This window comes from Macrosteles quadrilineatus, unplaced genomic scaffold, assembly GCF_028750875.1.
Source record: "Macrosteles quadrilineatus isolate MER2022 unplaced genomic scaffold, UCM_ALF_1.0 Scaffold_2__2_contigs__length_208266976, whole genome shotgun sequence".
In the NCBI taxonomy this organism is placed as follows: Eukaryota; Metazoa; Arthropoda; class Insecta; order Hemiptera; family Cicadellidae; genus Macrosteles; species Macrosteles quadrilineatus.
Genome location: NW_026542595.1, coordinates 162609351 through 162873098, shown reverse-complemented (window position 1 = coordinate 162873098; position 263748 = coordinate 162609351). Strand labels below are relative to the sequence as shown.

General features: G+C 34.9%; 9 protein-coding genes across 20 annotated transcripts; 5 read left to right on the top strand and 4 right to left on the bottom strand.

Moving 5' to 3' along the window:
- Nucleotides 1-1730: 1730 nt before the first annotated feature.
- LOC128986913 (serine/threonine-protein kinase grp-like) lies at nt 1731-42937 on the bottom strand. Of its 3 annotated transcripts, none has more exons than XM_054407522.1 (10): nt 42596-42937; nt 27796-27909; nt 23209-23432; nt 22919-22983; nt 18935-19060; nt 17484-17616; nt 12666-12875; nt 4457-4698; nt 3914-4045; nt 1731-3329 (listed from the first exon to the last, which is right to left on the bottom strand). In XM_054407522.1, exons 2-10 carry the CDS (start codon nt 27852-27854, stop codon nt 3111-3113), a joined length of 1410 nt encoding a protein of 469 aa, XP_054263497.1. In that variant the 5' UTR covers nt 27855-27909; nt 42596-42937; the 3' UTR covers nt 1731-3110. The 3 variants fall into 3 exon arrangements, with proteins under 3 accessions (XP_054263497.1, XP_054263498.1, XP_054263499.1); XM_054407523.1 differs by having other exon boundaries at nt 42686-42937; XM_054407524.1 differs by lacking the exon at nt 27796-27909 and having other exon boundaries at nt 42596-42936.
- A 3560-nt stretch (nt 42938-46497) lies between these two features.
- Nucleotides 46498-50513, top strand: LOC128985093 (A-kinase anchor protein 9-like). Its single transcript, XM_054404473.1, has 4 exons — nt 46498-46768; nt 48752-48813; nt 50035-50392; nt 50505-50513. The coding sequence occupies exons 1-4, from the start codon at nt 46607-46609 to the stop codon at nt 50511-50513; spliced, it is 591 nt and encodes a 196-aa protein (XP_054260448.1). The 5' UTR covers nt 46498-46606.
- Nucleotides 50514-50725: 212 nt separating this feature from the next.
- On the top strand, nt 50726-54545 carry LOC128986345 (coiled-coil domain-containing protein 191-like). Its single transcript, XM_054406675.1, has 3 exons — nt 50726-51952; nt 53488-53642; nt 54253-54545. The coding sequence occupies exons 1-3, from the start codon at nt 51155-51157 to the stop codon at nt 54395-54397; spliced, it is 1098 nt and encodes a 365-aa protein (XP_054262650.1). The 5' UTR covers nt 50726-51154; the 3' UTR covers nt 54398-54545.
- A 2133-nt stretch (nt 54546-56678) lies between these two features.
- Nucleotides 56679-87493, bottom strand: LOC128985668 (phosphopentomutase-like). 3 transcript variants are annotated; one of them, XM_054405432.1, is made up of 11 exons: nt 87407-87493; nt 84227-84319; nt 82633-82889; nt 81527-81719; nt 76145-76408; nt 74040-74224; nt 71839-72019; nt 70803-71029; nt 67208-67313; nt 66291-66517; nt 56679-59169 (listed from the first exon to the last, which is right to left on the bottom strand). In XM_054405432.1, the coding sequence occupies exons 2-11, from the start codon at nt 84308-84310 to the stop codon at nt 59067-59069; spliced, it is 1827 nt and encodes a 608-aa protein (XP_054261407.1). In that variant the 5' UTR covers nt 84311-84319; nt 87407-87493; the 3' UTR covers nt 56679-59066. The 3 variants fall into 3 exon arrangements, with proteins under 3 accessions (XP_054261407.1, XP_054261408.1, XP_054261406.1); XM_054405433.1 differs by lacking the exon at nt 87407-87493 and adding an exon at nt 87263-87335; XM_054405431.1 differs by lacking the exon at nt 87407-87493 and adding an exon at nt 84697-84802.
- A 681-nt stretch (nt 87494-88174) lies between these two features.
- Nucleotides 88175-105450, top strand: LOC128985669 (START domain-containing protein 10-like). Of its 3 annotated transcripts, none has more exons than XM_054405434.1 (7): nt 88175-88369; nt 90416-90592; nt 91386-91533; nt 92978-93130; nt 97206-97330; nt 97931-98053; nt 103508-105450. In XM_054405434.1, exons 2-7 carry the CDS (start codon nt 90437-90439, stop codon nt 103616-103618), a joined length of 816 nt encoding a protein of 271 aa, XP_054261409.1. In that variant the 5' UTR covers nt 88175-88369; nt 90416-90436; the 3' UTR covers nt 103619-105450. The 3 variants fall into 3 exon arrangements, with proteins under 3 accessions (XP_054261409.1, XP_054261411.1, XP_054261412.1); XM_054405436.1 differs by having other exon boundaries at nt 97206-97439; nt 103508-103631; XM_054405437.1 differs by lacking the exon at nt 103508-105450 and adding an exon at nt 101460-101538 and having other exon boundaries at nt 97206-97439.
- Nucleotides 103964-112377, top strand: LOC128985092 (odorant receptor 13a-like). The gene is made up of 4 exons (XM_054404472.1): nt 103964-103967; nt 105968-106044; nt 109969-109972; nt 111134-112377. The coding sequence occupies exons 1-4, from the start codon at nt 103964-103966 to the stop codon at nt 112360-112362; spliced, it is 1314 nt and encodes a 437-aa protein (XP_054260447.1). The 3' UTR covers nt 112363-112377.
- Nucleotides 112378-113886: 1509 nt separating this feature from the next.
- LOC128985885 (cilia- and flagella-associated protein 70-like) lies at nt 113887-155799 on the bottom strand. The gene is made up of 20 exons (XM_054405849.1): nt 155547-155799; nt 153036-153207; nt 151973-152218; nt 151386-151627; nt 147367-147482; nt 145037-145189; nt 144071-144219; nt 143688-143932; nt 142341-142468; nt 140589-140712; nt 137450-137626; nt 135525-135710; nt 133617-133753; nt 131823-131995; nt 130565-130698; nt 130048-130194; nt 129349-129476; nt 120517-120637; nt 119235-119384; nt 113887-114020 (listed from the first exon to the last, which is right to left on the bottom strand). Exons 1-20 carry the CDS (start codon nt 155721-155723, stop codon nt 113946-113948), a joined length of 3180 nt encoding a protein of 1059 aa, XP_054261824.1. The 5' UTR covers nt 155724-155799; the 3' UTR covers nt 113887-113945.
- An 18139-nt stretch (nt 155800-173938) lies between these two features.
- LOC128985474 (D-beta-hydroxybutyrate dehydrogenase, mitochondrial) lies at nt 173939-206460 on the top strand. Its single transcript, XM_054404987.1, has 4 exons — nt 173939-174502; nt 202356-202508; nt 203890-204082; nt 204725-206460. Exons 1-4 carry the CDS (start codon nt 174043-174045, stop codon nt 204957-204959), a joined length of 1041 nt encoding a protein of 346 aa, XP_054260962.1. The 5' UTR covers nt 173939-174042; the 3' UTR covers nt 204960-206460.
- An 87-nt stretch (nt 206461-206547) lies between these two features.
- LOC128985473 (CWF19-like protein 2 homolog) lies at nt 206548-234483 on the bottom strand. 6 transcript variants are annotated; one of them, XM_054404981.1, is made up of 11 exons: nt 234296-234480; nt 231469-231687; nt 227761-227976; nt 224646-225950; nt 222515-222772; nt 221476-221541; nt 216432-216641; nt 215892-216008; nt 214935-215090; nt 214175-214357; nt 206548-207301 (listed from the first exon to the last, which is right to left on the bottom strand). In XM_054404981.1, the coding sequence occupies exons 1-11, from the start codon at nt 234368-234370 to the stop codon at nt 207164-207166; spliced, it is 2943 nt and encodes a 980-aa protein (XP_054260956.1). In that variant the 5' UTR covers nt 234371-234480; the 3' UTR covers nt 206548-207163. The 6 variants fall into 6 exon arrangements, 5 of the variants coding, with proteins under 5 accessions (XP_054260956.1, XP_054260957.1, XP_054260958.1 ...); XM_054404982.1 differs by lacking the exon at nt 234296-234480 and adding an exon at nt 233784-233972; XM_054404983.1 differs by lacking the exon at nt 234296-234480 and having other exon boundaries at nt 227761-227972; nt 231469-231566.
- Nucleotides 234484-263748: the final 29265 nt, after the last annotated feature.

Here is a 263748-nt window from a genome sequence, read left to right as displayed (position 1 = left end):
GAAAAAAGGTTTTAAAGAAACATGCTTGCCTATTAATATATAGATAGATTATAAAACTGGTCGTATCCGACCAATCGGAGTCGTGGTCGTGGTCGTGGTCGGGATAGTGCGCGCCGGCCCTAATCAGCTGATTTCCTGTAATTACGTGTTTGTTAAATATTACATTGCTAGCAGCATTATTACCATAAATAATATTGTATCAGGTACAATTCGGCAAATATTTCATTTATTTTTGGACTTCCACCAACTTAATTAAGAATACGCGAGTATCAACATGAACAAGTCGGATCAACAATTAAATTGGTCAACTGATCCAGCTGATCAGCTGATTAGTTGACGTTCGAAGCATTACAATTTTAATTCTTTTCTCTCAATACTTGAACCTCATTGGTCCGTTACCTGTGTGGATATGAGAAAACTATGCGGATATGAAATGAAACTATGCGGATATGAAAGTAAACAGCTGTAAAGAGAAACTTTTCAATTCTAAGAACTGGGCTGAAATGGCTACTTTAAAAAACGGTCGTAGGTAAAGATATTTTCCTGTAGATGTGCAGAATCCCTTTATAAATTAAAATAGGCTCTAAAATAAGCACAAAGAATTAATTTAAAATTTTGAAAAAATTAACATGGATCTTATGGGTTGTCATGCTGGTGACGAAATAACAACGAAATATAAACAGAAAATCAAAACAAATGGAAGAAACTCCAATCACATGTTTTACTTACAGTGTGGGGTGAAAATAGAGAAGTCTGTACAATACATAATTTTGGTCGAGTTTCGACCACTGGACGACCTCTAGTATTAATAATTGTCTGCTCCTTACACATCTGTCTGCTGTGGGCTTGCTATGTCACAACAGTTTGTGATTGGGTGAATAGTCAATGGTGAATGGTAACCATGGTAACTTGTTGAATGTTAGGATGAGAACCCAAAGAAAGAATGTGAAGAACAAAGAGAAAGAATTACATCCATTGCTATCTGTATCTCATTTTATGACTGTTGTTATTATACTTAAGACTAAGTACTATGATTTTATGCTGTTTTAGCGAATTTCCCAACTTTAACCGACAAAATTTGTTATGCAAAACGGCTCTCCCTCCTTTATTTCAGTTAACCGGGGTTCTACTGTAAATCTGACAGTTTTCAGGAAATATTTTAGTAGAAATCCAGCCAGGTAAATGGAAATTTGCTTAGCTGGAGCAAGGGTATTTTTAATACTCAACAGTTTTTTATGGTTATTGTTGCTTGGTGCCAAAAATTAGCATGAGAGTCCATGTAATCTAACACCTCCACTCTCCAGTAATCTGACTGTTATAAGTCTCTATGCAAAATTTTCCTGTAATATTGTTTTCTAAGGTAGATACAGGCCTACTTTGAATTGTTTTTATCAAGGATCTGTTTACCTATGCTCACTCTCAATACTGTATAGACGGCCTTAACTCTCTCAGACTCTCCTTGGATAAAGTTGTCAACCATCATTTTAGATAATGTCACCAATTTAACTTTCACAAGAAGAAATGAAAAGTTCAATGGGTTAAGCGCAGTTTAAAGTCAACAATGTTGGCCATTTAAGATTTTTTTTTATATTTAATGCCAGAAAACCTGTATTTTTAGCTCTCGATGAATAAATCAAATAAATGACTTAAATTACTAACTTATTCTCATTTAAAAATAAATTATAAGGATAATAAACAAGGTCACTAATGCTGCAAAAATAAAATTCTGTTATAAACATTGTTTTATTGTAAAAAAACTAAAAAGTATGTACAATATATGATATTCAATGAAATCACACAAGTATATTTAAATTACTAATTAATAATAAATGCATAGGTATAACTAACAGTTTTTAATTTATTATATTCCTAGGTTAACTTAGTCTGGAAGTAAACACATTGAGTGGATTTCAGGTTAATGAAAATTGTAAACATGTTGAAAAAAAAATCATAAACTGCCAAGAAGACAATAAGATATAGTATGATAAAACGTGAACAAAATCGAGACAATGTTTTTACTTATCTGCAATTATTTAGTATTCATGTAGTATATTCAAGGAAGAATATTGATAATACACAGTTAATAATGCTGTCAAAATAGGATACTGTATAATTACATAGTCTAGGTGTTATTTGACTTATCTTGTATATTTATGCTGGTAGCATGGCAAAAGTACCGTACACAACTCATCCAGAATGGTGTTTATTGTACTCACATGAATCATGTGTTCCGTAAGCTTCGCAGGGAACTATAATACTTGCACAGCATGTTTTTTAAGTAAGTACCGTTTTTAAATTTCTCCGTTCCAGCGCTGGGATTGGCATTTTGGACATTTGAATGCTCTCAACCGGATGTAAATGCAGCTGATAGTTGCCGAATTTCCGGAACAGGCTTGCCAATAGATGTACATACACAGCACAAATGTCTAAAATGTCAATCGCAGCGCTGGAACGGAAAAAATGTAAAAACGGTACTTACTTAAAAACATGCCTCGTACTTCCTTATTAGTGGCTTAATGTACCAATTCATATTTAAAGATGATTAAAAATACCTCTACGACTAAAAATACCTCATTAAAGGCGAATGTGATTAATTCTCTTAGAGAATTCATATATACATTTCTTTTCTTCCAAAATGACTAGGGGACAACAGGGCTTTTTGTCTAAGGGAAACAACAAGCCAAAAGATTTTAACTTTAGATAGAAATTTGTATGTTTCTTCCGGCCTAAGTTCAGATAAAAAAGAACAGAAGGAGTCCTTGAACCAAAAGGAGGACAAGGTTTAATTTCCAAGTCTCTTACAATAAAATAAAGGGCATTACACCAAAACTTGCTGTTTAAAAAGCAATCATAAAACCTTAGGTCTTAAAGAAGATGTCCACATCAGGTACTTTACAATATCCATACCATATGTAACAGTAAGTATTGCCATTTTCAGACCTATTAAATTAGTATATAAAAGCTTACTCTAGAGAACTTCAGAAAATAGTGCAGTAGTGGTCTAATATGAGTAATTGTGCAATTGGCCCAAAAAACTTTACTTTTCAATCTGATAGTGACCATGGGTGATCCCTTAGGCAAGAGACATACATGACAGTCAAAGTGATGTTTTAAGGAACATTATTGGTAGCAATAGCAATGGGCCAAGCTACTGGGCCCTTAACTACGATGTCGCTGAGCTGTTTCTTGATGATGAGGAATTGTCTTTTGAACTCGAGGCCGCAACCCTTGCTGAGTCGGAAGTCCATCAGTGTCTGCTTGTCCATGATCAGCACACTGGCCTTGAACGTCAGCTGGTTTTTGTACTTATCTACAGCAGTCACTGTGATCTGCAATAAAAACATAATAAACATTGAATTTAGATAACAACACGACTTGGCTAAGCTTAGTGAGTCAGACAATTCAGTAACTGCAGGTCATGGTCAAGAAAATGCACTTCAGAAATGAGCAAGTTTTTGGAAGCTAACTCAACATTCTATGTAAGAAAGAATTTGCATTAAAGGAATACAAATTTTTTAATGAGATGTGGCAACCCTGCATAGTTGACAACAGCCATCAGCCATGACAGCAGCCATCTTGTAATTTATAAACTCTCTCTACACTTGACAAAGTCCCTTAGAGGACGAAATATTGTGTGCAAAATATTTTTCTACTTGTTCTATGGCCTACCCACACTTTCAAGGTAAGCTAGCTGCTATCCTCCTTTTTCTACCATTTAAAATCCTGGCCTAGAGCCTTTCCTTAAACAAAACTAACCTTAATGTAGCTTTAGCTGATATCACAACCCAAGTAAAAGTAGGTAGGGCCTATGAAGGGAGACACCATAGATCGGAGTAGTTTTGAGGAATCAGAACTTTGTTAGTTCAATCCTTGGACAGAAGAACAATAGCAGTGTAGAATGTAGAGTACTCACAATGCCAGGAGTATGAGTGCGCCAGGCAAGACCCATAACATCAAGTGTCCGCACCAAACTCCCTAGTGCTACCTCAGGCTCAGCACCTACAAAGAACCTGGTCATGCGGCGCACCAGCTTCTGCATGGAGTCCTAAATAAATTCAATAAATCAGTGATTGTTTTCTTAATGCTTTTTATACCTAGACTCTTTTCAGAAAACATTTAAGCCATCTTATGACATTTGCTTATCTATGAGGAATTTATAAAATATATAAAAACCTCAAATTAAACTTAAATTTCAGAAAAAAACTATTCAAACGTTTGTATACATTGATTAGTACATGACTATCTTTATGAATTAATTCCAACACTAATGTTTATTTTCAAAACACCAGAATAGTAGCAGTGATAATAATCTACCTTGATTGCTGCAAGAACCAATAATACACTAGTAATAATAATAGATTCTTGGGCCTAGGCTAATGGTCTATTTCATTCAGAATTAATTATTCAAAATTTCCCAATACCATTCAAAATTGACAAACAATTCTCGATTTCCTACCTGGCTGGTGTTGCTTTGAGTGGCCAGGTACTGTGTTGACACTAGCAGGTCGTCTATCTGCGCAGGCTGAGAGAAGCATATGTGTGCAGGCTCGTTGCCCCCCCTGGGTGCGTCAGTGACACAAGACAATACCTCAGGTTGTGACTGACACAGACGGGGATCACACATGGCAGGAGGAGACAGCTCGTTGGACCTCAGTCTCTTGTATGGCAACTGAGGCAACGTCTCAGCGGCTTGTGGCCCTGTAACAGTAGTTTTGGCTCAGTTCCATTTACATAGAGACATAGCGATACGTTTAATTATGCTTTTGGTTACTAAAATGTAAATTCAAACCACTAAGCCTATTCTTGACAGTTGGGTGACAAAATTATCAATGTCTTTTACACTACAGGTTCTATAAAAAAAACTAGCTTTCACCACAAGTCTACTTTGACATCACATTTTCATTGTATGGACTCAAGACTATTATAGTTGTTCCGGAAAAACAAATTCAAACATTTTTATTAATCCGTACTATCAATTGAAACCACTGTCTATTTTTATATAACAGTGTAACCCAATTATACCAGTCTTACATTACATTAGATATTTCATGATAAGGAATAACATTTAGAACACCTACAACTAGGATTGAGGAAAATCTAATAGCAGCTGCCAAGTGTACTATTTCATTTTGAACAGTGAGTTTTCAAACCATTACTTAAGTAACTATGTTTGCCAAATACATTAGTAACGAGTTCAATATAATTTCAAGGTGTCTTGTTTATTTCAATTTTAAAATTCAAGACTAATTCCAGACTTTTCAAGACTAATCCCAGATTTTTCAAGACTAGTTTTTTTCCACAAATAGTAGTACAAATAGTGTAGATTAAGATAATGGTTTTAAAGTAAAGACAAAATGCAGCAATGAACAAACCTAACCAGCCAATTAGGGTTTGTTTATCATGAAATCTTCCGAGGACATGTAGACATCATCATTGACTGCCGCGGTCACGGAAACGTCATTGCCGTTGTCCGGGATCGCGGCAAAACATGAAAACCCCCGACTTTGACATCAAAACTAAATCCCAAATTTTCAAGACCATTTTGAAATTCAATACTAGTTCCCGACTTTCCTGACTACTAGACACCCTGTAATTTATATTTTAGGACATAATACTCATTAGGCTTTTGCTATCTGTACATTTATTGCCAGGTCAAATTTAGAGCACACATTATTTGCAGAGCAGTATTTTGTCCTTGTGGAAGATTTCAGTCTTTCTTACGCATAATTAAGCAAAAAGGATTGAAATAAATATATAACTATCTAAATAGTAAATGGCCAAGGGGGCATCATCCGAGTGGACAATAAATAAATAGGCCTTAATTTAAATATTCATAGTTATTAAAATAAACTAAAAAAAAGTATTAAAATCTCAGAACTTATGACTTAATTGGATAACTGGAAGTAGAAATGCTACCATTAAAACAGCTGGTTTTACACAATCATCCTTTAAAATAGCCAAGGCCTGTTAGTACCAGGTAGATAGGATGTTCCAAGATGTACCTTGGTGTTCAATGAAGATGTACCTAAGGCTTTGCTTTGGTAATCTAGCTTTATGATAACATCTCTCATACAGCTATATCACCAAAGAATTGCCAGAGGTATGATGCATGAAGACTTGCACACTTCCAACTTGCAATCTGGATGTATACTTAGCACACACTTGTACTCTGTGTAAGTTAACATTCATTACCATGTTTTTCAATAACATAAAATTACTCTTACAATACAAATAGTAAATTAAAAGAAACGTCTTGTAACACTTAAAACATATATTTACGCTTATACTGTTACTCACAACACGGTAAATATACAAAAAAGATAATAATAAGTGATCAATTTTGATTACAGTAAAAATGTTTTAACTAATATAAATACCTTAACATAGGTAAAACATTAAAAATGTCCTACATAAGCAAGAGAAGGGAGTTTTATCAATAACATCAGAACAGCATTGACCAAAGATCCAAATATAAAAATACTCCCAAATCTGTATGCATTTCCTTTAAAATTGTATAATGTTATCACACTCTTACAAAGTGGCTAAAAAATAATCTCTTAAAAAAAAAAACATTTTAGTTACAAATTATTTATCATGACATCCATCAGATTATTTTGTCATGATAGGTACAATGGTGACAAGAGCTCAGATATTGATAATCTAACAGATTTTGGACCTACAGATTGTCGGGTTAGCGAGAATTCAGGATTACAAAGGGCATATGATGCTAGGCCTAGTGATCAGAAAGAAAACAGACAAAAATACCATTATAAATGTATATGATATAGCGACTTTGTTTCGTGACATTTAAAACATTTTGAAGAAAAATATAAGAATCTCTTTCACATTACAGTAGAACCTCTTTAATTCGAACAAATTGGGACCAGGGGTAGTTCGGACTAGTGAATAGTTCGGATTACAGAACATATTGTTGTTTTTACATAACAATAGCTAAAACATGGCTAAAATTGATCTAAATTATTTTGGGAAAAGTGAAAAAATGTTTTATAAATTAAAATACTTACAGTGTTAATTTAATACAGTAGTAAACATGGTGAATAAACAGTACTGTACATTAAATACAGTATACAATAAAGAACTGCTGTACTGTGTATAGAGTACAGCAATGAGGGGTTCGGATTAGTGGACGTTCGGATTAAAGAGGTTCTACTGAACTTGCTTACAGTCGCATGTAGACATAATATAAAAATATAACTCACAAGATAAATAAAACTACACTTGAAAAAAGTGAAGAAAAGTTGGTTATTATCATGTACTCAACATTTAACATTTGTCCGCCTAGTAACAGAACCAATGTCTAAGATATCTTAAAAATGACCTTCATGTGCTATTTGTATTAACAAATAAGTCAGATTAGCTAGTCAGATTATCAAGATCAGACTGTTACATTGTGACTTATTGAAAATAAATAGCTTAGATAAAACTACTAGCAGCACTCTGTTGGTAGGTTGGTGGTGTTGCTGAGTACAATGAGAGGTACTGAATGTCCTCGGAGTCTACAACTCAGAGTCACTCAGTACCTGACACTGGCCTCAGCTGTATCTCACAGGGCCGTCGTCTGCTGATATCCATTGCTGACCATGGTGTTGATACATAAATTACATTTCATTGTTATAATAGTTTTTTTTTACACAATATCATATTATAAATTAATGATACTCCAAAGTCCTAACTGATCCGAACCACAAAGCTGTGTTCTGAAATGACCAGGTTTCCAGCCGACAGAGAAAATCGGGAGTTATGTGTAAATTTTTAAAGTGACCAGGTACAATATGAGAATTTTATATGAATATGTTCATGGAATTAAGAAAAATTGAACAATTGCCAATTCGCTCTCAGCTGAACGCCCATTTATTAACACATTGGGCTTATATGCATGTAAAAGTTACTGGGCATTTTTGTATTAATTAAAATTTGTTTCACCTATTTAGTTTTAATCAAAACAAAGTATCACAAACCATACATCATTTTTAAGAGGAAATCAAGTGCTTTAAGGAAATATAATACCGTATGTTATGGGTATAGATCAAATAAATCCTTATTACCAAATTAAATTTAAAATGTTTTTATTATTTTTTATATATAGGCCTATACTATATTTATATTAGTATATACCTATATATAGTCAACATTTCAGAATAAAGTATTAAAACATAATATTTAATCTATAAATTAAATAGGCAAGCATGTTTCTTTAAAACCTTTTTTCTCAGGTTGTGTGCATCGCAGGGAAAATCTACGCATACTGTTAGACAGATATTTTCCTGTAGATGTGTAGAATCCCTTTGTAAATTAAAATAGGATAAAAAATAAGCACAAAAATGAATTTTAAATTTTAAAAAATAACATAGGCCTTATGGGTTACTATGCTGGTGAACAAAAAATAATCAAGAAAATCAAAACAAATGGAAGACTTCTACACAACCATCACATGTTTAATTTACAGCGTGGGGTGAAAATAGAGAAGTCTGTACATTACATTATTATGGTCAAGTTTTCGACCACTGGACGACCTCTAGTACAATAATAACAAATAACATAATAATACTAGGACTATAATAAAAAATGTAAAACAACCCCGACCTATACTCGGGCATAGGGTTCAATGTGTTAACAATATTTCTTTGTTTCTCTTTTAAGGCTGTAGTGCAGTAAGATCATGATTGCAAGACACAATAACACCGTTGGCAGTGTCATGCAACTATACTGCATTTCCAGCTAATCTGATCAGGGTCTGGTGGTCTGGTCCCAATTGGTTCGGATTAGCGGGACTCTGGCTAACTACTCTTTCTTGCAAAGTTAAACTATTTTATTTTTAAAATAATATTTGTAATGCCAGCCCTCAGCTCTCATAATCATTGCACACAGGGCCGCCCTGCCCCTGGCTGGTCTGTGGGGGAGGTAGGGAGAGGTAGAGGGAGGGGAGAGCTCAACAGTCCTAGTGGGAGTGGAGGGGATGGACTGGAATTCCAAGGACAATACCACAGACCTGCACCGGGTCAGTCCCCCTAGCATGGAGTTTCTCATCATTGGGCTAGACATTCAGTGTAATTTTATAGACTAACAAGCTGTTAACCGCGGGCTCTGCCCCCTCCTTTGACTTCACAAGTATTATTAAAACTATTGATTGCTGTACCGGTTTGGGTGGCATTCCGAAAGGCTTTTCATGGTTTGGACTTAATTAGCTGTCAGGGCAGAGCCCTAGAATAGTAGAGTATTAAAATAAAAGATGATTATGTTCTTTAGGCCAGTGGTTATTTTGGCTCTGCTCATGGAAAATATCAGTTTAATTGGTCAATTGGTTTAGTAGCTTTAATGTTATTGACATACTCCAAAAATTAATTCCTATAGTAGCCTAGTAAGTTCCTTCCATCCAAGTCATCGACTTGATCAGTAAAGCACTAAAATTATTAACACATTAATACGTTTCCCAAAAATTTCTTTGGGGGAAATGAAACACAGTCGATTTGATCAGTAAAGCACTAAAATTATTAACACATTAATACGTTTCCCAAAAATTTCTTTGGGGGAAAAGAAACACAGTAGGTACTTTTTTATAAAAATAGTATGAATTATGCACTTAAAAAACCACCCTATTTGCACAATACCACAAATTATTTATTAAATAAAAAAACATAAATATAACTTTATACCATCATAATTTGACAGTTCTCGTTGTGTATCACAACTTGTTGCTGCTTAGTTCATTTGAATTTTGTAGAAACCCCATAACCATAAAGCATAATTTGTTTGCAGTTTTGTGATTTATGCACCAAACAATGTATTTCAAATTGTACCTACCTCATTAATATAGTAAAAAGTAAAAATTGAAAAAATCTTAGTTAGGCCTATGGGGGTTTCCGCAACTAAAGATTCAAATTAGCTGTTGTTACCTTGTATTTTTATAATGCTATTAAACATCGTAGACTCAACTTCTTTAACTAAAACAGCTGTGAAGATACATTATTCCTTTAAATATGAATACCGGTACCTACTCATAAAGTTAACATGGGAAACTCTAGGCAACTGGGACAGAGCCCGAAAGACTGATCAGAATAAAAACTAGGCCTACTTAGTTTTCCCATTTAGTGCATAAAGAATCAGTGTACAGTAGAACCTCTTTAATCCGAACGTCCACTAATCCGAACCCCTCATTGCTGTACTCTATACACAGTACAGCAGTTCTTTATTGTATACTGTATTTAATATACAGTACTGTTTATTCACCATGTTTACTACTGTATTAAATAAACACTATATTTTACTTTATAAAACATTTTTTCACTTGACCCAAAATAATGTTGATCAATTTTAGCCATGTTTTAGCTATTGTTATGTAAAAACAACAATATGTTCTGTAATCCGAACTATTCAATAGTCCAAACTACCCCTGGTCCCAATTAGTTCGGATTAAAGAGGTTCTACTGTACCAAATTTCAGCCCCTTAGGTAAATGGGAAGTAGGAAAATTAGTTATGAGTGAATCAGTCAGTGAGGGCTTTGCCTTTTAGCGAATTTCCCTATAGGGAAGTAGCTATTACCGTAGGTCTCATGGTAAGACCTAGGCCCGGGACCGATTTACTTTTTCATTTTGATGTCCCCAGAGACCAAAAACACCATCCGTTCAAATTCATATATATTATATATGTAAACCTACGTTTATTCGAACATGTTTGCAATCCAGCATAATCAGACCATGGGAACGGGGGTTTATGGGGGGTTTTATGGCGTAAAAATGGGTTTTCCCATTTTTGACCCTAAAAACAAAAAAAATTTCAATTTATTTTTAAACCGTTTTGTAGAGCTTAAAAACAGAAATAATTTAGTATAATGAAAGCGCTGTTGTATGCCTAACGGTCACGGAGAAAATTCAAAAATAGTTTAATTTAAAATTCCCATGTTATTCTTATGGAGAAAATGAAAACTGTTGTAGTTTACTTGTTTATGGATATATCTTGATAAAATTTGGCAAATTTATTTATTTCATCCTATACTATTAACGTATGGTTAAAAAAACACTTTTTACCTTTCCCGTAGCAGCAAACTTAAGCACACGTTAAATCTAATGTTATTTAAATAGGGAATAAATATGTCTTATTTATGGAAATTAGTAAAAATGTAATCAGACAAGTTGAAATTCGCATAGTCTGCAGGTTGGCTGCGGCGGGGGTATTGTAGGTATATATGAAATTTTGTTATAAAAAACCTTTGAGGAAATTAACTTATTTTTCAATTACTGTACTTCAATTAAATTTTTCTATCAAAGGGGTTGATGTATGTTATATTAGTCTTTTTTGTAATGCCAGCCCTCAGCTCTCATAATCATTGCACACAGGGCCGCCCTGCCCCTGGCTGGTCTGTGGGGGAGGTAGGGAGAGGTAGAGGAAGGGGAGAGCTCAACAGTCCAAGTGGGAGTGGAGGGGATGGACTGGAATTCCAAGGACAATACCACAGACCTGCACTGGGACAGTCCCCCTAGCATGGAGTTTCTCATCATTGGGCTAGAAAGTCAGGGTAATTTTGTAGGCTAATGAAAATTAGTTTAAAAAACAAACTTTCAATCATATATTCAAGGTTTGATCAATTGTTTACAACTTACATCACATTGTTTAACGTCTAATTTTAATTACTTCAACTTTATTATTGGGGATAGTAGAGGAATCGAGTTTAGCAAACCTTCTAGGGAAAATTAAGTCCAGAGAATAAAACACTACACAAAATCTTAATAGAACAGTAATATTTTGCTTTTGGACAGACTTCTTCAAAAGGTTACTCAATAACTTTTTACCTTAAAAAGAATATACATAGTCCTTGCTATACCCTATCCAGATGTGTGCCACTTTGCATAGGCCTATAAGAGATTCACAAAATATTATGAACAAAAAACAGTTACGCCTGGTAAAATTTATTTTAGTTCAAATTTGCCTGAGTAGAGAATAAATTGTTTTAGAAAGGAGTTGTGTTCACCCACACCCTATTATACAGTAGAACCTCTCAACTGAAACTTTGTTAACGTGGCCTAGGAAACGATAACATTGGAATGTGTCTTAAATAAAGAGAGTGAAGTGAGCGAAAGAATGAAGCGTGACAGAGGGTTGGGAATAACACTGTTGGCTGCTACACAGTGCAAACTACAAACACATTACCACCAGCCCCTAGAATGTGATTTACAACATCTAACTGTACTTATAACTCTGATTGCAAGACAGCTGAAGTGTTACTAATAAAGTGATGCTGCTAGAAAATGTATTTACAAATAAATAGTTGATCTACATTCATAAACTTCATAGATTTGTAAATATTATACCTTAATTGTAATTACGTTACCACCTAATTGGCATCACTTTCAATGCTAAATAAACAGCCTTCATTTTTAACAGAAATTTTGTCTATCAAAAGCAATCTTCCATCTTTTATTTTGGTCAAGAGAGGTTCTACTGTATTCATTTCCTTTGTGTGGTTCCAACATCCTAGCAGAATGTGTCTATATACTGTTAATTAGTTAAAGGTATTCGCTAATATTTTGCATTCAATTGAACTTCCACGTAGAAGGAGGATTTTAGTTCTACAGTAAAGTGACAATCGTACAGTGGTGAACGTAAATATTCAAACATCATCATTCATTTAGGAGGGAACAACACCAACCTTTAGTCTGTGTGTGTCTCTTGACACACCACCTGTGTTGTTTGATCTTGTCCACGGTCATGCGCAGGGAAGGTTGCGGATGCAGTATCTTGCGCAGCAGTGTGATAGCCAGGTTGTCCAGCTTGGACCAGGGTGTAGTGGACATGTAGTTACCGTTTTTCCATGTGTCAAACTCCCGACACTTAATCACAGGCTTGTCCCATGGCAACTCTGACAACAAACACTAGTGTAAGATTGTTGCAATCAAGTTTTTTAACATTTTGAGTGATCAAATTTATACAAACACAAACAAGTTCTGATAAAATAGATTGCTGTATGATATCTATAAGGACAAATACATGCATAGGCCAAATAACATAACTGGTGTTATGATTAACCTTATGAGAGATATGCTTTTTAAATGTTAAAAACTATTACAAAAGCTTATCAACCCGATATTTTGAAAATAGTTATAAATAGGATTGCTTCATACAAAGAACTAATGTAAAGTAAGGTAGAACACAATGTTAAATATTTCAATGAATGTGATGATCAAAGAGAACTGTAGGGTTAAAAATAAAGACTGTGCAGCATAGTCATTGAATAGTCATTTATTCAGTCTTTAAACAATACATTATTGTAATTGACATCGTCATTATTATTGTAAAAAGATATAAGATGCAATACTTATAATTGATAAAATTTGACATGAAAATTCCAAAATATAGGCTGCCCTTAGTTTAAACAGGTTTAAAATAATTTTTTTTTTTAAATAGGCAAACTTAACAAACTTAAATTAAGAATAATAGTGAATAATAGTGGGTCTTTCTTAAAAAGGCTAATGGTTATCACAGGTCTAACAATGAACATAGAGGGACAAAATTTCTAACATTAGGCTATCACAGATGGAATATGGTAAAAAACATATCAAAATAGTGTACATAAAAAGTAAACCATTTCTTTACAGAGAATGTAAAGGTTTAAGGGTCAGAATTATTTTATAATAGCTACCTTTCCTGGAAAATGGACTTATCATAAAGATGTCTCAAAACATCAATTTGTATTCTTACTGAAGAACATATATAAAAATAAATCCCAAATAAAATGGCGGTAACTTGCATATTTATTAATTTATTTCACACAGAAACACCATTATTACAATAATATACATTGGCAGATCGCACTGTTTTGCATGAAAATAAAATAACAATAACAAAGTGATTGGAAAAAATACCAACAATTACTATTACAATGAAAAACACTGTACAGTTATTTATTAGGAATTTACAGAGTTAAAAAATTAAGTACTTAGTTATTAAATTTATGTTACCTTTACTGTACACCAGGGGTGCCCATCCCCCCCTAGACTCATGACGCAACCCCCCCCCCCCCAATTGAGCACCAGCCCCCCCACCATAAATGAGAAACATTATTCTCCCGCCCAGCATTATTTGTAAAACTAAAAGAAGTTTTATACATTTTTTTAGATATTGAAAATTCAAACCCAGTTAATCTATATAAATAAAGTTATAGTTTTGTCTGTACGTTGCTCAGAATTATACATATTTTGGGTTATTTTTAAGCTTTATACATTAAAGAAGTAGAAACATGTCTTATCTCAATTTATGTCCGTGTGTCACGGCCCAGAAGGCATTTTACTCAGCTACCAATTATGATTCTAATGGTTTAATTGTATTCACAGGATTGGCGAGGGTGTCCTTAGTCATTAAAATATGGCCTCACAATTTTGGAAATCAAATTAACAGACGATCAAAAACCCAATTTTGTGTGATTTTTTCAAGTTTTTTTTCCATGTTTACTATTAGTCATTTATTAAATACTAATAATCTGTTAAGAGAACACGTCATATATGAAATTATGAACAGCTGTTTTGATAAAGATTCCTTTTTCTAGCTGTCACTGATATGTTTACATAAATATTGTTTACGAATACTGTGTAGGCCCTAACCATTTCCGATCACGTTTTTAAGCAAATCCAAAACCAAGAGAGATTAATAACCGTGTGGCTTACATAACGGGCTTGATTTATCACGGGTACTAATATGTAACTGTAAATTATATTAAATAACTATAGCCATAATCCAGATCGGAAACCGGAGATTCTGCGTGTATCTAGTTGTACTTGAATTTTGATTACCGGGAAAAGACCGTGAATCAGTGTTGTACAGGACTGGAAAACTTATCTTTAGTTTATATATATATATAATTAGAGTTTTATAAGTCACCTCAATTTAAGGAATTTTTTAGTATTGCCAGAATATCTACATAGCGTTCGTAACCTCTGCTTCACGATTTGTCAGCGTCTTTATCTTGATATAACGACCCCCTCCCTCCCACATAATCGTTTTGAAACATTACAGCTCATTTGATGAAAATGAAATGGAAAAATGACTTCAACTTCAACGCTTGCACCAACAATCGTCTGCTCCGTTTTACACTTATGTCTGCTGTGCGCTATGTTACAACAGATTTCAGATACAACAGCTGGGGAATGATGACGATATAATGCTTAGTAAACTGTCATTGAGTGATTAGTAACCATGGTAACTTAAGTAATAAGGCTGTGATTGGGCAATGAGTAGGCCTAAATATAGCGACTTGTTGAATTACTGTAGTGTATGAAGTTCAATCACACATTTACTAATGGACGGATTGGGCTGAAATTTAGCATGATTATAGCTTATATTCCCGATTAACATATAGGTATATTCTTATCCCAAAAATCCTTTCGGGCTCCGCCCCAGTGGCTGTGTCGTTCCCCATGTTAACCTTATGAGTATTCATATTTAAAGGGAATTGAAGAATTTAGTTAGCTGTTCTAACTAAAAAGTTGGTTCTATGATATTCAAAAGTATTAAAAAGTTATAAGATTTACCCAGAGGGTGCAGCACTATTATTATTTCTGCATTTATGAAAACATCTAATTGGAAGCAGCAACAAAAAACTGTGATAGGCAATGAGAACTATTAAAGTAGGATTGTTTACAGTTATGTTAATGTTTTTAATTGCATGAATAATTTGTGATATTTTGAGAATTTTTAATAATTTATTTTTCTCTATCGTTTAGGTGAAGTGGTAGAACATTATGGCTATGGTAGTTGTGTAATACTATGGTATACCGTAAATTTGAAGAAGCAAATTTTATCAAACTGTGTCATCCCCCATTGCAAACGCCAAGTTAGAGAATAACTGCAATAAGCATTTTACACTTATATGCCAACCCCGTACGAAGGACGGGTACTCTGCTAGTAATTATTATTTGTCATAAAATGTGTAGGCTTATGATTATTCAAATTCAAAAGCAAGCAAAATTAATTAATTTTACAGTATATTTACCATGATATAAGTATTTGTTCTATAATTGAAGTTTTTAAGTGGAACTGATGAAAACACAGGATGACTTAACACTAAATATTTTTTATTCATGTTTATGTTGAAAAAATTAACGGTAACTTTTGTGAGAATTTTGTATTTGTCACTTTAAGGTCAGCCAAATTAGGATTAAAGTTTGTTGTCCTGTTTTTAATTCAAAGGTTCACTTAGCTTGGAAAATCTGTATCGAAGCAGATCAAAAATACCTTGGTCACTAGGTACATGCTTACAGCTAATTTTCCCTCATTGGAAAAAAATTAATTCATTGACGGTGTTCCATTGGTACTCTTTTTAACATCATAAGTGAATCACGATCACTGGAGATTATCACTGTATTACTAAAACAGTAAGAGATGTTCACAGTGCAGTTTCGATCGTCTCCCACTTTCACTGAATCGCCTAGACCACAACATTTGCTCACTGGTGTTGCCACGACCGTGAGCACTCTTTTTGTGAGAATAAGGAATGAATAAGTCAAAACGAGAGGAAGTCTACTTAAAAATAATTCTATTAAGTTAACACAAATATTACAATTCATTCAGCAGTTTTTATAAGTGTTTAAATTACACAAAGTTTTGCTTAAACTAAAAGTTTTCTTGTCTTTGCTAGATGCCTGTTGAGAATTGAAAATATTAGATAAAAAAGTACGTCTTAAAAAGTACTATTATCTTTTCAAAATAAGTAGAATCTTACCTATAGTAGTTCTCCAATCATCTGAATCATTTTTACTTTGAATTTTGGTACAAATATAAAATGTTTTCCCATCTGAATCTGTTATGATCCCAATTGATTCGGATAGTTGGAGCTCTACTGAAGTTATCTCATCACGAAAGCTAGTTGAAGATGAGAGGCCAAGTCTTGAGTTAAAGATGAGAGGTCAGGGAGTGTCCAAGTTCATTTTGTGATTTAACCAGTTGAGAGACTTGTTCAGCTGATCTTGTGTACTGTAGCAAGTAACGACAGAACCTGACTTTGGTATGCTAGCTTTAGGCATTGTTATAAATCCTACAGCTAGGATACCAAAGACAAGGCTCCATCATCATCATCATCAGGCTGGGTCCTTGTCCAGGTGTTTTAAGCTGCTGCTGAATCGTTCATTCAACAATACAATACATTGCAATTGACATAAACTTCTTTATGCAAAGATTATAGAAGTTAAATATTTTATATACAAATATAGCACTTAAAGGGCTTTGATGATGAACCTTGTTAAACAATGTGATACACAAACAAAATGCAATTTTGGCATTTTCTACAGCCGGCACTGGCTTAGACCAGACAAAAACAACACTCCTTGTGTTTTAACTAGGCCTGAAGATTTTGTTTATACAAAACAAAAATATTGAATTTTTCCTAACATTGATCGAAACATCGAAGGATAAAAACATTAAAGGCAGAGGTTTACAATGACCTGGTAACTATTCCAGTAAGTACTGTTTAACGTACCTCCAGCCAGCATGGCCACCAAGATGATGCCACAAGACCAGATGTCCACTGGTTCAGCTCTGTATTGAGGCCTTAATAATATTTCAGGTGCCATGTATGGCGTTGTTCCACACTTCTTGTCCAACAATCTCTCCTGCAAACACACCAAATTATTGAATTTACATAGTGTAAACATGTTTAAATATCTTTTATGAAAAAAAGTAAAGCCTGATACTCAACCCAACATTAAAATAACATACAACATTACTTTGACCTAAATCACAAATCCTATATTTTACATAATTAAAAGCAGGGTTTTTTCCTTTCTTTTATCTATCCCAATGTTTTGACCTGCTTGTATTTACCATCCATATCAATTTTTCTCTTCACCAGGAGAAGTGCAAACAAGTTTATTATAGGGATAGACAAGTCTCGAAATCTCGGGAAATTTTAAATCTCATCCTACGAGACGAGATTTTATTTGGATCGAGATTTTCTTTCAAGACAATAAAACGCCTGCAAAAAGTCAGTGCAATACCGGAGCGCGTTGTAGTTGCGTTTCCTTTGCAAAGGCAATTTAATCAATTACTTACATGTAAATATTACTTTAATTGTTTTGATTTTATTGTTTTGACATCACAAATGATGAGATGTATTGTTACCATGTTTTACTACTGTAAACAGCCAAAACAAGTATTTTACAAATTAATATTGCTTTAATTTTAAGATTAGTTTTTTTTATGAGCTGAATTTCAATAATACTTGTTATTTTAATATGTATAGTTAAATAGGTACTTTATGTTACAGTTTTTAAATTAAATGTTCATTCAAAGCAAGGTGCCAACCTAATAGACGGTTTAAAACTGTTGTTTTTTTTTATTGTATTTATGACATGGTGTAAAAGATTTGTGAAAAATAAAGCACTTATTCCTTTCTTTATTTATAGTAGTTATTCCCATCTGTTGGTAAGTGGTAATTGTGTTGAATGAAACTTTAACTATGGAATCCAAAGTTTTTACTGCCAAGCTTGATGTAAAGCTTTCAGTGCTATATAGTTTCACCCAAAAGATCTACAAAAACAATGGAATCAAGGAGAATGGTTGACAATTTATAACAGCAAGCACAAATTTTGAGATGGTGAAATAGGTTATTTATTTTGTTTGTGGCAGGCGATGACAATTCTTTTAGATAGGCCTACAACTTAACACCTAATAAAAAAACAGTGTCATTGTTCAAACAGATGCCTGGTAATCAGAATTCTAAAACATCTTCCTCCCTGTTAATTAATTTTGTCCATGGCTGAAGATATAATCGCGCGCTGCGAGGGTGGTCATAGAAAACGCCCTCATTTTGTATCACGCACGTTTGTTTCTCACGTATCAAAAATCACGGATGACGCAATAACGCTGAGTGGTCAGTAGCTGTAGGCCTACTATTTAAAAATTCAATACTATTTAAAAATTCTAGGTCACCTTGCCTCTGCTTCTGAACACTGTAGCCATTCCAAAGTCAGTAATTTTTAAGTTGTCATGATCGTCCAAAAGCAGGTTTTCAGGTTTCAAATCCCTGTGGACGATTCCTCTTGAATGAAGATACTCCTGAAAATAAAAGAAATACTCCTTTAAACTTAAAATCCAATGTTCCATCTATCATGATTACTGTGTCATCATATTTAGTTTTAAACAAAACTTTGACCTAAAGCTACATATGCCAGCGTAACTCGATAACAGTTGAGGCCATGTAACATGTGCTGCCTACTAACTACTCTGTACTGGTTACACCAGTGTTGCCAGCGCATTTTTCAACAGCTACGTAGCTGGCGATTTCACTCCTCAGCGCCACATTCCAACTGCTTACAGATCAAGATCATATCCATAGTAGAACCTGGAATTGCGTCCTATTCAATATGGTGCGATCCTGCAATTAACTATCCCATAGATGGAGAGTGGTAGCAGTAATAGTGATGAGTAACTGTAGCGGTTTTATTGACATGTCAAATATCTAAATGGATCCATCCAACTAATCGACGAAGAAACAAATTTATTACATAATGAATGATGAGCACAAGTTAAGATCATATTACAGCCTGGAGGGTGACGGTGACAGTCAAGGTCGCTAGTGTGCATGCACGTTTTTGACAAAGCGATCGAGGTGTAGCTAGCTGGCAGTGACGTTGCACCCGTCTTAATATGGCGGTGTGAACATGCTCATTTATTTAACATTAAGAGATATGTCAGAGACGTCTTCCCAAGACGTAGTAAAACGTCTGCCGACGCTGGTATAGCAATACACTAGCAGAATCAGCTTAGTCAAAGCAACTGAATGCAAGGTAACTTACTGTTGTGTATTAAATTAACGGTAGTTGTACAAATTTATTGTATTCCAAAGATAATGTGTTTTACTGACACCAGAAAAGGTAGCGAAGGTTGGTAGTCAGCTTAAATGCAATGCCACCGGCAGGTTATAAATGTATTTAATCTGCTCAATCAGTCTACTTGAGATGTAAATTTCTTTTTAATAGAGAAATGTATCTTTATTTAACTACTTCTGTGGGAGATAATATACTCTGTTGACAGCAATAATAATTATATACTAAAATGATGTACAACACTTGACCCTAAAATGGTCAGGGAAGAACAAAGCTCGGACGAGGACCATTAAGAAAGTAATTATTGATACTTGGTATCGCCACCATCGTTTAGCATCAGAGTATCAGAGTGATCCTGAACTCAGTGCGCATCCAGGCATAGTAGCATCCCCGTATGTCATCTCTCATACTTTGCCTGCAGTGGAATGTTGAAATGAAATGAGCGGTCATTGCACTGTCTCATCAGTTGTGAAAGATTTGTTAGACAAGCCAATTTGTTGTTCACAAGCCAATTGAAATTGTCAGATTCTTTTAGCGAATTTCCCTATAGGGAAGTAGCTATTACCGTAGGTGGCACGGTAAGACCTAGACCCGGGACCGATTTACTTTTTCATTTTGATGTGCCCAGAGGCCAAAAACACCATTCGTTAAAATTTTTATATATGTATATATATATATATAGACATATATATATATATAGACATATATATATATATATATATACGTCCGTGAACGTGATAACTTGAGTAATTTTTGTCCGATTTTGATGAAACTTGGTTTAAAGGTGTAAAGCGGGATAAACTTGAATGAGTTCGCGAACCAGCACGATCGGACCATGGGAACGGGGCTTTACGGGGGGTTTTATGGGGTAAAAATTGGTTTTTCTCATTTTTGACCCTCAAAACACAAAATTTCTTGATTTCTCTTTAGACCTTTTTAAAGAGCTTAAAAAAACAAATAATTTAGTATATAAAAGTATTTTTGTTCGATTATTAGTAACGGAGAAAATTAAAAAAATTGTAAATTTAAAATTCCCAGGTTATTCTTATGGAGAATATTGTCAAATGTTGTAGTTTGCTTGTTTATGGATATATTTTGATCAAACTTGGCAAATTTATTTATTTTGTACTAAGCTATCAATATTTTACTCAAAAACACACTTTATTAGTTTCCTTGTAGCAGCAAACCTAAGTACTCGTTAAACCTAATGTTATTAAAATATATTTAACTGAAAATCAATTCAGACAAATGGAAATTCGCTTAGTCGGCAGGTTTGCTGCAGCGGGGGTATTTGTGATATCACTTCAAAAGGTTTATGAGTGAAGGGTGTGTGCTTTAGTGCTGGGAGGACTTGTCTAGTAACAACAGAATCTGTGAAAATCATCATTTCACAATTTATGGAACTTGCAGAGCCATTTTTCCAAATTCCATGGAGTTTTGTTAGTAAGTTTGTCGCAGAAAACTAGGTTACCAAAAATGTTGAGCCCGATGGGTTTCAAAGATTATAACAGATCACAAAAAATTGAACCTGATTGAAAATTTACCTGTCGACAACATAAAAATTGTTTCTTCTTCTAGTGTAACATATTTAGGAGTAGTCATTGACAGCAATCTGAAGTTTTCCAGTCACATTGACAAAATTCACAATAGACTTAGTACTAGTGCTTTCCTTCTACGTAGGCTCTCCAAGACAGACGAGTCCTTCTGACAGCTTATTATTTTCCTCTTTCTTACATATTGTGTGCCCGTTTGGGGTAACGACAAACTTCAAACTAAGAAAATATTCAAACTGCAAAAAAGAGCCTCAGATTTATCTTCAACCTCAAATATAGAGTCTTGTAGATCTGTTTTTCGTAAAAATAATATGCTGACCTTTCCATCAATTTTCATTTTTGAATCTTTGACCTTTTTAAAAAAATTGACAATGTTTCATATTAGAGTCATCTCACCACAGCTTCAATCTTAGAAGGAACTTTGACCTACCTATTCCACTATCTCGTACCACTTTTCATAAAAACCAATCTTTCTCCATGTGTCTTTTTAATTCTCTCCCAAATACAATCAAGGGTGAACATGATTTAAAAAAATAAGCATGGTCTGAGGGAATATTTCGTTGATAAGGAATTTTACACGGTTTCGTCGTTTTTAAAATGTAAATAGTTTGTTCATTTTGAAGTTTGTAACTTTATTTTAATGGGTCTGATTTTACTTTTAGTGACTTTTGCCCTGTACATTTATGTATTATTATGGCAATATAACATTCTGATTCAGAACCTTGCTGCAGCACTGAAATTCTTGGAAGACAAATATAAAACCCTGTTTCAAACAATTTTACAAGTCAATGCATTGCTGTCTCTCCTTTGATCTTCACTCATCACTCCTTTGCCAAAAACATCACAAATCTAGCAAATTCATTTTAATTGACTTTTGATTTTATACTAACAAAAATCTTATCATAGAGGGCACCTCACAACTGCAGAGTAAAGACAGTGCTAATTTCATTTCAACATTTCACTGCAGACAAAGTACGAGATGACGCATACTGTATGCGTACCAAGTGTAGGAACAGAAGCTAGGATGGCACCAACGTAAAACGTCTGCTTACCAATAAACAGTCATTTATTTTCATAATATGTTATTGATCACATTATGTTATACAGAACCAGCAAAACTGTGAAAAAGGTGAAATCGTAAAACAATAAAAACACAGACCAAACAAACTTCAATAATGTTGTGAACTCTCCAGATAGCTTATAAGCATAGACAAACAGAATAAATATAGACTGTCAAAGGAAGGTTCCTGCGCCCACCGCTAGGTTTGCCGTATAGTTTCGGCGCACACCGCTGCAGGCGAGGAGCGCAGGAGCCGTATGTGTACAGCGGTGTGCGCTATACGCTCAAACTGCGCTCCTCGCCTGCAGCGGTGTGCGCCGTAACTACACGGCAAACCTAGTGGTGGCCGCCAGAACTTGCTAACCGCAGCACAGCTGACGGTCTATATTTATTCTATTTGTCTATGCTATAAGTTAATAATACTGTACTACAGAAGGAAGAACTTAAAACTGTGCATCAATGAAGTGTAACTTACCACTCCTGATATTAACTGCTTCATATACTTTTGTGCCTCCCAAGCTTCCATACCAATGTCTGGTTCTAAGATAGAAACAAATAAAACAACAAAATAAAAAACTACCAATTACAAAATTGTAAATAAAAAAAAACAAAAATTAATAGAGAAAATATAAAATTAACAGTTTTAACAATAAATGTTTTTAATTTGCTGACAACCATAAGGTAAACAAATTTCTGAACACAAAAAATCATTTAAACAATAGTAGGCCTAGAAATAGATCATGCATAATTCTTGAAATAAATTACCTATTTTGTCAAAAAGCTCTCCCCCAGGTGCATATTCCAGGAAGATGTATCCAATGGAGCCCTCTGTTCTCTGACCATAATATCTGATCACGTGAGAATCATTTAACATCTTATGGATTGCAATTTCTTTTTGGACGTTTTCTTTGGCCTCAGGATGTTCTTCGAGGTTGATTATTTTCATAGCTACCATGTTGCCATCGTTTTTATTCATTAATAATTTCACTCTGTAACAAAACAAAGTTTATTTAATTAAATAGTATGCGTACAAGCAAAACCTGACTCGGAATCTGAAACCAGAATGAAGAATTAATTCCGGTACCAAGCAGGTGCCTGCGCGCGGGCTCGGAAACCGGCAGCCACTACGGCCACTTCCATTTGAATGCAAGTGCCATTCCTTCCGTCGAAAATATGAATCTGAATCGGCGTGCACTCTGGACGTACCGTAAGATCACGCTTGTAGTCCGATTTTGATGAAATTTAGTATGTAGGTACTAATCCATAAAATCTCCAGGCGTTTTTTCATTTTTCAAAATTTTGATTTTTAATGGAGATTTTTCCATAAAAACCGAAAAAATAAGTAGCCTATGTCCTTTAAATTCTGAACAAAATGTTACAAATTCCATATACGTAAAACTAATGGTTCTAAAGTTATTGTAACTTAAATGTTATTTCCCCATAAAAACCCGATAAAATGACCAACAATTTGATTTACGAAAAAGCCGATTCCGATTAAAATTAGTGTGTTATGGTCCTTTAAATTTTGAACAAAATGGTAAAAATCATCCCATATTTGTAAAAATTACGGTTCAAAAGTTATTGTAACTTGTGTTATTTTCCATAAGAAAGTAAAATAACAAAAACAGGATTTTAGGGAAAAAACCTGTTTTGATTAAAATTAATGTGTTGTATATAATCCTTGTAATTCTCAACAAAATAGTACAACCCTCCGTCCCTCCACGGCTGTAACAATTACGGTTCAAAAGTATTGCAATTTTTTAAATTTTTTGTGTTAAGTGTTTGGAGAAAAAGTGGATGGCATTTAAAACTGTACTTATAGACGTAGCAAAAAGAATTTGTGGAGAATCAAGATTGGGTACCTTTAGGAAACCGACTAGTTGGTGGAATGATGAAATTAAAGAAGAAATCAAAAAGAAAAAGGTTCTATGGAAGAAATACTTAAGTACAAAGAAAATCGAGGATTACGAAGAATACAGAGGAACAAAGAAAAAGGGCAAAGGACCTCGTTAAGGCTGCCAAGGAAGAATCGTGGGAGGACTTTGGGAGGAAGATGGAAGAAAACCATACTGAAAATCAAAAGCTATTTTACAAAACTCTTAAAAACATGAGGAAAGAGAAAGCGTGCCCATTAAAACACATTAAGGACAAGGAAGGAACTATCCTGAGTAGTGATGAAGAAATAATGAAAAGATGGAAGGAACATTTTGAAGATTTGTTGAATTGTGAACAGGAAGAGACAGAGGAGCCAGAGGGTACAGCTGTGGGTGACAGAGCCCAACTGGAAATCCCAGAATACATCACTGTCGTAGAACTACAAAACTCAATTAAGAAGCTAAGGAATGGTAAAGCAGCAGGACATGACTCGATATACCCAGAAATGCTCAAAAGCATGGGACCAATAACTTCAAATATCTTTTTGGATATATTGAATTGTGCGTGGACAACCAAATCAGTTCCTGTAGACTGGGAAATTGCTGTCATAATCCCGATCTTCAAGAAAGGGGATAACAGGGAGTGCAGTAATCACCGCGGTATATCACTCCTTTCAGTGGCAGGGAAAGTGTATTCCAGAATCCTAGAATCAAGACTTAGAGTGCAGGTGGAAGACAAAATGGAAGAGTTTCAAAGTGGGTTCAGACCCAACAGATGTACCCAGGATTTAATATTCACCATGCGCATCCTCAGTGAAAAGATGGTTGAGAAGGGAAAAGATTTCCATGCCGGTTTTATTGATTTAAGCCAGGCGTTTGATAGAGTGCCGAGGAATGAAATTTGGAGAGTTTTGGCAAAGCTGCAGGTTAAAAATGAATTGATACAGGCGATCAAGAGCTTATATAGCAACTGCAAAAACTATGTTAGAACTTGCAATAAAGTCAACTGAATTTATCACAAAGCAAGGGGTTAGGCAAGGAGATAATTTGAGCCCTCTTCTTTTTATTCTACTGCTGGACGAAATAATGAAAAACGTGAAAGCTAAAACTAAAAGTCTTGTGGTGGGAAACTATCAATTAAGGGCTGTTAAAATTTGCAGCCTAGCTTTTGCAGACGACATAGTGGTTTTGGGAAAAAACGAGGAAAGTTTGCAGCATAATATGAAAATATGGGCAGATGAGCTGTCAAAAAAAGGTATGAAAATAAATGCAAACAAAACCCAAACCATGGTCATCAGTGGGAAAAAGGCCAACCATCAAATCTCAGTAGGAAATAGCCCCTTGAAACAGGTATCAACATTTAAATATTTAGGCTCAGTTATCGCAGAAAACGGAAAAATAGAAGAAGAAATAAACGGAAGGGTTGCAGCAGCAAGTCGCCTCTTTTGGTGCATAAGAAACCAATTTCTAGGCAAGAAAGAAATCTCAAAGAAAACCAAATTAGCAGTCTATAAATCTACCGTCGTGCCTACATTGACCTACGGATGTGAATCCTGGACTTTGACCAAAAGACTCAAAAACAAGCTCCAGTTAATGGAGATGAGGTATCTTAGGAAAGTAGAGAACAAAACTAGAAGGGATAGGATAAGGAATGTTGCGATAAGAAACACTTTAGATGTTAAGCCCTTAAGTACCACAATACAGGAACAGCAACTAAAGTGGTTTGGGCATGTTCATCGTATGCCCACAACTCGCCTTCCGAAGATGATGAAAGAGGTCAAAGTCGAGGGAAAGTGCAAAAGAGGTAGACCGAGAAGGAAATGGGAGGATGAGATATAAGATGCTCTGCGTGAGAGGGGCAGCTCCATTCGTGAAGCTCTACCACTCACTGCAGATAGAAAGTCATGGAGGCGCCTTGTAACCTCGACACCAACCGGTAGAAGAGGACAGGATTAAGTAAGTAAGTTACTCCCACCGTTTACCCATGATAAAGGTTGTTGACAAGCTTTGTATCGGGCTAAATATGTATGGGGGTTAAATATTCGTAATTATTATTACCACGAGAATTAAACAGCCAAATACACAGGCTGTTGGAGAAGCCTAGTCACGACACTAAACTGACATCATACCTATCCCAAATTCCAAGTCCGCAGACAACGTCAGTGTCAGTTGGTTGTTTGACGACTTTTGGGACAGGCTTTGGGAGGAAAAAGGTGGGCAAGCCCCCTTCTAAGTGGTTACACGGGGGGCTATAAAGCTTTTTGAAGCTGTCATGCGCCTGCCTTCGCTGCCGGGATTTTTTCTGTTTTCTGTAACTCGTTGACCGAGGGATTGAACCTTCGCCTCTTGTGACATAGGTGAAGTGGACTGTCATTCTCATTTTTGTCCCAGCTGAAATTCAACGTGAACGCTTTTTGAAGTTTGTCGTCGTCGTTACGATAATATGTTTTGCAAGCTCTGCAAGTTTGGAAGTTGAAATCTAAAGTTTGGTGGTGCATTGTGTGCGCGTAAAATCGTTTTAGAATATTATTGCTTTGTTTGGTAAGTTGTGTAATAAATTTAAACTTCTCAAATACTTCTCCGTCAGTTTTGTTTCAGCAAACTTTGCTGAAGTTTGCATGCTAGGCCTGACTCCCAGCCCTAGCCGTAAGACATTTTAACCAACCAATTTAGTAAAGCATCGTAGTTGGTGACTTACTGTTTTGATAAGCCTACGCCTTGAAATTTATTTGGGGACTTTCTTTTAAGAAATAAATCTGTTTTAAAGTTCCCTTAACGTCCCAAAGTTTGCCCCAGCAGACAGGTTTCTGCTTGATAAATATTGCAGAAGTTTGCTTGAGTTGCCAAATTGAGTAGGTAGAAGTTTCAGTTTTTGTTTTAGGCTCAAGGAGCAGATTTATTTTTCGTTTAAGTTTTTCTCGTTTATTTTCACACAGACAACTTAAGCCAGCTTGTTTCTTTTTTTTTGGTAAATTGGGACTTTGTGGGAATAAGGCTAGGCTAGGCCTAGCTCAAGCTAACCTTTGTCTGTTTCAGGTTAACTCTTGTACCTTAACTCTGTAGGTAAGCGGGGTGACTACTTAGTTTACTTGTTGTCTAGTTAAGTAGCTAGTAGAGTGTCAAGTCAAAATTAAAGGTTCCCCACAAACTCCCCTGACTAGAGTGGTGATTATACTAAGTGTGGTGTCTGGTAACCCGCTATGTTCGTCCCGAGCTCCGATAACCAAGGCTGTAAATCTGACGCTTCACTACAGTAAATCATCGCCAAAAAAGAGGTAAAACTCAAGGTAAATCATCACTAAGGTAAAATGCTTTAAAGTTAATTCATCAAATTTAAATCAGTACAGATAGCTATCACTTTAAACAAAGCCTATGCCTATAAAAAAATGGGATCCCCCAGAATTAGCCTTGTAAATCAAACACCAAACTAACTAGCCTAGATTTAAAGGTAAAACTTTATTTAACATTTATAACTTACTCTCCATAAGCTCCTTCTCCAAGGGTGTGCATAATAGTCCAGTCACTTACAAAATCCATTTCTGGTACTGAACACAAGTTTCATGCAGTAAATAAGCAATGTTCAGGTATTATCCTGAAAAATAAAAATAAAACCAAATTAAGATGATTATTATTTATTCATTTCTTATTACGCAGGTAAACAAAACATAATTTGTAGGCCCTAACTGTAGAGCTCTCCATTTCTAGAAGAAACTGATTTGTCAAATAAATTTCACAGTTACTTTAGGGTGGGGGAGGGGGGGGGTACTTGCAGTCATTATTTAGTACTGTATTCATTATTTAGTACTGTATTAAGTTTCTTAAAATATGTTTATTTTCTTCTTCACCACTTACAATTTCAGGGTGGCTAGTGAAATCACATTGAAAAATTCCCTGACAATTCCATGATTTTTTGAAACTTTCCCTGATCGAAAAATTCAAAATTACAATTTTAATACTAACTAATTCTTCAAAAGGACTAATCTTTTGCTGAAGAATATCTTATGTTTGTTTATATGAAAAACATACATAAAATCTATAGATACAGGCTAGCTTATATTCAAACTTTGCAACTTACCTTAATAAAATTAAACTGAGTTTGATAAGATGATTACGCAGTTTATAGCAAAATTTAATTTGTACAAAAATACAAAATTTAGTTGTACATACATATTTCTTAGTTTTCACCCACATGGCACATGTACTCTCACCAGATCGACCTTTCCTAACAATTATTAAAATTATTTAATAACTTCTTGATCAGCATTGTACGTGTTATTAAATTTACGGAAAGTAAATAAAAGAAACGTCTTATAACACTTAAAACATATATTTACCGCTTATACGGTTACTCACAAGACGGTAAATATACAAAAAAAGAAGGTAAGTGGTGATCAATTTATTATTCTATTATTTATCATTCTATATAGGCCTAATATCCTATCCTAGGAACAAGGAGAGGTATTAAGTAAGTTGATCAATGAACAAATACATTTTGATTCTAGTTGTACTTATAAAAATGTATTTGCCGGTGCTTCCGGTAGCCAATAGGGTATAAGTAGGGACGCCATTAAGATTCTTGTCATTCGCCTATTGGGTCTGATGATTGGAGTGTCCAATCGAAATCGATCACCACTTACCATCTTTTTTGTATATTTACCGTCTTGTGAGTAATAGTATAAGCTTAAATATATGTTTTAAGTGTTATAAGACGTTTCTTTTATTTACTTTCCGTAAAATTATTTTAAGCCTTTTACAATTTTCCCTGACTTATGACAAAATTCTCTGACTTTTCCATGACTTTTCCAAAAGTTTAATATTCCTGACATTTCCAGGTTTTCCAGGTCACTAGCCGGTCCTCAAAAATACAAAAACGGCTAAAAAATTAGGCCTATGTTTTGAACGTGGTGTAATGCGTCCTTAGGCCTGCTCTATCATTAAATATTGATGATGACTTTTTGAGGATTGATTAATGACAAAGAAATAATTTATTTGTCATTAATCAATCCTCAAAAAGTCATCCTTAATATTTAATGATATAACAGGCCTAAGGATGCATTACTTCAATATAATTTTTGAGCTGTTTCACGAAATCCCATATATAATAAAATAGCTTTACGTATTAATATAGGTACTGTATATATATAGATTTGACTGTTGCACAACATCCAAATCTCACCATGTCCAAAAGTACAGTACCTACTCAAGTTCTTGAGTGCAATAAATCTAGTAAGATATAATTTTAGTGGAATATATTCAGTGCACTAGAATGTGTGGTGTATTGAAAATGATGTTTAGATGGAATGATCCAAATCAATATTGTTTATTGTTAGTATAATGATTAGATAAGTCTGTTTTGTCTTTTGGTAATACTGTATTAAGGAAGTCATATTGTTCTTATCATGATAAAAAATGCATTTAACCCTTTTAAAAATTTATAAAAAATTAATATTTTTCCTCAAAATACTTACAAGCGTTAGACAAACATTATAATATACGGATCAATCAATTCCTTAGCGAGTGTTGGACGTATAGGCTAGGCCTATATAAATTACGCCAGAACAATTATGGTCATAAAACTTAAGTTGTCTAAGCTTAATCAACTTAACCGAAAAACATTGAAACTTCAAATCAATTTTCAACCCCAACAAAATTATTGATCGTAGTGAGTAGAGCTTTGCCCTACAGCCACGCTCGGGAAGGGTAATAGGCCTGAGTGTTTTGAGCAAAACATTGCTGGGTGTTAAAGTGGCCTAATGCACTATTTTGTCTCTGCAGTTACCGCTGACTAACTTAGCCCACATGTGACTTATACTGAATGGTATAAACACCCCAAAGCAGCACTTTTAAACTTACTGCAACACTTAGTAACAAAGAATTTTTAGCGGGCTTATGCGGTGTAAGAAGTGTGTAAATTAACTGTTTTAATGAATATATGGAAATTAAATAAGAGTTCAAACGCACGTATCGGTTTGAATACGCCTACAATTAATAAATTGAATAGTTTTGGTAATCCTAACTTATGCGTTCTTCCTCTCAATCGATGCACCAAATATTGACGTCACAGCTTTCGTTTAAGTAGGCCTAATGCATGACATTTTGTAGGACTTAGTATTAGTTGTGACGAGGAAGGTGATTGGACAAGACGACGAAACTGACGTTAGAAGTGAGAATGTGAGTGACAATGAAGATAACACTTCATTTGTTGTTCATTGTTTGTAACACTTTTTGTTTCAGGAAAGCTGTGAGGTACACGGAAAACACTACCGCCACGGGGTAAGTGTAAGAAATGGAAATGTGGCCCTAACTTAGCCTGTGAAAGTGAATAATTAAGAATAAAAAATAAAATTTAAAACAACTAAGTTTAGCCTAGTTCAAAATGGATAGGTTGGGCTTTTAAGCCCTCACAATCTTTCTGCAATAATGTCACACTGTCACCCATAATAATTCTGCTTTGGGGTTTGGGCCTACTTCACTGTAGCCTATATTTAATCTAACCCTTTGCGATCGGAATGAATATTTGCCGATATTCCTCAGCGATCGTGCGGCCAGCTCTACTGATTACCGCCATTAGAACGGAAGTCAGATTTTTCCCACAGCAGTTGTATCTTGCAATTATACGGCCAGCAGGGCTGGCCAACATGAAATCCGACGAACGCTCAGGCGTCCAGCAGGACTGGCCGACAACAATGTTATTGTTTGTATCCAAACTGACTGGTATGATGCCTGTAGATTGGCAGGATTGCAACATTATATTGTAAAAATAGTGGTGGAAACAACTAAAAAAACACCAACTGACCACCTGTTGTTCTTGCTAAAGTGTGTCATAAGTTAATCATCTGTATTAGTTCAGCTTTTTTACGTGATTTTAATTAAGTTTTGGCGATTTTCTCTAGAGATTTTTGTTTATCTGTAGTTTAAATAAGGTTTTAGTGTACATTTGAGGTGATTAACCACTTGTACATTTACGTATAGGCCTACACTTTTATCATAATTAAGTTAAGCCATACTTACAATAAAACTGATTTATCTCGTCTTTAGAAACATTTAGTAGGCTAGTTAGAATGGGATTATGTTTGATTTTATTCCAGTATATATATTTTACTTAAGTAATAATGGACGATCTTTTAAGATCAGACGAATTGAGAGACTTGTTATACTGATGAATAAGATAGGCTACCACAAAAGCTATGTTAAGTGTTTTTTGTATACCTTGTCTGTATTACGGAACTTATATACTGCTTATGTTATACTAGCAGAGTACCCGTCCTTTGTACGGGGTTGGCATATGCATTAAAATGCTTTTTGCAGTTATATGGGAGAGGACATGATTTAAGAAAATTTGGTTCTTTTAATTTATAAGGAATGCTATATAATATAACACATCTACCATAGCCATAATGTTCTGCCAGCTGCACCTAAACCAAGGAAAAAAGTTAAGTTCTCATCGTGTACCACAGCTTTTTGGTGCTAGTTGGTTCAAATTAGCTGTTGTCATAAATGCAAAAAAATAATAGGCCTAGTGCTGCATCCTGTTAAACCTTAGAGCTTTTTAATATCATAGAACCAACTCGTGCAGTAAACACAGCTGACAAAATTCTTTGAATCCTTTTAGGTATGAACTAGTAGGTATGCCTGTTGCTCGAATTCAAGCAATTGCGAAGTAAGTTAAGGCGTTATTTTAAAACTAGGCCTAATAACAGTAATAATTTCTGATGACTTTAAAAGAGTAGACTCAAAGATTATGGAAATACTAATGATGTACATAGCAGATCGATATAACATTTCTTATAGGCCTAAATATCTTATCATTTTTCAAAAGCTGATCTTGTTTTTAAGTGTTTTCTACAAATATTTCCTAATTAGAAGATAGATTATAGCCGCATTAAGGTAGGTAATATAAGTTTGGAGTAGCAAAAAAATATAAGCCTTTGGAGTAGCAATTTAGCGAACGATGTCCGTGACTTATTGTTGCTCTCTGGACAGACGACAGTTGTAAACAAACATGGATCGTGCGGGCGAGTGTCTAGACGATGATGATATTGAAAATCTATTAGAAGATGATAGTTTGAGTGTAGTTAGTGGTTATAGTGTCGGAAATTATGAAACTATAATTGAAAATGATAGTAACGTAACGCAAGTGAAAGTGATGAAAATGAAGAAGTGATTGATGGTGTTGAAATCGAACGTGGAGCTGGTGACACAATTGGTGTTGGTGTAGACTCTGATTTTGTTTATGATTTCGATGATAATATTGATTTCAATAATCATGATTTGAATATACAACAAACTGCAAATAGAAGTATTATTTTTTAAGCTAATGAGCCATTTTTATCTACAGATGACATTGGTGCAGATGCACAAAACAGTCAGGTAACCGTTGTAGCTGTAGGCCTAGGTTTGGAGATTGAAAACCACTCACCTGAAAAAACAATTTCGCCTAGTAAAGATCTACAACAACATGATTCAAGTGAACATTTAGATTTCGTATTCGGTGATGGGCCGGGATTTGAAGAAATTAGGCCATGTAGCAGTAGGGGAAGTGGTAGACCTATATGTCGCGGTAGGCCTATATGTCGTGGTAGGCCTAGATCTCGAGGTAGGACTACGAGTGTTGGCCGAGGTGTAAGGGTGAGAGGAGGTGTTCGTGTTGGAAGAGGAACTGTACGGGTGTTGAGAGGCAGAGGTAGGCCTACTGGGAGACCTAGAGTAGTAAGACCTAGGCCTATACCAAATTATAATATAGGTTGGGAACGGTGTGGGGAGGATGACAGTCCCCCTATTAGATATATTTATAACAACTACCCTCATTTCCGACCACCGCTTGGTCAGACATTTAGTACAGAATTAGATTATTTTCAACTATTTTTCACTAGGCCTAATGAACTTATAGATGAAATTTCAGCCGAAACAAATAGATATGCTCGTGAAAAAATCCAGAAGAGCGCACTCTTGCAAAAGCGCTCTATTTGGAACACTTGGGTCGACACTACACCAGAAGAAATGAAAGCTTTTTTAGGCATTATTATCAATATGGGGATGAATGAAAAACCTGAGATAAAAGATTATTTTTCAGAAAACTGGTTGGATAAACAACCTTTTTTTAAAGATGTTTTTAGCAGAGTCCGTTTTTTACAAATATTTTGGGCATTCCACCTTTGTGCTCCAGATCCGAATAGGCCCGCACATTTACTTAGAACTAGAGGAGAGAAAATCAAGCAAATAAGCGTCTACTTGGACAATAAGTATAGGGAGCATTACTGTCCAAGCTCAAATATTTCAGTCGATGAGAGCACTGTAGGGTTCAAAGGGAAAATAGATTTCAAGTGCTACAACAAGTTGAAACCGATTAAATGGGGACTAAGAATATATGTTCTGGCAGACTCCATCAATGGATACATATGTGCATTAGAACCTTATTTTGGTTCTATTACCACTCAAAATTTGATCAGGCCTGATCAGCCATTTACGGTTAGAATAGTCTTACATCTGGTAAATAAACTTCTGGACAACTCAGATCCTACCGGTCTTCATGTATTCACTGATAGGTTCTATACTAGTTACACATTGGCTCAAGAACTTTTAAAATTAAGTATTCATTTGACTGGAACCATTCAAACTAACAGGGTAGGATTGCCTGATGCTATAAAAAAGGAAGCAACCCAAGATATGGAGAAGTACAGCGTAACTGCTCTAAGGAAAGACAACACTCTTGTCTTAGCGTGGCGGGACAAACGCATCGTCACGATGCTGTCAACATATTGTGACAACAAATCTGAACCTGTGGAGAGATTTGTAAAAAGTAGTGAGCCTGAAGTTGTTATGAAGCCTAGTGTTATTTGTATGTATAACAAGTTCATGGGGGGTGTGGACAATGCAGATAATTATATATCAAGCTATGGGTTCACGCGGAAGTCGCTAAAATGGTGGCGCAAACTGTTTTTCTGGCTTCTGGAAACATCTATTGTTAATGCGTACATATTGTACACAATGAATGTTGACAAACCAGTGCGGCACAGAATATTTAGAAAAAAACTTGGTTACTCAGTTAGTGGGGAATGTAAGGAACTCTCAAAACAGAAAACGAGGAAGACCATCATCCGGGGACGAAGAATTTAGGCTGAACAACAAATTTCATGCCTTGTTTAGGTTGCCTGATGGAAAATCAAGAGAATGCAGAGTATGCAGTGACAGAAAAGCAGGTGGAAGGAAAGAAACTGTTACATTTTGTAAAACTTGCCCTAAACAGCCAGCCCTTCACATCGGGGAATGCTTTGAAAAGTACCACACTCTCAAAAAGTACAAATAAAATGTAAGTAAAACCAATTTTATTATGGTGTGGTTGACTTTTTCTTATCCTATACATGTCAAACAATCAAAAAATATATATTTTTCAATTTAAAAAATTTTTTATTGTAAGTTTTTATGCATTTTTTAGCATTTTATATTTTACTAGAGAACCCGTGCGGCTCAATGAGCCGCATAGTATGAAACATAACGCCGAGGAAAACGTTATGCTAAAATTTGAGTAATTCTAGTTACAACTTAGAGTTTTTTGAGTTAACATGTTGCAACAAAGTTTTTCCAGCATTGAGAATTGAAGAAAACTGTTGCCTTACTGATAACCTGTGTTAAGTCATTTAAGTTGGGTAATTTTATTTCTTTGATTTGAGACATCCCTCTAATCAAATGAATTTTCTCCGTAGAGAGTCCTGAAAAGTGGGGCGATATCAACCATTTCATGTGTTCCATTTTTACCCACAAACTCTTGGCCACCAATTGGACAGCCATAATCTGCTTTTGAATTAGGCTAAATCAGCAACACCATTGGAAGTTGGTCACCAAACGTATTTTAACGTGTTGTCTGTCAGTCTCACGCCTCACGTTGTTTAGTAGAGTTTCTCTTCCGTCCCAAAGTTTTGAAAGTATGGGTTCGTTTGTCAAAATAGGTTGAATAACTCTTGTAGCTATAAGATTTTGATAGAAATTTACATTTTCTCTTTTTGAACAGCGTATATTATTTTCTTTCCTGAATCAGAAAAATAAACTTGACCGTAACTATACATAAACACTGAATACATAAACACTGATTCCTTCACTTATGTTTTGTCTAATATTGCCACTAAAACTTACAATAGCAAATGAGTTTTTGAAACGTCTTATTTTTTACTTAAAATGTCTGGATTGTGTTGGTGAATTCAGTCAAAAACTTTGTCTGAGGAACTGCCAACATAACCTAGAAGTTAGAAGTAAACAATCCATTTCCTTTTTTCTCAATTGGAATAGAGCAAGTAATACAACAGTTTACAATAAAAGCAAAAGGTCCACCATGATTTGGTATAATCTTACTACTTGAACTTATCATAGTCAAGGCATTATTATAGTTTCTAGTAAATGTTTTGAAATACAGTATCACGATCTGGCAGGGTCAGAAGTAAACATTTCTTTCATGCATTTATTTGATCTGACATTAGGCAATTTAATTTAACACCGTGACAACACTATGTGCTTCGTATATATTTTTCACTTCCAGAACTGGCAAATATTATTCATCTCACTCATCGATCTCTATTACTACATCTCACTAAGTGAATGTATATCTGGATGGGTATCTGTTAGACCAGGCCTCTCTTTTTCTACTCTCCACACATAAGATATTTTATTATTAGTTGTCTCCTCCCGTTTTCAAAATTTCTTCTAGGAACTTAAGACATTTCTGTTCTTCCAACAAAACTGATTAACTGTTTAACTTGATCTTAACCTACTCAATATTACAAACATTAATATTTACTACCAAAAAGCTAATGCATTTTCTTATAACAGCTGTTTTTAAAGATTTTCTATGTATTTCTTATGGGGAAAACCCGACCTTTGAGAAGGTCGCACGCCCTTAAGAGTAAGAGTTTTAAAATTCTAAAACCTTATTGCAAAACTACATATTGAGGCGAATCTGTTGACACCTTAAACGTTGAAATCGGTCCACAAATAAGGGAGGAGTTGCGTTAACAAAAAACGGCTTCACGTATTATATATATAGATTTTTATATGTAGATATATTTTATACATATATACACATAAATAACAAAAAAAACACAACATAGTTAACATATTAAAAAGTTTAAAATATTAAATAATGTTGTTTTATCATACTTTGCTAATTTGCCCAGATTTAATTACGATCTGAGTAAGTTTGCTATTAAAATTAAACCGACCGCAAAGGGTTAAGATAGTGTTTTTTGAAAAATTTGAAAATTACATATGTTAAAGAATGTAATCTAGTAAGTACATTATAAAAATTTCAAAGTGGGATGATAATGGGATCAGCAGTTATGATAAAAATACTTGACTTTGGTTCACTGTTTCCAAGCATTTTGGCACATACTAAGTACTAACCTAAATGTATCATTAAATAAGAGTCAATTAATTATATGATTAAAATTAAAAAGATCTGCCTATATTTGAATTATGTACGTCATATTTTGCTATAAGATAAACTAAATCTAGCAAGTAAACAACATTATTCAAGTTAACAAAGTTATTTAAATCCCCAAATCGGTTTTCATTATAAATATTTAAATTGTTAAAGTGAGAATAGGCTACATTATTTATACTTATGAGCAGACATTCCTCAAAACTAAATACCTAAATATCATGGAATATTATCTATGTATCAATAATAAGGTTACTACAGGATTTAAATAGATTGATCACAGTAAATTGTGTAACAAAATTATCAATGCTTGCTTGACATGTCTCCCTGCTCTTGTCACAAGAGGAAAGACAGACAAAAATGGACCTATGGGTTTTGGCTCAGGTTCCTCAGTTTTTTCCAGTTGTGTTGCAATGATTTACAGTAATCAATCTTTAAGCCTGCCTTTTCACTAGGCTGGAGACTCTAGTCAGCCACTAGATCTGTGCAAAATCACATTGTTGTGAAGCACTTTACGTTTACACTATCAGGTCGAAGCGACCCACCTCGGCAGTAGCGACCCGGTCTTGAGACAAGAGAAAAGACTGACAAACATAAGTTAGACCTGTGTAGCTGACAAACAAATTACAACTTCTCAAGACTGGGTCGCTACTGCCGAGGTGGGTGGCTGCGACCTGATAGTGTAAACGTAAAGTGCTTCACAATGTGATTTTGGACAGATCTAGTGGCTGACTAGTGTCTCCAGCCTAGTGAAGAGGCAGACTTAAAGATTGATTACAGTTATCTTCATGCGTAGGCTTTCGCGGCCGTTGTCATTGAATTCCATGGTGATGGTTTTCGGCGTCAACCGCGTCGTCAGTTGTAATTCACTGCCAGATGTTTCGCCCTTACTATGAAGTGGCATCCTCAGTGGCTAGGCTGAGACTAAGTCAGAGAAGTCCGTTCAGGTATACTATATAGTTGGGGTGAGGTCATCGGCGCGCGCGTGGAATGCAGGAATGCATACTCCCCTTGCTCTGGCTGTTTCTAGTAGTTTCTAGTAAACAAGGTGACGTAATACTGGATTCCATGACTGTGGAAGCTTGTAGCTGTCATCTTTATTGAAATTATCTGGATGTTTTTTGATTTCAATAGCTTCTCTGATTTTTCTATGGTAGAAATAGGGTTCTTTAGCGACTAGGAGGATTAAACATTAGGAGAGGGCACGCGAATAGGAATACACATGTTGCGGTGAAGCCAGCTTTAGCAGAACACTAGAGGGGCACGCGGAGCCGTAGAGTGGCAAAAAGCCTCGGCTATAACATGGGAGAGATAGGGAAAAACGCGACGCGCGCTGTTTCGAATTAAAATTGCCTCTAAACTAAAACACCTGTGTTATTCACCGATGGCATTCTTAAAGTAAATTAAATTTCCTATCGAACGGTGTCAATAATTCCTATAAAAACTATTATTTATTATTTATTATTGAAGATCAAAGTTGAAAGAATTGGCCTGGACTTTGAACATATGATTACTTTAATTAAGTTTTTGAAAAAAATATGATGTATCTACACAAACTAACAATTTATTCGTGTTCCTTAATATTTTTTCGACATAAAAAATATATATTTACCTATATTTAAAAGTGGTATTTAGAAAAATAATTACAATAAAGTTTAGTTTTATTTTTTCAGTTTATAAAACAATCTTACTAATTATAGGTTAAAATGCAAAATTTAATTCGGGTGGTGAAATACATTTTAAATTTGCATTTTTCATAGTTTTCTCGATTTGTTAATATCATTTTTTAATAGTTTCAAGGCATTTATGTGCTAGGCAGGTGATTTTAAATAGCCAAAGTTAAGAAAAAATGCAAAGCCGCTCTAACTTTTTTTACACCAACAGCTGTTACAATTAAATTACAAACATAAAAAGTAAAACAATTTCTTGGCAATCAAGTTCTTGATTTTTTAATATCATATTGAACTATATTTGATCTGTTTGAACAAAGAAACTTCAAGTAAAAAGTGTAAATGTTCAACAATCATCGCATCTTCTGACCGCCAAAGTGCGTTTATCATTCTTTTAAAGGATTAAAACTTATTTTATTTCTCTTAAAGAAAATGTTCAAATACACATGCAGTACTACTCATGATTTGAGTTTTAATTTATGAACAGTAAAAGCCATTGGTGGTGTGGCGGGATTTGAACCCGGGACCCCAGGAACCGGAGTCCCGCGCTCCGGATAGATAATTGATATTTCTGTTGCCAAATCTTCCAGTAACGCATACAACGCAGTATGAGAGGGGGATAGGAGAGTAGCGCTGCCTCCCCCCCCACCCCACCAGTACGCCGGCTTCAACGAAACTACAGCGTGTCCTCTCCTTAATGTTTAATCCTCCTAGTTTAGCGAGTACTTAAACTTTATCAAATTCTATGGCGTGTTTCGTTGTAAAGCTGTGTTCTGCTACTGCCGATTTTTCAATATTTTCCTGTTTTGTCTGGCGAACGTTTTTCCTTGTTCCTGTGGAAAAGTTTACATCGGAGAAACCAAATGGATGATTTCAACTAGATTAAAAGAACACATTCTCCAGACAAAACAGGAAAATATTGAAAAATCGGCAGTAGCAGCACAGCTTTACAACGAAACACGCCATAGAATTTGACAAAGTTAAAGTACTCGCTAAAGAACCCTATTTCTACCATAGAAAAATCAGAGAAGCTATTGAAATAAAAAAACATCCAGATAATTTTAATAAAGATGACAGCGTGGTCATCTAGATGGTATGTAGTCATCATTGACTGTCTCTCTCGAACACGGAAACGTCATCGTGTTCTCCCGCGGTCTTAGAAACGTCACCTTTGTCGTCTGCCATTGCAACAATATCAAAACATTTCCCGTAGCGGTGTAGACATAATCGTTGTCTCCCGCAGTCACAGTTAAAATTCATCGTCTTCATCCGCGATTGCGGCATAATCATTAAAATCTTCCACGACCAAGAAGACATCATCATTGACTGCCGCAGTCACGTCAACGTCATCGCCGTCTCCTGCGGTTGCGTAAATGTCATTGTCGTCTCCTGCGGTCTCAGGAAACATCATATTCGTCGTTCGCGATCACATGTCAAACATTTCCCGCGCCCGTGTAGACATCATTATCGTCTCGCAGTCATGGAAACATCATGATCATCGTCTTGCACAATAACGAAAACGTGATCGTCGTCTAGCGCGATCGCAGCAAAATCATGACAATTCCCGAATTTAAAAAAGACTAAATACCGACTTTTGTAGACCATTTTGAAACTCATTACTAATTCGCGACTTTCCCATTTTTCCAGACTACTAGACACCACTTGCTAACTTTAACACTGCAGGCTTTCAGTGAAAACAATTCCGAGCTGCCGGGAGCAAGCCGCCAGGTAATAAGGTATTGGAATTGAGATAGTATAGATATTCCTCCAGGCTACCAACCGTGTTGAGGCCACTTCTGCTGGCCTTCTGATCGCAAAGAGTTCAGTTAAGTTAAGTTAGGCTAAGTAACTTGGCCTGAATGAAGTTATAACTTTAAGCCCAAGTTTTTTTTACAGGTCACTAAGTTAAGTTAGTCCTACTGTAACTTTAAATTCTGTCAAGGGAGTGTGACTTAAGAATAATGAGTCACGAGCTCACCTACGGTAACTGTTATTTCCAAACCTTAAGATCTCAGGATGTACGTTGTGTAGCATATGACTTAGGCTAACTTATGACTAGTTACAAGATAGTAGGCCTAGGCCCAGGCAAGAGCCTAGGCCTACAATTGTAGGCCTAAACTTCCCACATCTTTCAGAAACTCTACAGATTTTGGTAAGTTAACCCTCCGAGCGTCCATCGTTGAAAAATCAACCCGCTACACACTTTGTGTAGTGTCACGCGTCGATTTTTCGACGCACGAACATCGTTTACGGCGAAGGCTCTATGACTGACTGAATCGGATTAAACTGGATCGAGTTAGGTATCGTTCTTTCCGTTATATTCTAAGCTTTCTCCAGAGGTCTGTCTCAGCGCTGTATGTTCTCCGAGCCGATCGAAATTGTAGCAGACAGCTGACGTGCGTATTCGTAAACAGCTTGGTTATCCTCGGACTGATGACTGATGTGTTTTATTACGTTTATCATTGTTTTAGTGTTAAAAATCAAAAGTAGTGATATACGTGGTGCATTATAAGAAGATTTAGATTTTGAAGGGCTGGTTGATGATCCTGAAGAAGTACTTAGGTATAGTGATATTGATGTAAATTATCAGCCAGATTCCTAGCTATGGTTAGGCTATGCATTCTTAGCTAAACGCTATGTACTGAAATCCGTTTTCCACTCATAACTTAGCCTATTTATTTGATAACTTACCTCACTATATGATTGGGTATATATTTGTAATCCTCATTAAATTTAGAACAAAGTGGCTATTTTCAAATATTTATAGGCCTTTATACAATTTCATTGAGCGCAAACTTATTTTTTTTTCAATTTTTCCAAAATAATTTTTTTTACCTAAAAAAAATTTTTGAAACAAAAATTCCTTATGTTTTATGTATGATATTGAAGCCCATGATTTTCCAAACAAAATGGTATATAGAACATTAGAATTAACATTGTTTTAAGCTTCTCAGATCCGTTTTAATAAAACCTTGCAAATGCGCCAAAAATAGGTGGACATTAAGGCCTAAACTATAGACACTTGGAGGGTTAATCTGTGACGTTATACAGACTTTGAAAAATTGTTGAATGTTCAATTAAAGAAATCGTAATCTAGTCACTGCCTTGTTCATAAGTATTTCTTTAGATAAACTTAGGTAATGTAATAATGTTTCTACTGAATTATATCTTGTATCTATTTTCCTGTAAGTGCCGTAACTTAGTGCTCACTGTGCCATCTAAATGACCTTTGTATCTTATTTGATTTTTTGTTAATGCCTGATTTGTTTAAGTACAGTACTGTAATTTATCTTTGACTTGTGTTTTTGCAGCATGTAACTTAATAGACTTCATTGATGTAAGTTATCCAAATGCATGTAGGCCTAGGCCTAAGTACATGTCTACTGGAATAAAATAAGTTATTGATTCTTGAATTTAAAAAGTTATAACTTAACTTAGTTAGGGTCTAAACTTAGGCTAAGTTTAAAAGGGCATCAGGCCTATTTTTGCTGCATTACATCTAGGCCTAAGTTTACCTAGGGCCTACTTGGCTTAACTGGCAGCTAGGCCTAGGCCTAAATTATCCACCTTACCCCAAGTTACAACTTCATTAATACCCTAACTTGGTAACTTAGGTAGCCTACTAGCCTAAGATATAAAAGCCCAAACATAATCTGTGCTAAGCCTAAACTTAGGCCCAAAAACTTGTACTATGGTATCCTTATTAGGCCCTACTTATTTAATGTGTTTCTGCATCTTTAGTTAGGCTAAGATGGCTAGCCAGGACAATAAAATAAATTAGTTAGCCTAGGCCTACTAAATGTGTTATCCCTAGCCTCATACAATTTAAAAAATATATATATATTTAGTTAAATCACCACAGCAATCTGAAACGGATATTAAAAGATTGCCAACCACAGAAAAGGTTTGACCATTCCTGCAAGTAGCCATTGAAAGCCCTACCCTTCTCGCATTCTAGGGTTGTTAAGGTAAATTTTCGTAAAAAGTAACTATATTAAGTGATTTCACAATAAAATAAGGTCGTAAAAGGCATTCTACGATGAACAGAATAACTGTGAGTACATCCCTTCGTTAAAGGAGCAAATATAAGATTTTGCGTTTTGGGGTGGAAAAGCGCATTGCCGTTCCAGATAAGACTACGCTGTAGGTGTAAGGGATCTCTGAAGAAATTAAGTACTTACCACGACGTACAGGATCTTAAGTTGTCTTGAACAGTACAAAATATTCGTAAGTTCCGTTAGTAATAGTGGTAGTAAAGTAAAATTTAGTACCTTAAAGACTCTCTTACACTCATGGCGGAAATTGTTGAGACCGAACAGACCTAGCACAATCATTTTCGCGCCGAGCTCAAGAAATGGCGACTTCTTGTTCAGCCAGCGGTATTAATATTTCAAATCAGTAGCAATTACCTCACGCCAAAATATTTTAAAATTGACCAGTGAGCTCACTTTAGCGAATTGTAAACTAAAAATATATTTAGAAATATATTTTACAACAAATATTAGCAAAACTAGATAATTCCTAAACACGTTGATAATTACTCAGCAGAAAATCGAACGATTAAGACGCAGCTTGACTACCGCAGTAAATACTAAAATGAAATAGTTAATAGACTGATCCAGTAGGGGTGGATGTAGCACGGACAACTGGAAAGTAATGATAATCTGAATAGCCCATTACTATAAGAAATGTATCTTACTTTAACAGGGCGTTGTGTATTGTCAAAGGTTTTATCATAGACTAACCAACACAAGTAGACTTCTCATCCCATTGTAAATTTTGAAGCACGTTTTTCGTGTCTAGTTCATGTACGTGACACATGGGCGCTAGTGTCGACGAAACTTTGTTTCTATTATTTTAGGGTTAATTTCTTGATTTGTGCTTTACTGTTTGGTTATATTAGGGGACGGGTTATTGTTTATGATTAGATCGTATTATTTGGTTAAACGAGGTTTTAAATGGCTGTGATAACGGAATGGGCACACGGAAGGGACTAAGGCTAAAGGTGTAGTGACGTCATATCTCTAGTGGTTAATGTCTTCTCTTGAGGCGACACGATTACCGTAACGAAACGATGTGATTTCAGCTGCGTCCGTGGCATAGTTGGTAGCGTTTCGGATTGGTGTTCAGGAGGTCCGGGGTTCGAAATCCACCGGCAGCGCTAAGTTAACTTTTTGTCAACAAATTTTTCATATCAGCAAGTTTGGTTGGTTAGGTTAGGTTATGACAGTTTAATTTTATAATACTAAATTTTAAAATTAATTTTATAATTAATTAAAAATTATAAGTAATCATTAATTAGATTTTTATCTTATATAGTTTTTATATTATCAGCAAGTCTGGTTGGTTAGGTTATGTTATGACAGTTTAATTTTAAAAATTAAAAATTAATTTTATAATTTTAAAACAATATTTTATAATTAAAAAGTTAATTTTATAACAAAAAATTAAAAATTAATTTAAATTTTTTCAACTTAGCAGTCCTAGCGGCGAACGCTGACACTACAAGATATGTTAGCCTTAGTCCCTCCCGTGTGTCCCACCGCTGTAATAACGGGAAACAAATTGTAAACAAAACACGACCTCTACAGAAAACCGTACAGAACTAACAATAAAATTGTCTTCAGCTGTTCCATAAGGATGAGAAATCTACTATGGTTTTATTTATAAATAGTACTGTACACATTAGAGCACAATTATTGAAATAGGCACTACGAGACATATATTGATGTCAACGATTTTACTCATTATGCACCGTGGCATCATGTTTATCCACATGAAAGGCCCTCCACTGTTATGTTCTTCAATATTAGCTCGAGTGCTGACCATTGCGAGCGCAGAGTTGTACGATCTAATGTTCTCTTTCTAGTTTCTGCTCAAATGATTTGCTTCATTATAAGTAGGCTCTGGATATAATAGATTTCTCGGTATGGTGGTAGATTCATTTTAGCAAATTTCCCATGTAGGGAATAAGCTATTACCGTAGGTCTCATGGTAAGACCTAGACCCGGGACCGATTTACTTTTTCATTTTGATGTCCCCAGAGGCCAAAAACACCAATCGTTCAAATTTTTATAAATGTATATATATATATATATATATAGAGAGGGAGAGAGAGAGAGAGAGCGATTTATATATATATACGTCCGTGAACGCGATAACTTGGGTAATTTTTGTCCGCTTTTGATTAAATTTGGTTTAAAGGTGTAAAGCGGGATAAACTTGAATGAGTTCGCGAACCAGCATGATCGGACCATGGGAACGGGGCTTTACGGGGGGTTTTATGGGGTAAAAATTGGTTTTTCTCACTTTTGACCCTCAAAACACAAAATTTCCCAATTTCTCTTTAGACCTTTTTAAAGAGCTTAAAAAAACAAATAATTTAGTATATAAAAGTATTTTTTGTTCGGTATTAGTAACGGAGAAAATTAAAAAAATTGTAAATTTAAAATTCCCATGTTAGGCCTATTCTTATGGAGAGTATTGTCAAATAAATGTTGTAGTTTGCTTGTTTATGGATATATTTTGATCAAACTTGGCAAATTTAATTATTTTGTACTAAGCTATCAATATTTTACTAAAAAACATACTTAATTAGTTCCCTTGTAGCAGCGAACCTAGGTAATCGTTAAACCTAATGTTATTAAAATATATTTAATTGAAAATCAATTCAGACAAATGGAAATTCGCTTAGTCGGCAGGTTTGCTGCGGCAGGGGTATTCTCCTTCTCAAAATGCCTCGCTGTAAACACAGGCATAGATAAAACATACTCCCTTAGTAGATTTCTCATCCTTATGGAACAGCTGAAGACAATTTTATCGTTAGTTCTGTACGGTTTATATAGAGGTCGTGTTTTGTTTACAATTTGTTTCCCGTTAGTTATTACAGCCATTTAAAACCTCGTTTAACCAAATAATACGATCTAATTATAAACAATAACTTTGTCCCCTAGTTATATAACCATCAGTAAAGCACAAATCAAGAAATTAACCCTAAAATAATAGAAACAAAGTTTCGTCGACACTAGCGCCTTTGTGTCACGTACATGAATAGACACGAAAAACGTGCTTCAAAATTTACAATGGGATGAGAAGTCTACTTGACTTGTGTTGGTTAGTCTATGACACAGGTCATTGATAGAGGGCCAATTGAGAACGAAAAGTCGTTTTGGGGTAGTGTTAAGGCGCATTTGTAACCTAATAGTTGAGATTGTCCTGGGTCAGGTGCTGGCTGTGATGAGTTAAGCGGGAGTATGTTTTATCTATGGTTAAGCCTATTACGCGCCACTGTTCTGTACCTGCGGTAGTTATCACGATTACGCCTCCTGTCTATGTTTCGTTGTCGTTATTATTGTAATTCATCTAATTATAACATACTTACATTACTTTAGTTAAGTGCAATTTTGTGTTAACTTATCATTGCATATCAGAGTGTTTAGTATATAATTATCATTCTTATAGATCAGCTGAAGACAATGTTGATGTTATTTTTGTCCGGTCCCACTGGTGTCGTGATGTTGTTAGCAATTTGTTCATTATTATATTAATACTAGTTCAACCAAATTAACTGATTTAATTATAAACAATAGATTGTCATCTTATTTATTTATTAACGCGAAGTACACATTATAAAATTAACCCTATAATAAACAAAATGTCATCGTCGCTAGTACTTAGGGTCACTAAAATATGAAGTCCCCATAAACAAATAAGTTTCAGATTTTACAATGGAATGAGAAGTACACTTGTGTTAGTTATTCTATGATTCTTTGCAATATGGTAATATCCACAAACGTTTCCATAGTATTACATAATCAACGATCATAGGAGCTGACCACATGGTGATATAGCAGCCATCGATGGTAGCAGCATGGTAACGGCCAGCCTGGAGACTTAAAAATTAAAGGACTTCTTCTTCTTTCCAAGGCCGCTCGTTTCCTGTTTAAATAAACAAATAAATAACATCAAACGGAATATAACAACTTTCTTTTGTTATTGTTTCTGTTTTAGAGCAATCTCAAACATCAAGAGAAATCATAGATTGAAGCTGAAATCAATTACAATGAATGCAATCAAATGAATTTATTATGTTAATGCAAATGTGGTATGAATATAACTTTATTTACAAAAGTAACTTGCATAAATGAATAGTTTCAAATAAGAGCTGTTTGAAAACACCAAAGAAACAAAACATGGATTATAATTTATCTTTACACCCAGATCTTATTGATGACATGATTGAAGAATTGTTTGAGATTGACATCATTAGTCAAGATCAAATTAAAAAGTTAAAATGTTATGATAAACCCACTCATGTTGATCCAAACATTTTAATGGAAGTAAGACATAAAGAGGTACGTTTAGAGTTAAGTTTACATAATAATATTGGTAGGCCTAGGTTGAGTTGGAAATGATTATTTTAACTTTGTGATTGGTAAAGTGATGCCTATTAAGTTATGTAACGTTCTGTTATTTAATGGCAAATAAATATTTTTAACATTTCTTTTATACTTAGTGATCTTGAAAGAAATGCTAGAGAAGAAGTATAAGTTAACTTATTCTTGGGGTGTGTGAAGCAACTGGTTAAACAAATGAAAGCAAAGTGGTCCCGAACTTATATAGCCTAGGCCTAAGTTATAAGCTAACTTAAAATTAATTAAAATTGAGTTAGGCCTAGGCTACCTAACTCAAGTAAAAATAACTTAGGCCTACTTAACTGTATACTGAAGCATTGTTATAAGTTACAATAAATTAAAGGATACAGAGAAAATTCCACAAAAACTGTCGGCCTAAATTTAAAATTCCCATGTTTATTTTATTTATTTATTGCCAATGGATTTCACCAATTTACAATATATATTGAATTACAAAATGTTACGGTACTCATAGTGAATGAATATACTTAGTAACAAGCAATATTGAGGATACATGCAAAAACTAGGACAGTAAAAAAACTAGGAGTACCAAATTATGTTGTTTATTCAGATTTTATGTAGGTAATATAAATAAAAGGATTCGACAAAAAATCTGTAGCATGAAACAGGTTAAATTAAAGTCTAACAATAGGCTAGCAAGAAAAACATTTATTAATACAGTACCAAAAAAATACACATATTTTTATATTTATAAGTTAACTATAGCTGTTACCCACGGGCTTTACCCCTTTGACTTCATAAGTATTAACAAAACTATTGATTGGTTAAGTTAAGCTGAAATAAACAAAACAGAATACAGTACAAACGAAATAAATAATCACACCTGATTTTAATAAGGTAGCCTAATAAATTTTAAGAATAATAAACAAATAAGTACAGCTGAGGTATTTTTAACATTACCCTAGGTATTTTAAAGTTAGGTTTCCCTTTGGAAAGGAATTACGACCTTAAAGGGCAATTTATGAAATAATCGTTTGGAGTTTGGATAGATTTGCGCAAGGTTTCTCGTCATGACGAACACTTGTAAGTATATGTTTAATGGGAGTGTGACTTTTAGTTTTCTCAATAGTTAATGGGTACTTTGGGATTTATATATATGGATTGGACTCCTGGCTTCTTAATTACCTCAACATTGACAGCCTATGATAAGAGGCTAACTTATCATGTTTAAAAAGTCCATGAATTTTATGTCAATTATAAAAAAGAAAATGGGGGACCATGTTTTACCTTTTATCTTTGATGTCTTCACCACAGTCCGTAGATCGGGGAATCGTCATGGTTCTTTCTGTCTGGACACTGGACGGGTTTTCACGAAGTGAGCTGACGTGTGAGTGTAAGAATTTTCTTCTATGTAGCCTACTCATTGATATTGTATGGTCTATTGGTGAGGTATTTTTTCAGTTGTCGGACAAATGTTTTGTTGTTGTGTAGACGTTTAATTCGTTGTGGTGGAAAATTGTAAAATTTTGATCCAGTATATTGTGGTGTAGGCCTATTGCTGAATTTAGAGAGTCTGTGTTGGGGTAGATCTAAGTTTGCTTTGTGTCTTATTGTGTGTAAATAGTTTTTGTCTGCGGACTGCTGTTAAGTTTATGGAGTAAATGATGGGTTCGGTTTCTAGGATTTAAAAGTGATGTCATGTTAAGGATGTTAAGGCAGATGAAGTGTGTGGTTTGCAATGTTCATACGGGTCCAACCTCAGGATTTTTCTTACGGTCTTTTTCTGTAGAATTAGTAAATATTCTTTTGAGATTTTATACTTTTTTGATAGTTATGGCCCCTCTCTGAACTTTGCACTTGGCCCTGCACCACCCAGGCCAGCTTGACATGAACATTTTATAACTGTTGATCAAATTACAAACTTGTTCATTTTCTATGAACTTAAGAAAAATTGTGTTTCAGGTGAAGAAAGAATCTCTGGTTGATATTAGTAACGAGAAGAGTATTCAAGATGAAACTAAAGTGTGAGTAAGCATCCTACTGTTTCTTATAGTTATACATTTTTAGTATTATAAAAACTGCTGTTGGACATTTTCTTTTGGTGTCATTTTAGCATCTAGGCCTAAGTTACAGTTGTAGACTTGTGCTGGTCAAGACAGGGCCCTTGACAAGACGATATTCGGCAGTATTCTTTATAAATTACACTGGTCTCTCTCTTTAAAAAGGTCTAGAGAGAAATTGGGAAATTTCGTGTTTTGAGGGTCGAAAATGAGAAAAACCATTTTTTACCCCATAAAATTCCCCGTAAAACCCGGTTCCCATGGTCCGATCATGCTCCAAACGCATTCAAGTTTATCCCGCCTTATAGGCCTACCTTTAAACCTTGGAAATTTCATCAAAATCGGACAAAAATTACCCAAGTTATCGCGTTTACGGACGTATATATATATATAGGCCTATATATAAATTTGAACGAATGGTGTTTTTGGCCTCTAGACACATCAAAATGAAGAAGTAAATCGGTCCCGGGCCTAGGTCTTACCGTGCCACCTACGGTAATAGGTACTTCATCCCTATAAGGAAATTCGCTAAAAGTATTTTTTGGATCCAATTTGATTATACAACAGTTTTAATGGATTCTCAATTTATCAACATTTTACTTCCGACCCTGATATCTTAGCCTGCAAAAAAAGGTAGGCCTAGATATTTTGTATTTGTTTTCATTAATATGGATGCAAACTTAAAAAGATAAGTTGATTTTGGAATTTCTAAATTTGTAAATTTAGAGATTAGGCCCTACAAAACCACCTAGACCTTTTCTTAGATAGCTCATACCGTCTTACTGTACTAAACATTTTCTTTTTAAAAATAAATGCCATAACAAGGTCTTAAGTAGTAAGAACAAGATTAATAGGACTTTTTGATATAAATATCCAAGACTGTTACCTGTATCCCAATTGATAATTTAGGTTTTAATTTAATTTGTAACAAATTAAATTTCTATATTACTCAAACTATCTCCTAGCCACTATAAGTAAATTAAATAGTTTATACTTAAATTAATCAGAATACATTTAAATTTATCAGACTAGCATTTTAATCAATAAATTAAAGTCTTAAAATAAGTGTTATTTGGTTATATTACTTAATTCTAAACTTTATTATCTTTTAGGGGATGTGGAGTTTTACCCTGGTGTATTAAGAACTTAAATTTGTTTGTAAAGACAATTGTTTTAAATTTTCAGGAAGAAAGTGAACATTCATCAAGATCCTAGTATAAAAGTGAAAGATTTAAAGACTATCGACAAGGAAATTTCTAATACCAGAAAGTGCTTAGAAGATTTCAAAAAGAAACTTGAACAGAAAAATGAAGATTTACAACATTCAATTCTAGACTTAGAAAAGGAAGAAAAAAATAATGGTTTTGATGAATGTTCAGACAAAAAAGAACACTATTATTCTTCTGTCGTAGAAAAACTGAATAGAGAGGAAAATGTGAAATTTTTCAATTTACATCTTGATTGCCTTGAAGATGCCATTCAGAAGAGCCATCCAGTAGATAGTGTGGAAGCCTGGATACCTGTTGAAGTGAAATCGCCAGTGGTAAATGTCACAACATTAAGCGAATATGATGTCATTCAAGGTTTACTTGATGATACAGAGGAAGTACAAAAGGATTTACAAATGTATGAGTTACAAACAGATTATTCATCAGAAAAACTAACTATAGGCCCACACAGCAATTATATACTAAACAGTTCCCCAACTTTTAATGTCAGTATTATTCTCGATGATAACAAGCTATCTTCAAAACAAAGAGAAACTATTCAAAAGGCTGTAAGGACATGGAAGTTGTATGTCAAGAAGATCAAAATACAAAAGTGGTATAATTTAAAAGCATCAAAAATAAAAATCAATTTGCTTAAGAAATATGTTTCTCTGTGGATATTTTACACTAAACAATCCAAGCATAGAAAGGAAACATGTTTGACTACAACCTCTGATACCCTAGAGATTGTACCTACTAAATGTTGTTTTAATCAAAAAAGGTTTGGTAATTTGTACAAAACTGAATCTGAGGTGCACCAAGAGCAAATCAAGATCAATGAAGTAAAAACCAAACCTGTTATCAAGGCAAAAAAAAATGAAACTGTTTCCAAAAAAGTGGTTATCTCCTCTAAAGAAAGAAATCAAGCAAGTAAATCAAACCGACTAGAAAATTCATCAGATAAAATCGAGATTCATGTGAAAACCTTTACACCTCAAGATGTTGGATTGGCACAGCAAACTAATAGTGTAAGTCAAGGTTGTAAAAAACCATCAACAAATCGAGACCATGAGACCAAAAATCTTACTTTCAGAAGTATGGGGGAGCCAATAATACACAGGTTTGAGGCTCAAGAAAAAATAATCAAACAACAAAGGGAAGTGATAGAGAAACAGAACCGGATTATTTTTGATTTGCAAGCAAAGTGCTTAGAAATCGAATCCAAACTGAATTGGACCTTAGCAGAGAGACAACTAGCAGAGGCTGAAAATTGCAACAAAATAGTTTCTAAGCATTTGGCTATAACTGACCGAAAACAAGAATGTAACTCTGACAGCAAATATTCAAAATCCAAGGTTGAAGAGATGCTGAACACCAATAGCAAAACACAGAATAAAAGTGATAAAATTGTAAAAAATATGCTAGAAAGACAAGCCTATTGTTCTCAGTTGGCTGAACAAACAAAACAAAGAAAAAAGCGAATAGAAGAAGAAAAGGAGAGATTAAAATTAGAGCTAGAAGAGAAGCAAAACAAAGATAAGGAAGAGGAACGAAAGAATAGAATCATGCAAAAAAAATTGGAACAGGAAATAGCCAGAGAGAAAGAAAGAAATGCTGTTGCTCTTAAGAAAAAGGAAGAGGAACTTTTGGACAAAGCTCTTAATCATTATACCTATAAACTGAAGCACAACACTTTTATCATAATGAAATCAAAACATTTAGAACTTTTGGCAAAATATGAATACAGTGACAGGTTTTATAAACTTAAAGTAGTACAGAAAATGATCCATATTTGGAAAGACAAAACTAAACATAGTATTCAGAGGAAGAATGAGTTTGCAGAGCATTACTACAATGATAAAATACTGAAGTTGGCTTGGAACGTACTTAGAAAGGTAATATAACCTTTTAATTACTACGAATAACACTTGAATGTTTATACACATGCTGTATGTATAAGTGTGGATCTCAAAAACAGGATACTTCTTTTAAAAAAACTAAGATACACTTGGTTGTGTTGTACTTGTAATGCTCGCCTTCAAATCCAAATTTTCTTTAAGATAAGAAATTGAAGCCGGATTTTCCTAGGCGCGGAAGTGGAGCACGGAACACGTAACGCGGACTCCACTTGTCTTAGGCAATTAAATGTTTCTGTTTTCCTGAAGCGGAGCGGAACACCATGTTAATCTCTTTTCCGCTTTTCGCGCTCCTCTTCCACACCTAGGAAAACCCGGCTTTACTTATAGCTACCATTGGGCTATTAATTAGGGATACTTCCTAACAGTATATTGGTGAATATAGTAACCAGGATTAGGCCATATTTAAAAAATAAAAAAACTAAAACATATTTCTGGCTAATAAGACACAGTGTTTAGTGATCATATTACGAGGAAATCCCAAGAACAGGTCCGAGATAGTTAGAAATCATTATTATAGATTTTGGTTACAGACAGGATCTAATTTTAACACCACTTACCAACAGTGGCGGCGACAGCCGATTTCATGCCGAGCAGAGCCTGGCCTACAAGCTTGTGAGATCAAGCACAAAGTTAGTAAATCAAGCTCGATTCAATTTTCTTAGTACTCAATACAGTAATGCCCAATTAAAAGTAAAAGCTTTTACGTCCGCAAGGATCACACTCACGAAATTGAAAGATTAGGCCTACGCTTTTTTCCGCAATCGCGGATGTCCCTGCAGGGTGACATTGGTGACAATGACGATGTCTCCGCGGCCACAGGAGGTGTTCAATATTTGGCCGCAATTGGGGAAGACGATAATGACGTTTCTTTTCCCTTGAGAGATATATCTAGGATTTCACTGCGATTGCGGAAAAATAATTTCCCCATCACCACGGGTCGCGGTAGATATTAAGGATTGGGCCGTAAACGCGGGAGACGGTAATCTTGTTATCTGATGATGCCATACGTTTGGTTGCAATCACGGTAGACTATTATAATGTTTCTTCCATGGCTACAAGAAGTATTCACGATTTTTCTGTGATCATGGAAGACGATGATGACGCCTCAGGAGATGCCGTGCCAAGCTAAAGTGTAAGTTTAGGCAGTAATACGTGGGTGTGATAATGTTTTTAACAATTATTAGGAGAGGGGGGCCCGGCAAACAAACTTTGGGGGGGGGGGGGGGGCACGGGCTCTTATCGCCGCCACTGTTACCAACAAAATTACTATATCTTACAAATACATTTTTTTCATACAAGTTTTTATACAAACATTTTTCCATTGATCAGATTTAGTTGTTTTAAAACTTCTTTCACTACTTGGCAGTTGAGAAAATCATGTATAGATAATAGCGATAGGTAATCAATTGAGTATGTGATTGTACACTTTATTTGTGTCGATTGAGCTCATCTTCTTATTTATATGTGGAATTACGGATTGATATTATTTAAGCCTAATTGGCACTTTTCAGCTTCATTTGGACTACAAGCGTAGACTACAAGTCAGCGAGGATTTGTATAACTTGAAACTTCAAGAACGAATGTTCCACAGATGGCAAACATTTGCAGCTCAACAATTTTTACAGGCTTGTTGTAAAATTGAACTTGCTGAGCGACTACACCAGCGGTAAGTGTACCTTGGAAACAAAAATAACAGATGAATAATAACGATTCAAGAAATATTGAGTTAAGCATATTTGGTTGTGTGGATTATCAAAGGTAATATATAATATTTTTACTGTAGTCTAAATTAGGGGCTTTGGCCCCTACAGGCCACTAGTTTTACAATAATTGTCGTGAAATGTGAATATGAGATATTCTCTGCAGCGGTGAGTATTACTTATTGGAGTTTTATTGTTATACTAGTATTTCTGATTGATTGATTGATTCACTAAACACTACTAATGAGTTGTTTCAGAAAAGGTGTTCTATAGTTCAGCTAGCTTAATTTGAGAAATCCAGACTCCAAAGGCTCATGTATATAAGCAAAAAGGTTAAATGAAACTGATGTTATGTCTAATTATAGAACTTCTTCAGAGAGTAGCTTGGTATGGTACAAAATGTTTGAAGTGGAAAAAAAGCTGAGAAAAGCAGACATTTCTCATAAATTTACATCTTAAAAATATCCTATAGCCTACTAGGACTCGATATTAATAAAGATAAATAAACCCTTGGAATATTTCTCAGAAGAACTAGGTGACATGGTTTTTGTCTCAATGCAATCATTCTGTTTCTAGACATTTGCTGAGACACTATTTTCGCTACTGGAGAGAACTTCCTAGACTCATGTTCAAAGAGAGAGAGAAAGAACAACGCCGTCGTCGTTGGCGTGAGACTGTTCAACAGCTGATTCCTGACTTTACTCCTGCCTATGTAGATTAAGCTAACAGGTTAAAACCTCAGAACAAACAAGGGGCTAAGGTGGTTATATGAATCGTTGATTTGATTGAATGTAACATGTTTAACAAATTGGAAATACTTTAGGGTTGAAAAAAAACTTACAGTTTTCAACAACAATTTATTAACATCATAAAACAGCTTATCTCTTCTAAATGCCAACATCAATGAGGAATGTAGAGAACATAAGTAATAAAATAGATTAATTCATTTCAGATATGTAACATGGTATAATTACGAGGATGAGTTCAAAACCGTGAGTCCGATCCAAACTCTACGTTCCTTGTAATGTGCTTGTCTAAAAATTAAACTGCAAATTAAATAATTTTAAATAATTAAATTGATTTTTTAAAATAATTAATCAATCAATTTTGTATGGACTAATGCAAGTATCTGTTCACTTTTAGATACTGTCAAGAGTTCATAGTAGCATCGACTATTGGATACTAGAAAAAGTAAATGTACCTAATAAAGAAAAAAAACTTTGTATTATCGGTACAATTTTAAAGTAATAAATAACTTTTCTAAAAATTTTCTACCACACTGCTATTGTTGTTATTACAATAATGATTTGAAAAAAGCACTCAACAAGTGGTTGCCAGAAATCCTAAGACTTGTGAATCACTGACTTGCTACTACTATATTTGGATAAAACAATGTAAACTAATAAACTATAGTCCACAAGTTTCAACCAAAGCTCTAGACCTTTTCAGATTGACTAGATGAAGTTAAAAAAACACCGTCTTGAGCCTGCAAAACTTTCCATTAGTCCCTTGGCGCATATTTACTTTAACATGTTATATTTAATCAATAATACGAGTAGTAGGTACCGTAGCCTACCGTGAACAAATTTATAAAAAAAAAATTTAAAATGATATTAAAAGCACTAATAGCATTTGAACTCAATTATCTTTGCTCATTAATTTTAACTAGTGTACATGTTGCTCGAAATCGAGCAATTGCAAAGAAGTACAGGAGTTACATATAAACAAATGACTTGTTAAAAAACTAATAACAGTCATAATTTCCGATGATTTTAAAAGAGTCAACTAAAAGATTATTAACTAATGGAAATACTCACAATTTACATAACAGTCCTATTCCAGTTTAAAGGGTTATTTTTTAACTATCAAACTGCCCATGGACGGGAAATGGTAAGCTTACAATTTAAGTCAAAATAAAAAGTCTGTCAGCTTTTATAATGTACTGTACCTAAGTTATTTAGCCAATTTGTAGACAATAAGGTGTAGGCTACAAACTCTACAGAACTCTCATGCTTCCATGGGGAGCAACTAATTATTAATATTTAATTCCTGACAACAGCTGGAGTTTCAAAACAATGTTTGTTTCCCGTGTTAATCTTATGGAGAAATACGAAACTTTAAAGGGTCCCAGGGCCTCACTCTCTAATTATTTACCTAAAAAGAAAGTTTCCTGCACAACTTCACGTTACGCTCTTTCCAATGACACCAAAAACATGTCAATCGGTTCAGTAGTTTCGGAGGAATAATTGTCACAAAAATCCTGCTTGCGTATTAAATAAGTATAGATACTATTACACAATGGATGACAAATATATATATAAATATAAATAAATACTATACACTATACACATTGACATAATTTATAATAACTATAACAATTATGACAGAATTTAAACAAACACGACAAGCATCATAAATTAAAATAGCATTGTTTTCTAATCCATGAAAATATTATAGTAAAATCAAATAATGGTTAAAAATAATGGTATGAAATTCATTTTAGGCTGCAAAGTTAGTAATTTTGATCCATACACATTATATTATTAAAGTTAAAAACTAAAAACTATAGAAATGAACTCTTCCTTCTGATAAGGGAACAATCCTATCCTTACCCCCCCCCCCCCCCTTTAACAGTCAACAGTATTAATATTAGGTAATGTTTGCACCCCTCACCCATGAGTAGCTGTATTCCACTAGGGAGGTGAGCCTATCAACCAGAAGTTGTACAACAAACACGACAAGCATCATAAATTAAAATAGCATTGTTTTCTAATCCATGAAAATATTATAGTAAAATCAAATAATGGTTAAAAATAATGGTATGAAATTCATTTTAGGCTGCAAAGTTAGTAATTTTGATCCATACACATTATATTATTAAAGTTAAAAACTAAAAACTATAGAAATGAACTCTTCCTTCTGATAAGGGAACAATCCTATCCTTACCCCCCCCCCCCCCCTTTAACAGTCAACAGTATTAATATTAGGTCATGTTTGCACCCCTCACCCATGAGTAGCTTGTATTCCACTAGGGAGGTGAGCCTATCAACCAGAAGTTGTACAAGAGAAATAATATATTTCTAAAGGTTAATAGCATAACATAAAATAAAGTAAAGTCCTTGATAGTAATGCAATAAATGCATTGTACCTAGGGCTTTGTATAAAAATATGATTGTCAATTTATGTTTCATAAAAAGAAAAATCTAATTAGGCTATATAAAATATGAAGTATAATTAGTTGGGTAGCAGTTAAAATTTGACAGTAACTCAATTTTATAATAAAAAAATAAACTCCAAACAAATAAACTGATAATAAATTTCTACGCAATGTTCTAAACATTACTAGAAAAGCTGCTTGCAACAGTGCAAGTGTTAAACAAATAGTTGGTCTCTATGGTAGCCTCAGGATTCAATTTCAGGGGAGGGATGCCCCTCTTCTACCTGGTAATGTAAAGCCTAAAAACGTTCAGGCCAAAAAAGGGTCCACCCTGACATTTAGTGGGGGGGGGGGGGGGGGGGGCGAATCACCCAATCCCTACCTGGGACTGCTACTGGAAATAGAAACTACAAAAACTGTGTCTAAAACACAAAAAAGGTGTAAACTACAGAATTGTGTTTCTAATTATTAATTTTATTGGTTTTGTATTTTTTGTGTAAAGAAAAAAATCAAGTGAAAAATAAACAGTTTCAGAAACTGACCATACTTTCTTCTCCTCAGGCATAAATCTAAAGCTTTTAATTATAGATCATACAATTCTTCTGCAAACGTAAAAGAACAGTTTTTAAACACTCACAAAAAAACTAATGAAAATTTCAATTTGTCAAAATAATGATGTTGATATAATTCTTAGCTATATTAATAACTTATTAATATATTATTAATTGGAAGGAAGCCTGTTTTTCGTTTGAAATTGCAGTCAGTGACTGTTTAATTTGTGTGAGTCTTGAGTGTTTGTGTTTATTATGCAATTAGGAACTCTTTCTCATTCAGCTATGCCTGCTAATAACAAGTATTTTACCATCACAGGTCCTTATGCTCATTTTAAATTATTAACCTCAATTTTTCATTAGGTTGGTTTACTATATTTAAAAAAAGCAATAACTTCTGGACGAACGTTCTTACACAGTTGTGATTAGTTAAGTTCGCAGTAAATATTTTGAGTAAAACTAAACCAACAAATTTAATCTGACTTTGTAAGAGGTGTTTTTGAGAAACTTTTTTCTGATGTGTTAAATGTGGTCAATCGCCATTAAAAAAAAAAATCCTGAATATACTATGGTTTATATATCAAATTCCAGAACCCGACTGGAAAATACATACATAAATACATAACTCGCGGCATTTGTGTTGAGTTTGGGTACATGCCAAATTCAGCAAAATCTTGGTTATAATACTTAACTGATAGTCTTGTTATTACCTGTTAATTTAAATTCAATGACTGGCGTCTGTGTGGTGTGTCTTGGCATTTGCACAACTTCTTAGAAATGAATTATATGCACCTAGACCAACATAGTGAGCAAATATAAACATAGATATGTTTAAATAGTGAAATGGCTAATGGAGTATCACCTGAAAAGGCAACTTTATTGTCAGGTAAATTTGTTTTGTGATGAAAGCTAAATGTTAGAATTCAAATTAATAGTTTGTCAGAACGTAGCTATTCACTTATCCTGATGAGCAACAACAATAAAATAGAAAAGTATAAGGTAATACTTTTGCAGTTAACACAAAGACAAATTTATAACAAAAAGGAACACATTTTTTTAAGGGTCCCCACATAATTAAGTTTTATGAATGGGGTTAAATATCTTAAAAATGTTTTATTTACTTTTCTTGTCAATCTTTAAAACTGCTAACTCTTAAAATCAGTTATAAGTTAGGAGTTTTCAAGATATGCCAGATGGGTGCAGACACTCAACTTTCTGACCCAAAAAAACAATGAGAGGAGGAAAAATTAAATTTAGAAAAACCAAAATTTTACCCCTCAAAGATAAATTAATCCAACAAACACTAAATTTAAAATATGGAAACACTAGTGACTAATATAAAGTCTTTTTCAACCTAAGGCAAGAAGGTTCTTCTGTATGCATATTGTCAAATAAATATTCCCTAAAACTTGTTGTAGTATGTTAAAAAATGTAGTAAACTATTTCAAAGGTCCTGTCAAAAAGCAGTCAGAGTATTTAAACCTTTCTTTGCAGGTTAAAATAAATTTAAGTTAAGCTCTCCTAAACTGTAATTTTACTTTCTAGTTATTTAAAGTGGGTCAATCCAGCAGACTTCTTATGGGTGTGGGAACCCTTAAATGAACAAAGTACAGTTAGTACAGCTTAGGAGCTACATCAACAAATAACTTAGGACAGGGTAAGCGTCGCTATGGCAATTTTGTTCAGCCAGACTTAGCAATCAGGTTGTTTAGTTTTGGCTGGAACCACTCTTCAATGATGGCATTTACCATCTCCTTCAGAACTGCCTTTACTTCATCTATATCTCTGAAAAACACAGAATAGTTGTACAAAATTACTAACCCTTAGAAAGGGATTTTAAATTTAACCATGCCTATTTTTACAGTTCACACTCAATAGCCGAACAGACTCAGGTGGTCGGACACTGCTCTAAATGAGTCATTTTACACCATCAATATCACTACAAGTAATGGCATTTTAGACTCGTCGGAAGGTGACCTAGAAGAGTACAAGTTATTCAACCAAGTACAAGTACCAATCATTCCTCAATAATATTTTTCCTGAACACTTAAAATATGCTGAACTAAAACTTCTTTTCAAAAATGGACATAGACAAAATCCAGACAATTATCGTCCAGTTTTCTTTTACCATTGTTCTCAAAAGTTTTTTAAAAATGTGCTTCTTATCAAATATTTTCATTTCTGGAAACCCACAATATTTGTTCTAACAAGCAGTTTGGGTTTAGAAAGGGTCTCGGCACCATGAGAACACTCTCAGACTTGGTTGAGGAGGTGTCACGGGCCTTGGATGGGTCACATAGCACAATGGGTGTGTTTTGTGACTTATCCAAGGCGTTTGACTGTGTCAATCATGATATACTCATTTAAAAAACTAGAATTATATCCCTTTTCTGTAAATTTAGTATCATAGTTAAAATCTTACATAATAATCGCCATCAGAGAACAGTCATTTGTAAGAATAATTTAAAATCAAAATGGCAAAAAATTAAAAAGGGTGTGCCTCAAGGTTTGATTTTGAGGCCACTTCTATTTCTTATATGTATTAATGATCTTCCAAACAATGTTTCAAATAATCTAATTCTCTATGCAGATGATACTACTGCAGTAGTTGAAACAAAAAAACAATGATGAATTAAAACATAAAATTGAAGAAAGCCTAACAGAATTGGGGAAGTGGTTTGAGATCAATGGTTTGAAAATGAATGAAGAGAAAACCAAATTTGTAAGATTTTATACAACTCAATCAGTTGCAATCATTGATCAATTCCAACCAACTCATGATAATGTAAAAGTTTTAGGGCTGTATATTGATAAACATTTGACCTGGAGTAAGTGCATTCAGTCAGTAATTGGAAAATTAAATCCAGCTTGTTTTCAAATATTGTGCTTAAGAAATTCCATAGATTTAAAAACTTCTATCATGCTATATTATGCATACTTTTATTCAATAGCAAAAAATGGAATTGAATTTTGGGGATTTTCCTCTGAAATTGAAAGAACTTTTAAAATTCAAAAGAAAATTATAACAATTTTTTACCATGGAAATCTTCATGCAAACTGTTTTTAGAAAATTTAATATCATGACTATTCCAAATTTAATAATTTTACAAAAGATTGTTAGCAGTGCAGTCAAATTTTGATGACTATACTAGTGAAATCTTTGACCACATTTATAACACCAGATTTAAGAATAATTTTCAATACCCCAAACACCGTTTGAAGCTTGTAGAAAAAACTTCTAAATATATGCGGAAAAAGCTTTTTAATAAATTACCCACAACTCTAAAAACTTTAATACCTAATTCATAATAAATCTTTCAGGGCCGGCCCCAGGGGTGGGCGGACCGGGCGGTCGCCCAGGGCGGCGGGGCCGGGGCGGTGCCGTGGCGGGGAAGCCGGGGGCGGTGGTACTGAGGCGGCAGAGCCAGGGCAACAAAAAAATTTTAGGGAACAGTAAATTTTTAATACGAATAAAATAATAAATTCATTAAGTGAATGTGAAGAGTACAATTATCTATATTACATTTTACGCAAAGAACAAGCTTGAGAAGATAAACGGCAATTCAAACATCGATTTAAAATTATAATTTAAGCTCAAATATAAAAACAAACCACTCGGCTTGTGTATCGAAAAACCGTCACCACCACGTTACGCCACCGTTACCCAGGACGAGTGACAGCGTCAAAGCAACATTGCAGCGGTTGGGATTGACCTCGACGTATTCCTCTCTCTCTATCTGCCCCCTCCCACGACGTTGTGTCTACTTTACTATTGATTATTTTGGTAGCATGGGCTTCCATTCCCTTCGAGAGAGAGGAGTTGCAAAAATGAGATATTTTGCATCTTTTTATCTTAATAAACAATGTCCTAATTTGCTTCAACAATTAATAACATAGCCGTTTTGGCGGAAATCCAAGATGGCCGAAAGTCCTGACGACTCTTAGGTCAGATTTTAGACAAAAACCAAAAAATAATTGATATCTGCAACTGTTAAGTCAGAGTTCAGGGAGACACCATAATTCGGCGATCGCTCAAGGAAGGGGTGGAGCCCAGGAGTAAACAATTAGGCGGGACAGTGGCGTAGATACGGGGGGGGGGGGGATCAGGGGGATATATCCTCCCCTTCAACCTATAATGGGTAAAAAAATTGTAATAACATTTAAAAAATAATGTTTTAACGTATGCAATGAAATAGTGAACCTTTTTAATTTTACTTCTATTGTATTAAGCTTGTTTTTTGAATAAATCGTAAATAAACTGCAATGCCAGTGAAAGTAGTACGGTTTTTGCGCGCCAAACAGAGTACAGACACAAGTCACGGAAGGTCAACAGCCTTGGCCTATCCGCCCCTCCCCCTACCACCACCACTTCACCTTTTACACATACCTGAAATTAATCGTTAAAACGTGAGCAATAAAATAGTTAATCATATGTCATGCCTATTGTACTAAGCTTGATTGTTTGTACGTATACTTTCATTAACGATGAATAAATGGTAACAGATAAACTACATGCCGGTAACCGGTAGCAGTGGTGGGGTGGGATATTTGCGCGCCAAACAGACGTGAGTCACCGGACGTTCCGCGTTCAACCGCCCATCGACACCCTTCTCCTCTACCCCGTCACCCACACTACGCTTGATCTGTTGTCTGGTGTTAATTATTGTGCCAGTGTGTTTTTATGATTTTCGTATTCCGTGGTGTTTCATGAGTGTTATTTTATGTCGAAACAAAGTAAACTGATCGGATTTTTTGCCCCGAAAAGAAAAATTTGATGGCGTTAGCTGGTGTGGCAATGGAACAACGAAGTTAAGTGATTTTATTACTCGCCTTTGAAATAAATTTTTTTTAATAGGCCAAGTTCCGTTAACATATTAGCCTAATCAAAATATTCAGTGTTAAAGGATAGAGAAACATAATGTTAAATGTTATTATATAACAAAAAGCCTAGCCTAAGTAATTAACAAATAAATGTAATAAAAACTAGTCCACATGCAATTAAAGCAAAAAGTTTAATTTCATAAGTACAAAATTGCATAAAATTGTATTAAGTATTAACACCAGATTTCACTTCCTAAACACTTAAAAATAGTGTTTAGAGAAGTTATTTTTCTCTAATGACCCCCGGACCCCCCTTACTTGCTGGATGGTATTCCATACCCACCAGACCCCCCGGGGGGCGGCGGCAGCCAATCTCGCCCAGGGTGGCAAAGTCCCTAGGGCCGTGCCTGAAATCTTTTAAAAGCAGCCTTGCTGATTTTCTAACTAGTAAAACATATTACAGTGTAAATGAATACCGCACCTTAACGAAACTCATGAAACAATATGACTTAATTTTGTACAAAGTTCTTATTTGTCTTACTCTTACTATTCATAGAAATTAATTTTTTACTTTTATTGTTCAGCAAATTTTTCCAAATTGTTTAAAGGTTTTTTAGATGTTTACTCAAGGGAGGTAGGTATAGATGAGCCTACGATGACGGCTGTGGGCTTCTGATTGGCTGAGGGAACACCATTACCGCAACAATCGGGTGTGGAGCCAGCAGCCTCGTTGGTCTAATGGACAGCCTGCGGGGCTGATAAACTGAAGGTGCCAGGTTTGAACCCCACCGTTAGCACTAACTTTTTGTCTAAGATTTTTTCATTATCAGCAAGTTTGGTTAGTTTGGTTAGGTTATGACAGTTTAATTTTTTAATTAAAACATTATCAAATTGAGTCTGAGACATCTCTAGTTTTATTTTATGAACAGAACTATTTTTTCGATTAGCAAAACTTCATTCGATTTTTTCAGTATCATCAAGTTTGGTTAGGTTATGACAGGTCAATTTTATAATAAAAAAAAATATAAAATTGAATTTGAGGCATTTATAATTTTATTTTATGAACAGAACTATTTTTTCGATTAGTAAAACCTTCATTAGGCTAAAACCAAAGTGCTCTCTACTACAGCGCTGTTCACGGAGGAATTTTGAACCTTAACTATGATGTCATCGATGCCTCATTAATAGCTCCCGTAAGCCAGTCCCGTGTAATAAAAGACATATTATTGTATATTTTAGGTTAGTTTTTAATCTTGACAATGTCATCTGTTTTTTAGCTATGATATGATTTAAAACGTTATGTGAGAATAAAAAATTATTTATTTAGTTAAGATTCTTCCATTTTTGGCTGATGTTTAATCCTAATTTAATAACAGGATGAAAGTTAGACTGTGCTTTATTCCAGCAACCCACGCTGGCCATAGCAATTCTTAATCATCAACGGCGTAGCATTTGCATCCACTGTCCGTCCAAGTAAACTACCTTGAAACCAAGGACGGATTAAAGGGGGGGGTGGTGGGGGCGACCGCCCCCCCGAGGCCCAAGAGACAGAAAAAAATTTTTAAAGGAACGCACGGAAAATAAATACTCGTTGTAGGTCTGCAAAAGAAAGATAAAATATTTTGTCTGTGGTAAAACTATGGTTAATTTACGGTTTTAACAAAAAGTCGGGGTGATCTTACAAATATTTTAATTTGAATTTTGGTAAACAAGGACAAGCGCTTTAAGGAAAATAATCTACGAAGGTTGGCAATGCTGTTTTTTTCGTGACTATTGAGTACATCCTTGTCTGTCGTCCGTCATGGCGTTGTCTCACTCGTCTGTTACGATCGGCTCGCCGCCGCCATTTTACAGTATACTGCGAACTGTGAGAAGAGATGGAAGAACAATTAATTATTGACAGATATTTAATTTGAATGCGGACTTAAGTTGAATATTTAAGTTTTCAATATTTTAATTTGATATAGGCCTACCAAATAGGGGCTGGTATTAAAAATTAAAACACCACCGGCAACCTGTATTCGGGGTTGGGTGATGAAATTCAAAATCATGTTAAAAGGTGTGTGACATCACTCATGGTCACGTGAACTGAAAGTTATTTTAAAATGTACCGTCATGAAAAAATAAAAGTGATGGAATGTACAGTTCCAGTCTAACATTAACGTCTAACATTTCTTGTCATAAATTTTTTAATTCGTCGTATCAATTCAAATTTGTGGCATTAATTTAATTTTTTAAAGCTCCTTAAAGTTATGTGCTAATTGATAAGGATTGTCGTTTAACAATTTTAAGCTATCCCTAGCAACCCCTACTAGGGTGGTGAGGGGTGAAATTTAAAATACCACAAAAAAGTACTTTATATTACCGTAGTAACGTGTATCGAAGCTCATTTGGATATATGCAACGTTCAAAAATTATTCAGGGGGTAGCATTACGGGACACCCGCTATGTAAGATTGAATAAATCAAACTTCATCTTGATATTTTAGGTCATTGGCCTATATTACGCATCTGATAGTGCTTTTTCAGAAGAGAGGACCATCGATAATTATAAATTGATATTACTTTAATTGGAAACAATCATCTTCTAAAAACCTAATTATTAGAGCAGATTGTACAACACTATTTTTATATTTTTTAGAATAAAAATGTATTTCAACTTACATTATTCACAACCAAAGTTACGAATGAATGGTTTTGAAATAAATTTTAGCCTATACTGCATGTAAAAATAATCAACTATTTAAAAATGTTAAATATAAATGCAGTTCAAAAACAACAAACAAGTTGTTTTCACTTTTAGCTCAGAAGTTTTCAACACGACCTTATCATATACATGTATTTTTAAATACAACTAAACTAAACAAGAATGGTAATGTAGGATAGTAGTAATAATTATAATAACAGTTAACATTACAATTATTTTACTAATCTCTTGTTTACGATGTGGGGAGCAGACGGCACGGCACGGCCGGCTATCACCCACTGCCAACATCACAACACCAAATACTCTACGATTCCCTCAATGTTTATTGCTTTAAGTTCTGAACTCAAATAGGTTCAGGACTCATAGATCCTGGAGTTTCAGAGATAGATCCGCGACTCAGCAAGACGATTTAGATCCCAGAACTTATTTGAGTCCATTTAAACTCAAGTATTTAGGCCACTCACCAGTAGCCTATATTGAAAACATGTAACAAATATATTTTTTTGTACCTTTATATTATTTAATAAAAAATGTAATTTGGTTAAATTTATTTTTGACATGAATATTTTCTTTGTAAATAAATTAAATGGAAAATATACAAAGTTTATTATTTTTTATTTAACCTGTCTGGTGTTTTTTTTTTATAAAAGTTGTGTAGTTTAAAAATAATACTGTATAAAGAGGACTTAAAATGCGTATCATTCATATGTGTATAATTCCAGTTAGTAGTGCCTACTTAATTCATAGAATTTTAATATAGGTGATTAATTTTGCTAAAAATAAACAGGTTCTTGCTATGATTTTTTATGCACACAAATTTGTAGGCCTAGTAGGCAAATGGTTTATGAAAAGTGTTAGATTTACTTTAAGAATATACAGTAAAATTTTTAGTCTAAAACCTCTAAAACTGGTAGTTTTTCAAGGTATTTTTCTAAAAATTAAAAACCCCGGACCCCCCTTTTTGCTGGGGGGTATTCCATACCCCCCAGGCCCCCCGGATCCGCCCCCTCCCACAAGATGGTACTAATCCGCCACTGCTTGGAACGAGTTATTATAGAATTTTGAGGAATGAAAAGAAAGTGTAAAAAAGTGGAAGAGTCGTCAACAGGCTTGGGAAGTGTATGTGTTGGAATGTAAAAGCGGGTGGTTGCAAGAAAAAGCACCTTCACAACTTGAGGGAGGAGTTTAACTCAAGGGAAAAGTGAAGTGTTTGCTATGTTTGTCTAATGTTAACCACAAGATCAGTTGATCTTATAAATAACAATATTATAGTTAAAGTATAATATTTTCATTTAAATGTTTCACTATAACCAAGTGTTTTATTTAATTTTGAAAGTCATCCAACTGAAAAAACACTTTTATTGAAGAGGAAATCTTACTTGAGCTGAGGCGAGGCACACAGTTCCGTGTAGTATTTGATCTTGGGCTCAGTGCCGCTGGTCCTCAATGTCGCCACCAGTCCGTTGTTGAATGTGAAGGTAATCATCTGGCTTGACTTAGACACAGGAAGGGTAGCCTTGTGGTCCGGCGTCGTGGAGTCGTAACCCGTCGTCAGATCACGGACAGAAACCACCTGGTACTTGTTGGCCAACAGACCTTCTGGGTACTGTAAGGTAATGTGAAATAAGCTTTACACTGCTACTGTACGTAGCAATTTTAATCAAAAGTATATTTTTTCAGAACATCCAAATCAAATCACACTATATATAGCCCAAAAAAAAAAAAAAAAAAATGAGTATTGAACAAATTTGTTGCATATGTCATGATGACAAATGCAGAATACAAGGAAATGTACAATTTGCATGTGGAAAATTGTCTTACCTAAAAATAATGGTAGGACACTTATTGTATGGTAATTATTGTAGTTCTATGACATTTTTCTTTTTATAAGTTATGCTACTAATTCTCATGTCACAGGAATTGCAGAAACATGATTTTTTATAGTTTCTTTGGAAACTAGAGACTAAATTTGCACCAATAGCTAATGGAAACGAAATGTCAGAACTCAGAAGTATTTTTTTGTCTATAGCAGGGTTAGAAAAGGTCATATGACGAAAAACAGAACAATAGTTTAAAACAATAGATTGGAATTTACGTATTCAATATTCATCACAGACCATTAAATATAAAAACCAAACTTGTAGGTTGGCAAATTAAATAATGCCTTTCATACATGAATATACACACCCATAATTTGCATCTTTTAGAAATGTTGAATTTCTAATGTAATTTATTTTTGTGATTAAGTCCTGTCTTATTCAGGTTAAATAAGATTTGTAAATAAATTGACACTCACATTGTTAGGAGTGTCACCAAAATTTCTTAAACGCTCAAACATTTTCTTGATTACTTCTGGTTCATGGCAGATGAAGTATGAGTTTTCAGAGATGTGGTAACCGTAGCTGAAACACAAAGATGCACTGTAATAAAATAATATAGACTTAGTCACATTAACTTATCTAAAAAATGTAAGAAAGGTAAAAGGCCTACTTAATGTAGAAACAAATACTTCGAGACCTAAAGCCTACAGATAAATTTGCAACTCTGTGTGTATGCTGAAGTCGTGTATTAAATTAAATGTGAAATGTCGTCTAAATAGTAGTTGCAATGTGTTAAAAACATACTAGTGTACCTGTTGCTCGAACTCTAGCAATTGCCAAGTATTACAGGCGTTATTTTAAAACAAATAACAGTCATAATTTCTAAACTTTAAAAGATTCGACTCAAAGATTATGGAAATACTCAAGATGTACATAACAGATCGATATAATTAACATTTCTTGTAAATATCTTATCATTTTTCAAAAGCTGATCTTGTTTTTTTGTGTTTTCTACAAATAGGCTTACTCATAGCCGCATTAGGTTGTCCATAATAACAATTATAAATTCTAAAAAAAAAACATTATTCCTATTTCTTCTCCTTGGTGGTGTGCAATGACTTTCCTATGTTTCCATAGTTTGCAAATTCGGCTCTTTCAATGATTACTGAGAAATGCAGCACAGTGTTAATTCAGTTTTCCTTTTAGTATATCAAACTATCCAGGCTCTCTCGCTTTTTTCCATTGCAATATTTACGCCAACCCAAAATCAAATAGTAAATATTTCATTTCAACCAAGTCAGTAAATGTTTGTAGCAAACTGTTAAATTAGCAAAATTGTTGACTATTTACAATTAACACATGTTCTTCTTCTCACTTTTCATTTCTGACAACAGCTGGAGTTTCATAACAATGTTTGTTTCCCATGTTAATCTTATGGAGAAATGAAAAACTTTAAAGGGCCCCAGGGCCTCACTCTAAATTATTTCCCTAAAAAGAAAGTTTCCTGCACAACTTCACGTTACGCTCTTTCCAATGACACCAAAAACATGTCAATCGGTTCAGTAGTTTCGGAGGAGCAATTGTCACAAAATACCTGCTTGCGTATTAAATAAGTACTATAGTTCGGCCGCTTAGAAAACGACCTGCGCGCTAATGCTAAACCAATGTTAGAGAAGGTCGCTTTCCAAACGGCCGAACTATAGTGTCCCTGTTGCTTGAATTCGAGCAATTGCTAAGTATTACAGGCGTTATTTTAAAACAAATAACAGTCATAATTTTTCTGATGACTTTAAAAGATTCGACTCAAATCAGAAATCAGAAATCCTTTATAATCCTTAAAGGACTTGTTACTAGGTGGCAAGTTGAGTTAGATGAAACATCGAGCTTCTTAACCACATTTTGGACTCCTGAAGGTCGTTACCGTTGGTTGCGCCTACCGTTTGGCTTAGCACCGGCAGCAGAGGAATTTCAGAGACGGCTCAACGAAGTATAAAACTTGTCTATAATGCTAAACTTATTGAAAATTCTGATAACAAATGTAAAACAGCCTGGTCAATTGTTAAAAAGAACTGTCAATCTAACCTCTCCTTAGTAAATGTACCTATAGATCCAAATGTTTTTAACAAATCATTGATTGACTCTGTCGACAAAGTTAGATCTGAAATTAATCGCCCAAATGTTAATTTTAATGACCTCTTAAGTACTTTCCCTGTTAGTAATAAGAATTTTAACTTTGCCCCTGTCTCTTGTGACTACATTTTGTCAATAATAGGTAAAATGAAAAATAGCAAAAGTAGGGACTATTATGACTTTTCTAACTGGTTAGTAAAGGAGGTTTCTGACCTAATCATTGTACCTCTCACCTATAGCATTAACACTTGTCTTCTAGAGGGACACTTTCCCGAGTGTCTCAAACTTTCCAAAATCATTCCTAAATTTAAGAAAGGTGATAGGAATAATGTGGGTAGTTATCGGCCCATAAGTCTGGTTCCTGTCTTGGCAAAGATTTTTGAGCATGTAATTTATGATCAAATCAGTCAGTTTTTTGAATCTAACTCACTTTTTAATCAACATCAGTTTGGTTTCAGGGCTGGTCGCTCTACCATGGGCATGGGTGCTGTTGATGGCATGGTCCGCACAGTCTTGAGCGCTTTTGAGAGCGGCAACTATGCTTGGGCCACGTTTGTCGACCTAAGTAAGGCTTTTGACTGTGTTGATCATGGCATCCTACTGCGCAAACTGCAGTATTACGGGATCCATGGTGGTGCGCTCAGTCTCCTTGAGACCTACCTCGCGGATAGAAGGCAGGTGGTTTGCATAGGAGGAGAGACTTCCTCTATTGCTACTAGCAACTGTGGCGTTCCCCAGGGGTCTGTACTTGGCCCGCTATTGTTTCTTATTGCTGTGAATGATCTACCTTGTAACTTAAATGGAAATGTTTTTCAATATGCAGATGATACGACCATGCTTAGTATTGGTAGAGATATATCTAACCTCAAAAATTCTGTTGTTCATGGTATCAATAGGGCCACAGAATGGTTTGCTGCCAACCGCTTTCTTTTAAATAAGGACAAAACCTTGGACCTAATTTTTAGTCTTAGGGAAATTCCAGATACTATAGTGTCTAACAGTCATGTAAAATTTCTTGGTGTTACATTGGATCAAAAATTGTCTTGGGAGCCTCATATAAACCAACTTTGTACTAGGCTGAGTCGATTAAAGTGCCTCTTTAGGAAATTAAGCTGTGTAATCCCAATAGATTGTCTGTTAAATGTTTACTATGGCCTCTTCCAATCAGCAGTAAGCTATGGAATAATATTTTGGGGAAATAGCCCACATGTAAAAAAGGTTCTTGTAATTCAGAAAAAGATTCTTAGAATAATAGCCAAAGTAGATGTTGTTGAACACCATAAACCAATTTTTATTGATTTTAAAATTCTCACTGTTGTTAACTTGTATATTTTTAATTTATTGTTAACTAGTTTTAAGAATTTAAATGCTTTTAACTGCCGCAAAGATGTCCACCAGCACAATACTCGATTCAGAAATAAACTTGACATTCCCTATGTTAGACTGGAGAAATCTAAGAAAAGTTATGAAATAGTGGGCATGCAATGTATTAATAAGATACCTACATTTATGTTCTCTCTCCCATATAATTCTTTTAAACATAAAGTGTTCCAATGGCTAGCTGTTAATCCTTTTTACGAACTCAAAGAGTTTTTAGACCTTCCTTCGTCAAAGTTGTGTTTTTAGTTTGTCATTGTGTTAACTATTATGCCTTCACCTAATGCCTTGTAGTACAACCTGTCTAATTTTGTAATGTTTTGCTTACTTTCAAATGGTTGTTTTTACTTCTCAATAGTGAACTCTGTGATATTAGTTTAAGACCAATTAAATAACTTAAATGCAATTTTCTTTTTTCGTAGACTTCAAAGTACACTTTGTAACTTACTTCTTAATTTGACAACTGCTCTGCATGAAAAATGTTTGACTCTTCCAATACATTTGTAATATGTCTACTGGAAATAAACATGTCTTATGTCTTATGTCTTATGTGTATTTACTCACAAGGAGTATATATAGTTGAGTTTCTCGTGCAGTGTCAGCCCCTGGTTGCTGCTGAGGAAGGTTGCTAACTCGGTGACTCTGACTGCTGCTGATACACCATCTTTGTCCAACACACCAGTGCCACACATATAGCCGATAGACTCCTCGAAGGCATACAACACTGTCTTGCCTTGCGCCTCCAACTCTGCACTTCGTGTTCCCATCCATTTGAATCCTGTCAGAGTTTCCTGTAAGGAATGTTGTGATTGGTTTGTCACAGTTTTTCAATACAGTACATTCCCACAAACTTGAGGAAATGATGACCAGAAGTGTGCCGACCGGGAAATGCCTGGTTTTTGGGAGAAAGGACCCAAAGTTGTAACTGAGAGAAAATTTAGTAGCCTACATTGCACTTTTATTTATCATACATAAAAGTCTAGTCATTGGTCAATAGTCTAGTCATTGGTTATACTAGATTTACAGCACTACATAATTTTAAATACAGAACTTTATCTTTCTTCCGAAAAAATTCAAAGTCATAGTGCTGACCAACAGACTGATAAGGTAGATAACTTGCTAACACTCTGGTCGCAGGTATGCGTGACTCAAGTATCCCAGTCTTAATGTCCGCAAACTAGCTTGGGGCAAAGCATCTGGATGGGTGTTTAAGCTACCGAGTACAGTTGACACTCCCTTATCCGGCATGATCGGGACTTTGGTGTTATAGGATTATTGAAAATGACAGATTACTGAACGTTTTGTAAAAACAGCCGTTTCTGCAGGAATAACAAACATACCGCTAAGTAATTTTAAAGAGCCAAAAGGTATTTTTTTTGCCCGGCAGGTTATTATGTGCTAGCATGATCAAGGGATAAAAAAGTGTTTTTTGACCTGTCAAAAAATAACTCCAGCGTAACTTAAAACTCAAAGGAGGGGAATTGTTGCTATATTGCAAAACCCTTTCTTGGTTCTTTCAATATTATTCTTAGGATTCTTGAAAGTCATGTACTCTTACTTATAAGGTAAGCCTAAGGTAAGGTAAGGTAGATAAGCCTACCTCAAAGTTGAATTTCTCCTGCTTGGCCATGGTCTTGAGTATTTTCGAAGACACAGTGCTGGATATCATGTATACATTGCTCAAGTCAGTGTTAGGGTTCCGTCTCTGGTAGGTGTAGAGGCTCCACCAGCCCAACAATGCTCCAAGCTCATTGCCAGTAAACACCTTCCACTCACCCTGTCTACAGCCATCATCAAGTGGATTGATTAAATGAAAGCGTTTTTGATAAGTTGATTAAAATAAAGTTTTGTTAGTGTAGATGTTTGAAAGTATTAACTGAGAATAACTTAAACACTCACTTCATTTCTGTTCTTCATTCCATTATTAACTCTTGTAGTTGTTTTGGTTCTTGTCATCATATGTTCAATTTATTCTTGTTTGTGTTTGTATACAGTATATAAAAAGAAAGTGTATTAGGGTTAAGGGGTTGATTATATATCATTGATAGATCATTGGATATTGATTGGGCCTTAACAGAAAGGAAAGTTACTTTGTGTATGATTGCAAGGAAATGCCAAGTATGTACGTATAGTACAGGGAGCGGCAAAATGATCTGACAGTTTTCTTTGCCGCCCTGTCGAGCGAGTGAGTGGCAGAGGATGGTGGAAATAGGGGCGTTACAAAGCCAATGTGCGGATATTTTTAATAGCCATGGAGTTGTGGATGGCTGAGCACCATGTATTTATAGTGGAAGTGTTTTTAAAAGTGGCAATTCCAGCGTAGCTTTACAGTAGACGTTTAAATGTGGGTCAAAGAAGAAAAGTCCCAACTCGAAACACCATTTTGCTGTGGGTGGGCAACTTTACAGCTACTTGTTCAGCATTGAAACTAAAATCAACAGGCCAGCCCGGACGCCAGATAGTGTCAAGACAGTGAGGAAGACTGTGGGGTGTGGTTGAAAGTGTGATTCGTCGTTTATAATAACAATTTTGTCATGTGTAAGCAAATCAATCACTTGTTCTGAAAATGAGATGTGCTTTGCATAACCACTGGACTTCAACTGTTGCACAGTTGCCATTTTGTATGATTGAAAGTGCAGGTCGTATCGTAATACTCTTCTACTGAACGGCCAGACATGTGCAGGCCGCTTAGGACTAACTTCCAAACCTTCTCTCACGCTCTCGGCGTTCTTTGCCTTTTTTCAATGCTGAACTACTTCTGAAGTTACCCACCCACAGCAAATTGGTGTTTCGAGTTGGGTCCCATGTTAAAGCAGTCGACAGTTTTTAAATAAAAAAAAATTATGTGGTATTAAATTGAAGTAACAATAGTTGGATCAGTGTTGATGTAAATTGCTGATGTCTATCTAATACCCCAACTTTCAACCAAGCCATACCGAAAGGACAGCTTGTTATAAGCTATAGCATCTTTTATGTTACATCAACTATTACAGTAAAAAATAAAGGGTATCAGCAATCTGACACATGGGCCTACTTTCTCCCATTAGCTTGTCAACAACCCTTATCGTGGGAAAGCAGTGGGATTAACTTGCAGTGACAGTTCTAGGACCTTGCCATGGCAGAGGCTACCCGTGTGTCCTACTCACGGAGGGCAGTTCGGAGGTCCTCCCCCAGATAATGTGGTATTTTCAAAGCTGTTTGGTGACTTTGAATACCATTTTTAACGTCTACAACTGTGTCCGAAAACCTCTGTTAGGATTTTCGACAAAATGTATCTTAGGTACTAAATTTTAATCAAAACCGGTCAAGCTGAATTTTTAAAAACCTGAATTTCCTGTTACCTATTTATTTTATGGGAAAATCTCAAAGTTTCCAATACATTTTGAACCGTAGTTTTTACAGTAATGGGGTTGTAGCATTAAGAACTAAAATGACTCTAACATAGTAAATTTGATTTAAAATCATCCAATACGATTTTTCTGTTATTTTATGGGTTTCCAAAAATGAAAAAAACCCTGGAGATATCATGGATGGGTTCATATAGACCCAAAACGGATGTATCCACCCAAAACTAAAAAATGTTGACAAAAACAATACTTTCTCCATTATACTTTGTAAAGAGGGATAAAGTAAAACTAAAGGAGAAAATTGAATTTCAGACACTAGCACACTCTAGGAGTAGCTGATAGTACTATTTCTTTTTCTAATAAAATATCGGCAAAAGCTGGTCCATACAGATGGGATGAATATTTCAGTATCCAAAAGTCAATGTATAAGGCTTGGTCCATGTACCATCTTTACCTTGTTTTCTCCGCCACTGCCAGTCTGTCTGCATCTGGGTCATTGGCCACAATGATGGTGCTTCCATGTTCATTGGCCGTCCTGATGGCCAGAGTCAGGGCACTCTTGCCTTCCTCGGGGTTTGGGAACTTGACTGTAGGAAACTCAGGATCCGGCTCCACCTGTTCCTTCACTGGGATCACTGGCTGGAGAAAGACAAAACATGAGCAAGCGGCATCCTCTATTGTTTAATGGAATGACAAGATGAAAATATTTTTTTTTGTTTGCAAGGACTTTGATAATTCAACCAATGCAGGAGTATGACTAGACTGTACCTTGAAGTTTAACACATGTCTTGCTCAAAAGAGACAACAATCTAGGAGGGGAGGGTATATTTAAAACTGGATGGACGAGGGCCAATACTTTTGACAGTATTTCATGTAGAATACAATAATTTTGCATTTATTCATGTGGAATACTTGTACTTTCGTTGATGATTGTTAGTAAAGGGGAACTCCAAATATCCAAACTCTAATAATCATTCGGATCGCCAATCAGCCAGGAAAAAAATCATTGTGGTTTTTTGGCAGTTTGCTATAATTTGTTGTAAATTTGTATCTTCACCAATTAATTGGATTCATCATGCAGCAAGTCTATTGTATAGTCTATTGATCGACGGAAACAACAGAATACTTCCATTGACTATTGGTTATCAATAGTCAAAGATACTATTAAAATTAAACAAATTCACATTATTAAATTATATACAGTGCCCTCCAAAACACATATAATTCACAAATAATCATACTTTGAGGTAAATTGTAAGGACCACGTGGTCCTAAAACCTCTAATAACCCAAATATTTATTTTCAGTCATTCATTAAACAAATACTACTTACTAGAATGTAAAAAAATACCCCTGCCGCAGCAAACCTGCCCACTAGGCGAATTTTCTATCTGACTGAATTGATTTTCAATTAAATCTATTTAAATAACATAAGTTTAACGAGAACCTATGTTTGCTGCTACAGGGAAACTAATAAAGTGTTGTGTTTTTTAGTTAAATATTAATAGCTTTGTACAAAATAAATAAATCTACCAAGTTTGATCAAAATATATCAATAAACAAGCAAACGTAAAGAATAAATAGCATGGGAATTTTACATTTACAATTTTTTGAATTTTGTCTGTTACCGTACAAAAACCCTTTGATATACTAAATCATATGTTTTTTAAGCAATTTAAAAAGGTTTAGGAGGAAATTAGGAAATTTTGTGTTTTGAGGGTCAAGAATAAGAAAAACCAATTTTTACCCCATAAGACCCCCCGTGAAAACCTGTTCCCATGGTCCGATCATGCAAACGGCGATGGGTGGCGTCATTACTGTCACCAGTACCCAGTGCGTTGTTCATCATGAACGTTAGCGGGGCCGTCTTTAAATGCCCTTACCCACTTGTGTACCATTCCGTCACTTATATACGCACTTCACAGTCGGTGGCAGTCTCAATTGGCGGCACTATTTAGAATGCTCAAAACCGGCTTATTTTATTTTATCATCACTGTAGACACACTAGCTGTCTACAGGGAGCGAGCTGGTCTGATGGTTAGGGCATGGAGCTTCAGAGTCCTAGGACCCGGGATCATATCCCACCAATAACCAGATGGATTTCATGTTGGCCATGTGATAATACCGCAATCCTCTAGCCTGAAGTAAAGTGTAAAACAGTTCTGGGCTAGAACCTGGCGTCCTAGGACGTGAAGGTAGGAAATTAAATAAACTATATTACTCTTTGTTTTTCGTTTGTGCTGTAATGTAACAACATACAGTAGTAAATTTGGTTTAAAATATTTTTTGTTATTTAAAAAAACACCTTTTTAAAAAGTCTATTCATCTATTTTTTTTTGTCCAAATCGTGTTTAGTCCCAATTGATCCGGATTATTTGAGTATAAAAAGTTGGAGAGCTGTTTAGATTTTCTTGTCACCCAAGTTTCTTGGAAGTCACCTAACATTTTTTTCTTTCTTACAGCTATAAAAAAAAAAACATTGTAAAGGAAGCAATAACTAGCCACATTTGCTTGGCGGAGGCATTCTAATCTTCCTAACACAAGATCTGATTTCATTCACCTTGAAGTTAGCTACTTCAAACGCCCTGCAGACGTAAGGGTAGCCCACACCATGCATTGCAGTGTATGTTACGTTGAGTGGGGACTCTGCGTTGGCTGATGCGTTATACACCCCTGCCTTGAGTACTGCGTAGTAAGCATCCTGTGTCACCGTCAGCTGTGTCTGGTCCAGCGTATCAGCTGACAGCGTCACATCCCAGCTGATTTGAGGCTCCAGGCTGTCCAAAATACACTTCTGGATCTCTTTGTCCACCGGAGAGATGATCTGTAACAATGAAATTTAAAACTGCACAAATTGTTTTAAAATTATACTATGGCAACAATTAATTTTCCCAATGAATTGTGTGGGCGTGTGACATACACACCAGCTGTCCCAACATTCGAAAGTCAGGGCAAAAAAACCAAAGGAAATACCCCTGCCACAGCAAACCTGCAAACTAAGTGCATTTCCATTTGCCTGATTGTATTTACACTAAAATGTCTCCTAAAAAATATTACATTTATTGTGATAACATTAATCTAAGCTAAAAGGAGTATACTATATATGGATAATGTATGAATCAAAGATTAAAGAAACAATCAAATTTATAATTTAAATTACCATTTTAAAGGTATGTCAGCCCCACCTGGGCCCAAACACTTATAAATATTAATACGTATATGTGTCACAGCAGCCTCTCTTCTAGTCTTCGTAGCGGTTGGGAGCAGGAAGAACGAACATTAAAACAAGCGAATAGGGATCAGCCAACACTTTATTACTTCAAAATAAATTAATCTTTAACAATTTCATCGATTAAAAATTACACATTACAATTTACAAAGCAAACCGCGACTAACCGAATAACATACGAATTACAATAATGAATTTAAAAAAACGTACACGGATTAAAAGAAAAGAGGAAGGATAAAAGAAAGGGCGTGAGACCGCGCGCGGCGGACCTTCCGTCGTTCGCTACATTCCGGCACGATCTCAGGCTTCAGCATCGCCCAAGCGGAAACGTCAGCGTGGTCACATGACCGTCATCGGCCAATCAGCACACGCTGAGCGCTCAGCCCATAATTTACTCGCCCGTCTGGTGCTGCAGCCAAACGATCACAACTGTCATTAATGAAACTAACTGAAGCGAGGAACCGAGTCTAGAAGTGTAACATTGTTTATCGCGGCACACGTGCATGCAGATTCAGCACATTCCAAGGCATATCCGGCCAAGCCACGACGTCTGGTTAGGATTATTGTAGGGTTACAAAGTAATGAAATGAATTGGAGTATGAGTTTCAAGGTTCACTTGGAGACTTATATGAAGTTAAATAAAATTTAATATTGCTAAATACGGTTGACACATCAACCTAGCAAATATTCGGTGATAGCCAACGGGCCAGGTTTAGGGAGTAAGGCCAATCAGCTTAAGCTCAAAGTTAACAAATTACAACAAAATGAGGCAAATATGCCAGGCCGTCACACTCCCCCCACCTCAAGTTCATGCCGTCCTCGGCATGCAGCCTGCCCTTCCAACTGGGCCCTCTGCCGCAGCTTCAATCTACTGAAGTACATTATACAAATTCTGTCGACGTAGCTTTCTCTGTCTCCAAGTTATGTCAAGATTTGGAAAGGTTTTTTGGAAGGTATCTGTCATGTGGCTTGGGCGGATTTAAATTTTATCTATTCCCAAAAGTTTAAACCCCCCTCGAATTTTGATAATACGTCTCTTACTCTTTTCTTCGAATACAATAACAAAAGTTACTAAACAATTTTCCAACACATTACGATTAATAGTCCTTCCGAATTTACAAAGATTACTTAAGTAAATTACTACAAAAAAACTTAACTACATGGTCCACTTGACCATCAATCAGAACAATAACGATAACCAAAAAAACACTTACTGCACTAAATACAAAACAAAACTACAAAACAAAACACCCGGAGCAATTACCGTATTAAACAAAAAGAATCCACAGTAAAAATTTGCAAGATACAACAACATAAAAGGTAATATAACTTAATAAAACTTAACCCCTCATACTAAGTTTTAACAAAAAAACATTTCACGCAAATTCATTACCGTTACAAAAATACCGTTAAGTCATAACAGACTTAAATTGTCCTGAATCTAAATTAATATAAAAAAAAACTAAATAAACAGTATTCTTTCATTAGGGACAACCATTTTAAAGACTTTTACAACAAACAGTCTGTCTTCCCACCTAATTCAATAAAAATTCCCGTTCCAGGGAAAAATTTACTTTTATCCCGCGAAAAGAATACAAACACCTGTGGAGGGATAAAAACTCGTTTCATCCCCGCCGCAGTTCGAAAAATCCCGATGCAGGGACAAAATCCCGCCAATGACAACACTTTTCCCAGATACAATTTGTTACTCAATAATTACAAGTTACTTTTGTATATAAAGAAATACAGAACGCATGACCCCATTGCCTACTCAGTCAAAGTCTAAATAATGGAAACCAGGCAATCTTTCATCGACTCATCACATAATAATAATTCTCGCTTTAACCTTCTCAGTTTTTCAAAGTAATTAACCAAAAATTTCCATAGATTATCCGTAGGCTATTTCCCTAACCAATAGATAGTGCAGGCCTACATCAACTAATTTATTTCCCCAGATTATCTTACGATTTCACAATATCACTGGTGAGATTCCAGTAAATTTTTCTAAGTCCATTTATAACAAAATCCAATCTAATTCTTATAATACTTAAGGCTATCAGAACTGTCAAGTGAGTTGGGCCCTTTGTCCAGATCAATGGAGTAAGCCAGTAATGCTGCCAATATATTGAGCAAAAACAAACTTTCAGTAAACAACTTTTACCAATAAATTTCTTAATTATTTATTTTTTTTCAAACCTTTAGACTCTATTAGGTCTAGTTCATTTAAAATCAATTTTAGTTATTGGCTCCTCCATTAACGCCCAGGCTTTACCATCCAACTCACTTTCAAGTTCAATCCACTTAACTTAACCTCAGACTAGGCCTAGGTTAGTAAATTACCACTAGCCTAAATTCATGTTAGTAAGCCAATCTCAAATGTTTCACAAAGATTTGTTTTCTCTCAATTTCTCCTGCTAATTATTCAACAACAGTAGGCCTTAGCACCATAATATTCAATTTAATGACTCATAATATTTACATCAACAACGTAATTCCGTTTTCCAATCACTTTAAGATCCAGCGGTATTTCCCGACAACAAATTAAAATAATCCCACATTTATCCCACTTGCGGTATAAAAATTCCCTTATCCGGGATAAAATCCCGCGGATGGAACTGACAACCTGACAGCAAGCCAACCCGGCGGCCATCTTGAGTTCACGCAGAACGCATCCACTTTTAATTTTCACAAGTACAAAACATTTTAGTTTTCGAAATTTTGCTTCCCATCCTCCCACAATAATTATTTCTTTATTCCCTTTCTTTCTTACACCTTATACTAGCAACTTCTAATCAAGTATCTATTACCAATAATGACATATGGTATTCTGGTTTGGGGAAACTCATGCCACTCCAACAAAATATTCAAACTTCAACAAAAAGCAATTAGAATTATTGGGCGAGTTCCTCGTAGAACTCCTTGTAAAAGTCTTTTTCAAACATTTTCGGTTTTAACATTTTATGATCACTATATTTTAGAAATTTCAAATTGGGTTAAAGACAATCTCTCCTCATTCATGAACCAACCCATTCATTCCCACCACACTAGATTTAAGAGTTATATCATAGATAAAACATACTCCCTTGTGTTGATTAGTCTATGGTTATATTAAGCCTGAAACCCATAGATTAGAGAAATTTCATTTATCTCCCCAATATATAGGCCCACAAGTTTACAATAAGTTACCACTCTGCATAAAAAAATATTGATAGTAAAACACAGTTCAGATCCACCCTGAAGACCTGGTTAAAAACAAAAAATTTTTTTTCTATAGAATGTTATTTAAATAGGGATGTTAAGTTAGATTAATAATTTAGTAAGGCATTTTTGTTATTTCTTAGTTTTAGTATATCCTGTATATGACTTTATGTCCTGTCAAAAAATGATGTAATGACATGTAGTAAATAAATAAAAAAAAAAATAAATATTGTTCACCAACAACCAAACAAAATATTCCAATATGGCGTCTTCATTCACAACGCAACATACAACGCACGACAACTCTGACAAGACAATAGCAGAGTGAGAGTGCAACACTGTGGGAGGGGGAAGAGACCCAATGCATCCTAGATCACATGTACAATGGCGAAATAAGTTTACGAACAAAATATTCCATTTACTTCAAAATTACCTAATAAATCGAAAAACAACTCTTTCTTCACGAAAATTTCACGAAAATGATTCTTATTTTACTTTTAATCGATTCAAACATATTTTATTCCAGAAACATTTAAACTTTAAATTTTGGAAATTATTATAAGTAAAATAATTTGATCAAGCAAATCCCTAATTCCACTTACCTTTAGGTTGACATTGTCGCAGTCAACCCCACACCTGACACCAGATGTCACAGCAGCCTCTCTTCTAGTCTTCGTAGCGGTTGGGAGCAGGAAGAACGAACATTAAAACAAGCGAATAGGGATCAGCCAACACTTTATTACTTCAAAATAAATTAATCTTTAACAATTTCATCGATTAAAAATTACACATTACAATTTACAAAGCAAACCGCGACTAACCGAATAACATACGAATTACAATAATGAATTTAAAAAAACGTACACGGATTAAAAGAAAAGAGTAAAGATAAAAGAAAGGGCGCGAGACCGCGCGCGGCGGACCTTCTGTCGTTCGCTACATTCCGGCACGATCTCAGGCTTCAGCATCGCCCAAGCGGAAACGTCAGCGTGGTCACATGACCGTCATCGGCCAATCAGCACACGCTGAGCGCTCAGCCCATAATTTACTCGCCCGTCTGGTGCTGCAGCCAAACGATCACAACTGTCATTAATGAAACTAACTGAAGCGAGGAACCGAGTCTAGAAGTGTAACATTGTTTATCGCGGCACACGTGCATGCAGATTCAGCACATTCCAAGGCATATCCGGCCAAGCCATGACGTCTGGTTAGGATTATTGTAGGGTTACAAAGTAATGAAATGAATTGGAGTATGAGTTTCAAGGTTCACTTGGAGACTTATATGAAGTTAAATAAAATTCAATATTGCTAAATACGGTTGACACATCAACCTAGCAAATATTCGGTGATAGCCAACGGGCCAGGTTTAGGGAGTAAGGCCAATCAGCTTAAGCTCAAAGTTAACAAATTACAACAAAATGAGGCAAATATGCCAGGCCGTCACATATGCTGCAAAATAATATATATTTATCTGCCTTTAAAGATCATCAAATGTGAAAGAAAATCAGGATTTACCTGTGTACCCAGGGGTCCGTACACCTTGTAGCCGTTGTCTTCCTTGGGATTGTGTGAAGCAGTGACCATTACCCCGACCACATGGTGGCAATGAGTTACGGCGAACGGGACAAATGGAGTCGGACAAACCTCAGCAAACAGGTTTACTTTGACGCCAGCCTGCTCAAACACTGCGGCAGTCAACTCTGCAAACCTACGAGTCAAGCAAACATTGTACTGTATGTAAGGGAAGGACTCCGAGGCTCTGGCAAATGGCTAGATACTGCCTGCTTTGCTAAATTATTGCACAACTACAAAAACTAACAAATTCATGGGAATAGAAAATATTGATCTGCCACAGCCTCAAAGGCTTCTCCATAACAGTAAAATGCTCAATTACTGATCAACCAAACCCTCTAAACAACATGATCAACAAATATCAGCCAGAGTTAAAAAATATGTTCATACTGGGCTATAACAACCATTGTACTATAAAATATCAAGTAAGAGAGCCATCTAAGAGGGTTTCTACAGTCGTGCAGCTATTGTCAAAGGGTGTCCCAAACATATAAGGAAGTACATCATAATAATAACCTCTGTAGTGCAATAACAAGATCAAGTTAGTTAGCCATTTAAAAGTTTCTTTTGAGGATGCAGAATTTAATTCTCAATTTTGACATGGTTGACTAACATACTACAACTCACTCTTATGACTAAATCCAAACCATCGTTCCACATAATAATGTAATTAAATATTGCATTGCAATCAATGATGCATTCTAACCAAAAGTCGACATTAAGTAGTAACAAAACTAGAGTATGGACCATTACCTAACAAAAGACATATTAAGGGAAAAAACCATCTAAATCTAAATGCAAAAATATAAAAAATGTAATCTGGTAAGTTTTAATCGAGTTGCACTAAAAGAGAAATGGTACAATACTCAATTAACAACAATAGGTTTACCTTGTTGTTCAAAGGTTTATTGCGGACATTTTCCATCACGAAAGTAAAAAATTTTTTTTTACTTTTTTTACTTTCGTGATGGAAAATGTCCGCAATAAACCTTTGAACAACATTAACTCACCATCACCAACAATGAACTTCAAACAAAGGTTTACCTTACCTGCGGCTGTTATGACGTCCATCGTATCCCACAACAATGCCTCTGGTAGAGAGATCCTCATGTTCCCTCTGCAGATACTTAAGCAAACCTTGAGCTGTCTGAATTATTACTAAATCATTCATCTGAGAGAACCCGACTCCCATCCGGCCACGTAGACCTGCCGTGCCGAACGCCATGCGTTCCAGGAACAATTTTGACAGAGTCGATACATCATTCTTGGCTATTAACTCTCTCACCTCATCGTTCTGCGAATCGTTCTGAATAAATAAAACAAATGCTTCACAAATAGGTCCATGTAATAACATAGTTATCAGCATAATATGTGCTATTTTATTTAGAAAAAAACATAAGAACACCTAATAACAAAAACACTAAACATTTGTTTATACTAGTAAATTTTACTGGTAAATATGAGACGATAGTACTGTAAACAATTTTGATTTCCAATGATTATCAGACTCAATAGATGAATTAGGCCTATACATACTTTTATTTACATTTTTAGTATAGGTGCATCATGAATTTCTATGACTATTAACTGCTTAAATATCTCTGCAGTTTAGGATTTAAAGATTATATTAAGGTATAATATAGTCATACTTTTAAAATTTCACTTTAACATTAAATTTCAACCAAACAAATTATTGAAATATGACTCTTAGTACGGTAACTATTTATACTTCAATATAAAATAGAACTAGACGACCCGTGCGAAGCATTCAACTGAATCCTTCTCAAATCCCACTTATTGAGATAAACAACAAACAGTTAGTTCTGCGTAGTAAGTGTATTGTTGATTTAAGTATGGGTCCTTACTTCAGAAATAGATGTGGGTTTACATTTTACATAATTAACCTTTTCAAAATATAAAATATAATGTTAAGTTAAGTATGTTTACAGGACCTATTTGAACAATACATTTAGTAGGGATGATCATATTTGATTTTTGTGTCGATGGATTTGTTTTTATACAGACAAAAAAAGTGAGTGATTGTGGTTTTCACTGAAAAATCGCACCCTTGATAAAGCTACAAAAACTATTTTTTTTATTTTAATGGGGTCTGGCACATGGTTGGACAGTCTAAAGGAATGGCCATGTATATCAAATCTTAGATGTTGACCATTTTGGGATTTTATTTTGTTTGTGTGTGTGTGTGTGTGTGTGTGTCCTCTGAGAGCTTGTTTTAAAAAGATTTATTTGTGCTTTTTGAGTTTGCTAGATTTGAATAAACTAAATTTAATTATTAACTACTTAGGTTGAATTGAATTAAAAATTATTGTTTTAGCTCATTATAAGTTCTAATTTGTATACTGGCAAGCACCAAGAGTTTTTGTGTATTAAACCTCAGAGACAGTTTGTTACTGGAACTAATTTATATTCTGGTGTTGATCAAGATAATCAACGTGATCAATGTAATCCAGATTACAACCTAAAACCACTTAAACTAATTTCTAAACTGGCGGCAAGTTTCTAGGAAATCAATTGTCAAGATTGCTGTTGTTATGTGCCCTATACGCTACCACCAGTCATTGTCATTATCATTGTAAAAACTAAAAGAAAGAATTCAAAAACTAAAATCGTTTACAAATTTACCTTGTTAAACTTTAACCATTCCTCCAACTTTGTGTCAAGTTCATTGTTTCCAGTTGATATAGTTCCATTTTCTGTAGGACTCATAGTAGTTTTCTAGAAAATACATAAACTGTTTTATGTAAAAAACAATATTTGTACGTAAATATAAAAAATATTTATTTTCTATTGTCAATGGGCCTAAGGCTGCGTTAATTTGGTTAACAGTAGGTGACATAAAAGAAAATTGTGGGAGGCTGACGATTTATGCGATCACAATAATGAAACCCATTTTCAAGTGATGACTACAAGAGCCAATTTAAACTTGTTATTTCACTTAAACGTCCCAACAACATCGTGTTCATACTGTAAAGTTATTCTTAAAAACAGTAGCCAAATAATTTAAGAGTTAGTTTTCAATGCAAAATTCATCCTCCTTTTATAGTTTTTAAATATTTTACAAATGTCAAGTGGAAAATAGCCAAGTGAAGTACCTGACAGGATAACATTTGTTGTGGTATCCAAACAGTTTGACTAGGAACACAAAATAATATAGCAAACAAACGGTTCAGCCCTAAAAATCTGTTCGACGGCCTTAGTAGAGTGTACCAGATGACCATCAAGTGCACACACAATACAGGATCTTATCTAGTTTCTGATAGAATAAAGTACTGGTATCTACTGAAGTAAATAACACTTTATCAGCAGTCAAGGTCAATTAATCTATGACAACAAAGCTGACGTCAAAAGATTAGCAAAAGATTCAGTTTAACGCCTTCCTTAAAAAAGAGTAGGCCTATTTATATTTTTAATTTAAATTTTACTGACGGTACTTTTAATGTACACTCAATTTTTGTCTTCACCTTTGATTATTTCTTTCAAGGCTAATTAAAGCTTCTGTGCATTAAATTGTAAGATATATATTGATATATAACAGTAGGATTTTAAAATATAATTTTAAAGCTACCCTTTGATTTTGAAAAAAACCTTGACTTATAGCGTTCTTATAGGTTCATTTGATAAAATAAACTAGCAACAAAATTTCCATTCAACTCTTAAAAAATAATAAAATTAATATATTAGTAGGCCTACCACTAATTATTGATTACTGAAACACCAATATTAGAAACATCTATGGTCTGTCACAAAAAGAAAGCCTGAGTAGCCTAGGCCTATATAATTTGTGTTCAATCTTCAATATATTTAAAAGATAGGTTATAAATATTATTTAGCCTTCATAGTACTAAGGTCGTACTTCTAATTAGGTCCTATTAGGGCAGAATGTGGGGCTGGATGAAAAAAAAACCAAAAAGGGAGCACAGAGCGGAAAGAGCCTAAAATAAGTGCTGAAAACTTAAATAAGGCACTTACTTGTAAACTTATTATCAAATAATAACTCATATAATTGGCACATTCTAGTAAAAAAATGTATCGACAAGTAGCTATATTCAAAGTATGCATTGTCATCCAGTATGTGCTGAACAGCCTAGTACCGTACTGTTAAAAGACAACCTGACCAGCTTTAATTGCAGAAGTAGCCACCACAACCACGGAGCACGTAGAGCTCATGACTTGGATATGCCTCGCTGCCGTTTAAATCTAACGCAAAAGAGCTACGCCGCACTCTGCCATAAAGATTTTCAACACCTTGCCTGATAGAGTCAGATGCCTAGACCTGAAAGCCTTCAAATCAACACTGAGCAACTCTCTTTTGCAAAGGCCACTCTAGTGTGCAAGCAGGAACGGTTCTAGGAATTTTTCAGAGGTAAGCGAACACCCGAATCAGCGCCATCTAGAATTCCCCCCCCCCCACCCTTCATAAACATAACTTAACCCTATTTGAAAATTATTTTCCCAAAGATTTTTAGAAGAACTATTTTATAAGTTTAATTAAGTTAAAAGAATACTTGCAATAAAAGACTTTTTTCAACTACCGGTACTGTTTATTATTCACAGAAATTAAACATTTTTACACTTTTACTCATCATATATAGGTACTTAAGCAAAACTCAAAGTTAACAATTTATTTCTAAATATGTGAAATCAATTTTTACAGGATAACTTGGATACAATATAAGTTTTTGTAAGCCTATTACAATGAAAACCAGGTGTAGGTAGATGACGAGAGAGGAATTTTTAATTGAATACATTAAACATGTAGAAAACATTAAAAACCAAATTCAAATCCTTTTTGACCTTGACAAAAAGAATACAGAATGTTCAATTTGAACAGTTCAAAAGTTTTTACCAGTTAAAAATTAACTCTCCTAGCTTTGATCTTGGAAAATTCTTTAATTGCTGAATCGGTATCAATCTGGTTCAGAACACTATTTTCTGTTGCCATTAGTGATAAGCCAACCAAGCTCTTCTGCGAGATCGTAAACCGCTTTCAAGCGTCAGCTCACTACAAATCGAAACTGCAAATCAATGCCTTGAGTCCTTGAGTTGAAGTGCTGTACAAGTAGCCTATACGCATTTTCAAGCAGAAAAATGTTGTTTTATGTTGGTACAAACAGAATAAATGCCTTTGGTGTCGTGCTTTGAATACTTGAACTCTGAGCGAAAAAAACAATGTTGTTAACTTGTCAGCATCTGAAAAAAATTGTGCCCTATTGGTGCCACTTTTTCGTGGCGCCATATGCGACCGCGTAGTTCGCTTATGGGTTAAACCGGCCCTGTGTGCAAGAGTTGGTAGAGAAACTTCTCATGCCGGGATGAAATTTCCGCCACAGCCTTAGTCAGGATTTATGTATTGTAAATATATGTTTTATTGTAAAAAGTATAATTAAATTTGACGCTAGGCCTATCTATCCGTCCGTAATCACGGTCAAAGATAAAGAAGACAAGTATCAAGTAAGTACCGGTAAGCATAGTAGCCAATTACTTTGGCCTTGGTAATTTCATGCCAATTAACCATGACTGGATAATGTGCAGCTCGCAAATTATTTACAACTTGTCCCAGTTCTTATTATATTAACAGTTTTAGACCCTATGCCAAAAAAAAAAAAAAATACACAAGAACTTATTCTTAATAATAATAGTAGTAATTAGTAATAGTACTTATGAAGATGAAGGTTTCAGGATTCAATTTCTATAAGTTTAATAGATAACCTAGGCCTATTGAATCTTTTGAAAATTGACAAAATATTTTCTAATGGTATGTATTCCACAACCATCAATCATTCCTATCTTACATACACATACCTGATCGAAAATACAATCGGCACACACAAAGTAAACAGGAATCAGTTCTCAGTTGTTATTGCTGTATTTGACAGACGACGAGAGACGAGACGACGATGCAAGCAAAACAACAAAACAACAACACCTGGCTGGTACAGTATAATGACAGCAGACAGACAGCAACAACAGAACGAACAGCTGTCGTAAGACCAGCTGATGTGCTGGCGCTTTTTGAAAAAAGTTGTATTTTAAGCATAGAGTGAAAATATTTAAACCATCGTTTCAATATGGATTCGTATTAATACGAATCAGCTTATAAATAAGTTGCAATTTTAAATTCACTGCTACGATCAGACAAATATTCACAATTAATAATTTTACTGTAACACCATACACCATAGCTGTTACATAACACTCATTTTAAGCAATAGTTTTCAGATATTTTGGAACCTATTTTTATATTACTGATATGATAGTAGGTTTATGGAAGACTAAAATCATTCATGTCATTAAATGGTAAATTCGTCTACTAGTTAACTTACAAGTTTTTAAAAGTAAAGAGTAGTATAGTATGATCGTTGGTTTTAATGTGTAAAGAACGATGGTAGCCGTAATCTTTCTCTAATATCTATGGTTTCATGCTTGCTGTCTTGACCATTTGAAATGTTTAGCAGCTGTTTTTAAACGCCAGACGCCAACCAAACCCAAACGTCAAGATTAAAAATATGAATCTTTTGGTATGATGTTTTTGTCATCTCTGCATTGCATTCTGCAACACTGCAACACAAAACACAACACGATCACTGCAACTTGCAACGGCCAGAGGCACAAAGGCAGTAACCACTAAACTAACCACATCCAGACTAAATGAAATGTTTTTACAATAACCATTCATTTTGATTGGATTTTCTCCATAACTGTGACCATTAGGGGATGTAACTAAAATGGATCTTTCCAGAAAGTATAAAACCTCTTTCATGATATGTAAGTTGATTTATGTTTAGGTCTAGTCTAGCCTATGTTAACTTGGTAAATGCAAGTGTATTTAGATAGACTAGTTAATACTAATTAGTCGTAAGTTATAGGTAGTAAGTAGGCCTAGTGTAGAATCATTTTAGTCAATAATTCCTTGGTGTGTCTTGAAGTGTTGGTTTAACACTCATGGATGCAGCTAAATTATTAATTACGTTAAAGCCAAAAAGAGTACACAGTTTCTTAACTGGGCTATGCTAATATTGATTGAAACTATCAATTGAAAAATCAATTAAGGCTGCACTAGGCCTATATTTAACGTCCTACACTCATTCAAATGAAAATATCGATCGATATATTGATTTTTCGATATATATTGTTTGGTTGACACGACAGTATCAATATCATGTACCTGGGTACTAAGTTAGGGGTGGTAAATGCAGCAATAAGAAGTGCGCGCCCTTATAAAATCTATTGCTGGCCGTTTTGCGGAAAAATACGGGCGAGTAGGTTATTACCAATAGTGTCATTTGAAAGAGGACACATAAACGGACACGACAGTATCAATATCATGCACCTGGGGACTAAGTTAGGGGTGGTAAATGCAGCAATAAGAAGTGCGCGCCCTAATAGAATCTATTGCTGGCTGTTTTGCGGAAAAATACAGGCGAGTAGGTTATTACCGATAGTGTCATTTGATAGAGGACACATTAACGGACACGACAGTATCAATATCATGTACCTGAGGACTAAGTTAGGGGGGGGGGGGGGGTAAATGTAGCAATAAGTAGTGCGCGCACCTTAAAAAATCTATTGCTGGCCGTTTTGCAAAAAAATATGGCCGAGTAGGTTATTACTGATAGTGTCAACTTATAGAGAACACATTAACAGACACGTCAGTTTCAATATCTTGTACCTGGGGACTAAGTTAGTGGGGGGTAAAGTTAGCTATAAATAGTGCGCACGCCTTATGTTATCTATTGTTGACCGATTTGCAGAAAAATACGGCCGCGTAGGTTATTACTGATAGTGTCACCTGATAGAGGACACATTAACGGACACAACAGTATCAATATTATGTACTTGGGGACTAAGTTAGGGGTGGTAAATGCAGCAATAAGTAGTGTGCTTATAAAATCTAATGATGGCCGTTTTTCGGAAAAAAATACGGCCGAGTTAGTAATTACCAATAATGTCACCTGATAGAGGACACATGAACGTACACCACGACAGTATCAATATCATGTACCTGGGGACTAAGCTAGGGGGGGGGGGGGGGGGTGGGTAAAGTCAGCAAAAAGTAGTGTGCGCGCCTCGGACTCAGCCACGGGCTCGCCCAAGAGCAACCGAACATTTGTGGGGTCAATGTCTCCCTAGTCGCGCTAACTACTTATTGATGCATGAGAGGTAGGCCTACATGATATTGATACTTTCCTGCCCGTTAATGTGTCCTCTATCAGGTGACACTATTGGTAATAACCTACTCGGCCGTATTTTTCCGCGAAACGGCCAGTAATATATTTTATAAGGCGCGCACACTACATATTGCTGCTGACTTTACTCCCCCTAACCTAGTCCCCAGGTACATGATATTGATACTGCCGTGTCCGTTATGTGTCCTCTATCAGGTGACACTATCGGTAATAACCTACGTGGCCGTATTTTCCCGCAAAAAGGCCAGCAATAGAATTGTAAGCCGCACGCACTTCTTATTGCTGACTTCCCCCCCCCCCTAACCTAGTCCCCAGGTACATGATATTGATACTGCCGTGTCCGTTAATATGTCCTCTATCAGGTGACACTATCGGTTGAAATTGGTCCACACATAAGGGAGGAGTACTGTTCACAAAAAACGGCTTCACGTATATTATATATTTAGATATAGATTTTTCAGGACAACCAAATACAAATGACTAGAAAGAGATGAAGGGTAAATGGAAAATAAGGAGCCAGTAGTTATCCTGAAGTCAGAAATCGGGAGTTTGCCGAATGCGAAACCCTTGGTTTTTATGTGCTAAACAGGAAAGGATTGGTTAAATGATTAAAATTTGTTCGTAGGTTCTACCTGACACCTCAAGAATGGAAGTAGGCCAGGTGAAAGTGGCAGAAGACAAAGATTTTGAAAACTTAAAATACCTTCTCGACAATCACACTGGATGGAAATTAGATTATACCAAAACCACAATCAAAGTCTGGACAAAAAATGTCTCCAATACAAATTTCAAAATGGTCAAGGTATGTTGAGTTCTTGACAATGTTTGTAGACTAAAACGTTAAATTACCTTGAGTATTGTGAAATCGTCTGATGTCTTTGTGAAACTTGTGGAACATCAGAGAGCAATTTCCAAGCTATAAAGAAAACAAATCCTATTTTAGAGCTGAATTCATAATAATTATGTATAACTTACAAGATTTAAGAATATTAAAGAATTATATTTCAAACATTGATATGGTCAACTAATTGTGTGAGCATTGTTAGAAACGTCGGGGGTTTTCATGCTAATTAGACAACTTAGGGTGTATGGTCTGGAGGTTAAATTAATTCAGATGGGTTTAATAGACTTAGGTGTCAGGTTCTGTTCTAGTAATAGTAATGACATAATTTGTTCCCTCAAACTCAAAGATAGGTAAGTTATTACTAAGTTATCAATCAAGCTGTTTAGCTTTTAGTTTTCTTTTATTTATACTTAACATTTGTATTTATTTATTTAACTATCTAACATCTTATTCGGTACTTCAGTATTAAACGGAGGCCACATTTTGTCAGCGCGCTGCGGCGGTTATGTTAGGTTGGGTTATCGTAAATATTATGTGTGTAGGACTTTCCTCGCTTCGTTATGAATCGAACGATACTTTCTATTATGATAACCCAACCTAACATAACCGCTGCAGCGCGCTGACAAAATGTGGCCTCCGTTTAATACTGAAGTACCTCTTATTCTTATATTAGATGTGTTTGGATGAATGTTTTAGCAATCTAGAGCGTTTAAAGCTAAAAGTACTTTTTACAAAATTATGAGAGTTTTAGGTGAAAGCTGAATTCACGGATATTAATGCTGAGCTCCTGTATGATGTCCTCCATGACCCTGAATACAGAAAGGTCTGGGACCAACATATGATTGAAGCTAAAGACATCGGCTGTCTGAATCCAAACAACGATGTCGGCTACTACTCAAGTAATGATGGTTTAAACTATCTTTATATAGTCAATGTTAGTAAGTAAAATGTAAAAATTCGGCCTACTTTTCCTATTAATTTTTCAACCAACTAAGCAATGTATTAGAGCCTAAATTTATTAGCTTAAAATTAATAGATACAACTTTTAAGTATGAAAGTTGTTAACAATTGATTAGCCATCACTAAAAATCAAACTGTATTGCTTAGTCTGTGAATGGTTAGATAATGTAAGGTATGTTTCTCACCAAGCCATCAATCAGCTCAAATGATTAACGTGTGGAGGTTATCAATTGTCAATTATTGAGATGGGAAGCCGTCGGTGTGTGTTTAAAACGAAATATGAGTTAAGGATGAGTGAGGAATGAAGTTTAGAACAAGTTTCATTACAATATGTCAAATTCAGTTTTGTGAATGGGAGTTCAGCTCTGGGCTTCGTTAGTAGCTTAACACGTTGACTGCTGAAAACCTTTACACAGGCGCTCCTAAACTGCGGTGAGGCCTGGGTGGAGCCCCTGCGCGCTACTTAATCAGCGGTCGCTATTGGCATTGAAAGATCTCAGTAAGACAAATCACAAAAGAGCAATAGTGATTGTTCTGCGTTACCCCGAAAGTGGACGCAGTTCACTGAAACACCCAAAGGTAGCAGCACTGCCTGGATCAATAACCATGGAGTCTTTGTAATATGGCTTAAATAGAGAAAATCCCCGAAAACGGGAAAAAAGCATTGCCAGACGGGGAATGTTTAGTACCAACCTACACCAAAATAAAGCTTGTATTCTAAGCTACAGCCTGACAACAATCACATTGTCGCCGGCCGAGTGCTGGGCTCAGACAGATGCAATATTTGGAAGGCGAGCACACTCTAGAACTGATGTAGCAGTAGGTCGCAAAGTGTTAATCATAGCACATGTAACATAGCACTTGTGGATGAATAAAATAAATATCGAATAAACAATGAATGCGGCCTGGGTTTTGTCTGTCTGTACTGTTATTGTTGTTAAATCAATTGTATTACAACACCAAAACATAACAGAACAGTACAAATGTTTAACCATTCTTCATCATAGATTTATCTCCCTCTTTGACTAGTTGGAGATTATTTCAGGTATATTTGAGACATCCGGTAACAATTGATCATTTTACCACTTTAAAATTATCACCTTAAAAAGAACAAATTTGTTACTTTACTAGACTACTTTTTTGTCCTGTAGTAAAAATTTAAAAAATACAAACAGTCAAATTTGCTCTTAAAAATTAGGGAAAAACATAAATTTGTCATTGAAACTTTCAAGCATTATGCCTACCTACTGAATATCAAACATAAAAAAGTCCTTAAATTTTACTAGAGGAAGTCTACTTACATTATCCAAAATGAACGATTCAAAGAATAAAGGTTGTATTACATGTACATTACACTTTATGACTGTCACTTGTGTATTGCAGTGTCTTGCCCCACTCCCCTTGGCAACAGAGACTTTGTCTTGCAGAGGTCATGGTTAGACCTGGGTAACGAGAAGTATATCCTCAACCATTCTGTCTACCATTGTCAGCACCCTCCACGTCAGGGCTTTATACGGGCCACCTCCTACCTCACTGGTAATAATTAAAACCATAGGCTATGTTCTCTAGATTTTTAGAAAATACCCCCGCCGCAGCAAACCTGCCGACTAAGCGAATTTCCATTTGTCTTAATTGATTTTAAAATAAATATATTTTAATAACATTAGGTTTAACGAGTACCTAGGTTTGCTGCTACAAGGAAACTAATAAAGTGTGTTTTTTTGTAAAATATTGATAGCTTAGTATAAAATAAATAAATTTGATCAAAATACAAAATATATCCATAAGCAAGCAAACTACAACATTTGACAATATTCTCCATAAGAATAACATGGGAATTTTAAATTTACATTTTTTTTTTAATTTTCTCCGTTACTGACTTACTATTAACCGAACAAAAATACTTTTATATACTAAATTAATTGTTTTTTTAAGCTCTTTAAAAAGGTCTAAAGAGAAATTTTGTGTTTTGAGGGTCAAAAGTGAGAAAAACCAATTTTTACCCCATAAAACCCCCCGCAAAGCCTCGTTCCCATGGTCCGATCATGCTGGTTCGCGAACTCATTCAAGTTTATCCCGCTTTACACCTTTAAACCAACTTTCATCAAAATCGGACAAAAATTACTCAAGTTTAAGTCTATATATATATATATATATACATATATAAAAATTTGAACGAATGGTGTTTTTGGTCTCTGGGGACATCAAAATGAAAAAGTAAATCGGTCCCGGGTCTAGGTCTTACCGTGCCACCTACGGTAATAGCTACTCCCCTATAGGGGAATTCGCTAAAACCCAACATAGCCATTGGGTACCAAGATTTTGTAATAACACTTATGTAACATATTCTTAGTAAAGGGCTCTAGGCCCGAATATGTTTAATAGCTTTTTATTTTACTAAATAATTGATAAATCTTTTTTTTTTTTTTACACCAGTGGCATTTCACAAGAGAAGTTACGAGAGATTAAATGTTTAGTCTTCTCAAATGTAAATGTAAATCTTCTCAAACCTCTGTGTTTGTTTCAAAAACCATGTATCAAGCTTCAAACAGACCCCTTTACCATATTTATTGTTAAATGCACTATACTGTAGAGTGTAGGCTAATCCATTTTGTATTGTTTAAACAGTGTTTTTGTATTTTATTTTCAAAGCAGCTACAGTAGTAATTTCTCAGGACATTGTCTATGTTTTAGACACTTTTTAAGAATCGAGTTTCATTTTTGTCTACATTTTTTGGGTTTGGTAACTTGAGGTTAAAATTGTTACCCAGGCCCGGACTGGCTATGTCCGCAGGTACGCGATCGCGGAGGGCCCCCTGCTCGAGGGGCCCTGAAGGGTCCCCTTCTCGCTTAATAATTACAAAAAAATGTTGTTACTTGTTAGAAGTTATCAAATGTTCTTAGCAAAGTTTTGTTTACGTTTTCCAAACCCCTGAGTGAGACCAAACCCCTGAGAACTGTGAACTGTGTTTGACAACTGTTTGTATCTTGCCGTTTATATAAAGGCATACAACATACTGTAGCCTATTGTAAGTTGAGTTACGTTGTTGTAGTGTAATACATCGTCTGCTCGGTGACTTGTGTTGTGGTTAGCAGACAACGGCCAAGTGATGCTCTTTCATATCAGCTGATTACTCAGCATAAAGACAGCGCAAAAAGACAGGAAAAGAAGAAAAAGATACTGGAATCTTTCCGGTAGGGATGTGCCGATTCTCGATGCCACCGATTTTGGAACATTGGTATGTGTATCGAGAATAATTTATCGTCAAGAGTCAATGCCGCTACCAATACCTAGAAGTGGATAGGAATAATTCGGATTCGAAAATCAATGGACGAAATTCAACCACAGAATCACTGCCGCATCTAAAAAGCAGTAACATAAAGGTCAGCTATGTATTTGCCTGCGTTAACGCACGAAACACGGCTAGCACATAAATCCAACTGTAAAAATTTCTAACACAAGAAAATTCAGAGAGTACGTATAGTATTGCACAATAGATAATTCAGTGTCAGTCAACCAGCCACGATGTCCCTACAGCTACTGCATCGTCTTGCCTACAAAAAATATTTTGATAAAGAAAGGGCATCAATAGTATGCTCTATTGGAAAGACAATCTATCTATATATTAATTACGTAAGCCGATTCTTTGCGTCAACATTTTGGGCGACTGGGACGTCGTAGAATGACAGGAGAGGGTTCAAATTAAAGGTCTCAATCCCGTGACGGCGGGAAAAATAGTGAAATTCCCCAAATTTTAACACCAAATTAGATATAACGTAAAATGTTCTCCATAAGAATAGCATTAGAAGCCATTTGCTGCTGATTTTTGTTTATTTCACTACAGCTGATCATGATTTATCATTAAGCCAGTAAGCATTAAAACATTTGGACTCATTTTCCAGTCAATTCTGCAATGTACGGTATACTATATAAATTTCACCAGAGATAACGTTACTTATAATTTAGACTTTTTCATCATGTCTTGGAATGTTGAAATAAATTTTTTACTGTACAGGTTGAAAATTTGTGTATTTAATAATTGCATAATTTGTTTTACATTTTTATCTTTTTAGGGACTTATGTCCCTACATGCCCCTAGTTCTATTTTAAATTCATACTTTTATTAAAAACATAATAGCTTTGACTATTAATACAACGAGACATTCCATCCCCATATTAATTTTGTAGCCAGATTTTTTTAAGTTTGTTATTTTAGTCAGTAAAAATAAATCTCGGCTACTAAGCCTAACTAAAGATGTACCGGTAGCCTATTTTGTCAGACTCAGCAGAATAATTTAATCGTTTTCTTTAAGAAGGCATACTACGTGGCAAATATAAGCAGGTTGAATTTAAACAACAATATATAACTTGGTTATTTATTACTGGTAAATACAACCATAAATTAACCAACAAAAGTGGGCTTTCTGACTTTCTAGTAAATTTTGAAGGTCTTTTTTCGAGTCTAGTTCATGTTGGTGACACTGATCACTAGTGTTGACAAAATTTTGTTCCTATTATTTTAGGGTTATTTTGGTGATTTTTGCATTACTGTTCGGTTATATAGCTAGGGGACGAGTTATTATATGATTACATCGTTTAATTTGGTTAATTGAGTTTTTAAATAGCTAAAGTAACAAGAAACACATTGTTACAACACACACAACCTCTACAGTACACTGGACAGAACGACAGAACTAACAGCAATATTAATTGTCCTCAGCTGATCCATAAGGATGAGAATTGAGAAATCTATGGAGCATGTTTAGCCTATCTAGTTAAGTTATACTTGCGTTAAGAGATTTTTGGCTTATGTGTGTATGCGTTTGTGAGTAAATGTTCAGCTTGTAGACAGTGCTTATTAGTTGTGAATATGTGTGTAATTTGTGTGAATATCCCATGTGTTATGACTCATGTTATGTGTATTTATAGTTCAATATTTTTGTTCCTTATTAGGCCTACTAATTATACAGTCTTTGTCTTGTTAGTACATATTATTTTTCAAATCCCTAAAATCTCTGTGATTATTATAACCACACATATAATGTTGACACAATTTATTAACTTTGGTGTGAATAATAATAATACTACACTTTAATTTGAACTACGTTATAACACTTATATTGACACTTCTACAGTGTGTATTACATTGTTGTAGTCTCCTTAAAATAATTTTTTTTAAATTTTAATAAATAATAAAGTTGATTTTAATAATAAATAATAGGCCAAGTAAATACCCTAATATTTTATAAATGCCTAGCTAAATTTCTTCCTTTAAAAAAAAATTCCAAACTAGTGAGAAAAAACTCGTGTACAAGAACCTAATAAAAAAAATCCTCCCGTAAAGGGCCCCTTCACAGCATGTAAGCTGAGGGCCCCAAATGGTCCCAGTCTGGGCCTGTTGTTACCGTACTTTGATTTGCAATTGTTTTACGTAAAAAACTAATAGTTTTTCAACACCTCAATGCTGTTGACAATTCAAATACACTAGGGCTTTCTCAGTTCCTAATTTATGGTTTTGTTCAACACATTTATGTCAATGAACTATAGTTGTATTTATGGCCGAGATTTTTTGAGAAGCATAAGCTCATGTACTAATGTGTGTGGTTGTAGGCTATTTGGTGCGGTCGTACCCTAACATACCTGGCTGTGAGCTAGGCTACATCTCCCAGACTGATCCTCAAGGCACTCTCCCTCCTTGGCTGGTCAACAGAGTCACTCAGATATTTGGGCCCAAGGTAAACTGCCACAAATCCAAAATGCAATTGGCCTCCAGAAATTTGCCTCCATTGATGTATGTCTCCGCGAAAAAGCTTACAAGTTTACCGCTGCCTCTGGGACAGTTTGGTATGATAGTTTGATACTTTTCAAGCTTGTATTTTTTGTTGTATATAATTAAATAAAGTGGTTTATATTACCTGTCCGTCTCCGTGTGATAACGGGAGAGGAGCAAGGACACCTCAGTCATGACCACTCCATATTTTTGTGTTTTGTGTTGTATGTGTGTGTTTTTGTGTTTACTGACGACCTCAATTTGAGTGACATGGCATTTTTTAACAGCCTGATGATGGAATTTTAATCCTGAAACCGGTCGCCTAGGACGACAACAATAGGATCACTGACGGACAGGTAATATAAACCATTTTAATCAATAAGTGATCCTGGGCCACTAAGCATAATGTATATAATTATAATTGCTTTATTTATACAGTTTTTTGAGTTGCAAGCTTTAGCAATTAATTGATGAACATTTGGATTACAGACTGAGACAAGGAAGCTTATTGTGTCATGAAAGGAAAGGAGTCAAGGGGTAAAAAAATAAATTGTTATCATTTCAGCTGATCAAAGACCTGCAGAAAGCCAGCAGAGGCTACGTCAGCTGGAAAGCATGTCACAACCCGTTGTACAAACCTTGGCATAACCCAGAGCAGATGGTGTCTCCTCGAATCAAACTTCAAGAGGTAACCGCGTTTTAGATTGTTGCTCTATATTTTATGTTAAGAATCCATGTCTATGAAAGCCAGCTAAAAGGTATTTCCTGTAACGTATGGAAATTAAGTCTCATTGCCATGTAATCACATACAGTGGAAAGAAATAAATTCAAAAACTTCTTCAATTCAATTTTTTTATCTTGGTAGAGAACTACAATAATTAACCTCCAAATATCATGGATGGTTCAAATTGTTTCCGCACTAATTCTTCTAGTGCTATGGCTCTTTTTTCGATTTCATACTGAAACATGATAGGCGATTTGAACCAATATTACAAGTTTTGGGGGAAAAGTCATGCCTCATCTCTTATTTTTCAAATCCTTCAAGCTTAACAATAAGTAGAGGTGTGCGGATATCCGAAAAATCGGGTCGGATTTGGTTCGGATATCCATTATCCATATCTGGATGGACTATGTTTTTGCCGTTTTTGACTTATATGACGACTATAAGGCCACTGAGACATTGCCTTCCCATATAAATTCTTTGCATCAAGATACAAACACTGAAACATGGCCTTGCCATATAAATTCTTTGCATCAAGATACAAACACTGAGACATGGCCTTGCCATATAATTTTTTTGCATCAAGATATAAGGTAGGCCTACAGTATAGTTTTTTGTGAAGTTGAGTGAGCTGCAAATTTGAACTTCAGTTTTTGTAACTGAACCAAGATTAATGACTTACAATATCACCATTGTGAATAGTTTAGGTACTTTCCTGTTAAAGGTAACATTCATTATTATCGATGATGTTTTTCTCGATATATCGATATTAACTAATTGAAACCTATCAGCAGCTGACAACTACGATAAATAAATATTAATCAGTATCAACAAACAATAATTTTAAAAGAATATTGAAATGAAACTGTTCTAAACTAACCTAACAAAACTAACCAAACTTGCTGAACGTTTAAAAATCTGTTTAATATTCTCCACTTCCCTTTTCTGTTATCAAACGGAATTTATAAATTTAAAAAGGGTACAGCAAGTTTGGTTGGTTATGTTAGGATAGCTTAGAACAGTTTCATTTCTTAATCCATATAATAGACTATATTTTAGCCTAAACAAGATCAGTTGTCAATTTTTAATGGATTGTAAAGAAGTACAAAACTATCGATATATCGAGAGAGAAAATCATCGATAATAATGAATGTTCCCTTTAACAGGAAAGTACCATAGTTTACAATTCATGTTGTAGTTTATGTATATAAAATTGCAAATTATAACTTCAACCTTAATATTTATTTATTAGGTACTTGAACGTCAAACTATCCGATCCGATCCGAACTGAGCCTTAACTATCCGAACCGGAACCGATCCAAACTGAAATTTCACTACCTCTAACAATAAGCTACTAAAATAAAGACTAAAACATACAATTTGAAATTTTTTCTCTTAAAATAAAAAAAATACCATGAATCACAAACTTAACTGTTTTTGTAAAATAAGCGCTACCTACTGAAAAATTAAATAAGGAGGTTAATTCTTGGTTTTGTCTTGAGATTCATAATACCTCCTCTAAGGGTGGATATAAATCGTTGTCAAGAATATCACTTTCCTTTCATATTTAGGTCATCAAAACATTAAATATGAAAATATACATTCGACCACTACTGTTGACACAGGTACACACTGCTCAGTTTACATGTCCGGACTCATAGAAGCGTTCACCAAGCAGTGCGTGCCTGTGGCCACAGTAGTACTAGTCTATATTGATTATTTTTTTGTCTAAATGTTAATGTGTGCATGTTTAATGTTTTGACAACCTGAATATGAGTGAAAAGTGAAATTTTTGCAAGGATCTGGAGAAGGATATATATTCACTGGAACAATCGTCATACACCCTACTTGTCTTGAGCTATTATAAATCACAAGACGAAATCAAAGTACAATCTGAATCTTGCCTTAGTTTGATAACTGTCCACAATAAAGTTTGTGTGCGGAAAGAAGATTGTTATCTTTGTAAATCTTAGTACTCGTATTACTTCCAAATCATCAAGTTGGAACCAGTGTTGGGGAAGCTACTTTTAAAATGTAGCTAGCTACAACTACTTCTACATTTCCAAAAAAGTAGCTTAGCTACAGCTACAGCTACAGTTCCGAAAAAGTAGCTAGCTACAACTACAGCTACAATGAAATGTAGCTACAGCTACAATTTTAACTACTTTTTCAAAGACGTTACTTTTTATTCCACGCACATTAGGTAAATGTAAAATTAATTGAAACTACATTTTTATTAAACAAACATTTAAACAAAAAATGTCAGTATTATATATAACATTACTTGGAAAACAAATTATTCCTAGATTGTATTTAATTTGATGGCATTATAAACCTAACATTACAACAACAGAACCAAATAGTTTGGTGTCCCATCATATTTAGTACTTATTTTTAAACATTGCATTATTTTTAAGCATCTTTTATATGTAAATTTCATTAAGTTCAAAGGACATACAACCAAACTATATTTTTAAAGCTCATTTTATTTCTTTAATATAGATTCATTTATAAGAAATCAGAAATCAGAAACTTTTTATTGCCGTAATTTGCAAGGTACATGCATATGACAAAGTCAACAACAAATGAGGTTCAAGTTCAACCAAGAAAATAAAACTAGATACCGGTAAAACAAAAATAGACAAAACATTTGTCTGGGCAGTCATAATAGATCAAAAAATAAAAATGTAGCTATGCAAGCATCGAGCCTATCAGAAACAAGACAGTGATAGATAGATAGACAGTATAGATATTATATCAACAATTAAGACCAATAAAACTGTAAAACGATTATTTAAAAATACTTTTTTGTGTTACAGAGCCTATAGCCTACTGAAATTGGAGTTTATTGCCTTTCTTTTCTTTTAATGTTAAAAACTATAGCTTTTAACCATAGTGATAAGTTACTTGTTCTATGAATAACACTTTTCAATGTCAAGAAATCGTCCTTTATTGTCATTATGCATAGGGCAAATTGTGCTTCAACCTAGTTGGTACAGAAAACAGTATTCAGCAACTTATTCTGAAATCGTCTTTTAATTTAAACATGTTGAAATTTGTAAAGTAAAAATAACATTTAGGCCTACTTGGCTATTTAACAAGTTGGCTATAGTAGTCTTGTTCTTGCAAGGACTAAACAGATATATTCCTAATACACCATAGTATAGCCTAGGAATAGTCCTATACAAGAGCTGTTAGCAGGAGCAAACTAAGCTATTTTTTCAATGTAAGTTTCATGTTATATGGAGATTTTTTCGTTACAATTATCATGTAGTCCAGGCATATCTTAAATCTCATCAAGTCAATTTCTTCTCTGTTAATTTAGTAAACCTTTGAAAATATTCGTAATCTAACCAAGGAAGGGTTTGTGTAGATGAACCACAATCAACAGCTGAAGCAAAGGTTGATGGACCAGCTTTCTCAAGGTTTAGTGTTGGTTTCAATTAAAACCCAAGTTGAAACACTATCGATATAATAAAGAAACTAAATTGATTACTAATTTCCCTGTCAATCACTTGCAAGCATTCAATAGCTTCTCTTGTCACCGGTAACGTTTAAACGTCGTCTGCATCTAGCGATTTTATTTTATCTGACAGTAATCATAGAGTAAGTAAATTAAGGAAATGAGAGCCAAAAATGTGGATAACACTCATTTAATGGCCTCCATGTCCACACAACGTTGTAATAGGGAATGAAACAGCTGCAACCAGCTTTATGAGGCCAAGAAAGTAGGCCTAATTTTTTTGAAAATCTCAGCTCAGTTTAAAAGAGGTTGTTTCACGTAAGGTTGAGGTTATGATAAAAATCACTATCTCAAACAATGTTAATGTAGCGAGAAAAGTAGCTAAAATTCCGCTACAACTACTTTAAAAATGTAGCTAGCTACAGCTAAAGCTACAGAATCTTAAAAGTAGCGTAGCTACAGCTAACGCTACAAAAAAAGTAGCGCGCTACTGTAGCGTCGCTACTTGTAGCGCGCTACTTCCCAACACTGGTTGGAACAATTTGGTTTTCGGCCCGGTCGAAGTACAATATCTGCTGTTGCATATTGTGTTGACCAGGTTGTTGTAGCTTTGAAGGGATCACAAAGCACTATGGGAGTGTTATGTGATCTGTCCAAGGCATTTGATTGCATTGAACATGATATTCTCTGTGAAAAACTTAAATATTATGGATTTAGTGACTCGGCGGTGTCTTGGATAAGATCATATTTGGACAGTCGGTATCAAAGAACGATAGTAATTAAGAACAGCTTTAAACACGTCTCAAAATGGCAGAGGGTTAAATTTGGTGTACCACAAGGCTCGATACTTGGGCCTCTGCTTTTCCTTTTATATATAAAGGACTTACCTTTAAATATATCCTCAACTCTTACATTTTATGCAGATGATACATCAGCAATATTAAAAGCAAAATCAAATGATGACTTAAAATTAGTTTTTCAGAATACACTTAGAGGACTTCATAATTGGTTTTCTTTTCAGCTAATGGTTTGTTGCTTAATCAGTCTAAAACACATTTGGTAAAATTTCAAACTAAACAAAAGAAAAATGTAGATGATGACAATTTTATATTTCAAGGTAGCTTAATGGAGATTCACAGCTCAGTTAACTTTTTAGGGATGGTGATTGATTCAAATCTTAATTGGAAAACTTATGTCAAAAAAGTATGCAAGAGATTAGACTCTATTTGTTTCCAAATGATTGTTCTTCGAGAGGTTATTGACTCAAAAACCAGGCTTATGATTTATCATGGTGTTTTTTGCCAGTTGTAATCTATGGCATTGAGTTCTGGGGAATGTCATCTCATGCAGATACAATTTTTAAGGTCCAAAAAAAGTACATCCACCTCATGACATTCTCCTCAAAGTCAATCCCTCAAATGTCTTATGTTTGTTAAAAATAATTTTGAAATTTTAAGTAAAACTCAGCATAGGCACCATCATGAAACTAGATTTCAAACAAATGTTCAGTATCCAAGACACTATCTGAAAAGACACCACAATATATGGGGAGGAAACTGTACAATACACTACCCAGCAAGTTTAAGGAAATAATAGAGAAGGACGGCTTTAGAGAAAAGTTGAAGGATTTTTTGATAAAAAAAATGTATTATTCAGTTGACGCATTTTTTAATGATAAATTCATGTTCTTAAAATGATTTTTGTGAGGTTTGATTAATTTTTTTCCCTGGATACTTATTGCTAGGTGTACTCAATTATGATAACTTTACTGTATTGACAATGTCATCTATTATGTTCTAGCTTTGCTAGTTGTTAAAGAATGTACTGTTATGACAATAAAGATATTCTTATTCTTATTCTCATTATACCATAAATAAATACAAGCTTGGCTATTAGGTCATTTGATTTCATCATAACTTAACAATGCAACCTAACAATCAATATAAATCCTTTTCTAGTGTGTGAGAAGTCCAGCAGAGCTAGAATATCGCAGTGAAGAAGATGCCAAACTAGAGGCAACGCTCATAAAACATAAGAAAGGAAAAACAAAAAAGGAGAAAAATAAATAACTACAAAATAATGTTTACTAAGCCAAGTGATCTTACAGTTTGCTTTAAAAACAACCAGTTTACTACCGATTGTGTGTAATATTATCATTTCAATTTATTAGACTGATACCTTTTAAATGAGCCATGGTGTTTTTCCACCTCATACCGATGGCTGATAAATGAGGTTAACTATTTCATAACTACAGACCAATAACTTGTTTTTGAGTATTTTTTCTTATTCAAATAAATTAAATACAATCATCCATCAGTTTATATTTTGTGATTAGATGATTTATGTGGTCTGAGCGTGGGGAGATTATTCGTTGCTTTTGTTTCTTATGGCCTACTAGGAGTAGGTCTAAACACATGAGTAAGCATTGGTATAATCTAATGGACCATTGCATATAGCTGATCTTTACTAGTGAAATAGTTTTGGTTCATTTATGAATGATCAGTAGTCAAAGTGTTAAATTTAACCTAAATCTTTACTCAACTTAGGTTGGCCGTTTGTGTATTGTAAGTTGTAATGTGTTAGTTAAGTTTTTTTCGCCTGAGGACGGGATCAGATTCCAGATCCCGAAACTTTGAATATGTTTATTGAGGTATATATATGTTTGGGAATTACCTATGATTTTATTCAGTCAAACTCAAATTCACTAATCTTATGTTCCATGTCTAGCTACTGTAACCATGTGAATTTTCAAGTGAAAGTAAATATTGAACTACCGTTAGCTCTTTACTTCTAATTCTTTGACGCCTTTAGGCCAGCTGCACACTGATGCAGCATTTCATCTCAAACAAGGGTTGCAAGGCAAAATATTTGTACAAGCGCTCCATGTATTCAATGGGCGGCCGCACACTGATCAAGCAAACTTTGCGAGGCACCTCGCAACACCTCAAAACATTTGAGCAGCCTCTCAACGAATGGATTTGATACAGCACGATATTTGATGTTTCAAGGAGCAAAACGTTCTGCGCATGCGTCAAATCCCTTCTTACTAGTAATGGCTTAGAGGATCTCAAAATGCAATAGACCTCTTGTTTGAAAAATGAATTTTGAAGTTTCGTTAAAACTTAACAATTATATTTTGAATTTCTATTGAATAATATTGTTGGTTAATTTTTTCTTGCTACCACTTTGATAGTAAATCAGCCTGTGCAAAGTAGTAAATAATGAATTAATTACCAAGGTTACTCAGTTCATTATTTATAACCATCACGTCACGACATTACCTAATAATAATTTCTAACGATATCGCTTACGTTATTTAAAACCCGTCCAATAAAATAGTAGTATATAGCAATTATTCATCAATAACTCGAAAACTTCCCTGGATCTGATTTAATTTCTGAGAGGAAAGCCTTAATGTCTGTCATCTGATTGATTGGGTTAACCCAATGTTTTCTTTCTATTTAGTCCAGCATTTGCAAAAACTGACATACAGCAACAGCTACGTTGACTTCCTCGCACACTTGTTAAAACGTTACGTTACTATAGAGGACCAGTAAAAATAATATTTATTTTTGCTTGAAACCAAATGCTGAATCATGCTTGATCCTCCCACAAACTGGAGTTAAGCAAAGAAACAAAATGCTTCAAGCATCAGGCAAAATGCTGGATCAGTGTGCCCAGCCTTAGAGGTGTCAAGAAATATATCATCTAGACATGTTATCCAATATACTGTGACTTGAACTATGAAGCTACTTTTACTTGTCTTTTACTTTTCTCAAGCCTCTGGTGGAAATTAGTTTGATGAAAATGTAACTGATAAGAGGTGTTATTGTAAGCTTTGTGTTTTGCTCAAACTTATTTTTTCGGCCTACAGTGTATGCATTTCGATTGTATTGTTTTTAATCAGTAATTTTAATAAGTTGTACCTGATGATTTGAAACAATTGTGATATTTTCTAAGTAGAAATATATATTAGTTGATGTTTTATTGCATTTTTTAAGTAATAAGTTAAATGTTAGTGTTAGTTTTAAAATAATATGTGATTATTTTACTATGATTAATTTTTATATATTTAATTATTTTACAATTTCCATCATTTGCATTTATTAATTGCAATTTCTAGTCTTGATCTAAGGTAATAAAACCAATTATTTTACAAGTTCGCTGACACAAAAAATTAACTTTTTTATAATTTGATCACAATTTTTGGTAAGATACATTTTGATATTCTAAATACTGTATCTATATTGTTTAAGGTATATGTATTGAGAATATAATTCAATATTATTGTAAAGAAATATATTGGACACTATAGCCTATGCACTTCTATAAAATGTTATCAAGATAATCAGCAATAATATACTATTTTATATATTAGATTTGTATAGATGTTTAAGCTTTCAGAAAATACGTATTAGCTTGCTCTCCTTTTTGCCACTTTTCTTATACCAAGTTCAATATTAGATCCAATATAGTATTGTATCGGGTATATAATGTTTAAAATTGTTAGAAGATGGAATGTTCCATATTTTAAACTATGATTTTTGTTAATGTTAATAACTAACTCGTGATAGCGTTGTTAAAACTTCACTGTTATTGAAGTGTTGTTCTAAATGTAAAATACAATAATGGTTGGTTGAAGTAGGTTGTTAGCTATTATGCTGCGTTATTGTTGGATTTTTAGAAGTTGTTAACTTTATATTTCACCGAATTTCGAGGTTACTCAAAGAAAAAAAAAACAGTTTTAAACATTTTGGACGGTAAGAAATTAGGATTGTTGGAGTTTCAGTAGGTGTAATGTTGGCCATTTTGCTTGGTAAAGGTTTAACTTAAAATTACCAAGACTTGAAATTAAAACAATATAAATCAACCCCAACTTTATTATTATTATTAGTATGTAATTGATAAGGTAAACTTTAACCTTTTGCTCATTGAAATAACAATTTTCTTTTAACTTTTTGCTGAACGGTGAACTTTTTTTATCATTACAAACACCACAGTGCCAACAAAAATGTATTTTCATCATACTGTCCTGAAAACACCTGTTTATATTAAATATTTATTTATAGTTCTCTACAATCTATGTGGGCGTTCTACGCACGGGAATCTTATAGTTTATAGTGGTCAGTTGAAACCTTCCTATATAAAGAATAGCAGCTGGTTTGCATATTTTTAGATATGCTGGCCAAACTATTATATATAAACAAATACAGTATCTGACAGTTTCAAGTAAAAAAAAAAAAACGCGTAATAGATCTATGAAGGGTACACTTCCATATCTGTTGGCACAAACAACCAAATGAGTAATATTGATTATTCGATTGTTTAATTCGATACAGTTGAACCTCTATAAGATGAATTTCAAGGGCTACGGGAAAAATTTGTACTATAGAGGTATTCTTAATAAAGAGGGTCGTTTTATCGAGGTTTAATGCTGCTGTTATTCTTCTTATAGAGGTTTCTCCTCGCTCCAAGGTTTCTCAAAACAATGACTGAGGAAGGAGGAGGGATGGGTGGGGGTTTCATGTTGAGACAAGCTTCTGTTTGTTTTGAAAACTACGTACTATGGAGGTTAAGATTATGATAAATTCGTCTTATAGAGGTCACGTTCGTCTTTTAGAGGTTTTGTGCTAAGAATATTCGTTGTATAGAGGTTAATCAGTCCTAGTACATGTCACAAACTAATTCCTCTTATGGAGGGTTTTAACTTAATTACTACGTTGTATAGAGGTGTTTTTTAGCATTGACCTATATGAAAGTGTCAAGGGGATTAAAAAAATTTGTCTTATCGAGGAATTCGTTTTATCGAGGTTCGTACAAACGAGGTTCAACTGTATATCGTTTGGTTAGTTAGGTTAGGTTAACCTTACCTAACTAACCAAACGATATAGGCCTATAGTTAAAATACTGTACCTCAACCTCGCCATTAAACATTCAGGTTGGAAATTTCACTATCAAAGGTGCTCTTGTCCTGTCCGTACGGAACACTGAGTAATATGCGCTACCAACATATGAATAATTGTTTAGGCCTACGATCCCAAGACATGGGCAATTGGTCTATTGGCTGTATGGTCCAGCGAGCAGCACATAGCGTGGAGAAGACACATTGGAAAAGCGATTTGAGCATAATCCGTAAACCTCTGTTACAATCGCCAACTGCAGTTGTCACTTTACACTTTACATAACCACCATTGAAGTGCCGTCAATGAGTTGAAACCTTTTATGCAAGCTATTGGTAACACTTATGTAATAAATGTAAGTTTCCCAGCCATATACAACACTAATTCAATGTCTTTTCCCCGGTTATCAAAACTCAAGAACAATTTTATACACAAAGAATCTCTATTTTCATTTACGGTTACCCTACACATTATTGCACTTGCGATTAATTAAATCCGTTATGTAAGCAAAAACGGTTTTAATCCAACTTTTTTTGGATTCGCTTTTGAAACGTGATTGGAAATGATTGCGGTATTTGTAAACAACATTCAATGTAAACATATCAATGACAGCTAGAGAAAAATAATCTTGATCCGACCAGCTGTTTGCTATTTCATAGATGAGATTATGTGATAAACATTGGGAGAAACCTTGACAAAAATCGCACAAAATTGGGTTTTTAAACGTCCGGAAGTTTATTTACAAAGTAGTGAGGCCATATTTTAATAGCTAAAGACACTCTCGCCAATCCAGTGAATACATTAAACTTATCATTAAACGATGTATTCCAGCGAAAGTGTCTTTTTGGTGCTTAACCGTATTTCCAGGCTGATGCTGATTCGCTCGGCTGTGCCTCGCTTGCAAAACACGATTGCGTAATAAAAAGAGCTACTTTTGCTCATAGTGATCAAACAAAACTATTATTATTTATAATAATCAAAATCCTTGAAAACGATCATACTTTGTCCTTTTTGCACATGATTTATAGCACATTTTTCTGTATAGACTTTGCTTTCTTGCAGTAGTTCATTACAACACAACTTGGTCTATCACGCTTTCCCTCTAAACTCTATTAACAATGATTTAAAACTATATTCTATTGTAATTTGAAGTGTGAATGGATTTGTAAGTAATTTTACCTACATATACATATATCTCCAGAGTATTTAAACAAGTATTTGACTCAATTCTCAGTTATGGTCCACAATGGATTTAAAATATGATTTCAGAAACATCGTTACTAAAGAAAATATTTCACGTATTATTCACTAGAGAATAACGTATTTCCTATTTTACTATCAAAAGTAATAAATTAATTTAAACAAATTAATTTACATTACCAATAGATACGACTTAAATTACTTTTATTCAAAATAAATAACACAACTAAAATATCATTTACTTGACACTAAGACTTACATTATTGTTATCCTGTGCTGATGAGTCTGAATATATGAAATTTGAATAAAAAGACATCGCACACAAAAACATAAAAACACAACAAACACAAAACCACGGATCCATAGTCGACCTTTTTCAATCACTAACGGGCTAGCTTGTTAATCTCTTATACTATCTTGATAACACAACTGCTATTAAAAAGTTAAAATTTATTGTTGCTTTAGAAATTACTTTGCAGTTTTGATTAGTTAAATTTTTAGCCACAAGTCCTTCTTTTGGTTCTGTAAGGAAACCAACATTTGTTATCAAATCCAGAGTATAGGTGTGTAATAGGAGGGACACATTTTGGACGAGTGACTTACAAGATTTTTTGCCATACTATTCTAAACTAACCTAACAATAAAAAATAAAGAACAAGTCCGTTATATATTCCCACAGACTAAAGTACTTAACAATCACTCACTACTCATAATTTCTAAGAGAGGTTATGTTTTCGTTTATTGATTCGTTGACTTATTGCCAATTATAATCATCAGGTGTCAGGTAGTTAGGCAAAAAGACTTTTCCCCTGATACAAAAAAGGTATCTCTACCTAAAAAGAAAAAAGGTAAAAAAAAGGTAAAAAGTAAAAAGGTAGGTCTGTTGTATCTCTTACAATTTTCACTGTATTGGTAGATATGGAATTTTTGTATATCCCTTTTTAAATGAGAGATAAAGGTATTATGAACTATTGAAGGCCCCTTTAATGCATTGCGGCTGTGGTTTTTACTGTGCTGCAAAAACATGCCGCATGCGGTTTGGAACTTGCAGCGCCGCAGGTTTTATATCACTGGTAGCACTGACAGTGGTTGCGGCCCGCGCCGCAGTGCATAAAAGCTCCCATAAGACCCAATGTACCTACGGCCACCAAAAAGCTGCGTTTCCTGGGTCCGCTGCACTTGAGTTGCAGGCCGCATATATACCGCAGGTGCATAAAAGGGGCCTGAGGCAATGCTGTAGGCTCCCTGTTGTTTTAAAACACTGGGACCAAACCTTGGTTTGAATCATAAAAAGGTTGAACCACTATAATTTATTACAGGAGTGTATGTATATGTTTTAAAATCACACATGACAAATAAAAAATTAGTAAATTGATTTGAATAAGATATAGTCTACCGAAAACATGTTGTTTTCTATTTTATAAAAGCAATTGATTTGTAATCATTTTCTAGTACTGTGATATAAGATTTTGCTTGTATCTTGGAAAAATATTCCTGAAAGTTAAGCATTCCTGTAGTGTTGTAGCATTAGATTAATTTCAAATAAGTAGGAAAGCAAAGATTCTACGTAATGTACATTACAACACTGTGATTTAATCTGTGATTATTGTTTGTTTTTTGTGATGTAGTCACAATAAATCTGATTATTCCATTGTTTTTGTTTAAATTGTCCTCATTATGGGTTATGGTTGGTTATTTGAAAATATTTTTTAATTACTATATATCTTCAGAACTTGAACTTCAGTAGTTGAACATAAAAATAATCCAATATCAATTGTAACAGTTCTTTAATATCTTTTAATATCGTTAATCAATAGACCTGAGGGTAAATAACATCAAATCTCATTGTGACCTACTTGTGTTGATAATTTTTAATATGACATACAAGAGGTCTTAGTCCAAAATGTTTAGATAATATAAACCCTTATCGAGAAGCAGCTTTGGTTTGATCGATAGATTTTTTTAAATTGTGCAGCCCAAGACTGATATTTTGCTCCTGCCACTAAAAGTTTCAACTGTTCTACATCTATAATTTATTTCTAGCATCTAGACTCTTTACTACATTTTGATGCGAGATATCAAATAACCAAAATAGAAAACTGCCAGATTTTCTTAGTTAAATATTGTGTAGCTTGTTAACTTTATCTTATGGTTTTTGCACAAATATAAGAAATAATTTGATGGCCAAGTCATTATTGGCAAAGCTTTCTTTAATTTTTTTCCATGTTGAATTATTTTTAGTATTCAAATCAATATTTTCTAAAAGCTATTCATTTACTCAAGGTGATTTTCATCCAAACGTCTCACCCATTGTAAATTATTCTGTGCTCTATTTGGGATGAGCTCTATTAAAAAGCAATTTGGTGATCAAAGCAATCTATAGTGACATTATAAAGAAATATGAAAGATGTTCCTTAAAGTTCAAAGAGAATCAAATTGAAAGCACTAATGTCACTTGTCAAACCATTGTTTTATCATTTTTAGTTTTACCATCAAATATGTTAGCCAAAAGAGTGCATTTCAATCTCTGCCTGTTTGTTGCTGCAGGTTTGAGTCTCCCTAGTGGTGCAGTGAAGTTAAAGTGGCCCAAGATTTATTATTTCTACATGATCCTTTCTGATATCTTTACTGTCGCAAACCTAGTGACAATCGGAGTCAACTTGTTAGCTCCCAACGTTTCCATCACCAAGAGATGTTACAGCGGTTTCACAGCACTCGCTACGGCTCAATCTGTCATCAAACTGGTTGCCTGTTACATTTCCAGAAATAAATTTGCTCACTATTTCAAACTTTGGGACAATCTTGTGGAAAAGAGTGCTGACAGAGAGTTGCAGAAAAGTTTGACTGAGAATTCAAAATGGATTAAACGATTGTCTACATTCATGTTTCTGTTCATGGTCGGACCTATGATACCCTGGGGCTCGTTGCCTCTCTTCATAAAAGTGCTGTCCTACATTATTCCTGCTTTGGAAGACGGGTATCACTTCATTGCTGTTCCGGCACAGTTCCCATTCGACCCTCTTGTATCTCCTGCTTACGAGTTCGTCACTGTTTTCCAGGGTGTAGCCGCAGCAGCTGTAAACTCTAAATTGATTGCTTACGATTGTATGATTTACGGGCTCATTTCGTGTTTGGTTGTGAAACTGAAATTTTTGAAAACCTCTTTTAAAAGCATTGTTGATCCATATCAAGGAAGATCAAAAAGTGTTTTGCTGAAAAAAGGGGTGAGAAACCATCAGAAACATCAGCTGAGCCGCTGGGTACAAGAGCATTGCGACTTGATGGACCTGTGTCGTTATCTGAATAGACTTTACTCTCCGGTACTTCTCCTTCAGCTCTTCTTGGATGTTTTGATCCTCTGCTCCAATGCTTTTGTGGTAGCTTCAGCAACCGTAACCAAGATGGAAATAATGTTCTCCTTCGGATACGTTTTGGGAACAGTCATCCAGCTTTATACACTGTGCTGGCTTGGAGAAGAAATAACAAATCAAAGCCTTACCTTAACTGATGAAGGGTTCTGGCAAGAATGGTATTCTAATCCTCGTTACATCACCAGTAGTTTAAAGATAATTTTTGAGAAAGCTAAAGTTCCACTTAAAATTTCAGCTTTTGGAACTTTTAATCTATCTATTGAGACTTTCAAATCCATTGTTGGCACAGCTTATTCATACTTTATGGTTTTAAACCAAATCAAAAAGAAAAGTCTCGAGTAAAATAACTACCGGTACCTAAACACTTTGCAGTTGATGTATGTGTATGTTTAGATATTTGTTTTGTGAATCACAAGTTGTCTTACAGTAGAACAATATGTGTAAGTAAAAATTTAACGATAAAATAAATACCCCCGCCGCAGCAAACCTGCAGACTAAGCGAATTTCCATTTGCCTGATTGGATTTACACTAAAATGTCTACTTAAAAATATAACATTTATTCCCGATTTAAATAGACTTAGTTTAACAAGTACTTAGGTTTGCTGCATCAGGGAGGGTAAAACTGTTTTTTTTTTTTGTAAAATGTTAATAGTTAGTAAGAAATAAAAACATTTTCCAAATTTGATCAAAATATGTTCATAAACAAGCAAACTACAACAGTTTACTTATTCTCCATAAGAATAACATGGGAATTTTAAATTTACAATTTTTTTAAATTTTCTCTGTAACCATTAGACGCATTATAACGCTTCAATATACTAAATTATTTGTTTTTTTAAGCTCTACAAAATGGTTTGGAAAGAAATTGCTAAATTATATGTTTTTTTTGTCAAAAATGTGAAAAACCTATTTTTACCCCATAAAACCCCCGTTTATAACCCCCGTGTTTTTTTTGTTGGTAAACCCCCGTCCCGATGGTCCGATCATGCTGGATCGCGAACTCGTTCGAATAAACGTAGGTTTACACGTTTGTACCAAATTTCATCAAAATTGGATCATTTTTGCTCGAGTTATCGTGCTAACGGACACATATATATATATAAATATATATATATATATATGAATTTGAACGGATGGTGTTTTTGGCCTCTAGGGACCTCAAAACAAAAAAAAATCGGTCCCGCGTCCAGGTCTTACCATGAGTACTACGGTAATAGCTTATTCCCTATATGGGAAATTCGCTAAAAAAAGATATACAGAATATAAAAGCTTAAAGAGGCTTGTTGTATTGGTGAAGAAGGATAAGTTAGAAAGAACCGGAAAATGGGATCTGGGCTATGATAATTATATATGACATTTAAATAGTTACTTTGTTCATAAGATGTTCTTTATCACAATTTATATAGTAAGCGTGTGTAAATGTAAACTATTAGTCAACCAACACCATTATAATATAATAATATATTATACAATACAATAATATAGTATACCATTATATGTACTATATACCACTTCCTTTGATGCCTTGTATGTTTCTATGAATTAGTTAAATACTCTATTGCCTGTTAACAACTAATTACATAGTATACACAGTATATAAATTTAGTACCCATAGGATATGTAATGTTGTACCAACAGACAAATAGAATTAAATATAGACCGTCAGCAGTGCTGCGGTTAGCATAAGTTCTGGCGTCCATCGCTGTGAGCACCGTGTAGTTGCATAACCATACTAAAAAAAACTTTCTGAGCTATTCGGTAAAATAATCAATTTATAATTTATAACAGTTTTTTTAGTTTAGCAAAATATACAACTACAGTTGTAAACTTTATTTCTTTGATAGCTTAAAATTTACCGTAGCACATTCAAAGATATACAGCTTGCAGCAGTAATAGGCGTTTCTTCGGTTGTTGTGATGATTATTTAGTTTCCCAATGGTTGAACCAACTTGACCAAACTGTCAATCCGCTCTAGCAGAACTTTATCATCAAATCCGTACTGCAACAATAATTAATCACAATTAACGATTGAATGAAACAATAAAGCATTCCATCTTTGATTCACCATTCCAAAGCTATTAAAATGTTTGCTGACAAGTAAATAATTAGACTACCAGGTAAATTATGAACCCGAATTTGATTTTGTTGCTACAGAGTATAAAATCAACATTAGTTTTTTTTTTTTTAACTAAATGTTGATGGTACAAATTTGTACCATGTTTAAAGCAGTATGGTTGTGGTAATGAGTAAATTACTTTTCAATGTCATATTAGAAATGAAGCAAGTAACCATTTAGTTAATGGTAATTGATTTGGGGGGAGCACTTATACCCAGACAGCACACTTTATCCCAGGGACATCCCATAGTAGTCCCATATGTCCTGAGAATGTCTCGGGATATGTGCGCTATCCTCAGGATATCCCGCAAAATCCCGGGACGAGTACGAAATCCACAGGATATCCTACAATATACCGTAATGTCCCGGGATTTGTAAGTTAACCTCAGGATATCCTGTAAAGTCCCGGGATATGTACGAATGCCATAGGATATCCCAGAATGTCCCATGACATCCCGGGACATGTACAAAATCCACTGGATATCCTGTAATGTCCCGTAATGTCCCGGTAACAAACTGAAGAAAAAAATACTACCACTGATGAAATGTACAGTATATCTAAATTTAAATGTTCAACAAGGCCAATATATAATCATTTGTTTTTTTCACTAGAGCTTTCAGAAACTTGGTTTCCATCTTCAGGCTGTGTTTACAAAAAGTACAAAAAGTAAATATTTACTTAATAAATTAATTTTAAACAAAGTTAAAACAGATAATTTAAAGGATATTGGAAAAATAAAAAAATAATATTAGAAAAATTAATCTTTTGAATTTTGGATATGTTACAGTGTTGTTCTTGATGTAATTATTTTCAGTAATTCCGAATTTATAATTGGGCCGTCTTCATTATTTAACAAATAATTTTGGTCTGTTTTTTTTTCTTTCTAAAAATAAGATTCCCACGCATTAAGATGTTGAAGTTTTATAATTTATTTTAAAAGTTTAAGGTCTCCCAGATTGAAAATATAACGACTTAAACAGACTGCCCAACCCTTATAAATCTGGGGATTGGGTAATGTTTAAGGAACACCACATCAGTAGGGCCGCCAATGCAATCAATAGTAAGCTTTTACCAGTCTGGTCCAAACCTTGTGTAATAGAGTCCTTTTCATCACCAGTGACAGCACGATTACTAAATCCCACAACAGGTAAATTTATCAGAAACGCACATGTCTCACAACTAAAAAGGTTTTTCCAGCCAAGTTTTTAGAAGCTTTCCAATTACCCAGACCAGGAATGCAGCAACATTGTGATATTAGGCTAAGTCTTCTACCCTCTGTCTCTTAAACCGCCAGCGCATGGGGGACTAGTGAGTCTCAGGGTATCCTTCCCTCGGATGGGCTGCCCTACACGTCCCTTCCCCGTGCGTTGTCGGCCAATTCCCCCCTCCCCTTTTTCGTCTCCTTCACCCCTGCTGAGTTGTTTTAACCTTTTTTTATGTAAGAATCACTTCCCTGCGGGTGTGTACATTTTATGTTTTGTTTTTTTATTTTTACCCCGCATGAAAGGGCTCAGTAGTGGCACCTTCTGTGGCGACCTTGATATCAGTCGAGTGAAGGAAGACAATCTCTTGCTCTTTTTCTTTCATACCCTCCTCCACCTTTTCTTTTCCCTTTAGCTTAATTAGTCACTAGTGGTAGCAGTAGTTAGGTCTTAGGGAAACTAGTATAGTTAAGCAGCAAAAGAAATTAAATTTGGTTTTCTTCAATACAAAAATCAAGAAATCGTTATCTACCAAACGGAAGTCGCAGCACGGTTCTCAATAGATTCCGCGGTTTTCCATCGTGGCAAGCGACGGCAATCTTTTTTTCTCGTTCTAAAATCGCATGCGTTGATAAGAAGAAAAAAAAAAAAAAAAAAAAAAAATGTTTTGTATCCTTCTCACCTTCCAAACCTAAACACACTTACAAAACCACAAAAGCTCTCGCGACCCTCACCAGTCTGACCTTGGTTCACCACGCCACTGTGAGTCTTAAACTCTCGGTTTCCCAAACAGATTCAGACCAACCCTGTCAGTGATCGGACCACCGCCTTGCCCACTGACCCTTCACACCTTCACTTGAACGACAGTCTCCCTTTCAACCTTTTCTCTTTACACCAATCAAAGCACAATACTACGGTAATACGCCCCAATTCAGTAAAAACTGAGTCTTAACATCTGCACAATCAAAGAAAAAAAAAAAAAAGAAAAAAAAGAAAAAAAACATAAGAATAAGACAACAAATAATAAGAAGAAAGCTTATAATGAAAATAAAAACTTATATGCATCATCAAAGCACTTCAGCACGAACTTCATCATCATGATAGTGGGCTACAACACTACCCGAGAAACAAACGAGTCGTCTGTGGCTACTCAACTCCCTAGCGGTCGGAACCTGAATTAACACCATGGTCTACAATTGGTCTCTGACAGCACAACTCACTATTGGTCAGCTCCTGTGCGGACCCCTGAGATCAGCGAGTTGGAAAAACGTCTTGGTCTCTGCAATTGTGGCTCTGCCAAATCTCAACACACTTCATCAGTACCTAAGCCAAGTGTCATCTCGCCATACTTCATCAGACGATCTGCACATCATCCTCGGCTCATCGCCAAGACTGCTAGGGCCACTTCTCACTCTTCCCGCCAGACACACCGAACTCGCCCGTGTTGCTCCACTAACCTTGATCCCCAAAGCATTATAAAAATAAAATAATAAAAAAAAAAAAAAAAAAAAAAACTCTTTGTGCGTGCAGATGTCCCCTTTTTTTCCAACAAAAGAAGAAACCGTCAAGTTTACAGGATAGTATGACTGTCTTTCACCCAATGCCTACCTTTTTCGCAGGGGGGGTGGACTCCCATCCCTGTCGGGTTGGTCAACCAAAATTAGCTTCACACCCCAATGTTTTGCGATGGATGAACCAAGCCGAGCCAGTCTGGTTGGGCGGTTTTAAGCTTCCCTCATTGTTTCTCGGCTTCCTTGGAATCCAAACCGTGTCAAGATATCTAAGGACCCAGAAACGAAGATGAAGGGAGGCGTTTCGACCAAAAAACTCACCTTTCACACAACTTGTCACACCTCCCACTCCATTCACCTACCTCAAAAAAAAAAAAAAAAAAAAAATCTTTTGCGCGAGGGGGGGTGGTTGTGACGCAAGCGCCACAGCTTCATGGCGTAAGGCGCTAGCATGCCGTTCAACCGCTCTTTTTCTTGGACCAATTTTTTCTAAGCTCAGCCGGCTCGTCTCTTCTCTCGCCCCTGTCTGCCCGCTGCCGTGATTTGACGAACTTCGAGTCTTCAAACTTCGTACAGAATGAACAATAATCAAGCTAAGTTAACTTATTAGTTTTAAGTAAAATATTAAAATATGTTAGGCTAGAAGTAAATCTCAGGGGGGGAAGCCACTGGCTTCGCAGGTACGCTGGAAAATGTAGTAAATAACTATCAAGTTTGATTCCGCCTAACGGAATCAAACAATCCTTTTCATGTTTCGAAGCCACATGTTCCAAGAGATTAAATTGCCGGTTAGAGGGGTTGCTTAGTTCATCTACCAGTCACAATTCAACCAATTCTTGCTTCAATCAGGTTTTTCTTATATATATTTATATATTAGTTTGGAAGGTGTCAATCAAAATTAGGGTATTTAAGTGTGTTAGTTAAATAAGTGTAATCAAAGCTGGCTTGGGCTGTCTTCCTGGTCTGGGTAAAAGGTCCAATTCTCTGGGCCCCCATCACACATTTCCAGTAATCCAAAGTAATACTGACAACCAGAATAGTTTAAAACCATATCACAAGATTACCACCACCACAGTCTTGTTAATACTATGGCTAGCAAGGGTTGACTTTACTTTACTGACATATTACTACCACTGAGTTCAGGAAAACTAGAGTTCTATCATAGTTGTGTGAAATGTGAATTTAATTCTAACTTTAAATTAATAAAACAACAAAAAAACTAATTTTAATCATATAACAATCAATTATTACAGTGCTAATCTAATGGTGATTAAATAATCTATATTCAAATACCAGTATCCTCTCCAACTACCAGAAAAACAATTCAACTACTTGAGGCCTAAACAGATTAACAGAATCATATATAGCCTATACTGTAGTATCAAAAATATTTAAGTATTGCGACCATTGCAACTGTCGGCTACTCTTTAACCACTTGAAAACACCCATGATCAACAAGCGCAGATAGCTCAGGAGGTAAGGTAAGAGGCTCACAAGGCGAAGGTACCAGGTTCGAAACCCGTCTGGGCCATAAACTTTTTTCTCGTTTTTTTCTTCAAAATTTGTGTTTATTAACTATTTAATCAATTTACTGAACTTATAATTAAGCTTTTCATACTAAATCTATATTATTTTGTGTTTTTTATGTTCAGGCCCAGACCACACTTTATCCCAGGGACATCCCATAGTAGTCCCATATGTCCTGAGAATGTCCTGAGGACTACCCTGGGATGACCTCGGATGTCCCACGGATATGCGTGTGAGCTTATCCGTAGGACATCCCCGGGCGGGGACATTAGGCATTCCTGTGGATATCCTGTGATATCCCAAGTTGACCATAGGACCACTATGGGATATCTTGCATATCCTGTCGCAATATCCGTGGGATGTCCTGAGGAGAAAGTGTGCTGTCTGGGTAGAGTTAGTATTTTTTTTTATCGATAAAATAATATTACGTTTATTCATAGCATTACCCACCCACCGCCTTCGGGATGGTTTTAGCCTCCCTACACTTCTACTGGTCAATCGCTGCTACTGCAATCAGCTACTTCAAATCTCTGTAACTCTGTGTCATGTTTGTGGTTCGTCCAACAAATCAGCTCTTGTATGGTAGTTGATCCAAATGTAATAAGTAGCCTAAATAGTTCAGGCAGTTGATGGCATGCTGAAAAAGTTCACCAAAACACGTCTTCACCACTAAGAAGACCTCTTTATAAGAAAATTGTACAATACATACCACTGCTTCCTTAGAACAGAGAAATGTAAGGTTTAATGCTTGTTTGTCCCTTCTTCCTTATTTAGCCAAGTGCTAAAAAAAAACTCAATATAAACCAGGAAGGTATAGGTATTGGGTAAAACAGTCAACTACTATACAAACACAAACCTTTAGTGCCTGTAGAATGCACCTGTTAAAGATAGCTGGTCTATCCAACATCAGGTTGATGAGGGCCAAATAACCCCAGACTCTTCCAATCCTGCAGTCGAGCATGTTGGCTTCGTTAAGCGCAAGTTCTGCAGCTTCCATGTCATCATCCTGGTGCAGACAACGCAAACAGGCATAAAACCAATACATTTTAACTTGATACACAACGCATAAAAACCTGTAATAAATTGAACAATAACAATTTGTGAAATACAGATTATATATAGATATTACCTTAAAGAGACATTCCAATCTTTGTCTCCAGTAGATGCTCTGCTGAAATTGGTGAAAATACACTTTCTAAAAGCTGCAGTTTAACTGAAGAGTGAGGACATGGCAGTCCGCCGTTATTTTTGTTAGTTCAACGACACGGCCGTCTCCTGAACACCACGACTCCACAGCCTACTTTATTGTGGAGCTCTACCTTCTAGATCCATTATCATCAATGATAAACTTGTAGATAAAATTAATACCCCCACCTCAGCAAACCTGCAGACTAAGCTAATTTCCTTTGTCTGAAATAATTTTCAATTAAATCTATTTAACTTAAAAAACATTTAGGTATAATGAGTACCTAGGTTTGCTGCTACAAGGAAACTAATTAAGTGTGGTTTTTTGTAAAACACTAATAGCTTGGTATAAAATAAATAAATTTGCCAAGTTTGATAAAAAAATATCTATAAACAATCAAACTACAACATTTTTATTTTCTCCATAAGAATAACATGGGAATTTTTAATTTACTGTTTTTTAAATTTTCTGTTACCAATAACAATAACCATACAAAAACACTTTGATATACTAAGTTATGTGTTTTTTAAGCTTTTTAAAAAGGTCTAGAGAGAAATTGGAAAATTTTGTGTTTTGAGGGTCAACAATTAGAAAAACCAACTTTTACCCCATAAAACCCCCTGTAAAACCTTGTTCCGATGGTCCGATCATACTGGTTCGCGAACTCATTCAAGTTTATCCCGTCTTACACGTTTAAACCAAATTTCATCAAAATCAGACAAAAATTACTCGAGTTATCGCATTCACAAACACATATATATGAATTTGAACGGTTGGTGTTTTTGGCCTCTGGGGATATCAAAATGAAAAAGTAAAACGGCTTTTAGGTATCTTATAATCCTGTGACCCCTAGTTCTACCCTAAAGTAACGGGTAAAATGGTTCTAAGTTAGAGTGTACCATCCTGTAATATATTAAGATAGGATTTTTTTTAAAGTAAAAGTTTCACTTACCACAAAAGCTGTTATACCCAATCCAAGCCAAGAGAGAGGTGTGGGGCTGTCTCTACAGATGATCATATAGTAATCTCGAGCAGCCCTATGGTCTCCTTCCAGCATGAGAATGTGTCCTAACCTGTCAACAAGATAAATATAGTACCTGCAATAAACATTGTAAATATAAGATTGTTTGTCTTTAAATTAACAATACAAGTACTGTATTAAGAAGTTACGGTAGGGAATTTTGCAAGGATCCAGATGTAGTGTGTGAGTTTAAATGTAGAAGGATTAGATAGCACATGTTGAGAAAAGAGAATCACAATAATCTCAAACACTAAGTAATAGAAAGGAGCCATGAAGGAAGACGGAAGACAATCAAGAGGAAGGTTATGGGGGTCCGCGGAATTGGCTAACTCTGGAACTCGCTAACCCCATGTTAAACGCCCTATCTTCAAATTTGGTCGATGAGAGGAACTCGCTAACTTGTTCGGTTTCCGAATTGGCTAACTACGGAACCCGCTAACCCGCTCTAGATCCGGGTTAGCGAATTCCGTCCTCGTACGGAAGTCGCTAACTCGGTCCCTCGGCGGAACTCGCTAGCTCCCAATCAGAAGCCTCGTCCAATGGGAGCCAAGCACGAATATTTTTGGCCAGTGTTGCCGAAAGTGTAGTACCTATATCGTATCGGTACCATAATGTCGTATCCTACGATTAATTAGGAGTAAGAGCAACGTAGTCGATAAAATAAATATATTTAGAAGTATGTTTATCATTATTCTTATGATTATTAGGGTGGAAAATGCATTATAGTCTTACCATAGACTAACCAACACAAAGAAATCTTTACATCCCATTGTAAACTTTGGAGCTCGTTTTTCGTGTCTAGTTCATGTCCGGTGACGGGTGAGACTGATCGCTAGTGTTGACAAAATTGTGTTTCTATTTTTTTATAGTTAACTTCATGATTTGTTCTTTACTGTTTGGTTATAACTAGGGGACGTGTTATTAGTTGTGATTAGAACTTTTTTTTAACGAGGTTTTAAATTACTGAAAACAAGAAACAATTGTAAACAAAACACGACCTCTAAATACAGTACACTGGACAGAACTAACAATAAAACTGTCTTCAGCTGATCCATAAGGATGAGAAATGTACTAATTTAAGGGAGTATGTTTTATATGTGGGTTCCTTACTTAAATAGTAGCTTATTGTATTAGTTTTTAAAGGGTTTTAAGTTTAGTTTTAAGGCAGTGATTAGGTTATAGTAAAACACCATTTTACTTGAGAAGATAGTCTCTATTTCTACTAGCAGAGTTGCCAACATTACAACAGTGAAAAAAAACATTTTTACATTACACAGAGATAACTATTACATAGGCCTAAATTGATAACATATAGCCTAACAATAGTTTATCCAACACACTCCCTTAATGTACAAATGTTTTTTTTTTTTACAAATACAGAAAAATAGTGTTATTTTATTAGAACATGATATTATTTTACATAAGAAATTGTTAAGTACCTATCATGTTAACAAATTATAAGTATAAAATTGACAGTAGGCTGTTTATTTATTTTTCTCTAAAAAAAGATTTGCCATTTAAAAATAGTATGCTAAGTAGCCTGCATGATTTGTGTAGGCTAAATTATGTCTTTACACATTACTTAATAGCTGACTTGTAAACTTTGAAAATTTTGTGCTGGACAAAGGTTTTGTGAATATGTCAGCCAATTGGTCCTCTGAGCAGCAGTACTTTAAGTCAAATAGTTTGGCATGAAATTGTTCGCTCACAAAGTGAAATCTCACATCAATATGCTTACTCTTTCTGTTCATTTGACCTGATTTGATGAGTTTTATGGCACTTTGATTATCAACATTCAGGGTGGTTTTCACAGTTTTTTCGGTCAGTTCTGTGATTAGAGTCTTGATGTATTTTATTTCCTTGCAACATTCAGCTGCAGATATGTACTCAGCTTCAGCTGTTGATAGAGCAGTTATTGGTTGTTTTTTTGAACTCCATACAATTGGTGCACTTCCTAACAGCAGGACATATCCGCTTGTACTTTTTCTATCCTTTACATCTCCTGCGTAGTCTGAGTCACAGTACGCTTGAATACTTAGGTCTTTAGAACTTGTTGAAGGAAAAAATATTCCTTTGTTTTTTGTTCCTTTGAGGTATCTCAAAGTTCTCTTGATGTTTTGGACATCCTTTTTTCTCGGATTTTCGGTAGAGCGGCTTTCAAAATTAACTGCAAATGTCATGTCTGGTCTAGTTTTATTAGTCATGTAGAGAAGGCTTCCTATAGCTTCTCTATAAGGAAAGTTAGTTTTTCCATCTTCATCAACAATCTTAGTCTGTTCTTCTAAGGGAGTAGATACTGACTTACACTCTGTCATATTAAAGTTGTTGAGTACTTGATTTGCATAGTTTGTTTGACTGAGATAGATGCCTTCCTTTTTCCTGGTTATTTCCATTCCAATATACATATTTGGATTCTTGTTAATTGTCATCTCAAAATTAGTTCTGAGTTTTTCTAGCAGGTCTTTAAGTTTATTTTGATTTTTCGCCATTAAGATGCCGTCGTCAACATGAATAGCCAAATAAAGTTCATTTTTAATATCCTTAAACAGGCATTGATCGGTTTTGAGCTGTATTAGTCCTTCATCTTTCAGAAATGAGGTTAACTTCTTATTCCACTGACTTGGAGCTTGTTTTAAACCGTAGAGGGCTTTCTTGAGTTTGCAAATTTTCCCTTGTTCCTTAAATCCTTCTGGTATCTTCATATAAATATCATTCTCAATTTCCCCATACAGGAAAGCAGTCTTTACATCGAAAGTTTGGATATGTAAGTTTTCTTGAGCAGCTAGTGAGAAAAGAATTCTTAAAGAAGCACTTTCCACAACTGGACTGAAAGTATCTCTAAAGTCCAAATTTCCTTTCTTCTGTTCACAGCCTCGAACTACTAAACGGGCTTTATATGTCCCATCCTCTTTAATTTTAAACACCCATCTACTTGTTAGTATTTCATCATTTTCATTCAGTTGTTTTTCATCTATTATTTCCCAAGTCTCATTCTTCTCTAAGGATTGTTTTTCTTTCTTAATGGCCAATTCCCATTTTTCTTTATCGCTACTAGTCATACATTCATTGTACGTCAGCAGAACTTGGCCGTTTTCATATTCTTCTTCATATCTTGAAGGTCGTTTCATATTTATTCTTGGTCGCAGATTGTAGTGTCGTTCATTTTCAATTTCTTCATTTATATCAGGCCTTCCAATATTTTCTTCTTCTAGGTTTGCACCTAGTTGGTTTTCTTGATCTTCTCCTTGAGTTTCATGCATGTGTTCTTCTCTTTCTTCATCTTCTGCAGTTTGTGTACAATCTTCATCAGAAAAATTATTTTGCATCTGTCTTATTTTAATTTGTTCAGAGTTTGCATCTTTGAAAATCACATCTCTAGAGATAAATATTTTTCTTTTTTCAGGATCCCACAATCGATAGCCGTTCATTGCATATCCGACAAAAATAGCTTCTTTACTTCTTGCTTCCAATTTCTTTAAATAGCCTAAGACTTTTGCATAGGCTACTGTGCCAAATATTTGAAGTCTTGAAAGGTCAGGTTTTCTGTCGTACCATTTTTCAGCAGGTGTTGTATCTAGGTTAACAGTAGGGCTTCTATTAAGTAGGTATGCAGATGTTAAAATAGCCTCGCCCCACATTTCTTTATGTAGATTAGAGTCAAAGATCATCGCTCGAGCCTTTTCCATTAATGTGCGATTCATTCTTTCGGCTGTTCCGTTGAGCTGGGGTGAATAAGGTACTGTGTAGTCTATGACAATTCCTTTAGATTTGCAATACTCTTTCAGACCACTGGCAACATACTCACCACCATTGTCGCACCTTATTTTAGAAATTTTAAGATTGAAATGAGCTTCTGCTTCATTTACATATTCTTTTAGGTAGCTAAACACTTCACTTTTACTTTTTAATAGATACACCTTACAAAAATGAGAGAAATCATCAATAACAGTTAAAAAATACTTTTTACCATCGTGAGTCAAGGGTTCAATCGGACCGCAAAGATCAGAATGTATCAGTTTTAAAGGTCTAGAAGCTTTTACTCTAGATGTATTGAAAGGATTCCTTACTTGCTTAGATTTAATACAAATATCACAAAATTCATCTTCACACATATAAACATCAGTTGGAATGCCATTAGTAATTTTTGTCAACTTTTTCATATACGGAAAACTGATATGACCTAACTTTCTATGCCATTCTAAAGCTACTTCATTACGTGTAGTAGGGCTAGTGTTTGACTTTATGATTACCGGTACATTGGTTTGTTTTTGGATAGGTTTTACACTTTCTGTATCAAAAGGTTTAGGCCTACATTCATTTTGATCAAATTTGCTTAGGCCTACAGTAGCGACTTCATTTACACTTTCCGTTAACTGAACTACATACAAACCACTTTTATTTTTACACCCTTCTAAAATGATAGACTTATCTTTGAGAACTTGTACCTTGTTTTTTGTGAATAATACTTCGCCACCGTTTTCGGTAATTGCATTGACAGACATTAGGTTGTTACTTAACTCTGGTACATAAGAAACATTTTTTAGTGTACATTGGTCAGAGTCAACATTTCCTACAGCAATTTGCTGCATGCTTTGATTTTTCTTTGCAACAGAAATACTTTTAGTACATGATTTTACATTTTCTAAAATAGAAATATCATTTGTCATGTGATTAGGGGTACAACCACTATCAATAATGAAAGATTTTGTATTAACGCTATCGCATAGGTTAACACAATCGCCTAGTTGTGTAGACTTGTTTGTTGGCAGATTTACATGACTCAGAAAAGATGTTTTACAGTCATCTTTAGGTTTAAATTTAGATTTGTTACGGAAAAAGCAATTCTTTTCAGAATGGTTAGTTTTCTTACATATATTGCATGCTTTAGGCTGCTTATTTTTCAAAAAACATTCACTTTCTACATGATTAGGTTTCTTACAGTATGAACAAAATTTTGATTTTAGGCCTACGTTAGGACAGTTTTGACGAATGTGTCCTGATTCCTTACAAGAATAACATGTTACAACTCTAGGCCTACCTTGAGATTTGGTTTTAAAAGCTACTTGCTCACAGTCACTCACGGTCTTCGCCTCTTCTTGCAACAGTCTAGCCTTCAGGTTCTCGAGGGTTTTCTCGGTTGCACTGGTAGAATCCCACGCACTGGAGAAATGTTTATATTGGTCTGGAAGGATACTCAGGATCTTTGTGAGTAGCATCGTGTCGTCCACTTTTTGGTCAAGTCTGTTAAGCTTAAAAGCAATGTTCTGTATGTAGGCTATGTTTGACATCATGTCCTTTTGAAGATCGAATTTGAAGTTGTAGAATTCTTGCAATAAAGAACACTTTTGCTGTGTCGTATCTCTTTGAAAAAGGCGTTTTAAAGTGTCGTACATTTGTTTGGAAGTGTCACAAGTGACTACATGCATTTTAACTGATTGGTCTATAGTCATTATTATGATGTGTTGTGCTTTTGCATCTAATGACTTCCAAGCCTTCTTTTTCTTATCATCTTCTTGATTATCCAAAGTTTCTGTTCCATCAACAATATCCCAGAGATTTTTGGACTTAAAAAGAATTTTAACCTCAAAGTCCCACATGGTGTACGATTCCACGTCCTTGAGTTTGCCGACATTGTTCAGTTCACTTTCACTCCCGGAACTCATGATAACTTTATTCCTCTTTTTCACAATGGTTTTAATGTTTTTATGGTTTTACTATATATCTGGTCCCATAACCTATTAGTTTTTAAAGGGTTTTAAGTTTAGTTTTAAGGCAGTGATTAGGTTATAGTAAAACACCATTTTACTTGAGAAGATAGTCTCTATTTCTACTAGCAGAGTTGCCAACATTACAACAGTGAAAAAAAACATTTTTACATTACACAGAGATAACTATTACATAGGCCTAAATTGATAACATATAGCCTAACAATAGTTTATCCAACATATTGGTATGCAAAAAGATAAAAATGCACATTTAATTTACATGTTACATGTTACTGTTATCAAATGTCTATTTTCGTAGTCCGCCATTTGTTTCTTTTATTTGAATAAATACCATTTTGTGAACTTTTGCAAATAAAATTATTGAGTTCGTATTTTATATACTGGGCTTGTAACCTTGAATCATAAATCATAATAAAATTTACACGTTAAACGTCATTACAGAATTACATTGTAGTGGTAATGTATTTTTAAATAGATCTATTGAATTTAAATAAATATTTTTCAATACATTATAAAGTGGTAGGCCTAATGTATTCTTAGATTGCATTAAAAGTTAGTCTATGCATAAATACAACTTGTAAATTTCTTTTATCGTAGGCTATTAGTCCTTTTAATTTTGTTGAATTAATATTAATTTTACGTCTTCCAGTAGGCCTACTTTTTAAAAGTCTGGAGTTTTTCTCCAGGCTGGTTCTAAATGGACCCAGGCGTTCTTGTTTGTTACAATTCTTATGAATGGTGGCACTAGCTAAAATTACTTGATCTTATCCAAAAACAAAGCTATTGTCTATTGTTTAGCTCAGTACTGGGGAACGGTGAACCGAGCAATGGCTTGGTATAGTTTATATCGATTGTGAAAGCAATATAAAGGAAACCCAACACTCAAATCAGGAAAATCCGTTAATTCGTTTATTAAGAATCGTGAATTAAAATAACCCTGTCACGTTTTATTATATGAATATTATATCTTCTCCTATTTTTTACTAGTGGCGCTTAGGTGTACAATCTAAAAACGGTTTTAAAACATGTAACATTATTGCTAAAAAAATCAACACATTTTAGAATTAGGCAACTATTTACTAGTAGGCTAACAATGGCTTTGGTTCCAAACTATATTAGGCCTGGATAAAAACTTAGTCTATGTCATCATATTTGTACACGTAAGTTGGACGGTTCAACGACGAACATTTAATTTAAAATCTATGAATTAGTTATGAAAGTTACGATGGTTGATGACTGTATTAGTTAATAGTTTTGGTTTATTACGATATTACGATTACATCTGTTTTCCGTGTTTAAGAATTTGCGTGTATTTTAGCTTAATTTCGTAGAGGTTTAATTATTTAGTACCAATTAAACAGAATTTTCAATATTTTTCATATTCTATTATTTTTTTTTATACTGATGGCATTACATTTAAGCATGCATTTGATGGCATTATATTTAAGATCGAAATCATAAACATTTAACTGGCCATTGTACAGTTTAATAAAAAAAAAACACTTTTTCATGATTTTTTAATTTTCTTTGAATTACTTTGGGCTAGTTATCTGTTAAAAGTGGAATTGATAACAAAAAACAATAACATTTACTGTATCTTTATTGACACTGACATTTTGAAATACGGCAGTGAACGATTATTTTGTCGTACAAGGTTGGCAACGCTCCGTGCAGTGGGCATGGCCGGGTTAGCGACTTCCAGAGTTAGTGAATTCCGCCGCGAGACAAAATCGAGTTAGCGGGTTCCGGAGCTAGCCAATTCCTGACTGGACGGTTAGCCAGTTCCAGAGTTAGCCAGTTCCGACACACGACCGAGTTAGCGAGTTCCTGAGTTAGCCAATTCCTACGTCTCGGTTATGGCAAAAATAGTGGAGCCAAGTGACAGCTGATATGAAGAGAATAGGAGCAACTGAGGCTCTGAAGATTGAGAGAGGTGGAGTTGTTTGGTTGGTGTAGCCAAATATCTACTCATACATAATATAGTTCTGGATGTAAGGTGTAAGTAAGAATTCATTGTACACATTTTCATTCTAATCTTGAAAACTATTATAGTTATGGACTGACTGCTATAAATAAAAAAAAGTTAAGAGTAATATTCAACATTTCAATATAATCCAACTGATATTCTTGCCCCATTATAATAGTTGTGTAGTTAATTTATACTGTGTCTTCCTCCTCATACAGTAGACTCCCTCTTATTCGGACACCTCTTTAACCGGACAATTTTCATCATCAAATCGGTTTAACCGGACTAGATCGGCAAGAAGTGGGCGGTACTGAAACGACTGTTCTCGTGGGAAAGATTTGAGGCCAACAGTAATCACCCCTAATTAGTAAGGCCCTCAGTAAGGCCTAATCAGTTAGGTAATCAGTGAGGCCCTGTCTAAGCTCACTCGCACTTGTTTGCCATTCTGTGATATTACTAAGGATTTTTCATCACGAGAAATTACAGGATATGGTCCGTTGTAGGGAGGCTGTAGAGCACGTTTCACAGAGTCGTCTCTTAGGAAAACATCGGTGCACTTTCTAAGATCCTGAAATATAAAAGTTTTGGGTTTGACGTGGCGTGAAGCTTGGACAGGTTTGATTGAAGACAGGTTGTATGAATACGTAATATAATAATCATCATTAGTTGGCTTATACAGTATGCGTTTAAACGGTCCGTTTTAACAAGTTTTTGGGGGCGTCGGTTTAACCTGGAAAAACCGTCATCCGGACTGGCCTCGGTCCCAAGGAGTCCGGATAAGAGGGAGTCTACAGTACCTATTTATTATTGTAAAGGAAATAAAAATGCACTTTTTATAAGATAGCTGCCTCTATGGTTTTTAAACCTACTTAGTTTGCCTAATAGGTCAGAATAACATCCAATCAAAATGTATCATAATATTCATAATAGTGTCCTCAATTTGTTTGTGTATATTTTTACAATTTTGTATTCAAACAATGAATGAATCTTTGTATTACAAATAAAATTTTGTATTTTCAACCCACAATTAAATAAAACCACATGTTTAAAACATCGCTGAAAGGAAGTTACCTCAAATTAATTAAATGTTGATTTTGTCGATCCTTGAAGTTAAGGGCAACCTGATATGCTATTTTAGCTTCCTCTTGTTTTTGAAGTTTAAACAAATTGTGTCCTTTTAATGCCCATAGCCTTTCATCCTGAAAATGTAGGTTTTATAAATCATTACTACATAATTTATTGTAAGAAGTCAGAGGCAAACTTATGAGATAGGAGATTTGATTTATTGATTGATACAGAGATTATTAAAATCACCTATTTTTCTCTAGTAAATGCAAAAATCATCAGATTGCTAAATTGTGCCCAGATAGAAAAGATTTTTGTGCATTAAAATAGCACATTTGGTATTCTTAAGAAAGGTTTAGTCTTAGGAAAAGTTTCCATTGCATCTCACTGAAATGATTCCCATTTGCCATCACCCTTCAGGAAAACCTATCCTTTTGATTATCTTGCTGAACCGGGATAATGGAGGCTGGACTGTTCCCCATGACCAAGTTCAATGTCTTTGCTGTTTAAAGGTTAAATTTGGTGAAAAAGTATTGTACATTTCATTAATAACCCTCGAATTCTTCATGTCAGTAGATAAATATCATCAAGATTGTCACAACCCCAAAGAGATATGTCAGTGACTTTCGCTATGGTCTTGTCCTATATGAGCCTTTGTTCTTGTTAGGTTTTGAAGTGGGATTTTACCATGCTTGACAGACTTACCTCCCAACTCAATTTCAGAGCCTCCTCTGCGTGGACAAGACTGCTAGTATACCGTCCTTGCTGGTAGTGGCTTACAGCCAAGTAGTAGAGGTAGATCACTGTCCTGCCATGGAGAAGTAGATCGTAGGATAATGCCAGCTCAGCAAACTGAATCATGTGACAACAGATTATTTGGAACCTCATGAATAATGTTCCTATATGTACAGTAAATAGCTTCTTACAGCATAATGTGTGCATACAAATTTTATAAAAGTAAATATAAATATCTCTAAAATAACACTTACAACATAAACATACTTTTTTATAATTATTTATAAGATGGTAAATACAATAAAAGATATTAAGTGGTGATTGATTTTGAATGGACATTCCAATTAACATTACACCCAACAGGCGACCATTTCATGCGCCTTTCTGGTGTAACGATGATTACAATATTTACTATGAGGCAACACTATTTTTGAGTCTTAGGCCTACGAACATTATAAAAATTGTCATTAAGATTTCATTTTTTTACCTCAGGAAATGATAGATGCAATAGTTTGGCTGCGGTGAGAAGAAATATCCTGTCTTTTTCAGACACATCAGCAAACCAATAAAGGTTCGATATCACTTCATTATCAGGTACAAAATCTTTGATGCAGCTCTTAGCTAGAAATTGGGTTTAAAATTAATACAAAGTATGTACATTATTAAATCAATGAATAATTCCCGGGGCTCGGCTCATAGGATTTAAATATAAGTAATATAACCATACTCATCTGTTTCATGTAAATCCTAATTAAGAGTCCTTGGAGGATAGCAGCCATGTAGGATAATTTCAAATAGCTGCTGAAAAGTTTTATTGCCAAAAAATATTTTTTTAAACACCAAAGTGATTATAATTTAAATATCTAGTGTACTGTGAGATTAGAAGTGTTCTTTGTAGTTTTGAATTGTTCTCCAAAGGAGATCATGGAAGCTAACGTCAATCTTGGATTTACCTGCCATAAGAGCAATGTTAATTTCTTTAATTTAAAACAGTAGCTGAAGAGTTATTTACCATCCCAAAATATTTTTTCAAACACCAGAGTGATTGTAATTTAAATTTCTAGTAAACTGTGATTAGACATTTTCTTTGTAGTTCTTTAACTGTTTTACACGTTAGAAAGTCTAGGGTCCAAGGACTCTCAAAAATGATATTACTGTATTTCATCATTCTCACAACTTTGTTTAAAAATTGTGTTTCATTTTGTTTATCTGTGTATAAAAAACATTTAATTTTACTTTTAAACAAATTAAGCAAAACCTGTGATTAGTAACCACACATACTCTTAGTGATCCAATCGTGGATCCTATTGTGAATGAACAAATCACAACATTTTGTAATTGCTGGTAAGTGTTCCCTCCACAAAACTTATACAATAGAATACAATATTCTTTATTGTTAATTCGTTAAGAATTACAATAGTGAATTGTACATGTTAATTTCCATAATTTTCATAAAATTCCTTTATTGAGTAGAAGGGTCTTGCGACTAGCCACTTCTTCAACTCCTGGTGTAGCTTGTTGCCAGTCAGGTCTCTCAGGTAGTCAGGTAGATGGTTCCTCAGCTTGCAGCCAGTGTAGGAAGGTTTTTTTCTCCCAAAGAGTTGTTCGGTGAACTGGTAGTGTAAATTTGGAGCCATGACGGGTGTTGTAGTGGTGCAGGTCTTGGTTTCTTGGGGGGTTTATTTCATTAACATACTTTATCTATCTAACATCAAAGCTACCAAGATCATCCAAGACGTTCCTACCGTGTGACAGTTCGACGTTAGCCTCTCTCTGTTTGCCCATCTGTTTATGTAGCATGTACAACGTGACCCACCCTTCCAAGCAGAACGGGTTGAAACTCACGGCTGCCAACAAAAACATTTCAGCCACTTCTGTATCTTCCATCAGCCAAGAGAATAGTCCATGGAACATAAGTCTGTAATAAATAAACTCACTGTGTTAACCATATTGTTTTACCTCTTTCTGGTTTTCAACTTGAATTTAACATGCCATTGCAACCCGATGATGGAGTTTTCTCCAAAATGGCTTAAAAGCTAAAGAATAAAGATTGCAGTTGACGGTGAAAAGTATATTTGGTAATATTTACCTGCCGTCCACCACACTCAAATTATTCCATTCCCATTGTAAAAGTGAATGGAATTTTGGAATATCAGTTTTAGTATATTGAGTATATTGAAATAAAATCTGATTTGGACATAGAAATAACATTAAAAGTATTGAAGGAGAAGGATAACGTAAAGGATCAAGTGGATTGCGTCAGTTGATGATTGTATAATATGCAAATTGATTTGATCAATCAGGTTAAGTTTTTAACATTATATACAAATGATCGATCAAATTCTCTACTCAAACTTCTTGTTTTAAATCAGCCCCATGTGATAATGATAATTTATTTAATCTTTTTAAATGGACATTTAACATTTTATAGGACATGATATGTTTAATTTCCAGGATGCTGTTCACAAAATTAAAATTAACTATGTAAACTCACCTCACAATATTCATTTTAGGTTAGGCCTATTCTATAAAAGTTTGAGGTTAATAAGTTATCAAAGATACGAATTACAAAAGGTGTTTTATTGAAACGAATGAACAAACATGCAATGAAATTTAAAAGGCTTGATGGTATAATGAAAGGACTGACAATGGTGTGTGGGGTTGAAATTAAAATTAAATAAAAGATAAGTTTGAAATAAACGTTCAAATAATTTAGATGTGCTATATCTCAGGGTAGGGTGTCGTGCAGGCTTGAATGCAAAGAATTAATAAATTAAATAGTGTCCAAATAGGCCTATTTAAGGTGTTAAACTTACAAAATCCCAACAATGAAAAAATCTAATTTTACTGTGTCATAAAACTAAATAAGTCTCTAAGCTTATAAACGCTTTATGTCTCTATGATGTCCAAAAGGTAAGTCCAATTAGCACTGAATTTAAAAGAGTTTAAAAGAAAAATTTATACTTAATTTTGAAAATAACAATGATGGAGTTGAGTCCTCTTGAGGTTAACTGTGATATAACTTGATATAAACTGGGTTTCTTGATGATATAAATAAATTTATTTAATTTAGATAAAATCTGGAATCCTTCTTTCAACTAACAGTTTTAACTTCCACTCTCTTCCTTTTCTCTCCAATCTCAATGTTCACGTTCTCATAATTCATTGTTGAACACATATGGATCACTGTTTCACTGCTTCTTGAATTTTGATTCCTTAAGGACTAATTTTGAAATGATATTATAAGAAATTTTGATGTATTGCAATTCCTTTACATATTTAATAAATAATTAAGTTGTGGATTTTGTAAAAAATATATATATAGGCTATGGAATGAATATTATTGATGATTAATTGAACAGATTAATGAAATTATATAAATTAGGAAAATGAAAATTAGGCCAGCCTTTCTGAGGAGTGATTAATAACAAAGGTGTATGAACAGAAGTTAATATTTTAAGAAACAATACTAAATAATGAATGAATGAAATGAAATATTACAACTAAATAAATTAATGTAGCCAATATACCCAACTTACGCATTTGTCTTCCTAGGTTCAAGAGATACAGCCTCCTTAGCACATTCCTCAGCTTTTTCAAATTCCAATTTATTTTTCCAAAATTTGGCAAGATCTACCCACACCTGAGAATCGGCTATTTCACTTTTTTCCAACCTCTAAAAATTGAAATATGTTGGTATTGTGTAGCAATTATAGATTACTTTGGCATTGTTTCTTTCGAACTCTGTTTGATGGAACCTGTCTCCTGACCCCTTTTCTACCTGGGGACTGCCCAATGGTATAAAGCCCAGGCCAGTCCCAGGCGATAGTACTAAAACTGAAAACATATATTGGTTACAATAGTTTCTTTTTTTAATTAACTTTTTTCAGGAACGCATGCTTGTTTTAGCGAATTTCCCTATAGGGAAGTAGCTATTACCGTAGGTCTCATGGAAAGACAAAGGCCAGGGACCGATTTACTTTTTCATTTTGATGTTCCCAGAGGCCAAAAACACAATTCGTAAAAATTTTTATATATCTATATATAGAGATATGTACATATATATAGAGATATATACAGACTGTCCCAAAAGTCCCGGACCGGTTTAACATTTTCTAAACGACAACAAATAAATCAATAAGATTTTGCACATCAACACCACACCTAAAAATCTACTTTTTTAAGGAACTATAAATTTTCTGTCATACCATGGGGACGTCCCGCAAGGAGTCAGAAGGAAATCTTAATAGAAGCATAAATCACATCAAATTAAAGACCTTTACTAGCAGAATATAATGCCGCAAATTTGAACTCAAACGGATAACTGAATAAAAATGACAGCCGTTCAAAGATTTCTTGAATCTGCCATTTTGAATCTTTGAACGACTGCCATTTTTTACTCAGGCGTTCTTTTCAGCTTGAATTTACAGCATTGTAATCTACTAGTGAAGACCTTTAATTTGATGTGCATATCGACCACGTGTTCGATGCTTACGTTAACGATTTTCTTCCGATTCCTAGGGCTGTGCCCCCCGAGGAGTAAGCGTATAGCAATGCAAATTAAATGAATCTTTGAACCACTGTCATTCTTGACTCGGTTGTCCGTTTGAGTTCAAATTTGCGGCATTATATTCTGCTAGTAAAGACCTTTAATTTGATGTGCATGTCAACCTATGCTTCTATTTATGATTTCCTTCTGACTCCTTGCGGGACGTCCCCATGATGTGACAGAAAATTGATATTTCCTTAAAAAAGTAGATTTTTAGGTGTGGTGTTGATGTACCAAATCTTATTGATTTATCTGTTGTCGTTTGGAAAATATTAAACCGGTCCGGGACTTTTGGGACAGTCTGTATATATATGTCCGTCCGGACAATAACTTGAGTAATTTTTGTCCGATTTTGATAAAATTTGGTTTGAAGGTGTAAGGCGGGATAAACTTGAATGAGTACGCAAACCAGCATGATCGGACCATGGGAACAGGGTTTAACGGGGGGTGTTATGGGGTCAAAATGGGGTTTTCTCATTTTTTACCCCTATAACACAACATTTACCAATTTTTCTCTTGCCTTTTTAAAGAGCTTAAAAAAACAAATAATTTAGTATATCAAAGTGTTTTTGTACGGTGATTGGTTACGGAGAAAATTCAAAAAATTGTTAATTTAAAATTCCCATGTTATTCTTATGGAGAATATTGTAAAATGTTGTTGTTTGCTTGCTTATGGATAAATTTTGATCAAACTTGGCCATGCAAAATCTTGTTGTGTAAAAAATATATTCAACAATATAATTACAATGAGAATGGTAGGCTACCTACAGTTTACTGTATTCATTTTATAGTCTTAGTCTTTAATATACAACTTTTTTATCTGAATAAAAGTATCAGAAGAAATTGATCAAAATCTTTATGTATTTATGAATCAAATCCATTTTGAAATCTTTCTAACCTGTAACAAGTAGTAATGAGCTTTGTCGTAATCATTTTCTTCCAATGCTTCGGACTCGTAAAACTTGAGATTAGCACATGTAATTTCAGGCTCATATTTCACACGACCAGGGTCTGGGATGGAGTTTACGATAGCGTACATCTTATTTGCCATTTCTTGGTAAACACCTACTAGAACATCCTGGAACTAAGGAAAGAAATATTTTTATGGAAGTAAATAGTGAAGGATAAAATTTTGATGTGAAAGGAAAATACATAGCGGTAAAGGTTGATGTGACATACCTAGTTTGTATTTGGTCATAATAAATCAAAGGGTTACTGTTTGCGAATTATTTGACCCATTATTAAATCTGACATCACACTGAAAAAAGTTGATGAAATCCGACAAATGTGTATTTCTTGTCTTGACACGTAGACGAATAAACATTAAAACAAAAAGATTTAAGACAAGACTGATTCATGTTGTACAGTGTGTGTGTAAATGTGTTACAAAGCTACAGACTAATGATTTATATAAGTACTAGTGGCTTATAGGGACGTAAGTCCCTAAAAAGCTCAAATGTAAACCAACGTATTGCAAATCCGGTATTTAAACAAACTCAGAATAACATTCTATGTGTCAGGATAAGTATCCCTATGTACACCATATCTTATGTGTAAACAGTTTGTTGTCTGTTGTTTGCGTTATTTGTTGATGTTATTTTCAATAAATAATTTGAATCACACCAGAGGTTTAACATGCAAAGGTAGCAAACATATCATTGTTTGTGAATATATACTGGTTTACTAAGGTAGCTTTGGTCTTGTGGTTAACGAAGATAAATAAAAGCAAGTATATAAGCAATATAAGCAAATATTGTATAGTAATATTGCTTATTTGCTTAGTGATAAATCACGATCAGCTGTATTGAAGTAAACAGAAATCAGCAGTAAATGACTTCTAATGCTATTCTTATGGAGAACATTTTACGTTATATCTAATTTTGTATTAAAATTTGGGGAATTTCACTATTTTTCCCGCTGTCACGGGGTCAAGACCTTTAATTTTAGCCCTCTCCCGTCCTTCTACGACTTCCCAGTCGCCCACAATTTTGAAGCAAAGAATCGGCTTACGTAATTAATATATACATAGATCATTGCATTTACTGCTGCAACAGCTGTGGCATGTGTTTTAATGCATATGACATTTTGTATGTGGGTACTAGTTCATGGTATCTCTAGGTGTTTTTTTTCAACGAGTATGGTAGTCAAATAACAGAAAATATGGGATCTAAAAATTTGGCATGAACGATTTTGATTAAAATTTTATGCTTTCCTTTACTCCCAACGCTTACAGCTGGTGAAACAGAAGCTGGCACTTGGGCCTGGCACGGACATTGTGGGCAGGGGGAGGGTGGAGGTAAGGAAAAGACCGGACATGTGTACTTGACAGTTGACGCAACCCGCATGACGGCACATAATGTTTTTGAACTAGGCTAGTAGCAATCAGTCAAGTGCCAGCTTACATGCTGTACCCATTGTAAGGGTTGTTAACAAGCTAAAGTATGTGTCAGTCAGTTACCGTTCATTTTTTGTATAAAATCCTTAAGCACCTTTTTAAGTATTCTCAAATCATATGTGTTTTATCAAATCATAAGTCATATGTTATTCAAATCATATGTTTTTATGAAAAAGGGCTTCTCAACACTACACAACTCTTGATTGACATACAAATAGTTGCAAGATTATCTATCAATCTAAAAAAAAAAATACAAAACAGAAGTGATCTCCTTACCATATTGCAAATCACAAATAAAAGCATTTTCTTTGTAATGAAGAAATGAGTCATACCAAAACCACTTAAGGAGGAATTCTTTGATGTTGCTCAACAAACATAGTGAACAAACATTTATTTGTATACAGGAGGCAGTGTGGCACATCCCTCACCTGACAATCATATTTTATCCTGCCCCAAGAGTCAGCAGGTCCCACTATTTCTTTTACATGGGATATTATGGATTCCCTCAGGGTTTCTTCCATCTTGGAATATACTCCCCTCACTTGAAGATGCAACATAAAGTTCTTGCTTGAGTTTTTACAACATTCGTTTGCATTGAAAAACATCTAAAAATGGACAATCATATGTTATGATCGGACATTGGATTTGGTTTTTAAAGTTGAATGTACTGTTTTAAACTCTTCTGTTAAAGTAGGAGTTTGTTTTTTAAAAATGTAATAAATTAAATCATAAACTATCTTGATTGGCTTAGGCTTAGGTCTTTCATATTTGAAAAATAATAATATTTTAAAATCATAGACCTCGTAAATTCAAGGGAGTTAAAAAGTAAATTGGTGACAGGCAACTACAGAAAACTATTTAATGCAACTAAAAAGTGAAAATAAAATATATTTAGCAAATTTTTATAGAGAAAATAGGTAAATAGTTATACATTAGGTTCCTTTTATTTTATAGAATGTTCTTTAAGTTCCAAAGTTAGATCACCGTTGTGCATTTCACCATAATGCATTTATACAGTTATACATTGTCACTATAAAGTTCGTCAGGGGCTAAATACTTGATCCTTTTTCCTATGATGTTCCTCATAAGCCAAAATGAGCAAAACGCCATTCATTCAAAATGTAACTTACTTTACCGTACTTCCCCCAGCTATGTCATCATTAAAAGTTCTAGTTTTTGATTTCTAACTTGAACTTTACTTGAAAACGTAAGTATTCATTGAGCCAACATTATTTATACTGGGTATATGTATCTAAGTATGAATTGTCCGAGTCTTATGTTTTTCAATCCATTCTGTAAATCAAAATTCAATAAACCAAAAGCTTCAAACTCACTCTGCAGTTTGAAACAACATGTTATTTTACATTATTTGAGAATTGCTTTATTATTATAAGATTTTAGCCATACACCTACCGTAATTAGTAATTACGGAAGTAATTACTTAGTAACACTTATTTGCTTTTGAAATCTGCTTTTAATTAGGGTGATAGATAATAAATATGTTCCATTGTAAACATAAACTCTTTTTAATTAAATATAGAGTGTAAATGATACCAGTGTATTATTTTTATCGCAGAGGATACGCGTCCGGTAACCGGACGTGGATTAGGCGTCCGGCAGTTACTGTCATAACCAGGGCCGCGTTAAGGGTCAGTGGCGCCCTGGGCAAAAACCCAAAAGCAGCCCTTATATATATATATATATATATATATATAACTATAAAAGTTTTGACCAGAGCAGAGTTGGAAAGGGGGGTTGACTCATCAGTTCGCCGAAATTCACAGCAGGTGGCCATGGCCAGGTGGGCTGGGGGTTGGGGTGAGTGCAATAAACTTGTGACAGTACTGTAGTTGCTAATGCCTCTTGCCCTGCGCCAGTAGCTAGTAGTAATATGCACGACGCAGTATGATTTCATTACTGTTCAGTATACAGTACAGTGTGCAGTACATTGCTTTACACACGTATTGAACGAGACTCTACGAAGGGAGTATGTTTTTCCATGGTTCTACTATAGGTCTAGGCCTATGCATATATATTTTTATTAGCGTGTTTTTTTACCAGTTTTGTCTCGGGAGGGAGATTTCAATTCCGTATCAGTGGAAATACTGGTTAATACATTTAACTTACTTCAAAACTGCTTCTTGAGTTTTGTTTTCTTTTAGCCAACCGCTTGCGGCGCTCGGCTCCACTAGGTTTTTTATGCATTTTTCACTGTTTATTGGCCTACTTACTTGTATCAACACTTCTCTATTTATTTATTACTGGTTCACTAACTGCAGTGTGAGTGTCAACACTGACTAGTGACTGTCACAGTCTAGGTTGTGTTGTGACTGATTTGACGACTGCAGCAAGCACAACACGAACACAACCTACTGACTACTAAGGGAGGAGTACTAGTACTACTGTACTAATGTACTGGACTGGCGCAGCGCGGTAGTTGGTAGTAGTATTGACTTTATATCTCTACAGATAAAGTAGAGATATAAAGTCAATGGTAGTAGTTATAGTTGTGACTTGTGGGAATTGGGGTGGGACTGGGAGAAGAGGAGGGGCAAGCCAACCGTAGGCCTGTAGACTACAGCTGGCCTACGTGCTATTCCCGTAATTGGCTGACGTCACGTAAATTGCAAAAAAATCATCTGATGTATTGCCACATCAATATATATTTGTTTTGATTTGATTGTTATCGTTTTGATAATTTTTCTCAATGGTAAAATGGTGGTTGCAATCTGAGTGACGTCAGCATATGACGGGAATAGCACACCTATGTATTTTCCTTCCACCATGCAGGCCTCTCTGGCTCTGATAGTATAGTGAGTGCGCCCGGTTCACACTGCTGCCCGCCTTTCCCTGACTACAGGAGGTATAACCTGAAGTTCAAGTATTTTAAATTTTGTTGTATTTATTTACTTTTGCAATAAGGCAAAATCACTTAACAACAAGTTGAAATCACCCATTTGATTTTTGAAATCCCGGCTGATAAAACCCTATTTTTCCTAGTGCGGGCGGTAGTCCAGGGCGCCCCTCGGGCGCCCCCAACCACCGGCGCCCCTGGGCATATGCCCAGTCTGCCCGTTTATAAAAGTGGGCCTGGTCATAACCTAACCTAACCAACCAAACTTGCTGATAGTGAAAAAAATCAAATGAAGGTTCAATTCTCTTCATAACATAAAATTATAAATGCCCAAAATTCTAACAAAAGATGTACAGTTAAGAAGAAATTACATTCAAAGCTAAATCTGTGACAAAAAGTTAAAGTTAAAGATGGGTTTCGAACCGGGGACCTCTCGCATATCAGTCAAGCACTCTATCCACTACACCACGAACACTGATGGCTGAACATCGTATCATTGTGGTAATGGCGTTCCGGGACCCCCTACCGGACGCCTAATCCACGTCTGGTTACCGGACGCCTAATCCATGTCTGGTTACCGGACGCGTATCCTCTGTGTATTTTTATTGCAATTGCAGCACAATAATTTGACCAATGAAAGCCTCAATCCACCATTCCTATACACAACACAATAGACAATAAGCATAGTGCAAGATAAGCTACACAATACTCACCTGATACTCTTCATGAATATTGTGTATAAGATTTCTTATACATTCCTCATACATTTGTGGGTAATTTATGGTCTCTAATTGATTGGTTGTTAGCCAGTCTCTTTCTGGAATTATTTTATGAATGCTGAAATAAAAAATTATGTAAATAATACTTGAAATAGTATATTATGTATACTAGTCCTGAAAATAGGTGTTTGGATGAGTGGTAGGATTACCATATGAGTCAGATAAACACATTTTTGGACGAGTGACGTACGATATTTTACGCCATATTACTAAATCCGTACAAATCATTATTACCACTGACTTAAGGACTAACAATCACTAGTCATAACCTCTAAGAGAGGTTATGTTTTTTGTTAAAAACTAACCACTCTCACTCATTGCCAAATACAGTTTATAATCAACAGGTTGGTGTCCGGTAAAACTCATTACAGTACAGTGTAGTACGTAATGAAACCCCATTTGATTAAGCTGACAGCGAACAGCAGTTTTCAGGACTAAATCCTACCTTGGGAAGTTCGTCAAAACAGTGTAGTGTGGCGTAAACAAAATTATAAGTAAAGATTTTGATATAAGATCATACAAATTTAATCAGACTAAGAAATTCAAAATCATTAAGTTGTATTATATCTTGTGGATTATTTGTCAATAGATATTTTTCTGAAGATACTTAATACAGTAAATAATCCTAAAATTTTTGATTAGTCTTAATTTTGACTGGACAGTTTGATTTTTAGTTTCCCTCTTCTGTAAATTACATTGGACCCATGTCAACAACACTCTGGAGATTAATGAGTTGGATGAGTTTTGGAAATTTACATTTTTAAGTAGGTAACAGATGTTAGTTTTAGTAAGTAACAAAATAATTGTGCATGGTAGTCTATTTTTACTAGTAAACTATGCACTACCTTTGACTATTAACACTAACCAATTCTGTGACTGGCTCACACGGTCACAACTACGTTCTTTTTTAATAAAAATATATGTCTACTTCAGTACCTATCCAATAGTCAATGATACTATCTTTGAATGTACATATAATACTGCCAAGTACATACCGGTTTTTCATTCTCATGTTAAAGCAACTAGGTTTAAAATACTATACAAACAATCTTCCTCAAATGAGCCAAAAATATATCTGCTGTAAAATACATTTAATTTTTATTTGTTGCCAACCTTTCATTTATCATAAATTGATAAAAACTAAATGAGGAAATAAAACTGAAGTATTCTCTGTAGAGAACTATAGTACTTTATGAGATTCCCATTTAAACGTAACTGTTTTTAAATGATTTTAACTGTGTTTGAATGTTTTTAACTGTGTTTAAATGTTTTTATGGGGGATAATCTTGCTATACCTGTCAGCGAACACAGAATATACAATAACAATAGAAACAAGGAATGTAAGGTGTTGCAAATGTTATTCTGTGTTCACTGTACCTGGTCCATATGCATGGAATGCACCCTTAAATGTCTCATGCCAACAGTCTTTTAATTTCTTTTAGTGTTAATCATTTAACATTGTTTCATCTTTATTACCGAATGAAACTTACATATTACTGGAGACTTTCTGAAAAATATATAACTTAAACTGCAGGCATTAATTTATTTCTTACTGTGCTAGTATTTTGAATGCACAAAAAAAAAACTACACTATAAAATAAATTATACCGCAAATAAATACCGTAAATTATACTGTATTTTATAAAATATACATGTACTTTTTAAATTATTTTATTGATTGCATACCTCTCCAATATTTGTTCCTCTTTCCGTTTTTCTACCAAAGGTTTGAGTAGCTCTACTTCGGCCACTATAAATATTGGGTTTCCTTCCTCATTGAAAACTGGCGCAGATTCTTTTGGAGAAACGGCTTCCTGAAAACATTTGTTGTTCAAACTTAATACACAAATTATATGAAGTGTACACATTATATTATAGTACAAAGCAGTATTAAATGACATGAGGATTGTATAAGACATATTTAAAATAGATCTAATATGTTTATTCTGTTCTGTGATCTGTTATTATTATTTATACCGTACATTTTAACCCTTAAATTTTAGATAGTGTGTATATGGTATAAACAAGTAAATGAGTTAATACAAAATTGTGTACACATTTTGTATTAAATTATAGGTCTTACTCCTTATCAGTCTTTTGTGAATTACCACAAAATCTACCCTGAGTATAGAATTTAATTGACTTTAGAAGTGTTCATGTTGTTTTGAAATCAGCTGATGACAAGTTATATAAATTTACTATCGATTCTTCAACAAAATAACAAATGAGAGGAATGTTTGTTGTCTACTATGTTTCTTCTTCTTCTTTAACTTAAATATTAAAACGGGGCAGTAAACAAAATGTATTACATACTTAGTCAATTGCAAGCAACAGGCAGTGGCGTACCGAGGGGGGTGGCGGTTCGCCCCAGGCCCCACACGATCATAAGCCCCCAAATGCAAATGCGGAAGTTGTTCAGGATTTCGCTATGATCATAATAGAGGGTAATGTACTCGCAATGGCGCAAGATGTTCATGATTTCACCTGTTGATGTAGAATCCGTTCTTGATTCCTTTAGGATCGAGGAAGAAGCCAACGATTTTACCTTCACCATGACCGTAGAGGACTCAGCGACGAATTTGTTGTGACCAAGGCGGATATTGATGCTTTTTATTTAGTTTTGTGTTCAAAATTTTGCCGCGATAATATTGTCCCAGCGTTTGCGCGAGAGGGGATGTTAGATGTTAACAATTTACGTTTTATGGGCAGGAGACGTATAATAAATCCCCGAGACAGCAAAAGATCTTCACTATTACACTGTACATAGGAGATGTAAACGATTGCTCTGCGATCTTGGAAGATAACCACTATTACTTTAAGTTTGAATGGTTTTAATACTTCCAAAGGAAAATTATTTCTACTGCTATTGGATTTAAGTGTGACTGATTAACCCTCCCCCATACACACACCTATCCTGTATGAAATACCTTCTCTTCTAAATTAATACTACTAAATGTTTACACAGTAGGTCTGTATTGTAAATAACCAAATAAGTATATATTGTGTCATACAATACAAAACATGGTTACTTACAATTTCAGCCGCCTCTTCTATTTCATCTATTTTCTTTTTCCCTTCCTTTGATTTCACGCTACCCTTCTTAGATTTTGCACTTCCTGTTTTTCCGTCTTTTTTTGATGATGTATTTTTTGGTTTCACAGCCTGAACATTGGAAGTATTTTTTAATTGGTCAAATAAACTATGAGAGGATCCAAATATTTTCTTCATTGTTTCTTCAGTGTAAGTGAAAAGCTGAGTGGCGACTTTTACTGACTTTTCTACATTAACAAACAAAACAATTGAAATTAATTGATCACTGAAATATATTGGTTTTCACTGAAATATATTATTTCATGAGAAATACTATAGAGTTGACTTATGGTTTTATAACAAAACATTAACTGATAATACATTACCTCCTGGGTAAATAAGTTTTGACAGATCCAAAAGTGCAACGTAGTGATCATTTTGTTCGACCAGTAGTTTTTCAGTATTACTTTTTTCACCAGTCAGCTGTTCAATTTTTGAGCTTGGGATGATTAGTTCTACTGGCCAGTAGCCATACCTACAACATTAAATATTTAAGCTGATAAAATAAATAAATTACCTTTTTATAAGAAACAAACACTCATAGTTAAGTTTTTCAAAATCAGAGACTACTACACCCAACAAATTGACATACATCCTAACTAATTAAATATACAAATATCTAAAAAGTATATGATGCTAAATACAAATAACATAAAAATGTACCAATGGTTTGGGAGTTGAATAATTTTGGGATACTTTTGGAACGGGAATCTTGTGATGATAAAATTAATAATAATAATTCATTTTTATTGTAGTAGACAAAAATATATTACATTACAAATGTGATAATATTCCCATTACTAAAGACATTTCGTAGGAAGTTTCCGCAATATGAAATTCACAATATCGCTGCTATCGCATGTCACATGTTATATAATGTTAGGCATAATGTTATAGTGCTGTGAAAAAATATTTGTAATAAAACTAATACGACTTATATTTTGAGGATCAGTATTGAATCCATATGAAATATTGAGAATCACCAACACTCTCCATACTCTCGGGTTTCAAAGGGGAAATCTAGGATCATAATCGGCACAATTCTATTGGAAACTGCTAAGCGGTTTTCATGTTAACAGCTCTACATTTTAGTTTTTGTGAATTTGTGAATTTTTCATGTAAATTTAGATTGTGTTTAACCGTTAATTTATACAACAGAAGGCAAAAATACTTAAATAATATCCCAGCTTGTAAATAAAAACTATATGATGAAGATAGGGTATTTCTCAGTTCATAAATTACATTGTGTCATGAGTACTTGTGGTGTAAGTATGATTTTAAAATATGCTTACTTTACAATTTTGTCCATACAAATTTTTTCCAAGTCAGTAGTAATAAAGCTTCTGTGAATTTGATTCCACTGGAATCTTGGCTTTGTTATTAAAGAGCTATAGTTAATGGTGTAATCCGTTGTAATGGATAAATCATAAATATCCTCACTAACTCTGAAACAAAATATAAAACCACATACAAATTTAATGAAAATAGTGTGTAAAAATGAAGGCTTAGTTAGAATGCCTGCTGACAGAAAGTGGTGTTTCACATGTATATACATATTTCAGCGGTTTATGTATTCTATTTTTTTTACTTATTATTATTTTGTTATAGTTGCAGAATTGGCAAAATAACACAAAATAAAGAGTAAACATTGAAACACATTTGCAAGTCAGAAGTTTACCTCAAAATTACTTTAATCTCATGTTTAAGGATGAGAAATCTGTTAAGTAGTACCATATAGAACATGTGTTAATCAAGTTTCAAGACTGGTCTAAAAAAGAAACGTATTGAAAATTTATGTATAGTGAACTAAAAATCTTCAAAATAATTTCCTACTTTGTTGATAAAACACTACCAGCGAGTTTTACACTGCTTCCTGGAACTCATTAATTTGGAACTAGCTGTACCCGCGGGCTTTGCCCCGTTTAACTTCATAAGTATTAATAAAAAGCCTGTGGTTATGTTGGCTCTATTCATGAAAAAAATCTGCTCAATTGGTCAAGTCGTTGTCCTGTCCTAATGTGGTTTTATGTCAATGCTCGTTAATTTTCAAGATGAGCTCGTTCGCATGGCTCAATCACGTCCTGATTGAAGTTCGTTTGCTACGCTAACTCGCCTCCAGGTTGAAGTTCGTTCGCTACGCTGTTGTCATAAATGTAAAAAAATAATAGTGCTGCTGTTGGTAAACCTATTAACTCTTTAATGCTATTGAACATCACAGAATCAACTTGTTTAGTTGAACCAGCTTTTAGGATTCTTTAATTCCATTTAAATACTGTATAAGTACTCATAAGGTTAACATGGGAAACTCCAGAGCCACTGGGGCGGAGCCCGAAAGCCCGATCAAAATAAATTACTTAGTTTTCCTATTTAATGCCCAAAGGAATGGGTGTACCGAATTTCAGCCTCCTTGGTAAATGGGAAGTGGGAGAATTAGTGATGAGTAAGTGAGTGAGTGAGTCAGTGAGGGCTTTGCCTTTTATAGGTATAGATAATGTTCAGAATCTTCATCGAAGCTGTTTGAACTGCTGCAGCGGTGCCAAACCGCTTTGCTGGGGGCGAGATTCGGGCTGTGTATCTGAAGGTGGCTGCGGAAGCGTTGCCACTTACATTGTTTAGGGCCAAAATCTGGGTAACTGCGCAACTGCTGCTTGCCACTGCTTCTGATCGTACGTGAACACATTCGGGACAATTTTGGCACAGACCTTCCTCAACATAAAATCTCCAGAAACCATTTGAAACACTAAAGTACCATAGTTAAAATTTGTTCCATCCCATAAGTCTAATGCTCAAGCGTCAGTCACTGTTTAAAACTTCTGCACTTTGGCTAGATTTTCTTGGTTCCTGATGTACAGTCCATAGTTCAAATTCATTCTATCTGCGTTGAGTCTAATGCTCAAGCGTCACTCGCTGTTCAAAACTTCTGCACTTTGGCCAGATTTTCTTGGTTCCAGATGTTGTCCTTACAGCATGATCATCGTCTTTGAGGCCATCCTTAGACCGCTTGTGTCACATGAAAACCATGGCTCGTGACATTGTGTCATATTTTAGGCTTATTGAAGCAACATAAGAGCTTCCCCACAGTTGTTGATACAGAATCTGTTGGAATAGCGCTGCTTCAAAAGCTGAATTTTTACTCTCACTGTGCTTCGACAAGATAAAATACACACCCTAAATATGATTGCTGTGATGCTTTCACTCTAGCGTCTCGCCGGCAACAAGAGAAGGTTCAGTTGCTTACCTGAAATCCTCCTTCTCCCAGCCAGGTCCACATGATTGATTGGAAGCGCTCTGCTATGGAAAATAATCAGTCTTAAAATTTAATTAACACACCCTGTATGTTAAATATATTGTTTAATGTATACCCAAAGTATTAAGAATTCAATGTGTTGATTGTTGTGACAACCGATATTGGATGCAGCTTGTTTTTGATGGCACAAAGACTTTTCCTAATAGTTTTCAGCATACCAAATGCCTCATAGTGGTCAGGTAGTGTATTGTAATTTCACTTGTATGTATTGTAGTTAGGAATTATGTCAAATGTTGGACCGTTTTGTTGGTGGGAGAATCTTTGAACTTGCCCCTCTATTTGATAAAATTGAGCTAAACAATTTAAAACACATACTTGTATGAAGACAATGCCCCTTGACCTGGTAGATTAGTCAGCCCATGCCACTTTTTTCTTTTGGAGATCCACACAGAATCATCCAAGATGGGACTTCCACTTTTAAACTTGATAACCTGCATAAAAATTAATGTTTTATTGACAAGAACAGTACTTATAGTCCATTACTTTGAGAAAACTTATGTGTATCTAATAATTAACCATATTAATGACCAATCCGTAAAATTACTAGGCTAATGTTTGTGACTTATTTGCTATATAACATATATTCCATTCTAGTCTACTAAGGCAACGGTAGTTTTAGTAAATGATTTGAGTAAAACACATCAGCCATTATGTTGAATCAATGCTGATTCGATCACTAACTGTTGTAGTTACTACCTCAAGAGTGGAAGCTATGAAAACATATAAAATTTCTATCACATGGTTACTAGCAATGATCTGTTACTTATTGCATAGTAATGATGTGATTGAATTATATCAGTGACTATTGAAGACTGAAGAAATATCATATTCAATGAACATTTAGTACAGGTAAAACTCGCCTAAGAAAACATAAAAATTAGTCCATTCATGAAACTTGCAGGAAACGTAGTAATTACCATCAGGTATTGGAATCTGAAGAGTCCCTAGTGATTGTGGGGGTGGAAGTACCATTTTATGGGGTTTTAAGTTTATGGGGGTAGTGATTTTGAGAGAATTTTTATTTATGGGATCCAAGCAAGTGGGGTGTCGTTTTCTATGTTTCTTAGGATGCAGAATCAAAAAAGAACATAATAAAAGCAATACAACCTATAGTTTATTAGAAAAGACTAATTTATTAATGAAAAACTAAATATGACAAATTAATTAAGGTAAACTAACCCAGTTCATTAATATCAATCACCTATTACAAAATTGATCATGAGTCTGTGTCACATGTTTAAGTTGTGAGGAAAATTAACCAAGAAACTGGTAGTTACGCCTCTTTAACCACCACGTGTCATATTGTTCATCAGCTACTAATGCAAACCTTCCATGGAATCGTCAGGGTCTCTAACTCGGTCTTCTCCATCATCGTCTTGACACTGACAGCTTAGTAGTGGGGATTGGTAGCAGAAAAATATTTCAGTTCTGGAGGTGATCCTGCAACTTAGGGTGAAGATAACATATAAGACCAAGAATGTAAAACCGCCCAGACCCCAATTTTTAAGGACCTTGATAGCCCGTAATGACGTCATCAATATGGCACTCGTAAGAGGATGCTGGGTCGCTATGAATTGGTTATTATACCAAAAGGCCTTAACCGATTTTAATGAAATTTGACATACAAGTGCTTGAATACTATATCTAATCCCAGTTTGTCAATGGTTGAGTTTGATTAGGTCATTTCAAAATGGCGGCCGTTAATAATTAAAATAATTAAAAATTGTTTAATGTTTTGTTTTTTCAACTCTCTCCAGAAATCTGCAGCGATCTTTCATTTTCCTTGCAATCACAGGTTGTGATGCCATCTCTGCATTTCATCGAATAGGCAAAATACCCCCACCGCAGCAAACCTGCAGATTAAGTGAGTTTCCATTTGCCTGATTTGATTTTCAATTAAATCTATTTCAATAACATTAAGTTTAATTAGTACCTAGGTTTGCTGCTACGGAAAGGATAATAAAGTGTGTTTTTTCAAATTAAAATATTAATAGCTTAGGTCAAAATAAATAAATTTGTCAAGTTTTTTCAAAATATATCCATAAACGAGCAAACTACAACAGTTTACTTATTCTCCAAAAGAATAAAATGCGAATGATAAATTTTTGAATTTTCTAGGTAGGTAACCGTACAAAAACACTTCAATAAACAACATTATTTGTTTTTTAAGGTATTCAAAATCATCATGGTATCCAAAATGGTTAAGAAAGAAATTGGAAAATGTTATAGTGGGTTAAACATGACAAACCCCAATATTGACCCCATAAATCCCCCCAAAAACCCCGTTCCCATGGTCTGATCATGCTGGATTGCGAAACCGTTAGAATCAATCCAAAGATTTGTTGTAATTTTTATATGACATAACATTAAACTTTAACAGTGTTAATGACTGTAGACGTGTACTTTTTAAAGAACGTTAGCACGATAACTCAAGCAAAAATTACCCAATGTTGACGAAATTTGGTAAAAACGTGTAAACTTACGTTTACTCGAACAAGTTCGCGAACCAGCATGCTCGGACCATGAGAACGGGGTGTTCTGGGGGATTTATGGGGTAAAAATTGGGTTTCCTTATGTTTGCCCCTCTAAACATAAAATTTTCGAATTTCTCTCTAAACTATTTTGAGTACTATGATTAGTTATTTTGCTAGTTTATGGTTATATTTTGATAAAACTTGGCCAATTTATTTAACCTATTCATATTTTAATTAAAAAAACACACTTTATTACCCTCCCCCTAGCAGCAAACCTAGTTAACACTAAACTTAATGTTATTGAAATAGATTTAATTGAAAATCAAATCAGGCAAATGGAAACTCACTTAATCTGCAGGTTTGCTGCGGTGGGGGTATTTTGCCTAATCCATGAAATGCAGAGATGGCATCACAACCTGTGATTGCAAGGAAAATGAAAGATCGCTGCAGATTTTTGGAGAGAGTTGAAAAAACAAAACATTAAACATGTTTTAATAATTTTAATTATTAACGGCCGCCATTTTGAAACAACCAAATCAACCTCGGCCATTGACAAACTGGGATTAGATATCGTATTCAAGCACTTGTATGCCAAATTTAATTAAAATCGGTTCAGGCATTTTGGTATAATACTTTCTTTCAATACTTTCTTATGAAATGGCGACCATACAATGTAGGTATTTTAAGCCAAGTATGAATGGAGATGAGTGTAGGATGAGTGGCGCGATCTTGTAGTCTTGTTAGTGACTAAGGCCGACATTCTTTAGAGACAGCTGTTAATTAATAGCCCAAACAGCTAATGGCAACTAAGGGACCTACAGTTTATAGTGGAATCTGAACCACATTTTTTCCTTGGTATATACAAATTGGTCTAATTATCAGGATAGTACTGCGGATAGTCGTAATACTCACTAGTGTGGACGTTAATCCACACCAGGGAGTATCCCATCCACAGTGCATACCTATAAATATCCACAATCCGTGACCTCCTAGTAGCTGGATTACAGGACGACGCCAATAACCAATTCATAGCGACCCAGCATCCTCTTACGAGTGCCATATTGATTACGACATTACGGGCTATCAAGGTCCTTAAAAATTGGGGTCTGGGCGGTTTTACATTCTTGGTCTTATATATTATCTTCACCCTTAGTTGCAGGATCACCGCCAGAACTGAAATATTTTTCTGCTACCAATCCCCACTACTAAGCTGTCAGTGTCAAGACGATGATGGAGAAGAACGAGTTAGAGACCCTGACGATTCCATGGAAGGTTTGCATTAGTAGCTGATGAACAATATGACACGTGGTGGTTAAAGAGGCGTAACTACCAGTTTCTTGGTTAATTTTCCTCTCAACTTAAACATGTGACACAGACTCATGATCAATTTTGTAATAGGTGATTGATATTAATTAACTAGATTATTTTACCTTAATTAATTTGTCATTTTTAGTTTTTCATTAATAAATTAGTTTTTTTCTAATAAACTATAGGTTGTATTGTTTTTATTATGTTCTTTTTCGATTCTGCATCATAAGAAACATAGAAAACGACACCCCACTTGCTTGGATCCCATAAATAAAAATTCTCTCAAAATCACTACCCCCATAAACTTAAAACCCCATAAAATGGTACTTCCACCCCCACAGTCACTAGGGACTCTTCATATTCCAATACCTAATGGTAATTACTACGTTTCCTGCAAGTTTCATGAATGGACTAATTTTTATGTTTTCTACTGTTTTTTTAGTATAATTTTACCTGTACTAATTATCAACTTGAAAGACAAATAGGTTTAAGAATAATGTTACAGTTACTCCTGTGTATGTTACCAATATGATTTAAAATCTACACACAAACCTGATTATTGGGCAACATAGTAGCGACTTCAACTTCTTTAGTATTATCAAGATTGATATTGTGTAAGGACTCCAAAGTGAACAAAAATATATTTGAAACTTGTTCTGAGATATCACCAATATTTCCTTTTACCGAAACTGACACTTTCATTTTTGGCAGATTATCCCAAGCTATAATATTGCTTCCTTTTTGCTCTGTTGTTGGATTTAGCAAAAGATCTTCTTCAACTTCATCTCTTTGTCCTGAAAAAGCTTCCATTAACTTTTACCACAAAAAATATTGTTGAACCCTTACCAAAATAATGCTGGTATGATATTCAACAATTAATTTTCTATACTTTTACAAGTTTTGCTGCATTTGACAGTGCATAGTTTTTTAATAATGAAAACCCTATTTGGAGAGGGTTTAAAAAAATATTAACAGCATCTTATTCAATTATTCTTGTTCATTTTAAAATTTGTTTCAAGGCATAGTGTGGAATGCAGAGTTTTATCAAATAGCTCAAAGGAATAAAATAAATAGAGTGAGTATTTGTGTATCAATGGAAAACTATTTATTGTTGTTTTATAAAAGAGAAAACGGTTTACCTATCAAAAGTGGTAAGATATCTAAATTACAAATTCCTAGAACAGCGAGTTCTTCAGTATTTGGTAGGACCTTTTTGGATTTGACTGATTTGCTTGTCTTTTTGCTACTATTTGTAACACTAGGATCTTTAACAGATTTCTCCTTCTCACTTGGGCTTTTAGAGCCTTTTCCTTTTTCCCCTTTCCTTTTTTTAAATTCAGATGAGTCTTCTTCCGGGGAACAAACCCTTTCACACAAAACTGTAACTGAAATACTTGGTTGTTAATTAATTAGACTAGAACTACATTATTTTACATTTTATTTGATTTAATACAAATTAGAAGTATTGGTGTTGGCATGCTGTGCCTGACTGCTAAAGATATGCCAAGCCGTCCCACTTGAACCAAATTCAGCCAACATCTCTGGTACAACTACGATGGTTAAATGAGGTGCTGGAACTGTAACCTATTTAATGATATAGTACCTATTTATGCAGATATTTTTATCTTCCCGACGGAAAGAGAGATACCAAATCACCCTTCCTTCTGGCACAATTCGACCACTGTTGCTATTTATTTTATAAACCAGAGAGGTAAAATAAGTGGACAAAACCTTAAATTTTGAAGAAGATATTTTTAAATATAATAAATTAAAAAGATGATTTTTTTACTGGAGCCAAAGGCAAGAGAATCAAGTTTGAGATTATATTATACTACCCCTGAGCTGAAATGTAATTTGAGAGAAAGTTTATGGAATAATTTAAATATTTAAACATACTTTGAGGATTTACAGCTACAGTAGCCTATTGATAAAAATTTGTATATCAGACAACTAACCCATTATGTCTAATTCAAATCTTATCATTTTAATGCAAATGGATCCTAAAATGAAAAGGATAATATATTCTTTCAGCGATGTGCACTAGCATTAGTTTATTAAAAATTGAAATTATTGTTGTAATAAGTTCCTGTAAGGTAAAAAAAACCAATTTACCTATTTTATTATTTAATTTTTTAATCACTTTGATAAGCAGAGTTTGCAAACTCTACTTAATCTCAATACTAGACCTACATATATACTTACAAACTATTGGATCACTAATTAATTCATCCAGTAAATTTTCCATTTCTCCTGGTATTTCAAAAAAGGCTTCCCAGTCAATTTTCACTTCTTTATCTGGAACCAAAATTTCTTTAGATTCTCCAACTGGTTCCTCATTGTGCTTGACTTTTATGATTACTTTCTTCGGAGGCTCCTTAAAAAAGGATAAGTAATTTTACTCTTGCTGGATTAGCTCTGATTAATCCTGATGATCCCGTAACTAACTTTGAAAATTATCTTTGACGTTAACATCAGTATGAGGTTTTATAGAATAAAATGTATTTAACGAAATGCACTAGGCTATATGGCTTTCAGTAAATGGTTTGTCTTGCCTGTGAGCCTGTGAGAGACATTTGTTGTTTATAGTTTTAAGCACTCCCACAGGAAGTGAATACAAATGTGTAGCACGCTTGTCAACACGCTTTTATGAGCTGTGCCTGCAGTGAGGAAGCGAGGATGGGATTACCACCTGATGTTAGGTGTGGACTGTTCACACGACCCTTGCTTCATAATCTGTTTTGGATTTAGTTTACCTCAGAAAGCCATCAATGGCAACAAGTGTATCGTAGAGAGTTGTGCAGTTATAAGTTCAGTTTTTTGTCGACAAGTTGAGACAGTCATGTGAACCTATTAGAAAATAGAAAAAAAGAAAGGGTGATTTTGGGTAAGAAAAGTGGATCCATACGCACTTCAGTAAACAGATGTTTAATTTTAGGGTCCACATAGTTATTTTCAATTTTAGGACCGTAAAACGGGGTGACTTGAGCCCACTTTTGAACTTTGCTTGTTCATTAAAGTAAACCCATTAAGTATTTTTTTATAAATCTTTTACAGTAAACTTAGTCTTGGTCTATTCTACAAATGTGTGGAATAAGATTTTTTTAAAGTTAGTGTAACTATTTAAAAAAAAATTAAATATGGGTGGGCTCAAGTCACCTCGTTGGTCGGGGTGACTTGAACCCAGCTATTATATTTCAATGCTATTCTAATGCACTAGACCCACTGCACTGACCCATGAGGTGACTTGAACCCACATATATAGCTGACTATTTTGGTATTTTTTTAGATTAAAAATTCCTGTTTTTTAAAGGTTTAATGACGGTAAGTGTACAACAAAACACAAAGTTTTTGTCGAAACTGTAATAAATTTATAAAAAACTTACAGAAACATTTAAACAAATTTTACTTACCAAATATTGAAGATCTGAATATGATTAATCAGAAAAAGTCCACCAGCAATTTTTGAAAATATAAAAAAGTAATTTTTTCTGTAAATGAAATGTTGCCAATATCTCATTCTAGTTAATCCGAACCGATTCGTCACTCCGATATAGAAAACTTCACAATAGACATTTTGACAGTCATTAATAGACTAACTAAATGTAAAAATAACAAATTGTTTTTTATCTACACACTATTTATTTACACTAGTAAAATCACTTGTTCTACTTTATGTCTTTGTCCATTAACCGCCACTTTTCCACTTCTGGAACGGCAAAAGATCCTCTGTCGGTAATGGGTGTGGGGGCTGCTATTTTTCCTTTAACTTCTGCTTTGCTGTACCAGCACTCATCTACCTTTTCTGGCCATTTCCAATTATTAGACCACATAAAATAATGAAAGTGTCTTATTTCATTACTAAACAAACGTTACGGTACCACTTAAACACAGGTGGGCTCAAGTCACCCCAAAATCTGCCAAACTTGGTCATGATAAGGTAAACCCAGGTCATACTGACTTAAACCATTACATAATCAAACATGCTTCAACATGTTTGTGTTGTCAAGGAAATAATGAAATGGGGAAAAATAGTTTTATATTCATTTAAGTGCAAATACCCATTGTGCCGATAACCTTTTTTCAACGTAATGAAATTCAGATTCAGACGTGTTAACATTATTATTTTTTATAATTATTAAAATGGACAGTTAAAATAATTGGAATCGTTTGTGGTGAAAGCTAATTAGGTAACCTTCAAATTGATATATAAAACCTTTTGATAAGTCATTTAGGTTTTCTGAAACGAAAATTCAAAACTTTTTCTTGCGTTTTGGGCTCAAGTCACCCCACTGGGCTCAAGTCACCCCGTTTTACGGGACCTTAGTATAATAGCAGCTCTAATTAGTGAAAATATCTTCCTATATAAAAATATATCTACATATATAAATATTTAAAGGTAGTGCTTTTGGCCTCTCGAGACATCAAATTAAAAAAGTAAATTCGTCCAGCAGAGTCTAGATCTGTCTGTGTCGCCTACGGTAATAGCTTCTTCCCTATAGGGAAATTTGCTAAGTCACTTAATTTTATGTGTGAAAAAAAATCACTTCTTTCCCAATTCCCATTGCGTAGGACTCTATTTAAATATATTTAAGCTATGCTCAGGGCGAAATTAGTATTTAGGCCTACTGCTTGGGAACTTTCCCTTCCAATCAGAAATTACAGTTAGTCTTAGACAAAATGTGATAAAGATCAAGTTTCTAAAAGTATGCTTACCATGTTTTCCAAGCAGATGATTTTTATCTTGAACCCTCTTGAGTTATTTGTATTATCTGGGTCTTCATCACCCTGAGGTTCTTTAGGAATCATATTTGTTCCTTCAACCATTTGGGGTTCTTCAGGAATCATATTTGTTCCTTCAACCATTTGGGTTTCTTCAGGAATTGTATCCATTTTTACCCCAATACCAAATGGTTTACAAGTATTTATTTTAAATTCCTTTAAAGTAACACACCTTTAAATAAACCAATAGAGTTTATGCAAAAAAACAATAATAACGAAATAAAAAAATCAATAACAGTAATATGTTTTCATTTTTTTATTATTGTACTGAACGAATACTGAACTGTCCTGAAGTTGACAAGAAGCCATCATCATATGATTTTAACATATGGAAACAAACTAGAGAATATGATAAGTAGCCAATATGGATTTGTTACTTCTGGGGATACATATCTATCGCTGCTGGCTGTTAGGCCTTTAAGATAATATGCCATAAAATGTATAATTGCTGTCGTTTCACAGTGATAAGTTACTGACCATGACCACGTGTAATATACACTCTGTATTTAATAATGTAAAAGCATGATCAGAACTATAATCGTTGGCTTCACTCAGTGGCTCAAACGCATGTGACCTGTGACCTGTCAGCTTATCTCTTTTGTTTCTTGTTGCTAATCATTGCACTTAGTTCTTTTAGTCCAGTCAAATTAAACATAAAAAAGGGTCTTGCTTGCAAAAGGTCATGTAGTTCTAATTTTTTAGTATGTTGTTAGGACCTATACTACAAATAAGAAACCAAGTTTGCAGCTTCGAAAGACCTGTGCTACCGACCTGTGCTACCGGCGCAGTAGCCAAAAATACGTAAAATTCAGACACTTTTTCACTTTTTGCTAAATATCTTCTAAAGTATGCCTCTAACAGAAAATAATGCCTTAACCTGTCAAAACAGTATAAAATTTGCTAAAGTTTGAGACTATAACGACTCCAATACGTCCATTATCAATGGATATACAACACTTTAAAAACGATAGAAATTTTCAAAAAAATGAAAAAGTTTAGTCATGGTCTATTATTTTGTGTCATATTGTTAAAAGTACTCATCCAAAAAAAAATCTATATGGAATTAAATGAAATATAATTTAATTAGCTTTCATTTGAACCCCAGCAAGCACTTATAGACCCAATTGTTCATTCAAAAACAGCAGATAACATAGAACGTGAAAAACGGATGTTAGAACCAGTGTAAAAATTATTTATCAATATCACAGTTTTTTCTCCTGTTGCATGTAACCCAATCAGCTGTTAGTTGGTGACATTAATATAAACCAGCTGATCAGCTGGCCCCAGTGGACACATCTAGACCCAATGGTTCTTTCAAAAACGGCAGATAACATAGAATGTAAGAAGGGGATTTTGCAGAAATAAAAGTAAACTATTTAACGGATCTGGAGGTAGTGACAATTTATTAAATAAAAAGAATAATTATATTACATGAGACTGACAAAAACCCAAGTATATTAGAAAGTATTTAAAATTTTCTGACTTTCGCCGGCCTTGGTTCGGGAAAATGTTCAAATGCTTCGTTGCCGATGTTGGCCGGGTCAACCGATGCACACTCAATTCTAAGATCCTTATCCTCATCATCTGAAGCATCGAGTTCCAGTCTCGGAGTATTTGAGCAGGATTTTCCACCACAAGCTTGGCAAAGGACGGAACATTTCAGCCCTGCTTTACGGCAGCTGCATCTTCCGCTGCAAACCTTTTTGCACTTGCATGATATTTTGCGCAGGAGTATTTCGGGAGCAGGATCCATGGTAGACGTAACGGGGGTAAGTCCTTGATATTCGAGCTTCCATCCCCAATCAGTAGGATTTTTGTCAGCACCCAACCATTTTTGAACTTGGTGGTAGCACCTGAGAGCGTGGTGGCCTGCAGCATCCTCTGACAGTGGTAGACGGGCTAGGTTGATGTTGTTAGAAGAGACAAACATCTTGTAGCGAAGGTGATCCAAGGTCTCAGTTTGAATGTCACCCCCATAAAGAGCCACAAAGCATTTTAATGCCTGCCAATTTTACAGCTTCCTTGGTGGAGTCTTGGTGTAGGAAGACCTTAGCCAGATCAGCAAGTTCTGTACTTTTACCCAGCAAATGATTGAATTTGGTTTTGCCATGGCCAAACGGTGCTGAGGTTGTGTCGCACCCTGTGAACACATGGGTAAAAAGTACTGACTGTGGTGATACTTGGGTGTGCTGGTGATTGTGGGAGGTTGTGGAGTAGTGGCAGCAGCCAGCTTCATCTTTGCTACTCTTCTGAATCCTTGCACCCAATTGCTCAACTCTATGGACCAGATTTCTTCGTGAAAGTGGCAGTTTCTGTTGTGGCTTGATAAAGTCTTCAGTGAATAGTGATGTCTTCACCGCACAATAAAAAAATACTGTGTAAGGTCGAACGGATACAACTTGATGCTCTAGAAGATACTGTTGTTTGTGGAATAGAATCCCCTCCTCTACGTACTGCAGCTTCCACATTGCTCACATCACAATAGTATATCTTTTTCTACATGCATCATGAATGGTGACTTCATGAAGCGGACGAAGAAAAGTTACATTGTCCGTGAGGCCACGTTTTGCACTCGCGTCTATAAGTGCTCGAATACCACGTTGTTTAACAATTATGACAGGGTCTTTATCTAAAGCCCTAAGGCACACAAAACAAACACCCGTAGGAATAGACATATCACATAAAATCATTTTTTTAAACCAAGCTCCGCATCTAGCATGATCACTAAAAGTAAATAAACTTTAAACAATTGAAATAATAAATAGTAACAGCTGATCAGCTGGTTTATGTTAATGTCACCAACTAACAGCTGATTGGGTTACAGGCAACAGGAGAATAAACTGTGATATTGATAAATAATTTTTACACTGGTTCTAACATCCGTTTTTCACGTTCTATGTTATCTGCTGTTTTTGAATGAACCATTGGGTCTATAAGTGCTTGCTGGGGTTCAAATGAAAGCTAATTAAATTATCTTTCATTTAATTCCATATAGATTTTTTTTGGATGAGTACTTTTAACAATATGACACAAAATAATAGACCATGACTAAACTTTTTCATTTTTTTGAAAATTTCTATCGTTTTTAAAGTGTTGTATATTCATTGATAATGGACGTATTGGAGTCGTTATAGTCTCAAACTTTAGCAAATTTTATACTGTTTTGACAGGTTAAGGCATTATTTTCTGTTAGAGGCATACTTTAGAAGATATTTAGCAAAAAGTGAAAAAAGTGTCTGATTTTTACGGTTTTTTGGCTACTACGCTGGTAGCACAGGTCTTTCGAAGCTGCAAACTTGGTTTCTTATTCGTGGTATAGGTCCTAACAACATACTAAAAAACTAGAACTACATGACCTTTTGCACGCACGGGTGTTTAACTTGACTGGACTATTTTTGCGGGAGCTCTCGCTGAAAACGTGCTAAAAACACATTGTAGGGACTTGGGAATATGCAATGTGAAACTATAATGTAAAGAAATTCGAGATTATGTTTTTTTTTTAAGTTTAATCGTATTTTGGAAATATAAAAAAAAAATAATAAGCTGAACTATAGTAATTGACGTCCTATATTAAAATATGAATAATGCATCGTTTGTTGGTGAAAATGTATAATGCAAAATGTATAGGCAGAGATTAAATTTTTGATGCATCGATATAATATGAAGGAAGGGCATGATTATGATTTGATTGATTTAGTTTTAAAATGCTTCAACTCTTTCACTTTTTGACCAACTTACCTGATTATACATACTTTTACCTGCGACCGTTTTTAAATTAGTCCTTTCAGTTCAGTTCTTAGATTTGAAAAGTTTCTCATAACAGCATTGTTAACATACGAGCATAGTTTTATTTACCGTGGTTTTACATAATAACACGGATGAGGGACCAATGAGGTTCAAGGATTGAGAGAGAAGAAGTAAAATAGAAATGCTTTGAACTTAAACTAATCAGCTGTTTACCAACTTAATTGTTAACGATTAGTGCGCATTGAATTAGTGATTGGTACATGAGTCGGGGGTTGCATCAATTTCATTGGCAATGAGAGGTTAAAAAGGAAAACATAACCTCTCTTAGTAGTTTTGAGTAGACCTAGAGATAATTATTAATTAATAACCGGCCGTAGGTATAAAATAGTGTACGCAACTCAGATAAATAGTGCTATACGACTCTCGTAGAAGTTTTTAGAACGAAGTGATCGCCATAGTAACATACTCTACAAAGTGTATGACATCAAGCGCTGGAACAGAGGAAGCGGAATGTATTGTCACCGGAACACCTTGTCTCCAGTGGTATTCAAACTATTGTAAAATAACCTGGGGCTGATAGTGATAACTTTTCTCTCTCTCTTGGAGATTGGTATTGTTGAAAGCAGGAAGGCCTTACTGGAGCTGGTGAACTTACCAGATATTGTGCGAACCAATCTAAAGGTGAGAGTTTTTGTCGCCAGTGAACTTTGGTATCGCCCAAATGATCAGGAGGTTAGTCAACACTAGTTTGTAGCTGGATCATTAGGAATTGAACTTGTCTCTCTACCAACAATATCATTTCTCCCAAAATTGATTACTTTGATGGCCGCGCCAAATCCTTGCAACCATACATTTTATTCATTAAACACACTCCTATAACCTACAAGTGGACTCCATAAGAGATGATTGTTGTAAACCACATGGGTTATAGCATTGAATATATAACTATTGTTGTATATTCAATGGTTCTGGGGTAAACCTATCGTAGACAATCTTGTCGAGTTTGAGAGTAGTGGAGAAGAATGGTGGGCGGACAAAAGAAGTCAAATTATCAACTGGAGATTGGAGTTCATTGTGGCTCACGTAGCTAATCAGTCAACGCCCAGAAGACGAGATTAGTCTGCCGACGGCCTCGGATTTGGTGGCCAGAGTATGAAGTCTCGGCCTGCGATGTGCTCGTATACATGCGATGGGTCGCCGAAATTTTATCCCCCTGGAATTTTACCCCCTGGGCAAAGCTGACGTCACTATGACTTAGTAACCTGAGTGGCCAAAAGTTTGTTCGCGGCCGGAATTTTACCCCCGCGGATTTGGAAGTCTAATGAAAATAGTCAGAGCGTGATTAATTAGATTAGCGATAAAAACCGGAATTTTACGCCCTGTCCATATAACTAGCGTTTAAGCAACTGAAGATGTACGGGCCGGATTTTTACCCCCGGAATTTTACCCCCCGGAATTTTACCCCCTGGCTGATTTTAGAAATTGGATGATTGATTTTCTTATTTCTGTTTTTAATTAATTGTAAACATTTCATTATTTAGTAGCCTATCTTTATTTATTTATTTTGTAATCTCAACTAAGTAAACAGAATTCGCTGTTTTATTTTGATCATATTAACCAACAGTTGGCTTCAAAGATCGAATCCTGACACTCGAATCTCAAAATTAATATTAAAACCCTGTTCAAATAGTTAATGTTACATATAAATTAAGATAGGCTACTTAATAATAAAATGTTTACCATTAAATTAAAACTGAATGACGATAATTAATCATTCTCACTAATTTATATCTGGTCAGGGGGTAAAATTCCGGGGGGTAAAATTCCGGGGGTAAAAATCCGGCCGTACATTCTAGGTTTTTATAATTTGATGTGTTCTGATTAAACTCACAACCGTGAAAATATATGTTTAATTCCGCGTTTAATCCATCGAGCTGATGTCGCGAAACTCAAAAGTTCGCGGCCGGAATTTTACCCCCTGGTTTGTGACGTCACGTTTGCCCAGGGGGTAAAATTCCAGGGGGATACAAATCCGCTACCCCCATGTGATAAACGAAATACACATTAATTAGCAAACTTTTCATCCTTTGGTTTATGCATTTTTTTTTCTATAGAATGAAAATAAGAGATTTGATGTGAATGGGGTCTTGGTTCTACAAATCACTAGTTTGAACTGTTGTAAAAATTATCCAATGTTGATGTAGATTTTATGAGGACATGTAAACAACATTAAAATCCAAATTCTGCCTTGATGGGAACTTGGGAGGGCTCATGTGAGGTTAATACCCTGTTATAAAACCCGATTGTTACGTTTCCACCCAATTGTCTATCAGCCAATATGTAGCCACTGTACAATATACGAGTAAAACGTGACGAGGATGTTATCACTTTGCATTTTTGTCAGTATGTATAGGTAACGACAGGCCTTGTTTTACCTTTCCAAAAAACTGTCCAGGACATTAAAGCAGGTTGGCAACCACCACGGGGTCACGTAGTTTGGCCGTCACACAGCGTGACCACGTCACGAGCAGCTCTCCCTGATCACGTGAATCACGGGTGAGAGTTACCGCTACCTACTGTGGACAACTTGGATGTGGTGAGGATAATGCTGGAAGACAACGAATCTGTGGTGTTTTCTAAAACACATATAATAACCGGTTGTTATAGTGTCCAAAAGATTTCGTCCTTTTGTATAAGCAAGTACTGTATTAGCAACAACCAAATCAGCTGTTAACATTATAGCATATACTTACTATTGTCATGGCAACCAATTAATAAACAGTTGCAAATTTTTGCCTCAAAAGTTTATTATGGCTTATTTTAGTGAGCAAAGATATGGAATAATTTTTTTTACTGAGGAGAAGTGCAACGGGTACTTACTGCTACTTGAACAAATCTTTTGGAGGTGATAAAATGAGTGAAAGGGCCTGTTCCAGGTAGCATAAAGGCTTTAAAATGGACGGGAAATAATGTGAGTTGGAAGGTGGAGTGACGCCAAAAAGCAATGATGATGACGTTCTTTAATTATCGTGTTATGGTGTATACCTATACTGTGTACCACAGGGTCAGACAATTGACGGCAGAATACTACATTTTAGTATTGAAACAAATAATCCAAGACCACCTCCAAAAAAAGCGGCCAGATCCCCATGTTGCCAATACTGGTTCAGTTTCTTGCCAAAAAAGGAATCGAGAGGCGATTTTGAAGGTTCTGTCTAAGGAGGGTTTTGAACACGTCTTCAAGAAGTGGCAGAGGCGCTAGAAAAGGCGTGTGGCTTTGAATGGCGACTACTTATAGAAGGAGATACAAGTATTAACGTCTAAACTTTTATATTAAAGGTACCTAGGTATTTTGAAAGTGTACTGTCAGTCTTTATTGAACAACCCTCGTAATTAAGGAGTGGGGCCAAACTAGTGAGAATACAGGGAATAACGAGTGAGAGTCTTTTTGTGTGATACCTTCCTGTCTACCATCTGGTTTAAAATGTGTCAATAGGTGCTCGGAGAGAAGAAAGGCTTGTTCTGACCCTTTCTTTAACTTCTTAAAATTATGAATGCTGTCCGATTTGACTAGGTATTGCATGTCATCGCTAGTTTACTTAAATAACAAAATGTTTATAAGTTACCTGCTGATACTTCTGTAAAGTAACACCAGTATCGGTTGCTGATTATCGTTTGCAGATGCCCTAGTGCGTTTCTACGTCTCATCGGAGAATCAGACATGTCATTGCAGCCGACAGCGATCAGCCACGGCTACTATGTAGAGTAGAGAAGGAGGCCAGGACGGACGTGATACAGTAGCTAGGGTTGACGGGTCCGGGTCATCGCCATGCTGCGGCCCGCTGTATCTACCAGACCCGGACTACCGAAGTAATCAGGGCCCAGTGTATATGTAACCAAGGAGAAAAGGAAAATACAGTATGATATAATATAAGGAGGGTGACGGACATTCTGTCCTGGGATAAGCTTGGGGATTTTATTTCCTGTTTGTCCGTGGCTGGTCAGTCAGTCCCAGCACTAATACTGGGTGGAAGTGGGGATGGTTTTCCTGTACGGTATTTGCCTGAGAATGGTTACCCATTCAATGCAAGTTAAGTTTAAGTAAACCTACTATTATAGTTTAAGAAGTTTAGATGTGTGATAATTTGGATAGGTCAGGTGTGGAACCCAACTCGAACGCAAATGAGATTTTTTGAAGTCCATGTTGCAATTTAATTACAAACGTCATGGTACAGGTCTTATAGTTCATCTGCTTTTCCAAATGTTGGCCAGCCAGTCCCAGGGAAAATGCTGATAATTGAGGGTACAAACTAGGTGTTCAACATCGCCAAAATATTTTCAACTGATGGAACGGTTTGGAATTTATATATCAGTACCAATTCAGCCCTGGCAGTGACATAATGTTTGATCCCACGCCAGTCCTGGGAGCTGGGCACTCTAGTTCTTCGGGTCAAGGACATTTGGCAACACGATTGTATCTTCAGGCAATTATAACACAAGCGTTGCAAGTCACACGTAATTATGATAGAAACATTGTAGCGCTGTGTTTCTAATTGAGATTAATTCTTACAAGTTTGATAATATACGATAATATTTGAGCTCTTCCTTCATCCGATTACTTCAACAGAACTAAAAATTGTCACAACCAAAAGTCAAATAATTGAATTTCCAAACCAAATTATTAAAAATGATTTAGAATTCCTTATTGTCATTTGTCGTTTGGTTAAGGGCCAAAATGTAATGCTATATAATTTAAAACGCTGTTTGAGTACTAATCTTATCTGTGGGTTAACTATCATAGCTGGATTTACTCTTGAATTAGCGACAGTTCTCAAGCTTTAAGGTGGTAGCAAAATACTTCTACTATTTTATGTGCAAACCCATTTAATCGTTCGTGCAATAGCTTGTCAAGTTACCTTTAGATGAATGGGGATAATGCTATGTACTTAAAATGCTACCAAAAACCCTCATTCGTTCATTGTATTAAAGGGTGCCGGTAATTGTAAAATCGAACAGAAAGACAACGAAGAAAGCAGCCTTGTGTGTATCTACTAATTGGCGCACAGGTATGTACTAAACAGCGAGTTGTACCATACGATTACCATGGTCACTTTTCGCCATTAACACCCTGTTATACAGTTGAGCAATTAACACAGAATATCTAAAAGCTAACTGGGCGAAACACCTAACAGTTGTATGGGAACATGGGTTTGGATTGTGATCTGATCCAAGGAACCATACTTGGTTTAAATTTGGGCAATCCTGAAAGAATATAACGAGTGTTTGAACTGTGAACCTAGTAGGGGTACTTGCTGTCGTAGCCTGTTTTTAAGGCGACAAAAGCAAAGTACGAGTATATCGAATACAGATGTGTGATAAACAATGCTGATTTCTTAGTTTTTTATGTTTTCTGCCTACAGTAACTTAGATATTTTCAAAATATGTTCAGGTATTACTCTTGAATATTTAATGAGTGTGTCTTACTGTTTATTGAAAAGAACTGCAGACTCTACGATAGTAAGATTTTCCTCCTTGCGCCTTACGCATAATTTTTCCACCATGCAGCTGTAATGTCCCTTAACATAAAGTCCAACCCCAGAAATACATTCACAACAGTTTAGCTGCATATGTCAGGGTTACAAGATAGCCGTAGCTGCTGCAGGTGTTAGTATTAGCAACCTTGTCAAGGTCACTAGGTCGCTTCAAGGTCGTCAGTGGTATTTGCTCTTCATTTGCTCCGTCAGTCAGAGATATTTTATTTTTCAGTGGTTGTTGGCGTCGAGCATTTAAGTTATAATACAATATAATTTATCGCCCAGTCTTGCTGATTGGTAAATCTGCCATACCAGAGAGGTTTTATTTTGCTAAGTAGGTACTGTAAAACCTGTTTTCGAAACTCGCTTTTAGGAGGGAAAAGATAACGCAAAACTTGATGACCATGACTGAAAAACGTGGTATTACTAGGTTTCTGAAGGCCTGTCGGTGCTCTTAAACCTAAAGAACGCAAAATGTAAACCTTCTCAACTCTTACTAGTATTTTTGCTATAGTTGGTGGAGCGTACTCATTGCATAGTTGATGAGTCCCGTCCCGACATGGAAAATTAATCCTAAACTTAAGAATCGCTGACAAACCTTGTTATTAGTTTAGTTTCATAAATTTAGCATTAACTGTGGTTATACATGAAGTTAATTTCCTTCTTGTGATGTCAGCTTATGTTGCATTTTGAATATACAACTTATTTAGCTATTAACGTTTGGCTGGGGTAGTTGAGTGGTTCCAGCGGTGATAATCAGTAGATCTTGAGGAAAGTAAGCTTTTTGATAATTCGAAACTGGACCCAGATGTCCGTGGATCTTTGTAATATTTTACACAGATCATCTTATTATATTCTACAAGTAACTCCTGAACTTGAATCTATGTTCAGCTTAAATACACACACAATGTACGCCACTGCATAATTAAAGTGATTAATAAACATACACCCACAAGTACACACTTCTCTATTTTCACCCCACGCTGTAAATAAAACATGTGATTGGAATTTTTTAAATCTGTTTTGATGTTCTGTTTATATTTTGTTGCTATTTCTTCACCAGAATGCCAACCCATGAGGCCCATGTTATTTTTTTCAAATTTAAAATTCATTTTGTGCTTATTTGTAGCCTATTTTAATTTATAAAGGGGTTCTGAACATATACAGGAAAATGTCTTTCCAACAGAATGCGTAGATTTCCTCTGGGATGCACACAATCATAGAAAACCGGGCTTAAAGAACCGTGCTTGCCTATTTTAATAGGTATATAGATTTTAACTAGACATTTCTTGGTAGTTCGTAATAAAAGTATATATAGTTAAAATGTTTCTGGAAAGGTTACTAAAGGTGTCTTCAAAGGAAATGGAGGAGATTATCCAGTGTTTTACCCCGTCACGTAAATTTGTAGTGGTAATAATTAAACATGATAAAGGTTGTTAATTGCAAGGATTGTTCTCAGCAAGCATTGCCGGTACTTCCAAACAATAGTTTGAACAATTTTTGGGAAACTTGTATTAATTCTCCTACAAAAAGTCTCAGTTAATAGTTAACGATATCTCGAAAATGGCTTCGACAACAATGAGTCACACTACTTATTTATTAGATTAGTCATTTTTTTAAGATTTGAATTATCGATTTGCGAACGAATCGAAGTTGACTATTAATCGTGATGTAGTAGTGCAGTTTGAGAAAAAATGTACAAACAATTTGTTAAAATTAGTATAACTGGGTTTCTGGCGTATTTTAAAGAACTGACTCGAATCTTTTACGGATTCTAACTTTTTACGGGGACGTTCAAAGATTGAAATTACTTGGACTTGCAAACCTGACAAAATCAACAGTAGAGGTAGGCCTACCTACCATGTTTTCATCCAAAATTGCATTACCGCTCTAACTCCAACTATTTAAGATAACATCTCACTGCTGAAAGAACTGCTATAAAGCGATTGTTCATCAAAAGCGTTAAAATACTTTAAATTTAAATTGCAGCCATACAAAGGTAGGTATTTTAAGCCAAGTATGAATGGAGATGAGTGTAGGATGAGTGGCGTGATCTTGTAGTCTTGTTAGTGACTAAGGCCGACATATTCCTTAGACACAGCTGTTAATCAATAGCCCATACAGCCAATGGCAACTATAAAGGACCTATGGGATCTGAACCACATTTTTGCCTTGTAATTTACGAATTGGTCTAATAATTATAGTACTGCGGATAGTCGTAGTACCGAGCCATGGCTCGTTCACCAGGTACTAATAGATGATTTTGTAGCAGCTTTAAACAACTTTAAGAGCTTTTCATAATTAACTGTATGCTAATTCTCCGTGACAATGCAATGCTTGTGCAAAGATTAGGGCAATTCCACTAGTTTTAACCTAATAGAATCAGAAAAAGGTCAAATGGAACAAAATTTGAGGTAACCAGCATGACATTGATCAAGTCGCGATTTCCGGTTCGAGTTTTTCCGCCAGATTTGCTTGAATGCCGACCAGTCACTTGAACGTCCCTGTTAAAAACTCTCTCCTGGCGGAAAATTACCTTTTAGTGAATTTCCCATATAGAGAATATTTATAAATTGATGACATTTTTATAATTTGATCAATAAATAAACTTAGTCTTCTTTGCAAGATTACGTTAAATACAAAATTCCACAATTTCTTATATAAACAAAATACTATAAATACTATACGGTTTGTGAGCTATAAACAAAAAACAAAGTAGTGTAGATTCCAAAATCCAAAAACCGTAAACATTGTCCGATTTTGATGGGACAAAAAACGGAAATGTTTGTTAAATCGACGTTATTAATATAAAAGACTAAATTAATACATAGGTTTTTAACTTTGTTAATGACAATTGTGGAACTAGAACGTTCACGGAAGTGTCACTAATCGGATTATAAAGGGTCGGGCGGGACCCTAAAACGTAACACCCTAAAAACACCCTAAAACGTGTAGTGGCAATACCACAAAGATACCCCACTTTAGGCGTTTCCCCATAAAAATAACATGGGGATCATTTTTTAGCCACTAATTCCAAAAATCCTGATCTTTGCCTACATATCCCTACATATAATCCTCATATACTATATTCGAAATCAAGCTAAAAAAGCTAATTCTTTCATTTATTGGCCCATTAAATGTAAAGAAGGTATAATATAGTAATATGACCTCACTTTAGGCACCTTTTCTGCATAAGAATAACATGGGTGAGTTTTTTTTGCCATTTTCTAAAAACCCTGCTTTCGGCCTATACAAGCCCATGCAAATGTTCAATACTATTGTACAACTCAATAAACATTACAAATCCCCATCCATTCCCACGAATATTTTCAAAATCATCAACTTGGCAGTGCGAGGTTTGCACGTGAACTCGGGCGCGCTCCCGGCCTATGCTTATCGCTTCTCGTGCGATTTTGATTAAATTTGGCACGAAGGTATCACCGATATCGGAATGAAACCTGTTGTTATTTATTTATAGGTATAATATAAATAAATTAACGATAATTACGTCTTTTGTACCATAATGTTAAATTCGCAAAAAATGGATGTTTTTAGCGAATTCCCTATAGGGAAGTAGCTATTACCGTAGGTGGCACCGTAAGACCTAGGCCCGTGACCAATTTACTTTTTCATTTTGTATATATTTATATAGGCCCTACGTCCGTGAACGCGATAACTTGAGTAATTTTAGTTTGCTTGTTTATGGATATATTTTGATCAAACTTGGCAAATTTATTTATTTTATACTAAGCTATCCACATTTTACTAAAACTCCACTTTAATCGTTTCCTTGTAGCAGCTAACCTAGGTACTCGTTAAACCTAATTTAATTTATATACATTCAATTGAAAATCAATTCGGACAAATGGAAATTCGCTTAGTCGGCAGGTTTGCTGCGGCGGGGGTATTGTCTGTTTAGTTTAGCTAAGTGTTAACACACAATGAAACTGTGTACCTGATACCATAAGGTTTTTTGTGAAATATCTTTTCACCCGTTTTGATTAACCAATGTTTTCGATGTAGGTGTCCTTGTACATCTTATGATATAGCAGAGGGACGAATGGTAGCTAAAAGTGTCATTTTGGGCTTGCCCCCCCCCCCTCAAGTTATTGATTTATTTACAAGGTTAACTTTTTTAGAACTTGTAATTATGACAAACCTTTTTATAATGGGGTTTTATGTATGAACCCGTGATCCTTCACTTCGATGTATAACCTTTAGATAGCAAACAAAAGACGAAACCATATGGGTCTAAACTATATAACGTTTTAATCACCAGTAGTAAAAAGCCTTTTTAGTCCCTAGGGAGTACAAGTTAACTGTTGTGAACAGTTGTAAATGTCGATTGTAAGTAATTGCATGGTTCGAAATTATTTATCGATTCATTTATTCGGTTAGAGGTTTCAGAAAGGTTTTATTGTAGCTTATTGTTGCATTCTTATCAATTGTACGACATATCGATGATATAATGTACAGTAGGTCAATTGTAGTAGACGAAATGATTGAAAACCGAGCCCTTCTTTGTGGATTCTACGATGTTCATTCTGCTAAATTCTACTCGAAACTGACAATGACAACACCATTGAGTGACCAAAGGTAACATAAGGGAGTGGGTTACTACGAAAGGTATGGGGATATATATACCGCTAGCAAATCCCCCTAATACCAATATGCCGAGCTGTTCGCATTCCTCATAGCACCGCAGACTATCTTGGTGCAACTATTTTCTAAAAACTTCATAGGAAAACAAAAGTCCCCCTTTCTCCTAAATTAGTAATGTGATAAGTAGAAATGTCTACTGGTTATAATAATTATAGTTCAGGAAAAATATCTATACTAACTCAATACTGCATGTGGTGGTATACAAGTGTTTATTCATTTTTTATGTGCAATAGTGCACTACTAGTACAAGTTAATTAGGAATATATAAAACGACACTATTTACAAGCAACTCAGTCAAGTAATGTGTAAGTAATTATGACCCTCGTCACTTCTGCATCATTGAACTAATCTAACTCCGCGGCGCTGGAAGCACGATTTAATCCGCGGCGCAAATGCTACTCGGCGCAACTGCTACTACACGGGGCGGGACCGGCCGATAATGACCTTGCCCGTCCGTCTGGGCTGCCTCAACTTAGGGTGGCGAGACCTATAAATTAAATCACGTCAATAAACAAACTCATCATAGAGAGAATTAAAATTTTACCATTTGGAAACTAGTGTTTTATTGGATAGAAAAAAGCAAATTAATTTGTAACATATATTTTTTTAATTAATTAGTTTGAAACTATACTTCATGTAGACTAAACAGTAAAAACAATTTTAATACCCTCGGATGTAATTCTCAATTTACTAAATATGTATAATTTGTCCGTAGCCAGATGAACAGTAATTGAACTAACGAAGTAAGGTAAAATAATGGACACCAAAATGAGACAATTCTCAATTCTCATACATCACCAACCAACCAAACAGTGTGTAAATTAAGTATTGAAACAAATCTGTATTTTTAAAACCGAAATAGATAGAAATATTCTAATTGTGGCAAAAATTGTTAACAAAGGTTCAGCAGTTTTTTACATCAAAAATATGTATTAACCCCCCTTTTATAACAGGGTAGTGGGTAGGGGGTGACTATTTTTTTTAAATAGCATCCCCTATTGAGTGACCCCTCATTTTGAAGGATTTATCAAAAGAAACACAATGAAGCAAACCCTAGGTGGATATTTCACTCCTAGCCTAAATGACGGGCATTCCGAAATTTAATTTTTGTAAAAAAGCACCCATTTTGGCATATCCGCATCTTTGGCTAGGAGTGAGATATTCACCTGTGTTTCTTTTGTCAAACCCTTCAAAATGAGGGGCCACTCAATAGGGGTTGCTATTTGAAAACATTTGTCACCCCCTACCCCCTACCCTGTTAGAGGGATTAATAAATATTTTTTATGTAAACAAATGCGGGACCTTTGTAAAACAATATTGCCACAAACAGAATAATTCTATCTATTTCGGTTTTTAAAATACAGATTTGTTTCAATACTTAATTTACACACCGTATAGTATAGTACAGGAAACATAATATGGAGGACTATTCCATAACAATCCGAGAATGCTTTCTCAGTTTGTTCCAAACTCAAAATGAAATATCTTAATACCAAAACGATGGCTATGTTCGTAAATTGTTTAAATGTACAGTATTAATTTATAAAGTTATCATAGAAAACACACTTTACTTATACGGACAAACCATTTGTAGCAATTTGTATTAGTTCATTTCCAAGCCTCTTTTTTTGCAGAGTACTAATGTTTTTAGACAGTCCTTACAACGATAGATTAATACGATACTAGTGTACATGTTGCTCGAATTCGAGCAATTGCGAAGTGTTACAGGAGTTATTTCAAAACGAATAACAGTCATATTTATTTACAATGAGTTTAAAAGAGTCAACTCAAAGATTACTGGTGTGTAACTCAGACTATGTTTATCTTCGTTATTGATAAACCTAAAGCATTCCGGCCGGTTTTCTCCTTCCCAAAATGCCTCGCTGTACAGGCAACACAGGTCATTGATAGAGGGCCTATTGAGAACGAAAAGTCGTTTTGGGAATAAACAAATTATAGCTACACAAAACAACGATAAATGCACAAATTTAAGTTACAATCATGCTAACACTATCCGTCATAGCTACACAAAACAACGATAAATACACAAATTTGAGATAAAACCATACTAACACGATCCGTCTTGGGGGTTATGTTTACACAAACTCAGATAGTAAATAAATGTACTCAATGTGTTTCATTGGATTGAATAATAAATAACAGCAATTTATACAGCTGATCAAAATGTAAACAATTATGTTCTCAGTTCTCCATAAGGATAACATGGGAACTTTCGAAGCCATTGGGGCAGAGCCCAAGGGACTTTTTCAAAAATGTAAGGCCAGTTTGCAAATCTACGCGACACCCTCTTTCCAATGAGACGTCAATGGACAAAATCGGTTAAGAAATGGCGGAGGAGTTCAACCGACAAAGTTTCATGTAGCGTATTAATTATATAGATGAGCTGACACGGTTGATCTTATGAAATTATTAGTAAATAACAATTAAGTAATCTTAATCAATACTGTACAAGAAGCTGGAATGATTATAACGTAATCAATATTTAGTTTTAGCGAATTTCCCTATAGGGAAGTAGCTATTACCGTAGGTGGCACGGTAAGACCTAGACCCAGGACCGATTTACTTTTTCATTTTATGTCCCCAGAGGCCAAAAACACCATTCGTTCAAATTTTTATATATGTATATATATATATATATAGACTTATATATATATATACGTCCGTGAACGCGATAACTTGAGTAATTTTTGTCCGATTTTGATGAAATTTGGTTTAAATGTGTAAAGCGGGATAAACTTGAATGAGTTCGCAAACCAGCACGATCGGACCATGGGAACGGGGCTTTACGGGGGGTTTTATAGGGTAAAAATTGGTTTTTCTCACTTTTGCCCCTCAAAACACAAAATTTCCCGATTTCTCTTTAGACCTTTTTAAAGAGCTTAAAAAAACAAATAATTTAGTATATAAAAGTATTTTTGTTCGATTATTAGTGACGGAGAAAATTACAAAAATTGTAAATTTAAAATTCCCATGTTATTCTTATGGAGAATATTGTCAAATGTTGTAGTTTGCTTGTTTATGGATATATTGTGATCAAACTTGGCAAATTTATTTATTTTGTACTAAGCTATCAATATTTTACTCAAAAACACACTTTATTAGTTTCCTTGTAGCAGCAAACCTAGGTACTCGTTAAACCTAATGTTATTAAAATATATTTAACTGAAAATGAATTCAGACAAATGGAAATTCGCTTAGTCGGCAGGTTTGCTGCGGCGGGGGTATTATTTAATAACAAAATATTTTCCTGCAGAAATTGATAGAGTTAAAGAAATTACATTTCACCTACACTTTAACATGTGTTACCTTCATGCCGATGTGGTATATCGAATTTGAAATTCAACACATTGACAACTGCTTCTTTTCAAAGTAAAATAACTTCCATCGTTGTTAGCAGTAGTTGTCAACTGTGACATTGTGAATACCATTGCTACCTTATTTTTATTGACTTATCTGTCAACATATTTTTGTGAGTTGCCGAGATATACGGTTGATCTGCTTTTTGTAGATTTGTCTATGTGATTTGTGATAAACATTGTAAGATAAGTATCCTTCAAATATCCGTCAGTTAGCTTGTAAATAACAATTATTACATATTGGTTTTACACGTAGGCCTAAACCCACTAAATGATTCGCTGAAAGTCGATACAATGCTTCAGAATTTATATCGAAATTCGTATGGTCTATTCAGTTAAGTTTTCTATTGGACTTTCCTTGCGCGATCTAGTGTATTATACCTTCTTATATCATATCACAGTTATAAAATATTGATACATTTCTATCCAGCCAATATTCTTGTTTTTACTAAAATGTTGCATTTTGATTCTTACATTGGGTTTAAGGCTCAACCCCCTCAGATTACGTCCGTTAATTCCAAAAATTCATAACTTTGGAGCATATTCCTATAATTTGTGTTTAGGTTTATTACTCAAAGTAAACTAAAAGACAAGACAAAATTCAATATGTATTAACACAAGCTGTAATGTTAGTGTTTTAATATTGGTAAAAACAATATCAATAAAATAATCTTTACAAATAAATAAGCAATAACTTTCTTGGACTATTTTTTATCCTTATCTACATAGGCCTAGTTCTTCCCGTTTACTTTGGTGCATCATGCAATACAGTATAACGGTCGAAATCTCATCGGCAACAAGGCGCTCTAATAGTGCGCTGTGAGAACCATTTACTAGGTCAGTGCACCGTTGTTGGAAGGCGATCGTGGAGCGAAAGGTCGCCGGAAATATGTCACGGCTGGCCGAAGATTATGTCTGTTTTGATTGGAATCCGCCGCGGGGCGACCGCGTTGATAGCTGCGGTAGGGAGAAGTAACCGCGCGGGACGGGAACGCTAGCTCGCCTCGCTCTTTCGCTCAGTCGTAGTCTGGTCTCCACGCGCGGAGGAACTGTGAAGTGAGCGATGTAAAGTGAAGTGTTATCAGTTACTGTGAAGTGTCAATAGTCGAGATGGATGAACAGACCTTGATTATCCTCCTTATCCAACTGACCGCTCTGACCGGCATCGTGGGGTCGCTCCTGCTCTACCTGCTGTGTAAAGTCCGCACCAAAAGCCATACTTACGATGCCGAGTTTCCCTCCCTGAACGTAGGGACGGGAAGGTCCGTGTTGCTTACGAGCTGCGACACAGGGTTCGGCCTCCAGCTGGCCCTGCACCTGAGTGCCCTGGGGTTCCGGGTGTTCGCGGGGTTCAGGCCGACCGGGGAGGACGACGGGGAGTGCGGGGACAGCGATGCCGTCAAGATCCTCAGGGCGAAGTTGAAGGCCCGCGAGGCGGCGATGGGTGTTGAGGGGGTGGCCAAAGTGACCTTTGGGAGTACCATCACCCTCCCTCTGGATGTAACGAGGGAGGACTCCCTACATGAGGCGGTCAACGTGGTGCGGCGGCACCTACCAGCTGGAGAGGATGGTGAGTCCAGAACATTGTAGTATTAGTATTAACTTTTATACATGGACGTGTTTTGTTTGTTTGTGTCCTACATTTATATCATAGATCACAAACCAAAGACTGGAGCCATTCTACATATTACAGTACTTCAGTCTGAACTTAGAAGTTTGCGGCAGCCATTACTGATTGGCTTTATTAGAACCCGGGACGCCGGGGACTGGAGCGTCTACTTGGGTGTCTACTCGGATAGTAAAAGCATTGACTATGGTGACTTTATACCATACTCAATGCCATTGATGACCAGCTCTAGTCAATTTAATGAAAAAAAGACAAATGCTATTTGAATGAACCACATACAGAGCGTGTCATCCAAAATATTTCCTCCCTTAGTTATTTATTGTTACTGTGATGGTTTATGGTATTTAAAGGTGATATCACTGTATGTTCATTTTAGTTTCCTGGTCAAAGGTTTGGCGTAGTCTATCGGTTGCTCAATTTACTAAGATCATTTTTATTCTAAAAGTGGCTACAGCATGGAAATGTAGTCCAGCTTTATCCACAGGCTAAGGCTGTAGGCAACCATTGAAACAAACAAATACAAATTCATCTATGATTCTATGATACAACATCTTGAATACTAAACGCGGGTATTTATACCCTTTTAAATTCAAAATACATAACAGAGTTTTATCCCCAATAACACATCTATATACCCAATTTTAGTAATATAGTGTTTAGGCACATCAGTAATTAAAGTCAATGCATATAAAGAATTATGTCTAATGGATGGTCCTGAAACGTTAAGTTTTTTAACCCCACCATCGGATAGGTTAAATATGATCATTTGCTAACCATTTCTTAGGCCATTATTGATACTACCTATCGCAACGCATCTAGAAAATATGTATATCGCAGATTATCTTAATGATTTTAGAAACATTCTATATACAATAAAACCAACACCTTTTCTTAATCCATTAATATTTTGCCTGTTCAGATTGTTTTTTTAAGCGTTATTTCAAAATAATACATAGTTTTGCCTATTAACTCTAAAAATTTTAAAATCTTCTTTAAATAAGTTTAATTGGTATGTACACGCATTTTACACTTTTCTTACTATCTGCACACTTTATATATTTGGATTGGTCAGGGATAATTTATCATATCTACCGGAAATGGAAGGTCTACGTTGTCTTACAAGGAAACATATATCTAGGGATATCTATCGAGTAACAGCGACGTTTTTGGATAGGCCTACTGATATATTTTGTTAGAAATCTTCTTTCCTAACAGATAACACGCATCCTTCTGACCTCTATTTAATCGTCCTCTTTTCGCCACTTATCTTACGATTTCTTTGAAGATCCGTTCTCCATATACATTTGCTACGTAAGCGCTCTATAGTACGAACAATTTTGTCAACAGTTTACATTTTACTTTTCGTGTCGCTGACTCTAGCTATGATTAGTTCAGCAATATGATGTCATCCGATATACATCGCACGGACACCACCTCACACTTCATACACTGTCGTGTTACAACATCATTACATCACTCTGTCCACGGTCAGTATTATACGATCACTACATACTTGCACACATACTACACTAGTAAACACATATCTTCGAGTATTACTGTATGAGTCCCCCTAGTCGGGGAGTAATTTTGTTTCTCACCACTCTTTATTTCAGCTTTGTGTTTTTCTGGGTATAAGCTTAGATTAAACAGACTCCTTATAGATTTCATCGTCGTCATCCTTATGGACCAGTTACAAACAATTTCAAAGTGCATTTTACAATTTGAACATTATTTGGCCTAAACAAACTAATCTATTTGCACAATGTTAATATTCTTCTGATAATATAACCAATGAGGAAAGCGCACAATGTTGGTTGATAAAAATAAATTAATATCTACTGTCAATATCAGCTGAATCAACCGGATATGAAACACACATAAAATGTCCTAGCTATTATCATAGACGAAAATAATTAAATATACCATCAGCCGTGCTGCGGTTACCATAGGTCCTGGCGCACACCACTGGGAGCGCATGTAGTCACGGCGTGCGCGCTACCATTGACTATATATACCTACAGGCGCTACGTAACTACACGGCACTCCCAGCGGTGTTTCAGATTTCTTTGCGGAATCTGAAAATAATACTGTTATTTAATTCCGGGTCGTAAAATTGTGGGTATATTTTACAGATTCTTAAAAACATTGTTAGGTTTGACAGATATTCGGTGATTGGTGAGGTAAAAGCGCTTTAGCGCTTGTTGAAGACCAGAGGCGATCGAATAGATAATCCTCTAGATCGCTTATGATAGCGATGGATTAGTATTCTAGAAGGAAACAGGCCAACCGCACTCATAACAACTTTCCCACCTCACACATACACGTGCACACACACAGGTGTACACTGTACACTGTACAGCCTTCTGCTAGTAGGCCATCGCGTGTTTGTTGAATATTAAACAACAAACCGCATTGCAACATACGCTACAAGAATGCTCACTAGGTTCTTCTCTATTGATAATATTTTGTTGATTGCGTATGAAATGCTCAATACTATACTACTAATTAATTATGAAGGAATATTTCTGTAACAATCAATTGCATTTTTGATTTGCACTAATTTCTTTTTGATCTAAAAAAAAAAACCGGTGATTTCTGTTCTCTAAATGAGATTAAATTGCTGTGCTAATCCAATCAATTGTTAGACAATACATGTAGTTACTATCAGTCGTTAGACGAAGGTCCGTGAAGTTGGCGTACCCATATTAGCGTATCCACTTTTGACCATACCAATCGTTAGTTCATCGTTAGTTCTCGATAGTTCCCAAATTTTTTCGTTAGTTCTCAAAAAATAAAAAAGTTATAGCCGATTATAAGTGGGTACGCTAACTTCACACTTCCGGGTTCTAGCACGCGCCGTTTTCTGAGGAGAAATGTTTACATCTATATACCAATCGTTAGTTCTTTGTTAGTCCTCGATAGTTCCAACATTTTTTCGTTAGTTCTCAAAAAATAAAAAAGTTATGAGGCATACAAAGTGGGTACGCTAACTTCACAATTGTACAATTTCCAGCGGGAACAGTTTTTTTACTATAAATGCCTATATCTATATACCAATCGTTAGTTCTTCGTTAGTTCTCGATAGTTCTCCAATATTTACGTTAGTTCTCAAAAAATAAAAAAGCTACGAGGCATACAAAGTGGGTACGCTAACTTCACAACTATACAATTTCCAGCGGGCACCGTTTTCTGACTATAAATGCTTATATATATATATACACCAATCGTTAGTTCTTCGTTAGTTCTCGATAGTTCTCCAATATTTACGTTAGTTCTCAAAAAATAAAAAAGTTACGAAGCATAAAAAGTGGGTACGCCAACTTCACAATGATAGAAATTCCAGCGGGCACAGTTTTTTTACTATAAATGCCTATATCTATATACCAATCGTTAGTTCTTCGTTAGTTCTCGATAGTTCTCCAATATTTACGTTAGTTTTAAAAAAATAAAAAAGATAAGAGGCAAACAAAGTGGGTACGCCAACTTCACAATTATAGAATTTCCAGCGGGCACAGTTTTTTTTACTATAAATACCTATATCTATATACCAATCGTTAGTTCTTCGTTAGTTCTCGATAGTTCTCCAATATTTACGTTAGTTCTCAAAAAATAAAAAAGTTAAGAGGCATACAAAGTGGGTACGTTAACTTCACAACTATACGATTTCCAGCGGGCACCGTTTTCTGACTATAAATGCCTATATCTATATACCAATCGTTAGTTCTTCGTTAGTTCTCGATAGTTCCCCAATATTTACGTTAGTTCTCAAAAAATAAAAAAGTTAAGAGGCATACAAAGTGGGTACGCTAACTTCACAACTATACGATTTCCAGCGGGCACCGTCTTCTGACTATAAATGCCTATATCTATATACCAATCGTTAGTTCTTCGTTAGTTTTCGATAGTTCCCCAATATTTACGTTAGTTCTCAAAAAATAAAAAAGCTACGAGGCATACAAAGTGGGTACGCTAACTTTACAACCATACAATTTCCAGCGGGCACCGTTTTCTGACTATAAATGCTTATATCTATACACCAATTGTTAGTTTTTCGTTAGTTCTCCAATATTTGCGTTAGTTCTCAAAAAATAAAAAAGTTACGAAGCATAAAAAGTGGGTACGCCAACTTCACAATTATAGAATTTCCAGTGGGCACAGTTTTCTGACTATAAATGCTTATATCTATATACCAATCGTTAGTTCTTCGTTAGTTCTCGATAGTTCTGTAATATTTACGTTAGTTCTCAAAAAAATAAAAAAGTTACGAGGCGTACAAAGTGAGTACGCTGACTTCAAAATTATAAAATTTCCAGCGGGCACCGTTTTCTGACTAAAAACGCTTATATCTATTTGCCAATTTTTAGTTCTTCGTTATTACTTGTTAGTTTCCCAATATTATTACTAGTTCTTAAAAAATAAAAAGGCAATAAGGTCTTAAACGTGGTTATGCCAACCTCACACCCAAATCATTCCTAGCGTGCACCCTTGTCTGACTAAAAGTGCCTATATCCTAATATTAATCGTAAGATCTTGATAGCTCACCGATTTTTTTGTTAGTTCTAAAAAAATTAAATAAATAGACGTATAGCCAGTAATGAATATATAAACTTATTTAATACTTCTGATTTCCAGCGCGCACTTTCATTCAACGAAAAATGCTTACAGTATACTACTATACAACTAAATAAATATTGTCTCGACCCCGCCATACCCAATACGCCATGCTAGTAATGTGTTGTACACATTTATTCCATCCACCACTCCAGTCTCCAGTTTGTTCAAGTCCGTATGACCTTCCTGTCTCGATCCGTGCAACTGTCACTCGTTACGTGTTACGTTTAATGATGTAATTTTATAATACTAATACCGAACACAAACAAATACAAACAATACAAACGATTAGTTCAATTAACCAAACAGAAGTTCTTTGATCGTACATATTTTATCTGCTTAGTCCAATTCAAATAATCACTGCTTATAAATTACTTTATACCATTTTACTTAGCAGACTCTGGTTTTCATTTTGATGTATAGTTTATTTTGTTTCCATGATGGACTTTTTATAAAATGCACTTTTTCACACAACTAAGTAGGTATAAATATGATTTCATTGCTTATCTAAAACCAATTTTTGGAAGCGTTGCCTTTTTTGGATGTTCTAATTAACTGAACATATTCAACTGTAATCATTTTGATACCGTAATCAAAATTATCACTCCTAAAAAATAATCTAACCGAGTGACACCTGAAACTACTATTGAAGATATCACAGATAAGCGCTATCCTGGAACTGATAAGCAATCCTTTCTCTTCGAGAGAATCATCATGTGATAGTTATTCTAATGTCAGTGTTACTTTGATTTTCATTGTGTAAAGATGAATCAAATTACAGTGCATGGAACTAAAAATTGGTATATAGATATAAGCGTTTTTAGTCGGAAAACGGTGCCCGCTGGAAATTTTATAATTTTGAAGTCAGCGTACTCACTTTGTATAGCTCGTAACTTTTTTATTTTTTTGAGAACTAACGTAAATTTTTGAGAACTATCGAGAACTAACGAAGAACTAACGATTGGTATATAAATATAAGCATTTTTATTTAGAAAACTGTGCCCGCTGGAAATTCTAAAAAAAACTGGTCCAAAGTGGTAAGTTATATTAATGGCTAAAGATTGTATATTTTTGGAAGATGAGATCAGTAGAGTACGTATGTTAACAACAAAATGTTGGGCAAAATGCCGCAAACAGGAACGGATTGGCAAGGCCAAATTTTTATAGTAAAGATTGGTTTACAAATCTTATAAATACGCAATTGAGCTACTTGTACAGCTTATACATACTTTATTTTAAGTTTTGATACATTCAGATAGTACTAAAATGAGTAGTTCATCATAAAAACCATTCCCATATTTTTTCCATCGCCACAACTCCGAGTACTGTACCACAGAACTTACTATAGTACTATAGTACAGTACTATAGTACAGTACTATAGTATGTTTTCTGTGGTTGTACCCACTTGTTCCTGCTTCCATAAGTAGAGCGCGTATTTAACAACTTTTGCATAATATGTATAATCGCCGAGTTCGACCACGACATTCTAGGCTAAAAACGTTTTGGACAGCTAAATTGATTAATAACAACCCTTATTTAATAACCTAACCTTAGTGCATAAATAAGACATTTGTTGGGAGATTATGGTTGCCCGAGATTGCAATCCGCTCTGCATTACATTCTGTCTACTTGGTTAAAAAGTTTGTCTAGTCTTCAAGGATTGGTAGACGGTAGACCCTTCCGAAAAATGAAAACTGTTGCCCAAATCGTGCTTGGGAATCTGTAGACCTATCCTAAACAAGACATTTTGTCCAAAACGGGTTGGGGAATCAGTAGACCCATCCTTAAAATCAGGAATGTTATCCAAAACATTCTTAGGGTTTAATATACCTTTCCTTGAAATTTGGAATGTTGCCTTCTAGTTCGTGCTGTGCCGTCCTAGTTAAGGCTAAAGTCGCTACCATTAAGGACACGAATGTGTACATAACCAGTGACCATGGAAGCCTTCTGTCGGGCGATCCTGGTGACGAACATCCTGCGATTGCAGAACAGACGCTAATTATCGGAGCACTTCCTTCCCTAGATTGGTTAACTAGTTCTCACTGTTAACTCTGGAGGAAAAGTTCATAGAAATAGGTGCAGTAGTTGTGGATGAGGAAACATGCTGTATTCATTACAAGTGATAACATAAATATTTAATACATTCCCTCTTTATCTATTGTCTATTCAAGATAGTATAGATTTTAAACATTTATTTTTTACTGTACCTCAACCTTGACTGATAGCTTAGCGGAGGTCCAAATAGTTTATAATATATCACTGAAGAATATTAACTTGTTATCTATCGAAACTATCATGGTTGGTTATATCACAGACAACATGATATTTTATATATGTAGTCATAGATGTGATTCAACTAATTAAAGTCTAATATTATAGCAAAATACATGACGGTCATTGTTTTTGTTCAGTACATTTTGTAACGTCTTATATTTGTTTGCCTTCTTGCAAGCACAGTGTAGGCGTAAATATATTGAACGGTGTTAGATGTTTGTTATTGTACCTGTTTTCCAACGATTATTGATAACCGAAAGACATTAAAATATTCCTTGAGAAAAACATATTCAACGTGGATCTTTGGCGGATCAAATCAAAGTATAAATCTGATGACGAATTAAAATGGTCCTGTCTGTGGCTATAAGAACCGCCTGATCTTAGTAAAGCTATCATAGTCGCGCATTACACTCTCATTCACTCATCTGCGCACTAAAACTGGTACCATGGTATATCGGCTTAGTATGAATAAAATAATAAACTAACCTACTTGCAACTGGAAGGACCTGTTAAAAATACTAGAGGTGGTCGTCCAGTGGTCGAAAATTTGACCAAAAATATGTAATGAACAGACTCATCTATTTTCAACCTACGCTGTAACTAAAACATCTGACAGAACATTCTTCTATTTGTTTTGATTTTTGGTTTATATTGCGTTGCTATTTCGTCACCAGCATGGCAACCCACAAGGAATATGTTAGGTTTTTGGATTTAAAATTCTTGTGCTATTTTTGAGCCTATTTAAATTATAAAGTGATTCTGCACATCTACTCGAAAATATCTTTCCAACGGTATGCGTAGATCTTTCCTGCGATTCACACGAGCTGAGAAAAAATTGTTTTAAAGAGACATGTTTGCCTATTAATACATAGATACTAATTATTTTAAGATTTCCTTAAAAGTTTCTAAAGGATAATTACATTCCGGTAAGAGTGGTGGTAAATATATGATGTAAGCGTCCTCAAAATTTCCGTGTAAAAAATACCCATATTAATTACTTGACACCTCCATTGCAACAAGCTAACAATTCTTAACTCGCTGCCTCAAGGCAATCATTACAAATGCTACGAGATTGTAAACAATAGTTAACACAAAGTTTACTGGCTTATATTTCAGTGACACCGGAAACTTTGAGCTTTAACAACGTAAACAAGTATATAGTAACACCAGTCGTCACATTCTTCCCTGAGGGACTCCGTTACAAATTCCACCACAAATAACCGTTCCCCTTCACTATGCCTCAGAATGGGATTACTTCTTCCATAAACCAGCGTTTACGATGCCTTCCTCATCGGCAACATAATCTTAATAGTCCTTTCAAGACCGGTCCCAAATACGGACGTAAGTTGCATTTCTAGCTCGCCACTTTCTAAGATTAACCGGCTCACGGTCGCGCGGTGAGGTGACTACAGAATTTCAGCTTTCTACCTGGAGCAGAGACACGGCTGGTGGCTACGACTAGCGTGTAGGTACGGGACCATCATATGTAGACGATTAGAAACCAGACGATGGTTACGCAATGAGCGGTTGAACCGGCGAGCCGTGGTTGAGCAAAAGCCTCGAGTAGCAATCTTTTGGTCAAATTAGACGTGTTCACCGTGTGAGGTAAATTACGTGGAAGGTCGAAGTTATTAAATGTTATGCGTCCGCTCTGGAAACTAATCACATGTTATGTTATTTAGGTTTGAATATTATGTTTATCCAGGCATAGCTCTGAAACAATTTTTCGGAGTACAGTGCATTTTAAACCACTGTCTTTCGAAGCAGGGTCCAGGGTCTACTCGAACACATTCTTTCGGAGTAGTGCCTATAGATTAATGCAGGCTGATTTTTACCGAGGTGCGGACGCAATTTTTTCACCACTGTAAAATAAACACAAACTTTTAAATGTTTAAATTAGGAACTGTTGTAAATCTTTTTAGAACATTGACTTATTGTTCCGCCAACAAGAGTTCAGTACCATTATGTAATGATTTATTACGTACTATGTATGTAATTATTACACAGGGCTATATGTAGGTTATTAGATTGTTATTGTATAATACATGATAATACGTGGTATTGTTTCTACTCGTGTGTTGTACGTTGTGAAACCAGCTGATTCCATTCCACAGGTGGTTGGCCAGGTTTTTTTTAAGACAGCTGCCGCAATACAGATTTGAAGTGGCCCCGCAGTTTTTGATGACCCATATTGCAAACTCAAAACGAATTTTGAAGTTTTATGGTCTGAAATTTTTACCCAAGCTTTACATTCATTGACACTCTGCAAAGCTAGGCATGATATAAGAAAAATATTAGTTTTGAAGAAATATAGAACTGGTTTTGAGTGGTGATTTATGATTCATAGTGTGTAAAATAAAGTACATGTTAACAAAAGTAATTTGATGATAAGCCATTTAAGGGTTAATTATTTTTTTGGACAATTACTTGCCCAGTTGGGTTACGTGGCCTTTCTAATTAAATTCATCAACTCCAACAATCATTGGCTATAAATAACGCATGACTCTATATTAAAGTAACTTTACACTTCATGGAGGTCTCAATGACCATTACAAGAGATGATGTCTTCATTCCTATGTTGAGACATCAGCGTGTAATGCTCAGATTACTTGTTTAAGCTGTAAATGATCGTTAAGTGACAATCAAATCCACATTAAGACAAGAATCCGTTCTCCGAGCGAGGTCGTTTGGTTGTTATGTAACCTTCCACATTTCTGTATATCTAGACTAAAAAGTGAAAACACGTTTGTAGTTAATTAGTATTCTCTTTAAACTGGTTTGAAATTTCATAAAATTTAAGAACCCGTACATGCTCTGAACGAAATGTAAAATAATCATTAAAATGTATGCTAGTGTTGGAAATGTTTAACTTACACGTCTTTGAAATATTTTTTATAACACTTTGGGATCACCATATGTTAGTTTGGCTGTCAATTTTCAAATTGTGTTTTGGAAAAAAAATTACAAAAAGTAACTTCTGTGTAACTGGTTTATTTTAATTTTTGTAGAAAGTCAGTTTGTTTGCACAGTTTTGTTACATTTAATGGCGACCACGAACCAAGATATTTTTGAGTTATTATTTTGAAGTACCTAAATATTAATCATTGTACAGGTAATATTTGAACTTCAAAGAAGAGCTTACGGGTGAGTGTTTACTAAGGAGGTATTGAAACCTTTTCAAGCCAAAAATCAAAATTTAAGAACTATTGTTGCTAGGTTTAATATGGTTTAATGTACTACCGTAACTAAATACAACTTATGAAAAGAAGTCTTGTTAGTGAAGACGAGGTAACAGAAGATGACATTGAGTCAGAAATTGTAGGGACTAATAAGCATGCACCTAAATACCATCAATTAAGCTTGAAAATTCAAGAACTGCTATTACCTAGTTGCTAGCTTTGGTAGTAAATGAAATCAAACCTGTTCCACTAAAATGCGCTTACAAAAATATAACTTTGAATAGAACATTTAATTCGTAGAGTTTTGTTACAGCTACAAACTGCATTGTCATTTAAATCGCAACTCTATTTTTAATTTGAAAACTCATCCTTGAAATCCTAATGGTCCTTAAACCTATTGATAAATAGTTTATGTTAAGTGTTAATAAATCGTATCTTAAAAAATGTCATATTGAATGCCGAATGCTTTTTTGTGGAGGGATTTTCTATGGCGTAAGTTCTCCTCCCCCGAGCGATTATAATTGTTTCTAGATATGTGGACATTTAGGTCCAAAAATCAACGGGTCACATCATTAACACACAGTAAAAACCTACTAGCTTGTGGTGTTTGAACAGTCACCTCCCACCCACAATATGCTACAAACCTCTCAGCTAACCCCTAACTGAAACTGTTAACTAACATACACTCTATATAGATTTCAGATGCTATTCATATTGATGAGGCATGACACCTGAGCACGAATAGATTGATAAGAGGATAAGACGACAGAGGTTGCGCAGGCCAAGGTCACGCAATACGTGATAACAGGTGATGCTGACCTTGAGTCTGTCGCTGTTGTTGTTATCACGGCCCTGGAACACACAGATCGCTGACGATCGCGAGAAACAGATCAATGACGAATGTGTCAAAGTGATGTTCCAAATGTGAAACATCCTTGGATCCGGTCGAGATTCTAATAAGCAAACGAAAGTTGAATGGTTGTTTGTTGCGCGTGTTTTATTTAGGTTCTCCATTGCCTGAAAGGAATGAAATTGATAAAAATTATTTAATAGGCTATATATTAACAAGATAAAAATATTACTCAATCTTAACTGAAAAGCAGTGCCCCCATCAGATTTGCTGTTGGCTTGAAAAATAGCTTTTTTAGGCATTCCTTAAAAATTTGACTAAATATTAATAGAATTAATAGAGTGGATCCCACGAAAAATGAACCGATTAAAATTCTACCAACTTATCCAGATATTAAAAGGCAAGCATGCTTCTTGAACTATCTTTTCTCACATCGTGTACATCGCAGGGAAAATCTACGCATACTGTTATAAATATATTTTCTTGTATATGTGCAGAATCCCCTTGTGAATCAAAATAGGCTCAAAAATAAGCAAACATAATGAATTTAAAATAAAAAATTATTAACAGTGGCCTTACATCATGGGATGAAAATAGAGATGTATGTACATTACATATTTTTGTCGAGTTTTCGACCACTGGACGACCTCTCGTTGATAAAAATATGGATCGTTGTATTTTGCTATCATATTTCAAAGTTGATGAAGTGTCAAGAAATAAATCATAAACGCTAAAACTATAAATATACCGGAGATAAATTTACCTAAACATTTCTTTAGTTGACCTAAAAGAAACTAACTTTTAGCAACTTTTTTGCAAGATATCCACCTCGGGTTTGCGTTATTGTGTTTCTTTTGACAAATACTTCAAAATAAGGGGTCACTCAATAGGGGTTGCTATTTGAAAAAATAAGTCACCCCTACCCCCTACCCTGTTAGGGGTTAAAAAATATTTTTGATGTAAAATATTACGGAACCTTTGTTAATAATGAATGCCACAAGCATAATATTTCTATCTATTTCGGTATAAAAAATACAGATTTGTTTCAAGACTTAATTTACACACTGTGTATAATAGACCTCACAAAATATATTCTTCCTTTAGATTTCATTGATTATTTTGCTTTTCCCTTCAAACCTAATATGCTTGATAGATTTTTCTTACAAAGACTGCTACAATACTTATTAACTCTAACAGTAAACCGTTTTAGAACAAAGTTGCATTGAAGGCAAAGAAAAAGGAGCATACTAAAAACATAAACAGAAAGATGATTTAAGGTGCGAATGACCCAAAGGCCTTATACGTTCAGTATTACAACATTTATGTGGCGAAACAACGTTGTATAATGAAGACCATTGTTTATGTGGGAGAGGACCGCATTCCGAAGGACACTTACTGGTCTCAACTATGCGTACAACACACCTTCGTTGGTGGAGGTTACAACTTCAGAGCAAGCGACATCAATGTTGAAAGCTACATGCCCTAATCGTCTTCGAATAATTTCATTTTCTTTGGATAACTGAAAGTTAGTTATCATTTAAAAGGTCAAACTATATTGAATGGCTTTTGGTTGGCGAGTTGTCCAGTAAAGACATGTTCTCCTTACCACATATTTGGGGTGTTTGATTAGATGTTTTTAGGTGGTCTTTAAACTACTATGTTACCTGTTACGTCATTATCACAAATTATATCTAATAGCTGTTGGCAGAGCTTCTGATTTGAATCCATATCACGTGGACTGAAGCCTGGTCGTCTATAGCCCAAACCGCGAATAGAAAGCAGCAGCGCACCCGTATTTCCAAAGTTATGAACCAAAAACCCAACTGACACAGAAAATTTTGAAATAAAGACTGAATGAACCTTCGTGTTTGAAATTAATATAGAATCAACAATATTAGGAATGCTAAGGTAAGCGGTAAGCTCTTATAATAGCAATGAAATAAAGAGGTAAACGAATGAAATTCTAAATGGATTTGACAAGACCATATAGTGTTCACCAACAATATTAGCATTCTTATAAAATAGTTTCGAAGTACGGTACCGTAAGTCTGGTCGCGAGAGTCTCTTCCAAGCTAAAGCTGATTTCGGAAGGTCTCTCTTCAATCTCCTCAATCCTCTCTAGCTTGCAGACCTACCACCCGCTCAAAAGTATTAAGCTATATCCATCACCCTCCGTTCAACCTCGGTATCGCCTCGAACTTACTCGTGTGATGGACTTTTATGGCGAAGGAAAATGGCCAACTGTACTTTTCTCCGTCGCCTGGGTCGTTTCTCTACCGTATCCAACAATCCTCTTGTTGCCCGACCTGTCACGGTCAACAGCGTGATCCGCGTTCCCTACATCTCCAGTACTGTTACCCAGTGTCACATCCACGTCGCCGCTTCTGTCACATACACCGTTCAAGTCACATTCATTCCGGCTGTTAGCACCATTGTGAGGCAAACTGTTCTTCCGCCATTTCTTAAATAGCCGTGTCACGAGCTTCAGAAGTGTTGCTGTGGTTGAGAGAAATAGTAATGTGGTCAAACTTTCTTCAATTAGATTTCGTTGACTATTTTGCCTTTCCCTTCAAGATTCATTGTCTCAGGTTTTTGCCTTATGTGGCCCATGCGGAAATTTTAAATTACGCTGATTTACAATTTTATTTTTAAAGGGGTTTCTCTACAGTATGTAGCCTATTTTAGAACCCATTCAGTATTTAAATTTGTAATTCTGACCTTTTTTCCGAAATCGATTACACCCGACCAACCATTTATAATCGGATTGAAGATGGAAGTGATGATAAACGATCAGACGCGCATGCTGCATGATCAAACGAAGGCCGTCCTAAATTAGCACCGGCTGCTGAAATTGTGTCGCCAATTACGAGTATATCAAGTGCAATAGCGTACTTCCACAGTGCAGTGAATTGTTTAACTTGCTGCATATATAGTAAGGATCTCTAAAATCTAATACATCGGCTAAATTCGCTAAATTATAAACAATTTATGTTCTCTAGTGTCGTTTGCATTGGATTGGAGATGCTCTCATATTGAAAGCTAAGCAGTTTAAATTTAAACGTTCACACGATTAACCATACACAAATAAAGTATGTGAAAGGTACCTAATTGAGTAAAGCAAACGTGTTTTCATACTCATAACAATGGGACGAGATTATGTATAGCCTGCACGTATGAGAGGCTATTGTTGGGATGATCCCCCCATGTTCTCCTGTCCAAGCGTTGTTCAAAGTCGAAGTCGTGTCAGAGGAGTGGCAGAGGTAGAGAGAGTGAGAGGAGAGGAAGGGAGAGGTGTCAATTGCTTGTCGTGTTCGTGACTGTACTCCAAACACAAACCAGATATGCGTCGTGCCGTGTACACATTGATAACGTTGAGACTTAATCGAATAAATCTGTAACACTTCCTCGCGCTACTACTTCTCTAAATTGGTGGGAAAGAGAACAACTGTTCACATTTTGCTGCAGCTTATCTTTTATCTTACACTTTTCAATTTTGATTCTCGACGAAATACTTACCGTACCTGACACTTTTCTTTACGTCTTCACAATAGTCACCAGAGTTCCTTTCTCCAGTATACATCCATTCCCCGCTCAAAAGCCTTTCATAAGTCTGTCCCAAGAACTGTTATTAGAATGTGGAATTCCCTTCCTGGCCACTTATCACACAGTAATCCGTTCGGGACTGAGACGTCAAATTTGAGGAAAAGCATGAATGAGTCTCTGGTACTGGTGTGATGGGGTCTTGATGAATTGTATGCATCGTATTTAGGATTTGCCTAAATAACTTAATTCTATTATGTTCAGGCCTATGGTGTTTTGCGTAACAATTTAAATATTTTTGTTTATATCTGCCGTCAAATTATATGGAGGTATTATAGTCCCCAGAAGCCCGAATTTACTATTGAAAACGTACCTACACTATAAGTTACCTGCTTATGTAGTAAACTAGTAAGTGTACTTAACTACTAATTTGACACTGGATGGTACCACTTTCTCAGGCTCTACGTGAGTATAAATTTATTGCAGTTATATTCTGCTAAAAACATTCACTTGGGGGACAACCTACTTCTTAGTTTTTTTTTGCAAAAGATTACCACGACAAACGTGTATGACCAAGTCTGATGAAGTCTGAGGGAAAAACTCAGTGCTAGCTAAAATTGATGGATAACTTGTATTTTCAATCAGTTTTCATTACACACCTTCCCTAGACGGCGTACTTATCAGTGCACATAGGGGCTTAATAGGAGTTCAAAGTAAGTGTTGAATGGAGTGAAATTATTTATAATCAAGGGTAGATGCCAGATGGGTCCAGTTTTAAACCACCAAAAAGCTGAAGACCATTTTCAGTATCGGACAGTTTACCTACCTTAACTTTCTGTATGGTTGTTTGAAGAGCAACATAATCACCCAACTACCCACCCACCTACGCCATCTTGTGCTGATGTGCTGACACCATACCACACGGCATGAAGAGGTGCTAATGTGAGATGCTGATGCTGATGCCATATAGGTGCTGAGTCATCTGCAGGCTCTCTCCGCGACCCACGTTGACTTTCCATTAGAAATTGTCCGCTGGCGCCGCCCCGCGACGAGTTCCGTCTGTTTTTGCCTTGTTTCAAGAGTGAAAATCATCGCGTTATGTTCAGGTTATGCATCTACATCCGTAAACAAGCGTTAACTGTGACATCATCTGTAACTAGATCGCGGCATATCTGTGACGGTGTAACCGCTCCAGCGAGTAACAGTTGGTTATTGCTACACTTCTTATTTTTAAGATTAGGTTATTACAGTCTTAAGGATAGTCGAGCTAATTTCCATGAAGCTATAAACTATACATAAGTAGTTTAATGTCGCATTGTTGTTGGCTGGACCGTTTTATAGGTATAGTCAATTTATTGTACATTTACAATCGCAGACGAAATGACGCCGTAAAACCTCGGTCAAAACTGTTCCTGTATATAATGATTTTATACTCGTTATACTATTACAATTGAAGTAAAAAATCACTCGGGGAGGTAAACAGGTGAACAGAAATTAATTGTTTGTTTTGTGAATTAGTTACAATGGGGCGTTTCCCTTGACCATTTGGTCTTCAATAATGGTCCTGGCAAAAGAAAAAGCTGATCTTAGTCAGTAGCAAAGCTTTACAAAGGTGATCTTGTTATTTTACTATACACTACACTCACATTGCATTATTATTTAGCAAAAAAATGAATCCAAGTAGGCGTCGCTATCTTCAAGGATTGATTTATTGATCGTGACGAAAAACGCCAAAGACTCTCTCTTTGACCATTGGCCATTTTCTAACATGGGGATCTATCGATCTTGTTGTTCAACTTGAGCTCGTATCGAAAACAGTCTGTTTGATTTTCTAGTAATCAAAAATGATATTTTGAATTTTAAATTTGATGAATTCAATACACAAAGACACAGATTAATCTAATACAGTAAACTTGATTTTAGCGATTTCTTTACATTATTTTGTTGTACAACAATGTAAAGGCCACATTGTTATGTAATACACCCTTGAGCGAGACTGGAATGCTACTTAGGATTCTCTTCAACAAAGGTCGTGGTACGTTATCGGACAAACCAAGGTCGGATGGTTACAAACCTGCAACAAAGACAGAGACTGTCTTGACACTAACATTAACATTACCACATTACAACATAGTACTGTATCTGGTCTGCTGTCGATATCAAGGAAGAGAGATGAAAGTATAAGTAATAACTACAATTTACCGCTATTTTCTATTAGGTTAAGATAGGGAACTATAGTTTCCATCGATATTCCTTTTAACTGATGCCCTTTAAAATGAGGTGTCATTTGATGGGGCTTATTTAAAAATGCTGAGCTTCCCTAAAAAAAACTCCATTTTGGGGTCCCAGGTTAAAGGTGTTATACTGACAAAAGGGCTTTTTAGTTTCTTGTACGTCGATGCCGTAGTGTGGGGGCAATCCGTCCTGTTGAAACCAGATATTCTGAAAATGTTCTCTAAACATGTTTCGAAGTGATGGTGTAATTTGATTTTCCAGCAAACGTTGGTATGATATTGCATTTAAATTTCCTTCAATAAAGAAAGGACCTACCAACTGGGTATCTATCACACCAAGCCAGACAGTGGATATTGCGTGTGTGCCTCCCGCATCCAGTGAGGATTTTCGCTACTACAGTAACGGCAATTTCTGCCTGTTTACGCTTCCATTCAGCATAAATGTATACTCGTCTGAAAACACAATATTGTTTACACCATTTTCGTTGCGATCTATTTTAGCCATCATAGTTACGCAAAATTCCATACGTCGATCGTTATCGTTCGTGCACCAAATTAACTTTGTAAGGCCATTTGACTCTTTCAGAATGGTTTTAACAGACTTAACAGAAATGTCATGAGATTGTGCTGCTGGATCAACCTTTTTGAATGCGGTTTGCGTCATTAAACTCTGCTAGCCAAGCCCTTTAAAATGATGTGCATATTGACCTATGCTCCTATTTAAGATTTCCTTCTGACTCGTTGTCCTCATGATATCCCAGAAAATTAATAGTTCCTTAAAAAAGTTGATTTTTAGGTGTGGTGTTGATGTACCAAATCTTATTTATTTATCTGTTGTTTAGAAAATATTAAGCCCGTGCGGGAATTTATATACGCCCTGTATATCTGAATGAACGAGGCGCTTGTAAGAGGCAGTGTGTGTCTGTGTAGGGTTGTAGGCCGTCCGTTATAGACCACTGGCTGGACCAGTCTACAGTCTCCGTGTGTGGCTGAGGCAGGTGCAGCACGCAGCTAACCTACATACCACCTTATCACTACTGTTGCTTCGTGTTCATTTGTCCACCTTCTTCGGAACTGTATAAACTTGTATACCAAATTGTTCTACTTTTACAAAGATAGATCACGTAACGTATGAGATCCATTTAAGAATGTCAAGCACTTCACTCTAGCCTGTATGTTTCTATTTTGTTCCGCACTCGGTTTAGTGTTACAACAGGATGGTTTTTTTGATTCAGTTTTGTTAAATTATTGTACCACCGAGAGTGCGCATATCTGAATTGCTAATTTATGTAGAATATGCAAATTTTTCAGCAAACCCAAACTGAAAGGGCAACTTTATATACCGTACATCGATGGTTTGAACTGTAACATCTTTTATGTCGTATCAACTTTCACTGGGGGAAAACATAATACTTACTAGCTCGTATTGTAGGACCAGTACATCGTGTAGGATATATTTGGGCTTATTCAAACATGCCCTTCTTTTAATAAAAAAGGTTTTATTAAAATACACTTTTATTAAATGTGTTTTTTAAGAAAAAAGGTCCGTAGGTGGGATGTCTACTTTGGTGCCCTACATTCATCAGAGGCAATTACAAGTTACAGTAAACATGCAACATGTTAAAATTAATATTTCCTTGTTGTTCCAATCTAATTCTCTTAAGCTTAACATGATAACTTTGAAAGTCCGGGGGCTGAGCCTTATGCGATTTTAACGTCTGGGAATGACAAAAAACTTCCCAGGCGTAGGCCTACATTAAAAGAATTTCCTAAAATGTCATGGTAATCGAAAGGTATTGCACAGTTAAGTAGGTAATACTTAAAAACATAGGTACATTAAATTCTATGATAAATTTCGATCTATAGGTGTTTTGATCCAATTTGAACTCAGTGCTAAAATACTAGATGTAGTAATAGATACATAATACCTAATACATAATACATAATAGATGGAGATACATATAGAGTGAAAACTATGATTTACCAGACTTGAAGGTAAACGTTCACGTACTCACCCCCACTTCACTTCTAATGTTAGGTGTCAGGGTCAATAAACTAGCGTACAAGCGTAGCCTTGACTTGTGAGTCATTATTTTACTCACCAAGTCCTCGCCGTCAGGGAAAATTGCTGGGAATGTAACTATGTATCTGCTGAAGTTAAAGGGAAGAGAAAAACGCTTTGAACTTCAAGTTTTGCAACACTGAGTGATTAAATGTAAAAATATTAATTAAAAGGATCTTTACAAAGTAAAATGGGCTGTAGAGTATAATGGTCCCTTTGAAACACACCCACAAATGCACATCCACATTTACAGGGTGTTTTTAGAAAACAAAAAGTAGCGATGTATAATCCACGACATTAAAGGCCAACAGTATTTTATGTGACGATATAGGTATAACATTACACAATGCTATTATAAAAAAAATTAAATATGATCACTAACTTTTAAAGTACCCTAATAAAATGGCAGTGAATAGTGAAGATTGAATAACTGAAGACAAATCCACAACAAATTATAAGATAATTTGCCTATATAAAGTACAAATTAAAATTTGAATGAACCTATTTACTTTGATAAAGGGACTGATAAATTTTGATTAGTTTTGGCGCACAAATAGAGAAATGGTTAGAACACAGGCCTTCTATCTAAACGATTAAGTCCCTCCAGCTGCCAATGGCAATTCTTTGTGATAGCACCATGATCAAACGGTACGGGGTCCACCTTAAGTCCTTAAGCTGTAGGCTAACCAGTAGTTCATCAGTCTGAGAAAACTCAGAAGCTTTTTGATGGGTTGAAACTAAATCCAGCAGTCTTTGATCATTAGGCATTTTTAAATTTTTTTAGAACAAGGAAGAACAGGTCACTTGAGCGAGAAGAACTGTCTATGTGTCTGTGCTTTGGAAACCTTTCGATAATTTGATTCAGCGACACCAACAACAAGGTGTTGTGGATGTTACAGCGAGTAGCCTTGCGCGGTCCGCCGACTCCTGGATGGAGCGATTACCATCGACCACCTCAGCACTACTTCCTCTCTATCACACCTCATGCTGTAACTGCAACCGTGAAGTATATCTCAGATAAGACACACGTCTAGGTAGTGCAATGCCCTTCTAATTGCCTATGTAAAAAGGTTACACGCTGTTTTATATCAAGATTTAGAAAAGTAATGCTTTACACATTGTAATTATCTCGCAATCATAGTGTTCACCAATAATGAGATCAACTTTGACTAATGCAAGTCCACTTTTCACCCTCTATACTAAATTGTCAAATCTGAAGCCACTTTTTATTGTGTTTAATTTCCGATCACGTTAGAAAGCTATTTACGCCATTGTGTGATACATGTATTAGTATTATTTTAGGGAATCATCTCCAAGTAGCATAAGCATATTGGAAGAATATTGATCAACGTGTTAACAATAAACCTCATCACAGTGTGCAATTATTTACTCTCTGTTTCATCTATTCAGTTGAAATTGTTTTAAAGTTGCTGAAAATATAAGTTGGAATCAAAACGCATTCAATACAAACCAAGCAGATAACATTAAACATTGTCGTACTGTAAGTAACAACACAGTCTACCCCCCAGATTATCGTAATAATTTATTGTGATAGAAAAAAAGATTTGCATTGTTTTTAGATAATAAATTCGTGATCGTAACTACTATACTACTTATTACCTGTGAATAATATAATCAATCATATTACTGTATAAACATAAAATAGATTTAAAGAAGGTTGTAAGAAACTGCAAGCCTAATCACGAAGAAAGACCACCTTAGGTAGGGAGTGCAATAGTTAACCGTTAATGGGAAAGTGAACAAAGAAAGCGAGTCATTGACAATTTCACTGACTATATAGGAAACCGCCGAAAGAGAAACTGTATAATCGGTTATCTCCCAAGTAGTTGGTCCTGCACCAGAGCTGACAACTGATAAATGGAATGTAAATCGTTCGTTAAACATTTAAATTGTGAACCAGACGTGTCAGGTTTATAAGAATGTATGGTATTGGAGTTCAATTCAGTGAAATTCACATCAAATTGACAAAGCGCATTTAGCATATACGTGATCTTGAGATTTTGTCGTTAATTTTACAGACGAACCAATTCTAAGTTAAATATTTTTCATTTGTATTACATAGGATTTTTAATAAGTGAGTTTTTTGTATTGATAATTCAGGTATTGTGCAGTTGTACCTAAACCCACATAGACATAGTTTCTTACTTCATCTAACTATCCTACACCAGTTATCATCTTACTTTACTTCATCTTCATCACTTAATTTCAACATCACAAATTGACCAAATTGTGTGTTTTTTTTTACTGAATATGATATTCCAAGCTGAGTCTGGAAGGGAGTGATATGACCTGAGTAGTGGTGTTATACTGACTACTTATACTTATACTTCAACGATATTTTAGTTTTTATTTTAGCTATAGTTGTACTGACGTTTTCCAGTAATGTAACCCTGCATTTTGTGGAAATAAAAATTCGTGATTCTTGATTCTTGACTAAGATACACAGGATAATTTGAAATCCCATCAAAGCTGGAGATCAACATCTGCTCATTAATAGGTGAGCACTAGAAAGATATGAAATCCAAAATCGACTATTTACGTTACATGAATTCTCTACCGTCTGGTCACTGTACACAGACTATTGAGTTTACACACGATTTATCTCAGTTTCTTTCCATACAATTAAAGGAACATGCACGAAGATAAAAACTTGTTGACAACGCAACGACGAGGCCTGTGGTGCTCGAGTATGCTGATTACCGTAATTACGCTGCCGTGTGTTCCACGCATGCGCTGCCTAATGCCAGTGATTATAGACGTGTGCCGTGTACTGGTCCTAGATTGCGTGTCTTCAACGATATAAACAAGTCATCGTCGCGTGTCTTCTCTGTCTTCACTGACACGCCCTTGGAATCAGTAAAACGTATGTTGGATTAGGTGCTTAGTAAAACAGGTGGCTCTTTAAAACTATCGCAAGGTTCTAGATTTTAAATTGTGACAAACTTGAAGCATGTTATGGAAGTGCATTCGAAGGGGGTTGGGGCAGTAATTTGAGTTGTACAGAGACAAGCAACTGTAGGGTTCTATGGTAAAAGTAGGCGGTACGAATCTTGGTCTCTTCATCGTGGCTTTGAGAGATGACATGCGAAATACTGGCTGATTGTTCGAATTCGTTGCAGAAAATCGGGTTTGTAGCATTGTCTATTAAAAATTGTCAATGATTATAGGTTTTCAATCTGCAGTGCAACAACGCATTCGAAATCACAAAATAAATAGTGTCTCACTGCATATATTCTGCGCCGGAACTCAATATGTTGTTGACCATAATTATCAAAAATGTACTCAATAATAAATTGCCTTAAAATAATGCATGAACCTACGTACTTCGTTAAATCCACTCAATAAATACGATAATCACTTATTTTCCTCGACCTGAGAGCGCTCAATAGTTCTGTCTGTAGAGTAAGTATTGAAGTACAGTAGTGAAGTGTGCTGTTCCCTCCACCACTCCCGGTTGTCCTGCTTTCCTAGCGATGACATACCTATAACTATGAGCAGACTTTCAAGCTCAAACTATCTCCAACATCATCCGCTATTGTTTCAGTAAAAGTCTGCGTATCTATTATCTACAAATTCCTGAGTCGTAAGCAGATATGGTAAAATCCGTAAACACTAAATGAGTCTAAACTGCATTGTCAGAACAAACATCGAGATGGTAGAGTAAATATCAGATATTCCCTTTCTTTAACCACATTTTAAAGTGATTAGGTAAGTGAACATCAAATTCGATCACAATATTTCGACGAACAGGGCCTATATTAGTGTTTAGGCGAATATATACAGGCTGTACAAAAAATATTAGTTTTATGTTGAATAAAATATTTGCCATGGTCAGTTATGATAATCATTTCCCAAACTAGGAATAAGTTACAATTTTTGGAATTCATAAACGCAGAAGTAAACAAAATCAACAAGCAGTAAAATATCTCACCAAGAGTATTAGAACGAGCAAGCAAATGAGTGATTACCCAGGTGTTTATTACAACGACCAGACGAGTCTTGATACCCGATCACTTTCACTATCAATAACTAGGCGTAACAACTAGATCTTGTTATGCTTGATATGAAAAAGTGGTTAGACTTTCCCTTAGTTCTTGTACCTCCCATATAATAATAAGGTAATACTCATCTAACTTTTCTCTAAGTGTAGAACTAATCGATCTGTCGTCGAGAGAAATGAACAAGGGCGGTCCCAGGGGGGGGGGGGTCAGGGGGGTCATGACCCCCCCCCAAAATATTTTTTATATATATAAACTATTACACCAGAGGAACTTTAATAATTTTTATTGCAAATCGTTCTGCCAAATTGAAATTCATTGTAGTCTTTACACTTGTGGCGAATTAAAGGACTAATTACAAACTCTAACCTAAAACTCATCGTTCGAGTCTGACTGTTTTTTTGTACGTTATGAAAAGTAGGGAAGATCGGCAGACGACGGACGCTTTTAGCCATATACAGCAACGGCAGCGATGCTGACATTCGACGTTCGGCCGCATTCTTCTTCTTATTTAATTTTTCGGCATTTAATGATATCATTAATTTTAACCTAGATGATTGAAAACTTGAATTGGGTTTGGGTATTGGATAAAGAAAAGAAGTTGTATCAATAGTCAAAGATTGAAAGGTAGTTGAATATTAATTTATCTGAGTTGAGCGTTAGGATTTGTAATTACAGTAATGTAATTCAATGATTACCGTAGCAAATTTCAAAACTTTCAATATTAAATAGTATTTATATTTAGAGCACCTGATATCATATTTAAGTATACCACAACCCAATTGGCATGTTGCTAGCCATAAAACAACAACAAAATAGTAGTGTCTCAGACTTAGATGTGGAAGGGACAGATTTAATTCCCAGCACAACCACAAAATCGTTGCACAAAAACTTTATTCTCACGTTGACCCCTTGTAAAATGCCACTGGCACTGGTCTAGAAAAAATGAGAACACTGAGAACCAATTCTCCAGGCGGTACCAGTGACGGGACGCCGACGACAACGTTAGTTGGGTAGTGTACTTTGTGTAGGTTAACTGTTGCTTACCGGGGAGGTAGGCCTATAATGCAGTCGTTTTGGGTCCAAGTTCTTAAACACTTCTTAGATAAAATAAGTTCTCTGGTTCGAAATCTTGGTCTGATTTTGGACATTTTCCGTTTAGCATGCACATTGGCACCAGTTGAAAGCATGGTAGAAGGAAAATACATCTACCATGAGTTGAAAGGGTGTTTTCGTAAATCAATAATGCTTGAATGTGTTGTAATGTTGCAGTATTCCTTTGATATTAAAACCCCAAGTCTCAATAATGCAAAAACATGACATTATACAAGTTTATTTTTAGAAATTTCTTTGACCTTTAAATAAACTGGGAAGCTTGAACACATTAAACTAGGCCCTCAAAATAGCTTCAAAACCACTCGTTTTAGGACGTTATTTCCAAATTTTTCCATACCCCCCAGGCCCCCCGGTGACCCCCCCCAAAATATATGTCTAGGACCGCCCTTGGAAATGAATGGTTCTATATTGATATGTCAAGAAGGAAAAAACTTTTTATAATCTTTGGTAGAATGCATTATGAAAGTTAATTTAAGAAAGTGGTTTGTTTTCATGTTTACTAAAAAACCCCGGTAGTTTAGAATGCATCATGTAATTGCTGTAGGTTTGGATATTGCCTTACAGTCTGGCTGATTTATTGTGAATAAAAAACATTTGCCGATGAAGTTTTTCCTGTTTTTTTTTTTTTGGAGTTAATCTTACCATTCATATTACATTATCTAGGCCCAAGGGAATAGTTTGCCACCTTCAGAACAGTAATCGGACGACCCATGTTCATTCAAATGGAATAATATTTAAATAGTCTAATTACTTACTGTATTATGTTAAACTAGCTGTAACCCGCGGGCTTTGCCCCGTTTAACTTCTTAATTTTCAAGATTATCTCGTTCGCATGGCTCAATCACGTCCTGGTTGAAGTTTGTTCGCTACGCTCACTCACCTTTAGGTTGGAGCTCGTTCGCTACGCTCACTCACCTTTGGGTGGAAGCTCGTTCGCTGCGCTCACTTGCCTTCAGGTTAGCTCGTTCGCTACGCTAACTCGCCTCCAGGTTGAAGTTCGTTCGCTACGCTCACTCACCTTTTGGTTGCAGCTGTTGTCATAAATGTAAAAGAAATAATAGTGTGGCATCCTGTTGTTAATCCTTGTAACTTTAATGCTATTGAACATCATAGAACAGAACCAACTTGTTTAATTGAAACAGCTGTTAAGATTCAATAATTCCATTTCTCATAAGGTTAACATGGGAAACTCCAGAGCCACTGGGGCGGAGCCCGAAAGGATTTTTGAAATAAGAATATGCCTATATGTTAATCGGGAATGTGAGCTATCATCATGCCAAATTTCAGCCCAATCCGACCAGTATTTTTCGCGTTCACTTGTCACAAACATACATCCATACATCCAAACTTTCTCATTTATAATATTAGTAGGATAATAAGAGCAAGAGGACATGTTTATAAGATCAAAATATCCAACCGTAGTTATTTTGAGTCAGAACACTAACACTAACATATTAAATTTTCTCTTAATTTAAAAGTCATCCAAAAATATTCGAAGAATCGAAATGGTCATACCAAACGAAACATGACACTATTTCTTGTTTATAGAAAATCTACCCTTTGTTGGCAGACTGTATTTAGACACTGAATGGGGGGGGGGGGTGAAATATTGAAAATGTTACAGCTAGTAAAAATTCTATATAGCATTCATTCAATTAAGACTTTACAAAGTTTGAAAGTTCTATGCACAGCTTTACATCTTTATAACTCTCAACACACACAAGTTCATTACATTTTGTACAACGTTACCGCAATTTCATTACACTATCTAAAATGTAATTATCTTCTGGAGAGGAAGGCGACATTGTCCCAGTCCGTTCCGGCTTTCCTCGGGACTATAAGGAACCGAATCTCAATTACACGGTGGACAGATTCAATCACACGGGGAAAGTTATTGCCGGACAGTTGGCAGTTGGTGTCTCCTGCCATGTTAGTTGTGCAACAGTGCAACCAACCACGGTGACATTAAATTCCCACAGAGATATATGTTGGTAAATGCTCTCGTTGAATATAGCTGTTACGTCACCGCCGCAACATCACTGACTATCTGAAAACTGCGCAACAGTGTTGTACTTTCAATAAAGGATTTCTCAGTCATTCGGACCTTACTTTCGGCGGATTTACACCTCAGGGATCCCTTTGTTAATTCTACTCAGTTTATCTATGAGATAATCTCTATCCTTTCATTATACCAGGGAGTAATTAAGTTACACTATGGTATCTGAAAGTGTTTTTCTAAAAAGTGTTTGTATTTCATTTCATTAGGGTATGGTGAGATTTGGTTATTGTTAGCTGTAAAAAAGTAAAACGGTCAATGATAAAATTCCATTTTAAAAATAAACCTGTAACTACGTGTAACCAAAATTTAATGGCATGGCATTTCCCAAAATTTTACTTTACACGATTTTAATTTGATTCCCTTACAATCAAACCTCAAACGGAAACAACCTAGAAAATTCTTTAAAGTAACATTTTCCAATAATAACCCGCCTCCCCTAAATTTAAGAATCCCCATGTTATTCTTATGGGAAATAACATTGCGAGTTTCTGACTTTTGGAATCGGGACGAGAAACCATTTAAAAACAAGGTAGAGACTTCACATTTTTTGTGGAGGTCCGTCTTGTCCTTAACCACATAGAAACATAAAAATCTTACATTTTCAGATTTTAACTCCCTTAAAAAGATTTTTGAAAACACCAATTGTTGAGAGGACGCTTTTTCTTAAAATGGCTATAGCTAAAAAACGGTAAGATCAAGCAAAGAACTGAAAGAATTTCCACAGTCAGAAATAAAATTTACTACTATATTTTTTCCCGAAATTGCACCCATTATTCAACCCAAAAAGTCCTACTTCTTAGATTTTTTAAATTTCTTGGATTTTTGACTAGTTTTTTAATTATTTAAATTAATTAGTCTTTGGACATATATTTATACTTTAAATTCTCTCAACTCTGAAGGAAAACTCCCAAAAGTAAAATTTAAAAATGTCATTCCCTCAATAAAATTTAAATTTTTATTGATTATTGATTTTCAAAACTGCACTACCTACAATGGTCTACTGTCACTCATTCAGACACACCAAAAATATGGATTTTCAAAAAAAGTAACCCTACAATATCAATAGCTCACGAGCTAGATACTTGACATCTAGTACGATGGCGTAATACCCTAAATATTTAAGAAATTTGCATTATCAAATATTAACAAATTATAGAACATTCCCTCAACAATTCTTTAACAACTTTCATTGTGCTTAGGACTTGATATCTTTCAAATTATTAGTCTTCGGTTATAACCAAGGAATACTTTAAAATATATATATATAGGCCTATACGGTACTAAATTTAACGCCTTTTCCAAAAATGTATCCCCCAATAATTCTCTATAATAATCTTCATATGTATTGGACTAAATCACTAAATTATTATAGACAGGCAAAATACTTGACATGTAGCAGGATTGTTACACCAAAGTTTCAACGATAAAAAAATCTTTTAATCCTAAGTTATTTTTATTTGTCTTTGCTTCTTGGTCTTGGCTTTTCACCCCCCCCCCCCCCCCAGAAGTTTTGAATGCTCCCCCTATGTTATTTTGATGGGGAATAAGCTCGAAAGTGGCTTACTTTGGTATACTGATATTAACTGGTTAGAAATGTGCTAGAGACTTGAAATTTGCCAAGGAATTTGTAAGTAATATAATAACCCACGGGCCTGTGGGCGGAGCCCCCAATGAGCCAAAGACAAGTTTGATTTCTCTACAATGAAACCTCCAATGGATGAGAAAGAACCAGTACATAAATAACTATGTATCATCAATATAAAAAAACCGAGGGGCTTGGATTGAAATGACTTAATCAAAGTTAGCTTTCGTACATCACAAAACAATGGTTACACATGTGATTTTCTACAGGTTTGTGGGCCGTGATCAACACAGCCGGGGTGTGCTACAAGGGAAGGCTAGACCAGCAAGACAGTTGCCACTGGGATGCTATGCTCAAAGTCAACGTCATCGGCACACTGCGCACCGCTCGCGCCTTCCTCGCACTGCTCAGAAACAAGCAAGGTGAGGGTTTCTTGATGAAAGAGATAAATCTCACAAGATTATTCATCTCCTGATTTTTTTTTATTGAACTCACTGCCACATTACTGTTCTTTCCCTTAAATGTTTAAACAGCAACAAATACACAATTAAATTGGAACTTTTTCTTCATACGTAGGCTCCAACATCAGTGTTGGAATTTGATGTGCTAGCAGAACTCATGATCCTTTCAAGTAGTAATCCTTCCTAATTTCAAGGAAAGTATTCAACCATGAGTTGATCCAGAGCTTCGAAACTACTCACTCATGTTGTGTGTCTTACATTTTCCTATAGTTTGAGAGTATTACTTTTGAGAAAACCGTTAGCCGCACACCTATCAATCGCATACTTAAATGAAAGGTCATGATGTGGATGTGAAACATTCCCAAAAATAGTTTTCAATAAACCTTTAAGGGCAGGGGCCTCAATTAAATCTAATGTGTTTGAATCACAATTAAGATATATTGAAGATTTTTGATTTTTTGTCTTGGATCAATACCTAATTTAAAATTACAGAGATTTTATAACATTGCCTGTACAACATTTGGTGTTTGTAGAAAAACCATTCACTGATTCACTACTACAATAACAAACAAACACATTTTATAAGTGAACCTGGTTTTAGCTTAGTTAAAAAAATTACAAATAATAGATAACCACCCTTTTTTTTAAATCCCATATTACTAAATCTGAAACCAAATTTAGTCTATGTTAATTAACTGGAAGCAGAATACCATTATGTAACTGCATTCACATGATGGGAAGTAAAAGGCTTTGGTTATGGGAATATTTACAACATTAATTAGTTAGGAGACCGGCACCAGAATAATATTCTCAATTAGAACCATCAGTGTCTTTTCCACATTACCAAAACTATAGATGATTTAAATATGTGTACATTTCAAGAGGAAAAACAGATATCTCCAAACATGATGTTTCTTTTAGTAGCAAATTATGGTGTTCATAACCATTGATTTATGATAGGTACTAAAGTAAACATCTAATCTAAATAAGCCAACTGTAATACATTTTTTATTGAAAAGAAGATAGTTGGGAATATGCTACAGTCAAACAACCCTAAGAAGGCACTTCACAGATGCAAATACGGTTAAAAATGCTATACTATCCTGGAACCCTGGAAGTAAATATTGGGTCTTCCTTATACTCTACCACTTACCTGACACTATCGACTTAGTAGCAGACAGAGTTTCTCTCAGGGATGTGAGAAGGTTAAGTCTCAAAGCTTACTTTCAACCCTAATCGACCCTTTCCTCTGTCATATTGAATCGCACAAAAGTGCCTTCTTTGGGTTGTTTGACTGAGTACAGTCTACATTCATTTCTAAGACATCATGTTGTTTTTGCAGGGAGGCTGATCAACATAGGTGCTGGAGCTGACACTGGTGCTGTAGGTGGCCTGGTGGCGTACTCTGCAACTAGACAAGCTGTGGCGGGGGCAGCCGCCTCTCTACGAGCGGAGCTTGGTCCCCTAGGTGTCAGAGTCATTACGCTCAACACAGACTCTACTAGTGACAGACTCTTCCTTCGGCTAAGAGTAATGTAAGTTTACATCAAGTCTATAAGTTTAGTGTTTACTGTATCTATTGGTAATAATATAAATTCACATTTTAATTGGGAATAGTACAATGTATCAGTGTGTTTGCAATAATACTTGCATTTTGGCTATATTTGTAAAAAATAATTGTTGGGGAGAAAGGTTTTGTAACAAGGATAAGGTATTGGATAGCTTTTAATGTATCTGGGAGGATTATAAAAAGAGAGTAGTTTCTTTATGATACTTTGGCTTCTAAGCTCAGGAGTGGGGTTTTTTTTTCAGTTGTGTTCTTTGATTTTGACGAAGATTCCCTTAGTTTTTGCTGGTGGGTATATTCATCACAGAGGGTTGATTTATGGACGTAGAATGATGAAAAGTGAGGATTTTTGGCTCTTTGAAAGCTTCTTGGCTATCTAATAAGTTGAGTCCTGCCAGTAATATTTTTGTATTTTTCTGCCTAAGCATTAGTTTCAAGTTTTTCCTTTACACAAAATAAAAAAAAAATAGTTTCCTCTCAGACTTACTGCCCATTTCAAACAAATTAAAATTAAACACAAATTTATTTAACACCGTCTATTTTTATTCCTACAATTATTTATTCTCTTTACCCTGACGATCAAAATATACTAAACTTGACACATTCACAGGAACCAAGACGCAGAGGCTACTTCGCTGGAGAGGTACCTCAAGTGCAGTGTCCACGTAGTACCTGACAGTGCTCTAGAGGTGGTGGAGGAAGCGATACTCTCTCCCACCCCCAAGCCATGTTACACCCTCCCACTGTCACTACCTCACAACTACGTGACCAACTACCTGACAGCCATCACAGACAGGTTCGCCAACCTACAGTGCAAGAAAAAGCCACAGGAAACTGTACCATAGATGTTACAAAATGAAATTGTAACAACTTAAATGTGATTGTTACTTTGAACAATAGGAAAATGCAAAAAAGATTTTTGATTTGTCTTCAAAAAATCTTTTGACCACGATTTATAAAGGAGTTGGATATGAGTATAGTCTCGTTCTATTTGGGTAGAATATATAAATAATTACATACATAAAATTGCCAGTCAAAAATAAACCAAAATTGCAGGTCTTTAAATTAAAGTATTGTGTTTACATTGAAATTTGTTAAAGATTAATTTATCCAAACAACAATGCACATATATTGTGATAAATATCTTTGGTAAAGCTATCAGTAATGGGAGAATCATAAAGTTAATTTGGTTTAAAATGAAAGAGTTTTCCACTGCAAGAAGTAAAACAATGTACACATGTTGAACAAAACACGTAAATGGAATATGTCTTTTGTTATACTTATGTTTCAAAGTAATTTTCACTTTTTAGGAATTGTTTTTGTTATGGCGATTAAAAATATTGATTAGTAACAAATGAAGGTTTGACGTTGAGAAAAGTTTTGAAAAGACTCACTAGTAAAGATATGATTTACGAAACCAGATTTATAGCTTTCAGTAACATATAAATATTTCAATATTAGTTATCAAATGGCCAGTTAATTTGATTATCATTAGTTTTAGAGAAACTTTGAACAAATATCTCTTTCTTACATTTGCTTTTATGATCTGGCAAGGTTTGTGAACTGTCTAGAGATACAGATGTATCTGCGATTCAAATATTTATTTAAATGGTGCTTAATTATATATGCGTTTTATGTCCTTATTTCACTATGTTACCGTTTATGTTAATTTTATAACTTTTATTGCTATTACATTACAATTACCATACTTACAAAGGAAACATGATAAGTATCAATGCTATTTTTGGTTGACAAACATTTGAATTGTATATTATGTATTGTGCCAATTTCGGGTTGAAGTATGATATCTAAAGAAGTCATCACTAATTCCTTGTAGATAGAAATACTAACACTGTCCTAAAGTGCATATTAGCACATTCAAAAGTTATGTTATAACACATTTTAAAATGTCTTTCCTCAAAATTCTTTATAATTACCTAGAGGTATGAATCCAAAAATTATTATTGTTATTTACTTAAAAAGAACAAATCCTAAAAGAGTATAGAAAACAGAAAAATTTTGTAAAATAATGTGCTGTGTGTTTTTTGAATCTGAAAAGTACTTATTATAATTTTTGGATTCAGGGTTATTATTTGAAGCTGTACAAAAAAATAAATGTTGATATTCTCATTAGTCTTGTGTAGGTCTACAACAATTTTACCCTTTTGCGTTTTAACGTTTAATCATGTACAATGTATATATTTGTCTTATCTACATTTAACTAACATTAGCCATGTAAGCCTTGTGTCAAAACTGTATAGAACCTTTTTTTATATTAAGACAGAGTGAATTGTACTTCAAAATATAAGTTTTCATCAATATTACACAAAAGTAAGTTTTCAACTATCCTCCTCCAATTTTATAATCCCTTAGAACCTCTAATTAATTGCTATCGGAAGTTAAAACATGGTAAAGCTGCAAAAAAACATTACATTGTAAAAAGTAAACATTTAATACATTTCATATAAAGACATATATACAGAAAATAAACACAAATCGAAACAGAATAAGGATAAAACAGGCCTAGTAATTTTTTTTGTTAAAAGTCTACATCACCGGCTTATTGAATGAAAGCCTTATCTTTGTGATTAACTATCTTGTTAATCACAAAGATAGTTACTTTTTAAGGGAAAGTGGTCTAAACCCCTTTAACTCTGTTTGGAAAAGAAGCTAATTGAACTTGTATCTCTTGCACTAAATCTCACACTAACCACAACACTAGCAACAGCAACACATCCAAAACATGTTTTCTCCTTTTGATACAATGTATTATTAACCCTGGTTGTAAACAAATGTTTTTATACCATATTACATCCATTTTTAACTTGAGTAATATTGGTTTGAATCCAGCAAATGAGGACTCTTGACCTGTTGTCTGTAAGAATTGGTCACGAGAAAAATCAAGCTAAAATATAACACGGATCAACAGATCATTCAAACAATTGCATTATTTGGATGGCAAGGAATCAATTGGAATTTTCAATACCATCACAATGATACTATTAAGTAAAGAAAACCATTATCGTACCAAGTAGTCTTCACTTCCAATTCACTTTTTCTTTGTAATGTCGAAAGGGCTCCAAAGCTTACTGAGCTGAATTACTTTCTTACTCTGTTCCTCGAAGGTTTGCCGTCTTTGTTTTCTCCACTTTGAATGATCAAGGTCTAGCATTCCACCAATGATTTCCTGAAAGAACAAAATTCATTAAAATATATGTTATTAATTCAACCTATATATCAAGATGATAAATTGAAACCCCTCAAAGATTGGTTATAAACACAGCATATTTTGGTTTTCTTTTTGAAATAGGAATCCAACTGGTTCGGTTCTGTTTATTTTTGTTGACAGTGACAGTTGCCAATGTCAAACTATAATTAATTGCAATATCTCCCTTCAGGGCAAAACAATAAATAATTCAATCCAATTCTTTAAGACAACGACACACACTGTGGTGCTTATTCAAGCTGAAATTGATTGAAGAGTGAGTGTGGAATGGAGTGAGAAGATGATCTGTGTAGCTTTGATCTGTATAACTTTTACCATTGACTATGGGATACTGAAGCTGTATGGATAGTTATATCAATAGTCAAAGCTTCTACCAACTAAGACTAGCTGTATCTTAGCCAGGGCCATTTACTCAAAGTAAGCTCAGCCCTGTTTCAAACCATCAAACACCCTGCCGCAAAAAACCTACAGACTAAGTGAATTTCAACTTGTCTGATTACATTTTTACTAAAATATTTCTATAAGACATATTTATTCCCAATTTGAATAACATTAGATTTAATGAGTGCTTAGGTTTGCTGCTACGGGGAAGGTAAAAAGTGTTTTTTTTTACCATACGTCAATAGTATAGGATGAAATGAATAAATTTGCCAAATTTTATCAATATGTATCCATAAACAAGTAAACTACAACAGTTTTCATTTTCTCCATAAGAATAACATAGGAATTTTAAATTACACTATTTTTGAATTTTCTCTGTGACCGTTAGGCATACAACAGCGCTTCAATATACTAAATTATTTCTTTTCTTTAAGGGTCAAGTTCACAAAATGGGACAAATGCAGTCCCAGAATACTTTCAGCATTAATAAAATATTTATAAAAACTTTAAAATGGTGTTTTATTTCATTTCCTTCCGTTCTTACAATTACACTATTAAAAAATATATATAATTGAATTTTAGTTGCGTAGTAAATCAAATAAAGAGATTTTCACCAAGTCGTTCACGGTCCTCCCCACCCTTTCCCTATGTTCCTTTACGAAAAACAACCTTACAACTACGTTCTTACAAAACCAAAACAAGACTGTCCTAGCAGAAAGAGATACTATTAACGGCAGTATACAGCTGTAGGCAATGGAGAAAAAAAACCGAAGTTCTGAACATTAGAACCGCGGTCCTCTAAAAGTACAAGTCACAGACCACCGAAATGAAAACGCGCCAAATCGAAGTAGTGAGCAGTACGGGGAGCCACCGCACAGTCAGTTATCGCAGTCTATTTGATGCGTGAGTGTTTTCTAAGTTTCATTTTCAGTTTTGTGTTCAAGATTTACTCAATTAAAGAAATAAACAGGTAAGTAATCAACCGTACCTTAATTGCATTACAAGTCGTATCGCTTATTATTTCAATCGTTTAAATGTCAACCAAGAAAGTAAACATATCTCGCAATGTGGTTAAGCGTTTCATACATAACCTCAAACTAGCGCCAGTGTTCCTCGCTTTTTAAAGCTGCTATATTAAGAAGAGTCTAAAATTTACAAGTCGTTTCGTTACAAGTCGTTACCGATAACGATCGGGTATTTCGATAACGACTTGTTATTTTGACATGTTTTTCAACCATAACGTTGTTTAAAAATGGATTAAAACTTAAAATAAACTTTTTAATATTTTGTACGATTATTTTAACTGTGTAAAAAATAGTTTTTAAGTAAAAAATACCAGTTTTTGGGTTAGTGTAGCTCATTATTGTGATACATCGATGACGACTTGGTACAATAAATACGGTTTACTGCCAAAAAATTGCCAGGGTGTTATTACAATTACATTTGTTCATCTCAATTTTGATGTACCAATAGTATATTTGTTATAAAACTATATTTAGAGTATAAAAACGGGGTTTTATAGCAAACATTAGTTACTTTGTTAGGAATAACGCTAACGACTTGTAATGTTTGCATGTTATCTAGTTGTTAAACTTAAAGAAAATTTGTAATTACTATGTAGCCTAATTATATAAAAAATGCAGGTTTTTATACAATAAAGTAGTGTTTTACGGTGCTTTTCAAACAAAGACCTAAAGACTCTTAAGCATCAATATATAAAAAAAAGTGTTTTTAAGATCCTGATCATAAACATTGGGCATTGGCCACTCCTTTTGTTTACTTGTTTCAGAAACTGGTTTTAACATGGGCCGCGCGCTCAACCTAACGGCAAAGGAAAAGTATGAAAGAGAAAAGGAGTTGGCAAGGAAAAGAGCGTTGAAAAGATTGGAAAATGAAGAGAATCGAGAGAAGAAACGAAAGTATGACCGAGAGCGGATGGCACGACTGAGAAGAGAGAAGAAAATAAAAAAAATTTATGACATGACACCACGTGAGCAGCGTAAAATGCGGAAGTATTGGAGGAAAAGAAACAAAGTGAGGGCCGAGAAAAAAAAAGCTTTAGAAAATGCACTTGATCAAACTCCGCCGACATCCCCTGACTGCCAAGTAAAAGAGGACGAAAGAAAGTCCGCAGAGATAAAGCGAAGGTTTATAGAACCGTAAAAAAACAACAGGAAAAAATACATGAATTAGAAAAGAAACTCGCAAAATATAAGAAAAGATTACAAAGGAAAGAGAAAAAAATTAACGCATCAACATCACCATCACCCAGAAAGCAGTTGAAAGAAATTGTGGGATCTGAAAGAATATCCCCCCATGTTAAAAAACAGCTATTCATAGGCTTGACATTACAAAAGCAATTGGAAACAAAAGCAAAGACAATCAAAGGGTCTAAAGAGAAGACTCAAATATTGCGTAAGGTGATTGGCAATCAAGTGATAAAAAAATACAGACTGCAGTCACATTTTAAAAGTGTCATTCCCTATAAGGCAAATAAAGTTCTTTCACAAACTGCCAGTTCATCCTTCGAATATCAACGAAAGGAAAAAGATGGTGTTCGCAGAAAAATGTCTGTGACTTTGCAAAACTTTTACGAAGATGACAGGTTCAGCAAAATGTGTCCTGGAAAAAGGGATTATGTGAGAAAGGGATCAGTAAAAAAACAAAGGAGGATTTTGCTTGACACCCTTGAAAATCTTCACAAACAATTTATGGTTGAAACCGGAGTTCAAATTTCAAGGACCTCATTTCTAAGAGCCAGGCCTTTCTGGGTAACATTCCCAAAGGCTTCGGACAGGGAGACATGCGCGTGCGTGAAGCACTCTAATATGGAGTTTTTAATCAGTGCTCTTAAGCAACACAAGGTAATTAAGGAACGTAGTCCAAGGGAACCTGTCAGTGCTGTCGTTTGTTCAACAGATAATGAACATTGCATGTTGAACAGGTGCAAAAAATGTTCAGATAATGAAATTAAATTTTACAACGAGGAAGATTTTAAGCTGAAATACCATAAATGGGTAACTATTACCGAAGAAAAAACTATTAAAAACAAGAAAAGGATGATCAAAAAAACTATTAAATGCAAAAAAACCAAAACTGTGTCACAAATGAAAGCTATACTTAAAACTGAACTCCAGCTTTTCAAAAAGCACGTATTCTACTATCAACACCAAGCTTCAGCAGTAAAAGAGACTATTGAAAATGTTAAAGAGGGAGAACTCATTTTCCGAATAGATTTTTCTGAAAATTACGTGGCCAAATTCAAGAAAGAAGTGCAATCGATCCATTTCGGTGCATCCAAACGGCAACTATCTTTGAACAATGGAGTCAGATACGCTCTGGTTGATGGCAGCATTCAGACAAAGTGTTTCGCATCCGTGTCAGACAACCTGGACCATCAGGCCCATGCTGTATGGGCGCACCTAAAGCCGATTCTCGAAGAATCGTCCAAAGAATTTCCTGATACTACTGAAATAAATGTCTTCTCTGATAGCCCGTCCAGTCAATACCGCAACAGGACAAATATCCATCTATTCAAAACAATTGTTCCCGGATATTTCCCAAAAGTTAAATTTCTGTCTTGGAACTACACGGAAGCCGGGCACGGGAAGGGCCCGATGGATGGCGTAGGCGGAACCTTAAAGAGAGGAGCGGACAATAAAGTACTGAAGGGGCACGACATTACTTGCGCCAACGACTTTGTAAACGCATTGAAAGATTATAATATCACTCACTCTTCATGAAATTCCATCCACAGAGGTTGAAAAAATGAAGACAAAAGTTTCATCCCTCAAGCTACCTCCTATGAAGGGAATCATGCAGGTACACCAGATTACATATTGCAAGCCAACAACATTTGCCCGCACATTATCTTGCTTTAAGTGCTCTCTCGGCATGAAATGCAAACACTACCATTTCAGAGAAATGGGCCCTTCCCCTGTTGTGGAAGTAGAAGATCCAGTTCCAAGTAGTATCGGTACACGGAAACTTTCTGTAGACGAAGTGTATACTTCTACAGAAGATGACGAAGAAGACCCACCGGCAATACCGATCGTCCAGCCCCAAATGCAAACTGAAGATTTAGTAAGACGATTTGGAGGAAAAGTTGAAAGGGAAAGTTGTATTCACGTCGTCTCCGGGGACTATGTGGTTGTCGAGTACAAAGTAGGCAAAACAAAAAGAATCCAAACCAGAACAGTATCTTGGAATCTGCCAGAGTGTGGCAGAAAATGAAATCGAAGTCATGTATCTTAAAGAATGTGATAAATGTGACGATTTATTTTTTGTTAATGACAAAGATGTAGCTTTTGTTACTTTTGATCAAGTTAAGGCAGTCCTCCCCCCACCAGTTATCACAGCTAAGGGGTCTAGGTTATTTTACAAATTCAGAAAAATGTAATTGTAGAACCTTCCTTTTTTTACCTGATTGATATGTGTACTACCGAATTTTATGAGTTATTGATGTTAGTTTTATCATACTGCAATTCTATTAATTTGTGTGTTGTAGCCTATTTGGTAGTGTCACTGTAAAAGAGGTTGAACCTGTTTTTTATTCAAGTCTAGGCATTTTGCCCAAGCTAAAAGAAGACAGTTGTACACCTTTGTTACGATCTTGATTCTATTTTTAAGGAGTGTAGGGTATTTTACTAATTCAGTAAAATCGAATTGTAGAACCTTTCTTTTTTTACCTGATTGATATGTGCACTAACGAACTTTATGAATTATGATGTTAGTTTTATATTAATTTGTGTGTTGTAGCCTATTTAGTAGTGGCACTGTAAAAGAGGTTGACCTGTTTATTTTTCAAGTAGGCATTTTGTCCAAGCTGAAAGAAGACTGTAGACCTTTTCACGATCTTAATTTTACTTTTAGTTATAGGTCTACTTGAGATTTGTTCTTCGTAGTATATTTGTAAGAACAATCTGAGCATCCCATTTTTCAAGTTAGATCTTTGCTTTCTTTTTTTTAATATAACTATTATTTAAGGTAAAACAAACAAACTAGTCTTAATAAAACATGTCAAAGACTAAAATAAGACTGAAGGTTTTCTTAAGGATGACATTATTATTTTTAAAAGACTGAGCATTTGACTTTTGAGTTTTGTTTTTCTATGTATCTTTATCTTTATAAGCTATAATAATAAAGAAGGCATACTGTTAATGCAATAATGATTTGTTTATTTATCACCTTTCAGCAAATGCGATCTTTCTTAATGCCTTTCTACACCCATTTTTCTTGCACCGTTTAAAATTGCGATTACGACTTCTGATAGTATACATGAATTTCGTAGTCGCTGTATCAAACTAGAGTAACGGCGTGATATCGGCGGGACAAAAACGCCCGTACAGAAGGGGCCTACAGCTTAAGTTAAGACAGAAGTCTCGTCGGCAACAAGTCGTTGCCGTCGACAAGTCGTTTTTACCAGTCGTTAGCGGGCATCACCAAGTCGTTCACGGCAATAAAAGGTGAGATATTTCATTTTGGGTTTAGTATAAAATATATTCTTTGGGTACATTATAGTTGCGCAATCACATACAACTAAACAAAATATATATTGTTCATTTTAATAAAGGCCTTTTGATTTAATATGAAAGTTTATCTTTTAAAAACTAACTTAACCTAGAAATAAGGGTTAGTTTGTGAATAATTCGTGATTGTGGAGTAAAAAAAACACAGTTTTTTCTGTTAATGTATTTATTCATAGTATTATTTATGTTAAACAATAAAAAATGTACAATAGTTCATAGTCAAGTACTCTTTATTTGCTGTTTTATGGGAGTGAACGACTTGTACTTTTCAGTGAGTAGCCTATTGGAAAAAATTTAAAATAATTATTTTGAGTTGGAATTCAGCTTTGCTGCGGCCTTTATCTTATTGTTGACAAAATAATCTATAATTTTAGTATATAATATTTGCAATTGAGATAGTATTAGTTTTTTTTGTTTTTTTCGCTTTTGTCCCATTTTGTGAACTTTACCCTTAAGCTCTACTTAACGGTTTAAAAAGAAATTGCAATTTTTCTTTTTGTTTTCAGGGTCAAAAATGGGAAAACCCCATTTTTACCCCATAAAACCCCCCATAAACCTCTGTTCCCATGGTCCGATTATACTGGTTTGCGAACTCACTGATTACATATTTTTTATCGAGTTATCGCGCTAACCTCATATATATATGTATATATGAGCGCGATAACTATATATATGAATTTGAACAGATGGTGTTTTTGGCCTCTAGGGACCTCAAAACAAAAAATTAAATCGGTCCCAGGTCCAGGTCTTACCATGAGTACTACGGTAATAGCTTATTCCCTATATGGGAAATTCGCTAAAAGCTACTCACATTTCTCAGGATCAAGTGACCACCTTCTGAATACTAGGTGAGCAATATAACCAAGAAACCTGCCAATATGATGTTGAATTTAACTTTAATATAATCATTTGTTTGAAAACCGACCTGAGCAAAGTTGAGAGGAAAGAGCTGTTCATCTTCAATAACATGGGCGTATCCACTGTCTAGTCCAAAGTCTACAGCAAAGTAAGGTAGGCCTTTAGGAACAGCTCTGCGTACATCTCTGCCCTTCAGATCTACCAGCTTCTTGTTGTTGGACCATTCCTGCTCACACTCTTGGATGGCTTTCTGTAATTATAATATAAATGAAAAACTTTACATAAAAGCAAGGGTGTTGAAGAGCCACGAGCCTAGGAAGTAGCGTTGCTTGAGTGGGCCTGCTGAAAAGTAAATTGGGTCTGAAAATGTTAAACCATATACTACATCAAGTTAGATTACATTTAAAGGATTCATACAACGCTGACACCTAAATGACATCGCTGTGTTTTTTACTTCTCTTCACTGAGAAACATAAGTTAATATTTTGATCGCTTGAGGTGTGCAGATTTTGAGAAATGGGTAAACAATATACCCGATCAGCTATCGAACTATTCTATTAATGTGATAAGAGAGATTTCCCTTATACACTTTAAGAAGAAATTCTACAAAAACAAATGTACTGTATTCCCTAGACCAAGGCGTACTTTCCAAATATCGATGATGGTATAAGAATCTGATTTTGTGACCACTAAAAGAGAAGCACACTTTTTTCCAAACATCAAAATTCACATTCAATTCCAGGTTGTCCCAGTTTCGCAATGTGCTGGACACCCTACGTGGATTTTAAAAAGCTACCGTCACTGACTAAAAATATAGCAATATTGACCTTAAAATATATAGGTGCCATGTCTCCTGTCTCTTTTGGAACAGGAACGCAGTTGAGGACCATGTGAGGAAACTGGTTAAGTCGACGAGCACTCTCGAAGAAAACAACATCTTCATCCAGTGTGAGGAACATCTGAACCAGTGCCTTGCGAAAGTCCTGGAACAAAGAGGTGAAATGGATAATTTTTACATAAAGTGGATATATTTTACAATATACAATGAAGTAACTGTCACTCTTTAAACCGTCAAATCTCTTCTATCCGTCACCTCAAAAATGTGTATTAAGCTATATTTACTGTAAAATGGTACCATCTTCAATTCACATGTCTACTGTTTTATATCTTTCCAACTGTAATTTTTTATTAATCAATTATTTGAGATGGGGACGCCACTATGTGCGTATTTTATCCCAAATATGAGTGAAGGATGAGGGTAGGATGAGTGGCCCGATCTTGTAGTCTTGTTAGTGATTTAGGCTGACATGTTCCTTAGACACAGCTGTTAATTAATAGCCCATACAGCCAATGGCAACTAAGGGACCTACAGTTTATGGTGGAAACCGAACCAGATTTTTTCCTTGTAATTATCAAATTGGTCTTATTATCAGAATAGTATTGAGGATAGTCGTAGTACTCACTAATGCGGACGTTAATCCACACCAGGGAGCATTGCATCCACAGTGCATGCCTATAAATATCCACAGTTCATGACCTCCTAGTAGCTGGGTTACAGAACGATGCCACCGTCCCAGGCTGTAATAGTTTTAAAAAGAATTGTTACCATATGTCTACTCAGTTTATCATCACAGACCTGGTCCTATGGGTGACAGTTAAGAGAGGCTTTAATGTACCTTAGTCTAAATGACTCCTTAATTCAGTGAATGAGGGAGTTAATAATTAGATAGTTTGTTGTGAGGTTACTATATCTGCAGAGATAGTTTATTATGAGGTTGGCATACCTGAATTTCCGTCCACACGTCTTCATCTAGCTGAGTGGCACAAGGAGTGTGTGTGCGGGGAACTATTAAACAGTGATTATCTGTCAAACTCTGGTATGGAGGCACACACAAGTAGCACTGTAACTCACAACACAGTAATTACTATAAAAAATGCACATCTCTGAGCAGAAATGTAATTGATTTACCATACCACATGAAAATCATTAAATTAATGACAAACTGTAGAACTCCAACCATTCAATCACATATAGGAATAAAAAAAAAAAATAAATAAAAAACTACAACTACGGTACCTATAAGTATAAGAATCGTTATTAAAGAAGGCAGAATCTGAGATCGCAGCAAAATCGTGAATATCTCCCACTTTCGTGTAGAGCCCTTGGCACTAAAAATTTTCCAAATCAAGACAGGGATTGCAAAGAGGTTGTTTGAAAGTAGGCCTTGTACAATTAATTATACTAATGTCCAATAGTAAGTGATTTTTTTGTGCTCAATGGTTCGCAAGGAGGATTGAGTAGGCTACACAACTCTCCCACTCACCGTTGAACCAATGGCCACTATGAGGTGCTTCAGCATTTGCCGACTGTCCAGACACCATTGACAGTTCTCCAGTGTCTTGGCTGTGCGCCTGCTCTGTTCTATTGCCTTGTTTCTCTCCCTCGACTTCTGTTGGGCCTCTCCTTCTTCAACTCTGGCTGTCTCCTCAAATACATCTTCCATGTCTCTAGCCGAGTCGTCACGTCCAATTCCCTAAAAAAATGTTGGTCATGTAAGGTTATCTCAGAAGTTTTCAGTTTGTAGAACCATTATGTGAGACTGTTTTAGTTATCGTAAAATCATAATAGTGCATTGTTATTCAGGGGTAGGTTTTTAACATGACTATCACAATAAATTAATCCAACATCAGTTAAAAATATACATACAGTATTACCAAAGAAAATGGCAAATTGTTTTCTTTACATTACTATGTCTTGCAGAAGTGATGCAATTACACACCCGTTTATGATATATATTTTTCATTTTGCGACTTTTGGTATTTGATTTTGAATTAGTTGTAGTAGATATTATACACACCAATCCACATTCATTGTACTTGAATAATACATGTAAATGTATTGTTTGATTTTATAAGGCTAGTGCATCTGTTTAGAGCAGCTTTAGCTGGCATCGTAGAATAGGATAAACATTTAACGTTATCAAACAAAAATATTTTAAAATGTAAATAGCTTAAATTTCCTTATTATTAAATTATCCTTATTTATTTAGGTATAATTTCCCTGATAGAGAACTACTACCGTAGGTCTCATGGTAAGACCCGGGATCTATTTACCTTTTCGTTTTTAGGTCCCCAGATGCCAAAAACACCATCTGTTCAAATTCATACAGGGTCGAAAAAAGTCCCACGATGGTTAAATATTTCAAAAATTTACAAAGATAGAGCTTCGAATCTTGGTAGGTAAACAGTCACTGGGCATCAAAATAAAATCATTTTAATTCATTACTCACTGATGCCCTACCTCCTCAGAGGACGCCCCGCTCTAGGGGTCAGAAGAAAATCTTAAATGTCAGCATGGGTTGATATGCACAACAACCTTTTATGGGGGTAAAAATTAGTTTTTTCTCATTTTTACCCTCAAAACATAACATTTTCCAAATGTTCTCTAGTTTTTGAAGCTACCTAGTTAAAAAAAAAAAAAAAAAAAAAATTGTTTTACATCTAGACTGCTAGCCCCAGTGGTGATGAAGCAACGGTATTGGCAAGGGTGACTCTGTTACCTCCCCGTAATGCTGGGGGGGGGGGGGAAACACCTTTTCGGTGGGCTTAGCACTGATAAGGAAGGCCTAGGCAAAATCAGAGAACCCGAACCTGGTCTTTCAGGGGCATGTGGGGGTTGAGCGTCGGGCCAACAACTCACCTCGGAAAACCACCAAGTTCTGAAAAACCAACACTAGGCCTCGGACACAGGATTACACGGAATGAACTTTGGCTACCCTTTAGGACTTTGAGACTCGGTACGTGGAATGTCAGAACACTAGCAGCACCTGGAGCCATAGATCTATCAGAAGAACCTAGTAAATAGAAACAAGATGGCCATTGACAGGAAAGCTAAATACCAAAGATTACATTGTTTACTATAGTGGCAATGAAGATGGTTGTTACCAAAGAGGAGTAGGTTTTGCTGTAAGCAGGAAGATTAAGAGTGCTGTGATATATTTTGAAGCCAAAGATGAAAGATGGTTATTATTAGGATTAAGGGTAAATTTAAAAATATATCTGTAATGTGAGTTTATGGGCCTACTGAAGATGTGGAAGATGATATTAAAAATGATTTTTATGAAATGGTGGAGGAAGAATATAGAAAACTTCCAAGTTACGATACTAAGATAATCATGGGTGATTTTATCACAAAAATAGGCAAAGAACAAATATGGGAAAAGGTTGTAGGATCACATAGCCTTCATTTAAACAGCAATGATAATGGAGTGAGACTTTTAAGTCTCTTGGTAGCCATAAACATGAAGGTAATGAGTAGGTAAACCCTAACACGGTTTACCCAGAAACACCACTATTGTCATAATTTTGCGTTAGGCCTAGGTATTTTTAAACTGTTTAATACTTATATTTTCAATTAAACAATTTCTTCCTACTTTTTTACCTACTTAAAATAATAACATAAATACAGTTTTAGCGGGGTCGGTTTTATGCCAAAGTAGACCTACATTTAACTCTTAAAATATAGACATATTCATTCATATCATAGTTATTCATTAAAGAACATTATAGTGGAATTTTACAAAAAAAAATTTTTTTTCAGGTCCATAATGCCGAAGATTTGCCGCAAGAAGTTTTTGGAGCATGCAGAAGATGGAGCGATTTCGAGCCTTATAGCCTAGTTTAATTACTAACTATGTACTATAAGTTTTTACAAGTCACATATATCAATAATTTGTTTAATTTGTCTGAAACTGTCTTATTTATGTATACCTCCTATGCATAACAGGATGTCCCACATTGTACCATTTATTGTCCCACTTTGCACCATATGCTGTCCCGCTTTGTACCATATTGCTGTCCCACCTTGTACCAGGGTCGGTGCATGTTGGGACAAGTGGTATAAAGCGGGACAAACGGTTTTTGGCCTTTTAAATATAAGTTAATAATTTTGAAAAAAAAATATCATTAAAAGTGTTTTAAAAGTGCTTTATTTTTGTGTAAAGATTGTTCTTCTAAGTCAACTAATATTGAAGAAAAAAATGTTTTAATATTTTCGTCCCAGTATGTACCACTCTCCCCTACATCTTATCCAAGAAAAGACATACACAAAGTCACATGGACATCACCAAATAGAAAAAATAACAACCAAATAGATCATGTTCTAATAGATCTCAGACATTCTAGTCATATCATCAAAGGATGTAGCATAAGGAACGCAGAATGTGGGTCAGACCACTACCTTATTTTAGTCAATCTACGACAGAGAATTAAGATAGAGAAACTAACGATAGAGAAACTAACAAAACAGAAAACTGCAACAAATATCAATTTTGAAAAGCTAGGAGAAGAAAAAGTAATGAAAGATTTTCAGCTCAAACTGTCTAACCGTTTCCAGGCTTAAACAACCTTGATCAAGAAGACTCAGAGGAGGAGAATTGAGAAGGTTTGGAAGAACATTAAAGAGAAGAGACTCGGCAAAACTGTGCAAAAGAGGTTTATGGGAAAAGGGAAAGGAAGAACAAAAAACCATGGTTCGACGAAGAATGTAAAGCTAATGTCTCACTAAAGAAAAAAGCTTAAGAAGTCTGGCTCAATAAGAAACAAGAAAGAGATAGAGAATACTATAAAAAAACTCTCAAGAATACTTAGGAGGAAAAAGAGAGAATGGGTAAACAAAATCTTAGAGAAAGCTGAACAGGACAGGACAGCAATCAACAGTAGAGACGTCTACCAATCAATAAGATTTTTTAGAAAGGGATACAGTCCAATGCCACATGGGATTAAAAACAAATCAGGACAACTGGTGGTACAGAGCAAAGAAGGACTACAAGTATGGCAGCAACATTTCAAAGATCTTTTGAATGTAAGACAGTCTGAATAAGAAGAAGAAGAGGAGGAAGCGTACCAGAATGTAGATCCAATGGTCCCATACCCAACAATTCAAGAAGTAGAAACGTCAGTCGAGGAATAAAATACCCCCGCTGCAGCAAACCTGCAGACTAAGCCAATTCCCATTTGCCTGATTGGATTTACTCTATAATATCTCCTTAAAAATATCACATTTATTCCCTACTAGCTGTACCCGCGGGCTTCGCCCCGTTTAACTTCATAAGTATTCGCATGGCTCATTCACGTCCTGGTTGAAGTTCGTTCGCTACGCTCACTCACCTTTAGGTTGGAGCTCGTTCGCTGCGCTCACTTGCCTTCAGGTTAGCTCGTTCGCTACGCTCACTCACCTTTTGGTTGGAAATTAGCTGTTGTCATAAATTAAAAAAAAAATAATAGTGCTGCACCCTGTTGGTAATCCTTGTAACTTTTATGCTATTGAACATCATAGAACAGAACCAACTTGTTTAATTGAAACAGCTGTTAAGATTCATTAATTCCTTTTAAATATGAAAAATCATAAGATTAACATGGGGAACTACAGAGCCACTGGGGCGGAGCCCGAAAGGATTTTTGAGATAAGAATATGCTTTAATGTTAATCGGGAATGTGAGCTATCATCATGCCAAATTTCAGCCCAATCCGTCCAGTAGTTTATGCGTGATTGAGCAACAAACACACACACAAACACACACACAAACACACACACAAACATACACACAAACTCACAAACTTTCAGATTTATAATATTTATATATATATAATATTTATAATAATAATATAATATAATATTCCCTATTTAAATAGCATTAGTTTAACAAGTACTTAGGTTTGCTGCAACAGGGAGGGAAAGTGTTTTTTTTTATGTTAATAGTTTAGTATGAAGTAAATGCATTTTACAAATTTGATCAAAATATCTCCATTAACAAGCAAACTAAACCAGTTTACTTATTCTCCATAAGAATAACATAGGAATTTTAAAAATAAAAATTGTTGTAATTTTCTCTGTAACTATTAGGGGCATAACAAAACAACACTTCACTGTACTATATTATTGTTTTTTTTAGCTCTAGAAAATGGTTTGGAAAGAAATTGCAAATTTTTTTGTTTTTAGGCTGATCATGCTGGTTTGCGAACTCGTTCAAATAAATGTAGGCTAGGTTTACAAATATATATGAATTATATATATGAATTTGAACGGATGGTGTTTTTGGCCTCTGGGATCATTAAAACGAAAAAGTAAATCGGTCCCGGGTCCAGGTCTTACCATGAGACCTACGGTAATAGCTTATTCCCTAGGGGAAATTCGCTAAAATCACTTTATTACCCTCCTTGTCGCAGCAAACCAAGGTACTCCTTAAACCTAATGTTATATAAATAGATTTAAGTAAAAATCCAATCAGGCAAATGACAATTTGCTTAGTCTGCAGGTTTGCTGCGGTATTTACATGAATTGCAGTAATCTTCTATTTGATTACTTACCTTGGATGCTAGTTTAGCGAACACTTCATTGGAGTCTTCAACTGTGTTAAGTTTTTCTCTCTGGAACTGAAATTAAAATAAATTAAACCATACTCAATTACTAAGCAATAGTTTTATTTCTAAAGGGGAATAACAAGGAAATACAAATCACAACATAGAAAATTGAATGTTAAAAACTAGTCATGTTTGACAAAGAGATCCTTTTATCATTGCAATCTAATTTTAAAATTGTCTATTTTATACAATCATTAAATTCTCTAATATTCCGACATAGTACAGTGGAATCCATCTCAATAATATGGTATGTTTGAGACTTTGGCAGTGTCACATAACAGAAAATGCAAGATTAATGAGCGCCATCTAAAAAGCCATTATTTGAAAGTAAGGCTTCCTCGGTCACAATCACTAACACTTAGTCACTAATACTTAGTACTGTAGTGAAATAATATGAGAGATTAAACCAAACCCCTAGGTCTTCTGGGTCCGACCCCGTAGGACCATTTAAAGTAAACCATTTAAAATAACAGTTGTTAAGCGCAGCAACGCACACTGGGTAACGCTAGTATAAAAATAAACACTTTTTCCCCAAACTTTTTTACAACTAAACCTATTTTACTTTTAAAAGTGTACCTTCAGAAATATAATTTTTAGTGTTAATTAATTCCGCTATACTAGTCAGTAATTCAGCAATTATGGCAATCCAGTTTTGCAAGTACTGAGCTAGATTTATGAAGGTCTAATGTAGTATCAAATCAAAACAAACTACTGAAATATAAAAAAAATAAGTTTTTAAATTGATTGTCAATCAAGTGAATTGCAGAGTTAACTATTTTTGAACTGATGGGTTTATGAAATTTTAGCATTTAATGTGTAGTCTACACTTTTTCAATTTTGATTACCATTGACTATTGGATACTGTATTAATAGTCAAAGCTATTACATTATTTTCCCAGGTGTGCAGGTTTTATGTGTTTTATGTGAGGTTAATAAAGGTAAATAAAGGTTAACAGTTAGTTATCCACTGTGGTTGGTTACATACCATTTCTTGTAGACTGTATTTATCATCATCAGCAAAATATCTCATCCTCTTGCCTCCAGTGTGGGTCTCCACTTTCTTGCCTCTCCGTCGTCCGCCTGAAGACTCTGAGGGCTCGGACAGACTCACAGGTCGAGTAAAGCCCTTGGAATCTGTGTGTGTCAAGATCACAACCTCCTTGGACGCACCTGAATCTTTGGGTGCGTTGGCCTTAGCTTCTCTTGCTTTGGATAGTTTGGCTTTCAGCTCTTCTGCTAGACTCTAAAATCAAATAAATGATTAAAAACTAATTAAATTAATCAATTTTGCAAGATGTAAAGTACAACATCCAAACAAATCAGACTATATGGGTTGAATGAGTCAATGAGTTTTATAAAACTAGTCTGTAATTAGCAAAGAAAATGGTGGTTAACACATTCACTATTGGTGGCAGGAGTCAAAACATACAGAAAAGTTTAATGCTGGTGTTAATAAATTACAAGATGGAATTTGAAGCCTCAACCTAAGGTGCTGTCTCTCCTAGTTGAAGAAACAACATGTTCAGCCGCTCAGTCATTGATCAAACATGTTTAGTACCCCATAGTACTGGAGCTAGGGACAGTTGTGAATGGAAGTATCAGCTGATCGGGAAATCCAGGCACGACGTCATCACTGACTACGTTCATCCTGACCGGCAATCTAGACATAACTCCCGCCCGATCACGTCGTGTTCTGTATGCCTACCGTTTTCAGTAGTCCGTGTACGTGTTTGTGTTTTGTTTGTTTATTTATCATCTATTGACGACCTTCGAATGAAGCGAGAAGACATCGTTAACAGCCTGAAGTTGACTGCCATGTGAGTTGAAACCGGTAGCAACTCAGCTACAAACAGGATCGCAAAAATGCAGGTATTTACACCAGTTTATAGTATTTAAATGTGATCAGGAGGCTAAAATTCAATATAACAAACATGTTTGGTCAGAGGTTATAACAATTCTGGTCAATAGCCCAATAGTAGATGTTCTAAATATAAATAGTATATAAATTATATATATAAATAGTAGATGACAATTTGCTTAGTCTGCAGGTAACAAGTACTTATTTTTAAGTGCTTATTTTTAGGGTGCAGGTTTGTGAGGTACAGATTTTAGCCAAGTTTTTGAGTTAAACTTGCAAAAGTGTGTTATGTTAATCTTGATAGCAGATTTAAACATGAAACGTCACAATTCTTGTTAATGATTGGTAAGATGTAAAATTTATTTGTAAAATGTGTTGATAAGTTAACTACAACAAATAAATAATATGCAATTATTTAGGCCTACATTTATTTAAAAGTTAAAATGGTATAAAGTTACCTGATTCTGTGTGATGCTAAATTATTGTAGTGTATTTATTAGGGATCTGTGGGACAGAAAATTTAAGGTCGGTACGGTACAATAGTTTGTAGCTCGGTCCCCGGTACAAAATCGGTACGGTCCGGGGCTACCATTATTTTTTCCATTTTCTTCTCAGAATTGTATTTAAACGAATATTTTAAATTTTAATACATTGACATTAGTATGAAAATGGATAGTATCGTACATTCATAGTTTTCTAACAACAATTACAGTCTATACATTATTAAACCTTTACTCCTAACAGGATTGTGTCAAGAAAGAAACACAGATAATATGACTTTACCTATGTTATTACTACGATAAGGCATTGCCCTGATGGGTTTAAAATTAAGTTAACAATTTTTTAGAATAAATATTATGTTTGAAACAACAATTTGATAAGATAGTTTCAATAACCACTAGTAAATTATTTCCAACTAGGCCTAAACACAATAACTGGATCTTCCTTTTATCTTAGGTTCAATTCAATTTTCTTAGTATATTTTAAAGCTTTTCCAAAGAATCAAAAGACCCAGGCCTAGACCTCATTATTTAGGAATATATTAATTTTATTGGAAAATTTGGTAAGATTTTTTTATATTATCAAATACAAAATTTAAAATTAATCCAAACAAAAATGGCGGTTTCCACTACTTATGTGATTTAAAAGCCAAAAACGTTTATAAAATAAAGTGGTATGGTTGAATTTTATTTCTAAAAATAAAGCAGACTTAAATGCAAAGATCATCTTGTGTTTTGATAGAAAAAAATATACTTACTTGGTTTCCTAATAGTTCTGCTTTAACTAGTTTAGCAGCAAGTTCATTAAGTTCTTTATCAGTTAAAACTGGTTCTGCATCAGTTACCAATGAATGTTTGTTATCTTCAACATCACCTGTAACGTCTTCATTAATTTCTTTAGTTGCCTCATCACATTTCTTATCTCTTTCTATACCAATTTTTTTATCAACTTCTTGATACTTTTTCTGTGATTCCACTTGCTTCCTCCATCCTTTGCCAGAAGAAGACATTGATTTGTAATCTCTTGATTTATGATTGTACTTTGATTTAAAATCATCTTCTTCACTACTATCATGACGTGGTCTTGCAAATTTCCTGTTGGAGTCTTTAGCTTTATTTCTATCTCGGTTCTTATTTCTTCCATCACTATCTTCTTCACTACCATCCCGACGCGGTCTTGCAAACTTCCTGTCGGAATCTTTTGGTCCATTTCTATCTCGATCTTTCCTTCTTCCACCACTATCTTCTTCACTACTATCCTGACGTGGTCTTGCAAACTTCCAATTGTAATCTTTTGCTATATTTCTATCTCGATCTTTCCTTCTTCCATCACTATCTTCTTCACTACTATCATGACGTGGCTTTGCAAACTTCCTGTTGGAATTTTTTGCTCTATTTCTATCTTGATATTTCCTTCTTCCATCACTATCTTCTTCACTACTATCCTGACGCGGTCTTGCAAACTTTCTGTTGGAATCTTTTTCTCTATTTCTATCCCGATATTTCTTTCTTTCACCATTATCTTCTTCACTACTATCTCGATGTGGTTTCATAAACTTTTGGTTGAAGTCTTTTTCTCTATTTCTATCTTGATCCTTCCTCCTTCCATCACTGTCTTCATCACTACTATTAGGCGGCTTGTTAAATTCTTTGAGTGAATGTTTTGTTTTTCTGTCATACCCATATTTTTTAGATTCATACCTATCCTCTTCTACACTATCCTTACTGCTTTCTGAAGATTCGCTTACTTTCTTTGACCTTTTTTTATTTGATTCTTTATGTTTACTGTCATATCTACTTAACTTTATTCTGTCATTGTCCCTTTCAAAACTATTTTTACACCCGTAATTTCTCTGTTCGTCACTACTGTTTTCACTGCTGTCACCAGGTTTGGAAAAATTCTTTTTTGAGCTCTTTATCTGTGCTCTATCTTGTTGACTCTTGTGTTTCCTATCTTTATATTGATCATTACTAGAGTATCTAGGCCGATAATTAGAGCTGGATGTCTTATTTTTATCACGTTCCTCAGCAGCAGCTATCATGGTCTCCAACTTTTCTAGTGACTGTAAACAAGTTAAAACACATTGTAAATTTTTTTAAACTGTAAATTATTTAAGTTTACCAAAATTAAAATTAATAATGGATAGTAAAAAATTAAGATGGAAAATGTCAAATGGATACAAGAAGAGAGAATTCCAAGAAAATATGAGTTGATGGTGATGGAGGAAAGGAGGAGTGACATGTCAGAAGGTGGAGGAAGAGGAGCCACAGAAAAATGAAAGACAATAAAACACCTGGTTGAAGCCTGGTCCCAAGAATATCCAGAAAGGAAGAGGATATCTATATCTATAAAAGAGGAAGTATGTATGAGAATGAGAATGAGATTTTATTTGCCAGTTAATATTCCATACAAATACATTGGCACGTCAAATTAGTCATAACATAACATTAATTAAAATCCAGTGGAGTCAGTGTTCTTGACATAATCTTCTATTGAGTATAATGGCTGATTACAAAGAAAGTTATTTATTTTAATCTTGAAATCCTTATCACTAAGTAATCTTATGGCTATTGGTAACTTGTTATAAAATTTACAATTAATGGTCTTTTATCAGACTTAGCAAGTCTAACGTAAGGAATGTATGACCCATGAGAAAGTATGACCCACTACATTACTGTCATTAAAAGAAGGAACTCCAATAATACTAATGTGAAACTTAAATCTACCCAAGCTGTGCAATGAAACCAGACTGACGATTTAAAAAATTACACCAAACTTGATCGAAGCAACAATCAGTGGTGAGTTTAAAGGAGAAATAGTCTTAATCCCAAGATTATCGATTATTTCATCCGAAATACCCTTTGAATTCAAGCGACTACAATTTCCTTAGCGTCTTGCTTTCGCAATCACCATTAAAAGGCACGTGGGCAATCCCTGATTATTGCCATTTTAAATTTAGAAAATGCATGCTTTCCACACGGACAGCTGTATGTTGCGTGCTCACTTGGTGGTAGGTACGCCTAAAAACTTATATATTTATATACCTAATGAAAAAACTAAAAATTTTGTTCATCCAATGGCTATTAAGTAATATAAATATTCTATTTTTGTTTTCGGTATACATTTTGATTATTTATCGTAAAGAACAAATTACCATTTAAAATAATAGTTGTTAGCGTAACAACGGGCGCTGGGTAACTGTTAGTACAAACATAAAAAGCTAATCTAAGCATGGTTCGTTAGTTGTAAATCCCTGAACTTCATGTGCCAAAATTAAAGAGCCTTCAAAGTGTGGGATCAACTCATATTTTTAACCAAGCTACACTGAAAGGATAACATAACATCAACCATAGCATACTTTATGCCACATTAGTTATCAATGTATGATAAATGGAGAAAATATATAACTGTTTCAATAGCACACTCAGCAAGTGGCTCATTCATCATGTTTAATTAAATTAAAGATTGGCCACAGCTTCATTAAAAGATGGTGTAGGAAATAAACTTGGATGCTATTAAAATCATGTTTTTCCTAATATTACTATAAACTACAAGAAATAAATATTTTACTGATACAATACAATTCTTTTAATAATCTGAATAAAAACTGTTTACATAATTCTCACAATGTACAAAAGCAACTGATCCAGAACAATAGCAAATTTAAAAAGATCAGCAGTATTGTAAAAAGGCAAAAGGCAAAATGGAACCAACTACTGATTCCAACAGATGGGATGCCTACCCTAGTCCTAAGTAAATTAATATAGTAAATCCCCAGAAACTTAATAAGTCAAGTTTTAATTAAGTATAATACAGGAAAACCTTTATTCAGCCAAAACTTAAATAGTTTTCAAAGTATGGTATCAACTCACGCCCCACCGCTCAGCCACCACCTCAGCTAATGGTCTGCCTGAGTCCTGTGCCTGCTCCTTGGCTCGCTGTAACGCCTTCTTCAGCCAAGCAGCGCCTTGGTCTCCCACAGTCACCTGCGCTTGTCGCAGAGATTCTACTGAAGCAGCACACTCCTCTGGTAAACCGGAGCCACCATCCTTCCAGTACGGGTTGAGCTCACGATCAGTCCGGCCTAGCTGAGCCGGATAGACAAGCAATAACATTTTGATACCATACAGATAAACCTATGACTCCTAATGTAATGAAGATAGATCATACAGAAAGCATATGGTACCAGTTACGAATAACAAGTAGGCTACTGTGGCCAAAAAATTACCATCATTTTTGGAATCAGCGCTAAAAAACTAACAGTTTAACCCTTTTACTGCCAACCGGTTTTTTATATGTTACTTGAAAAATGCCGGGTCTAAGGTAAGACTAATATGCGAAGACTGCCAGGCCTGATTTGAGGAAAATTCATTATTTCACAAAACCTTGTGTATTTTTTTATTTTATATCAGAATTTTATAAATAAGGCCTTGTTTTGTTTCTAATAAACAACCAGTCTTCATAAAAACATATAATAATTATTATAGTAAAAAAAAATTTTTGTACATAAATTTATATGGTCAAAATTTTTTTATATTTTATTTTTTAGGTTTGGTGTACAAAAACTATACCTAAAACAAACACATGCATAAATGTAATTATTTTAGTTTGTAGAGCATGCATAGGTTATTACATAAACAAACTTTCATGCCCTTACCTTGAAAATTGTAGAACCGAAGTTGTGATTTTTTTTCAAAATTTCGTCAAATAAAAGTTTACCCGTTTAGGTATAAACACTTTACTAAGAGTTTGTTCATGATCATATATTCACAAGTGGCCTAAATGTTTTGTAATTCACAATAATGTACATTGCTAGAGAGCTGAAATAATGGGAAAAAAAACTTATGTAGCCTACAAATAAATTTAAAAGAATGTTTACAATATTTACAAATGAAAAAGTTCCGATCATTGGCATTTGTGTTCACCGAAACACGTTGGATGAACCCCTTTCTTGCATCTCTTGCAAACAGTCCTGCTCCTCTTCCTGGTCCCTCCTGCACTTGTACTTTGTAGGCTACACACAGAACAATTTCTTAACATTCTTCCGGGTAGAGATTCTAGGCCGAATCCAGAAGCTTCTCCAGCGTCTCCGCCACCGCCCACCTCAGCAACATGTGGCTGGTTCTTCAGCATTAGCCAATCAGTAGAGAGCTCTTCAATTATGGAGTTGGTATAGTTAAAACTTGACAGTAATTTACCAGAACAATTTTCCTTGTAAATGATATACGAGTTGAGAATCATCCTGCCAAATATATTAAACACGACCTTCTTCCAGTACTTGACAGTTCTGCGCTCATCTAAATAACAGTAGAGCATTTGGTCTGAGCCATCAATCCCCCCCATATACATATTGTAAGTATCTATAATTTCAGGCCTCACTTTTGGGTTTTCTTCATGTCTTTTCCTTCTTCTGACTTCCACTGACTTTGCAGATGCTTTTGTAGAGAGTAAAAGCACTGGTTTCTTTTGAGAAGCTTTTTCTCGATATCCCAAAAAAAGCGTGTTCTCCTTCCGCAAATACGTCTTCTGGCCAACAGCAAATTTTTCTTTCAACTGTGGAGGTATTCCTTTTCTATTTTTCCTAATTGTGCCAGTCATGTAGGTTTGGTTTTCGTAAAAGTGCTTCGCCAGAGGGATGCTCGTAAAAAAATTGTCAAGGAAGAGATGGTAGCCTTTTTGCAAATACTGACCTATCTCTAAAAGCTTGGTGACAACTTTGAATGCAAGGCCAGTTGATTTTCTCTTGTTCTTATTTCCTTTGTAGCAAAAAAAAGCCAAACAATACCTGGAGACAGAGTCACACAACATCCACATTTTGATGCCCCAACGATGGTGGTGCTTGTTGGGCAGGTATTGCATAATTTGCGAATGACTCTTAGTGCCAACCAGGCTTTCGTCAATTGATATCTCACGATGAGGGGTGTAATAAGTCCTAAAAATCCTGTTTGCATGATCCAATAGGGGGTTAAATTTAGCACAGGGGTCATAATTTGGATCACCTGGTTTAGCCAAAGTGCTATTGTCGACTATGTGGAAAAATTGCAATAGACACTCAAACCTGTTCCTACCAAACATTTTTCCAAACCAAGGTGTTTGAAGTGATGATTTTGTCGACCAATAGCTTTGAATAGTTGGCTTTCTTACAAGACCCATATTTAAAATTGTGGCAATGAAGGCCTTCATTTCCGGCAGGGTGACATTTTTCCAATCCCTGGCACGTGAATTTGGAGTCAAGTTATGTATATGTGCAGTGATATACATAACTAGTCCCTGGCATACTGGTTGGTCCTTAGCACAAAAGAATTCAGGAGATTTACAGTAAAAAATAAATTAAAGTACGATATTGGAGGTGCATCATGTGGGGGACAATGTTTTGGCCCAGGCAATTCGTCAAAAGGAAAAGTATGGTCAAAACCAGGATCGTTACCTTCATCAAGGGGATCCCATCCAAGATGTTCATCAGCGTTAGAGTCATTTAGATTAGCATAAAGTACATCTTCCATTTCCATTACATCACCTTCTGGAATTTTGAAGTTGTTTACAACATCGTCAATAACTTCGTCGACTGTACTGTGGACATCAGCAGTGGGAGTAGGCCTAGGCCTATGTCTAGGTTGGGGGATTTCATCTTCTGAGTCGTCAGAGGGGTCTGAATTTACCATGTAATCAGGGTCTTCGTCCGTATCGTCCTCAAATTCTGGACCTAATCCTTCACTTTTAGAATCTGAACTGGGTTCTGAGCTCGACTCAGAAATATTGTCTACAAAACTATCACTCACATCACCATCGTCAACATTCACCGTCACCCAATAGGTTGTTTATTATTGTATTTTCACTCACCGGCGACCTAACTCGTCTATTACTCATTTTTACTAAAACTCAAACTAACCAAACACATGCATAAATGTAATTATTTTAGTTTGTAGAGCATGCATAAGTTATTACAAACAAACTTTCATGCCCTTACCTTCATCACAACATTACTTTTATAGCACTAGTAAACACAAACAATAACAAACACCTTTCCATTCGCAAAACTCAACTAAACACAGATGACAAACGATCTAGACATAGTAGAGAAGTAATCAGCAACGCACAGACCAAGAGCAAACTCAAACTATGTCACTTCATTGGTTATAGGCTCATACCGTATAAAATCGTCTGTAAACAGCTTCGTTATAGTCTGCAAATAATCCGAGTCGAATTTGGAGGGGTTTGGAAAGCATATAAGGCCAGTAAGTTAGAAAACATTGATGTGCTTTATAACGCACGTCGGCAATTTTCGCCCGATAGCCAACGAGCGTTATTGCGCACGTCGGCCATTTTAGCACAAACCCCGACGTGCGCATTTGCTCTCGTCGGCAGCAAAAGGGCTAAAAGATTAAAAAAAAGTTAGAGAGTTGACTGAAGATTGACATAATTACCTTTTCTTATACCTAGTTTAGTAAAAAAGAATTGTTTTATAGTTTAGGCCTAAGTAACTTTTTAAGATTTAAAACTGCAAATTTAATCTGATTGCAGTACCGTAGTGGATTAGGTAATCAGAATTTTTTATTTCATTAAAGATTTATGGGACCTACCTTATCTAACATGTATTTATCATATTCCTCTTTTGTGTCCTTTTTCTCCCTGGCCTGCCTCAGCTGATCTCGAGAGGTGCAGGCCAGTAATGCAGGGTTTGATGCCCACTCGTCCATTGTACAGACATTGTCAAGTCTTGGTGGTAAGGATGGTTGTGTCTTGGACAATGGTGGGGCAGCCTCTTTCTCTACCCATTCATCATTGCTACTGCTCTCAACCTAAATCAATAAAACAAAACTAACAAAACTAACTCGGATACGGCAACTCTTTAGCATATAGCTTCTAAATTGGGCCAAGAAAGTAAAAAGAATAAAACCATGGAAAAATTGTAATATATAATATCACATCGCTGCCTTCTAATTGACAGGCAAAGCTCTCTCCGAGTACTTAACACTGTTTAACACGTGGTCAGCATTCTGGGTTATAGTAGTATGTTTTCCGTGATAATATTCATGTAACAAAAACACCGGTAGTCTACCATCAATGTAAAAAGCATAGAATATTGATAGAAAAACATTGATGTATCGAATACATCGACTACAGTAAGTAGGCCGGTAAAACTGAACTTATACTACTTATGTTATATTGAATTTTTTTTGCCTTATCTACCTAAATTAGACTATTTTAAGCACTTTTTACCATTGGCACTTTTGGGGGAAACGCCTATTTCACCCTGAAAATCACGTTTGAAAATCAAGAAAAATGCTAGAAATCAATGATTTTTGGGGCTTGATAATTTTCTTTTTTAACTTAGGGTGGTTTTTTTTTTATTATTAGTCCATTTTAAACACTTTTTTGGCAAATGCCGTTTTTACCCATGAAACCAGGTTTGAAAAATTGTAAAAAATAGTAAAGTACCAAAAGTTACCCCATTTTTGGGTAAACCAAATTAAATATATAATAAACTAACTTAACCTAACCTAACCTAACCTAACCCAACCCAACCTAACCCATGCTTAGGTAAACAATGTGCCAAAATGACCGTTTTTTGGTAAACCCTGGTTATGCTAGGTTAGGTTAGTATTAATTTATTGACACGTATTAAAAAGAAGTTGGGTACCTACCTACAGTTTCTCAACTTAGCTATGATAATAGGCCTACCGATTATTAGTAAACCTTCATTCGATGTTTTCACTATCAGCAAGTTTGGTTGGTTAGGTTAGGTTATGATAGTTTATTTTTATAACTGATATAGCTGGTAAATATATCAATTATTAAACAATATTTTAAATTTGATAGGTTCAATAGATAGGCCTATTAGCATAAGTTAGTCCAGTTAAGAAATTGTACCCAAAAAGTTTTACATGCGTCTAAAATCATTGATTTCTAGCATTTTTCTTGATTTTCAAACACGATTTTCAGGGTGAAATAGGCGTTTCCCCCAAAAGTGCCAATGGTAAAAAGTGCTTAACTTAAAATAGTCTAATTTAGGTAGATATAAGGCAAAAAAAGTTCAATATAACATAAGTAGTCCTATAAGTTCAGTTTTACCAGTAGGCCTATTGAAGCTCATCCCTAGTAGGCAGAGGCCTCCAATAACTCATACCACTTAATCTTATTGATGGCCAAGCAACGAAGACAGCTTCGTAGGCCGAATCCAGTCTCGGTTAGATGCAGTATGTATCATACATGAGGAAGTGTAAAGGGGGGGGGGGGGTACAGTTTCTTAACTGGGCTAAGCTAATATCGATTGAAACTATCAATTCAATTAGTAAACTTGCATTTGATTTTTCCATTATCAGCAAGTTTGGTTAGTTAGGTAGGTTGTGACGGTTTCATTTTATTATTAATTGATATTGGTACCTACTGTAGTTAAAAAATATTGAGTATTAATCAATATTTTTGTTTCAATAGCCCTAAAGGCCGAAAACGAACCTAAAATAAATAAGTAGTAAGTTTAGATGGATCATGTAGCAGTTAAGGAAATAGGAATGTGTGGATTTTTCGTTAGTCGCAACTCACAGTCAGGCTTTTCTTCTTTTAGTTATATTCTTTTTACTTTCTCTCCCTCTTACATAACTTAGTACTTATATGGAGAAAGTATTGATTACTTGTGTGTGTATGTGTTCCTCTTTCTGTACGTAGGTCGTTTGATTAGTTAGGTAAGGTTAACCTAACATAACTAACCAAACGATGTATTGAATTAAACAATCGAATAATCAAGATTACTCATTCTGTGTTTTGTGCCAACAGATAAAATGAAGTATACCCAAGTAGGGCTAGGCCTACACACATCAATAGGTCTACCAGAAGCTTTTTTTGGTATTTAGATTAACTTATATTGTTTTTGAGGGATAATGTGGTAAATACATGCCTTATAAATCAGCCCTAATAGACATTGCAGCTCAACAGGTCAAGTGACAGGTAGCCTAAAGAGATTTCTTCACCCCGGTGGTCTAGCCTACAACCACATAATGGTGGGAATCACCGAATGAAAATAACCGAATCAATCGGTTATTGGCGTTGAATAGACTAATTCGGTTATTTTATCCTGGTTCGGTTGAATTAGTCTTAACGTGCGATTCGGTGATTTAGTTATTTCGTTGATTTAGTTTGTCACATCATCAGGTAACTAAAATTTATTCGGCGATTCGTTCGACTAAAAATCGCCGATTGACGCTAAAAGACTAAATGCCATTCAGTTTCCCATAGGATAAAAATTAGTTGTGGTTTGTGACAGTGAATAATGACTAAAATTGATTCGGTGATTCATTCAACTAAAAATAACCGATTGACGCAAAAAATAACTGATTGATTATTCGGTCATGGAAACCATTCGGTTATCCCATCACTACAACCACAGATAATATAACCCCTACAACTTACAGAGCTTGACTTTGGGCTTGAGCGCTTTTTGTGTTTACTGGATTTCTTCTTGTGTTTTTTCTTGTCCTTGCCCATGCCTTTGCACAACGGTCAACGTCGAACTTAAAGCCACATTAAGTTTAACATAAGTTTTAAGTTTAAGACCAAGACCACAATATTACACAATGACAATAACCTCTACTACGTTGAACAATAACAAAATTAAACATAAACAAACAATCAACAATCAACAAAACAACAACAAAACAAACGAAACGAAGATGAAATGATCAAAAATAAAAACAAGTATTATTTTCTAGAACTCGTGGTGCGTGGCTTGGCTTTTGATCTTAGTCATGAAGCCTAAACACACTTCCTAAGCTTTGACATTGAGTATAAACATCAAATGATTCAAATGATTTATTTGGCCATTCAGTTCAACAGGACAATAGGCTACGTCAACAATACAATAAATAATAAATAACATGCCAAGCTTCTTCTAGCATTCTTGACTAACAAAATTAAATTAAAAGCTGAAAAAAACACATGCAGGATCTCAATCAATATAAAACATGCAAGAACAATGCATGCAACTAAAAATTAAAAAAAATGAAAACTACATTCTGCAAGCCATGCAAGGCAGATAAAAATAAATAAATTTACATTTTTGTAAAGTTACAATTACAGAAATAATTTGTAAAGTTACAAAGTTACATGGTTTTGAAATCCAAGGAAGGGATTATCCCTAATTCCAATTTATTTTATTTTCCAGTAATACGAGTAGCTCTATTATTATTCTGAGTGACGAGAACTTTTATTAAACCAGATGTATTATAATTCCATCTCTCACAATCACAATTCCAAACTAAATCACAAAACGGGGACAGCTCACTTACTCTACAGATCATAGACTATACGAGCTTTTTAAATAATATTGAAGGTTCACTTGCACTACAGGCTCGTATACTATACGAGCCTATCGAAAATAAAAAATAAATGAAGAGGGTTCACTTACTCTACGAATCATTGTGCCTATGAGCCTCGTGTATTATATTTAAAAATACAGTAGGAAGGTTCGCTTACTCTACAGATCATAGTGACTATGAGCCAAGCTTACGAATTATTTGATAATTTAGGAATCGGCTCGTATAGTATACGAGCCAAAATAATGAATAATATAAATTATAGGAATAGGCTCGTATACTATACGAGCCTGCAGAAAAATATTAGATGGCTCACTTACTCTACAGTTCATTGGCACTATGATCCGTAGAGTAAGTGAACCCTCTTCAAAATATTAGATGGCTCACTTACTCTACGGCTCATTTAGCTACTCGTTGCGCGGTTTGCGTTCGTGAAACTTTAGGCGCTATGCCCGGATTCGACTGCTGCGACTGCCTACATAAGTGTATTGCATCAACTCAATTATTTATTAAAACGAAATAAATATGTATGCACAAGTAAATTTATTACATTTTTGGACTGAATACTTTAAAAATGGAGGGAGCATGACTTTTATGTTTAATTAAATTAAACGTTATAGAATAAAACATATTTTGACTAATATCAGGTTATATAATACACACTTGTATGATCCAGATACAGAGCTACAGACAAAACCTGTGGTCCGATTTAGATTAAATTTCGTATCTGGATTTATCCACGAGTCACTAATTTTTAAAGCACGGGTTGAGAAATAATGGCAAAAATTTATAAAAACAGTTCACCAGTTTAGAATATTTCTCAGTTACTGTGAGTTGCAAAAACGTGTATACAGAAGCATTTGTGTACACAGAAAATATAGAGGACTATATGTATACAGAAGATATATTAAAATACAATACGCACACAACTATCAACGTTTACATATGTAAAATTAATGAATTTGTTGTATTGAGTATTTTTAACATTATGACGAAGCCTTAACAAAACATATTTTTTTTAAGGAGTTCTAGGGTGTTGAACTATATTGTATTTATCTTTTGTGGAAGATTCTGTCCACGATTTATGATTGCTAACAATTTAATACAAAGATTTAAGTCTCTGTACGTGAAGACTAAAAACACGAAACAAACTTTAAAGTGATAGAAAAGATTTGATCAGGATCTGGCGTTTGATACCTTTTGGGAATAAATATAGCCTCTACTTCAAAGGTATACATGGTGAGGTAGCCTCTGGAAGTCCATCTTCAGGTTAACAAAAACGTCAATAGGTCATCTAACCAATTTGGTTAGATGACCTATTGACGTTTTCTGAAGATGGACTTATTTTCAAGTCCGAAACTATAGTAGTGTGATACTGAAGAAGGATCACTTGACGAAGCCAGGTAACTTAAACCATTTAGCTTAAAGTTATACAAGTTGGTTTCACACCAACATTTCATGCACATATGAAATCTATATAATTAATACGCGAACACGAAGTTTGTCGGTTGAATCCTCCACCATTTCTTAACCGATTTTATCCACTGACGTCTCATTGGAAAGAGCGTGTTGCGTAGATTTGCAAACTGGCCTAAATTTTTTGAAAAAGTCCCTTGGCCTCTGCCACAGTGGCTTTTTAAGTTCCCATGTTATCCTTTCGAAGAACATAATATTGTTTACATCAGCTGTTTAATTTAATTGTGTTCTTTGTTTTTCAATTCAACGAAACGCATTGGTTACATTAACTGATTTTGTGGAAATTAAATATCTATCTATATCTATCTATATATTAATAGGCAAGCATGTTTCTTTAAAACCTTTTTTCTCAGCTCGTGTGCATCGCAGGGAAAATCTACGCATACTGTTGGAAAGATATTTTACTGTAGATGTGCAGAATACCTTTATAAATTAATATAGGCTCAAAAATAAGCACAAAAAATGAATTTGAAAACTAAAAAAAAATAACATGGGAGTTATGGGTTGCCATGATGGTGACGAAATAACAACAAAATATAAACAGAAAATCAAAACAAATTCCTATCACATGTTTTATTTACAGTGTAAGGTTAATACTGTACATTACATAGTGTAAGAAACGACCATGTGGCCCTAACTTTGCCTGAATAAATAAATAATTTTTCATTTAATTTTTTTTTCACTTCAATTAAATATTTTTGGTCGATTTTTCGACCACTGGACGACCTCTAGTATTAATTATTACGAAAGCCGATTCTTTGCGTCAAAATTGTGGGCGACTGGGTAGTCGTAGAACGACGGGAGAGGGCTCAAATTAAAGGTCTCGATCCCGGAAAAATAGTGAAATTCCCCAAATTTTAACACAAAATTAGATAAAACCTTTGACTTAGTCAATAATATAACGTAAAATGTTCTCCATAAGAATAGCATTAGAAGCCATTTGTCTGTTGATTTTTGTTTACCTCAATACAGCTGATCGTGATTCATCTAAGCCAGTAATTAAGCAATATTACATTTGGATTTAACTCATTTGCCAGTAAATTCTGCAATGTACTGTATACTATATAAAACCAGGGATGACGTTACCTACAATTGAGACTTTTGTCGTTATGTCTTAGAATGTTGAAATTAATTTTACTGTGCAATTTGCAAATTTGTGTATTTGTATGTAAATTAGCCAAGCGCATGAAATTTAGTAGAATCGTGGGAGATGGTTAAAATCAAAGTAAATGGAAGTAGAATGGCTGAAACATTTAAGATTTGGTTTCTTTAAACATATGTTCACGAAGTTTACAAAATTATTTTACTTTGATTACATTTCTTCACATTAGTAGGTTATTGTTGTGCTGAAGGAATGTTTAACATGAAATAGCCCCATTGACTAAATAATCAACGATGCAAGATTAGTTAGAAAACTTCTGTTTTGTTTTTATTTCAAAACATATGTTGAAAATTTATTCAAAACTTTTGTTTTAAATTTCATAACATTTAATTTGACACGTAATTGTAGTGTTTAATATATGATTTTATCGAGTGGAATAACCTTAAGGGGATCCAGGCTTCAGAAAATACATTTTTTAAATTTTTTATGTTTATCATTTTTTTAAGATATTTATTATATCAAATGGGCCTAAAAACTGTTATTTTATTTGTTGTAGCCACTCTATGTACCACAGTACCATTTTATGTATTTTTATGTATCATAACGTAACACATTTTTATTTTTGATATAACTCATAAAATAGTTGATCAATTTTGTTCAACTAGGTGTCTTTTTGTAGCTATGTACACTTACTGAAATCCTGGGTATTACTTTGTTTGTAGGATAATTAGTTTTTATTTTATAAAGGTTGAAAAACAAAAAAAAAATTCTTATACTATATTTCAAATAAAATTTTTTTTATTATTTTAACTATTTGACTTATATTAATAATTATACCCAAAAGTTTGTAAATACTATAAAGAACATCTGGTAAAAATTTCAACATGATAGGACAAAAATTGGCTGAGATATATCAAATTTTCTGTTACAAAACACTAAAAACCACAACTTTCGGGGAATCGCGATCGAAGTCCTAGAAAATACTAAGACGCGCGCATGTAGTATCTGGGGAAAATATATTTTTTGTTATGAAAAACGTGTAGGATACCTATAAAACTTATATTTTCTTGTACATAAATAACCAAATAACAATAAAATACTATAAAAAAAAAGTGAATTTTGGCAATTTTTTCACTTTTTGAAGCCTGGATCCCCTTAACAGTTACTCTAGAGAATAACCTGGGAATAAAATTTGAAATAGGTTTGTACAGGCAATACATATATTCCTTTCATTAATTACTATAACAAATTCCAATGGGCGGAAAAATAAAATTGTTTGGAGTAGATTTTAACCAGGTATCTACTGTCTGTTGCTCCAAGGAAAAAAGGTTAAAATAATATAGCCCAACATGCATTGTATATATATACAATCTATATAGATAGTAAAGATAGAATATATAACAGTAAACCCTGGAGGTAGTTTCCGATTCTTTATGTTTCACTAACCAAAAATATGTACCTATATCAATGCTGATGAATTTGTTTTCTTGATTGGTTTCATTAACATGATAATGGAACCCTAACCAATGGCAAGTAATCAGTCGATGATTCGCTTTTTTAACTGTAGGCTAAATAAATAATATAAACGGTAAAATGTTTCAAACAAAATTTACATCCATTGAATGAAAAATAATATACTATTAACATGACTATAGCTGATATGGCTTAGCTGTCGGCTATCTGTACATTGCATCATAACATCAGACAGCGCTGTGTTATTAACTTAAAAATTATAACGGATTAACAAATAAATACTTTACTATGGTCTTAACAAACTATGAACCCATTGAACGTTTAAATTGGCCTATTTTAAAGAGTGTATAAAATCAACCACAGCTTTAGGAGGAATACCACCACATAAGCTGACACAGAGAGTAGTTTATATTTTATGTTGATCAGAAACGAAACTATAATCAACTATAACTTGGGCAGCCTTTACACTAATGCAGCCTTTACACTAATTCAGTTGTGCCTTTACAAAAGGAGTAGAGCTATAATATTAGAAATAATAACTGGGCCAGGGTACTAATATGAGTACATGTAGTATTGTAGCACTGTATCGATTCTGACACATAGATAATTTTATTCTGAGTTTGTTTAAATATTACAATAGTTTGTTTTACATTTGAGCTTTTTAGGGACTTATGTCCCTACAAGCCACTAGTTTATCAATATAAAGCCCAAAGTACACATGAACTTTTGTGAAAACTACAAGTCATACCCCCATAAACCATATACTTAAAATGTTCGTCATGACGAGAAAACTAGCGCAAAACTATCCATTATTTCATAAACTGCCCTTAAAGGTCGTAATTGCTTTCCAAGGAAACATAGGAAAGTCATAGAACGCCACCAAGTAGCAGAAATCGAGATTTTTTAAAAATATTATCGTTATCATCCTATATAAAAGAAGAACACCTACAATACGAAGATTCCCACAAACAATGAACAAGGATGTTATCGGAAGTGCTACTATTTTGTAGGAAACACGGACTTAACTTTATGATGATTTGCAAAGGAAACCCCTCTAAGGCTGAATTAAACTGGTACGGCAAGGACATTATATATGTTTTCATAAAAGTCAAGTGATTTTAAAATAATATGACTACATCCAAGAAACCTTATTAAAACTTGCATTGAAGGATTCGCATTATTCACATTCAAGGGAAACAAAAACCCATCTGAACAACAGTAGGCCTTACAATTCTGCATATTTTCAGGTAAATATAACTTACGTTGTAACAGTAACTAGCCAAATTAATGCCAATTGAGGCAAATAAAATTGTGACAGAGAGGTTATGCAGAAAATCAGGCAGTTCTTAAGTACCTATTGTAAACAAAATTGTATCTCTATAAAAAAATTACTGAAATTTGTACTGGTGACAATGGGTAGTACCATGCTGACTACGTTATCATTGACGAAGATCAACATGGACTACCTATGTGGCTATAAGTGGGAAATATTTGTAGAATACACTAAAAACCAGATCAGCTTTTGAAAAATGGTAAAATATTTACAAGAAATGTTTAGGCTATTATATGGAAATGTTAGGTACGTTCCATCTATGAGTTTAGTCTTTTAAACTCATCGGAAATTATTACTTTTATTCGTTTTTAAATAAGTTAATAATTGTTTTTAAATAACTACTTTACTTCTTTGCAATTGCTTGATTTAGAGCAACATGTACACTAGTCGTTAATTATACTAGCACATTTTTGACGTGAGATAATAGCACGTTTGAAAAACAATGCTAATGACATCAATACACACAGTAGGAATTTATTCGATAAGAAAACTCCTTAAACGATCTATTTTTAGCCTTTAAATACTACCCTGTGTACGCCACTATCTGCCCTGTATTTTGCTCATTTTCTTTACGCTGCCTCTACCCTAATCACTAATTCAACTGAACAAAGGAAAAATATGTGTGTTATAACATTTTGGATCTATGGTATTGCGTTTTAAACCATAATAAAAGCTAAAATACAATTTAAGAGTGTTACTGAGAGAAAGTCACGTGACCCTGTAATTTTTCTACCTTTTTTCTATCCCACCAACACATCTTACGCTAGTTCTAGCCCGTAACAGTTGAACACAATATTTCAGGCAAGTCCTAGATCGTACTAAGAAATAATGCACAGACAAAACTCTAATTTTATTTATATAGAAGATGTCTCGTGTTCACATAATCTCTCAGTGAACTGATAATTTGTCACTTAGTAATGCTATCATACTTCATTTTTAAATATTGATATCAGTAAACCAAACTATGAACATCGGTTTTTATATGTAATTGTTTTGGCAGAGCTTTGCTACTGCTAAAAAAAGAAGTTTCCCTACTTCTATTTATTTCAAACTAATTAATAAAACAAATAATAAATAAACATGCCTTTATTTATCAAGCCGTTCTCTCAAATTAGTTGAGACAAAGTTTGACATTAAACATTTCGAATCCTCCATGTTAAACTTGGTGTGTAATAATATCAAATGTTAATAAAAATATCTTATGGTACTCCTTATATACTGTATAATACGTGAAGGTGATTTCTACGAAACACCACTCCTCCGTTAATAATGGATGGATTTTTAAAAACGATGTGTCAAAATGAATCGACATCATTCAGTTAGTCTATATAACTTTAAGTACTCGGACTACTTTTACCATCGGCACAGAAAACATACTACTATCTGATTGGACCGTTAATACCCTCTAACATTGAACCAAAGTATGCCCAACTTTATGTATACGACTTAAACACAGCTGTTACTTACAGAATGGGCCACAATCCGTGAAATGCGAACAACTGCAGATGCTTGATCTAAGTGAATCTATATATTAATAGGCAAGCAGAAATCTATATATAAAGCCAAAAGTACCCATGAACTTTTGAGAAAACTACAAGTCACACCCCCATAAACCATAAACTTAAAATGTTCGTCATGACGAGAAAAACCTTGCGCAAAACTATCCATTATTTCATAAATCACCCTTTAAGGTCGTAATTTCTTTCCAAAGGGAACTTTCCTTATACATAATGTTAAAAAAACCTCAGCTGTCCTTATTTGTATGTTATTCTTTCAATGTATTTTCTTATTAAAATCAGGTGTAATTATTTGTTTGTATTTCTGTATTCTGTTTTGTTTATTCAAGTTTAACTTAACCAATCAATAATTTTATTAATACTTATGAATTAAAACGGGGTGGGTGAAGCCCGTGGGTAACAGCTAGTATGCTTTAAAACCTTTTATCTCAGCTTATGTGCATCGCAGGGAAAATCTACGCATACTGTTAGAAAGATAGTTTCCTGTGGATGTGCAGAATGCCTTTATAAATTAAAATACAAAAATAAGCACAAAATTATAAGTGCTTCGCTCAATAATATAAATGGGGTATTTGCATTTTTGTGACGCTTAACATCACGCACACTGCGCCTCTGCGATGAAATCAAGCAGTAGTGAGTATACAGACACAGCAAAAAACCGCCAACCGGGCGCTCGAAGGCTTGTACAATAGGAAACAATGCCATTGTTTGCGCTTCCGTTGGTAACGCAAATATTTAGAGCTCGATATACTAGGAGCAGCACACTACTATAGCAGGGTTTATTGAAATCGTATTGGTGGATCTTTTGCAGTTAAACACTTTACCTGCTCTGGTTTAAAAAAAATGCTAAATTTTTATAATTTTTTAGTAGTGATTTCTATATGTCCGCTATTTTACCAGTGTAAAGCAGATTAATCTATGATTTTATATAAGAAAAAATATCTGTTTGTTGAGAAGGCACGTTGTAACTTCAAAGGGATGTATATCCGTTTTTGATTTTTCCTTCGTCTTGTCGCGTCAGTTCATATCGTACATATGTACTTCTGTGCAAATGAATAACCCTCTATCATAGTTTTGAGAAATTGGTTGTGGGGTTACTGTTAAAGCTAAAATTCATTGACATGGGGGATGTCAGTTAGTTGTCTCAGCCTTATACATAGGCTACATAAAGTTGTCAATTAATCTCTCTACGTAATGTTAGGGGCTTACTCGTTTATATGGTCATGTGGCTTCTTTTGCAACAAATGATGCAAATAAAATAGCAATGTGGCATTTCCAAAAAGCAAAATAAATACTGTAAATTGTTTGTTACGTAAATATTAATTTGTCTGTATACGTAACTAGCCAAATTAATGCCAATCTATCTATCAAATATGACAATATGTATAATTTTACACTACTTTTTAATGAAACAGTATGTATTTCTTGTAATTTCAAGAAATACATAATGGTAATTTGTAGGAAATGTTATTCTCTTTCAGAATATCACGCTCCACTTTGGTCGATTTCCTCGCCATTTCAAAGTTATTTGCAAAAACGTTAAGCAACCTCCAAATGTATAGTAGTGAGAAAATACTGAATTAAAGATGTTGTTCTTAAGCTTTGTACAATTAAATCTACAGTTCTACTGAACCGATTTTATTAATTAATAGGTCATTGGATAACCTAATTTGTGAATACACTGTATTTGCAAATAATTATGAAAGTACTGTTGAGGTTGCAAGCAAGATCGTTTGGATATAAATCGATGATAAAGAACTCAATTTTTTGAACAATTTGTGTTGGTCGTGATTTAGCTGTGTGCTTTAATGAAATGGGAGTGGTATTTCAATGAAGGTTCTTAGGTCAAAACAAATAGAATAACGTAGTTAGAATTAATTAAATATATTTAAAACTAAATTCCATATCCAAGATATAATGCAATTTATACTTTATGATTGAGCGATACAGTATCTTGAACTTAATTGATTAAAACTATCAATATCTCAAGTGAAAGCTTTTGAAGTATTTTAAGACATATAAAATAACTTAAATAAAAATAGAATTACGTATCATTGATTGCAGATAGGTAATTATCGTTGATTCGTGATTCAGCAGTGTGCTTTAGGTAGTCCGATCTCAATAAACAATACAGTAGCTCAAATAAATCTGCGGTACGTCCTTAGTTGGCCAAAATTATGAAAATCGGTCGGGTAGAAGAGCTAACCCGACTCGGAAAAGAAAAACCAATTATTTTTATAGATGGTAATAATTGGTTTACCAGTATCTATAATCTAATCATACGAAACATGTGTTAATAATTCAACAGCTTATTGTTATCTAATTAATTTTTCTTTGATTAAATTTTCTACATTCTAAACATTCTAATGTTATGTGCTTAAACTGTACCATCTATATAATTAATACGCTACATGAAACTTTGTCGGTTGAACTCCTCCGCCATTTCTTAACCGATTTTATCCATTGACGTCTCATTGAAAAGATCGTGTCGCGTAGATTTGCAAACTGGCCTTACATTTTTTTAAAAGACCCTTGGGCTCTGCCCCAGTGGCTTTGAAAGTTCCCATGTTATCCTTATGAAGAACATAATTGTTTACATTTTGATCAGCTGTATAATTTAATTGCTGTTATTTATTTTTCAATTCAATGAAACGCATTGAGTTCATTTATTTACTATTTGAGTCTGTGTAAACATAACCCATAAGACGGATCGTGTTAGTATGGTTGTATGTTGTTGTATTAATAGTCAAAGGTTGTATCTTAAATTTGTGTATTTATCGTTGTTTTTTTTTTTTGTGTCGCTATGAAGGATCGGGTTAGCATGATTGTAACTAAAATTTTTGCATTTATCGTTGTTTTGTGTAGCTATAATTTGTTTATTTGTTGTTTTTTATCTTTTAAATGCCACCGACGCGACGACAACGAAACATAGACAGAAGGCGTAATCGTGATAACGACCGCAGCTACAGAACAGTGGCGCGTAAAAGGCTTAACTCATCACAGTCAGCACCTGACCCTGGACAATCTCAACTATTAGGTTACAAATGCGCCCCAAAACGACTTTTCGTTCTCAATTGATCCCCTATCAATGACCTGTGTTGCCTGTACAGCGAGGCATTTTGAGAAGGAGAAAACCGGCCGTAATGCTTTAGGTTTATCAATAACAAAGATAAACATGGACAACCTTATATGGCTATTTACACAGAAAATATTAGTATGTTTTCTGTGCTATAAGTCAAGAAATGATTGTCGAAAACATTAAAAAGCAACTCCAGGGTATGAAATATGATGCAATATTTACAGGAAACGTTGATAAATGTTATATAAATCGTGAATAGTTTTTTTTGTTACACGTTGATAATCTTTGAGTTGACTCTTTTAAACTCATTTTAAATATGACTGTTATTCGTTTTGAAATAACTCCTGTATTACTTTGCAATTGCTCGAATTCGAGCAACATGTGCACTAGTTAATATTAGTGAGTAAAGTGGTGTATGGATTTCATAACCATTATTTTACTAGAGACCGTTGTGTTTAACCATAACGGGCACTGTTGCTAGTAGATCTATAAAGCAGTTCCTTTGCTTCCTTCATTAGATATAAAATATGGACTAACAAGATTGGGTAACATTTAATTGCGAATCATTCGTTTTGGCTTGAAACTGTCAGATATTGTATTTGCGAAGGTTTATATGTATTCCTATACAGTAATAGTTTTCCCAGCATATCTGGAAAAGTGCACACTAAATATGGAAACCAACTCCTGTTCTGAATTTAAGAAATTTCTACTAAGATTCCCGTACGTAGAATGGGCACCAGCTACCTAATTCCAAATCAACTAATTATTATTTATTATTTAATTATCGTCTTCAAATTAAGTGATGGTTGCTCTTAAAATAATAAATTTAACATAAGCAAATCCATATATCTATACTTATTTAATACGCAAGCAGGTTTTTTGTGACAATTACTCCTCAGAAACTACTGAACCGATTGACATGTTTTTGGTGTCATTGGAAAGACCGTAACGTGAAGTTGTGCAGGAAACGTTCTTTTAGGGAAATAATTAGAGAGTGAGGCCCTGGAGCCCTTTAAAGTTTCGTATTTCTCCATAAGATTAACATGGTAATAAACACAAAAAACCACCATGCTCATGTAGGGTGTGTTTTGTTGACATTGTTATGCAACTCCAACTGTTGTCAGAAATTAAAAGTGAGAAAAAGAAAATATGTGAATTGAAAACAGTCAATAAGTTTGCTAATTTAACAGTTTACTACAAACATTTACTGACTTTGTTGAAATGAAATATCTAGAGTCGATTTGCAAACTATGTAAACATAGGAAAGTAGTAAAACACCACCAAGGAGTAGAAATAGAAATAATGTTTTTTTTTCGTTTATAATCGTTATTATAGACAACCTAATGCGGCTATGAGTAAGTCTATTTGTAGAAAACTCTAAAAAACAAGATCATCTTTTGAAAAATGATAAGATATTTACAAGAAATGTTGATTATATCGACCTGTTATGTACATATTGAGTATTTCCATAATCTTTGAGTCGAATCTTTTAAAGTCATCAGAAATTATGAATGTTATTCGTTTTAAAATAACGCCTGTAATACTTAGCAATTGCTCGAATTCGAGCAAGAGGGACACTAGTACTTATTTAATACGCAAGCAGGATTTTTGTGACAATTACTCCTCCGAAACTACTGAACCGATTGACATGTTTTTGGTCTCATTGGAAAGAGCGTAACGTGAAGTTGTGCAGGAGACTTTCATTTTAGGGGAATAATACCTTTTTATTGTTATCTTGCAAATATTGTCATGACATCCACTTAACCCATAAGGCCCATGTTAAATTTCTAAAAGTTTAAATTCACATAGGGAAAACCCCCGTGGTCCGATTTGTTCCATTTCAGATTTAAACCTTCCCGTGGTTGGGTACTATGACTGTGCTAAATTTCATGCAGATCGCTTCAGCCGTTCATGAGGAGTATTTGTAAAACTAAAGCAGGAGTGTAGTATAAGAGCTTCGCTCCGTTCAAAAAGGTAAACAACAAAAGTTGTAACATGTGTTTACAAATAAATCATCTAAACTAGCACATTGCAAAATAGAGAACAAAAGGGAAGAACAATCGGATTGATACCGTTGAGCATTATTTGCTACAAAATGTATAACCAATAAGGATTATGCACCATTGGCTTTTGATGTTACAAGTAGACATTTTTCATTTACGTGAACCAGACGTACAATTTACTTTGAATACTGCACATAGGGATTCCAAATTATGCGAACCAAATATATCATTAACTTTGGATACAACAATTAGACATTACATTAACGTGAACCAGATGCATTATTGACTTTAGATACTGGAAGTATAGATATCCCATTTACAAGAAACAGAGACATTGACTTTGATACTACAAGTAGACATCCGATTTACGTGAACCAAATGTATCATTAACTTTGGATAGGTACTGCAAGTAGACATTCCATTAACTTGAACCAGACGTGCCATTGACTTTAGATACTGCAAGTAGACATGTAATTTATGAGAACCAGATGAACCATCGACTTTAAATACTGCAAGTAGACATTTCATTTGCGTGAACCAAATGTGCCATTGACATTAGATACTTCAAGTAGACATTTAATTTATTAGAACCGGATAGACCATTGACTTCGGATACTGTAAGAAGACATCCCCTTTACATATAACACATTTGGGTTCTGCAAGTAGACATTCCATTATTTATGTGAATCATACGTACCATTGACTTAGGATTCGTTAAGGAGACATCTCATTACGTGAACCAAATGTACCATTGACTTTGGATACTGCAAGTAGACATTCCATTATTTATGTGAATCATACGTACCATTGACTTAGGATTCGTTAAGGAGACATCTCATTACGTGAACCAAATGTACCATTGACTTTGGATACTGCAAGTAGACATTCCATTTACTTGAACCAAAATGTGCCATTTGCATTGGATACATCAATAGACATTTAATTTATAAAAACAGAAAGACCATTAGTAGTAGCCAAACACGGGGGTAATCCCGTGACGTCATAATTAGGTAATTGGTAAGTATTTTGTGATTGTGGAGCAGCGTGAATTACGCAGCGACTCTGGCGATGTATGTTGTGGATTGGTTGGTATTGTTATTAGGTCAAGGTTGTCTGAATGTGTTTTTTTTAAATGTTCAGCTTTAATGTTTCAAATATACCATGTACTGGATTGTAAAAATATGTATTGTTCCATTTAACTATCCATCAACTAGCTGTCTCATATAATCTTCGAACTCTGGGCGGAGAAAGTACGAGGTACTAGATACTTGTGAGTTCTGTATCGGTGACATAGTTACGTCTACTGCGTTTTGTTCTTGAGTGTTTTGTTCTTGAGTGTTTTGTTCTTGAATATTATTATTTGAGATATTCGATGTTGAAGATATTTTGGGGTCTTGAATAGGAGCTGAATTTCTTGCAGACATGTTTTCCTGACGGTAGCTAAGAGTCAAATGATCTGTAGTTTACTCTGTTAACACTTATATAGTGTTTACAGAAATTCTAAATGTTTGCACAGAGACGTTTCAATCTTCCGAGAGATGATTCTCACGGAACGACAACAGATGTGAGTGTTCGCATGTGTGCGCCTATAAATAACTAGGCCTACTCGTTCTCGCGGGGGACCGACATGTGATTAACTGTTATTGCTTTACTTTTTCTAGCGTCACTGATTACGCTTAGCGGTGTTACGGTTTTTTGTTAATGGATTATTTTATCTATGTAGGAGGTAAGTTAACCTATTATTGTTTCTGCATTGTGTTCAAGATTGTTGTTTGTCGCGCAAACTAGACACGCTTCATTCGTATTGCGTACTGCTTTGTGTCAAGCAATTTTATCCTGTCACATTTTGTAATTTCCAGAGTTTTAATTATATTTCCCTGTTGTATTTTAAGTTTAAGTGTTTCCAGTTTGTGATACACGTCGCCCCATTGTGATTTGTGGAATATTCCCTAAATATACAGGTAATTAATTTTTCTTGTCATATACATATAGTATCCTAATATATATTAGCTTTTACTATTTATTTATAAGAAGCTCACTCCTTAATCATTACTTAAATTAGCTCAACTATTTGTATAAAAGATCCTACCACTATTTTGTCTAATCATTTAAATACAACCTTTCTCATAATATAATCCTAATTATATGAAAACTTTACAAGACTATAAACAAATATTTCGGTAAATCTGCACTTACAAAACACTTATCTTAACTCAAAAATTCTTTTGCTGTATGAATACAACAATATACGTTACAACCATTTTTACCGCCTATTTTATAATAATTTTCTACAGAATAAAACGGCTTTCGATTAGAAATAGTTTAGGTATTGGCAGTGAGTTTTTAGTCTTTTCACGTGATATAAAAATTTGAGGCCAATAAAATAGATGAAGTTCAGGACCATCTCACTAGAGTTTACTAGTGTATTTTGTTGACTATTAATTAAAACTAATGCAGTACATAGCAAACAGCTGATTGATTTATCACTTAACAGATTGCACTACGTTTCTTTTTTGCTTCAAATTTTTACATTACTTGGGAAGTCTATTCTGTGTATAGTCAATGGTTTTATGTTTTTAAGAAAATTGGTATTCCAATATCGCTAAATCACTATACGTATTTAATGTCTCACATTTTGTAACAGATGTTATGTAAACCGCAAATAATCTTTCTTGTGATATATACAAACAAAAAACTATATCATTTACCTCAAATCATTATATCATAATAAAAAATAAATGATTTAGGATAAAAAAATATCTTATAATATACATTGTCCTTGCCAAAATAAATGTATGTTTATTCAAGTTCACCTCATATTTTGTTGTAGTCCTAATGATAATATTAATTACCTTTTGTTGTTTTTGTATTTGTTAAAATATGGACTGATTAAACTGAATAACTAAACATTTTTAAGATTGAAAAAATGGTTACCGATTTCCTTAACTAACAATGTATAAACGTATAACTTGTTCTTCACAAAACGAGATATCTAAATATGACTCTAATACATTAATTATTAACTTGTTTGGATTATAAAAGGTAAAATGTGATTGCCTAAAATTATACTTTGTTTTTTATTGAGGATTGCTTTATTGACATACGTAAAAATTTCTTCTCATTCTAATAATCATAATAGAAAACTATATATTTTACTTAACAATTTTTATATTAAATTATTCTTTGTTCTTTTATCTCAAATTGCTTTCTCACGTACATGAATTGACTCACTTTTTGTTATGCTCTTAAATTATAATATTAATCAAGGTACTTCTCATAGTCAGTTGCTGACTTTATTAAAATATAGCTCGATTAAATTGGTTGTTTTTTATAAGATTTTCTTAACATATGACTTGTTCTTCTCAAAATAAACATATAAAATGGTTCTAATACTTAATTGCTTAATGTGTTTTTTTTTCTTCTAGAGTTAACTAACGCAGCTTTACTTGAAACACGGAGTATTCCTGATTTACTACAGGTAATTATTTGAAAAATCTTAGTTTACGCATAGTTCAGATGGTTTCTATCTCTTTGTAATCTTTCCTTAAAAAATACATGTACAACTAAATATATTTTAGTTAATAGTATTTATATTAAATTATTCTTTGTTCTTTTATCTCAAATTGTTTTCTCACGTACATGAATTGTTTCACTTTTTGTTACGCTCTTAAATTATAATATTAATCAAGGTACTTCTCATAGTCAGTTGCTGACTTTATTAAAATATAGCTCGATTAAATTGGTTGTTTTTTATACGATTTTCTTAACATATGATTTGTTCTTCTCAAAATAAACATATAAAATGGTTCTAATACTTAATTGCTTAATGTGTTTTTTTTTCTTCTAGAGTTAACTAACGCAGCTTTACTTGAAACACGGAGTATTCCTGATTTACTACAGGTAATTATTTGAAAAATGTTAGTTTACGCATAGTTCAGATGGTTTCTATCTCTTTGTAATCTTTCCTTAAAAAATACATGTACAACTAAATATATTTTAGTTAATAGTATTTGTAAAATGCTACGATTGTTATGTGTTTATTTTACTTAGCTCGGTTAATAATTTAATTGACTTCATATCTCGTTCTTGAGACCCAACTAATATTGTTTCTTGTATTATTGAACATTCTTAAGCCAAAAAATATATTTTAAATTGTAATTTGCATCTCCATAAGCATTTTAAAATCACGTATCTTGTTTTGGATTATTAAAACGGCTATTCTGCTATCTTTCAAGTAATATTAATAATTAATGGCTGCTCTTGCTAGTCCCCCAATACACCTCATATCCTTTGATTGGGTGGGTAGACCACGCCTCCAGCAAGCCCCGCCCCCACTACACTACCTGTCCTGTGATTGGCTGAGTAGACCACGCCTCCACTTAGTCCAACCCCCACCAGAGCGCACAAAACTAGTTGAATCTCTTTCAAACTTCACTACATCTTGTGTACTCGCACGGTACACATCATGTTCCGTCTCCTTTCAAACCCTTGTCTATCTAGGGTTTGAATGAATCTTTGTCTATCCTTCCTTAATCATTTGCGTTTCCTGAACATGCGACAGTGGTCAAACCAGGTTGCATTTCTATCCATCCTTAACTTGCGGCAGTGGTCAAACCAGGCTGAATTTAAATCCTTCCTTAACTTGCAAATTGGAAAAACCATTTGCGTTTCCTGAACATGTGACAGTGGTCAAACCAGGTTGCATTTCTATCCATCCTTTACATACAGCAGTGGTCAAACCAAGTTGTATTTAAATCCTTCCTTAACTTGCGGCAGTGGTCAAACCAGGCTGCATTTAAATCCTTCCTTAACTTGCAAATTGGAAAAACCATTTGCGTTTCCTGAACATGTGACAGTGGTCAAACCAGGTTGCATTTCTATCCATCCTTTACATACAGCAGTGGTCAAACCAAGTTGTATTTAAATCCTTCCTTAACTTGCGGCAGTGGTCAAACCAGGTTGCATTTCTATCCATCCTTAACTTGCGGCAGTGGTCAAACCAGGCTGCATTTAAATCCTTCCTTAACTTGCAAATTGGAAAAACCATTTGCGTTTCCTGAACATGTGACAGTGGTCAAACCAGGTTGCATTTCTATCCATCCTTTACATACAGCAGTGGTCAAACCAAGTTGTATTTAAATCCTTCCTTAACTTGCGGCAGTGGTCAAACCAGGCTGCTCCTTTCAAGCCTTTGCCTATGTTATATGTCTAAAAGTTCTTCATGCATGTACTGTTTAGTCTTTCTTGCTAGATAATTTGCTTTAGTAGTTGTGACTTGGTGTTAGTGGTTTGAATCTTTGCATGTTTTTTTTTAAATAACTAATGACCTTGACCTACTTGTATTATTGGTTATTTGAAACTTTATCTTTAAAATAGTTTCTCTGCCCACATGCAACTCCTCCTTTTAGATGTACTTATTCCCCCACCTCTTTACCACACTCATATCTTCCCCCACTCTGTCTATCTATATCCCCCACCACTTAGGGTGGGTATAAATGAGAGAGCATATTGGTTAATAACATCATTCTGTTGCCAGCCTGCAGAAAAGCCATGGACCCCTGCTTAAGAAAGACTACCAAGCCAATGAAGCCAGTGGCAGGCATGAAGAGATCTAAACTTCAGGAGGCGTTGACTGGAGGTATTAAGAAGATGAAATCATCAACTCCTTCTGAAACCCTGGTCAACAAGACTCTGTCGCAGCCGGGATCCTCTTCATCTGCTTTGTCTGACGATGCAAAGAAAACAACTACAATATCAACTCAATCTTCCCTTGCCGCCAAGACTCTTTCGCAGCCAGGCAAGACTCTTTCGCAGCCGGGATCCTCTTCATCTGCTTTGTCTGACGATGCAAAGAAAACAACTACAATATCAACTCAATCTTCCCTTGCCGCCAAGACTCTTTCGCAGCCAGGATCTTCTTCTGCTTTGTTTGAAGATAGATTGAAGAAACCTTCTTCTGGTAACACTTCGTCGAAGAAACGGTCTGATTCATCGTCCTCGTCCTCTTCTTCTACGTCATCGTCCAAAAATCAAACAATTAAGTCCCCTCTATCCATGCTTCTCTCTCCCATAATTCTCTCCTTGCTATCTCCTATTAAATCTCCAGAAAAGCCATCCACTCCCAAACGTAAGCCATCTCCAAAACCTCAACCACATAGCCTAACTCTTCCTAATTTAAATTCCTCCTCGAACCAAATGCCTGACATAGATTCTCCTGAAATTACCATTCCAAACCCCCCACCCAAATCCCTCCCTGCTGCACCCACCGTTGTTAGAAAACTCTTTACTAAAACTGAATCCTCAAAAGAATCCCTTCCCCCCCATTCAAACCCTTCTGAAAAATTGGTAAAACTCATGGCCAAAAGACGAGCTGCATTTAAGCCCAAGCCACAATGTTCTTATATTTTCCAAAAAGGGGTGAAAAAAGGTGAGCGTTGTGAAAAGTCCTGCTTTTCTGATGCTAATGTGTGCAGCCTCCACACTAAGGGGAAAAGCAGGATGGTACCCACTCAACCTAAAATTATTAGCAGCAAACCTGTCGCTACCAATCCTCAGTCATTTGAAAGACCATCAATAATCGTCAAAAGCCAGGCTCAGGAAAAATCTTGTACATCTGATCCAACACCGAGCACCTCACGTGTTGTTGTGATAGCTTTTCGTGGAAATACAAATGAATATGTTGTTAAGGAGTTAGTAATTTTAGATTTATTAACGTACGTTGTCTATCCCTTTATGTTTAAACCACCACATTCTTTTAAAAAACTAAATTCTAAAGCCAAGTTAACTAATAAGTGGGTTACTAGGAATTTTCATCACATTGCATGGAATGAAGGATTTTTAGATTACAACACTGTAGATGATGTAATGTATCACTTTTGTGCGAAATTCAACCGTATTTACACTAAAGGTTTGGAAAAACGAAGCTGGATTCAAAAATATACCATTGGTAACGTGATTGATGTAACGATTGACTCAAATTTTAAAGTGTGTTATGACGGTATTTGTCTTGCAGGCAAAAACAAATGTCATCGTCAAGGTCAATGTGCTTTAAAAAATGCATACCGTATAGCATCATTCCTAAACCAAAAGGAGAGCTGCGGTAGTGGGGGAATCGATGGGTATAAATATGAGGAAAGTGTGCAGACAACACATCAGTATTGTTCCAACCTAGGACAGGAAAACACCTACAGCTTGACCAATAAAGATGGCATCTCAACTCCAGAACCTTGTTGATCAGTTCAACACTCATTCAAAGTCAAGTGTTTTAATTACTAAAAAGTGTTCAGAACTTAAGGAACTAAAACATTATATTGTGCATAGAATGAAGAAAATGGAAACATCTATTGGGGACGCTATTCTAGTCTCCTTAAGCGATGCACCTTTTACTCCAGGAGATGAACCAAAGTTCCAAATGTTTCTTCCAAAACGGTTTGTCAGCATGTTACAAAATGAGGATCTACGCAGCATCGAACCGGGCTCTCTCTATTTGGTATCTCATGGAGTTAGTGGGAACAACTCTACAGAACTCTCTTTGCACTGTTGTTAGAATAAGAATATTGTACAAATGATTGTATATAAATAAAATATTATAAATTATCATGTTAGTATTTTGTCTAAAATACTAACATGATATTTTTTAAAAACTGATATGGATGACCTTGACCTAAATCAGAAACAACATTTTTACAATCGATTACAAACTAGCTAACCCCCACCCCTCGTCTTTGCGTATAAAACGTTGCTAACAGTTGGGTTTTAATCATTTGGATTGCAGCGAGCCATCTACTCTCTTAATATGTCCGCAACCATTTTGAAGATTAAAATTGCCTTTCCGAACTATACTCACTTTCAAACTAGGCTAAATTCTTTTGAAAAAAGTTTACATAACTCTGTCGTAAACAATTCCAAATGGGAATTATCCGAAGCAGGGTTTTTTTACACTGGGAAGAATGATGAAACTATATGTTACTACTGTGGAGGAGGATTAAAGGATTGGCAAGAAGAAGATGATCCGTGGCAAGAACATGCACGATGGTTTCCAAGATGCCCCTTTGTGGTTGTTAACAAGGGGCAAGACTTTGTGAACAAATATTCCAAGCGAATAAATAAAAATGTGATAGTTAAAAAGAGAAGCTCAACCAAAGGCGTAGGAACAAACGAACCTGTGCAAAAACAAGGATCGGAGTGCATAGTATGTTTGTCCGCAGAGAGGGAAATTGTGTTTTTACCTTGCAAACATTTTTGCAGCTGCATCATGTGCGGCCTAAGTGTTGACAATTGCGTTTATTGTAGAACCCCTATTATTTCTGTGATGAAAATATTTATGGTGTAATACGAGGCCCTTTAAAAAGATTAGTGGTGGGGGTAGCTAGGAGGGGGGGGATGGACTTTACCTATAAATACAAGAAGATAGTCCTATGCCTTCAATCGTTCTGCGGACTTCCTAGAGGCAACTTCAGCTCAATACAACAATTATGTCTCTCAAGGTGAAGTTTGTCCAGTACGACGATGTTCAACTTTCAACCTACCATGATATAGATGTTTTTGCTGAAGAGTTGAGAGTTCTACTTGCAAGTGGGTATGCAGTTACAGTAACAACAACAGCCAACAGCACTCTGCTTCCAGACTACGGAGCTTACAAACCACCATGCCCCAATCGAAGAAAATTTGAAACCGACCATTCAGCATTCAACATATATGGAAGCAGCAGCTCTACGACGAAGAACGATTCCAACACTTCTTAGATTTAACTTAGATTTAACTACTGTACATTATAATTACTATTGTTGATTGTAAAAAAATAAATGAATAAATAAAATAAAAAATATTCTGCACTATTTATCCATTAGTGCAGAATATTTTTTAAAAACAGATTCAGATGACCTTGACCTAATAACAATACCAACCAATCCACAACATACATCGCCAGAGTCGCTGCGTAATTCACGCTGCTCCACAATCACAAAATACTTACCAATTACCTAATTATGACGTCACGGGATTACCCCCGTGTTTGGCTACTACTACCATTGGATTTAGATAGGTACTGCAAGTATACATCTCATTAACGTGAACCAATTGTACCATTGACTTGGGATACTGCAAGTAGACTAGACATCCCGTTTACGTGATATAAATGCACCATTGACACTGGATACTGCAAAGAGACATCTCATTTACGTTAACCAAAAGGAGCATTGACTTTGGATACTGTAAGTATACTTCCCATTTACGTATAACAAATGTAGCATTACCTTTGGGTTCTGCAAGTAGACATTCCATTGTTTATGTGAACCAAACGTACCACTGAATAAGAGGATTCAACCAGGAGATGTCTCAATTACGTGAACTAGATTTAGCATTGACTTTGGATACAGCAAGTAGACATTCCATTTACATATAACAGACGTAGCATTGACTTAAAAAATTATTAATATACTTGCTCCGCTCAATATTGCAAGCATACAACTGCATTGCACACCTAGTATATATAGATGATGACGATGATGATATTTTGTTCTGCATCATCTGATGTTTTGCAATATAACGATCAATTACGAAATCTTTGGAAAATCTGAATACTACAATAACTCTTAAAATAATTTCTTATCGAATTATCTTATATCTATTGTACGTGTTGGTACAATAGATATAATTGTACTGAGATATAATTACCAGGATTACTATATATTTAGCTAAGTAAATTCCCTCACCTCATCACATCAGTAAGCCTCTCTATGAGTGATTTTGATCTTTTTAAACCATGGATCTTTCATATAACGTAACACACTAAAGAAATTTACACAGTTAGTTCTTGAGGGTGTAAAACTCTCTAGCCTCTACTCCTCTGTAGAGGTAAAAGAAACTTACGAAAACCTTGACCAAACAAAATTTACTTCAAAGGGGGGAATGTAACTAGGGTAGAGTACTCACTAGGTGGAGGACCTCTAGGATCGTGGAATAAGTGAACACCAGTTCCAGTATAATAATTATGATTTAATAAAAATAACTAAATGTGCACACATAAAATAAGTACATAAAATGAAGATAATTGTTATACAGTGATATTATTATTATTCAGAATAGAAAAATTACAAATAAAATTGAAATAATATAAATGACTATTTAGAGCCTATTTTGTTTTTATACTCTGTTTCTTGTATAAGGATATTTAAAGAAAATTTCCCTTAACACTTAAATTGTATTAAAAAATTCTTTATACAAAATGATAAGAAATAAAATATTTCCCTTGAGACTTAAATGTTATTAGTTATATGAATCGTAAACACTTAAAACATTCTAAGCTAAATTAAACCCAATATTTACATACAAGTTAGTTCATCCCTCTGATAATATATATTAACTAAACATACATTTAAAATACGTGCTTACGTGGTTAACACCATAATTTTCAATTATTTACTCATATTTGAAATTGCCTCTATTATTATATACACGTCTATATTAATAGTCTAACTAACAGGTTTATTTATTTGGATTCGTTTTGAATCCTGTTTTATTCAAACTTCAAAATTGCTCTTGTTTAGGTTGACCCCTTTTAGTTTAATTGAGGGATGAAGTTTATATGAATTTTAAAGTAACTCTACTTCGTCTGCCCTATTTTTATATATTTACTTTATCTTTCTTATAGTTTATTTATTTCATTTATATATAGATTTTGTTATATCTTATGGAGTTTCTCCTTAACATTTAAGTTGTGCACGCTACCAATTGAGTGAAGATATTTGGACATACCACAAGACGAGGCAGTTGGGCAACGATTGGAAGGTTCCCCGGGGCGTTCCTTTGGTCACAGAAAACGTACTACTATGACCTACTACTACGTACCTATAACCCCATGGTTATAGTAGTACGTTTTCTGTGCTTTGGTGCGGGCGTAGACTCCGGGGTTGTTCGCTCGAGACTCAAGGGTTGATCCAAGCGTAGTCCTTCCTCTCGTCGTCGGTCGCTCGTCCTATGGGCCGTCCTCTTCGGGTTGCTTTGGTCCTTGGTAGCGTGGTAGTGTAGTGGTGCCTTTGGTCTTAAAGAATAGCCGTGGTTGTGTCCTCGTGATCTTGAGTCTGGTCGGGATCTTAATAGGTGCTTCAAACTACCCTGTTAAGTCACTGTCCCTACTCGATCCGGGACTCCCGACGGTTTCTTCTTTGAAGTGCTACTTCTTGAGACCTCTCCAAGACTGATTAACACTTTTCTTCCCCAAGACCTCCTTTCCCCTCCTGGATTATCGGTTCTTCCCCCCGATGTCTTCGGGAAACGCCTACCCTCCAATCATCGGTGGAATATCTTCGATCATCGTCCTCATTGGCTTCTCCCCTCATGACCAGCCTCCAGATGGCGTGGTGCTGACCGTAAGTAAAATTATTTCTTTATGCATGTAAAATTTCTCGGAATCGATGGGAACAATATTGTTTCTCGTCGATTGTTCCCATCGGTTACAATTTCTTCTACGATGCATTCCAGATCGAAATTCAATCTATGCCTGGCTTGTTCTCAGCCAGGTCTTTGCCCATGAGAACGTGACTTGAACTTGAGATCTTGCGATCATCTTTACTTTTCATTCCTATGAGGGGTCAGCGAACGTTTTGTATTGTTCATGAGTATGTAAAGAAAATGATTTAATGATTTAAATTTTTAATTTCCATATGTTTATAAGGGCATTTAACAACCGCGCAATTAATAAGTACTGTAAACCATATTACTGTAAAAGGCCGGTCTTTGTCACAAAAACATACTTCTTTGTATAAGGATTGTTATGTAAATGCAGTTGTCATCGTAATTTACAATTATTGATCTGTCTAAGTGTTATTTTTTCAATAAATGTAAATATCTTGTTTGGTAAACAAAGGATGTAATTGAATCTGTAAGTTAAGACAAGTATGCGAAAACTACAGTTTTCCATTAGCTCAAGCCTAAATTATATTGTATGTAATGTAGCTTGTTATATTTCGTTATTTTTGTCACGTAAAAACATTTAAATTCTGTATGATGTATAAACATAAAAAAATTTAACAACAAATTCATTTGAAAGTAAAGTTTAGACATTGGTACGGTCGACATTGGTACATTATCATTGGCGAAAATGCACATGCACATTAACATTAATGCGGCTATGTTCAGTTCAGTTCAAAAATCTTTATTCACATAAAAAACATTTTTTTATACAAATATTCAACCATGTGTTGTAAAACACGTGTGGTTGAAAAACTTAACACTGTCTTGAGTAGGTTCATTTTATTTTAACTGTCTTTTTTCTGTTTAACTTTAAATTCACTGTCACTGATACCTTATATCTAATTAGATTTTTCTCAAACACTTATGGTTCATCCCTTCACTGGCTATTCACTCTTACATACTATTTTATATTTACAAATCGTTTAACGGTATATGCTACATTCGATAATTAATTATTTCACTTTGTTTGATTGAGTTATTCTTTATCAATTCCTTTAATTTATTTTTATATAATTCAATTTTCAAATCCTGCATATTTTTGAGTACTCTAAAATTAAAGTTAAAACATTTTACTACTTTATGGTAACACTGTAACCTGCTTGTGTCTTTCATAACAGGTGGTATCATAAGCATACCCTCAGTATAGTTTCTCGTACTCCTATTAATAACAACTGTTTGAAATAAACTAGTAAACTTTTTATCCTACTAATATTATAAATGAGAAAGTTTGGATGTATGGATGTATGGATGGATGTATGGATGTATGTTTGTGACAAGTGAACGCGAAAAATACTGGTCGGATTGGGCTGAAATTTGGCATGATGATAGCTCACATTCCCGATTAACATATAGGCATATTCTTAGTTCAAAAATCCTTTCGGGCTCCGCCCCAGTGGCTCTGGAGTTTCCCATGTTAACCTTATGAGAAATGGAATTATTGAATCTTAACAGCTGTTTCAATTAAACAAGTTGGTTCTGTTCTATGATGTTCAATGGCATTAAAGTTACAAGGATTACCAACAGGGTGCAGCACTATTATTTCTTTTACATTTATGACAACAGCTAATTTGCAACCAAAAGGTGAGTGAGAGTAGCGAACGAACTTCAACCTGGAGGCGAGTTAGCGTAGCGAACGAGCTAACCTGAAGGCAAGTGAGTGCAGCGAACGAGCTCCAACCTAAAGGTGAGTGAGCGTAGCGAACAAACTTTAACCAGGACGTGATTGAGCCATGCGAACGAGATAATCTTGAAAATTAAGAAGTTAAACGGGACAGAGCCCGCGGGTTACAGCTATTTGAATATAAATATATCTTCTCTAGCTGCATTACGTCCAAGTACTGAAACAGTGGTGCAGCTGAGTCAAATTTCTTTACACCACAAATAGTTTTTAATGTAAGCTTTTGCATTATTACAATTGGTTTAAGTATTGTTGAAAACGTCCCTCCCCAATGAATTAAACCATACTTAAGAGTAGATTCAAACCAGGATAAATAGCGTTCTAAGAAGTTTAGGAGTAATAAACTGTCTCAAATGAAAGAAATTATAGTTAATTTTTCTACGTTTTTTACATAGTTGATTAACATGTGTATGCCATTTTAAATCTGAATCTATATGAAGGCCAAGATACTTGACCGAATCAACAAAATTTATTTTTGTACAGCAACAATCACGAAAACAAGTAACTAAATGACAACGTAGATCGATCTCTTCTTTCAACGACTCTGTCAAATGAGGTTTGTAAGTAAATATCATTGCATTAGATTTAGAAGTATTGACGATTAATTTGTTTCTTATCACCCAATTTGATATTACGTCCAAATCATTATTAATTTTCATCCTCAGTAAATCATAATTGTTAGCACTGCATACTAAAGATGTATCATCAGCAAAAGCATATATCTTCGATTTTAAATCCATTGATAACATGTCATTAATATAAATTGTGAATAAAATTGGTCCAAGCACTCCCCCTTAAGGGACGCCAAGCCTTTGAGAACATACATCTGAGTAAACGTTTTTTATTTTAACCATCCGTTTTCTTTCATTTAAAAAAGTCTCAAACCACTTAAAACTATTTCCCTGAATTCCATATAACTTTAGTTTATGTAATAATATGTCTTGATTAACTAAGTGAAATGCCTTAGTAAAGTCAAGATAAACTCCTATTGTTGGTTTACGCTCATCAACATGATTAACTATCTCGCTTATATGTCTTTCAACTGCTAGGTCAGTATTTTTACCTTTCATGAACCCAAATTGATTATTTGAAAATAAATTGTTATCTGAAAAATATTTAACTAATTGGCTTTTCACACAAGTTTCTAACAGCTTAGCAAAGGTATTTAAAAGTGATCGGTCGGTAATTATTCATTTGCAATGGATCAGCTGCCTTATATACTGGAACAATGAGTGCTGTTTTTAGACTAGAAGGAAAGTAACCTAGCTTTATACATAAATTAAAAATGTGACGTAATATTGGGACAAAAATCTTAACATTTTCTTTTATAGTATTTATGGAAATACCATCAAAGCCAACAGACTGTTTATTTGGTTTGCTTAAGATTAAACTTTCTAATTCTACCTCAGTAATTTCAGATAAACGTAACCTTGAGCTGCACGCTAGACCGATATCCGGCATGGCGGGGAATCCCGGCCCATACAATTCTCTAATCAGCTTATCCGGCATACCAGTAAAATTGTTATTGAATGAGTCAGCAACTATTTTTTATTACCCTCAACCTGTACAATTTCATCATCTATATTAATCGATGTTAGTTCATTTTTTGACTTTCTCATAATAGATTTGCATATATTCCAATAAGACTTTGATGCAGCCCTTTACTGCTTCAATTTTAGATGAGTAATAATTAATTTTTTCCCGTCTTTTCAAATTAGAACATTCTCTAGAGAGTTCTTTATATCTATTAAACAAATGTATGTCATAGTGCTTTTTCAATCGAGAGTGAAGTCTGTTTTTTTCATTTATCTTTTTAATTAGTTTGTCCGATATCCATGGAGTTCGATGCCTATTTTTACTGTTAATAGGCCTTAAAAAACTTGATTGCTCAATACATTTATTATAAATATCGTAAAAAACTGTTAGAGATTTATCAACATCCTCACAATCAAACACTGGCATCCAGCTCACTTCAGCCAACCTTCTTTTTAAAATTGAATGATCTACAGCCTTGACAAACTCCTCTTTCAAAGCACTATCACAACTTGTTACGCAATTTACATTAACTCCAGCATGATCAGTAAAGTCATAGTTTTCTAAATTACTATGAAAAATTAAATTAGTCTTACTTCTGATGAATACATGGTCTAAACACTTTACCCAATTTTCTCTCCCCCAAGTTGGCTCATTTATAAACGACTCAAAACCAAATGAGTTCATTATACTTAAATAATCAATGACACTGTTATTTTGTTCTAAAATGCATAAATTTATATCTCCTAACATAATAGCTGTGTTTTTACAATTACTCAAAATACGTTGCAAATCATTGCGGAAAAAATAAAAATCATATTTATAGTTTCTATACAAAGCTATTAAGTCAATTTCAAAAGGTTTATCATTTATGGTAAAAACTAATGTCAGTTTAATTAATTCAACTTCACGTGACTGAAAGCGTTCATAATTTAAAGTTAAATGATTAGAAATATAAATTACCACTCCACCAGTCTATGTGTATAAGTTGAGACACGTTTGTAGAAAACACTAAAAAGGCAATCTTCTAAACAATTTTAAAATATTTACAACTTTAATTATATAGAAATGTTCATAACACAGTAAGTAATTCCATTAGTTGCATAAGCTTTTACGTGAGTCTTTTTAATTAATTGAAAATTAAGTCTGTAATAACTCTTAAAATAGCTCCTGTACCGGTACTTGATAATTGCTTGATTTCTAGCAACGAGTACACAAGTTAAAAATTCAACAATGCATTAACATAACAAGCTCTCTTTCACGCTGCAAGACTAGTAAACGGCAGAAGTAAGGCAGAACGGCAGAACTGCGGTATTGGTTTACCATACACGCCTGCAACGATGCGCTGCAAACCGCGCGACGAGTAGCTAAATGAACCGTAGAGTAAGTGAGCCTTCTAATATTTGTAGAGGGTTCACTTACTCTACAGATCATTGTGCCAATGAACTGTAGAGTAAGTGAGCCGTCTTCTATTTGTGTAATAGTTATCATGAAATAGGCTCGTATAGTATACGAGCCTACTCCTGTAATTTATTTAAATTCAGTATTTTGGCTCGTATACTATACGAGCTTATTCCTGAATTATTCAAGAATTCATACGCTTGGCTCATAGGCACAATGATCTGTAGAGTAAGTGAACCCTCTTAATTTATTTGATATTTTTGATCGGCTCGTATAGTATACGAGCCTGTAGTGCAAGTGAACCTTCAATATTATTTACGAAGCTCGTATAGACTATGATTTGTAGAGTAAGTGAGCCATGTGTTTTAAGAATTACATATTTGGAGGCTCATTGTGTCAATGATTCGTAGAGTAAGTGAACCCTAACCCACAAAACCAACAACCAATCATCATAATTCTGTTCGATCAGTAAACCAACCCAAGT

Excerpts from the sequence above, each read along its gene's own strand:
- LOC128986913 (XM_054407522.1), bottom strand. The coding sequence starts at position 27,854 with ATGGATTTTGTAAGTGACTGGACTATTATGCACACCCTTGGAGAAGGA. Across the intron at positions 23,433-27,795 it reads GGAGAAGGAGCTTATGGAGA|AGTGAAATTATTAATGAATA; the intron begins GTAAGTTATAAA and ends GTTTTGTTACAG. Across the intron at positions 22,984-23,208 it reads AGAGCTTTTTGACAAAATAG|AACCAGACATTGGTATGGAA; the intron begins GTAATTTATTTC and ends TTTCTATCTTAG.
- LOC128985093 (XM_054404473.1), top strand. The coding sequence starts at position 46,607 with ATGGATTATAATTTATCTTTACACCCAGATCTTATTGATGACATGATT. Across the intron at positions 46,769-48,751 it reads TGGAAGTAAGACATAAAGAG|GTGAAGAAAGAATCTCTGGT; the intron begins GTACGTTTAGAG and ends ATTGTGTTTCAG. Across the intron at positions 48,814-50,034 it reads ATTCAAGATGAAACTAAAGT|GAAGAAAGTGAACATTCATC; the intron begins GTGAGTAAGCAT and ends TTAAATTTTCAG.
- LOC128986345 (XM_054406675.1), top strand. The coding sequence starts at position 51,155 with ATGGGGGAGCCAATAATACACAGGTTTGAGGCTCAAGAAAAAATAATC. Across the intron at positions 51,953-53,487 it reads CTTGGAACGTACTTAGAAAG|CTTCATTTGGACTACAAGCG; the intron begins GTAATATAACCT and ends GGCACTTTTCAG. Across the intron at positions 53,643-54,252 it reads GCTGAGCGACTACACCAGCG|ACATTTGCTGAGACACTATT; the intron begins GTAAGTGTACCT and ends TTCTGTTTCTAG.
- LOC128985668 (XM_054405431.1), bottom strand. Across the intron at positions 74,225-76,144 it reads TTGAAGTAGCTAACTTCAAG|CCAGTGATCCCAGTGAAGGA; the intron begins GTGAATGAAATC and ends GTCTTTCTCCAG. Across the intron at positions 66,518-67,207 it reads TTGGTGACACTCCTAACAAT|TACCCAGAAGGTCTGTTGGC; the intron begins GTGAGTGTCAAT and ends ATTACCTTACAG.
- LOC128985669 (XM_054405434.1), top strand. The coding sequence starts at position 90,437 with ATGGAAGTAGGCCAGGTGAAAGTGGCAGAAGACAAAGATTTTGAAAAC. Across the intron at positions 93,131-97,205 it reads GGCCACCTCCTACCTCACTG|GCTATTTGGTGCGGTCGTAC; the intron begins GTAATAATTAAA and ends GTGTGGTTGTAG. Across the intron at positions 97,331-97,930 it reads CTCAGATATTTGGGCCCAAG|CTGATCAAAGACCTGCAGAA; the intron begins GTAAACTGCCAC and ends TTATCATTTCAG.
- LOC128985885 (XM_054405849.1), bottom strand. The coding sequence starts at position 155,723 with ATGGATACAATTCCTGAAGAAACCCAAATGGTTGAAGGAACAAATATG. Across the intron at positions 152,219-153,035 it reads AATTAGTGATCCAATAGTTT|TTACAGTTTTGTGTGAAAGG; the intron begins GTAAGTATATAT and ends CAAGTATTTCAG. Across the intron at positions 114,021-119,234 it reads GCATTCTACAGGCACTAAAG|TACGGATTTGATGATAAAGT; the intron begins GTTTGTGTTTGT and ends TTATTGTTGCAG.
- LOC128985474 (XM_054404987.1), top strand. The coding sequence starts at position 174,043 with ATGGATGAACAGACCTTGATTATCCTCCTTATCCAACTGACCGCTCTG. Across the intron at positions 202,509-203,889 it reads ACTGCTCAGAAACAAGCAAG|GGAGGCTGATCAACATAGGT; the intron begins GTGAGGGTTTCT and ends TTGTTTTTGCAG. Across the intron at positions 204,083-204,724 it reads TTCCTTCGGCTAAGAGTAAT|GAACCAAGACGCAGAGGCTA; the intron begins GTAAGTTTACAT and ends ACACATTCACAG.
- LOC128985473 (XM_054404981.1), bottom strand. The coding sequence starts at position 234,370 with ATGGGCAAGGACAAGAAAAAACACAAGAAGAAATCCAGTAAACACAAA. Across the intron at positions 225,951-227,760 it reads TGGTGGCTGAGCGGTGGGGC|TCACTAGAAAAGTTGGAGAC; the intron begins GTGAGTTGATAC and ends ACTTGTTTACAG. Across the intron at positions 214,358-214,934 it reads TGGCACCTATATATTTTAAG|AAAGCCATCCAAGAGTGTGA; the intron begins GTCAATATTGCT and ends TTATAATTACAG.